This window comes from Podarcis gaigeae, assembly GCF_964106915.1.
Source record: "Podarcis gaigeae genome assembly, chromosome: 18".
Classification (NCBI taxonomy): domain Eukaryota; kingdom Metazoa; phylum Chordata; class Lepidosauria; order Squamata; family Lacertidae; genus Podarcis; species Podarcis gaigeae.
In genome coordinates this window covers 9,907,104-10,124,475 of record NC_139696.1, presented here as the reverse complement: position 1 = coordinate 10,124,475, position 217,372 = coordinate 9,907,104, and the positions used below count along the sequence as shown (strand labels likewise).

At 49.1% G+C, this 217,372-nt stretch overlaps 6 protein-coding genes and 1 long non-coding RNA gene across 14 annotated transcripts; 4 read left to right on the top strand and 3 right to left on the bottom strand.

The window, feature by feature from the left end:
- Positions 1–17,112: 17,112 nt before the first annotated feature.
- Positions 17,113–172,709, bottom strand: LOC310835911. The gene is made up of 3 exons (XR_014559788.1): positions 172,598–172,709; positions 93,229–93,264; positions 17,113–17,341 (listed from the first exon to the last, which is right to left on the bottom strand). It is a non-coding gene; the product is annotated as an uncharacterized lncRNA (long non-coding RNA).
- ABHD8 (abhydrolase domain containing 8) lies at positions 25,355–57,513 on the top strand. 2 transcript variants are annotated; one of them, XM_083720603.1, is made up of 5 exons: positions 25,355–25,683; positions 47,171–47,879; positions 50,573–50,743; positions 52,280–52,496; positions 54,835–57,513. In XM_083720603.1, exons 2-5 carry the CDS (start codon positions 47,179–47,181, stop codon positions 54,988–54,990), a joined length of 1,245 nt encoding a protein of 414 aa, XP_083576729.1. In that variant the 5' UTR covers positions 25,355–25,683; positions 47,171–47,178; the 3' UTR covers positions 54,991–57,513. The 2 variants fall into 2 exon arrangements, with proteins under 2 accessions (XP_083576729.1, XP_083576730.1); XM_083720604.1 differs by lacking the exon at positions 25,355–25,683 and adding an exon at positions 38,148–38,387.
- Positions 59,916–75,503, bottom strand: ANKLE1 (ankyrin repeat and LEM domain containing 1; the record flags this gene model as incomplete). Its single annotated transcript, XM_083720199.1, has 9 exons — positions 59,916–60,704; positions 61,948–62,077; positions 63,915–64,086; positions 65,833–65,995; positions 66,751–69,504; positions 71,935–72,043; positions 72,629–72,734; positions 74,910–75,062; positions 75,391–75,503. The coding sequence occupies 9 exons, from the start codon at positions 75,501–75,503 to the stop codon at positions 60,532–60,534; spliced, it is 3,873 nt and encodes a 1,290-aa protein (XP_083576325.1). The 3' UTR covers positions 59,916–60,531.
- On the top strand, positions 75,519–88,052 carry BABAM1 (BRISC and BRCA1 A complex member 1). Its single transcript, XM_083720679.1, has 9 exons — positions 75,519–75,826; positions 79,280–79,600; positions 79,857–79,915; positions 80,454–80,574; positions 83,762–83,840; positions 84,108–84,132; positions 84,476–84,605; positions 85,020–85,106; positions 87,495–88,052. Exons 2-9 carry the CDS (start codon positions 79,322–79,324, stop codon positions 87,693–87,695), a joined length of 981 nt encoding a protein of 326 aa, XP_083576805.1. The 5' UTR covers positions 75,519–75,826; positions 79,280–79,321; the 3' UTR covers positions 87,696–88,052.
- USHBP1 (USH1 protein network component harmonin binding protein 1) lies at positions 89,225–124,122 on the top strand. The gene is made up of 15 exons (XM_083720860.1): positions 89,225–89,549; positions 93,650–93,798; positions 94,680–94,801; positions 99,216–99,334; positions 102,810–103,061; positions 104,344–104,436; positions 110,002–110,150; positions 112,533–112,673; positions 114,129–114,232; positions 116,016–116,124; positions 117,668–117,932; positions 119,328–119,543; positions 120,669–120,790; positions 122,152–122,286; positions 123,417–124,122. The coding sequence occupies exons 1-15, from the start codon at positions 89,541–89,543 to the stop codon at positions 123,583–123,585; spliced, it is 2,154 nt and encodes a 717-aa protein (XP_083576986.1). The 5' UTR covers positions 89,225–89,540; the 3' UTR covers positions 123,586–124,122.
- On the top strand, positions 151,032–186,245 carry NR2F6 (nuclear receptor subfamily 2 group F member 6). The gene is made up of 4 exons (XM_083720632.1): positions 151,032–152,288; positions 168,615–168,709; positions 174,807–175,331; positions 181,983–186,245. The coding sequence occupies exons 1-4, from the start codon at positions 152,014–152,016 to the stop codon at positions 182,255–182,257; spliced, it is 1,170 nt and encodes a 389-aa protein (XP_083576758.1). The 5' UTR covers positions 151,032–152,013; the 3' UTR covers positions 182,258–186,245.
- On the bottom strand, positions 185,247–216,658 carry LOC310835644 (occludin-like). 7 transcript variants are annotated; one of them, XM_083720524.1, is made up of 10 exons: positions 216,291–216,396; positions 215,952–216,029; positions 208,017–208,769; positions 204,110–204,268; positions 196,242–196,393; positions 192,947–193,156; positions 190,824–190,995; positions 189,824–189,865; positions 188,274–189,143; positions 185,247–187,198 (listed from the first exon to the last, which is right to left on the bottom strand). In XM_083720524.1, the coding sequence occupies exons 3-9, from the start codon at positions 208,695–208,697 to the stop codon at positions 189,042–189,044; spliced, it is 1,518 nt and encodes a 505-aa protein (XP_083576650.1). In that variant the 5' UTR covers positions 208,698–208,769; positions 215,952–216,029; positions 216,291–216,396; the 3' UTR covers positions 185,247–187,198; positions 188,274–189,041. The 7 variants fall into 7 exon arrangements, with proteins under 7 accessions (XP_083576650.1, XP_083576647.1, XP_083576648.1 ...); XM_083720521.1 differs by having other exon boundaries at positions 187,966–189,143; positions 216,291–216,322; XM_083720522.1 differs by lacking the exon at positions 216,291–216,396 and adding an exon at positions 212,133–212,291 and having other exon boundaries at positions 187,966–189,143; positions 215,952–216,022.
- Between the last annotated feature and the right edge of the window lie 714 nt (positions 216,659–217,372).

Sequence of the window (217,372 nt, the reverse complement as noted above, 5' to 3'; positions counted from 1 at the left end):
TTTTAGAAATGTACATCCAGTTCCCCCCCCTTTAAATTTTATGGGGGCCTCTAAGAGAGTGGGGCCCAAAGCTATTGCTTGTTTAAAGGTAAAGGTAAAAGTACCCCGGACCATTAGGTCCAGTCACGGACGACTCTGGGGTTGTGGTGCTCATCTCGCTTTACTGGCCGAGGGAGCCGGCATTTGTCCACAGACAGCTTCCGGGTTATGTGGCCAGCATGACTAAGCCGCTTCTGGCGAACCAGAGCAGCGAACGGAAACACCATTTTCCTTCCCACCAGAGTGGTACCTATTTATCTACTTGCACTTTGAGGTGCTTTCAAACTGCTAGGTTGGCAGGAACAGGGACCGAGCAACGGGAACTCACTGGCACTGTTCAGCATCCTGTCTTCCATCTATCTATCTATCTATCTATCTATCTATCTATCTATCTATCCATCTATCCTAGTGGCCAACCAGATCGGCTAGTAGCCATCCACAGTCTTCTCCCCCGTGAATTTCCCCAGTCCTTTTTTGAAGCCACCCATGTTTGTGGCCCCCACTGCAGGAGGAGGTTCCATAGTTCAACTCTGTGCTGCGTGAAGGAGGCCTGTCTCTTACCTGCCCTGAATCTTCCAGCCTCCATCTTCTTTGGACCCCAGCCAATTGTAGCATGAGAGAGGGAGAAAAGCTTTTCTCTGCATCAGACCTAACTTGGAGATGACAGGGATTTGAATCCGGGGACTTTGGAATTCAGAGTATATCCTCTACCACTTTTGGTTAAAGATGAAGTAAGATTCTAGTCCTCACTGTTCTGAACAATGGAGAACTGTTGTACCTTGGATCTCAAACGCCTTGGCTCCCGAACAAATCGGCTCCCGAACGATCAAAACCCGGAAGTGACTGTTCCGGTTTCCGTTCCTTTGGAAAGCCGAATGTCCGATGGGGCTTCTGATTGGCTGCAGAACCTTCCTGCAGCCAATCGGAAGCTGCGCTTTGGTTTACGAACATTTTGGAAGTCGAATGGGCTTCTGGAATGGATTCTATTTGACTTCCAAGGTACGGCTGTAATTGAAATAAGGACGCTTCCTTATTCTGAGCGAGGCCTGGGGTCCATCCAGTCTTAACTGCTGGAGATTGAACTAGCGGCCTTCCGCAGGAGCTCTACCACGGAACTGTAGCCCTTCCCCTAAAAATAAATCAAGACTCTGGTCCTCATTGTTGTGAATAAAGGGCGAATTTACAGGAGGGGACATTTTATCATATGTGGTGGGATTGTAAGGTAATTAAAAAAATTTGGGAAATGATATACAACAAATTGAAGAAAATGTTCCATTTAACATTTGTTAAAAAACCTGAAGCATTTTTATTAGGGATGGTTAGGAAAGATCGGCCAAAAAAGCTGAAAAACATCATGTATGCAACAACGGCCGCGAGAGTTCTGGTAGCACAAGGATGGAAGACTGAAGAAAGCCCAACTAAAGAATCATGGCAAGAAAAATTGATGGACTATGCAGAACTGGCAAAACTGACATATAAACTACAGGACAAGGATAACTGTGACTTTAAAGATGAATGGGAACCCTTTACAAAGTATCTGAAGACCCCAAAAAACGAACTGGACTCCTTGGCAGGTTTTGAATAAACATTCACAAACTTTTTATTGATAATAATCAGCTAAATAGTTTCAGGATCTATAAAACTGTGTAACATGCAGCAAACAGCATTTTTAGAGAAATCAAAGACTGGAACTGAGAGAAGTCGGGGGGTGGGATTTGGGGGGGGAGGAGGAAAATGGGGAAAAAATATGGATGGTATGTTTCTGGATAATATGTTTTGTTTTAATTTTGAATAAAAAGTTTGTTTGTTTTTTAAAAAAGGGTGAATCTACATTGTACCTTTATATTGCACCACTCTATCCAGCTCAGTACCTTGCCAACAAATGTCTTTATAGTTAAAGCTATGGTTTCCCCAGTTGTGATGTATGGAAGTGAGAGCTGGACCATAAAGAAGGCTGATCGCCGAAGAATGGATGCTTTTGAATTCTGGTGCTGGAGGAGACCCTTGAGAGTCCCATGGACTGCAAGAAGATCCAACCTCTCCATTCTGAAGGAAATCAGCCCTGAGTGCTCACTGGAAGGACAGATCCTGAAGCTGAGGCTCCAGTACTTTGGCCACCTCATGAGAAGAGAAGACTCCCTGGAAAAGACCCTGATGCTGGGAAAGATGGAGGGCGGAAGGAGAAGGGGACGACAGAGGACGAGGTAGATGGACAGTGTTCTAGAAGCGACCAAAATGAATTTGACCAAACTGCGGGAGGCAGTGGAAGACAGGCGTCCCTGGCGTGCTCTGGTCCAGGGGGTCACGAAGAGGCGGACACAACGAAACGACTAAACACCAACATCCAGCTCAGTATTGTCAACACTGACTGACAGCAGTGGCTCTCCAGGTTTTTAAACAGGGGGCCTTCACAGCTCCAAGTGCCAGGGACTGAATTAGGGATTTTCTGCAGGCAAAGTTACAGCCCCTTTGCCAGGCTAACATGACAGCTTGACAGATGTCTTCCCAGCCCAGCCAGCAAGCTGTTTTTTTCCAACAGGGGCGTCACTTCAAAAGAAATCTTATGTATGTAATTTTTTCTCTCTTCTTCTTCTTTAAAGAAGGTTGTTGTCGGTGTTGGGGAAGGGAATTCGTGGAACATGGGCCGAAGCCGCAGGAGCAGACAAGCGCCTCTTGTTAGACCATCCCGGCAGGAATTCCCATTAAGAGGGCTGGACTTAGAATATGGAGCAATAGCAGTCCATAGGGGCAGGCGAGCCTCAAAGCCCAACATTATTGTTTTTTAAAAAAGAAAAACCCTTGCGCCTAGAAATGTCCGATCCAACACCAATAAAAATGAGGCCATATGGAAAGAGTGATTTTCTTCATCCAAACGAGGTGTTAATGGATTGTTTTTTGGGAGTGGGGGAGCCCCTCCGCCAAATCTTGGAGGCCAAGCACCTTGCAAAAACAGAGCAAGGGTCACCTTGTGGTTATGCTTTGTTCAACGCTCCCCCCCCCCACTGTAAAGACAGGAGCCCTTTTTGTTGTCAACTTCTATTTACCAGAACAGCTCCTGCGCCTTTAACAGCAGCGCTTCCAACATAGCAGATAAAAGTTCTTCCCCACGGTGGATGGAGAGAGTCAAAGTTCAGCTGCTATGTCAATGTGAGCCGTGCCAATAATAGAGCCACAGGAGCAGGTGCTGTAGAGAAAAATTGGCAGGCAACCCTTTCTCCAAGGAGTGGCCTAGAACAATATGTTCTTAAGCTGTCCTGACAAGAGAATTGTCTTGGTGGTCTGCAAAAAGGGCCTCCCGGTCTTTGGAGGCAAGACTGGGAAACGGGGCCTCCTCAGTGGTGGCCCCGTCTTTCTATAATTCCTTACACAGGGCAGCAGCCAAGCTAGGTTTGCTGGTGCGATTTTAAGTTTTAACATTTCACAGAGGTTTCAGGATGGCGGGTAGATGGGCTTGGTATCTAAAACTTGAATTTTCAAAAGGTTGTAGCGCCTCAGCCTTTCTCAACCTTGGGTCCACAGATGTTTTTGGCCTACAACTCCCATCCCCCCTAGCTAGCAAGGCCAGAGTTCAGGGATGATGGGAGTTGTAGTCCAACAACATCTGCGGACCCACAGGTTGAGAAACACTGCCTTACCCAGTCGCCCCAAACACCTTCTTTTTATACTGTGAGTAATGGAAAGTGACGGCTAGTGAAGGCTATTTAAACAAGTAAATTTGGATGGGGGGAGTACCAAAAAGGTCCCTAAAAGAGGCATTTGAAGGGCACTCTGGATAAATGGCATTTTTGCTTAAATTGCAGTTTGCTTATTGCCATTGCCCTCAACTGCCCTCACTTGCCTTTGTTGGTGTCATTAGGCTGCCCGATCTGACGAGCTGCAGAGCATCGTGAAAATGTTCCCTTTGCTCCACGAGTCCTTCTTTGTGTGGGAGACCACCTAGGAGGAGGAAGCAGAAACTGCCAGGAACAATAACCTTGAACAGGACTAAATATTCACATGTTTCAGGACCACCCCCCTCAAAACGGGAAATAAAAATGAGAACATTGTGCAGAACCTCTGTTTGGCTGCTTCTAATTTGGACCCTGCTGATGATGATTATTTTTGATATTTGTGGGCTGGTCAATATTAGGAGCAGTCGTTTAGAAACCGATGCTTGAGTTTCAATTTTCCTCTTCCCTCCTGCTCCCTTTCCCCTTGTGTGTTGTGTTGCGAGTTGGTTTTTTTTTTAAAAAAAAAAGATTGTAAGCCTGCGAGTCAAGACTGTCTTGTTTTGATTGTATGTAAGCTGCTCTGGGGGGTTTTTCTGGCTGAAAAGCAGGGTGACAAAGCCTCCAATTTAATAAATAAATAGCAGTGTCTGCATTGATTGGCAGCATTGCTGGTGAAGTCAATTCTGCTGTGGCTGCAGAGACTGGTAACTCGTAGCTGCTGCCTCCTGTGTTGTTCATCAAAGTGATCTCCCTGGGGCAAATAATAATAATAATAATAATAATAATAATAATAATAATAATAATAATTTATTTATACCCCGCCCATCTGGCTGGGTCTCCCCAGCCACCCTGGGCGGCTTCCAACAAAGTATTAAAATAAGTGGTCTGTTAAACATTAAAAGCTTCCCTAAACAGGGCTGCCTTCAGATGTCTTCTAAAAGTCTGGTAGTTGTTTTTCTCTCTGACATCTGGTGGGAGGGTGTTCCACAGGGCGGGCACCACCACCGAGAAGGCCCTCTGCCTGGTTCCCTGTAACTTGGCTTCTCGCAGCGAGGGAACCACCAGAAGGCCCTTGGCGCTGGACCTCAGCGTCCAGGCAGAATGATGGGGGTGGAGACGCTCCTTCAGCTATACTGGACTGAGGCCATTTAGGGCTTTAAAGGTCAGCACCAACACTTTGAATTGTGCTTGGAAATGTACTGGGAGCCAATGTAGATCTTTGAAGACCGGTGTTATGTGGTCTTGGCGGCCGCCCCCAGTCATCAGTCTAGCTGCCACATTCTGGATCAGTTGTAGTTTCTGGGTCACCTTCAAAGGTAGCTGCACGTAGAGCGCATTGCAGTAGTCTAAGCAGGAGATAACTAGAGCATGCCCCACTCTGGCAAGACAGACAGCTGGCAGATAGGGTCTCAGCCTGCATATCAGATGGAGCTGGTGGACAGCTGCCCTGGACACAGAATAGACCTGTGCCTCCATGGACAGCTGTGGGTCCAAAATGACTCCCAGGCTGCGCACCTGGTCCTTCAGGGGCACAGTTACCCCATTCAGGACCAGGGAGTCCTGCACACAAGCCTGCCCCCTGTCCCCCAAAAACAGTACTTCTGTCTTGTCAGGATTCAACCTCAATCCGTTAGCTGCCATCCATCCTCCAACCGCCTCCAGACACTCACACAGGACCTTCACCAACTTCACTGGTTCTGATTTGAATGAGAGGTAGAGCTGGGTGTCATCCGGCTATTGATGAACTCCCAGCCCAAACCCCCTGATGATCTCTCCCAGCGGCTGCATGTAGGTGTTAAAAAGCATGGGGGAGAGGACAGAACCCCGAGGCACCCCACAAAAGCCTGGGCCGTGTGTCTGGAGGTCCTGGGCTGCCCTGACGGAGGTGTACCAGGTACTGTTGAATCGTCTTGGGAGTCCACTCCAGATCCAAAGATTTGCTCCTTCGCTTTTCCTTCTCTTTACACTGTTCTGCAAAGCACTGGGTAAGGATTTTACTCCCAAAGCCTTTCTCAGAAATGAGTAAGAGCTGTTTGACAAGTAGAATGGTCTCCCTCTGGAGCAGGGGTCAGCAAACTTTTTCAGCAGGGGTCCGGTCCATTGTCCCTCAGACCTTGTGGGGGGCCAGACTATACAGTGGTGCCTCTGCTTGCGAACGGGATCCATTCCAGAGGCCTGTTCGCAACATGAACAGAGCGCAACCCGCAGTGGTGCGTCTGCGCATGCGCAGGTTGCGACTCGCTGCTTCTGCGCATGCGCGTCATGTCATTTTTCGCTTTTGCGCATGTGCGAGCGGCGAAACCTGGAAGTAACCCTTTCCGGTACTTCCAGGTCGTCGCAGGATGTAACCTGAAAGAACGTAACATGAAGCGGACGTAACATGAGGTATGACTGTATTTTGAAAACATATGAACGAATTCCTGTGCCCCACAAATAACCGAGATGCATTTTAAATAAAAGCACACATTCTACTCATGTAAAAACATGCTGATTCCCGGACCGCCCGTGGGCAGGATTTAGAAGGCAACTGGGCCGGATCCGGCCCCCGGGACTTAGATTGCCTACCCATGCTTTGGAGACTGTGGACTCTCCTTCCTTGGAGATTTTTAAGCAGAGATTGGGAGGCCACCTGTCAGGGATAGAATCATAGAATCATAGAATCCTAGAGTTGGAAGAGACCACAAGGGCCATCGAGTCCAACCCCCTGCCAAGCAGGAAACACCATCAGAGCACTCCTGACATATGGTTGTCAAGCCTCTGCTTAAAGACCTCCAAAGAAGGAGACTCCACCACACTCCTTGGCAGCAAATTCCACTGTCGAACAGCTCTTACTGTCAGGAAGTTCTTCCTAATGTTTAGGTGGAATCTTCTTTCTTGTAGTTTGGAGCCATTGCTCCATGTCCGCTTCTCTGCTTTAGTTGAGATTCCTGCATTGCAGGGGCTGGACTGGATGACCCTCGGGGTCCCTTCCAACATTACAATTCTGCTGCAAGGCAGCGGAGCTTCAGGACCAGAGTTTTCCTTCTTCCAGGTGGGCTACCTTCCCGAGTTAATGAGCCCCATTTATCCAATTACCAGCAGCCGTCCAGGATTTCCGGCAGCCCCACCTGGGGAGTGAACCCCTGGACCCTTCTGCATGCAGAGCAGCTGCCCTTATCTCCTGTGCCAGGGGGCGGAAGGACGGCTTGCAATGTTTTAGGTCAGCGAACAAATAAAAAAGCCTCCCTTCTCCAGTAAAGGCCAAAGTCTAAAATTACTGAACTACATCACTTGGCCCCCCTTAAGCTGCCAGTTGGTTGCAGGACAAATTAGTTTAGCCAGGAAAGAGAATTCCAAGACTCTGCTTTTTCGGTAAGAGGAGGTGATGTTCTCCTGCCTCCTGGACGGGGTCTGGAAGTTAATTTTCTCTGTGTGTGTGTCGTTTCTTTTTTTGTGTGTGTGCATGGCAGAAGCATGCGAGACCCGGTAGCCAGCGGATGGCCTTTGGGGATGCTTTTGCTGAGCACACGGCGTCCCAACAGGGTGAGATCACTCTTTTCCTTTATTTTCCTTGGAAAAACACACACCCTGAGCCGTTCCTCTGATGGTTCGGGGAACTTGTGGCTCTCTCCAAAGCTCGCTGTTTCCCCCAAACAAAGCCTTTACCCACAGAAGCTGAGGACAAACGCAACCCAGCAGGCCAGGTGGCTCCTCTCTGACTTAATGAATCATGGTCACTGGTCCCATCACCTCCTGGCAAATAGAAGGGGGAGAAATGGAGGCAGGGAGAGATTTTACTTTCTTGGGCTCCATGATCACTGCAGATGGTGACAGCAGCCACGAAATTAAAAGATGCCTGTTTCTTGGGAGAAAAGGAATGACAAACCTAGACAGCAGCTTAAAACGAAGAGACATCACCTTGCCAACAAAGGTCCATACAGTAAAAGCTATGGTTTTCCCAGTAGTGATGTATGGAAGTGAGAGCTGGACCATAAAGAAGGCTAATCGCTGATGAATCGATGCTTTTGAATGCTGGTGCTGGAGGAGACTCTTGAGAGTCCCATGGACTGCAAGAAGATCCAACCTATCCATTCTGAAGGAAATCAGCCCTGAGTGCTCACTGGAAGGACAGATCCTGAAGCTGAGGCTCCAAGACTTTGGCCAACTCATGAGAAGAGAAGACTCCCTGGAATAGACCCTGATGTTGGGAAAGATGGAGGGCACAAGGAGAAGGGGATGACAGAGGACGAGATGGTGGGACAGTGTTCTCAAAGCTACCAGGAGTGCCTGGTGTGCTCTGGTCCATGGGGTCACGAAGAGTCGGACACGACTAGATGACTAAACAACAACAACAACAGTCTTGGGAGCCGGAGGAAGAAAAAGATGCTGGGAAGCTTAAGGAGGCTGCAGAGCTACTGGGTCACTCCAAACGTGGGTCTACACAATCCCATTCCCCACAGAGGCCAACCGGACAGCTCAGGGAAGCCCACAAACAGAGAGGCAACAGCTCTCGCCTATGGTTGCTCCCTAGCCCTATCTCAGAGGTAGATTGTCCTGGACATGGAGGTTCTGCTTGGGCAAAGGATGTAGAAAGAAATGTGTTGATTTGGACCAAAGCTGTGCCTGGTTGTGCTAAGTTCCTAGCATCTCAAAGCGTTGGTGCTGACCTTTAAAGCCCTAAACAGCCTCGGTCCAGTATACCTGAAGGAGCGTCTCCACCCCCATCGTTCTGCCCAGACACTGAGGTCCAGCGCCGAGGGCCTTCTGGCGGTTCCCTCAATGCGAGAAGTGAAGTTACAGGGAACCAGGCAGAGAGCCTTCTCGGTGGTGGCTCCTGCCCTGTGGAACGCCCTCCCATCAGATGTCAAACAGAAGAACAACTACCAGACTTTTAGAAGACATCTGAAGGCAGCCCTGGTTAGGGAAGCTTTTAATGTTTAACAGTATTTTAATACTTTGTTGGAAGCCGCCCAGGGTGGTAAATAATAATAATAATAATAATAATAATAATAATAATAATAATAATAATAACAACAACAACAACAACAACAACAACTAAGGAATGTGTTCTGTCTGAAACTCCAGAGCTGCTGCTACCAGTCAGTGTTTGCAGACCAAACTAAGCCACATAGACCAGCTGCCTGATTCTGTATACGGGCAACTCCTTGTGTTCTTCTTCTTATCCTGATTCATGCAGTGGAATGCTTCCAGGAAGGCAAGCAAGGGGATGGAGGTAATTCAGGGGTAGACTGCCTCTGTGTGTGGAGGCCCCATTTGTAGCCACCTAATCGAACGTTCTGCCTCCCACCATGGCTAATGAGATGCTTCTGGAAAGACCACAGGGAAGGGCAAGAAGGCAAAAGCCCCTGCCCACCGCTTGCCAAAACCTGTGACCAACACTGGCTTGGGTTGAGAAGGTACCTAGAGAGATCACAAAGCTGAGACTCAAAAATCACAAAGCCCATCATTCTCTGGCAGCCAGCCAGATGCCTTCAGCAGTTCAGCAGAAGACCCTGCAGTTGAGATAGCTATCTCTTGCCCACCCGAACAAGGTTATGACCCCTGTGTCTCCATCAGCGATCTGCACACATAGTCAGAGGCTGTAGGAGCACCAGGTGGGGAGCTGGGTCTGGGCCAGGGCTCAGAGCAGATTACAGAAGGTAGGTGTGCTGGGCCTGGGGGTAACCCGTGAAACGCGGTCCAGGTCCGGTCCAGAATCCGAAGGTCCCGCTGGGAGTCAGTCCGACAGGGCCAAGGCAGGACACGAGGCAGGAAACCAGGCAAGGTCAGGCACAGGATCTCAGGCAGGATCTGGCATACAGCAATGTTGCTCCCGCAACCTGGGGCAGGGTCCGGCAGCCTTTTATCTTTGTTGGGGTAGCGGCCGGTCCTGATCCCCCAGCGACTCACCTTCCTGGTTCGCCCGAAGGCGAGCACTCCTCCTGCGAGTACTCAGGTCTCTCCTTCTCTCAGACCTCAGTCTCTGCAGCTTGGGAGATGTTGGTGGGTTACTAGACCCAAGGGCCGCCTCAGCCTCCCCTGACCCAACCGGTACTGGAGCAGCTGTAAGTGATGGCCCAGCTAGAGGCAACGAGGTCATCCCCGCATCTGGAGCCAGGGCAGGCTCAGGCCCCGGACTCAGCCCAGCTGGTGCTTGTTGCAGGGGAACCTGTGCAGACTGGGACTCTTCAGGATCAGGCCCCAGACTTGGTTCAGATGATGCCTGAGGCAAAGGATCCGGTGCAGACTGAGACTTCTCTGGCTCCGAGTCCGAGTCCCAGGCCATCACAGTAGGGAGACCATCACACCTGAGGTGGTTGGGCAGGATTCCCCAGGGGAACCTCCCAGGCCACCAGGACCTATAAGGCTGGAGACTGGACCCTGGTGGGCACCTTTCTGTTCCCAACACATCACCTGTTCAGGAGCTCTTCAGGAGGGAGGCTGTGGAATGGGGGAGGAGTGCTCATCTTCAGGCCTGAAGGTTGGTCCTTTAAGGCTCTGAAGGTCTCCACAGGTGAGTTTAGCCTGGAGGCAGCAGTCCGGACAGAGGTACAAAATAATAATAATAATAATAATAATAATAATAATAATAATAATAATTTATTATTTATACCCCTCCCTCGCTGGTTCAGAAAACCGGGCTCAGGGCAGCTAACAACAAATTTAAAACACTTAATTGATGCAGTTTATAGCAGTAAATTCAGAATTCAAAAATTAATTTAGGGGGGAAGATCCATCCAATAAACATTAGATGATCACCAGGGCTAGCTGGCTGAATTAGTCTTCTTGGGCCAGCGAGGAGACCAGGGGAGAATTAGCTGTGGGATCCCAGAGTGGGGAATCTTCATAAAGGGGGAAGGGGAGGGGAAGGAAGGAAGGGGAATAAAAGATCAGGCTAAGTTCAAATTGAAAGCTGGGCAGAATAGCTCTGTCTTACAGGCCCAGCGGAAGGAGGTTAAATCCTGCAGGGCCCTGGTCTCCTGGGACAGAGCATTCCACCAGGTTGGAGCCATCACTGAGAAGGCCCTGGCCTCAGTCTACTCCCAGACTCTGTTAGAGCAAGGGGTTTGCTTGGAGCTGTCCGTGGTTCAGCAACCTTTGTCCAGCCTTGCCGCTTTCCTCCAGTGGTTCCGGGATTGGACCAGAACACGACAAACCTCTGCTGCAGTGTGTGTGTGTGTGTGTGCTGGGTAAGTTCTCGTAGGGAGGAGGGTCCTCCGAAACCCGGAGCCAACACAGCTAACCACATCTGGTCCTCTACCTGGCAGTCATGGAGAATGGCCAGTATTCTTAGACCTCTGCAGCATGACCAGCTCCCTTTCAAAACGCTTGTAAGTGTAGGGCTTTTCCACTGGCTGGTTTTCCTTCCATAGGTTGGGCATCGAACCCATTTCCTGGGGGATAAGGTAAAGGTAAAGGGACCCCTGACCATTAGGTCCAGTCATGGACGACTCTGGGGTTGCGGCGTTCATCTCGCTTTATTGGCCGAGGGAGCCAGCGTACAGCTTCCGGGTCATGTGGCCAGCATGACTAAGCCACTTCTGGCGAACCAGAGCAGCGCACGGAAACACCGTTTACCTTCCCGCCAGAGTGGTACCTAGTTATCTACTTGCACTTTGACGTGCTTTCGAACTGCTAGGTTGGCAGGAGCAGGGACCGAGCAACGGGAGCTCACCCCTTCGTGGGGATTCAAACCACCGACCTTCTGATCGGCAAGTCCTAGGCTCTGTGGTTTAACCCACAGCGCCACCCATGTCCCTTCTTGGGGCATACTTTCTGTATAACAAGCTCCCCCCTCCCCAGCTATTGGTTGGTCTCTGGTGATGTCCACCTCTATTCTACTTCTCTTCTTCCTTAAGAAGAAGAAGTTTTTTGCTTAATCAAAATGCCAATCTCTCTCTCTATATATATATTCAAGATGGAGGGCAAGCAAGGAAGAATTGAGTCAAGGGCACAAAGCGAGCCAGGAACTGAAAACAGTATTATTACCATAAGGCTGATTTCTGGTAAAAAGTCGAGATCCAAATGAGAAACCTGATGCCAAAGTGTGTGTTTTTGTGACCTCCCGCAATTGGGTCAGAAGTCCCGTGGTTGTGTGTGTGTGTTGGGGGAGTATCAAACATCAGCCGCGGGAGTCGCTGGTTTTTGCCATCTCTTCTTGCTCCTATTGTCCAGCACGGGTTCATTTCATGATTTCATCCCCACCTGACCCGTGTTCCTTCCACCTCCTCCTCCTCCTCGTCCCACGGAGCATTTCCTTTCCATCGGTTCCTCTTTCAACCAGTAGCTCAGCTACCGCCTAGGAACTCAGCCCAAGGTTCTAAGAAGAGGAGGGGAAAGCGATTGTCTTTTAATTGAAAATGACATGAGTAGCAAAGGAAAAAATGTCTGATGTTTCCTGCCAGGCCTTTTTAACAGCTCCACTGGGCAAGCGATTACGCCATGCGCTGCGTTGGGTGGCGGTAGGAGACGCAAGTTCTGGCAAGCCCCGGCAGGGCCGCCTGCAAACCTCATCACAACGAACCATTTGGAGAGTGAAGCCGAGGGGTGGGGGTGTGGGGTGGAGAAAAGAACGCACAAACACACAAGAATCAGTATCCTCTGTGGCCAAAGTAAATGAAGCCCACCGGAAGATCAGCAACCAAGTGGCCCAGCCAGATGGGTGAACTGGATAAGAAGGTTGTGGGTTGTGGTGGTTGTTTTAACAGCCCTTGTCCAGATTTCTGGCTTGTTTGAAAGATTCAAGACCAGGTTTCCTCAGCCCTCGACCCTCCAGATGTTTTTGGCCTACAACTCCAATGATGATGATGATGATGATAATGATGATGATGATGATAATAATAATAATAATAATAATAATAATAATAATAATAATAATAATAATAATTTATTATTTGTACCCCGCCCATCTGGCTGGGTTTCCCCAGCCACTCTGGGCGGCTTCCAACAAAGATTAAAAATACTTTAAAAAGTCACACATTAAAAACTTCCCTCAACAGGGCTGTCTTCAGATGTCTTCTAAATGTCAGGAAGTTGTTCTCTTTGACATCGGGTGAGAGGGCGTTCCACAGGGCAGGCGCCACCACCGACAAGGCCCTCTGCCTGGTTCCCTGTAACTTGGCTTCTCGCAGCGAGGGAACCACCAGAAGGCCCTCGGCGCTGGACCTCAGTGTCCGGGCAGAATGATGGAGGTGGAGACGCTCCTTCAGGGATACTGGGATGAGGCCGTTTAGGGCTTTAAAGGTCAGCACCAATACTTTGAATTGTGCTCAGAAACGTACTGGGAGCCAATGTAGGTATTTCAAGACCGGTGTTATGTGGTCTCGGTGGCCGCTCCCAGTCACCAGTCTAGCTGCCGCATTCTGGATTAGTTGCAGTTTCCGGGTCACCTTCAAAGGTAGCCCCACTACCCTAGCTAGCAGGACCAGTGGTCAGGGCTGCTGGGAATTGTAGTCTCAAAACATCTGGAGGGCCGAGGTTGAGGAAGCCTGTTCAAGACAGTCTACAAGCCAGGACTTCCTTCACACAACATATAGTCAATGTCCATCAACTTGGATGGCTTTAAAAGGGCACTCAGCAAATTCAGGGAAGAGAAAGTGGTCTGTTGATGGCTAGTCGCTCCAAGGGCTCTGCTGTGGCTCCAAGTGATGTTTCTGAATACCATAGAATCATAGAATCATAGAATCATAGAGTTGGAAGAGACCCCAAGGGCCATCGAGTCCAACCCCCTGCCAAGCAGGAAACACCATCAGAGCACTCCTGACATATGGTTGTCAAGCCTCTGCTTAAAGACCTCCAAAGAAGGAGACTCCACCACACTCCTTGGCAGCAAATTCCACTGTCAAACAGCTCTTACTGTCAGGAAGTTCTTCCAAATATTTAGGTGGAATCTTCTTTCTTGTAGTTTGGAACCATTGCTCCATGTCCGCTTCTCTGGAGCAGCAGAAAACAACCTTTCTCCCTCCTCTATGTGACATCCTTTTATATATTTGAACATGGCTATCATATCACCCCTTCACCTCCTCTTCTCCAGGCTAAACATGCCCAGCTCCCTTAGCCGTTCCTCATAAGGCATCGTTTCCAGGCCTTTGACCATTTGGGTTGCCCTCCTCTGGACACGTTCCAGTTTGTCAGTGTCCTTCTTGAACTGTGGTGCCCAGAACTGGACACAGTACTCCAGGTGAGGTCTGACCAGAGCAGAATACAGTGGCACTATTACTTCCCTTGATCTAGATGCTATACTCCTATTGACACATCCCAGAATTGCATTGGCAGCCCAGAATTGCATTGGTAGTTAATGCACGAGGGGAGAGTGGTCTTGGGTTCAGATTCTGATTGGCGGTTTCCCACAGGGGCATCTGGTTGGCCACTGTGAGAACAAGGTACTAAACTAGATGGACCTGATCCAGCTAGCTCATCTTCTGTACCAATGTTCTGTTGTGCAGCCCAAAGTCTTTGCGCGGATGGCAACTTGAGAACGGGCCTTTTCGGTGGTGGCTCCTGACTTGTGGAATGCTCTCCCCAGGGCAGCTTACCTGGCCTCTTCATTACATATTGCGCCAGGCGAAAATGTTTCTCTAGAACCAGGCTTTGTCTGATTAAATAATCTGTGGCCTTTTAAACATGTTTGTGGGACGAGGGAGGGTTTTTTTTGGTATTATGTTACGTATTTTTGTGTTTTTATACTGTAAACGGCTATGTGATCTTCGGATGAAGGGCGATATAGAAATTTAATAAGGAAGAATAAGAATAAGACTTTGTTGGCTACCATCCAAAACATGCAATGCAGAAATTAAAAAACCCCATCAGTTAAAACGAAACAATCTGCTTCAGGGAAAAGTTCACTCAGTTTGTTTCTTCGGCAATGCCAGCCATCGTCTCCAAAAAAACACTCAACACACCTCAAAGGGCTTGGCAGAAGGGCAAGCTTTATAGCTGGCACCAAAATAAATCATTATTATAATCTCCACTTCCCCCAAATCAGGTTCCAATAGGGTTTCATCCCAGCGAGGCGTGTCTCAGGAGGACGAACCGGGGCTGCCTGATCTTCTTTCCACAAGTGCTGCCCAATCATTGGTTCATTTGCTTCTTCAGCCATATGGCGGCCTGTAAAGGTTTCCCAAATTTAGCCTTGGGCACTGAGCGATGCTTCGCTTCCGTCCACATAAGCTGAACACTGTTAATTCTGTACAGATGGGTGGATTGTACAGATTCCCCAGACTCTGCAAAGGTCTCTCTCTCTGGCCAAACCCTGAAGGAGTCGTCTTATACAAGGCGTCTCTTTGTATAGCTGCCTGAGCTGCCTGCGGTTGACAGAGGTGGTCCAGCTTACCTTTCCGTTCCTCCTTGCCTACTGAGTTAACTGCTGCCCTTTTGCTTTGGCGACACTAGTCCTTTTCTACGGAATTGACGCAATTCATTTGCTCAAGTTATTATAGGGGAGAATCCGTCAGGCTCCTGCATTCCAGTCTTCTCTGCTTGGCCTTCCTGTCTTCTCCCACTCACCAAGACATGGGGTTATGGGGATTTTTTCCCCTTTGACATGTAGCCTCTCTACAGAGGCGATCTACGGAGTGTCAAAGCAGCACCGAGGCACTGGAGGAGAGGGGCTGTACGTCCGTTTCTGCTGGGGGTTTCAGTGCCCCACTGTTTTGTTAATGGAGAAATCTGAAGGCTCCCTTGGACAAAAAACAAGGACACCAGCCAGGAATACCAGAGCAAAACAGCAGCCAGTAGTCTTGGTCATTATTGAAGACTCAAGTGAAGACACCTGGTGGCAGGACTCCCACCTGCCACCAGGTGGAACAAGATGGAAGCCCCAACAAAAGAGCCCCCAAATTTTTATTAGCTGCTAATCCCCATGTTATGGGACACGGGTGGCGCTGTGGGTAAAACCTCAGCGCCTAGGACTTGCCGATAGTATGGTTGGCGGTTCGAATACCCGCGGCGGGGTGAGCTCACGTTGTCTGGTCCCAGCTCCTGCCCACCTAGCAGTTCAAAAGCACCCCAAGTGCAAGTAGATAAATAGGTACCGCTTTATAGTGGGAAGGTAAACGGCATTTCCGTGTGCTGTGATGGTGCTGGCTCGCCAGAGCAGCTTCATCACGCTGGCCACGTGACCCGGAAGTGTCTTCGGACAGTGCTGGCTCCCGGCCTCTTAAGCGAGATGAGCGCGCAACCCCAGAGTCGGACACGACTGGCCCATACAGGCAGGGGTACCTTTACCTTTACCTTTAATCCCCATGTTACACCCCCCCTCAAACTACATCACTAATGCATCATGGTTACATCATGAAAGGGGAGGTCTGGTGGCAGGAATCTGAGCATCCTGGACCCTGCCCCATGGTCCCCTTGCCCTCCACCAAACACCCATCAAGTGTAACCAAAAATATCTTTACATTTCCCTGTTTCCCAGCCAAGTTAATCCCACCCTTTAGTCTTCATCTGGGTTTGTTCTTTCTGGAATGGCTACCTGTCTGGCACTCAGGTATCAGGATGCCAGGGATTATCACTCAGGCAGAGGGGCTGCTGAGCAGCTGAGCTCACATGTCTTTAGGAATTTCTGAAGTTTTCCCAGTGAGCCAGTACATAGAGACATTTATCAGTGAATTCTTACATTTGGTATCATGCAGCAGAGGCCCTTTGAATAGATAGGAAGAAACTGCGATGAAGTGTTTTGTGGGGACAAATCACAAAAGTGATGGTGCTGATTTTGGTAGTGGGCTGCATGTGCATATCTGCTGGAGGGGCAACCCCCCCCCCCAACCTATACATAAATTCCTGCAATAGTTTCCCTTTTGTATTTCCACATTTAATTTTAAGGGAAGGGCCACAGCTCAGTGGGAGATTCGTTCAGTCCCTGGCTGGGGAAAACCTTGTGGGTGGAGTCACTACCAGTTTGTGTGAACAATTCAGTATATGAAGCACCTTCTTATTTAAATCAACCCTTTATTGATAACCTTATTCAGAATGGGGAAGTTCCGTTGTTTTTTTATTATTATTATTAATTTATTTAACATAATTACTACAAAATATAAGCAAAATATTGCAGCTACATACATACATATATATTTCAGATAAGAAGAAAAGTTTGAAGAATTTCTTCCTGATTTATCCTACAAATATCTCAATGATAAAATTTCATTGATTGACTTCCATCGCTTACACTGCACTTCCTATAGACACTTTAAGCAAGATTGTATCTGTTATTGTATTTTTCCTATACAATCTCACACAAATATTCTAATCAATAAGTTTTCTAAATCTTTCATAAATGGGGAAGTTTTGTTGCTTGGCGGCAGGGCAGTTTTTTTGAATGCAGAACATGCAGGGATTAATCTACAGGTAGGTCTGAGAGAAGGGACGCGGGTGGTGCTGTGGGTTAAACCCCAGAGCCTAGGACTTGCCGATCAGAAGGTCAGCGGTTCGAATCCCTGCGACAGGATGAGCTCCTGTTGCTCGGTCCCTGCTCCTGCCAACCTAGCAGTTCGAAAGCACATCAAAGTGCAAGTAGATAAATAGGTTCCGCACCGGCGGGAAGGTAAACGGCATTTCCGTGCGCTGCTCTGGTTTGCCAGAAGCGGCTCAGTCATGCTGGCCACATGACCCGGAAGCTGTACGCCGGCTCCCTCGGCCAGTAAAGCGAGATGAGCGCCGCAACCCCAGAGTCGACCACGACTGGACCTAATGGTCAGCAGTCCCTTTACCTTTTTAGTTCTGAGAGAACCTGAAACTCTGGCGAGCTGCTGCCAGTCAGGGCAGTACTGGGCTAGGTTAATTCTAAGACAGTTTCCGTTGTTTGTACGAACCACAAGCAGGACTAAAGTCTTAATTTAGTTTATAAGGGACAGTCGTGTGATAAGAGCCCAGGCGCTGCAAGCTTCAAGCCTTTGCATCTCCATGAAGGGGCTGGGAAAGACTAGAGTTGTAGCCCCAAACATCTGGATGACACCACTTTGTGAAAGGCTGGGGTGAGATCAGGGCCAAGAAGCGCAACCATTTCCCAAAAACAGAGCATGCCAGTAAGCATGAATAACATGTGTTTCACAATGCACTTTTTACTCAACCCCTTTCCTGGGTTTCTCCCAAGGGAGACCGTTCCACTGCTGAACAGCTTTTACTGTCCCGGAAGTTACTCCTGATGTTTAGCCGGAATCTCCTGGCCATGGTTTTCTGCTGCAGAAAAAGAAAAAAAGAATCTCTTGCAACACCTTAAAGGCCAATGATTTTTGTGTGTGTTTTTTTAATTAAAGATTTTATTGGTTTACAAAAGTGTTTGCAATGTCTCTCTCTCGTATTCCCCCCCCCCATGTGACATTTTTACAAATCAGTTTCATTTGTTGAGACATTGGGAAGAAGAGGGGGAAAGAGGTGGAGGGGGGAAGATGGGGGGGTTGGGGCGATGTTCCTATTTTACTTAATGTATGTAGGGTTTGGTGTCAGCGTCGCTTGTGCTGGTTCTCTGCTGTTCACTTGTGTTCCTATGGTGGTGAGAGAGAGGTTGGGGTTGGCCTAAGGGCAGGCACCCCCAAACTCGGCCCTCCAGATGTTTTGGGACTACAACTCCCATCATCCCTAGCCAACAGGACCAGTGGTCAGGGATGATGGGAATTGTAGTCCCAAAACATCTGGAGGGCTGAGTTTGGGGATGCCTGGCCCAGGGTGTGGCTGTTCATTTGTGGTTGGCTGTGGTGGTCTTTGTTTTCATGTGTGAGTGGGGTGGGCGGGTGTTTTGGATCAGGTTAGCCATATTGATTTGTATGCTGTTGGTGGATTTTTGTCATTGTCTTGTTGAGCTATGTGTGTGTGATAAAGGGGAGCCATACCGGGGTGAAGGCGTCTTCTTCTGTTTGTCCCCGTGTCAGTTTTTGGTTAATTTTTCTAGTAGGGCTGTTTCCCATACTATTTGGTCCCATTGGTCCATGCTTACTCCTGACAGGTCTCTCCAGTGTCTGGTTATGGCGTTTCTGGCTGCTGAAAGTAGGCTGGTTATGAGTTCTTTGCGGTGTAAGTGGGCATTATTGTCTTGGAAGGTGTTTAGTAAGGCCAATTCTGGGGTGGTTTCTAATACTTGCTTGGTTATTTTACTTGCCAATGAATTTGTTGTAGCATCAAGCTGCATGTGACAAGAGTGGACTGTTCTGCATGGACATTTGTGCCAAGGGTATCTGGTGTGTCCCTCCAGATTCTGTTGGACTGCAACTCCCATCAATCCTGCTCTGAGCACTGGTCACCCTGGCTGCGGTTGATGAGAGCTGGAGTCCAGATCGATCTGAAGTTCACAGCATGTTATTCCTTCAAGGGGAACTACTTGAAAATGATTTACAGATGGTGTTTAACTCAGAGTAGACTTGCTAAGATGTATAAGACTGAATCAGATAAGTGTTGGAGATGCAAGGAGGCGGAGGGGACGTTCTTTGAACATATGGTGGACATGTAAAAGGGTAAAAGAGTATTGGGAAATAATCCATAATGAACTGAAAAAAAATGTTTAAAAGCACCTTCCCCCCAAAAAAACAGAGTCCTTTTTTTGGGATAATTCAGATGGAAATTCCCAGGTGTCAATAAAAGGATTATTATGGATGCCACTACAGCGGCCCGTGTTTTGTTAGCCCAAAAATGGAAAATGAATGATGTCCCAACCAAAGAAGAAGGGGAACTTAAACTGATGGAATATGCGCAGCTTGCAGATCTAATGTATAGAATAAGAGAACAAGAAGAGCATTTGTTTAAAGAAGATTGGAAAATGTTTATGGAATATATGGGGGGGGGATTGTGTACACTTGAAAACGTTGGCAGCATTAATATACAGTGGTACCTCTGGATATGAACGGGATCCATTCTGGAGTGCCGTTCGCATCCTGAAGTAAACACAACCTGCGTCTGTGCATGCGCAGGTCGCGATTCACCGCTTCCGTGCATGCGCATAACGTCATTTTGACTGTCTGCACATGCGTGAGTGGCAAAACCCGGAAGTAACGCACTCCGTTACTTCCGGGTCGCCGTGGAGTGCAACCCGAAAGTGACTCAACCTGAAGGAACTTCAACCCGAGGTATGACTGTAAATCCAGCAGTGTAAATAAGTTTTGATGGGAGTAATAGTAATGGAATACCAAATGGTTTAGTTTATATAAAATATGCAGGGATTTCTGCTATGCAAAATGAACCATGGAAAGAGAAGAAGGGAAGTCATTGATATTTTAAGGTTTGTATAAATGAATACTCTACATTGTAAAACAGAAAATTTAATAAAAGAGAGAGATAGATAGATAGATATTTTTTTCTTTAAAAAGTGTTTGGGGGTTCTCTCGTTTTGACTCAAGTAAACCACCATTTTACAGTTCAATTGTGGTTCCAGCTGTTTCATCCCTCAGCTGCTGTGATCTGGGGTTTTGGGCTGAATGTGGAAAGAAAGGGGGAAAGGAGCAAGAGAGAAACAATCCAGAATTACAGGATCATTTATCTTATTTTCATTTTTCGTCCCCCCAGGCCACTTAGCATAAAAGCTGCTGCTGACTGCTGGATGTTTACACCAAATCGCAGAGAAAATAGAATGTCCTTCAACAGCCCTCTGGTGGAAGAAGAGTGAAATGGACATTTTCCTCCCTTTTCAAATAGCACTAAAACTCAGGATCTGCCCCAGTGAGATGGGCAGTAGATTCAGAGAGAAAGGACTCATTCACACAATACGCTGGTGGGGTCTCATGAGGATTTCCTCCCCTCCACTTCAAAATTGCAAACTGAGGTGAAAATGAAAGAATGAGAAACTGAGAAAAACAGAAACAGATAGATTTGCAAAGCTTTCCCAATCCCCAGGTAATTCTACTCACTTTGGCTTCTTTTGGCTTTTCTCCAGCTGGACATACAGTACTTCACTTCTAATTTCTGACTTGTAATAGATCCACATCACCAGAGACAGATCCGAGGGACTGATAGATTTTGCCTTCTCAAATATGAGGGGACAACCCGTGTAAAAAAGGGTAAAGGGACCCCTGACCATTAGGTACAGTCGTGACCGACTCTGGGGTTGTGGCGCTCATCTTGCTTTATTGGCCGAGGGAGCCGACGTACAGCTTCTGGGTAATGTGGCCAGCATGACTAAGCTGCTTCTGGCGAACCAGAGCAGCGCATGGAAACGCTGTTTACCTTCCCGCCGGAGTGGTACCTATTTATCTACTTGCACCTTGCCATGCTTTCAAACTGCTAGGTTGGCAGGAGCAGGGACCGAGCAACGGGAGCTCACCCTCTTGCAGGGAATCGAACCGCCGACCTTCTGATCGGCAAGTCTTAGGCTCTGTGGTTTAACCCACAGCGCCACCCGCGTCCCTAACAACCCGTGTGTGTGTACACAAAATGCGTATGTGGAAGAATAGACTGTTAGACCTTTAAAATACGCCCTTGTGAATGTCAATGCTTCCCTCTTCCCCCAGCATAGGAAAAGACTGCATGATGGGAAGTTAAGAATGGTTTACTTACAAATTCTTCAAAGGTCAGATTCCATGCAGCATTCAGAAACAGTTGCACAGGCAATAAAACTTAGCAATTAACTGTTAACGGAGAAATCTGAGGGCTCCCTTGGACAAAACAACAAGGACACCACCCAGGAATACCAGAACAAAACAGCAGCCAGTAGGCTTGGTCTTGATTGAAGACTGTCGCGACAGGACTCCCACCTGCCACCAGGTGGAACAAGATGGAACAAGCCCTGAACAAAAGAAGACCCCAACTTTTATTAGCTACCAATCCCCCATGCTACACCCCTAAGACTACATCATGACTACATCATTGACACATCACAAAGAGGAGGGGTTCAGGGAGGAGTTGTGGTGATAACCTGAGTGTCTTGTCACCTGTCCGGTTTGTCCTTCGCCCCTCCCCATGATTACATTCCTGAGGACAAAGAGGAGTTCACTGTTTCCTGCCCCCAGAGGGAAGGGCTGGTCACTGTCCTTTGTTTCAGTCCGTGTTGAATCCACTCCCATATGCAGGTCCTTTGTGAGTGTCATGATCTTCTGTCTAGGACCATCAAGGTTGGCATGCCAACTGGGTAGGGCACACTGCGGACATGTTGGCTGCCTTCCATCAAGTCTCTCCCCCCCCTTTGATAGTCCTTCCTTCATGGTGTAAAATAAAAGTGGAACGGTACAAATCCGATGTACGGCTGATTTTCTACAAATTTATAACAGAAGCGTCGTGTATGTCGTGTGTGCGTGTGTGTGTGTCATGTTTGTACAAACTGAATGATTTTTTTGGGGGGGGGGTTCCCTGCAACAGTACTATTTGATCTCATCTTGCAAAGCCTGCAGTTGCCTCTTGGTAACCAGGGCAAGGTCTAAAACTGTCACAAGATTGGGGGTGGGATGTTAGCAGCCTCATAGTGGCTTCTGCTGACCCTTCCAATGTAATGTCATTTTTTAGGGACATGGGGGTGAGTCAGGAGGGTTAAAAAAAGTGACAGAAAGTCTAAAGCTTCCCCATTTTAGCTGGGTTAAAAGATTACAGTGGTACCTTGGTTCTCAAACTTAATCCGCTCCGGAGGTCCATTCCAAAACCAAAGCGTTCCAAAACCAAGGCACATTTTCCAATAGAAAGTAATGCAAAATGAATTAATCCATTCCAGACTCTTAAAAACAACCCCTAAAACAGCAATTTAACATGAATTTTACTATCTAACCAGACCACTGATCCATAAAATGAAAGCAATAATCAATTTACTGTTCTATAAAATAAATAAGACAGTAGTGTCCGACTCTTGGTGACCCCCTGGACCAGAGCACGCCAGGCACTCCTGTCTTCCACTGCCTCCCGCAGTTTGGTCAAACTCATGCTGGTAGCTTCGAGAACACTGTCCCACCATCTCGTCCTCCGTCGTCCCCTTCTCCTTGTGCCCTCCATCTTTCCCAACATCAGGGTCTTTTCCAGGGAGTCTTCTCTTCTCCTGAGGTGGCCAAAGTACTGGAGCCTCGGCTTCAGGATCTGTCCTTCCAGTGAGCACTCAGGGCTGATTTCCTTCCGAATGGAGAGGTTTGATCTTCTTGCAGTCCATGGGACTCTCAAGAGTCTCCTCCTTCATGAATCACTGCCTTGCCGTGGCGAAGGAGCTTGAACAACTCAGAGAAGCTATGAGCCATGCCGTGCAGGGCCACCCAAGATGAACAGGTCATAGTGGAGAGTTTTGACCAAACGTGATCCACCTGGAGGAGGAACCGGCAAGCCACTCCAGTATCCCTGCCAAGAAAACTCCATGGACAAAGACCACATTTGATACTTTGTGTATATACTGTTCCAAAGTTAAGACTACAATGGTACCTCGGGTTAAGTACTTAATTTGTTCCGGAGATCTGTACTTAATCTGAAAGTGTTCTTAACCTGAAGCGCCACTTTAGCTAATGGGGCCTCCCACCACCGCCGCGCCGCCGGAGCACGATTTCTGTTCTCATCCTGAAGCAAAGTTCTTAACCTGAAGCACTATTTCTGGGTTAGCGGAGTCTGTAGCCTGAAGCATATGTAACCTGAAACATATGTAACCCGAGGTACCACTGTGAGGACTTTATAGTTTTGTCTGCCCACTCTAATTCCCCTAATTTTATCATTGTTTTCTTATATTTTGCAATAAGATTTCTAAAGTAAGAATAAATAACGGGGAGAGCGGACACCCCTGTCTTGTTCCTTTCATGATATCACAGTTTTCTGAGGTAATATTGTTTACTATAATATTTGCCCTTTGTTCCTTATAGATAGGCCCCCTTTGACCTGACATCTTCTTATGTCTGTATGGAACCTCCAGGTGCAGAGGCAGTCTACCTAGATTATTATGTTCTTAGGGATATTTGGCCACTGTGAGAACAGGATGCTGGGCTCAATGGGCCCCTTTTGGCCTGACCTCAGGGTCCTGGGTTTGAGCCCCCTTCTGGCCTTGCTGGGGGTTGGGCTAGATGACCCTCGGGGGTCCCTCCCAACTCTCCAGTTCTATGATGCGTTCCATCAAAGCTGAAAAGCTTCCCAGATTTTGCAAATGCAGCTCTATAGCCTAAGTAGTGATTTCACATAGTGTGGGGTTTTTTTTGGGGGGGGGATGTTTGCAATAATAAGAATAATACTGTATTCCCATATATTAGTGGAAATGATATGGAGAAATTGCATCTTGTTTAAGGGAGGGGAACTGCTCTGTATTAAAAATGTGTGCATTAATAATTTAAAGTACAAATAGCAAGAATGTATAAAACCGGCTCAAATATATGTTGGAAATGTAAGGAAAAAGAAGAGACTTTTTATGACATGTAGTGGGATTGTAGAGAAATTATTTTTTTGGGGGGAAATGATATATAATGAGTTGAAGAAAATGTTCCAGTTAACATTTGTAAAAAAGCCTGAAGCATTTTTGTTAGGGATTGTAGGAAAAGACCTGCCAAGGAAAAGGAAGAATATATTGATGTATGCGACAATGGCGGCAAGAGTCTTAATAGCGCAAGGATGGAAGAATGAAGAAACCCCGACGAAAGAACAGTGGCAAGAAAAATTGATGGACTATGTGGAACTGGCAAAACTGACACATAAATTACGTGACAAGGACAACTGTGACTTTAAAGAAGAATGGGAACCCTTTACAAAGCGCTTAAAGAAACAACAAAATGAACTGGACTCCTTGGCAGGTTTTGAATAAACATACACAAATTTATTTGTTAACATAATAAATGGATAATGTAGAGATCTTTACCTTTTTATAATATGCAGAGAACACTATGTCTTGATAAATCAGAGAGAGGAAGTGAGGGAAGTCGTAGGGGAGAGGGAGGGGGAAAACGGGGGGGGGGATACAATTGCTGAAATAATTTGTTATGTGAAAATAATAAAAAATTCAAAAAATAAAATGTGTGCATTAAATTGCAATTGCCCATGCAATGTTGATGAGAATTTTCATGCAGGCCTTTTAAAAAAACCCCATAACAATGGCAGAATCCGAGACCAGGGAGAAGAGTTGGTGGAAGAAGATTGGAGGAAATTTAAAATCTACTTACAGAAACATTGTAAAATTTTTGAATGTTGATGACATTGAAATGAAATGAAGGGGTTCTAGTAATAAGGTAAAAGATTATGTAAGAATGGATTGATATTGGATGAAAGCTTGAAGCTAAAATATGTGAGGAAAAATAATTAAGGATAAACCAATAGGATATGAATTTGCTGAACCAATTTTTAAGTGGAATACAAAACAGGGAGGCATGAGGAAGTCAGGAAAATAAGTTAACTAAAGAGGAGAAATTAAAAAAGAGGGATTTTTGTTTTTCTTTTCTTTTCTTCTTTTTTTCTATGTTAATTGTCTGTATTTTTGTATTTTTGTATCTTTGTGTTTTGTATTTTTTCTTGTGTTTTTTTCCATTGATTGTCTTATAACTTCTTTATTGTGAAAATTTAATAAAATATCATTTAAAAAAACAACAACAACCCCATAACAAACAGCTTTAAACTGGGGGAAAACATGATTTTGACACCTCTGCTCAGCCTTACTCCCGCCAGCACACCTGCTTGGGGGGGGGGGTTGTCCTATAAGCCTCCTCCTCTTCCTCCCCCGCCCCCCCCGCTGCTTATCCTCCTCCTCCTCCACCTGTCCGTCATGTGCCACAGAGCCCTCCTCCCACAAGGAGGGATTTGATGTGCAGGCAAGGCTTTCATTCTCCTCTCCCCCCCCTCCTCCCCGTTTGCAGAGGTGAATTTCTGAAGGCAGGAAGGAAACCTTGGGCTGAAATCCCTACAGCTCTCATCGGGGGGGGGGGGAGTGTCAGCTGGACAGAATCACAGCAGCAGAAAGTGGGTTGGTTTGGGGTGGGGTAAGGGGAAGATTGCATGCGGTTCCTAGACATATTGAGCCTGCTCCTTCCTCCCTCCTGCCTCCTTCCTCCTCTTAACCATCTTTTGCCATCTCGCGGAGCCTGACTGGTCCTTGCGGATAAATGAGGTGAGGATGCTCCGATTTCTATATGCGTTTATATTTGTTTGCACCAGTCCTTTGAGGAATGCGTTTCCAGGGAAGGGAAATGGAGGCGCGGGGAGGTCTGTGCAAAGAGGAAGGGAAATGGCCAAGGAACCTGGGGAAAAAGCAGCCGAAGAGATCAGCCAGGATTTGCAAAGCTTTAAGGAGCTTTGCAGGCGAGCCAAGGGTTCTTGGAAGCGTAGCAACAACAAGGGCTTGTTGGCATGTCGGTTCGGTGGCACCGGGAAGGTTGTCCTCTGCGGGTTGCGCGCGGTTCTTGCTAAAAATAAGAATAATTAGCTGCGTGGCCATTTCAGCAGGAGGTTGCTGCAGCTGGCCAGGGAGACATTAAGGGGGGGGGAGGGAATTACCACCCCCCAAGCTTCCAACGCATGCATTGGAAAGGGCAATATCCAAGCAAGGTCAGGAGGCGTGCAGGAGGGCCTGCTGGTCTCTGTCTCTCTGTGTTTTTGCAAAGTCAGGCCCTTGTGCATCTTGGCTCAGTGTTGCTGCACTGACTGGCAGCCGCCCTCCGGGGCTTCAGGCAGAGGATCTTCCCAGCTGCCATATACAAACCCATTGATACATCTATTTCAGTACAGTCTACACAGGCTGGCAGCAGTGGCTGTCTAGGATTTCAGACGGGGGTCGTCCCCGCCCCTCAAGATTGGATCTGAAACCCCCTTCATGCAAAGCTGATGCCCTACCCCAGAGCTCTGCCCTTCCCTTAAAAACAGATCAAGATTCTAGTCCTCATGGACTGAATTAAACAGAAAGCGGCCTTCTACTGTTCCATCTATGCTCATCACTGTCCACACTGACCGGCAGTGTCCTGCTGGGGTCTCTGGCCCTACCTGGATATGCTAAAGGTAAAGGTAAAGGGACCCCTGACCATTAGGTCCAGTTGTGGCCGACTCTGGGGTTGCGGCGCTCATCTTGCTTTATTGGCTGAGGGAGCCGGCGTACAGCTTCCGGGTCATGTGGCCAGCATGACTGAGCCGCTTCTGGCAAACCAGAGCAGCGCACGGAAACGCCGTTTACCTTCCCGCCGGAGTGGTACCTATTGATCTACTTGCACTTTGACGTGCTTTTGAACTGCTAGGTTGGCAGGAGCAGGGACCGAGCAACGGGAGCTCACCCCGTTGCTGCGGGGATTCGAACTGCCGACCTTCTGATCGGCAAGTCCTAGGCTCTGTGGTTTGACCCACAGCGCCACCAGCGTCCCGCCTGGATATGCTACCAGAGATTTAACCTGTTCTGTGATCTCTCCCCCCCAATTCAAAGAGGCTTCCTATCACCTGAGATGTTCCCATCCAGTTTTGCAATTCTGTGATTCTGCAAAATGGGCACAGCAAAGGCTTTGCGGGGAAGTGTGACTTTGGCACGTCGCAGCCCCCCAAGAGGAATAGTGTCTTTGGCAGCCGTGTTGCAGCCCCCTCCTCCCAAAAGGCCCCAGACAAACCCAGATATCTATGTTTAAAAGCAGTACATAAATATTGCAGCCAGGGTGATGTGGATTCTGTGCCGACATTTGTGAAACCACAATAATTGGCCTTGAGAAGAGAAATCACACCCTGGAGAATTTTAACTCTCAGTTTTCCTTACCCTCCCCCACTTTTTTTTTTAATACCAAACACCCCAAGTTTCTAGACCTCAAGGCAGCCAGTATGCTTGAAGTCACATAGTGCTGGCATTGGTGGGTGGGAACAGGAGAACTCACAAATGAGTGGAGCTCCAGTGCCATAATTCATGGAGGCTGGCAGAAATGGAATGAGTTGTGTGTATTTTGCAAGTACAAAAAATGCTTAGAGTGGGCATCGTTCAGAGATATTGTTGTGGGGTTCAGATTATAGTGAGTAGGGTCGGAATCCGATGCAGTTAAATACAGAGTGCAAGACAGCCCAATGGGAGACCTGTCAGTATTTAGGGCTGAACATTTACTTTTTTTGGACGGGCCATATCTTGAAGTTTTATAGTTGATAAATTATGTTTATTTTCCGTGTTTGCACCTGTCTTGCAGGACTCCTGTTTATGGGTAAGGGATGAAAAATGGGGAAAATTTGCTGAACTTGGTCTCACTCTGTGCCCCAGTCACCCCACCCCCTTTTCCAGAGGACTTTGGATCAAACTAGGTGTAACAGCAGAGCCTAGGACTTGCCGATCAGAAGGTTGGCGGTTTGAATCCCTGCGACGAGGTGAGCTCCCGTTGCTCAGTCCCTGCTCCTGCCAACCTAGCAGTTCGAAAGCACGTCAAAGTGCAAGTAGATGAATAGGTACCACTCCAGCGGGAAGGTAAATGGTTCACCAGAAGCAGCTTAGTCCTGCTGGCCACATGACCCGGAAGCTGTACGCCGGCTCCCTCGGCCAATAAAGTGAGATGAGTGCCGCAACCCCAGAGTCGGCCACGACTGGACCTAATGGTCAGGGGTCCCTTTACCCTTTACCTAGGTGTAACAGCAGCAGGTTTAACATTCCAGAGTTTGCTAAAACTATATGATCTTGTTTGAGTTGAAAGCAGTGTTAGAAACTCAGATAAACAAACAAACAGACAAACAAGGCTCCTTAAGGCTTAAACCAAGGTTGCAATTGCCAAAACACAATGCCTAGTGGCCCTTTTGGGGCAAGACGGCTCTAAAGTCTTATTTTCCAAACGATGGACTGACTGTGATGGATTCTCAGTTCAACATCTGGCTAGTTCAGAGGACAACCTTGGGCCAGGTTAAGAACTTTGAGAACTTAAAGAAGAAAAGTGACTTGATCCAAAGACAGTCCGCATATTGTTGTTGTTGAGTTGTGTCTGCCTCTTCGTGACCCCCTGGACCAGAGCACGCCAGGCCCTCCTGTCTTCCACTGCCTCCCGCAGTTTGGTCAAACTCATGTTGGGAGCTTCGAGAACACTGTCCAACCACCTCGTCCTCTGTGGTCCCCTTCTCCTTGTGCCCTCCATCTTTCCCAGCATCAGGGTCTTTTCCAGGGAGTCTTCTCTTCCCCTGAGGTAGCCAAAGTCTTGGAGCCTCAGCTTCAGGATCTGTCCTTCCAGTGAGCACTCAGGGCTGATTTCCTTCAGAATGGAGAGGTTGGATCTTCTTGCAGTCCATGGGACTCTTGCATATCTATCGGCCTATTCTGACTTCTTTTTCGTAATGGTGACTCAGACTGTTCATAACATAGGAATATTCTTCCCAACTCTGAGCAGGGCAGTGGGGGAATTAAAGACAAGCGACAACAATTCACTATAACGTTGTTCACTGCTCCAGCTCAGGCTGCACAGAGAAAGCATTTTGGTTGCTGAAATTCATTCCGATTGTGCAGGTAAAATATATTGGAGAGAATTCTACAGGAGGGGGTGTTGGTGTTTGAGAACAGTCCAGATCCAGGGATCCCTAGATGGGGGAGATGTCAGACACCATTGTGGCACCCAGGCAACTTCATTTGGCAGATAAAAAGGTAAAGGGACGCCTGACCATGAGGTCCAGTTGTGGCTGACTCTGGGGTTGCGGCACTCATCTCGCTTTACTGGCCGAGGGAGCCGGCATACAGCTTCCGGGTCACGTGGTCAGCATGACTAAGCCGCTTCTGGTGAACCAGAGCAGCGCACGGAAACGCCATTTACCTTCCCGCCGGAGCGGTACCTATTTATCTACTTGCACTTTGACGTGCTTTTGAACTGCTTGGTTAGCAGGAGCAGGGACCGAGCAACGGGAGCTCACCCTGTCGCTGGGATTCGAACGGCTGACCTTCTGATCGGCAAGCCCTAGGCTCTGTGGTTTAACCCACAGCGCCACTTGCGTCCCTTGGCAGATAGTCAGGTGCGAAATGTGCCTGGTGGCTGGCTAATTTTGAACACTGGTTGAAAGTCCTGTTTGAGGACTTCCCTTAGGGCAGCAATTCTCAACCTGTGGGTCCCCAGACGTTCTTGGACTACAACTCCCATCATCCCTGAGCTCTGACCTTGCTAGCTAGGGATGATGGGAGTTGTAGTCCAACAACGACGTCTGGGGACCCACAGGTTGAGAACCGCTGCCTTAGGGGCATCTGCTTGGCTGCTGAGGGGACAGGCCTCTGGACCATGGGGCCACCCAGCTGCAGGGCTCTTCTTATGGAACCTCCATGCCCACAGGCAGTCTATCTTGATTCCTATGTTCTTAGGGGCATTTGTCCACTGTGGGAACAGGATACTACTAGATGGGCCCCCTTTGGCCTGTTCCAGCCAACCCCTTGAGATGGAGGGGAATCTCCAGCTGGGAGATTTTTGGGTGGGAGGCATTGTGGCCCCCTTAATATCTGCCCCCTGCTTCGTGGTGAGTTGGCAGAGCTGATGCCATCTGGCTCCTGTCAATACGCCTCCATTGGCTTAGGGTACAAGGCGTTTAACCGGTTTACCCTCCCACTGCCAACTGGAGCAGGGTAGGAATGTTGTCACCCCCTCTCTCGGATATAGACGTCATCCCAGCGATGTGGGCGGTGCTCCGAGCCACGTTGTTGTGCATTGTGCTTCACACCCTCGCTTTCAGGACCTGGGAGAAGGGTCAAGCAAAGGAGCCCTATGCGCATGCTCATTGGGCAGGAGTGTGCTGGTGTTTTGGAAACCAAGCTTCCAGCTGAAGGTGACAGCAGAGGCTTATCGGGGGTAGCCCCAAACGAGCATATAAAATTCCTTGTACATTCTGTGCAGACTTTGGGCTAGAGGTAAAGGTAAAGGTTTGTTGTTTAGTCATTTAGTCATGTCCGACTCTTTGTGACCCCCTGGACCAGAGCGCGCCAGGCACTCCTGTCTTCCACTGCCTCCCACATTTTGGTCAAACTCATGCTGGTAGCTTCAAGAACACTGTCCCACCATCTCATTCTCTGTCGTCCCCTTCTCCTTGTGCCCTCCATCTTTCCCAACATCAGGGTCTTTTCCAGGGAGTCTTCTCTTCTCCTGAGGTGGCCAAAGTATTGGAGCTTCAGCGTCAGGATCTGTCCTTCCAGTGAGCACTCAGGGCTGATTTCCTTCAGAATGGAGAGGTTTGATCTTTTTGCAGTCCATGGGACTCTCCAGAGTCTCCTCCAGCACCAGAATTCAAAAGCATCCATTCTTTGGCGATCAGCCTTCTTTATGGTCCAGCTCTCACTTCCATACATCACTACTGAGAAAACCATAGTTTTAACTATATGTACCCCTGACCATTAGGTCCAGTTGTGGCTGACTCTGGGGTTGCAGCGCTCATCTCGCTTTACTGGCCGAGGGAGCCGGCATACAGCTTCCGGGTCATGTGGCCAGCATGACTAAGCCGCTTCTGGCGAACCAGAGCAGCGCACGGAAACGCCGTTTACCTTCCCGCTGGAGCGGTACCTATTTATCTACTTGCACTTTGACGTGCTTTCGAGCTGCTAGGTTGGCAGGAGCAGGGACCGAGCAACGGGAGCTCACCCCGTCGCGGGGATTTGAACTGCCGACCTTCTGATCGGCAAGCCCAAGGCTCTGTGGGTGCAATTACCCCTCCAATCCCATTTCTTGGGATGCTGCCTTACACAGAGTCAGACCCTTCATTGGCCCACTAAGCTCAGTATTGTCTGCACTGGCTGGCAGCTGCCCTCCAGAGTTTCCATGGCCTCATCTGGAGGAGCCAGGGATTGAACTATGGGATTTTGTGCCCGCAAAGCAGATGTGCTGTCTGTCTGTGCTTTTCCCTCTTGGGAATGTGGACTGGAGGAATGTGTGTGTGTGTTTTATGCTGAACAGGCAGAGCGATGCAGTTAGATAATGATAGACGCTGAGTTTCAAAGCCTTGGAGACCTCCCTCCCCCCCCCCCGCCTTTAAGATGGCAAGGGACATTTGTGGGAATCACAGCTGCATCTAACTGATGAGGACGCCATCCCATCGGAAGTCAAGGGGAAAAGAAACTGTACAACCTGCAGAAGACCTATATAGGGAGGTTTTTAACGTACAATGTTTTGTTTTGTCTTTTGTATATGCCGCCTGCCACTCAGAGTGGCTGGGGCAATCAAGTCAGATGGGTGGGGAATTATAGATAGATAAATGGGATGCGGGTGGTGCTGTGGGTTAAACCACAGAGCCTAGGGCTTGCAGATCAGAAGGTCGGCAGTTCGAATCCCCGTGACGGGGTGAGCTCCCGTTGCTCGGTCCCTGCTCCTGCCAACCTAGCAGTTCAAAAGCACATCAAAGTGCAAGTAGATAAATAGGTACCACTCCGGTGGGAAGGTAAACGGTGTTTCCGTGTGCTGCTCTGGTTCGCCACATGACCTGGAAGCTGCTGGCCACATGACCTGGAAGCTGTAGGCCGGCTCCCTCGGCCAATAAAGCGAGATGAGTGCTGCAACCCCAGAGTCATCTGCGACTGGACCTGATGCTCAGGGGTCCCTTTACTTTTAGATAGATAAACAGACAGACAGACAGACAGACAGACAGACAGATATAAATAAATAAATAAATAAATAAATAAATAAATAAATAAATATAATTTCTGCATTGTAGGGGGTTGGACTTGATGACCCTTGGGGGTCCCTTCCGACAGTTCTGTGATTCTATGATTCTACTCAAGGTAGACGCATTGCAATGATTATTATTACATTTTCTACGTCGCCCTTGTCTACACTGGGAGCAGCTGTCCAGGATTTCAGACTTGGGGGGTGGGATATCTCTCAGCCCGACCTGAAGATGCCCCCTGGGGACTGAGCTGCAAGAAAGGAGAGCACAACTGAAGAAGAGTCATCCTGGATCGGGCCCATCTCGTCCAACGTCCTTACAGTGGCCACAGTGCTAGAAATTAGCCAGGCGCCAGGCGCGTTTTGCCCGTAACATTGGAGAGATGCTGCTGCTGCTGCCGGTCAGTGTGGACATTACTGAGGCAGATGGCACAGCATCAGGCAAGCATCTCGTGCTGCTATCCACCGGTGAGTGGGTGTGGCTTTCTCATGTAAGGAAAGATTCCTAAAAGGAGGGATATGTATCTACTGAATAAATAAAGATATATCAAAACCGATGTACCAAGACAGCCCTGTTTTGTTGGAGGGGTTCCTGCTTCTTTTGCTGAGTGGGGCCCTGGACACCTGCCCAGAAATCTTCCCCTGCCATATGCACACAGCAGCTGTTTATATCGTCCTCTTTCTCTCCCTTTCCTTCCCTCCCTCTCTTTTTCTCTCTCTCTCCAGTCTGTGGAATGCAAGAGGAGGCAGGGCTCTGTGGTGGGGCAAGAGCCAGGCACCCAGCAAAATATCGGCCGGGGTGGAGGTGGGTGAGGGGGTGGGTGCACATAGCTGGCGTGATTTTTAAACAAAGAAGGGAAGAAAACACTCTCCCCTCCTGCGGTTTTCCAGGTAGTGGCATTCAAAAGCCTTTCTGCCTCCGAGTCCGACTGTGGAGACACAGAGGCAGACCAGCAAGCGAACGTGTTTGCATTAGGGGATGCCCTGAAGTAGAGCATTATATCTTGTGCTGCCCCTTATACAGTCATACCTCTGGTTACAGCCGCTTCATGTTGCGTTTTTTCGGGTTACGCCAACTCTGGGGTTGCGGCGCTCATCTCGCTTTATTGGCCGAGGGAGCCGGCGTACAGCTTCCGGGTCATGTGGCCAGCAGGACTAAGCCGCTTCTGGCGAACCAGAGCAGCACACGGAAACACCGTTTACCTTCCCGCCGGAGTGGTACCTATTTATCTACTTGCACTTCGTGCTTTCGAACTGCTAGGTTGGCAGGAGCTGGGAGTGAGCAACAGGAGCTCACCCCTTCACAGGGATTCGAACAGCCAACCTTCTGATCGGCAAGCCGTAGGCTCTGTGGTTTAACCCAGGGTTTCCCAAACTTGGGTCTCCAGCTGCTTTTGGACTACAGCTCCCATCATCCCTGTCCACTGGTCTTGCTAGCTAGGGAAGATGGGAGTTGTACAGTGGTACCTCGCAAGACGAATGCCTCGAAAGACGAAAAACTCGCAAGACGAAAGAGTTTTCCGTTTTTTGAGTTGCTTCGCAAGACAGATTTCCCTATGGGCTTGCTTCGCAAGATGAAAACGTCTTGCAAGTTTGTTTCCTTTGTCTTGCAAGTTTGTTTCCTTTTTCTTAAAACCGTGCATTCACTTCGAGGAGCAACTCATAGCATGCGATGTGGTAGCCTTTTTTGAGGTTTTTGAAGACTTTGGTGATTTTTGAAGCTTTTCCAAAGTCCGTGCTTTGCAAGACGAAAAAATCGCAAGGCGAAAAAACTCGCAGAACGAATTAATTTCATCTTGCGAGGCACCACTGTAGTCCAAAAACACCTGGAAATCCAGGTTTGGGAAACACTGGTTTAACCCACAATGCCACCCGCATCCTCAGAGACTACCTTACACTGCTTTTAAAACCAAAATCGCATTTGGATAGAAACTGCTTCTCAGGCGGCTAGTCCTAGTCTTTATAACTCTGTACCTTCTTCCAGAAGGCAGAAGCTGAAAGAGATCATTTCCGGGGTGCGCACTGTCCTGCGCTATCTCTGCAGCTTTCTTATGGCACCTGGAAGCGTAGATTTGATCCAAGGTGGGAAGAGTGCACCCAATTATTCTCTCCGCAGTCTTTGCAACCCTGGGCAGCATTGTTTTTCCCCTGTGTGTGTGTTGCACACTAGTTACAAGCCTCATTCCTCTCTCGATATGGGTGGTGTGGGCCTTTTTTGTTGGGGGGGGTTTTGCTTTTGTCATTTGGGTGCTTGGAGGTGTGTGAGTTTCTCAGGGTGGAAATACCCGGGGTGGGGGGGTTTTCCAAAGTAGGTGTTAATGCCCCATGGGGGGGCAGTTTGTCTAGGTGGGGTGCTAAAAAGTAAGGTGGCAGCGGGGGGGGGCGTTCGTTGGAGGTGTAAAGAACTGTGTGAAAAGCTGGCATTGCTGGATCAATTTCATCAATTTTGTTGAATTAATTAAACTTAAGTTTCAGCTGCATTTTGAGTAAGTGGGCAACTAATTGTCACTACTTTGAATGTTACTGTTTCTATGGTTCTGTATGTATGCTTTAGTTGATATGATGATGATGATGATGATGGTAATTTATTATTTATACCCCACCCATCTGGCTGGGTTTCCCCAGTCTCTCTGGGTGGCTTCCAACTGAATATTAAAAACAATACAGCATCAGACATTAAAATCTTCCCTAAACAGGGCCTCCTTCAGCTGTCTTTTAAAAGTAAAACAGTTGTTTATTGCCTTGACATCTGGTGGGACGGCGTTCCACAGGGCGGGCGCCACCACCAAGAAGGCCCTCTGCCTGGTTCCCTGTAACCTCACTTCTCGCAGCGAGATTCCTGCATTGCAGACAGCTGGACTGGAGGACCCCCAGGGCCCCTCCCAACACTAGAAGCCGATGATTATTTTTCTTGGTGGGTCGTGCAAACTGCTATAACAACAACAACAACAACAATTTATTATTTATACTCTGCCCATCTGGCTGGGTTTCCCTGGCCGCTCTGGGCAGCTTCCAACAAAATATAAAAATACAATAGTCTATCAAACATTGAAGTGTTTTAAATTTGTTGTTAGCTGCCCTGAGCCCGGTTTTTGAACCAGGAAGGGCGGGGTACAAATAAAAATTTATTATTATTATTATTATAGTCTGAATATTTTTTTATTGGGCATGGGGCTCTGGGGATGAGTTTGTGGTACCAAGGTGGCAGGGCCCCCCCAAAAAGTTTGGGCATCAGAGATATGAGCTGTCTCATCCCTCACTCAACAAACAAAATCCCCCTCTGTCCCTTTGTGGGTGCCTTTTTCCGCCTTCCCTTCTCAACCACCAACTCTCTCTCTTCTTTCCAAGCCGAAGTCCCGTTATATAAAATCCAGGCACGCTCAGCTTGAATTAGGTCAAGAGGAACTCTGCACGCCCCTCCTCACTTCTGTTCTCCTTGTAAAGATTCAAGCGATGGGGAAGGGATGTGAGCTTTTGGAGGGTGTGTGTGTGTCTGCTTGTGTGTCCCTTGTTGCCCATAATTTGAATGCATCCCTCTTGGAAGAAGAGCTTGCCCCTGGATGAAAGGGGAGAGGCCAGCTTCCTTTCCCAGAAGGATTACTCCCTTGGCCTCTTCCTAAAAGCTTTTAATCCTGCCTCTTTCTCTCTTTCTTTTAATTTGAAGGTGCAATTTTGCAAGCAGGAAACATAAAAGGCTTTTCAGGCAATTCATTAGGTTCCACACCCACTGTTTGTCATATTCAGAGTTCCGGCTGAAGCTCAAAGATTATCTTCAGTTTGCAGATTAATAATAATAATAATAATAATAATAATTTATTTCTATCCCGCCCTCCCCAGCTGAAGCCGGGCTCAGAGCGGCTAACAACAACAACAATTATTACTAATATTCATTTTGTTTCTACACCTCATATTTTTAAGATAGGGAAAGGCTCTGCGGCAGAACAGCTGCTTTGCATGCAGAAGGTTCGGTCTCCCCTGGCATTTCAGAAATACCCTTGTTTTGAAACACTGCTGCTGCTGCCAGTTCGTGTGGACAGCACTGACCTAGAAGGCTGCTTCCTATTTAAACAGGTCATTGCTTTGCTTTTAAAGGGCAGGGCCGTAGCTCAGCCGAAGAGTGTCAGCTTTGCATGCCAAAGGCCCCACGTCCCCTCTCCCGAAGGCATCTCTAGGTAGGTCTGGGAGAGCAGCTGCCAGTCAGTGTGGACAGTACAAAGCTAGATGGAGCCCTAACCTGGAGAGAAAACAGCAAAGAGCTGATGAAGAGAGCACAGCAGAGGTTATATTTTCTGAGAATCCTCTGGAAAAACAATCTCTCAAAGGACCTGAGAGATCAAAATGCTTGATGGCATTTTACCATTGTACTGTGGAGAGTGTATTGACTTATGGTCTGTGTGTGTGGTTTGGGAGCTGCACGGTCAGGGGAAAAACAATGCTGTCCAGGGTTGTAAAGACTGTGGAGAGAATACAGTGGTACCTCGGGTTACATACGCTTTGGGTTACAGACTCCGTTATCCCAGAAATAGTGCTTCAGGTTAAGAACTTTGCTTCAGGATGAGAACAGAAATCGTGCTCCGGCGGTGCGGCAGCAGCAGGAAGGCCCCATTAGCTAAAGTGGTGCTTCAGGTTAAGAACAGTTTCAAGTTAAGTACAGACCTCTGGAACGAATTAAGTACTTAACCCGAGGTACCACTGTAATTGGGTGCCCTCTTCCCACCTTGGATGAAATCTACGCTTCCAGTTGCCATAAGAAAGCTGCAGAGATAGCGCAGGACAGTGCGCACCCCGGAAACGATCTCTTTCAGCTTCTGCCTTCTGGAAGAAGGTACAGGGTTATAAAGGCTAGGACTAGCCGCCTGAGTAACAGTTTCTATCCAAATGCAGTGTAAGGCGTCTCTATGTGAGTATACTGTATTTAAAAATGGGGTATCACAGTTTTTAGGGGGCTAACCAAGCTGGGATAGCAGGCTTTTATGTCGATTTTTCAATTTCGTTGACAATGACAATAAAGACTATTGTATCGTATGGCCTGACTCAGCGTAAAGCAACATACCTGCGTTGTGCAGAAAGAGCTAGATATATGGGTAAATGGAAGTAGAACCTGGAGGCAGCTGTTTTGAAGGAGGGCGCGTTCATCGGCGTATGGAGGCTTCCAGTGTTCGAAATTCGCTGGGTGCCAGGCCCGTTTTGCAACTGGTGTGGGTCCCTGCAGAAATTCCTGGATGCCAGGTGGGCGACTGATATCTCCACCTGGCTGCCCCCTCCGGTTTCCTTAAGTAGGTCAGCAGAAGACCTCGTTTATTTCATTTATCTCCCATCTTTTTCTCCAAGGAGTCCATGGTCCACCCCCTCCTCAGTTAATCCCACAACGACCCTGTGAGGTGGGCCAGGAGTCTGTGACTGAGACTCCAAGGTTGCCCAGTGAGCTTCAGGACTGAGTGGGGACTCGAACTCTAATCTCCCAGGTCCTCGTCCGACACTCTAACCACTACACCACCCTGCCTTCCTAGAGTCCTCCTGCTATAGGGCAGCTCTATAAATTAAGTAGGTAAATCAATGGGGGGAAAGCCAAATGTCCCTGAGAGAAGGATCTGAAATATTTTCCTGGAAGTGTCAATTTGCTTTATTCTGGAATGTTTTATTTGATGTTTTTATGTGTTGAAAACCGCATTGAAGCTTTTTCTTTAAAACAGAAATGAAATGAAAAATAATGATGATAATAACAAATTGCATCGTTAAAAAAAAAGGGGGCGGCTAGATATCTTAACCTAGATTTAAGGTGCCAATTGGCGATGAGATTAAAAATCTCAGTTTCTAATGCTTGGAGACTCCCCCAATTTCTGCCTGGGTTTTTGTCCTCCTCCAAACTCGGACTCCACTTTGCATAAGAATGTTCCGGAACCTGTTTGGAACCTCGGAACTGCCTGAGCATGTGAGCACCGCCAAGTTCCAAGGTATTGTCTGGGACAGAGGGACCCCTCAGAATTAGTCGCATTTGAAAGAGGGGGGAGAGAGAGAAAAGGAGAGCGGAGAGGTTTGCCACCTTGGCTTTTGACAAAGCCTCTTTTGGAACAGATTTGGAATAAGTTCCCCTCCTCTGCGCCATGACTGCAATTTGGCCACCGCCAACGCTTTCCCTGCAGAAGAAACGGGTCCCATCAGGAAAAGAGCCATTCATGGCCAGTTTCCTAGGAGACCACAGAACGCACCTCAGAGATGGTCACATCCTGCACCCGCAGCTGAGAACTGAGTGCAGAAGGTAGTCTTCGTCAGCCGCGTAGAACCCCAAGAAATAGACACAGGCTCCTAAAAACCCCAAAATCCTTCACCTCTCTTGTGGCGCATTGTTAGGCTGCGGAACTCCCTCCCACCAACCTAGGTACAGGGACCCCTGACCGTTAGGTCCAGTCGTGGCCGACTCTGGGGTTGTGGTGCTCATCTCGCTTTATTGGCCGAGGGAGCCGGCGTACAGCTTCTGGGTCATGTGGCCAGCATGACTAAGCCGCTTCTGGTGAACCAGAGCAGCGCACGGAAATGCCGTTTACCTTCCCGCCAGAGCGGTACCTATTTATCTACTTGCACTTTGAGGTGCTTTCGAACTGCTAGGTTGGCAGGAGCAGGGACCGAGCAACGGGAGCTCACCCCGTCGCGGGGATTCGAACCGCTGACCTTCTGATCGGCAAGTCCTAGGCATAGTAAAGTTAAAGTAAAGTGACCCCTGACCATTAGGTCCAGTTGTGGACGACTCTGGGGTTTCGGTTACCTTCCCGCCGGAGTGGTACCTATTTATCTACTTGCACTTTGACATGCTTTCGAACTGCTAGGTTGGCAGGAGCAGGGGGAGCTCATCCATCACGGGGATTCGAACCGCCAACCTTCTGATCGGCAAGCCCTAGGCTCTGTGGTTTAACCCACAGCGCAATCTGTATTCCTCCCACCAACCTAAAAGAGGATTCACACAAGAGGAGGCAATCAGTGATTACTAGCCAGGATGGAAACCAAAGGAGAACGTTGCTCTTGTGCTCGGACCCGGCTTGTGGGTTTCCCAATAGAGGCATCTGGTTGACCACTGTGAGAACACAATGATGGTTGAGATTGGATTGATCTAGAAGCCAGACTCTTCTTGCTTTCGTATCGAACCTCCAGGACCAGAGGCAGTCTATCTCGGCTCCTAGGAATTCTGGGATATTTGGCCATTGTGAGAACAGGATGCTGAATTTGGTGGCTGTTCTGTCCAGCAGGCTGTTCTTACATTTCTTGTGTGTTTTTCTTGCTTTCCTTCTTCTGGAACCTGCAGTCAAGGCATGGTGTCTGTTGTTTTTGCTTCGATTCATTTTTTGTGTGTGTGTGTTTTGATAAGCGGAAGCAGAAACGGTTCCTGCAGGCCAAAGCCTGCAATTTTGCTGTCCGCCTTTTCCCCATGTTTCACCCAAACCCATCTTTACTGGGTGGGTGGTGGAAAAGAGGGGAGACAGTGGTGGCTTATGTAACACGGTTCCTTCTGGACTCAGAAGCAATGTTATGCAACCGGCTCTTAGCTATTTGAGTCGCTCAGATGGTGGTACCCGACTCCACCTTGGTTGCCATGGTGACCAGCATCTCTCTATCTCTCTCTCTCTTTCTGTGCAATGTGTTTTCTTTCAACAAAGGTCCCCTGCATTTATTCGTCTTTCAATCGTATTTTCTGCTCCGTGGAAGAAGGAGCCCTTGACACAGAGGGGTCGATAGCAGCACGCTATAATTGGCAGCCATTTCCCCAGCTCTTCAACACGCAAATCCTCCCTCCTTAAGTGACTTGTGGGTTTGCAAGGATGGGAGATGGGGTCGGGGGGTCAGTCCTTTTGCAGATTTTGAACTAAAGGTTAATCTGGTGTGGGAGTATTGGGTAGGCCTTGTTTGATGGCTTCAGCACTGCTTTTGGACCGAGGGCCACATTGCCCTAGTAGATACCCGTTGGGGGCCACATTCCAGCAGTGGGGAGGGTTAGGAAGTGGTTGGTTGTGGGTTAAATTTGATTTACTGTATTTTTCGCCCTATAGGGCGCACCGGCCCATAGGGCGCACCTAGTTTTTTTGGGGGGAAATAAAGAAAAAAAATTTATTTTCCCCCCCCAGGCACGGGGCTGGGGCGGGGGAAGCCTGAGCTTCCCCTGACCCCAGCCCCCAGAACAGGCTGCTATCCGCAAGCCTAGGGAGCCCTGCAGGAACTCCCGCTGGTCTCTCCAGGCTTGCGGATATCTGTCCAAAGCCCGGGATGCGCTGCTCAGTGCGCCCCAGGCTTTGGGGTGCAGGCTGATATCCGCAAGCCTTGGGATCCCGATGGGAATTCCCGCGGAGCTCCCAAGGCTTGCGGAGAGCTTCCTGAAGCCTGGAGAGCGAGAGGGGTTGGTGCGCACTGACCCCTCTTGCTCTCCAGGCTTCAGCGAAAGCCTGCATTCGCCCCATAGGACGCACACAGATTTCCCCTTCATTTTTGGAGGGGAAAAAGTGCGTCCTATAGGGCGAAAAATACGGTAGTTCACACTGAAAGGTGGATCTGTCCAATCTGAACTTTCTGAAATGATATGAGAACGGAAAGCCATGTTTTGAAATTCACACATAATTCAATTTTGTGATGTAAGCTTCTCCAGCCAGCCAGTTTATGCCAAAAATGCCTCTATTGTGGGAAATGGTGCATAAAATGCATATCAGTGCAAAGAACATCAAAAACGTGCAGTACGTTGAGGAAAACTGCTTGCAAAAATGCGTTCATTAGAATAAATTCGTACGTAAATGCTGATTTGAATTTTCACGAGGATTTAAAAGAAAGGCTCACATTGCTGGAGAAAATGTGGAGGAATGAAGATTGAATAAATGAGAACAGGCCACATCTACACCTTGCATTTAAAGCTGTACCATTCCACTTTAAACAGATATGGCATTTCCCAAATAATTATGGGAACTGCAGTTTGTTAAGAAGGGTGCTGAGAGTTGTCCAATTCCCCCCATGAGAGCTGTAATTCCCAGAGTGGTATAATCATCAATCCTTCTTCATAGGGAAACCTGAGAATTGTAGTTCTGTTAGAGATGAGCGCCGCAACCCAAGTCGGCCACGACTGGACCTAATGGTCAGGGGCCCCTTTACCTTTTAGGGACGCGGGTGGCGCAGTGGGTTAAACCACAGAGCCTAGGACTTGCGGATCAGAAGGTCGGCAGTTCGAATCCCCGCGACGGGATGAGCTCCCGTTGCTTGGTCCCTGCTCCTGCCAACCTAGCAGTTCAAAAGCACGTCAAAGTGCAAGTAGATAAATAGGTACCACTCCGGCGGGAAGGTACACAGCGTTTCCGTGCGCTGCTCTGGTTCGCCAGAAGCGGCTTAGTCATGCTGGCCACATGACCCGGAAGCTGTACACCGGCTCCCTCGGCCAGTAAAGCGAGATGAGCGCCACAATCCCAGAGTCAGCCATGACTGGACCTAATGGTCAGGGGTCCCTTTACCTTTACCTTTTAGAGGAATAGGGATCTGCTAACAACTTTCAGCACCTATAACAAACAACAGCTCTCAAAATTCTTCAGAGGAAGCCCTGAGTGTTTAAAGAAATGTCCTCTATAGTGTGAATGTATCCTGAGAGAACCAAAACCAGCAGATCCTTGTGTTCCTAGATTGTGCATGAGAAAGGCGGAAGAGCGCCGCTGGGGTGATAAGTTGGCAATGTGGGTCCCCCCCCGTAGTGCATATTTCCTGGCTTTTTCCAGTGTATCTGGTGCTTGTGAGATGGGGAAGTCCAGAGCATTCTGTTCCATCTCCGCCCTTCTCCCTCCTCTGCTCAGCTCCCCTCGGCTTGCTTCTAATCATGTTGATTCTAATTAGTTAATTAAATAAGGAGGTCTCCTGGAAGTCTGGCCTCCCTACCATGTTTCGATGGGGGCCGCTGGGGCTGTGTTCTTGCCACAGTTTGGCAAGGATCCCCTGTCCACTCGATGATTAGCCAGTTTTTCCTTCCAGGGGGTGGGGACACACCATTTTCTGGGGATGTTTTTTATGGGGGAGGGAGAGAAGGGGTTGAATGTTTGGTTGGTTGGCATCCATCTCTCCCCCAAGAGACAATGGAGCACCATATTTTTCGCTCTATAAGATGCACCAGATCATAAGACACGCCTAGTTTTTGGAGGAGGAAAACAAGAAAAAAAAATATTCTGAATCCCAGAAGCGATCCCTCTTGCTGCTCTGGCTTCTGGGAAAGCAACTCAAAGCCTCTTCAGGGCAGAGGGAATGTTCCTCCCGCTGCCCTGAGGAGACTTCGCGCGGCTATCCCAGAAACCAGAACAGCAAGCGGGATCGCTGCGCAGCGAAAGCAGCGATCCCTCTTGCTTTTCTGGCTTCTGGGATAGCTGCGCAGCCTGCATTCGCTCCGTAAGACGCACACACATTTCCCCTTACTTTTTAGGAGGGAAAAGTGTGTCTTATAGAGCACTCACCGCAGTGTCTGCAGCGCGCTCAAGCCACCCCAAATCCTCCCTCCTTAAGTGACTTGTGGGTTTGCAAGGATGGGAGATGGGGTCAGGGGGTCAGCCCTTTTGCAGATTTTGAACTAAAGGTTAATCTGGTGTGGGAGTATTGGGTAGGCCATGTTTGATGGCTTCAGTGCTGCTTTTGGAGCGAGGGCCACATTGCCCTGGTAGAAACCCATTGAGGGCTACATTCCAGCAGAAGTGGTTGTGTTGCAAATTTGATTTAGTTCGCACTGAACGGTTGTTGTTGTTGTTTAGTCATTTAGTTGTGTCTGCCTCTTCGTGACCCCCTGGACCAGAGCACGCCAGGCACTTCTGTCTTCCACTGCCTCCCACAGTTTGGTCAAACTCATGCTGGTAGCTTTGAGAACACTGTCCCACCATCTCGTCCTCTGTCGTCCCCTTCTCCTTGCACCCTCCATCTTTCCCAACATCAGGGTCTTTTCCAGGGAGTCTTCTCTTCTCATGAGGTGGCCAAAGTCTTGGAGCCTCAGCTTCAGGATCTGTCCTTCCAGTGAGCACTCAGGGCTGATTTCCTTCAGAATGGAGAGGTTTGATCTTCTTGCAGTCCATGGGACTCTCCAGAGTCGTCTCCAGCACCAGAATTCAAAAGCATCAGTTCTTCAGCGATCAGCCTTCTTTATGGTCCAGCTCTCACTTCCATACATCACTACTGGCACTGAACGGTGGATCTGTCCAATTTGAACTTTCTGAAATGATACGAGAACGGAAAGTTATGTTTTGAAATTGACACATAATTCAATTTTGCGATGTCTCTCCTGGGAGAGACGCGGTGGCTTGGGCACCCGCAGGCTCCCCGCTGCCCAAACGGTCCGCCTGCTGCCTCCCCCCCAGCTGCAGGGCGGCTGAGTCAGAGGAGGCAGACCCCTTCCTCCAACACTGATGACAAGACCCCCTTCTCGGCCTGGCTGATGTGTCCCAAAGGAAACCAGAACAAGTTGTTTGGCACCACCTGGGCTGCAAGGAGTTGCCGGAAGGAGGCGGTCAAGGCGCCATCTAACTGCCTTAGGGACTCCGTTCTGGATTTGTGTAGGGCTTGCTCCTGAGTCTTTTCTTCTCCCAAAGATGTCCCACAAGGCAGTGGAGGTTTAGGGCCAGAGTTTTCCTTCTCCTAGATGGGCTCCCTTCCCAAGTGGATGAGCCCCACCTGCCCCTCACTTCCCTTTATGGCATGGGCAGAAACCGCCTTCTTGACCATTGTTTTTTTTTTTAAAAAAAATAATATTTATTGGTGTTTCAAAAAGTTACAAGAATAAAAAAGAAAGAAAAAGAAAAACAAAAAATACAAAATACAGAAAAAACAATAAAAAACAATTAAGAACAAATCCATCTTTCCATATCTTATCTATCATTTGCTTGTTTCCTTGACCTCCTCACACCTCCCTTTTTTGTATTCTAGTTCATTAGTTGTTTCAGCAAATCCTTTCCTTCTTTGTTTTTATCTTACTAATTTATCTTAATATATTGTAACTTTACATTCTGACCTGTTAACAATCCATTTTTACTTAATCCTTTATAACATTACTGCTAAAACCACATAGCTTCATTCCAGCATCCTTCTAACATTCCTTAATTTCGCCTTCTTGACCATTGGGCCCACTCTTGGCCTTCTCGGTGGTGGCGCCCGCCCTGTGGAACGCCCTCCCATCAGATGTCAAAGAGATAAACAACTACCAGACTTTTAGAAGACATCTGAAGGCAGCCCTCTTTAGGGAAGCTTTTAATGTTTGATGTATTACAGTATTTTAATACTTTGTTGGAAGCCGCCCAGAGTGCCTGGGGAAACCCAGCCAGATGGGTGGGTTATAAATAATAAATTATTATTATTATTATTATTGGTCTCATCTGCTCCATCTGCCAGAGCGGGTCTTCGCATGCCAGGGAAGCCCCTAACTCACTGAGGGTTAGAGACCCATTGACTCCCCTCGCCTGATTTAGCTGGCCAGTCAAAGTCGTTTTTCTTTTCACGATCTAGCAGAATACATTTTTTACGAAATAAAAAAAAAGATAAGTACAGTGGTACCTCGTGTTACAGATGCTTCAGGTTACAGACTCTGTTAACCCAGAAATAGTACCTCGGGTTAAGAACTTTGCTTCAGGATGAGAACAGAAATCGCGCAGTGGCAGCAGGGGGCCCCATTAGTGGTACTTCAGGTTAAGAACAGTTTCAGGTTAAGAACGGACCTCCGGAACGAATTAAGTACTTAACCCGAGGTACCACTTTAAATAAACTTTCCAAAATGAATAGCAGATTACAGGTAATTTCGGCAACATACCCTTCTGTCAAGGGCTTCCCCCTCTTCTCCCCCAAGTTTCTCTCCCAGCCTTAGGATTCCCTGACCCCAAAGATTTCTCCTCAGAGCATTCTGTGTGTTGGGAGAGAGATTTAGAATTTTAAGTTTGCTTTGTGCTTTCCTTTAATTTATTTAAGAGGCATTTTGCCATCTGCCCAGGAGATTTGGCACTTGAATTTTATTTTAGTGTTGTATATACTTTCAATTTTATTTTATTTTTTGCTTTGATCTGAGTTAAGTCCTGTTTGACGTGACCTTGTGTGGCTTCTATGCTGCATAAAGCTTTTGTGATGGTCCGATGACTTGTATACAAATGGATCTGTTCTTATCTGAGGTTATTTTAAAAGTGCATTTGGACTGATGGTTTGTGTTCTTTGTGGTTTCTGTGCAATGTGTTTTCTTTCAACAAAGGTCCCCTGCATTGGCTTCATTTTAATTTTTTTTTAATCCTTCATCGTTAAGAGCCCAAGAAGCTCTGGTGTTCTGACAGTTTATAATAAACATAATCTGCTGGGCTCCCTCTAAAAGCAAACTCAAGTCGTGGATGGAGACAGGACTGGCACCAGCAAGAAACAGGAAAGGGGCAGTATCAGCACACACACCATGTTTGAAGCATTAAGAAGTACAAGTTTTGAAGTACAGGCAGTCTGGTGTAGTGGGTAGAGCGCTGGTCTGGGAGAGACCAGGGTTCAAATCTTCGCACTCAGCCCTGAAGCTTGCAGGTGGAGAGTGGGGTTTGTTACTCAGCCTAGCCTTCCTCACAGGGTTGGGGGGCGAGGAAAACTATGTTCCTTGCAACCGTGAGCTACTTGGAGGAAAGGTGCAAATGGAGTAAATCATAATTTAAGAAGCCAAGGGAGTAAAACAACAGCAGACACTGGATCTGAGCACAATCCAGTCAGAAAAGAAAACTGAGAAGTGGAATGGAATGTTCCTGCAGGGTTAGCTGGCAGCTGGACCAAGAACATTCCTGCTAGAAAATTGGTATTGTTATAATGAGGCTGCTATTGGAACGATATTGCAATACAGTCATACCTCATGTTACGTCCGCTTCATGTTACGTTCTTTCAGGTTACATCCCACGGCGACCCGGAAGTACCAGAATAACAATAACAATAATAATAATAATAAAATTTTATTTATATCCCGCCCTCCCCAGCCGAAGCCGGGCTCAGAGCGGCTAACAACAGTAAAATGATACAACATTCTAAAATCATTTCATTATAAAATCAGTTCAAATCAGATTAATGGCAACCATTGGGCTAGAGGTCTGTGAAGATTGCCAAAGGAGGGGGGTCAGGCTGTGCCCTGGCCAAAGGCCTGGCGGAACAGCTCTGTCTTGCAGGCCCTGTGGAAAGATGTCAAGTCCTGCAGGGCCCTAGTCTCTTGGGACAGAGCGAAAGCGTTACTTCTGGGTTTCGCTGCTCGCGCATGAGCGCAAAATGACGTCACACGCATGCGCAGAAGTGGCGAATTGCAACCTGCGCGTGCACAGATGCGCCGCTGCGGGTTGCGCTCTTTTCATGTTGTGAATGGGCCTCCGGGATGGATCACATTCACTACCAGAGGCACCACTGAGAGTGTGTGTGTGTGTGTGTGTGTGTGTGTATACACCGGTGTGTGTATATACACACACACACACACACACACACACACACACCGGTATACACACACACACACACACACACACACACACACAAAAACATATATGACCACTCCTGTTACAAACACACACATACACATGCACACATATCTGAACTGCAGCAAAATTTTGCAGCGCGCCCTCATGTCCTAACGACAAATGCCGTTGGTTCAGAGCCCACCATCAATTTGGAAGCAAAATGGAACACCCTCCCTGCAAAAAAAACCACAGTAGTTTTTACATATTAATTTATTTCCTTCAGCTTTATTTACTGGGGGGGGGGGAATAGGGGGTCCCCTAGCAACTCTAAGGACTCTTCTAAGTAATTACTGTTTCCCCGATTATTATTTTTTTTGGGGGGAAGCCATGACTGTTGTGGTATCAAAGTGCTTTCAATGTGTGGGGAGAACGTGATCCATGTCTTTTCATCTGTAGCATAGGAATCTGGGACCCGGGGATAATGACACTGGCCTACCTCACAATGTTAATGTTGTTGTGAGGATTCTCTTTCAGGGAACCCACGTCAAACCCACGACCCCGAAAGAGTCTCACGCACTATTGTGTCATTCCCCCCCCCCAACTCCTCTCAATGCAGGAATCACGATGTTCACCAGCATAACGGACGGGCTCCTGTGTTGCCTGATGGGCAAGACCCCCAACGCCGTGGGTCCCCTGGAGAGCGTCGAGTCCAGCGACGGGTTTAGCTTCGTGGAGGTGAAGCCCGGCCGGGTCCTGCGGGTCAAGCACCTGGCCCCCGCCCGCCCACCGGGGGCCGAGGACGCGCCCCAGACGGCGGGCGTCGTGCGCTGCAAGCGACGCATCACCGTTTACCGCAACGGCCAGATGGTCATCGAGAACCTGGGCGACGCCGTCCGCGCCGACATCCTCCACTGCCAGAACGGCTCCGAAGCCAACGGCACGATGGAGCTGGAGGTCTCGGACGCTGCCACCCCCTCGGCCAACCCCCCCGGTCCCGGCCCTGCCAAGCGCCGCCGGCGGAAGCCGAAGAAAGTGGTGAACGTCGACTGCACCAAGTTCATCACCAGCTGCAAGGGCACCCACGGCGACGTGGTCCTCTTCTTCATCCACGGCGTGGGGGGCTCTCTGGACATCTGGAAGGAGCAGCTGGACTTCTTTGCCAAGCTGGGCTACGAGGTGGTGGCCCCCGACCTGGCCGGACACGGGTGCAGTTCGGCCCCCCAAATCGCCGCCGCCTACACTTTTTACGCCCTGGCGGAAGACATGCGGGCCGTCTTCAAGCGCTACGCTCGGAAGAGGAACATCCTCATCGGGCACTCCTACGGGTAAGGGTGAGGGGAGGGTCCCGCCCTGCTCCCAAACCCCGTTCACTCCATTCCATGGAATGCTGGTTTCATTGGAGAGGGCTGGGAATGTGTGTGTGTGTGTGTGTGTTGATTTCTAAAGCTTATTCTCACCTTCCTCGCAAGGTTGTTCTGGGAATTAAATGAGCAGGGGGGGGGAGAGCCATTTATGAGCTTTACCGCCCCCCGCACACTCCATTTCACTCTGCCCTGTGGTCCATCAAATGTCGGTTTTGCTGTAGGGGATTTCTGCAGCTTATTCCAGAACTGGAGACCATCCCCTGAGAGGAGGGAGAATTTAGCTTAGTTATATTTCGAAGGGAGCAGTAGGTTGGAGCGTATGAACCAAAAGAAAAGGAACGCATCACTGAAACCGTTTTTTAAATTGTAAACGTAAGGGAAAGAAAGAAGACCGAGACTGGGAAATGTAAGCGAGGAAATGCTGTCTTGGCAGCACAGTGATAAAAGGGCTGCAATGTGAGAAAAATCAGAAGAGCCCATCTAATGCTGTATTGTGTTTTTAATATTTGATTGGGAGCCGCCCAGAGTGGCTGGGGAAACCCAGCCAGAGGGGCGTGGTATAAATAATGAATTATTATAATATATTAATGCAGCCTTCTGCCCCCACAGGGGCCAAAATGATGCCCCCAAAGGGAAGCCCCCAAGCAGTATTCAAGTACAAGGCCTCTCTCTCCCCCCCTCCATTACTGCCTCTGAACGTGGAGGCAGAGCAAAGCCAAGGGTAGAATTATTTGATGTAATGGATGTGTCCTCTCCCAGCTTCAGACACAAATTCACAGGTATGCTGCAGGTGACCTGAATGAAGCTCGTGGGCCATTGGTAGTCTGCAGACCACAGTTTAAATCATCATCATTATCATCCCAGGAAGCCAGGCATAGGGGCACCTTCTGTTATTCCCCTCACCCCGGAAACGTGAAGGTAGACTGCTCTTGAAAATGGAGGCTCTTTCAACGCACGTGAATAGCAGCTGTTGGGAAGCTTCTTCCTTTCTGGCTTTGGATATGACCCAACCTACTTGTAACCGGGTGATCTGGACTACAATTCCTATCATCCAGGGTGGGCTCCAACCATCATAATCATCATCACCATTATTATTATTATTATTAGTAGTAGTAGTAGTAGTAGTAGTATACCACCTTATATGTGCAAGTCTCAGGGCGGTTCACAACATAAAATCACAATATAAAAACACAAAATACATAATAAAAACGAAAACAACCCGGAATATTAAAATACAATAACCTATTAAACATTAAAAGCTTCCCTAAACAGGGCTGCCTTCAGATGTCTTCTAAAAGTCTGGTGGTAGTTGTTCTCTTTGACATCTGGTGGGAGGGCGTTCCACAGGGCGGGCGCCACCACCGAAAAGGCCCTCTGCCTGGTTCCCTGTAACCTCATTTCTCGCAATGAGGGAACCGCCAGAAGGCCCTTGGCACTGGATCTCAGTGTCCGGGCTGAATGATGGGGGTGGAGATGCTCCTTCAGGTATACTGGGCCGAGGCCGTTTAGGGCTTTCAAAGTCAGCACCAACACTTTGAATTGTGCTCGGAAACGTACTGGGAGCCAATGAAGATCTTTCAGGACTGGTGTTGTATGGTCTCGGTGGCCGCCCCAGTCACCAGTCTAGCTTCTGCATTCTGGATTAATTGCAGTTTCCAAATCACCTTCAAAGGTAGCCCCACGTAGAGCGCATTGCAGTACTCCAAGCGGGAGATAACTAGAGCATGCACCACTCTGGCGAGACAGTCCGCAGGCAGGGAGGGTCTCATCCTGTGTACCAGATGGAGCTGATAAACAGCCGCCCTGGACACAGAATTGACCTGTGCCTCCATGGACAGTTGTGAGTCCAGAATGACTCCCAGGCTGCGCACCTGGTCCTTCAGGGGCACAGTTACCCCATTCAGGACCAGGGAGTCCCCCATACCTGCCCACCGCCTGTCCCTCAAAAACAGTATTTCTGTCTTGTCAGGATTCAACCTCAATCTGCCTCCAGACACTCACACAGGACCTTCACCGCCTTCACTGATTCTGATTTAAAGGAGAGGTAGAGCTGGAATATTTGAAGCTCTTTCCACATTCCACGCACTGATATGGTTTCTCCATTTGAAAAAATATGTTAATATTTAAATCTTAGAATAGCTTTGGAAGTGGATAAAGGCGGTAGGGTTAGAAGTAGAATATTTTATAAGTGATAAAATGTGAAGTTTTTTTTATGGTTAAAGTAAGTGTGGGGGGAAAAGATGGTTAGAAATTATGATATATGTAAACTGCTAAAGATGAAGTAAAATGAAAATCAGATAGGTGGGGCTTGGGGAAGCCCACTTAACAATGTTTAGAAAAATAAGGATATGACAAGAATTGGTTTGTATTATTTGTCTTTTCTGTTTGTGTTTTTATTTGTCTTATACAATGAATAATTTTTTTTTGAAAATATATATATATATAAAAAGAGTGTTAGAGCTGGGTATCATCCACATATTGATGGACACCCAGCCCAAGCCCCCTGATGATCTCTCCCAGCGGCTTCATATAGATATTAAAAAGCATGGGGGAGAGGATGGAGCCCTGAGGCACCCCACAAGTGAGAGCCCAGGGGTCTGAACACTCATCCGCCACCACCACCCTCCAACTTGCCCGCTTGCTTCTTCCCACAGAGTCTCCTTCTGTACCTTCCTGGCGCACGAATACCCGGATCTGGTCCACAAGGTGATAATGATCAATGGCGGGGGCCCCACGGCCTTGGAGCCCAGTCTCTGCTCCATCTTCAACATGCCCACATGCATCTTGCGCTGCCTCTCCCCTTGCCTGGCCTGGAGTTTCCTGAAGTGAGTAGCCATCTTTCTTTTTGGGGGTCTCTGGGGGTCCCCAAGACATAATGCCAGTCCCCACAGATCTGCCACTCTGCGTTCTTACTGAGTATAGTAGGAGATTAGATGCCACAAGACAGGAAAGAAATTGTTCTTTTATGCAACTGCAGCAGCCGGGTTACTCCTTGCAAAGAACTGGAAAGGGAATTCAAGGTAAAGGGACCCCTGACCATTAGGTCCAGTCGTGGCCGACTCTGGGGTTGGGGCGCTCATCTCGCTTTACTGGCCAAGGGAGCCGGCATACAGCTTCCAGGTCATGTGGCCAGCATGACTAAGCCGCTTCTGGCAAACCAGAGCAGCGCACGCAAATGCCATTTACCTTCCCGCCAGAGCGGTACCTATTTATCTACTTGCACTTTGGATGTGCTTTGGAACTGCTAGGTTGGCAGGAGCAGGGACCGAGCAATGGGAGCTCATCCCGTCGCAGGGATTCGAACCGCCGACCTTCTGATGATCGGCAAGTCCTAGGCTCTGTGGTTTAACCCACAGCGCCACCTGCAGCCCGGAAAGGAAATTACATACCCACAAAAGAGGATTGGCTATATAAATTAACAGAATTTGTAGAACTGGCAAAATGAACTGTGGCAATAAGATATCAAACATGTCAGAAATTAAGGTCACAATGGTTGTGGTTCGAAGAGTATATGATAAATACTGCTCTAAAGATAACATGATGGTATGTTTAGACTAAGGTCGTAAAGCTGTCTTGATAATATAATAGTATACTATAAGAAATAATGTAGTGGTACATGATTCGCAATGTAAATAAGAACTTGAATGAAAAAATGACAAGCACTGGTGGAGGGAATTCACAAAGGTGTATTATCATCCACCTATTTTATTTACTTCTTAACTTTTTTCTTTTGTTTTTCTTCTTATCCTTTCCCCCCTTTTTGTTGTTATTTTTTGTTGTTATTATGATATTATGGTTGTAAGTGTATGTGTAGTAATAATGTTTGTATGGATGTCTAATCAAGTTAGTTAATTTTTTATTATTATAAAAGTTTTTATTAGCAATTTCAACATAACAACATCAAAACGTATCATATTCATTATTTCCCCCCTTCCCCTCAAACTCTCCCTCAAACCCCCCCAATTAATTAATTAATTTAATTAATTAATTAAAAAAAATACTCTGCATTCACTCTGCATTCCACGGCTCCTGAGCATACTCTGTCCTCACTGGGCTGTTGATGTGTCTGCATGTGTAGCTTTTATTTTTAAAATAATTTCCTTTTGCGTCATGTCTTTTTATAGTCTTAAGCCCTGGGTTTGCTTATTTCCTTCTCCCTCCTGGAGTATATTCCTTTTGTGCCATGTCTTGGTATATCGATCTCATTCCTTTTCTTTCTTTCACCGATTTCTCAGCTGCCCCGGGAGCCATTTTTTAAAAAGCCAAAGAGCGTGGCGATAAATCCTCCAAGTATTAAACGAATAAATAAACGAATAAATATCCGTGCTGAATTAACCCTGCCCGCTTGGCTCCCCTTGCAGGGCTGGCTTTGCCCGCCAAGGTGCCAAAGAGAAGCAGCTGCTGAAGGAAGGGAACGCCTTCAATGTCTCATCCTTCGTCCTGAGAGCCATGATGAGCGGCCAGTACTGGCCGGAGGGGGATGAGGTCTACCATGCGGAGATGACCGTGCCCGTCCTCCTCGTTCACGGCATGCACGACAAATTTGTCCCTGTGGAGGAGGACCAGCGGATGGCTGAGGTAACACTTTTGCAAACATGCCCTGAATCCCCGTGAAATCCCACTCTGATCCCCTGCCTTTCTCCTTGCCCAGGAGTGTTTCTTACTGTAAAGGTAAAGGGACCCCTGACCATTAGGTCCAGTCGCGGACGACTCTGGGGTTCCGGCGCTCATCTCGCTCTATTGGCCAAGGGAGCTGGCATACAGCTTCCGGGTCATGTGGCCAGCAGGACTAAGCCACTTCTGGCAAAACCAGAGCAGCACACGGAAACGCCGTTTACCTTCCCGCCAGAGCAGTACCTGTTTATCTGCTTGCAGTTTGACGTTCTTTCAAACTGCTAGGTGGGCAGGAGCAGGGACAGAGCAATGGGAGCTCACCTCGTTGCAGGGGTTTGAACCGCCGGCCTTCTGACTGGCAAGCCCAAGAAGGCTCTGTGGTCAGATAAAGGTTTGCTGGACGGTTAAGTCCAGTCAAAGGGGACTCTGGGGTTGCGGCGCTCATCTCACTTTATTGGCCGAGGGAGCCGGCGTACAGCTTCCGGGTCATGTGGCCAGCAGGACTAAGCCACTTCTGGCAAAACCAGAGCAGCGCACGGAAACGCCGTTTACCTTCCCACCGGAGCGGTACCTATTTATCTACTTGCACTTTGACGTGCTTTTGAACTGCTAGGTTGGCAGGAGGTTTCTTTACTGTAGAATTCTGCAGAACAGCAACTTCACCTCTGGCCAGAGAAACGGGATAATGTTTTCTGGTGTGCCTCAGTGCACTTGAGTGCTGTTCAATTCTATGGTTATATGCCTAGAAACAGGGAACTCCTGGAGGGTCATAAAAAGCTGAAATTTGCACCAGCTGCAGCCTAAGGCAAGCTGGGACACACTGCAATTTAGCAAACCACTGGGTGTAGTTCCTCCCCTCTTTTAAAAGCTTGGGGTGGGACTTGGGGAAAGAGTGGAGGGTCCTTTGGTGGGGACAGGTTAGGGGCGGGTGAGGTGTAAAAGGGCAGGTGAGGTTGGGAGCAAACGGGTAGACAAGATTGGTGAGCAGAGTAGTGTTGTAATTATCTACCACTGAGTGAGTGCCCTTCCCTTCTTCCTTCTTTTAATGATAATAGTAAATAATGATGATACCTTAAGGATCACCTCTCTCTGTATGAACCGACTCAGACCCTGCACTTATTATCTGAGGCCCTTTTTTATGCCCCCCCCCCCGAGAGGTTTGGAGGGTGGCAACAAGAGAGCGGGACCTTCTCGGTGGTGGGTCCCCTATTGTGGGATGCTCCCCCTGGAGAGGTTTGCCTGGGGCCATCGCTGCATGTCTTTAGATGCCAGGCAAAAAACTTTCCTCTTTACCCAGGCCTATGGCTATTCTATGTGGCCTGTGAAAGTGTGGGGGAGAGGACTGTTATTATGACTATTTTATTATTAGCCTGTCTGTCACTATTTTTTTTATTATATTTTTATCATTAAAGTTCTGTAATGTGTTTTTAATGTTGTACACCGCCCTGGGTTACAGCCGCTTCAGGTTGTGTTTTTTCAGGTTGCGGACTGCCAAAACAGGAATGGGTTACTTCTGGGTTTTGGCAGTCACGCATGTGCCGAAGTGCTAAATCGCACTTTGCGCGTGCGCAGAAGCGCCGAATCGCAACCTGCGCGTGCGCAGACACGGGCTGCGAACGCTGCGGGTTGCGAACGCGCATCCTGCACCGATCATGTTCGCAATCCAAGCGTCCACTGTATATAAATTGAAAGTTTTTATCGGTGGCTGCAAGAACCAGTGATCCCTATATTCTGAACAAAATGCTTGTTTAACCTGGAGGTAGGCGGTATGAATTGTGTATTGCTTTGTAACGATTTGTTGGGTCTCTGGACCGTAATAAAGGTTGATGATGAAATTGAAATAAGTAAAGTACAGTGGTGCCTCGCAAGACGAAAAAAAAAACGTTCCGCGAGTAGCTTCGTCTTGCGGTTTTTTCGTCTTGCGAAGCAACCCTATTAGCGGCTTAGCGGATTAGCGCTATTAGCGGCTATTAGCGGCTTAGCGGCTAAGCGGCTATTAGCGGCTTAGAAAAAGGGAGAAAAAAGCGGAAAAAATCGCAAGACGTTTCCGTTTTGTGAAGCAAGCCCATATGGAAATTCGTCTTGCGAAGCGCCTCAAAAACGGAAAACCCTTTCGTCTAGCGGGTTTTTCGTCTTGCGAGGCATTCGTCTTGCGGGGCACCACTGTAATTATTATAGTAATTATTACTGTTACAACAACAACAACAGTTAAGAGGGTCGTGAGATGAGCCCTCTAGGCTTCCACGGAGCAGGGAACTGCCTTTCAAAACTTCTCCTGCCCCTTTCCTCCCCCCCCCCCCAGATCCTGCTCATCGCTTTCCTGAAGGTGATTGACGAAGGCAGCCACATGGTCATGATGGAGTGTCCGGAAACGGTGAACACCCTTTTGCACGAGTTCCTGTTATGGGAGCCGGAGGCTGTCCCAGCCGCGGATGGAACAGAAGCAGAGAAGAAATAAGAAATAAAAAAACCAAAACCCTTAACAGCTACTTCGTGAAACTAGCGGCCTGCTCACGTTGCTGATTCCAGAGGGATGTTTTTTTCTGGTTTGGAGCCTGCGGCAGTAGAAGGTGTGGCTGTGGCCGGTGGACACCTCCTCCCGGCGCTGCGGGACGGGCGGAAAAGGCTCTTTCCTCCTCCTCCACCGCAGAGAAGCAGACTGGACCTTCGTGGGCTGGGCACATGCAGGGTCGTGGCCGAGTGAGGAGGACCCTCAAAACAGGTGGGAGGGAAGGGGTCGGCCGCTCCCTGAGCTTTCGCCCTCGCCTTCCCCCTTGTAGTGTCCTCGTTCGTTTTTCCACGCTCAGCCTCTGGCAGGCTGCAGAAAAGAGGTTGTGGCGCTTCCACAGGACCTGTCCCAAGATGGCAACCTCGACTCCGTTTGGGAGCCAGCCAAGCTAACTCGGGCGCGATTGAACCCACCCGGATTTGTGTACGCAACTTATTAAATCGGCGACCCTTCTCTCCCTGAATTCCCTCTGCCCCTCGAAGGCCCACCGGGTGTGGTAAACAAATTCTCCACATTGGCTGAGCCAGGAAGGAGAAGGCAGTGGGGAGATTCGAACCCTTGCCCATTGCTTGAGACGAGTGCCAGTGCCAGGTTCTGCATTGGGGCAGGTGTTCCCAAGCCCCTTGCCAAGAGGTTCAGGGGGCAGGGCTCCCCAGTATTTACTCACCCATCAAACACCTCCTCCCCTTCTCTTCACATCGCCTCCAAACCTCCGCATTCTCTGGGCAGAAGGTCCTGGAGCCCTTCTGGAGTTTGGGGGTACCTCGTTCGCTTCTGGTCTTTGGCAGTTTGTAAATGTACTGTGAAAAATTGCACCACCCTAAGGTATTTCAGGGTAAAGGCACCTCTCTGCTCTCCACAATCTTTGGCACTTTGGTTGGGAAAGCAAAGTCCCCGTAACTGAGTAATTCTTTATTTTGCCAGTGCCCGATTCCTCCGTATCAAACCTTAGAAAAGCTCCCCTCCCTTCGCATTCACCAGGAGAAATGGAAAAGAATTGCAAAAAAGAGTTCTGGCTGGGAATGGGGCTTTTGTTTCATTTTGTTCATCTTAGGAACAGCTGCTTTGGTCTAATGATAAAGACTTGGATCAGAAGGAAGCGGCAGGGCACAGAAAAAGGCGACTTCTCACAATCTGCTCCTTGATGTTGCCGCTCCAAAATCTGGCGAGGCTTTAGGGGGAAAGGGCACAAACCCAGATGGATCTGGGGTGGGAGACCGTTTTGGTTTCGTGGGCTGGAACCTGATCAGGACGGGCCTCGCAGGCTGAATTTGACCTCCCAGTCGCATGACATCGCTATGATGGCACAATAGACAGGTGAGCCCCGCATCTCACCTTGAAACTGACAGATACCTTTTTCTTCCTCTCCCCCACTCTCTTAAATGAGTGGCTTCAAACAGCTTTAAGCGCCGCTCGTCAGCTGGAATTAAGCCCCACTGCCTTTTCTGCCGTAAGGCTTTCTTCCCAGCCACGGTGCACAGCCAGTGCAGGATTAGACCCAGATGAGCAGGGGGAAGGCATGGTTTGGGGAAGATGGAAACATAGGCCTGCAGGCCAGAGATTCCTGACCTCTAAGCGTTCGCCTTACTCAACAACACACCCAGGACAGAGAAATTTGCAGCCATTTAAAAAAATTAGTATTCCAGCATTTTGCTGGGTTTGAATCGTATACTCGCAATGACTTTGCCACCTCTCCCAATCCTAACTTTGTATGTGCTCTTCTTGATGGTTGGTTTGTTTTTTCACCAACCCAGAACCTGCCAAGCCGCAACATTCACACAAGCCACAGTACAGCGGGGAGGGTGGCCAGAGACAGATCAGTTCAGAATGGCAGTCGTGCCCTGCCTGATAACTCTCTTTTGTCCCAAATTAGATTTTTAAAAGTTATTATTTGATCCTGCCGCGAGCAGGCCTCCCTGACTCAGGACTCCTATAAGCAGCTCAAAAAAACCCCATTATTTGGTTGGAACAATTCACACACACACATACACCCTGACCATTTCAAATGCTATCTCCATCCACTCTACACCATTACCTGCCTATCCTAATGCAGCTCACGGTCATTTTCTGCAACGTGTAAGAGGGTATGGGATTGCAGTTTGGGATTATGGAATTCCAAGGCAGCCTGTGTGTGAATACCCACCACAACGACCAAACCCTTGTTGCGCATCCACGGACGGGCAGCCAGACTTTGCTTGTTTATGAGCACACAGAAGCAAACCAGTGTTGAGCCTCCTTAGTAGCATCGTAACCATAATAAACAGCTTAATACCTTTTTTATTATTTTTTAAAAATCTGTATTCTTAGGAGACTGTTTTAACCAGCTTGGAAATTGATCCATGGTTTTGTTTTGTTTTTATTTACTTCGAGCTGTGAGTTCCACAGATCTAGGCTCCTTCCAGCCAGGAGACGAAACGGGATTGTGCGATAAGTGTCACCCTAGACCCTCAAATAAAAGTATTATATTCTCAACAGATAAAGGAGTCGTTTCTTGGATCTGCAGAAAAGAGTCGAGATGGTAGAGGCTTGGAAGGATAAGTCTCCGTCACAGCTGTGGAACCTTCCTATCATTGAGGGCCACATTTCCTTCTGAGAAACTTTCTGGGGGCCAACGGCAGGTAGAACAAATAGGAAATTTGCTTTTGTGCAGTAGGGCTGGTTCCTGCCCTCTTGGGTCTCCTTTCAGGCAGTTAAGAGACTGGTTTTGAGTTCAGGTTTCTCCCATCGCCTGTCCCATCCTCATAACGACCCTCCAATGGAGGTTCGCTTGAGCCTTTCTGACATCTTCAGCCTTTACCACAAAGCAGACTAGAAATTTGCCCCTTCCAAGTGAAAGGATGAGGAAACCATAGTTGACAAGGGGACTCCTGAAGGTCAACTAGTCCACCCCACCACTGGAGGGAGGAAATCTAGGGCAGCCCCTGCTGTGCAGCTTGGAGAAATCAAGGAAGAGCTCACCCACACCTCAAGGTTATTCCTGAACTTTTTAAAAAAAAATTACCGTATTTTTCGCTCACAAAGACGCACCAACCCATACGGCGCACCTAGTTTTGAGAGGAGGAAAACAAGAAAAAATAAATCCCAGGAGCCAGAACAGCAAGAGGGATCTGGCTTCTGGGATTCCGTGTGGCTGTTCTGGCTTCCGGGATAACCACGCCAAGCCTCTTCAGGGCAGCGGGATGAAGGCTACACCTGCCCGAAGAGGCATGGCTAAGTTAGAAGCCAGGACAGGTGTGTTGCTGAAGGAGAGGCACTGTGCAGAGAGAGAGAAGCCGCAGCGGCTGTCCAGCAAAGCTGGAGAAGGAACAGAGGAGACCCTTCTGTTTCTCCTCTAGCTTCTGGGACAGGCATGTCGCCGCGAAGCCGGAGGAGGAACAGAAGGGACTCCTTGGTGAACAGAAGGGACTCCTTGATGGACTCAAGGGCATCCTGATCAAATTTGCAGATGACACCAAACTGGGAGGGGTGGCTAACACCCCAGAGGACAGGATCACACTTCAAAACGACCTTGACAGATTAGAGAACTGGGCCAAAACAAACGAGTTGAATTTTAACAGGGAGAAATGTAAAGTATTGCACTTGGGCAAAAAAATTGAGAGGCACAAATACAAGATGGGTGACACGTGGCTTGAGAGCAGTACATGTGAAAAGGATCTAGGAGTCTTGGTTGACCACAAACTTGACATGAGCCAACAGTGTGACGCGGCAGCTAAAAAAGCCAATGCAATTCTGGGCTGCATCAATAGGAGTATAGCATCTAGATCAAGGGAAGTAATAGTGCCACTGTCTTCTGCTCTGGTCAGACCTCACCTGGAGTACTGTGTCCAGTTCTGGGCACCACAGTTCAAGAAGGACACTGACAAACTGGAACGGGTCCAGAGGAGGGCAACCAAAATGGTCAAAGGCCTGGAAACGATGCCTTATGAGGAACGGCTAAGGGAGCTGGGCATGTTTAGCCTGGAGAAGAGGAGGTTAAGGGGTGATATGATAGCCATGTTCAAATATATAAAAGGATGTCACATAGAGGAGGGAGAAAGGTTGTTTTCTGCTGCTCCAGAGAAGCGGACACGGAGCAATGGATCCAAACTACAAGAAAGAAGATTCCACCTAAACATTAGGAAGAACTTCCTGACAGTAAGAGCTGTTTGACAGTGGAATTTGCTGCCAAGGAGTGTGGTGGAGTCTCCTTCTTTGGAGGTCTTTAAGCAGAGGCTTGACAACCATATGTCAGGAGTGCTCTGATGGTGTTTCCTGCTTGGCAGGGGGTTGGACTCGATGGCCCTTGGGGTCTCTTCCAACTCTATGATTCTATGATTCCTTCTGTTCCTCCTCCGGCTTCGCAGGACAGATGCACAGAGAGGGAGAGCTGCGCAGCACCCCTTCAGCGAAGCGGGAGGAGGAACAGAAGGGGCTCCATTCCTCCTCCCGCTTCGCTGAAGGGGCGCTGCGCAGCTCTACCTCTCTGCACAGAGCCATTTGCTCCATAAGACGCACTCACACTTCCCCTTACTTTTTAGGAGGAAAAAAGTGTGTCTTATGGAGCGAAAAATATGGTAATCATTTTTAAAAATTGTTGTGAAGCCAGCTCCTTTTGGGACCAGGCGTTCCTGATGCTGTTTTGAGGTCTGCGTGCTCAGAGGTGATGGTTGGAGATGCTTCAGCAAAAGATGGACAGCTATAAACTGCAGGTCCTGCGTTAAAGCAGGGGTTTGTGTGTGCCAGGGTGGGATGGATGTCCTCAGAGTGGCCCGTTTCAGCTCTTAGGTCCTCCTCCTCCCTTCTGAAAAGAGCTGCGAGAGCAGAGGCCGGAAGCCACATCGCCCACCAGGGGCAGGAGTGGGGTGGGGGTGAGGGAAGAAGACAGGCGGCCACGCGTTTCTGCCCGATCCTAGAAAAACATTTAATTTTTCACCAACTCTACATGATCCAAAGGAAGAGGAGGACCGAATTAGAAAGCCACATATAAAAAAAGTACAAAAGCATAAATTACAACATTAAAAACAGTAAAAGTACACGTCCGGCGGCTACATATATATGTGTTTCTGAGAAGGGTGCAGGAGACTCTGTTTAAAGAGAGATATGAACATTCAGTTCTGTCAATGTGCATCAAGAGCGAATTCAAGCTTGTCCAACACTGATCCTTCTCTCCTGTTGAGACATTGGGGAATCCAGTGGCAGGGAGTTCCGCATTCCCCATGAACTCCCAACTCCAAGCCGAGCCAACAAGGCAAGTCCTAGCCCAGGCATCCTCAACCTCGGCCCTCCAGATGTTTTGAGACTACAATTCCCATCATCCCTGACCACTGGTCCTGCTAGCTAGGGATCATGGGAGTTGTAGGCCAAAAACACCTGGAGGGCTGAGGTGGAGGAAGCCTGTGACCTAGCCCAAGCCCTTGGGCATGATGTGACGACTGCCTTGACCAGGCCACGGGTATCGTGTCGGGTCCAGGTGGTTGGGTGCTGGCCGCGCCGAGAGCGCCTCGTGAGCTGTCACTGGCCTGTGCGGATGTCCGCGGGGCGCAGCTGCCGCTCCCCCTCTGCCAGGAAGATCTGCATGGCTCTGTGAAGGAGGTGGGTGCCCAGGCAGCGCCTCCGCCTCATAGGCCAGCCCGCCACGATGCCGTAGTAATTCCCTTTCTTCTGATTGGTCAGCATCTTCAGCCCTGGAAGAAGACACAGGGAGAGCGTGAGCTGCTTGATCTCCCTAGATCTCCCAGTGGCTTTTGATACCACTGACCACGGTATCCCCGCCCCCTCCCCGGAGCGGATGTCTGAATTAGGCAGGGTTTCCAGGAAGTGCTGCTTGGAGCTATGAGATATCCTCTCTCTCTCTCTCATTTATTTATTTAGTAATTAAACCGCCCTATACCCACTAGTGGGACGCAGGTGGCGCTGTGGGTTAAAGCCTCAGCGCCTAGGACTTGCCGATCGAAAGGTCGGCGGTTCGAATCCCTGCGGCGGGGTGCGCTCCCGCTGCTCGGTCCCAGCGCCTGCCAACCTAGCAGTTCGAAAGCACCTCCGGGTGCAAGTAGATAAATAGGGACCGCTTACCAGCGGGAAGGTAAACGGCGTTTCCGTGTGCGGCTCTGGCTCGCCAGAGCAGCGATGTCACGCTGGCCACGTGACCCGGAAGTGTCTCCGGACAGCGCTGGCCCCTGGCCTCTTGAGTGAGATGGGCGCACAACCCCAGAGTCTGTCAAGACTGGCCCGTACGGGCAGGGGTACCTTTACTTTTACCTTTATACCCACAGGTCTCAGGGCGGTTCACAAGATGCAAAATCACAACATAAAATACAAAATTCATAATCAAAATAAAAACAACAACAACAACAACAATAATAATAATGTATTATTATTATTATTATTTATACCCCGCCTTCCCTGGGCAGAGCCGGGCTCAGGGCGGCTAACACCAGTAAAATTACAATAAAAACATAATGGGGGGGGGACAATTTAAAATGCAGGTTAAAATGCAATTTAAAACACAGCCTCGTTTTAAAAGTAGCCCATAGATCAAGACCATAAGGGGAGGGAAACATATGGGACAGACTGAGTCCAAACCAAAGGCCAGGCGGAACAGCTCTGACCTGCAGGCCCTGCGGAAAGATGTCAAGTCCCGCAGGGCCCTGGTCTCTTGGGACAGAGCGTTCCACCAAGTCGGGGCCAGTACTGAAAAGTCCCTGGCCCTAGTTGCGACCAATCTAACCACCTTGCGACTTGTGACCTCCAAAGTGTTGTTATAACTACAACACAATAACCCTTCCCTGACACATTTTAAAAGGGCACACCCCCAATGTGGGGATCAAACCCATGACCCTAAAATTAAGAGGCTCACGCTCTACCGACTGAGCTATCCTGGGATGGGGCCTGCCCTTCAGCCTTAGCCCCCTCTGGCATGTGCCTTACCGATGGCATCCACCATGCAGGCTTCTCTCGTGTAGGCTTCCACCGGAATGACATTCTGGAAGCAATGCATGGAGATGACCCCCTGCCCGCTGGCCCAGATTTCCAGGATATGCTGGACTTTGGAGCAGGCCTGGAGGAAAGGAAGGGAGCAGGTTAGCAGCAGAAAAGAAGTCTTTGCTTTCAGGTCTGTTTCAAGACAGGATGCCTCCCTCTGCCAAAAGGGGCCAGACTTATCCAGATGCTTCTGAAAAAACAGCTGCCAAGGCAGGAAGATGGCAGCCTCAGCCCGTGCACACGGTTTCATAGGTGCCAACGGGTCTTGGACCCCTTTGCTCCTCCCAAATGGGGGTGGGGGGTAAAATGGACTGGGCCTGAGCTGCCCCAGCCTCCTCTTCCATATGAGAGTGCAGGTAAGGCACCCAACTGCCCATCCACCTGCCTAGACCTGGCTTCCCTTGAGCCATAGAGGGGACTTGGGTGCCACTGCCTGGCAGGGAGAGGGTGCCTGGGCTGGGTCTGCTGTTGCCCCCCCAGCTCCTGGCCTCAGCTTGGGCACCATTGCCTCCTGCGCCCGGGCCTCGGAAGCGGTTGTCAGACCGGAGGGGGGGTGGCAAGGCTCACCTTGGAACTAGTTAACATGGAACAGGTTGTTTATTTACCAGCAGGATGCACAATTCAACAAAACTTTTTGTGAGAGACATCACAAGTAGCAAATTGGGCAAGACTGTATTGATAGAAGTGTGCCTGCATACGAAAGCTCACACCAATAACAAACTTAGTTGGTCTCTAAGGTGCTACCATGGGACACGGGTGGCGCTGTGGGTTAAATCACAGAGCCTAGGACTTGCCGATCAGGTCGGCGGTTCGAATCCCCGCAGCGACGGGGTGAGCTCCCGTTGCTCGGTCCCTGCTCCTGCCAACCTAGCAGTTCGAAAGCACGTCAAAGTGCAAGTAGATAAATAGGTACCACTCCAGCGGGAAGGTAATCGGCATTTCTGTGCGCTGCTCTGGTTCGCCAGAAGCGGCTTAGTCATGCTGGCCACATGACCCGGAAGCTGTACGCCGGCTCCCTTGGCCAATAAAGCGAAATGAACGCCGCAACCCCAGAGTCGGCAACGACTGGACCTAATGGTCAGGGGTCCCTTTACCTTTAAGGTGCTACTGGAAGGATTTTATTTTAATTCTTTTCCGACTATGGCAGACCAACATGGCTACCTACCCGTAACTAGAACTGTATTGATAGTTAGCGAAAACTATAAACACATACTTCTGGGCATAGTGATATTGTTATATTACTAGTCCTTATAAACGTACAGTGGTGCCTCGCAAGACGAAATTAATCCGTTCCGTGAGGCTCTTCGCATAGCGGTCTTTTCGTCTTGCGAAGCAAGCCCATTGACAGCTTAGCGGATTAGCGCTATTAGCGGTTTAGCGGCTTTTAGCGGATCAGCTGATAAGCGGCTTATCAGCGGATCAGCTGATAAGCGGCTTAGGGCTTAGGGAAAGTGGAAAAAAGGGAACAACCCCCGCAGGAACTCGCAAGACATTTTCGTCTTGCGAAGCAAGCCCATAGGGAAATTCGTTTTGTGAAGCGCCTCCAAAACGGAAAACCCTTTCGTCTAGCGGGTTTTCCGTCTTGCGAGGCGTTCGTCTTGCGGGGCACCACTGTATTTTGCTACAAAAAAGAAAAGACCGCAAATATCCAACTCTCCACTCAACAGCCAACTCATACAATATGCTCAGGGCAGACTGTATAACAGCAAGCAGGGAGCTCCTTACTGTGACTCCACTGGCCTTATTTATCAGCTTGAAGAAGTCTTTTAGGCTCAGTAGGTCTTATTCCCAGGTAAGCACACAAGCCAAGCGCTCGCTTGGCTCCAGCCTCCCCCCTCCCAGCATTTGCCTCAAAACAGGGGAGGGCCGGAGGGGAGAGTGGGGAACCACCCCAAGCTTTGCTCTCCCTGCACCTGTCTGCCTTGGTTCCTCTGGCTCTGCTGGTAGTGCGTCAAGGCTTCGTAGAGGTGGCAGTATGGCCTGGAGCGCTTCCCCTTGCCCACGTAGAAGATGGCGCTGATGAATGTCCGGAAACACTCGGCTCGGCTGATGTACTGGCTGCGGAAGGGCAGGTTCTGGGTCACTCTGTCGGGCACAGGCAGAAGGGCAGAGTTAACTGGTGGAACTCTCTGCCACAGGAGGCAGCGATGGACCAACAACCGGCTGTCTACCAGCTCCACCTGGGACGCAGGCGGAAACCCTACCTGCCCGTAGACTGTCTTGCCAGAGTGGTGCATGTTCTAGTTATCTCCCGCTTGGACTATTGCAATGCGCTCTACGTGGGGCTACCTTTGAAGATGACCTGGAAACTGCAATTATTCCAGAATGCAGCAGCTAGACTGGTGACTAGGAGTGACCACATAACACCAGTCCTGAGAGATCTGCATCGGCTCCCAGTTCATTTCCGAGCACAATTCAAAGTGTTGGTGCTGACCTTGAAAGCCCTAAATGGCCTTGGTCCTGTATTCCTGAAGGAGCGTCTCCACCCCCATCGTTCAGCCCGGACACAGAGGTCCAGCTCCGAGGGCTTTCTGGCAGATCCCTCACTCCAAGAAGGGAGGTTACAGGGAACCAGGCAGAGGGCACAATATGGTCTCTGTGAGACACATGCGCTCACAAAATGCAACCCCCCTAGATCGGGGATCAGGAACCCTTTCCCTCAGCCCGAAGGCTGCATTCCCTTCCACAGGCGACATGCAGGGACAGAGGCCAAAGCAGGTGGAGAAATGGATGAAAATGCTACTTCCATCCAGTTAACCTAGTGGCATGATCAGAGGTCCAAGGGTGCATCCCAGCCAGGCCACCTGGGGGGTGTGGGGGTGTGCAATGCAGGAGTGGCAAGGATGTTCTGTGTGGCCTGGGGAGAATTTGGCCCTTGGACGCCTGGGCTTGAGCCTTCCCACCTCTGGGTCACAGAATCATGGAACTGCAGATTTGGAAGGGATCATGAGGGTCACCTAAGTCCAGCGTTTCCCAAACTTGGGTCCTCAGCTGTTTTCTGACCATGAGACTAGGGCCCTTCAGGATTTAATCTCCTTCCGTCGGGCCTGTAAGACAGAGCTATTCTGCCTGGCCTTTAATTTGAATTCAGCCTGATCTTTTATTTCCCTTCTCTTCCCTCGCCTTTTATGAAGATCACCCGCTCTGAGACCCCACAGCTAATTCTCCCCTGACCTCCTCACGGGCCCAAGTAGGACCAATTCAGCTAGCTAGCCCTGGGGATTATCTAATTGATTTTTTATTTTTATTGTTATTCATGTTTTTATACCGTATTTTATGCTGCTTTTATAATTAAGTGATTTAAAGTGTTTTTAATTTGTTGTTAGCTGCCCTGAGCTCGGTTTTTGAACCGGGAAGGGCGGGGTATAAATAAAAAATTATTATTATTATTATTATTATTACAATTCCCATCATCGCTGACCACTGGTCCTGCTAGCTAGGGATGATGGGAGTTGTAGTCCGAAAACAGCTGGGGACCCAAGTTTGGGAAACTCAGATCTAGTCCAACCCCTGCAATGCTCGAACCCACAACCCTGAGGTTAAGAGACTTGTGCTCTACCAGCTGACAAGCTCTTCTCCGTTTGAACTGGTGATCAGATGGGGCTCTGAGGCCGTGGAGCAGAGGCAAGGAGAGACAGGCCCCAAGCCCTTTCCTCGCTTGGCCAGAGAGGCCTGACAACCTAAGGGTTCTGTTCCGTGGAGAAGACTGCACGCTGTCAAACTATACCCTCAGTCTTTGCCCAAAACTCAGCTGAGTCTGAAAAGGTAGGAATTGCCTCCTTTCCCCCCAGCGGCAGCCGGGACGGCAGAGCCAGGGAAAAGCTTCCACACCTGGGATCCAGGAGCAGGTAGTTGAAGCTGGACTTGAGAAGACCCTCCCTCCACTTGCGGCTTTTGTCCGGCTGGTCGAACTGGCTGGACAAAGCCATCTCGTCCTCCTGGCCATCTGGGATTTGGTAAGTGTCCAGGGAAGAAGACAATTCTGGGCTGTAGCCTGAAGGCGAGTGAAGAACAGACAACGCCACCGCCACCAAAACAGAGAAGTTTGTTAACACATGGTGGAGAGACACACACGACACGTAACAAGGAAAGAACGATGGAATATTATCTCCGTATACGATCACAGCGGACTTTTGTTATATTGTGCACGAGCAGAATGGCGCTGAGCGATATACTGATATATTGTCCTAAACTGGTTTGAAGTCTACATCGTGATATCGGTTTCATAATTTTGGACCTGGCAATACATTGCAAATTGTGTGTGTGTGTGTTGTGTAAAAATCACAATGTGGGAAAAAACAGTGAAGCCAGCCGGTGCCTCTACACAGCTTCGTTCTTATGTCAGACGTCGTGATATTATCAACATTTCGCAATGTTTAGCTGGTGATATATTGCGATGTTGAAAACCAGATATCGCCCAGCCCTAGATCAGAACAGGTGTAAGTGTGTGTGGTGGTGGGGATTCGTGTATTCATATTATTATTTTTAACAGGAGCTCTCAGCCCCTTAGCCTGCAAATTAGAATCAGCAAAGGAGATACGTAAACCACTCCCCACCCTCAACTTTAAAGGCATGTCAGTTAAAGGCAAAGAAGCGCATGGGATGCCCTTTCTGGAGATGACCCTGGAGCATAGCTGTCAACTTTTCCCTTTTCTTGCGAGGAATCCTATTCGGAATAAGGGAATTTCCCTTTTAAAAAGGGAAAGGTTGAGAGCTATGCCCCTACCCCCAGGCAAAGCAGCGACTCACCTGCAGAGCCTTTCCGGGCCTTGGTCTTCGGGTCGCTCATGAGCTTCTCAAGCAGCTGCAGGTAAATCTTCCTGGTGAGTCCCGTTACAGGACCTGGGTTGACACCGAAGTCTCGAAGCTGCCGGACTAGCGCTTCGTCTGAGAGGTGGCTCAGCTCAGAGGCGGCTGGCGGAGAGCTGCCGCCCACATCTGCCGGCCCGGCCGCTTGACCGGTGTATGCCCGCCAGTCGTAGATGACGGTGTCTTCGGAGCTGGTGGTGTTGGCCACGGAATCGTCCGTGCAAGGGACATGGCGCTCCACGAGGGCGTGCCCTTCATCCTCGTAAAGGTATTCCACGGGCTCGGTGGCGCTCAGGTTCACTGGACGACCACCGGGCGACAGCTGGACATCTTGGGCAATGGGACTCATCTGTCTGGACGGGCAGGTGGACACTCTCGGTGCAGGCAGCCGGCTGAAGCTCACTCGCGAACGATTGGCCTGCCTCTTGGTCCTACCACGCCTGGCACTTAGCCGCTCAGGTTCACCCCGAGGCAGCACAGCATCCAGGCTTTCTCGGGCACCATTCCCTGGTGGCAGCTTCTCCTCCTTCAAGGGAAGCTCTTCCTCTGAATCTGTCGCACGGTCGCTGCCACATTTGGTGTCAGAACGGTCATACCCTCTGCAAACATCTCTCTCAGAACTTCCTGGTGTATCCGGGCTGATGAGAGGGCAGCCCGAAGGGAGGGACCCTGAGCAGCTGCCTGGCTCACAGCTGCCGAGACCAGCCCTGATTAATACGGTGTCATCGAGTCCACCGTTCTCGCCTCCAGCCGCACCAGGCAGGCCGCTGTTCCTTGGGCCGGCGGATCGATCCTGCCTCTCGCCAGAGGCCGGAACCTGCCCTCCAGGGTTTCTCGTCCGCCTAGGACGCTGTGGCACCTCCAGGGTCTCGTCAAAGAGGGAGGAGGAAGAGCTGGCATTGTGCGCGGCCGACGCCATCATGCGGCTTTTGGTTCGGGGCGTAACGTGCCGGGGGCTTTGGTGAGGTTGGAGCAGTGGTGAATGGCAGATCCTGGTTGCCAGCATCATTGACCTCAGCTTGGCCTCCAAGCCGGCAGGCTCCTCTTCTCTAGTGCTTGGAGGGGTTTGGTGAGGGACGGCCATTGTTTCAGCCGCATCCCAGACCATCCCGGGAGGGACAGGACTCTCATTCCCCGGGGAAGACGTCTCTTCAGATGCCTTCTGTATGAGCACCGTTTCTGGAGTCCACAAGTGCCCCTCCACACCCTTGGTGCTCGTGGAGTGAAATCCTCTCCTTTCCTCTGTACTCAACCTTTCCTGAGCTTCAGGCGACCCACTCCCTTTTAGTTTGTCTTGCTGTTCCCAGGTACCGACTCTCCCAACGATGGGAGAGGAAATTTCCGAAAGGTGCTCGTTCTCTGCTCCAGAAATCCCTGGCTTCTGCGTTTCCCTCAATGGCGGAGACTTTGTGCCTTGGTTCCCCCACTTCTGCAAAGGGCATTTTGCAAGAACCTGGGTCGTTTGGGAGAAACCTGGCTGCCCGCCGTTCTTGGGCCATTCGTCCTTCCCAAAGCTGCACAGGTCCAAAGGTTGCCTCCCAGCGCATGTGTTGGAATAAGCCCCCTTACAACCAGTTCTGTCACACAAATGTCTCGGGCGGTCAGACCTAGCAGGAGAATTCCTCTCGCTAAACGCCTCAACCAGCTCTCCGGAGCGGCTTACTGGTCCTCTGGAAGACGGGCCTAAGGACAATTCTGACATCGCAGTGTTGTGGGAGCTGCACGTGGAACAGGTGAAGCTGGCCTCCCTTCCCTCCTGGTTCTGAGCCTCGCTGCAGCGGAGTGCTTCCGTACTGCTTGCGTAACATTCGCTGTCGCATGAGGTATACTGGCCACTGCTTGAGCTTTCACTAAATGATTCGGCTCGTTCGGTGCCTCCGACCAGATTCCCACAGCCGCTCGGCAGGAACTCCGCATTGACCACGACCGTCTTTTCCAGGTCCGAGACGGCTGCAGCGTTCTCCCGGGTGAACAGGTAGGCGTGATCGGGTGAGGTGACGTCCAGCCCTTCGTGGCCCATGGCTCTCACCACAAGGTCTGGGTCTAGGAAGCTGCCATAGTGGGAGAGGTTGAAGGTGGCGTTGGGATCCTGCATGCCGGCAACGGGATCTGCTTCACATTCGGACACAACTGCATGGGTGGGAGAGGGCCCGGGGATCTCCTGGGATCTGTTAGCATTTTGTATTTCGAGGCTCGCTCTCAGGTCGCGGTCGATTAAAGTGGAGGGGGAAAATGCACCGTCTGGAGGCAAAGGGGACCCCTTAGCTGTAGCGCTCTGGACGCAACGAGTTTGGATTGTGCCAAGATGTGCTTTGTGGGGCTCGGGTCCTCTGATGTGAAAACCCCGTGTTGCCAAGGGACTCGGGGCTGGCTGCCCAAGCATGCCGCCCAAGCCGGATGAGGCTGCCGGCTGAGCCCAGAGGTCTCCCTGATCGGACAAAGTGCTGGAAGCCAAGGAACACTCCGTTAGGAACGAAGAAGCGACCCTGTCCTCAAAGGAACAAGTTTTATCTTGGCTCTTCGGAGGACGAGAAAGGAAGGTGGGTGGCTTCGCATGCTGAAGGGTCTCATCCGGAGGATGCCGCAAGCTTCCGCCCGAGAGGATGGGGCAAGCATCGTAAAGCCTCAAGGACTGCCCAGGGTTCAAGGTGTCTTCAGTCACAGTGGTGAGGAAGCTTTCTTCTCTTCGGTAGCCTGTATAAAAAAGAGAGGGGCAAACGAGGCTAGGATTATTTAATTTGAGCGTCTGAAATTAGGGAAACAGGAGTTGCTGGCATTCTGCCACACAGCTCAATCATTTCTGAAAATCGCAGAAAAGAACTGTAAAAGGTAAAGGACCCCTGACAGTTAAGTCCACTCAAAGGCGACTATGGGGTTGCAGCGCTCATCTCACTTTCAGGCCAGCGTTTGTCCACAGACAGCTTTCCGGGTCATGTGGCCAGCAGGACTAAACCGCTTCTGACGCAACGGGACACCGTGATGGAAGCCAGATCGCACAGAAAGGCCGTTTACCTTCCTGTTGCAGCGGTACCTATTTATCGACTTGCGCTGGTGTGCTTTCGAACTGCTAGGTTGGCAGGAGCTGGGACAGAGCAACGGGAGCTCACCCCGTCGTGGGGATTTGAACCGCCGACCTTCTAATCAGCAAGCCCAAGAGGCTCAGTGGTTTAGACCACAGTGCCACCCGCGTCCCTCCATTTTTATAAATATTAGATTGGAAGAGGCCCCCAAAGATCATCTGTCCCAACTACATGCAATGCAGGCATTACAGCTAAAGAATCCCTGACCGATGGGCATCGAATCTCTGTTTTAAAACCTAAAGGTAAAGGTAAAGGTACCCCTGCCCGTACGGGCCAGTCTTGACAGACTCTGGGGTTGTGCACCCATCTCACTTAAGAGGCCAGGGGCCAGCGCTGTCCGGAGACACTTCCGGGTCACGTGGCCAGCGTGACATCGCTGCTCTGGCGAGCCAGAGCCGCACACGGAAACGCCGTTTACCTTCCCGCTGGTAAGCGGTCCCTATTTATCTACTTGCACCCGGAGGTGCTTTCGAACTGCTATTTTAAAACCTATTTTAAAACCTGCTTTTTAAAACCTACAGCAAAGGAAAGTCCCTAAGGGAGTCTGTTCCATTGTCAGACAACTCTTACAGTCAGACCTTCCTAATGTTAGTCGGAATCTCTTTTCTTATTTGATACAAGTGTCAAAAACTACAAAATGCAAAATATTCGCTCTGTAGATCAAAGATAAAGTAAGTGTATAAATAGGCAGAATATTTACAGGCTGGGGGGTGGGTTTAAACTATTCAGATTGGTAATAATCGGAAGGGCCGGTGGGGTGGGGTCACCTTCTTGAAACCGGCGTCGCTGCAGATTGTCTGAAGGGTAGTGAGCGAGGCTGGGGTTATGAGGCCACAGCAGCAGGAGTGCCAACGATAAGACACTGGATGCCTGGGATATTTATTGGCCAATACAAACAAGTTAATAACAACAGAGTTGTTGGTCAACTTCCTCTCCTCTGCTCAAAGATCTCGTAAGAGGATGCTCTCGTTTTTATCTTAAAGGGTACAGGTAAAGGGACCCCTGACCATTAGGTCCAGTCGTGGCCGACTCTGGGGTTGCGGCGCTCATCTCGCTTTATCGGCCGAGGGAGCCGGCGTACATCTTCCGGGTCATGTGGGCAGCATGACTAGCTTCTGGCAAATCAGAGCAGCGCATGGAAACGCTGTTTACCTTCCCGCCAGAGTGGTACCTATTTATCTACTTGCACTTTGGTGTGCTTTCGAACTGCTAGATTGGCAGGAGCAGGGACCGAACAACGGGAGCTCATCCCGTCACGGGGATTCGAACTGCTAAGCTTCCGATTGCAAAGCCCTAGGCTCTGTGGTTTAACCCACAGCGCCACCCACGCTTTCATCTTAAAAACTACTAAATCAGGCTTCCTCAAACTCGGCCCTCCAGATGTTTTCGGCCTACAACTCCCATGATCCCTGGCTAGCAGGACCAGTGGTCAGGGGTGATGGGAATTGTAGTCTCAAAACATCTGGAGGGCCGAGTTTAAGGAAACCTGTACGAAATATTTTAAACAGGTTCATGTTTTCTCATGCTCACACTTCCGAATTTTTTTGCTAAGCTCTGTTTCGGTATAGCAAGCAAATGAGAACGTAAAGTTTGAAATCGGGGGATAGGATGCGAAGATTGTTAGGATATTTCCGTTCCACCTTAAAAGGGAGCAGGCTTTTGTGAGTCACAGCCTGCGCATTTCCTGTTCACAGGATGTTTATGTTTGCTATTGCTTTCGTTTCTCTCTAGGTGCCTGAACACGCTAGCAGGCGGTCATGTTTTTCTTTGTTCTGACCAACGCTGAATAAACTTGTAAATATGCTCTCCTGCTGTGCAACTTTCGCTGTGTGAATTCTGCTGATAGAGTGTGCATCAGCCCAGGAATGTGGCAATCTATTTCTGGAGCTCGTGTCGCTAATTGCTGATACTGTATCTACCGGAGGTCGATGGACATCTGGAGTCGGCGTGGAGGCAGTGATGGCCTTTGTCTCCCTGGCAGTATCCCAACAAAGATAACATTGCATGGGGGGGGGGGGGAGCTTGACTGCTTACCCCTACTTACTCATGCAGAGGTGCTGCTCCTTTCCAGCCTCGTCCAGGAACCCTTGCAAGATACGGAGGCACATCTCATTCCCTTCCTCCAAAGCCAGATCGATTGCAGTGTTCCCGTCCTGGGAGAAAGAAGAGGCTAGAGGACCAAGTCGAATGGAATCCGTTCCGGAAGTTTGTTCAACTTCCAAAATGTTCGGAAACCCAAAGTGCGGCTTCTGATTGGCTGCAGGAAGCTCCTGCAGCCAATTGAAAGCTGCAGAAGCCCCGTCAAATGTTCGGCTTCCCAAAATAGTTCACAGACCGGAACGGTCACTTCCAGATATGTGGCCAAAACGTTCGAAAACTAAGCTGTTTGAAAACCAAGGTACGACTGTACTTTGAAAATGTATTATTCCAAAAACGAAACCTTCATCTGGTTGTAAATATGAAGATTATACCAGCAAGAGTGAGTCTTTCTGTAAAAAAATATAGGATTTAAATCAAGTCTTACCGGCTAGCGATTTAAATTGTGATTAAAATCAATTTGATGTAAATCAAATCCACCCTGCTTCCGAGTCTGCAAAGGAATGTGCCAGGTTTGCATGAGGCGGGCTTTCGTGTCAGAGGTCGGTCCCAACAGAGGAGTGGTTTAAGGGCAGCAGGAAGGAAGGTGTCCCTGCCCCCCTGTCTCCCCCCCCCACAATGGCAAGAACTCTCTGGCCTACCTGGTCTTCCAGGTGGGGGTCTCCTCCTTCCATCAGCAAGAGCTTTAGGCACGTGTAGCACCCCCAGGCGGCTGCCACATGCAAGGGGGTGAGACCGTCCACAGACCTGAATCACAAGCAAAACCTGGGCTTGCACCTTGCGCAACGTTAGGGGCCCAAGGCCTGTAGGGCGTCAAGAACCCCGATTTATTGCAACAGGCAGCCAAGCCCCCAGCTTTGTACTGGAAGCAGCTCTCCTTCCCAGCCCCCCCCCCCGAGACTCCAGAGATTCATGCAAGGTGTGCATGCTCTGTCACTGAACTACGCTCTTTCCCTTTAAAGTAAAGCAGGTCTCTGGATCTGCATGGTTCTTGACGTTAAAATTTTGTTATCTTGAGGTCAGACCTAAACGGTCTCAGTCCAGTATACCTGAAGGAGCGTCTCCACCCCCATCGTTCTGCCCGGACACTGAGGTCCAGCACTGAGGGCCTTCTAGCGGTTCCCTCACTGCGAGAAGCCAAGTTACAGGGAACCAGGCAGAGGGCCTTCTCGGTGGTGGCGCCCACCCTGTGGAACGCCCTCCCACCAGATGTCAGAGAGAACAACAACTACCAGACCTTTAGAAGACATCTGAAGGCAGCCCTGTTTAGGGGTGCTTTTAATGTTTAATAGGTTATTGTATTTTAATATTGTGTTGGAAGCCGCCCAGAGTGGCTGGGGAAACCCAGCCAGATGAGCGGGATATAAATAATAAATTGTTATTGTTATTGTTATTGTTATTGTTATTATTATAGACCACTGGTTGTGCAGGTCAAATCTGTGTCCAGGGCAGCTGTCTACCAGCTCCATCTGGTACGCAGGCTAAGACCCTCCCTGCCTGCGCATTGTCTTGCCAGAGTGGTGCATGCTCTGGTTATCTCCTGCTTGGACTACTGCCATACGCTCTACGTGGGGCTACCTTTGAAGGTGACCCGGAAACTGCAACTAATCCAGAATGCGGCAGCTAGACTGGTGACTGGGAGTGGCCGCCGGGACCACATAACACCAGTCCTAAAGGATCTTCAATAACTCCCAGCACGTTTCTGAGCACCATTCAAAGCGTCAGTGTTGACTTTTAACGCCCTAAATGGCCTTGGCCCAGTATACCTGAAGGAGCGTCTCCACCCCCATCACTCAGCCCAGACATGGAGGTCGAGCTCCGAGGGTCTTCTGGTGGTTTCCACCCTGTGAGAAGTGAGGTTATAGGGAACCAGGTGATGGCGCCTGCCCTCTGGAATGCCCTCCCATCAGATGTCAAAGAAATAAGTAACTACATATTCTTTAGAAGACATCTGAAGGCAGCCATGCATAGGGATTTTTTTTTGGTAATGTTTAAAGTTTTATTTTATTATATACAGTCATACCTCGGGTTACAGATGCTTCCCGTCGTGCATTTTCGGGATACGGATGCGCCGAAACTTAGAAGTACCGGAACGGGTTACCTCCAAGTTTCTGTGCTCAAGCATGCGCAGAAGCGCTAAATCGTGCTTTGCGCAGAAGCGCTGAATCGCAACCCGCGTGTGCGCAGATGTGGCGCTGCGGGTTGCGAACGTGCCTCCCGCACAGATCACATTCGCAACCTGAGCGTTCACTGTAGGTTGGAAGCCGCCCAGAATTCCTGGGGCAACCCAGTCAGATGGGTGGGGTATAAATAGTAAATTTATTTATTATTATTATTAAATAGGATGTCCCTATTTTCACTGGAGAAATGCTACAGGGTATGCAAATAATCTGATGCCAAATACGTTTGCTCACACTAGATGCCCACTGGTGGGTTCAGAGCTCATTTCCCCATGGATGTAACAGAAGGACCCTGCAGAATATGGTCAAAATGGTCCAAGGCCTGGAAACGATGCCTTATGAGGAACGGCTAAGGGAGCTGGGCATGTTGAGCCTGGAGAAGAGGAGGTTAAGGGGTGATATGATAGCCATGTTCCAATATATAAAAGGATGTCACATAGAGGAGGGAGAAAGGTTGTTTTCTGCTGCTCCAGAGAAGCGGACACGGAGCAATGGCTCCAAACTACAAGAAAGAAGATTCCACCTAAACATTAGGAAGAACTTCCTGACAGTAAGAGCTGTTCGACAGTGGAATTTGCTGCCAAGGAGTGTGGTGGAGTCTCCTTCTTTGGAGGTCTTTAAGCAGAGGCTTGACAACCATATGTCAGGAGTGCTCTGATGGTGTTTCCTGCTTGGCAGGGGGTTGGACTCGATGGCCCTCGTGGTCTCTTCCAACTCTATGATTCTATGATTCTATGAATACCTGATATTGGGGTCTCCGCCATACCGGAGGATGAGGGCAAGGCACCGGATCCCACTCTCCTGCTCCATGCCGGCGGCAAGGTGGATGCCGGCAATCCCCTCAGGCAGAACCAAGTTGGGGTCCGCTCCCTGCTGGAGAAGGGCTTCGACCACCCTGGGAAGCAAGAAAACAGAAACTAAGAGATAAAATTCCAGGAATTAAGATCTGCAAGCCAAGAAGCTCCCAAAACCAGTTGGAGAGATTTACGTTTTGTAAAAATCAGTGCTTTTTTCTAGGGTGTTCTTCAAGGTTCTGGCACCGTTTTTCCCTAGAAGAAAAGCACTGGTGGTATTATTATTATTAATAATAATTTCAGGGGTAGTTTTTGTTTACATAATAAAGCTTTTGCAAAGCAAGAAAGGAACAAACGAAGAAAAGAGGGAGAAGCCGCTAGAGAAATTCACGTGTACACGTGAACAGGTGCATTCACACATGCGCTTACTCGCACTCTCCGCCCGACAGAGCCTCGCGCAGCCGGACCGAGAGCGGCAGGGCGCCTGGTTCCATTCCGACACTAGAGGGCGGCCGAGAGGCCGAGGAGGCGCATCTGCGCATGCTCACTCCGCCCGCACATGCGCAGATTTCCCACAGGAGGCAGCGGCTACTTTCATCCCCGCGCGGCCGGCGGCGGGATTTCGGCCCGGCAGGGTCGCCTCGAGACGCGGCCGAAGAGCCGCCCGCGCAGCCCCGGCCGAGGGCCGCGCGCCCGCCGCGGCTCCCTCACAGCCGCTGTCGCAGCGGCAACGCCGCCCCCGCCGCCATCTTGCTTTTAAAGTTTGAAGCTTCCCTCTCAAGGCCTGCCTGGGTTTCTCATTGGCTGGCCGTCGCAATGACTGACTGCCCGCTTGCCCAGTAACAAGAGGAACGAGGAGGGGCTGGTAGGCGGGGAAAAACAGAATCCTCTCTGCGGATAGGTTGGAAAGGGGCATCAGGTCTCTGCCCCCTTTCCTTTACCCGCCCGCCCTGTTGATTGGTCTGGAGTTGATGCTTACGTCACTTGATTGACGGTGGCTCTATTTGTCAGCTTCCCCCGTTCAGCCCATAGAGGACTCGGTACTTTTGTCCGCAGACAAGATTTCCGGCTTATTTTGGGAGGCTTGGCTAAACCCCATAGAGTTTTTCTTTTCTTTTTGCATTTACACCCTGACTTTATTTATTCATGCCACCTATTTGCATTCATTCATCTACTTATTTATTCATGCCACTTATTTGCATCCATCCATTGATTTATTTTACGTTCCTTCTATTAAAATTCACTGACTGCTTTTCCCTTCATTGCATTTCCACCGTTTATTTATTCATTCAGTTTAAGGGGTGCATTATCCACCCCCTCTTTTAAAAAAAAAATTATTAGATTTTCCACAATTGTAACAAAAACCAAAAAGCAGAATGACACACAAAAACAGAAAAAAAGAAAAATACATCAATGAACGAAAGAAGAAAAAAGGGAAAAATAAACAGATAAACAGTAACAAACAATTCGTTACAAATCCAACCTTTTAAACATCTTGGTTGACTTCCTCTAGTCCCTCCCTTCTGAGTTTCCTTGTAGTTAAAAGTAACAGCATTCCAATATCATTTTTAAACTAAAACAAATATCATTTTTAAACTCACTTTTCTTAATATTCTAAATCCCATTTATTTAATTATCACTTAATCCTAGGCCTACTTGTTTCTTTCAATTAATTTCTAATTTTTTATATTACAATATTTATTCAAATAGTCCTTAAATTTCCTCCAGTCCTCTTGAAACTCCTCTTCTTTCTGGTGGCGGATTCTTGCTGTCAGGTCAGCTAGCTCCGAAAAGTCCATCATCTTCATCTGCCAATCTTCCACTGTTGGTAGTTCTTGTGTTCAGTATCCACCCTCTCTCTTATTTCCTGATTGCATCTACATCCTTTTCTTTGCCAGCCTTCTTTATATCTACTTTAACCAGGGTGATTCAGTTGCATTCCATGTCTGGAATGAAAACAAGCAAAAACCCCAATCTATTGCAGAATTGCATCTTCCAACAAACAGAGCTTCTCTTTTGCAAGGAAGGGAGAACTACAAATCCCAGCATCCATTGCGAGGAGAGGGGCATCCATATGGTTCTTCCCTTCCTTACACTTCCGGTCTGGTTTGCAAGGAGTCTTAATTTCGCAGCTGGGTTTGGTCTGTGAACGATAGCTGGTTTTACAGGTTGCTTGCGTTTGGAACAAAAGGGGTCGAGGTAGGTGGTTTTCCAGGAAAAGGGAGAGGTCATTTATGGGATGCAATATAATTGCTTTGGATGGGAGGATAAAGGATGCTAAGCGGATAATATTTGGTACAAAACCTCCTTTTTGTACAGTATTTGGAAAACTCGGCTGTTATGGGCATGGGGAGGAGCTGCCAAGCCCTGCAAAGATAATTCATATTATTCTTTTGGTTGCAAAGGAAAATAAGAAAGATGGTGACCCTATGAGTTGTGCAACCAATTTCAGTTTTTGTGTGTGAAGCTGTCATGAATTTTGCAAATCTCTCTCTTAGCTTTGCAAACTGCACCAAGCTGTCGTGCTGGCTGAATGATAAAAGCCGGGATCAGAGCATGACAGCCTAGCTCTTGCAAGGGACATTGTTTTCACTGCTGCAGCTCGGTTTTTGCAGAGTTGGTCTTTCCAGGAGCAACAGCCAACTGAGTAAAGAAATGGATAGGGTATGTGGTAGAATCAGAGATAAAGAAAGTTAACTGTACTGTACATAAGAGCAGACCATCTCTTGCTCCATGAACTTATCTGATCTGCTTTTAAAGCCATAAATGGTCCTGCAGCAGGGAGTTCCATAAGTCATCATCAACCTTTATTACGGTCCAGAGACCCAACAAATCATTACAAAGCAATACACAATTCATACCTACCTCCAGGTTAAACAAGCATATTGTTCAGAATATAGGGATCATTTGTTCTTGCAACCACTGATAGAAACTTTGCCACTGCTAATGTTCTAGCATTTGTCCGGTCTTCCAATAGGAACCTGACATAGTGAGCCTCTGATTTTCCCGGGAAAGGTACCAGCAAGGGTAGTATCAGTTCAGCCTTGACTGGCTCATATTTTGCACAGGGCAACAAAATATGTTTTATGGAATCGATGTCTTGAGCACACGAGCAAAGTCTGTCCTGGTAGGGAACTCCTCTCAACCTGCCATCCAACACTGCAGAAGGAAAGACGTTTAGTCTGGCTTTGGTGAAAAGCCTTCGATAGTTTGGTACTGCCAGGTTTTTAATGTAAGATCTTAACTTAAAGACATGCCCATATTGTATTCCTACTGCCAGCGGACTACAGGCTGCTTGTGATCGAGATCGCAAGTCACTGTGTGCATAAGTTAATTCTGCATTGCTCCAAGAAGGACTTTACCAGATCCACCACAAATCTTTTGCCTGTTGGTTTTCCTTCTACTTTTTACATTTCGTACATAATCAAGAAGTTACATTGGGTTTCAAACAGACAGCCCAGCAACATCACCTTGTTTACATTCCTAAGCAAAATGTAAACTGTCTCAAATTTATATTGCAGATACATCTTACTATTTTGACTGAAGAATATCTATGGGGATGGACAACACAAATGTTATCGCTGTAGAAAAGCTTGAACTCATTTAGGTTCTAAAAATCATGCATTGTAAGGATAATTTGTTTGGGAAAGGGTGTTTTTCATGCTATTAAATTGATAATTGCTGTGTATTCTCTGCCACATACCTTTTGAGTAACAATTTCTCGGAGTCTTAATTTGAAAGAGATTTTGCACTCAGGTCTTGACATCCGATGCCCTTTTAAACGTATTGTGGGAGGGGAGATTTGTCTGTCTGTTTGTTATTGTTATTATTTCTTTTTATTGTGATTTATTGCATCTGTATCCCGACCATATACCCGCAGGTCTCAGGGCGGTTCACAACATAACATTACCATGTAAAAAACATAAAAATACATAAAAACAAGAACGTTGGATTATTTGTTTCTCTTCTTATTTTTATTATATATTTTGTGGTTTTTACTACAATGTTATGTTGTGACCTGCCCTGAAATATTGTTGTTATTATTAGGCCACGGTGAAACAGGAGGCTGGATTAGACGGGTCCCCTTTGGCTTGGTCCAGCAGCCAGACTTTGCTTGTGTCCTTATCGAACCTCCAGGTCCAGTGGCAGTCTATCTGGATTCCTAGTTTCTTAGGGATATTTGGCCACTGTGAGGACAGGAGGCCCTTTAGCCCCGATGTCCTTATGCTCCTGATCAGGGCTGCCCCTATTCTGGATCCGTTGCCCCCCGCAATGGAGCTGTCACCCCCAAAACCGTGGTGCGTTCTCCCCTTTCTAGGAAACAGCAAACCTGGACTCCCCGCTTGACCGTGGGGCCCTGATGGACACCTCGGAGCCCAGCAGTGCGACGGAGGAGGAGGAGGAGAAACTGACGGCCGAGCAGCGCCCCAGGACCCGCTCCAACCCCGAGGGTGCCGAAGACCGGACCCTGAGCGCCCAGGCTAGCGTGGGCAGCCGCAGCGAGGGCGAAGGGGAGGCGGCCAGCACGGGGGACAGCCCCCAGAGTGCCACGGCCACCAATGGGAAAGGCTGGCCTCCCGCAGTCCCGCCCACAGAATTTCAGGTCAGGACACCACGGGTCAACTGCCCGGAAAAAGTGGTGAGTAGCTTATTCTGTCCTCGGCTTTTTCACGCCAGCTCCTCCTTGGTCCCATGAGCTCATCCTAGAAGAGGAGGTTTTAGAGATTTGTTGGGCAGTTTGGGATAGCTCAGTTGGTAGAGCATGAGACTCTTGATCTCAGGGTCGTGGGTTTGAGCCCCGCGTTGGGGGTTGGGATGGATGACCCTCGGGGTCTCTTCCAACTCTACAATTCTATTGTTCTATGGATATTCTTGATATTCTCTCTCTCTCTCAGATCATCTGCCTTGACCTCTCGGAGGAAATGTCCCACTCGAAACTGGAGTCGTTCAACGGGTGAGTGGCCTTGTCCCTTCTGGTCGACCGACATTTTTCTGTTGCAGAGCTACAATGTTTTTTCCTGTTTTTTGCTGTTTTTAATCTGTTGGGAGTTGCCCAAAGTGGGCGGGATATAAATAAGAAATTATTATTAATATTATTGTTTCTGTTTCACATTGTGATAGTTCTTTTTTTTAAAAAAAGTTTTTTATTAACAATTTCAACATATCAAAATATCAAAACATCTCATATTCATTATTTCCCCCCTTCTCCCCACCTCCCCATCAAGCTCCCCCCCCCAAGACTTCCCTCCGGTCCTCTCTCTGATTTTTCAACACATATTATTCTCTGCATACTATAAAACTGTATAAATCCTTATATTATATCTCTGCTATGTTAACAATCAATAAATCTGTGTATGTTTATTCAAAACCTGCCAAGGAGTCCAATTCATTTTGTTGTCTTTTTAAGTAATTTGAAGTTCCCATTCTTCTTTGAAGTCACAGTTGTCCTTCTCTCGCAATTTATATGTGGGCATATTCTCTCTCTCTGGAAGGTCGAAAACCAACGCTCTGAACATCTCCCAGAAGATGATAGAGATGTTCGTCCGGACCAAGCACAAAATCGACAAGAGCCACGAGTTTGCGCTGGTGGTGGTCAACAATGACGTCACCTGGGTACGTTTTGGCTTCTTCTATCTCTTTTCTCTGACCACCCACCATAGCTGTCAAGCGTCCCTTATTTGGCGGGACAGTCCCTTATCCCAGCTCCATGTCCCGCTGCTGTCCCTTATTGATGATGTCCCTTAAATTTCCCGTGTTTCAAAGGAAGCAGCTCCTCTCCCTCCCTCCCTGCCGGCCAGGGAGGAGGGAGGCTCCAACTGTGTTGCTTGGCTGCCCGGCCTGCCCCCTTCTGGCCTCCTCTCACCAGCCTCGGCCCCCGAGAACCCCTCCCCGCCGGGACTGTTGGAGCCCTGGGCCCTTCTGCCGCCATCCTCCTCGCGGCTGCCGAACTGAGCGTCTCTGCCTGGGGCCTCCCCTCTGCCTGTCACCGCCCCTCCTGCTCCCGCTCGGCCGTACTGCGGCTGTGCCGCCGAAGGACCCGAATGAGATGGGCAGCCTGGCATGACCTAGGAATTGCTGAGGAGCCTTGAGAGGAGAGCGAGGGCAGCCATAGAGAAAGCAGTTCAGAGAGAGGAGGAAGAGGAGGAAGAGGAGGAAGAGGAGGTGGAGGCACGGGCAGGTGTTCCAAGGGCTACAAGGGAAGGACGGCAAGCACTTCTCCCATAGATTTGTAGCGGTAGACTAGCGTAGATGGTCTGATCCGCGGATTTACTTCGGCCGCTATTTCCCCCCGCTTCCTCCCGCCCCACCTGATAGAATTGAGAGCTGCAGATGGAGCACGAGAGAAAAGATACAGAACTGCAGCAGCATCTTTGTAGCTTGGACTTCGTTTTGCGCGAAAAGTGGTTGCTGCTTGTAGTTCTTTAATTGCAGTGTTTCATCAGCTGGTGTCTTGAGCAGCAACCTCTGGAAGCGAAGGGCTAAAAACCGGTGCTGCTCTCCATTCTGGGCTGCATCAATAGGAGTATAGCATCTAGATCAAGGGAAGTAATAGTGCCACTGTATTCTGCTCTGGTCAGACCTCACCTGGAGTACTGTGTCCAGTTCTGGGCACCACAGTTCAAGAAGGACACTGACAAACTGGAACGTGTCCAGAGGAGGGCAACCAAAATGGTCAAAGGCCTGGAAACGATGCCTTATGAGGAACGGCTAAGGGAGCTGGGCATGTTGAGCCTGGAGAAGAGGAGGTTAAGGGGTGATATGATAGCCATGTTCAAATATATAAAAGGATGTCACATAGAGGAGGGAGAAAGGTTGTTTTCTGCTGCTCCAGAGAAGCGGACACGGAGCAATGGATCCAAACTACAAGAAAGAAGATTCCACCTAAACATTAGGAAGAACTTCCTGACAGTAAGAGCTGTTTGACAGTGGAATTTGCTGCCAAGGAGTGTGGTGGAGTCTCCTTCTTTGGAGGTCTTGAAGCAGAGGCTTGACAACCATATGTCAGGAGTGCTCTGATGGTGTTTCCTGCTTGGCAGGGGGTTGGACTCGATGGCCCTTGGGGTCTCTTCCAACTCTATGATTCTATGATTCTCTCCAAAATTATCTGGCCCTTTTAACTGGTTGACTAAAATCCCTTATTTTCAAATCTGTAAGTTGACAGCTATGCCACCCATTTGACTGCAGATTTCTCAGGGGTTGCGGTTTTTATTGCCCCCCCTCCCCAACTGTGGCAGCTTCTGATCTGCCCCGTCACATTTCACCCGACGGTTGTGTTTCTTTGCCCAAGCCCTTTAGCCGTGAAGTTGGAGGAGATGCTAGAATTGTAGAATTGGAAGAGACCCCTAAGGGTAATCAAGTCCAAGACAGGAATCTTTCGCCTGACGTGGGGCTACATTAAAGGCAATTATATGAGATGTCTAAAGAAGACAACAAGAAAGGATTTAGTTCCACCATTTCTAGATTTCAAAAGGGAAATTCATAGAAGGGAAAGTGAAGTTGCTGAAGGGTGCATATAGTATTCTGCTAGAATGGGAAACTAAAGGTGAGGAGGTGAAATCAGTCATGATCAAATGGGCGCAAGATATAGGACGTAACATACAATTTGAAGATTGGGAAAAACTGGAAAACAGACTTAAAATTTACAGATAGTTCTCTTCTGAAAGAAAATTACACGAAAACGATGTATAGATGGTATATAACACCAGTACAGATAGTAAAAATTTATAAAACTGGGTCAAACATATGCTGGAAATGTAATGAAAAGAAAGGGACCCTTTATCATATGTGGTGGGAATGCAGAGAAATTTAAAAAATGGGAAATGATATATAATGAGTTGAAGAAAATGTTTAAAATGACATTTATAAAAAGAGCTATCTCATGTTTTCTACTCTATCCCCTCAGACAGTTTAGATGCCCTTTCCCAGCTTCTCCATCTCCTTTGGGGGGGGGGGGCGGAGGTAAACTGTGGGTTAAACCACAGAGCCTAGGGCTTGCCGATCAGAAGGTCGGTGGTTCGAATCCCCGCGACAGGGTGAGCTCCTGTTGCTCGGTCCCTGCTCCTGCCAACCTAGCAGTTCGAAAGCACCTCAAAGTGCAAGTAGATAAATAGGTACCGCTCCAGCAGGAAGGTAAACGGCGTTTCCGTGCACTGCTCTGGTTCGCCAGAAGCGGCGTAGTCATGCAGGCCACATGACCCGGAAGCTGTACACCGGCTCCCTCGGCCAGTAAAGCGAGATGAGCGCCGCAGCCCCAGAGTCAGACACTACTGGACCTAATGCTCAGGGGTCCCTTTACCTTAAATAACCTTCCTACTTGTAGCTTTTCCTTTGTCTTGCGATGCTCAAGGAGTTCAAGGATACTTTTAAACAACAATTTTATAAGTTGTGTGCCCTTGTTTCTCAGTTTGATCCGTTTACATGATTGCGTGTGTTTGGTGGTATTTTATGCATTGTGGGTCCTGCCATTACTTTTATTGATTACAGTGGGTCCTGCCATTACTTTTATTGATTACATTGATTACTAATCCTTTATTGCAGTTGTAAAGTGTCAACTGCTTAATTATTAACTGCTGATTTTTAATTTTACTGTTGGCTGGTCTATTCTAATGGGTAGCTGAATATTGCTTTATTTCATAGAAGCCATTTAGTTTAAAGTTATGTTTTTATTGCGACTTTTTGTAGTGGGTCAGGTTTGCAAACTGCCTTGTGTGCAGTAACATAGAAAGGCACAAATCAAAAGTGAAAAGAAATGAAAATGGATAATCACCTGCTTTCTGGTTTCCTTCCCCTACCCCACCAGCTCTCTGGATTCACCTCTGATCCTAGAGAAGTTTGCAGCTGTTTGTATGACCTGGAGACAGTGGTGTGCAAGTCCTTCAGTATCCTTCTGGCCATGTGCCAGCGGAATTGCGGCGGGTTGGGCTAGATGACCTTTGGGGGGTCCCTGATTTAGGGGATTTAGGAATCTGGACTGGGAGGGGCTGGATACCAGCGGAATTGCGGCGGGTTGGGCTAGATGACCTTTGGGGGGTCCCTGATTTATGGGATTTAGGAATCTGGACTGGGACTTGCCCCAGCTGGATAACAGCTAAGGCAAGAGCACACTGCGGAGAATTATCCACCTTAACTCTTCTCCCTCCTTGAAGATCTCGAAGGTCTTTTCAGCCTCATGTAAGTTTCTCCTGGTGGGATGGGCATTGGGTTGTTCCTGGGATGTTTCAGACAAGAAACCCTTTCCCTGGAGATGCCAGCTGGGACTAGACCCCTGGGACCTTCTGTACTACCGCACTGTGACCCACCCCTTAAAAATAAGGCGCTAGTCCTCATGTTCCTGCGTGAACTGCTGAGTCGAGCAGGAAGGATCCGGGTTGCCTTACAAACAGGGGAAGTGGGATTTTCCCGTTGCTCCCTCTAGCTCAGGGGGTGGGCGTAGGGCTAAGGGAGCCTGCAGGAAACCTGCTATCAGTCCAGGTCCCCAGACCCAAAATTCCCTTCTTCTCCCTCATCTACGCAGACAGCAGAAGACAGAACTGCCCGTGACGGAGAATGTGCAGAGCATCCCACCGCCATACGTGGTTAGAACCATCCTGGTTTATAGCCGGCCAGCTTGCCATCCCCCGGTCACAATCACGGAACAGATGAAGGTGCCCTTTTTCTTTCTTTTTTAATAAAGAATAATAATTATTTTTTGTTGTTGTTTAGTCGTGTCTGCCTCTTCGTGACCCCCTGGACCAGAGCACGCCAGGCACTCCTGTCTTCCACTGCCTCCTTCGAGAACACTGTCCCACCATCTCGTCCTCTGTCGTCCCCTTCTCCTTGTGCCCTCCCTCTTTCCCAACATCAGGGTCTTTTCCAGGGAGTCTTCTCGTCTCATGAGGGGGCCAAAGTCTTGGAGCCTCAGCTTCAGGATCTGTCCTTCCACTGAGCACTCAGGACTGATTTCCTTATGATTTCCTTAAGAAAGAGACAGGTAGATGCCAACTAGTAAATTTTGCTGGCATCTATACCGTGCTTCCATTCGTGACCATCTAGCTGCTACTGTTGTCTTTTCCGCACAGAAAATGCTGCAGTGCCCTTATTACTACTTTGATGTGCTCTACATCCACAACGGCTTCGAGGACAAAGAGGAGGAAACCAGCTGGAAGGTAAACGGCATTGTTGGGCCAGGAAGTGGGCAGGGAAACTGAGGTTCCCTAAATGTTGCCAGTCATCTCTCAGCAGCTAGCTTGGCCAAGTTCAGGAGCAGATTGCTGGCAAGATCTCACTCCACTGCTGAGATCATAGAATCATAGAATCATCGAGTTGGAAGAGACCCCAAGGGCCATCGAGTCCAACCCCCCTGCCAAGCAGGAAACACCATCAGAGCACTCCTGACATATGGTTGTCAAGCCTCTGCTTAAAGACCTCCAAAGAAGGAGACTCCACCACACTCCTTGGCAGCAAATTCCACTGTCGAACAGCTCTTACTGTCAGGAAGTTCTTCCTAATGTTTAGGTGGAATCTTCTTTCTTGTAGTTTGGATCCATTGCTCCGTGTCCGCCTCTCTGGAGCAGCAGAAAACAACCTTTCTCCCTCCTCTATGTGACATCCTTTTATATATTGGAACATGGCTATCATATCACCCCTTAACCTCCTCTTCTCCAGGCTAAACATGCCCAGCTCCCTTAGCCGTTCCTCATAAGGCATCGTTTCCAGGCCTTTGACCATTTTGGTTGCCCTCCTCTGGACACGTTCCAGTTTGTCAGTGTCCTTCTTGAAGGTCACTGATGCGCTGATTGTGGCTGCCAGACTAGTGACTGGGAGCAGCTGCCGAGAACATATAAGACTGGCTGCCAGCACTTTCCCGAGCACCGTTCAAAGTGTTGGTGCAGACCTTTAAAGCCCTAAATGGCCACAGCCCTGTAGACCTGAAGGAGCGTCTCCACCTCCATCATTCAGCTCCATCAGACACTGAGGTCCACCTCTGAGGGTCTTCTGGGGGCTCCCTCCCTCCCGGCGAGAAAAGAAGGGAACTGGGCAGAGGGCCTTCTCAGTGGTGGCTCCCTCCCTGTAGAACACCCTTCCAGCAGATGTCAAGGAGATGAAAAACTATCTGACTTTTAGAAGACATCTGAAGGCAGTCCCGTATAGGGAAGTTTGTAATGTTTGATGTTTTAGTATTTTCTGGTATATGCTGTGAGCAGCCCAGACTGTTTATCATCATCATGGTGGAAATCTTGGAGTATGCAGAGACGGCAAAATTGGCAGCGCTGATGAAAGATACAAATTTCGAATCTTTCAAAGATGACCTGAAACCTTTATAGTCTATATATAAAAAGTTTTCCCCTGTGCAAAGACCACAGTGGGGTTTGAAGTGTCAGAAAATAGCAGAAAATGTTTTTACAAAACATGTTAGAGAGGATGAAATTAGATAAGACAGAATTGTAAAACATAATAATAATAATAATAATAATAATAATAATAATAATAATGATGATGTTATTTGTACCCCTTCCCATCTGGGTTGCCCCAGCCATTCTGGGTGGCTTCCAGCATATACAAAAAAATAATGAAACATTAAAAACTTCCCTATACAGAGCTGCCTTCAGGTGGCTTCTGTTGCAGAGTTACTTATCTCTTTGACATGCAATTTGGGTTACAGTGGTACCTCGCAAGACGAATGCCTCGCAAGACGAAAAACGCGCAAGACGAAAGAGTTTTCCGTCTTTTGAGTCGTTCCGCAAGACGAATTTCCCTATGGGCTTGCTTCGCAAGACGAAACGTCTTGCGAGTTCTTGCGAGTTTGTTTCCTTTTTCTTAAAGCCGCTAAGCCGTTAATAGCCGCTAAGCCGCTAAGAGCTGTGCTTCGCAAGACGAAAAAACCGCAAGACGAAGAGACTCGCGGAACGGATTAATTTCGTCTTGCGAGGCACCACTGTATAAACATCGATGTTGGGTGAGCGGGAAGTTGCTAGTTTTGTTGAATTGGAATACCTTGGGTTAAGTACTTAATTCGTTCCGGAGGTCCATTCTTAACCTGAAACTGTTCTTAACCTGAAGCACCACTTTAGCTAATGGGGCCTCCAGCTGCCGCCGCTGTGCCGCTGCTACACAATTTCAGTTCTCATCTGGGTTAGCGGAGTCTGTAACCTGAAGCATCTGGAACCACCGTACAGTCATACCTCGGGTTACAGCCGTTTCAGGTTGCGTTTTTTTGGGTTGCGGACTGCCGAAACCCGGAATTACTGGAACGAGTTACTTCCGGGTTTTGGCGGCCGTGCATGCACAGAAGTGCTAAATCGCGCTTTGCGCATGTGCAGAATCTCCAAATCACAACCTGTGTGTGTGCAGAATGTGCATCCCACACAGATCACGTTTCCAACCCGAGCATCCACTGTCACAAATGTAGCTTGCTATATGGAAAAAAGAATATTATTATGCTATGTTATAGGTATAGCCGCCCAGTGGCTGAGGCAACCTTGTCTTGTGGGCGGGGTACAAATAGTAAAACTATTGCCATCACTATACCTTTGCGGTTCCTCTCTCCTCTCCAGGAGACCTTTGCTTTCTTCAGCAACCTGGACAGCAAAGGCACCAACTACAAGTACGAAGTGTCGCTGACCGGGCCGGCCGTGGAGCTGCACAACTGCATGGCCAAACTCCTTGCCCACCCGCTGCAGAGACCCTTCCAGACCCACGCCTCCTACAGCATGCTGGAGGAAGAGGAGGCAGTGGAGATTGAGGCCGTCGTCTGACTTGGGGGGCGGGGGGAGACGTGGACCCGAAGGACACTCTCTCTCTCTCTCTCTCTCTGTTTGCAAAACATCTGCCAGGCCAGCAAACGTATCTCTGCAGCTCACCTTCCTCGTGTCCTTAGCATTGTTGGGGATTGAACTCTCTGGGTGTTTCTTCCGTAAATGCAAGCTGTCTGTCAGTCTCTTCTCCCCTGCCCAAAGCAGTTGCCAGATATTGCTGGGGGGTGGGGGAACGACTTAGGGAAGTAAGAAATTGGCTACCCTTCTTTTTCGTGGTCCGTAGTGAAGTGGGCAGAGAGGAAGGGAGAAGGGGATGTTGAATGTCAGCTGATTAAAAAGTCCTTTCCAATAGTTAAAGCAGCCCGTCTCCGGAGATTTATTTGTGTTCTGGGAATTTAAGAGGGGTCCCCCCCCTTATTTCTTTTTGAATAAATTTTATTAGATTTTATAAAGAGAGATACATGCCTCTTCTGGTCCGGGGAGCCCAGCAGGAAGGGGGGGCACCTTTGCCTCTTCACGTCTCTGCCTCCTGGCCTCCCACCTCTCCTGCTTCAGCTTCTACCTCTGATTCTGGACTGCTGTCTGCCGCACACTCTCCCCACTCACTAACTCCTGTTATCCCTTCCGTTTCCGACACCACCTCTTCCCAGCCTTCTCCCTCGTCTCTTTCTTCCCACTCATCATCATCATCCCACCACCCCTCCCCAGGCTCTGAGCCTTCTTCCTTTCAGGTTCCCCAGTTGGTTCTTCCCACCGTTCCTGTACGTCCAACCAGTCCCTGACATCTGGCTTAATGGTTCCTATTAAGCTGGAGACTGGACATTTACATGGAGGTTTTCCCCCAAGCAATCGGAGACTATGCCTGCATGCAGCCAACCTCTCCTCTGTCCTTTTCAGCCCTCTTCTGGTTCTGGTAGATCAGCAGGGAGGGGAGCTTATCGTAGCAGGAGAGGAAGACACCCACTGACCCATCTCTGTTTCTTGCCCCCTCTCCCCTACCTCTGAATCTGAGCTGCTCTCTGCCACAAACTCCCCCCACTCACTAAGCCCTGTTACCTTTTCAGCTTGCAACACTCCCTTCCTCCCAGTCTTCTCCCTCCACCCCTCCCTGGGCTCTGAGCCTTCTTCACTTGGGGGTCCCCCAGCTACAGTATTTTTTGCTCTATAAGACTCACTTTTTCCCTCCTAAAAAGTAAGGGGAAATGTGTGTGCGTCTTATGGAGCGAATGCAGGCTGCACAGCTATCACAGAAGCCAGAACAGCAAGAGGGATTGCTGCTTTCGCTGCGCAGCGATCCCTCTTGCTGTTCTGGCTTCTGAGATTCAGAATATTTTTCTTCTTGTTTTCCTCCTCCAAAAACTAGGTGCGTCTTGTGGTCTGGTGCGTCTTATTAGTTCCTACTGCCGTTCCTCTGCGCCCAACCTGCCTGTGACACAGGTCCAGATCGAGAGGCCTGGAGGGTTACATTTGACCCTTGAAGCTGAGATTCCTCACCCCTGATCTAGCAAGACAGGAAAATATGCCGATGCCAACCATAGAAGCAGCCTTAGGTCCATTCATTGCCACGCGTTTGCTCTGAACAGGGCTGGGTTGCGTGCCACCCCTGGTTGTTGTTTTTCCATTCGCCACACGCCAGTTTGAGGCTGGAGCAGAGGGAGAGGAACTTTCCTCCTGCTGCTCCCAGCTCAACTCCTCCCTCTCGCTGAGGACAGGAAACATGTCCAGGCTGTTTGGAGTTTTGAAACAGGAAAGGACGGCTGCCTGCCATTCCGGCTGGACCTGCAGAGAGCAGACTGTTTCTCTCTTGCCACCCTCCAGTTTAGCCAGAGGGCAGGAGAAGCTTTAATGGACAAGGTGAGTGCAGACGGTTTTGTTTTATATCTGAAGGAGCGTCTCCACCCCCTTCGTTCTGCTCAGACACTAAGGTCCAGCGCCGAGGGCCTTCTGGCGGTTCCCTCACTGCGAGAAGCCAAGTTACAGGGAACCAGGCAGAGGGCCTTCTCGGTGGTGGCGCCCACCCTGTGGAACGCCCTCCCACCAGATGTTAAAGAGAACAACTTAGAAGACATCCCAGAAGGCAGCCCTGTTTAGGGAAGCTTTTAATGTATTTAATGTAATAACTATTGTTTTTTAATATTGTGTTGGAAGCCGCCCAGAGTGGCTGGGGAAGCCCAGCCAGATGGGCAGGGTATAAATAATTTATTATTATTATTATTATTATTATTATTATTATTATTATTATTATTATTATTATTACTGTGGTACCTCAGGTTACATATGCTTCAGGTTACAGACGTTTCAGGTTACAGACTCCGCTAACCCAGAAATAGTACCTGGGGTTAAGAACTTTGCTTCAGGATGAGAACAGAAATCGTGCTCCAGCGGCGCGGCAGCAGCAGGAGGCCCCATTAGCTAAAGTGGTGCTTCAGGTTAAGAACAGTTTCAGGTTAAGAACGGACCTCCGGAATGAGTTAAGTTCTTAACCTGAGGTAAAGGTAAATGGACCCCTGACCATTAGGTCCAGTCGTGGCCAACTCTAGGGTTGCGGCGCTCATCTCGCTTTATTGGCCGAGGGAGCCGCCGTACAACTTCCAGGTCATGTGGCCAGCATGACTAAGCCGCTTCTGGAGAGCCAGAGCAGCGCACGGAAATGCCGTTTACCTTCCCGCCAGAGTGGTACCTATTTATCTACTTGCACTTTGACGTGCTTTCAAACTGCTATGTTGGCAGGAGCAGGGACTGAGCAACGGGAGCTTACCCCATCACGGGGATTCAAACCGCCGACCTTCTGATCAGCAAGTCCTAGACTCTGTGGTTTAACCCACAGTGCAACCAACCCGAGGAAACACTGTATTATTATTGTTTTTTGGGGTGGTGGGGGTCCTGAGTCTTCTCAGCCCCTTCCTCCTGCCACTACCACTCTCCGGAACTTCCTCTGTCGCTTCCCTTCCTGTCCAAGCAAGGAACAATCCCAACTACTTGGGAGTAGACCCACCGAAACAACCAGGGGCCTTGGGTTTTTTTTTTTGCCATGTCTGCTCATTGCAACGGTCTGTCTCAGACCCTCCATTGGTCCTTATTTTCCAGGGATAACCCCGCATTTACAGAACCTGTCCCGGTTTCTGAGTTGGTCCTGGAATATCCCGCTTTTCCTTAAAAGGTAAAGGGACCCCTGACCATTAAGTCCAGTCGTGACCGACTCTGGGGTTGCGGCGCTCATCTCGCTTTATTGGCCGAGGGAGCCGGAGTACAGCTTCCGGGTCATGTGGCCAGCATGACGAAGCCGCTTCTGGCGAACCAGAGCAGCGCACGGAAATGCCGTTTACCTTCCCGCCAGAGTGGTACCTATTTATGTACTTGCACTTTGATGTGCTTTGAAACTGCTAGGTTGGCAGGAGCAGGGACTGAACGACGGGAGCTCACCCCGTCGCGGGGATTCGAACCGCCAACCTTCTGATTGGAAAGCCCAAGGCTCTGTGGTTTAACCTATAGCACCACCTGCATCCCCCGCTTTTCCTTAGGACGTCCCTATTTTCATCAAAGAAATGTTGGAGGGTATGCGACCGCCGAACCAAGGAAATAACTCACTAGACAACCTTTAGAAGACATCTGAAGGCAGCTCTGCATAGGGAAGTTTTTCAATGTTGAATGTTTTGTTTTATATATATAGGGAGCCACCCAGAGCAGCTAGGGAAACCCAGTCAGAGGGGCAGGGTTTAAATAATAAAATTACTATTATTATTATTATTACTACAGATAGGTAGCCGTGTTGGTCTGCCATAGTCAAAACAAAAAAATTCCTTCCAGTAGCACCTTAAAGACCAACTAAGTTAGTTCTTGGTATGAGCTTTCGTGTGCATGCACACTTCTTCAGATACACTGAAACAGAAGTTTCCAGACCCTTCTATATGGCTTCATTATACATGACAAAGCCATTTTTCACCTTCTCACCCCTTGCTTTTTCCTGTAAGACCTATTGCAGTCGTTAAGAGTCGTCAACAGGCTCATCACAGCTACCTGCCAATCACCCATTCCCACCACCCTTCTGAGTAATACCCCTCCCCACCTTCTCACTATATAGAAGGGTCTGGTGACTTCTGTTTCAGTGTATCTGAAGAAGTGTGCATGCACACGAAAGCTCATACCAAGAACTAACTTAGTTGGTCTTTAAGGTGCTACTGGAAGGAATTTTTTTGTTATTATTATTATTGAATAGGATGTCCCTATTTTCATCGGAGAAATGTAGGAGGGTCTGTCCTTGCCGGACCCCACCTGCTCAGGGAACTGACGACAATCCATCTCCTTTTCTTTCTTTTTAATGCACTTAAATAGGAAGCGTTTCAAGACAGGAAGCCTTGGCCAGCAGGATGCAAGTCTCCCTTTCCTGTTTTCCACGGGAACAATGGACTTACTTGTCCCTACAAAATCTCTCTCGCGCATGAAAGCTCCTTAGCTCACCACAAAAGATCGCTGATCCCGACTAAGGTCTGCAATTGACCTGACGCCGGCTTGCGAAGGGTCAGTCCGTTGTGCTGCTCCTCCTGTTCTGGATCACAAACTCACCCCTGCCCCATAAAAAGCAATATTCCTTTTTTCTTTTTAAAAAGATATTTATTAAAGTTTAACAATTACAAAAAAGAACAGAGAATAATAATAAAAAAATTACAATACTTCAAAAATAAAGGAAAATACAATACTAAAAAGAAGGGGGAAAAAGAGAAAACCCAAAAACAATACAGCTAAACAATAACATTTAAAAACACTAACACCCAGTATTTTCATATCTTTATCTTTCATTTACTTGTTTCCATGACTTCCTCGTGCCCCCCTTTTTGTATTCTTAATTCATATTTGTTTCAGCAAGTCCTTTCCCTCTTTCTCAGATTTTGTTCCATAATTTATCTTAACGCAATTTAACCTTAAATTTTACACTTTAACCCATTAACAATCCATTTTAACTTAATTCTTTATAACCTTTCTGCTAAGACCATGTAAGTTCATTCCAGCATCTTTCTAACTTTCATTAATTTTACATAAAAAGCAATATTCCGAATAGCGGTTTGCACTACACACCAAGGGAGATAACTGCACGACAAAATGCGACACCGTGACCATGAATTGCACACGGGTTTAAAATCCAGTTAAAACCATGTGGCTTCATTCATTTGACAAAGCGTACAGACTTGATCCAGGGCAACCAGCATTCGATACGATACAATACGATAATCTTTATTGTCATTGTCCCATCCAGAACAATGACATTGAAAAATTCTACATCAGACATTCAAAAACCAACAAGCCTGCTATCCCAGCTATCCCAGCCTGGTTAGCCCCCTAAAAACTGATACCCCATAATTAAATACACTACACTCCCATAGAGACTACCTTAAAAAAAAGTAAAGGACCCCTGACCGTTAGGTCCAGTCACGGCCAGCATACAGCTTCCGGGTCATGTGGCCAGCAGGACTAAGCCGCTTCTGTCAAACCAGAGCAGTGCACGGAAACGCCGTTTACCTTCCCGCTGGAGCGGTACCTAGTTATCTACTTGCACTTTGACGTGCTTTTGAACCTGCTGGCTGGACAAACATTCCTCTCCAGGTATAAACATGTTCACTCTAGGAATGTTGTACTTGACTGCTCTTGTGTTTCACACCCCACATCTTTGATCGTCCTTGAATCTTCCTTCCAAATTTGCTATCCTCTCCTGCCACACCGGGGTGGCGCACTGCAGCCTTTGAGAACCACTCTAACCACTGCACCACGCTGCCTTGTCAGTCTTAAGCTCTTGTAATAATAGACTTACAAGGGAAGGATCTCCCCCATTATATGCACGGGCCTTTCTGGATAAGTGTGGGCTGCACCTGTTGAATTGCAGCCCGTCACTGCTCCATCCCACAACAGCACTGACAATATCCTTTCTGATTTTGCTCGCGTCCCTGCCTTCTGGGAGCCAGGGGGACGAAGACCCTGCAGGCGAGAGGTTTGGGGGTGATGCGCCTGACGAAGGAGCAATCCTCCGCTACGAAGAGCATATCACAGGGCTGTTGGTCACCATTGCCAGTCTCCAGGGCCGAATTGAGAACCTGCAGCAGAGCAAGGCCGGGTAAGTTCTCCGGAAAAACAATCTCTCAAAGGACCTGTTGATGGCATTTTACCATTGTACTGTGGAGAGTGCATTAACTTATGGTCTGTGTGTGCGGTTTGGGAGCTGCACGGCCAGGGGAAAAACAACGCTGTCCAGGGTTGTAAAGGCTGCGGAGAGAATAATTGGGTGCACTCTTCCCACCTTGGATCAAATCTACGCTTCCAGGTGCCATAAGAAAACTACAGAGATAGCGCAGGACAGTGCGCACCCCGGAAATGATCTCTTTCAGCTTCTGCCTTCTGGAAGAAAGTACAGGGCTATAGAGACTAGGACTAGCTGCCTGAGAAACAGTTTCTACCCAAATGTGATTTTGGTTTTAAACGCAGTGTAAGGTAGTCTCTATGGGAGTATATTGTATTTAATTATGGGGTACCAGAGTTTTTAGGGGGCTAACCAGGCTGGGATAGCAGGCTTGTTGGGTTTTGAATGTTTTATGTAGATTTTTCAATTTCCTTGTTCTGTATGGGACAATGACAATAAAGATTATTGTATTATCATAAATCGGGGTACGGGGGGCAATAATTCTCTTTGGCACAAAAGCCCCCTGCCTTAAAAAGGATTCTCCACTCCAGGCTACTCATGGCTGCTATGTTGAGGCAGCAATGCTTCTGAATATCAGTTGTTGGGAATCTGTGGAACTCCTTGCCCCATGAGGCAGTGATGGCCACTAACCTAGAATCACAGAATTGTAGAGATGGAAGGGACCCCACGTGTTCTCTGGTCCATGAAATGTTGACATTAGACCTTTTCTAGAATAGGAGGGGGGTAGTAAGAGCAAGAACAGAGGGTTTTTATTTATTTTTTTGGTTGGATCTGGACTGAAACGTCTTTCTTTGCAGGGAGGACGACGACCTGTGTTCTGACCTGTGCTCTGAGTACACGGCAAGTCTCCCACGATGCTCTCTGCCGTTCCCAAATCCAGCAGCAGCCCTGCCTCCTCCGACAGCTCATCCTGAAAGAGGTAAGGTTTTGCTGAGTATGTGCAGGGCGGTGGTCTTTCCTCCAAAGACCAAAGCAGGTTCCTTCTCCTCCTCGTTCTTGAATGAAAAGCTGAGCTCACCCTGGGGTTTAAGGAGGGAGCCGTTCCTCAGCCTAGAGATGGTAGGAGATTGCAGTCAAACGTAATTGTGGTCGAGTACTAGTTAGTGCAGGGATGCAGGTGGCGCTGTGGGTTAAACCACAGAGCCTAGGACTTGCCAATCAGAAGGTCGGCGGTTCGAATCCCCACAATGGGGTGAGCTCCCGTTGCTCAGTCCCTGCTCCTGCCAACCTAGCAGTTCAAAAGCACGTCAAAGTGCAAGTAGATAAATAGGTACCGCTCTGGCGGGAAGGTAAAAGGTGTTTCCGTGCGCTGCTCTGGTTCGCCAGAAGCGGCTTAGTCCTGCTGGCCACATGACCCGGAAGCTGTACACCTGCTCCCTTGGCCAGTAAAGCGAGATGAGCACTGCAACCCCAGAGTCCGTCATGACTGGACCTAATGGTCAGGGGTCCCTTTACCTTTAGTGCAAGAAGGGGTTAAGACTAGAGAGGTCTGTTCCTAGACGCAGCTTGGTCACGCCCCCTTACTTCCAGGAGGGAGGAAGTAAAGCTTCAACTTTTTCCTTCCTCTTCTCACCATGCAATTCACCAGGACTGATGAATCTGAACTGGATGTGGGTCCAAAAAGGAGATGGCATTTGTGCCGAGGTATCTCCCTTGGCAGGGCTGGCATTCTAGGCCTGAGGAGCCACCACTGAGAATGCCCTGGGGGGGTTATTTTATGTTGTAAATAAAATTCCAATAAAAATTAAAATTAAAAAAGAGGAAGAATGGATGCCTTTTCTCAGGCTACTTAAATAAATATTATAGTATGATGAATTCAAGAGCAGGATTTGAGCTTGGAGCAGCAGAAGCGATTAGAGTATAATATTGTGGCTATAATAATAATAATAATAATAATTTATTATTTATACCCCGCCCATCTGGCTGGGTCTCCCCAGCCACTCTGGGCGGCTTCCACAGAGACCAAAGATACAGTAAAATATCACACATTAAAAACTTCCCTGAACAGGGCTGCCTTAAGATGTCTTCTGAATGTCAGGTAGTTGTTTATCGCTTTGACATCTGCTGGAAGGGCGTTCCACAGGGTGGGCGCCACTACCGAGAAGGCCCTCTGCCTGGTTCCCTGTAGCTTTGCTTCTCGCAATGAGGGAACCGCCAGAAGGCCCTCGGCGCTGGACCTCAGTGTCCGGGCAGAATGATGGGGGTGGAGACGCTCCTTCAGGTATACTGGACCGAGGCCGTTTAGGGCTTTAAAGGTCAGCACCAACACTTTGAATTGTGCTCGGAAACATACTGGGAGCCAATGTAGGTTTTTCAAGACCGGTGTTATATGGTCTCGGCGGCCGCTCCCAGTCACCAGTCTAGCTGCCGCATTCTGGATTAGTTGTAGTTTCCGAGTCACCTTCAAAGGTAGCCCCAGGTAGAGCGCATTGCAGTAGTCCAAGCGGGAGATAACCAGAGCATGCACCACTCTGGTGAGACAGTCCGCAGGCAGATAGGGTCTCAGCCTACGTACCAGATGGTGCTGGTAAACAGCTGCCCTGGACACAGATTTGACCTGTGCCTCCATGGACAGCTGTGAGTCCAAAATGACTCCCAGGTTGCGCACCTGGTCCTTCAGGGGCACAGTTACCCCATTCAGGACCAGGGAATCCTCCATACCTGCCCGCCTCCTGTCCCCCAAAAACAGTACTTCTGTCTTGTCAGGATTCAACCTCAATCTGTTAGCCGCCATCCATCCTCCAACCGCTTCCAGACACTCACACAGGACCTTCACCGCCTTCACTGGTTCTGATTTAAAAGAGAGGTAGAGCTGGGTATCATCTGCATACTGATGAACACCCAGCCCAAACCTCCTGATGATCTCTCCCAGAGGCTGCATGTAAATGTTGAAAAGCATGGGGGAGAGGACAGAACCCTGAGGCACCCCACAAGTGAGAGCCCAGGGGTCTGAACACTCATCCCCCACCACCACTTTCTGAACACGGCCCAGGAGGAAGGAGCGGAACCACTGTAGGACAGTGCCCCCAGCTCCCAGCCCCTCATGACGGTCCAGAAGGATGTTATGGTCGATGGTATCAAACGCCGCTGAGAGATCCAGCAGAACTAGGAAACAGCTCTCACCTTTGTCCCTAGCCCGCCGGAGATCATCAACCAGTGAGACTAAGGCAGTTTCAGTCCCATGATGAGGCCTGAATCCCGACTGGAAGGGATCCAAATGGTCCGCTTCTTCCAGGAGTGCCTGGAGTTTTTCAGCAACCACTCGCTCAATCACCTTTCCCAAGAATGGAAGGTTTGAGACTGGGCGATAGTTGGCCATCGTGGCCGCATCTAAAGATGGTTTTTTAAGAAGCGGTTTAATAACCGCCTCTTTCAGTGGGTCTGGGAAGGCTCCCTCACGGAGGAAAGCATTCACCACCCCACGAAGCCCATCGCCCAGTCCTTCCCGGCTAGCTTTTATAAGCCAGGATGGGCAAGGATCCAGGAGACAGGTGGTTGGTTTCACTCGTCCAAGCAGCCTGTCCACATCCTCGGAGGTAACAGATTGGAATTGATCCCATTCAACTTGACTAGACAGAACTTTAGCACTCTCCCGCCCCGGCCCTGCTCCCACGGTGGAGTCTACTTCTTCCCGAATCTGAGCGATTTTATCTGCAAAAAACTTTGCAAAATCATTGCAGGAGAACATGTGGCCCGTACTGGGCCCCAATGTTGCAGGTGGTTCTGCTAAATTGTGAACCACCTGAAAAAGTCTCCTGCTGCTGTTTTCTGCAGATGCAATAGAGGCGGTGAAGAAATTCTTCTTCGCCGTCGCTATCGCCACTTGGTAGGCTCGACGTTGAGCTCTAACCTGTGTCCGGTCAGATTCGGAATGAGTTATCCGCCACCGGCGCTCTAGCCGTCTCAACGATTGTTTCATTGCCCTCAGATTCGTGGAAAACCACGGGGCTCTCCGGGCTCCATGCAATCGGAGAGGGCGCTTCGGAGCCAAACAGTCAATAGCCCTGGTTAACTCCGCATTCCAGCGGGCCACCAGGGAATCAGCTGAAAGGCCATCAACGTGGGATAAAGCATCCCCTACCTCTCTCTGGAAACCATTTGGATCCATTAAGTAGCGGGGGCGGACCATCCGAATTGGTCCCACCTCCCTGCAGAGGGGATGGGTCGCAGAGATGTCCAGTTGCACCAGGAAGTGATCTGACCATGGCACTTCTTTCGTTTCGCTTTTACTTAGTGTCAGATCACCAACATCCATAGAGGTAAACACCAGGTCCAAGGCATGTCCGTGGCTATGGGTTGGGCCAGACTTATTCAGGGACAGCCCCATGGAGGCCATGCTTTCCACGAAGTCCCGAGCTGCCCCTTGTAAGGTCGTGTCGGCATGGATGTTAAAATCCCCTAGGACGACCAAGCTAGGCGTCTCCAGGAGAACATCCGCCACGACCTGAAGCAGCTTGGGCAGGGAATCCTTGGTGCAGCGGGGAGGTCAGTACACCAAAAGGAATCCTGTACTGCCCCTATTGCCCAACTTCCAGAACATGCACTCAGAAAACTGGGTCTTCCCAATAGGACGCCTGGTGCAAACTAATGACTTTCTAAAAATCACTGCAACTCCCCCTCCCCGCCCACATGACCTGGGTTGCTGTGCGTAAGAGAAACCTGGTGGACAAGCAGCGGCAAGGACAGGCCCATCTGCTTCATCCAACCAAGTCTCTGTTACACATGCCAGGTCAAGTCCTCCATCCATGATCAAGTCATGGATGGCAGTGGTCTTATGAATCATTGACCTGGCATTGCACAGCAGCACCTTCAGGTCATGTGGGTATCCCTTGCTGATTCTAGTATCCATCCGGTCAGGACCAGACCCGGAGGCAGGAATAGTCCTCAGATAACGACTAAACCTGCCCGCTCTGTAATGACATGGTCTAGTCTTAGCGTAACTCCTCCTCCTACCCGTGATCACTGAGATCGGTTGTCCCAGTGCATCCCCCCCTGTGGAACATGCCCCAGCCATTTTGTGGGCTGCGGCCCACTCCCCGGCAGCCCTGACCCCTCCCCCTAAGAACAAAATAACAACTTAAACAAACAAACAAAACCAATAAAACAATACAAACAAAAAATAAATAAAATGATTTGATAGATGGAAGGGAGAAGGGGAAGAAACAACAATTCCATGGAAAACAGGGTGGAAATTCGATAAAAACAAGAGAAAATACGAAATTGCGTTCTGGCTGCATACGGTAAAAATGTTAAAACTTAGTAAAATATAATTGGAAAAAGAATACTTTTTATTATTTTTAAACACCCATTCCCTCCTCCCGTATCTTTTCCAGGTGACCTCTTCCTCGATGTCCACAAGGCCGTCACGTCTCTGGAGAACATCGTCTTTGCACACCGAAGCCGCCTCCCCAGCGCCAAGGCTGAGCTGGAAGGTTGCCTGGAGCCCACGAAGGTTGGCAAAGCCACATTCCTCCTCCTCCTGGGGGCAGGGGCCGTTTGCCCGCCTGAGGGGTCCACATTCTCTTCCAGGGGAGGGGTGGGAGGGAATCGCCAAAGGCCAGCACCTGTTTGGTATCCCCGAGGGGGTTGAAAGGATATTGGAAGTTCTTTCTAGTCAGTACCATAATAATTATGGTTATTTGTCAGCAGTTTGCAGAAATCAATTACCGGTATCTGCAAGTGTGGTGGCCTTGAGTCTACAGGACCGAAGTCAGTGCCATCCAGTTTTGGAGACTCTCTGCAGCTGCAACCTGGGCTTGCTTGTCAACAGTTCTGATACTCTCAGTTCAGATATAAACAAATCAATTGTTGTTGTTTAGTCGTTTAGTCGTGTCCGACTCTTCGTGACCCCCTGGACCAGAGCACGCCAGGCACTCCTGTTTTCCACTGCCTCCCGCAGTTGGGTCAAACTCATGCTGGTAGCTTCGAGAACACTGTCCAACCATCTCATCCTCTGTCGTCCCCTTCTCCTTGTGCCCTCCATCTTTCCCAACATCAGGGTCTTTTCCAGGGAGTCTTCTCTTCTCATGAGGTGGCCAAAGTATTGGAGCCTCAGCTTCAGGATCTGTCCTTCCAGTGAGCACTCAGGGCTGATTTCCTTCAGAATGGAGAGGTTTGATCTTCTTGCAGTCCATGGGACTCTCCAGAGTCTCCTCCAGCACCAGAATTCAAAAGCATCCATTCTTCGGCGATCAGCCTTCTTTATGGTCCAGCTCTCACTTCCATACATCACTACTGGGAAAACCATAACTTTAACTACATGGATCTTTGTCGGCAAAGTGATGTCTCTGCTTTTTAAGATGCTGTCTAGGTTTGCCATCGCCTTCCTCCCAAGAAGCAGGCGTCTTTTAATTTTGTGGCTGCTGTCACCATCTGCAGTGATCATGGAGCCCAATAAAGTAAAATCTCTCACTTTACCAGATATAACTAGGAATCCAAATTTCAAGAAATGGAACATTAAAGGCTTACTTCCCCCTGGGGCTGTATAATTAATCCATATGTTGATTCAACAAGCTGGTCAGACTTAGCAAAGTTACTTCTCTATGGCTGCTTGCAGACTTTAAACTACCTCGCTTCACTCCACCATAAATCTCAGGCAAACATCCAAGGTTCTTTGGTGTCTCTAGGCAGAAGAATAGCTTTGGCTGGGTTTCAGGGGCGGCGGCCAAAGGCAGGGGACTATCTTGAGTTGCCGTCCAGCCGTTTTGGGTGGCTTCAGCGGGATTTCAAAGGGCTTTAGAAGAGCCTCAAAGGAAGGGAGGATGTTTAAAATGCCGTCCGGCAACTCCCAAAGTCCTTATCTGCTTGTTTTCCGGGAGTCTATCTTTCGCCCTTATTATTTTTTAAAACTCCTACTCACTCTGCTGAGGCTAACTGGAGACTTGCTTCAGGCACCATCTTCTAACCCGTGAGAGTCAAAGTCAACATTCTTCTTAAATTGTGGTGCCCAGAACTGGACACCATCTTCCAGGTGTGGTCTGCACAAGGCAGAACAGAGTGAGACCATGACTTCCCTTGATCCGGACACTAGACTTCTGTGGATGCAACCAAGAATAGCGTTAGCCATTTTTGCTGCTGCATCACATGGTGAGCTCATGTTAAGCTTGTGGTCCACCAAGCAGGGGTGGAGGAAGGGGGGTGCGGTGGGTGTGGTCTGCCCCGGGTGTCACCACTGAGGGGGGTGACAAAATGTTGGGTGGCATTCACTGTGGGGCCTGCAGCTTGCCCGAGCCACGTGTTTCTCCTGGGACAGGCTCCACGTTGCCCAAAGGGTCCGCCTGCTGCCTCCCCCCCTCCCAGCTGTAGGGCAGCTGAATGAGAGGAGGCAGGCAGATTCTGGAGGACCCACAGTGCGCCCTGCCCTTGCTCCACCCCTATGGGTAGTTCACCCCACCCCTGGGCGCACCACCCCGGGCGCCCGAGCAGTTTCCTCCACCGCTGCCACCAAGACCCCTAGATACTTTTCACATGTACTGGTGAAGCTGGTTTTTCCTGCCTAAGGACCCTCGTGGCCTAGGACCCTTGTACCTATGGGACTGCCTCGCCTGGTCTGCTCCGCGGAGGACCTTAAGGTCCATAAATAGCAAGACCCTAGAGGTCCCAGGCCTTAAGGAAGTCAGATTAGCCTCAACCAGAGCCAGGGCCTTTTCAACATTGGCCCCGGCCCGGTGGAACGCTCTGTCTCATGAGTCCAGGGCCCTGCAGGATCTGATCTCTTTCCGCAGGGCCTGTAAGACAGAGTTGTTCTGCCTGGTCTTTGGCTTGGAGTCAACTTGATCCACTCCCCCTCTTTCCTTTTTCCTTTCTCCTTCTGTGATGGAACTCCTATTTGGGGACTTCTCAGTCTGGATAGTTGGCCTTGGTGAAGATTTGACGTTTTCATCCCCAAAAAAATTTGATTTGAGTTTCCACTGAAATGAGGCTGCATTTTAAAGTTGTATTTTAATCTTGTTTTTAAGTTGTATTTTAATCAATTGTCTATATACCTGGTGTTATCCGCTCTGGGCCCGGTCTTGGCTGGGGAGGGCGGGGTATACCTAAAACAACTTCTCCTTCTTCTTCTTCTTCTTCTTCTTCTTCTTCTTCTTCTTCTTCTTCTTCTTCTTCTTCTTCTCCTCCTCCTCCTCCTCCTCCTCCTCCTCCTCCTGCTCCTTGGTCTGGAAACCAAGCCTGATGAGGAACGGTTGAGGGAATTGGGGATGTTTAGCCTGGAAAAGAGGAGACTGAGAGGAGATAGGAGAGCCATCTTCAAATATCTCAAGGGCTGCCAAATTTAGGAGGGAACAAGCTAGTTTTCTCCTGCTCCGGAGGGTAGGACTCGCACCCATGTCTTCAAGTGACAAAGAAAGGAGATTATGACCAAACACATGGAAGAACTTTCTGAAGTAAGAGCTTTTCTACCGTGGAAAGGAGGCGGTGGGTTCTCGTTCCTTAGAGGTTTTTAAGCAGAGGTTGGAGGGCCAACTGTCAGGGATGCTTTAGCTGAGATTCCTGCATTGCAGGGGGTTCTATGCTGCATTCTACGTTTCCGAGCACAGTTCAAAGTGTTGGTGCTGACCTTGAAAGCCCTAAATGGCCTCGGTCCTGTATACCTGAAGGAGCGTCTCCACCCCCATCATTCTGCCCGGACGCTGAGGTCCATCTCTGAGGGCCTTTTGGCGGTTCCCTCACTGTGAGAAGTGAGGTTACAGGGAACCAGGCAGAGGGCCTTCTCGGTGGTGGCACCCGCCCTGTGGATGTCAAAGAGATAAACTACCTGACACTTAGATGTTTTAAATGTGTGGCATTTTAATGTATTTTTAATCTATGTTGGAAGCCGCCCAGAGTGGCTGGGGAAACCCAGCCAGATGGGTGGGGTACAAAGAATATTATTATTATTATTATTATTATTATTATTATTATTATTATTATGCATCCTCATTTCCCAGGGCCTGGAAGAAAGCCTGAGGAGATTCCAAGGAAGCGAGAAAGATCCCTGGCCCCAGCCGGACCCGGAAGCCCAGATGTCTGGAGCAGGGTTCCTGGCAGGTGGAATGAGCATCTACGAGAGAGAAATTGCCTTGTATGAAGAGAGGAATGCCGTGCTCCGTGAAGAGCTGGAAGGCAGGGACGGCGAACTCAACAGATCAAAAGCTGCCCTCTGTGCTTACCAGGAGGAGAGGGATAAACTACAGAGGAAGGTGTGCTCCAGCTTTGAGTTCATTCCTCCGCATTCCCACATCCCTTCGAGAATTCTCTTTTATTTTTATATAACAAGTTAATTTCGACTTTACTACCTATTTCCTTTGACGTTTTGACTTCCCACCTTTGAAGTTAATCTGTTAAAATCTGTGGAGCTCCCTCCCGTTCAGATGTCCAGGAGATAAAGAACTACACAACTTTTAGAAGACATCTGAAAGCAGCCCCGTATAGGGAAGTTTTTAATGTTTGATGCTTTATTATGTTTTCATATGTGCTGGAAGCTGCCCAGAGTAACTGGGGAAAGCCAGCCAGATGGATGGAGTATTAATAATAATAATAATAATAATAATAACTCCCATGCTGTTTTTATTCCCACCCTTTTCCTCCTCCATTATATAGCATGCTTTTACCTATTACGTATTTCCTCTATTACAATTATTTTTCTCCTTTCCTATGCACTGCCCCCCCTTCAATAAAGGGTTCATCACATTGATCTCTTATTCTCACATAGTCCATCAATTTTAAGCGCCATTTTTCCTGCGCTAAGATTCCTCCTTCTTTTAATTTCTGTGCATATAGGATTCTGGTTGCTGTTGCTGCATAGGCAAATAATTTAGTCATCGTTTTTGGTACTCCTCCTCCTTCTGGTTGCAGACTCTTCCGGTCATGTCGGCTAGCTCTGAAAAATCCATCATCTTCATCTGCCATTCCTCCACTGTTGGGACCTCTTATGATTTCCAATTTTTGGCCAGCAGTATTCTAGCAGCAGTTGTGGCATACATGAATAGTCTTACATCTTTCTTGGGCAATTCCAAACCTATTATTCCAAGAAGAAAGGCCTCTGGTTTCTTAATAAATGTATATATATTTCAACATTTTTTTCAATTCATTATAAATCTTTCCCCAGAAGTCTTTCACCTTGGGACAAGTCCACCACATATGGTAAAAGGTTCCTTCTTTTTCTTTAAATTTCCAACGTAGATTATCGCTCTTATGATAAATCTTTGCTAATTTTAGAGGGGTTAGCTACCATCTGTACGTCATTTTCATAACATTTTCAACATTTTCTTCATCTCATTATGTATCCTTTCCCAAAACCCCTTGTATTCCGTTCTGTGTTTTTAAATTTCTCGCATAAACCATACCATCAAGTTAACCACCTCCCTGCCTCTTTAGCTTCTTCAAATTCCTCACAATGCTGCAGAGCAATGCAAGGTGTTGGGGCGACTCAGGCAGCGCAGCGATGCTCATGGTGAGTGTTTGTCTCGTGTTTCCCTCCAGGTCAAAGATCTCCAAGGAGCCCTCTCTGAGATGGAAGCACTTCCCTACGGAGCCACCAGCCCGGTCAGGGAGAAAGAGTCCTTGGGATTCCAGGTGAGTTTTTTGGCATCCAGGAATGGCATATACAGTGGACGCACAGGTTGTGAACGTGATCCATGCGGGAAGCACATTTGCAACCTGCAGTGCCACATCTGCGCATGCGCAGGTCATGATTAGGCGCTTCTGCACATGCACAAGCGCCAAAACCCGGAAGTAATCCATTCCGGTACTTCCAGGTTCAGCGCAGTGTGCAACTCAAAATCGTGCAGTCCAAATTGTCTGTAGCCCATGGTATGACTGTACTGATGATCACCAATTCGGGCAGCTTAAAAGGGAAGCTTCCTCGCTAGACTCTGCACCATTGCTGGGACTCGGGTGGCGCTGTGGTCAAAACCTCTGAGCCTCTTGGCCTTTGATAATATTTCTTGGATGTTTATGAAGAAAAATTTGGAAGGGATGGGAGTGGGGCCGGGGTTTGAAAATGGTATAGAAGCAATCTACACAGAACAAAAAGCTAAATTGATAGTAAACAATGTGGTGACAGAGGAGTTTAAAATTGAAAAAGGGACACGCCAGGGGTGCCCCCTATCCCCCCTATTGTTTATTTCAGTCCTGGAGGTGTTGCTAAATATGATTAGAAAGGACCGGTTGGTCCAGGGGATTGAGGTCGGAGTGAAACAATATAAATTGAAAGCATTCGCAGATGACGTGGTATTAACACTTCAGGAACCAGTCTCCAGCACTAAAAGAGTGTTAGAATTAATTTCTGATTTTGGTCGGGTGGCGGGGTTTAAGTTAAATAAGCAAAAAACCAAGGTTTTAGCAAAAAATTTGTCAGTTACAGAAACAGATGAGTTCTCTAAAGAAACGGAGCTGAATGTGGTTAAAAAAGTAAAATACCTAGGGGTGTACTTGACCTCCAAAAATTTGAATTTGTTTAAAGATAACTATGAGAAATGTTGGTTAGAAATCAAAAGAGATTTGGATATATGGTCAAGACTGAAACTTTCCTTGTTAGGCCGAATAGCTGCTGTAAAGATGAATGTATTGCCGAAAATGTTATTTCTGTTTCAGGCCCTACAGATCGTGGACAAGGTGGAATGTTTTGGAAAGTGGCAGAGGGATATTTCTAAGTTTGTTTGGCAGGGCAAAAAGCCCCGAATAAAGTTTAAAATATTAACTGATGCAAAAGAAAGAGGGGGATTTGCCCTGCCAGACTTGAGGCTATATTATGAATCTGCAGCCTTCTGCTGGTTGAAAGATTGGATTTTATTGGAGAACACTGATGTCCTGGATCTGGAAGGGTTTGACAATGCGTTTGGGTGGCATGCATATTTGTGGTATGACAAGGTCAAAGTGCACAAACTGTTTAAAAACCATATTGTCAGAAGAGCAATTTGGAGGGTCTGGATAAAATACAAAGACTTATTGGAGAGTAAAACTCCGAGGTGGCTCTCACCGGTGGAGGCCAAGGCACGTAAGAGACCTAACATGGAGGCCCATTGGCCTAAATATTGGGAAATAATTGAAAAAACTGGAGACAATTGGAGGTTGCTAAGTTTGGAGAAATTGAAAACTAAGGTACGAGATTGGTTGCACTATGCGCAAATTCAAGAGGTATTTAAAATAGATAAAAAAGTTGGATTCCAGGTGGAAAAATCGAAATTAGAGACTGAGTTGTTAGAACCAAAAAGTAAACTACTTTCGAGAATGTATAACTTGCTGCTTAAGTGGAATACACAGGATGAGACAGTCAAATCCGCTATGATAAAATGGGCTCAGGATGTGGGGCATAACATTATGTTTGCAGACTGGGAAAGGTTATGGAACACCGGTTTGAAATTCACGGCATGTACTGCCTTGAAGGAAAATATTATGAAAATGGTATACCGGTGGTACATGACCCCAGTCAAGTTAGCCAAGATATATCATCTGTCTGACAACAAATGTTGGAAATGTGGAGAGGCGGAAGGGACATTTTTCCATCTCTGGTGGACCTGCCCGAAAGTGAAGGCCTTCTGGGAAATGATCCATAATGAACTAAAAAAGGTATTGAGATTTACCTTACCTAAAAAACCAGAGGCCTTCCTTCTGGGCATGGTGGACCAGAGAGTGCTTAAGAAGGACAGAACCTTTTTTATGTATGCTACCACAGCAGCAAGGATCCTGATTGCAAAATATTGGAAGATACAAGATTTACCCACGCTGGAGGAATGGCAATCGCAGTTGATGGACTATATGGAACTGGCTGAAATGACTGGCAGAATCCGAGACGCGGGAGAAGAAACAACTGAGGAGGATTGGGAAAAGTTTAAGGACTATTTGAAAAAACACTATAAGTTGTATGAATGTTAAAAAAAAAAAATGCACCTTTCAGGAAATTCTAGCTTCAGCAAATGTAAGTTATTGGAATGAAAATTAAGACACAAGAATTCAGAGGTAAAATAATGAAATAACTTTATTGTGTTTAACATAAAACATATAAGAATCGAGCGACAGTAAAATTGAAAATAGGGAACATGATAAAATGGAAGTTACAATAAGTTTTGAAATAAGTTAACAAATTGCTGATGTTTTATAAGACAGAGAACGCAGGGTTCGGAGGATGTGGGGAAGTCCTATAGAATAGAAGGAAAAAGATTATGGAAACTCGTTACCTATACCCTATCTTCTTATAACCACTCTTTATTCTTTTTTCTGTATTTCTAAAAAGCAATAAAAATATATATATAAAAAAAAAAAAACCTCTGAGCCTCTTGGGCTTGCCGATTGGAAGGTCGGCGGTTCAAATCCCCGTGACGGGGTGAGCTCCCGTTTCTCTGCCCCTGCTCCTGCCAACCTAACAGTTTGAAAGCACGCCAGTGCAAGTAGATAAATAGGTAGCGCCATGGCAGGAAGGTAAACGACATTTCCGTGCGCTCCAGTTTCCGTCATGGTGTCCCATTGCGCCAGAAGCGGTTTAGTGCTGCTGGTCATGTAATAATAATAATAATAATAATAATAATAATAATAATAATATTTATACCCTGCCCATCTGGCTGGGCTTCCCCAGCCATTCTGGGCAGCTTCCAACAAAATATTAAAATACTGTAATGCATCAAACATTAAAAGCTTCCCTAAAGAGGGCTGCCTTCAGATGTCTTCTAAAAATCTGGTAGTTGTTTTTCTCTTTGACATCTGGTGGGAGGGCATTCCACAGGGTGGGCGCCACCACCAAGAAGGCCCTCTGCCTGGTTCCCTTTAACTTGGCTTCTCGCAGCGAGGGAACCACCAGAAGGCCCTCAGCACTGGACCTCAGTGTCCGGGCAGAACCTAACAGTTTGAAAGCACGCCAGTGCAAGTAGACAAATAGATACCACTGTGGCAGGAAGGTAAACGGCGTTTCCATGCGCTCTGGTTTCCGTCACGGTGTCCATTGCACCAGAAGCAGTTTAGTCCTGTTGGCCACATGACCCAGCCACATAAAAATTGTTTGCGGACAAACGCCGGCTCCCTCAGCCTGAAGCGAGATGAGCACCGCAACCCCAGAGTCGCCTTTGACTGGACTTAACTGTCCAGAGGTCCTTTCCTTTGCCTTACGCCACTGCTCTCTCATGAAACTAGAACTTGCAGACAACCAAAAAGATTCAGGATGGGCAGAAGAAAGGACTGGGAACTATAGTTTCCTCAAGGCGTGTTCTGAGGAGAAGCCTGATCCCCTCAGAGAAATGCAGTTTCCCGAGTGATTTAACTATCAGTCCCTCTTTCCCAGGGGAAACCTGTGAATTGTAGTTCTCTTGGCTCAAGAGGGATCTCCTAAGAACATTCAGCAGCCTCAACAAACTATAGTTTCCAGGGTTCTTTGGAGGAAACCCTCGCTGTTGTTTTTTTTGAATTATTTTTTATTCATTTTACAATACAACATTATAAAAACACACAACACAATTTTTCACAAATACATTTTTTGGAGTTCCCTCAGCTCTTCTGCAAATCCTCCGTTTTAGTCCTTCTTCTACATTTCTTAATCTAATATTGCCTTTTATTAAAAAACTCCTCCCTCTTATTCCCTTTTTTTACAATATTTCTGATATTATCTTCACAGAGCCTCTTGCAAACCTACAAACGTGAATTGTTCATCGCAAATACTTTTCAAATAGTCTACAAATTTACTCCAGCCTTCAGTGAATCTGTGGTCTCGTAGGCCTTCGGATCCTTCCTGCTAGTTTATCAAGTTCTGCATATTCCATTAACTTCATTCTCCATTCTTCCATCGACGGTATTTCTTCTTGTTTCCATTTTTGGGCTAGCAGTATTCTTGCCGCTGTTACTGCGTATAGAAAAAGCTTGTGATCTTGAAACCCTCGCTGGTTAAAGCAGCGTGGTGATACTTTACAGATCAGGGGCAAACAGATTCTAAGGAAATTCAGAAAAAAAGATGTAAATTTGTTTATGTACGCCACAACGGCTGTGAGAATACTCCTGGCCCAGAAATGGAAGCAGCAGGAACTATCTACGTTGGAAGATTGGCAGATAAAGATGGTAGGATATGTGGATATGGCAAAGCTGACGGGGAAGATTCGGAATCAGCGAGACGAACTGTTTCAGAAGGACTGGAGCAAATTTATATTTTATATGAAAGAAAACTGTAAACGATTGAAAACGTTTGTAGTTTGAATTGAAATGCTTTGTCATGTGAAAATAAGGGACCGATTTACATATAAGGAGGTAATTTTTATGAAAAAAGAAGATTTAAAGTAAAAAAGTTGCTATAGAAATGCGAGAATTTATTAAAAGATGTTTGGAAGTCTGAAAGAAGGAGGGAAGGAAGTCAGTGTTCTGTTTGAGCAATGCTTTATGTTATAGATTTGTGTCATGATATGTAATTAAATGGGGGCGCGGGTGGCACTGTGGGTTAAACCGTTGAGCCTAGGACTTGCTGATCAGAAGGTCGGCGGTTTGAATCCCCGCAATGATGGGATGAGCTCCCATTGCTCGGTCCCTGCTCCTGCCAACCTAGCAGTTCGAAAGCACATCAAAGTGCAAGTAGATAAATAGGTACTGCTCCAGCGGGAAAGTAAACGTCGTTTCCGTGCGCTGCTCTGGTTCACCAGAAGCGGCTTAGTCATGCTGGCCACATGACCCAGAAGCTGTACGCCGGCTCCCTCGACCAGTAAAGCGAGATGAGCGCCGCAACCCCAGAGTCGGTCACGACTGGACCAAATGGTCAGGGGTCCCTTTACCTTTACCTTCTGTAATTAAATATGGAAAACTCAATAATTATTTTTTTTTTAAAAAAAGAGCAAACAGATTCTAGAGCCACCCTTCCCTTCCTGCTGTACATATTTACTCTTTTTTTATTAATACAGTGGTGCCTCGCAAGACGAAATTAATTCGTTCTGCGAGTTGTTTCGTCTTGCGATTTTTTCGTCTTGCGAAGCGCGGATTCCCTGGGTATTAACGGTTTTAAGAAAAAGGAAACAAGCAAGCCCATAGGGAAAATCGTCTTGCGAAGCAACTCAAAAAACGAAAAACCCTTTCGTCTTGCGAGTTTTTCGTCTTACGAGGCATTCGTCTTGCGAGGTACCACTGTATATATCACAAAGAGGACCCTGCCTCAAGCTGTCTTGCTTTTCCCCGCAGGACCCACTCGTGGCAGCCCCAAACTTTGCCTGCTGTTTCCGAGGCGCCCCCAGCACCCACCCCACCTGCTGCCTGCACCTTGGGCAAGGCCCACCTCCTGAGGAGACCCCTGCGAAAGGCATGGAAGATCAAAGGCAGGAGCTGCATGGGTAAGGGTGCCCCGACTATTCTCTCTCCCTTTCTTTTTTTAATCATTTTATTTAGAAAAAAACTTTTGGGAGTGTTACGGTAAAAATCTGGGTGCGAGGCTGCTCTGCCACCCAGCTCGTCGGACTAAGTCCGCGGGTCCCTGCGGAGGAAAATGAGCTCAGCTGGAGACAGGAGCCAGCTGCAGAAGATCCACGTTTATTGCGCAACAGGTTCAAGGCGAGATTGAACAGCGAGAAAGGGGTGACATAAACTTTTGAAACTTCCCTCCATGTCCCAGAATACAGTGCAAAACACATCCCAGTTACATCATGAATACATTAAAGAGAGGTTGGGTTACACAGATTACATCATGAATATTTTAAAGAGAGGTTGGGTTACACAGATTAACATATGGAGGAGGGAGGGGGAATATGCAGAGCTGGAGATATGCGCAGATAAACACTTCCTGGGGATGAGAAGACAATGGTCCATGTACTGGCATTGCCTGGAGGAAAGGCTTGGCAGAGTGATTTGACAGGATTAGGGTCTTGGCACCTTGCTTGAGGGATTATGGAGGACACGGGAGGTGTGATGGAGTCCTAGAGAAACTGAGCAAATTGGCACGTTGATTTTCTATGAATTTTATAGATTTTAGTCCCTTTTGACATTGACAATTGGAAATAAATTGATATATTGTAGCGAAGAAGAAGGTGAAGAAGACATGCCCCCCCCTTCCGTATCAGGGAGCCAAACTTGCCAGTTCTACGTTGTTGTTGTTTTTAAATAATTTTAATTAAATTTTCCATTTTAACAATCAAATCACTTTAAATATTCCAAATTATACAAATACATATCATATAGTCCAAATATTCTGCCAAATTATACATTTTTATTGGAACTTCTCATGCTTCAAGTTGGTACCGTCTTCTCTTCGCGTCAATTTTGTGCATATAATATTTGCATTAAAGAAATCAACGTACCTGTTTCTGTTGGGGACACCTGTACGAGTTGTCCCTACTAAAAAGCCTTCTGGTCTTTTGGGGAGAGTTACCTTAAATACCTCCAAAAAAACCAATAAAATATTTTTATAAAGGATCTCCCCAAAGTCCTTCACCACGTCCACCACAAAATGAGCCAACCTTTCCCTTATTCCCTCACGAGCCAGCAAAGTTCAGCCTCCTGGGGCTCAGAGGTGAGATCAAACTGGTGGAAGCAGCCTGAGCAGACGCTGCTTTCCCAGAATCTCAGGCTTGTAGAGCTGGAGGGAAAAACAAGGGTCATCTAGTCCAACGCCATGCACTGCAGGAATCTCAGCAATGAACCACAGAGTTGGCCGCAGAGCCTGCTCAGTCCTTTTTGGGGCAAGAAGGACTTGCCCCCTTTTGTTTTGACTCAGATTGCTTTTTAATAATAATAATAATTTATTTATACCCCGCCCATCTCTGGGCGGCTTCCAACAAAATATTAAAATACAGTAATGCATCAAACATTAAAAGCTTCCCTAAACCGGGCTGCCTTCAGATGTCTTCTAAAAGTCTGACATCTGGTGGGAGGGTGTTCCACAGGGCGGGCGCCACCACCGAGAAGGCCCTCTGCCTGGTTCCCTGTAACTTCACTTCTCGCAGGGAAGGAACTGCCAGAAGGCCCTCGGCGCCGGACCTCAGTGTCTGGGTAGAACGATGGGGTGGAGATGCTCCTTCAGGAAGGGACCCCCAAGGGTGATACAGTCTATCCAGTTGAGCAGGAATCTCAACTCAAGCATCCATGACAGATGGCTATCCAACATCTGCTTAAAAATCTCCAAAGATGGAGAGTCCACAACTTTCTGAGGAGGACCGTTCCACTGTCAAAAGGCGTTCCACAGGGCGGGTGCCACCACCGAGAAGGCCCTCTGCCTGGTTCCCTGTAACTTGGTTTCTTGCACTGAGGGAACCGCCAGAAGGCCCTCAGAGCTGGACCTCAGCGTCCGGGCAGAACGATGGGGGTGGAGACGCTCCTTCAGGTATACTGGACCGAGGCTGTTTAGGGCTTTAAAGGTCTGCACCAACACTTTGAATTGTGCTCGGAAATGTACTGGGAGCCAATGTAGGTCTTTCAAGACCGGTGTTATGTGGTCTCGGCGGCTGTTCCCAGTCCCCAGTCTAGCTGCCGCATTCTGGATTAGTTGTAGTTTCCGGGTCACCTTCAAAGGTAGCCCCACATAGAGCGCATTGCAGTAGTCCAAGCTTTCTTCTGCGAAACCCTGAAACATCCACCCCTCCAAGGATGCAAATTCCCCCACCTTTTTCAAAGCGGCCCCTGCTTGCCCCGAATTCCATCGGCACTCAGCGCCCGAGTTTGCTATTAACGGGAGCTGCGGGGACAGCAGAATTGTGCTCAGCGTCTGCTTCTCCCCCGTCCAGATTCACCGAAAAGCTCCAAGGCCTCAACCAGCTCCTCTCGGCAACACTGCAGGAGTCCAAGGGCGACATGGAGGGCATCAGTTTGCTGCTGGGGCAACGGGAATCTGAGACGACCGCCCTGCGCTTGGCTGTCTGGTGCAGGTGAGCAGGGCTGTTGGCTACAGAGCATGCGCTTTTCAAAACTGCTTGCGAAATCGTTATTTGTTTCGTGAAATTTGTGCACCTGTTGTGGAGCGGCTGGAGGCAAGGGAATGATGGGGGGCAACCGGCTGAGAAACCCCAAAGGGAAGAAAGCTCAGAGCCCCGTGAGGGGTGGCAAGTCGATGGTGAGTGGCCAGAGGTGTGGGATGTGAAACACAAGAGCGGTCAAGTACAACATTCCTAGAGTGAACATGTTTACACATGGGGAGGAATGTTTGTCCAGCCAGCGGGTCAACTTCCTGTTTCCTTCTGGGCTGGGACAGACTTCCTCTGCATGTGACTAGAGGTGGGCGTGGCCTCACCTGTGCAGGTAACGACAAAAGCACAGGGCAGGGCAGCCATCTCTCTCTCTTTGACTACATGCATTGAAGAAGCAACATCGTCTTAGCCGAAGATGCTCTCTTGGCCTCCAGTCCAAAGGGGCTGTCTCCTTATGAGATAGTTTCCAGGTGTATGTAAATTTTCTAAGCTAAGTCTGCCTTCTGGGATCCGATTGTGAACAGAATGTGAGTGAGTAAACTCTTTTTATACTTTTATAGAAGACTTTTTCGTGTCTTATCTTTTATGAGGGAATAAGGGGAAAATAGCAGAACAGTTATTCTAGAGGCTTTAGCGAGCCTGAGCAAACGCATCCGCTGTGAGTTTAAAAAGGGGAATGTTACTCTGCTAAATTGTGAACTTGTTTACACAAGCTGGAAAGGCTATAATCAGACAATATATCCTCTCCTGCATCCCTGAACATTCCCACAAGAGGGAGAAGATTGGGAAGACGAGGTGTCAGAAGCTGAAGAGGCGGGGAGAGTCTGTGGCAGAGAGCAGTCCAGAATGAGAGGCGGAAGCTTAAGGAGAGAAGGAGGAGTTTGTGGCTATAAGCCATTAATAGGCCTTATTCTTCGTGAATTTGTCCAGTCCTCTTTTAATGGCAAGCTGGTGGCCACTGTTGAAGAGGAGGAAGGTCACAGATATCTCCCCCTCCTGCTGCAACAAGCTCCCCTCCCTGCTAGTCTCCCAGAACCAGTAGAGACGTGAAAAGGGCAGAGCAGAGGTTGGCTTCAGGCAGGCATAGTCTCCAATTGCTTGGGGAAACCCCCAGAAAGCAGGGAGCTTAGATGGCTGTGGGGAGGTGGGGACTTTCAGCAACTGATCCATGGGGCAAGGCTTTCTGAGAAAAACCTCCTGAGCAGACCTTGTTCCCCCTAATAAAGAGCTAACTTCAACTTATTGCTGGAACACTCCTGACAGTGCCGCTCGCTGGTCAAGGAAGACCCACAAAAACCTCCAAAGCAGTTTGCAGGAAAGGTAGAACCAAGTAAAGACCAAATATTGGAATTTTCCAAATTGCTTGGGTGCTTTGCAAATTAATGCAAGGATCTTTGCATTTCCTGGATTTCTCAGTGAACGCTGCTTGGAGGCCTACGAGGTGCTGCTATCCTTGACAGCAACAAAACTGCACCCAGAAACAGAGGCAGGAGGAGAGGAGGGAGGCCTGTGCTCTGCAGGTGAGCCACTGTGGAGGTTTTTGATGTTCTTTTTCAGAAGTTTAGAAACTTAATAAAAGGTAAAGGGACCCCTGACCATTAGGTCCAGTCGTGACCGACTCTGGGGTTGCGGCGCTCATCTCGCTTTATTGGCCAAGGGAGCCGGCGTACAGCTTCCGGGTCATGTGGCCAGCATGACTAAGCCGCTTCTGGCAAACCAGAGCAGCGCACGGAAACGCCGTTTACCTTCCCGACGGAGTGGTACCTTTTTATCTACTTGCAATTTGAGGTGCTTTCGAACTGCAAGGTTGGCAGGAGCAGGGACCGAGCAACGGGAGCTCATCCCATCACGGGGATTCGAACCGCCGACCTTCTGATCGGCAAGCCCTAGGCTCTGTGGTTTAACCCACAGCGCCATCCACGTCCCTTTAAACTTAAACTTAATACACAATACTATTTTCCAATTAATACTCATTTATCAATTGACTTCCCCTCTCCATGGTTTCCCCATATTTTCTAATATTGCCGCATCTTATTATTATGCTGTGTCCTATCCTTTCCGCTTGTTCCCAGATATTTTTTTCTGCTGTTCTTCATTCAAATCCTACTTGCCTTTTTACACGGGTGCAATAAACTTATTCTACAAAATAAAACAATACTACAATAAACTTCTTCTACAAAAGGGTCCCAATCCTTCTTAAAAACTGTCTCTTCTGGACCTCTAATTTTCATGGTTAAATTTGCCAATTCGGCATATTCCGTCAGTTTTAACAGCCACTCTTGTTTTGTTGGTAGCCCCTCATATCGCCATTTCTGCAGACCCTCCAAGGGTCCCTGTTTTCCAAGGACATCCTTGATTTAGAGAAGCCATCCCGGTTTCTGATTTGATCCCGGAATGTCCCACTTTTCCTTAGAATGTTCCTGTTTTCATTGGAGAAATGTTGGAGGGTATGGAGTTATCAAACCACTGAGCCGTCCGAAGACAATCCTCTATAGGGGAGTTTAAATTTATTTATTTTAAATGTTTTCTTATGTTTTTATATACCGTATTTTTTGCTCTATAAGACTCACTTTTTCCCTCCTAAAAAGTAAGGGGAAATGTGTGTGTGTCTTATGGAGCGAATGCAGGCTGCACAGCGATCCCAGAAGCCAGAACAGCAAGAGGGATTGCTGCTTTCACTGCGCAGCGATCCCTCTTGCTGTTCTGGCTTAAGATTCAGAATTTTTTTTTTCTTGTTTTCCTCCTCCAAAAACTAGGTGCTTCTTGTGGTCTGGTGCGTCTTATGGAGCGAAAAATACAGTATGCTGGAAGCTGCCCAGAGTAGCTGGGGCAACCCAGTCAGATGAGTGGGGTATAAATAGTAAAATTATCATTATGGAATGGGATGTCCCTATTTTCATTGGAGAAGAGTTGGAGGGTATGTTTCTGCGCATATATCACCCTGTTTTCAATGTTCTCGCCTTACCTGTGCAGGTGTCCATTGTACGTTTACAGAAGCTGTACCATACCACTGTAAGTTGTCATGCCTCCCCCCCCCCAAGTCCTGGGAACTGTAGTGAGTTAATGGTGCAGAGGGTTGTTAGGGCCCCCCCCCCTCACAGAGCTACAGTTCCCGGTGCTCCCTGCAAACAGGGATTGACGGTCAAACCGCCAGGCAGAACAATGAGGACTGGGAACTTCTGCAAGCCAAGCCAGCTTCCCGTGTCCAGAAACATCTGCTTCCCGGCTCTCTAACAGATGTTCGTAGGGCAGCCGTCGACGTAAAACGCTTAACCCTCTTTCTGCCCTTCCTCCCTATCGCAGGGCGGTTGTCGGAGGTGAAATTGGCAGTGTTGGGCGAAGCCTATCGGTCTCTGCGGTGTTGCGGAAAGGACGTCTCCGGGGGGCCTGGTCTCAGCTGCCTGGAGCAGAGGAGAGGAAAAGGGAGCTCAGATAAGGATCTGCATGGGATGGCAAGGAGGGAGAATGAGCTGTGAGGCAAATCATTATTATTTATTAAATTTGATGAAACTTGGTCCTCCTCCTTTCCGTACATAAGGGAAATAGATAACAAATTTCCCACATAAATTTCCAGGCCCTTGATCATCTTGGACATCTTCCAGCTTGTCGAAATCCTTCTTAAATTGTGGTGGCCAGAACTGGACAGAGTATTCAAGATGTGGTTTGACCGAGGCAGAACAGAGTGAGACTATTATTTCCCTTGACCTGGATGCTAGAGTTCTGTGGATGCAGCCTAGAATAGCTTTAGCTTTTTATTTTTGCTGCTGCATCACCCTGTTGACTCATGTTCAGCTCGACCCCATGGCTTCAAGCTGCGAGAAAGGAGAGTCCAACTCAACATCAGCAATAGCTTTCTGACAGTAAGAGCTGTCTGACGGTGGAATAGCTTGCCTTGGAAGGCTGTAGATTCTCCTTCCAGCGGTTCTCAACCAGGTGTTGTTGGACTACAACTCCCATCATCCCTGAGCTCTGGCCTTGCTAGCTAGGGGTGATGGGAGTTGTAGTCCAACAGCATCTGGGGACCCACAGGTTGAGAACTGCTTAAACAGAGGTTGGATGGAACCAGGCAGAGGGCCTTCTCGGTAGTGGCACCCGCCCTGTGGAACGCCCTCCCACCAGATGTCAAAGAGATAAATAACTACCAAACTTTTAGAAGACACCTGAAGGCAGCCCTGTTTAAGGAAGCTTTTAATGTTTAATAGGTTATTGTATTTTAGTGTTCTGTTCGAAGCCGTCCAGAGTGGCTGGGGAAACCCAATCAGATGGGTGGGGTATAAATAATAAATTATTATTATTATTATTATTATTATTATTATTATTATTATTATTATTATCTGTCCGGGATGCTTTAGCTGAGATTCCTGCACTGGAAGGTCTCTTCCAACTCTACAATTCAATGATTCTAAGTGCAGAACCTGACATTTGTCCCGGCTGAAATTCATTTTGTTAGTTTGCATGCAGTTTTCCAATCTGTGGAACCCATCTTGAGTTGTGATTCTGTCTTCTGTGGCCCTGAGAGTCCTGGGCTCAATCTGTAATTGTCTGGGGCTGATGAGAGTTATACAGTGGTGCCCCGCAAGACGAATGCCTCGCAAGACGGAAAACCTGCTAGACGAAAGGGTTTTCCGTTTTGGAGGCGCTTCGCAAAACGAATTTCCTATGGGCTTGCTTCGCAAGACGAAATGTCTTGCGAGTTCCTGCGGGTTTTTCCCCCTCCCCCCCTTTTCCTAAGCCGCTAAGCCGCTTATCAGCTGATCCGCTAAAAGCAGCTAAACCGCTAATAGCGCTAATCCGCTAAGCTGTCAATGGGCTTGCTTTGCAAGACGAAAAAACGGCTATAAGAAGAGCCTCACGGAACAGATTAATTTCGTCTTGCGTGGCACCACTGTAGTTTGAAATATTTAGAGGGTGCCAGGTCGCAGGAACCTGATTCCCCCCCCCCCTTTCCCATTCAGGCTCTCAGAGATGCGCCGTTCGGAAGAGGGCGACAGGAAGGTGTTGCGGGGATACATCCGGCGCCTGAGAGAGGAGCAGGCCTCCCTGAAGCTCCCGCCCTGCCGGCCACCTCCTGGGCCCGATTCTGCCGCAGCCAGAATCACCTCCCGGATCGGGACCAAGGTGGCCGCGGTCCAGAAAGCCTTGCGGGAGACGCTCCCCTCCCAGGCAGTTCAACCCAGGATGGAGAAGACACGTTTGCAGCAGGAGTTGCAGGAGGCGAGGGTGAAAAATAGTCCACAATAAGTTTCTAGTCCTTAGTGGTTTTTTTATCCCATTAACCCATCGTGTCTCAGCCGAGTCTGATAATTTTTTCAGCCTTTCCCCCCGTAGCAGGTGGGGCTGAATCTCTCCTCCTGTCCTGAACCCCTGGCCTCCCTGGCGGCAAGTCAGTAGGTCCAGCCCCCAATCCGGCGTCAAGCCACGCGTCCAAAGCGAAGCAGATCCTGGAGCATTCAAGACAAGATCCATCAGCGTGGGACAACTGAGTAGACACAGCCCCTCCACTCTGCTCCCTTTTGGACAGACATAGCCAAACTCGGCCCTCCAGATGTTTTGAGATTACAATTCCCAGCATCCCTGACCACTGGTCCTGTTAGAAAGGGATGATGGGAGTTGTAGTCCCAAAACATCTGGAGGGCCGAGTTTGCCTATGCCTGCTTTTGCACTTTGCAGGCCAATTCAAGCATCTGGGCTCGACGAGGCAGTTGCATTGCAGTGGGGTTGGGCTGAATGACCCTCGAGTCCCTTCCAATTCCCCAGCTCTGTTATTCTGTGGCCCTCAAAACAACACCACCACAAACTGGTTTATAAGTATAAAACCAAATTTACTAGAATAATAAGTAGAATAGAGATAGACTTGTAACCATTCAAGCTTTTAATGTTTGATGTATTACAGTATTTTAATATTTTTTTGGAAGCTGCCCAGAGTGGCTGGGGAAGCCCAGCCAGATCGGCGGGGTATAAATATGTTGTTGTAGTTGTTGTTGTTGTTGTTGTTCTTGTTGTTAATATTAACAAACATGTGCCATGTGCAAAACAAAGCCTGGAGATACTGTAAACATGGAGTGGATAAATGTACAACTGTATCTTAACAAGTTAGGTAAAAGTAAAGGGACCCCTGACCATTAGGTCCAGTCGTGGCCGACTCTGGGGTTGCGGCGCTTATCTTGCTTTATTGGCTGAGGGAGCCGGCGTACAGCTTCCGGGTAATGTGGCCAGCATGACTAAGCCGCTTCTGGCGAACCAGAGCAGCACTTGGAAAAACACGAAGTGCAAGTAGATAAAGAGGTACCGCTCATCGTGAAGGTAAACGGCGTTTCCGTGTGCTGCTCTGCTTCGCCAGAAGCGGCTTAGTTCTGCTGGCCATATGACCAGGAAGCTGTACGCCGGCTCCCTCGGCCAATAAAGCGAGATGAGCACCGCAACCCCAGAGTCAGACACGACTGGACCTAACGGTCAGGGGTCCCTTTACCTTTTTATGACTGTATTGATATCGTATCATTGTATTTGGTCATCGTGTTGCCTTGGATATTACTGACTATTGTTTGCAACACAGGGGTTAAATTGTTTAGTTCACTAATCCTGCCAGTTCACGACACCTCCTAATTCTGATCTCAGGAGGCCTTGGGCGACCTCAACACCTGCTTGCACCTGATGGAGAAGGAGAAGCAGAGACTGGCGCTGCAGATGTACACTTTTCGGGCTCAGGAGGCCGCCTGCCTGCTGATGGCCCGGATCCTGCAAGGGGAGCGCGATGAGCTTCGTGGGCAGCAAACTGCGTCGACAGGAAGCAGCAGCAGCAGCAGCAGCTGCAGTGGAGAGGACTCCTCGGAGGTAAGTCTCACAACTGAACGGTACAGTGGTGCCTCGCAAGACGAAATTATTCCGTTCCGTGAGGCTCTTCGTATAGCGGTTTTTTCGTCTTGCGAAGCAAGCCCATTAGCGGCTTAGCGGATTAGCGCTATTAGAGGTTTAGCGGCTTTTAGCGGCTTATCAGCTTTGCGGATCAGCTGATAAGCAGCTTAGCTGCTTAGAAAAAGGGGGGAGGGGAAAAAACCCCGCAGGAACTCGCAAGACATTTTCGTCTTGCGAAGGAAGCCCATAGGGAAATTCGTTTTGCGAAGCGCCTCCAAAACGGAAAACCCTTTCGTCTAGCGCGTTTTCCGTCTTGCGAGGCGTTCGTCTTGCGGGGCACCACTGTAGATTGTGCTTATTTTTTCCCTTTTGGGCAAAAATAAGGATTCCCCAAAAGGTAAGAGAGATCTTTTTCTACGCTACGGTCACAGCAAGAGTTCTCATTGCGGCAAGTTGGAAGAGCGACAAGCCGTCGGGGTAAGGGGGGAAGCTGTGCTTCTTTGCCGGCGGCCTTTCCCCCTCCTCCCTTCGTTTTGACAGCTGGGGGGAGGCTTGGGAGTCGGGGGGCGGGCAGCACACCGTTGCCCCCCCCATGCTCCTGGAGGAGGGCAGGATGTGGCTTTGACGGGGGAAGAAGCCTCCCCCTCCCTCCCTGCTTGACATTCCCTTTGGAATTGTAATAGCATCACCTCCATTGTCATATTGCGGAAACAGGGGAAGAGGGGGCTGATGGAGAAATGTCCGGGAATCCCAAAGTCTAAACTCAGAGACTTTGACTTATGTCTCGCAGGTACCACTGTATTATGCATTTCTGAATTTCATATTACCTTGAATTGTCCTTAACTAATAATTCTCCTCATTATCTTTCTTGCAATATTTCAAATAATTCACCTTCTTGCAAACCTACCAGCGTAATCGGTTCATCACAATTGCTTTTCAAATAGTCCGCATATTTACTCCAGCCTTCTGAGAATCTCTGGTCCCGCAGGTTTCGAATCCTTCCTGTTATTTTAACCAATTCTGCATAGTCCATCAGTTTCGTCCTCGAAGAATGGAAGACGAAAGTGGGCGCTCCTTTTCATTCATGTTTCTGTGGCGGTGCAGGATTTTGCCCCCATCTGCACTTCCAAGAGGAACGCTTTCCGGTCGTCTGAGGATGGTGCAGAAGAGCAATCCGGTGAGGAAGGCAAGACAGAGGTGTTGAAGCTTCTTAACACTCTGAGGCGGTGAGTGCGATTCAGCTCACCGCATGCAGTTCCCCGGCTTTGAGGGTCCACAAAGCGCTTATTCCTGTGTGGTGGGCGTGCAAAGCAGCTAAAGGTTTTTTGCGGAAAAGGAATGCTTAAAAGGACATTCCCCCCTGCCAAAAAGACCAGAAGCATTCCTTTTAGGAATCATTGAGTCAGATGTACCAAAGAATCAAAAGAATTTGTTTTTATATGCAACTACTGGTGGCCGAAGGGGACGCGGGTGGCGCTGTGGGTTAAACCACTGAACCTAGGACTTGCCGATCAGAAGGTCGGCGGTTCGAATCCCCATGATGGGGTGAGCTCCCGTTGCTCGGTCCCTGCTCCTGCAGTTCGAAAGCACGTCAAAGTGCAAGTAGATAAACAGGTACCGCTCCGGCAGGAAGGTAAATGGCGTTTCCGTGCGCTGCCCTGGTTCGCCAGAAGCGGCTTAGTCCTGCTGGCCACATGACCCGGAAGCTGAACGCCAGCTCCCTTGGCCAATAAAGCGAGATGAGCGCCACAACCCCAGAGTCGGTCACGACTGGACCTAATGGTCAGGGGTCCCTTTACCTTTACCTTACTGGCGACCGAATCTTACATGCTGGGATATCAGCGAGTCTAACCAGTAGAATCAAGAGGAAACTGTTCAAAGAGGATTGTGATTAATAATGTGTGAATAAATATATAATAATAAATGTATTGTAGGCAAAAAGGTGCCTAGTCCTCTGTGAGGGCACCACAGCTGTCTCGGTGGAAATTTGGGGGGGGGGAGAGGAGCCCCTCTGCCCAAATTGCCCAGCCTCACTGTCCATCATCATCATCATCATCATCAACATCATCAATAGAATTGTAAAATTGGAAGGGACCAACCCCCTGCAATGCAAGAATCATTTTCCCAATGTGAAACTCGAAACCACAACTCTGAAATTAAGAGTCTCACACTCTGCTAACTGAGCTATCCCAGTTATTATTAGAACCGTTGAATCATCGAGTTGGAAGGGACGCCAAGGGTCTAATCTGCTGCAATGCAGGGATCTCAGCTAAAGCATTGATAATAATAGTATTATTATTAATTAAATTTGCGTACCGCCCTTCATCTGTAGATTTCAGGGCATTTTGCAGTATAACAATAAGAAAGAGAAAAACACCAAATACATAATGAAAGCAAGAACGAAGCAAACCAATAAGTCCCCCTCCAACTGAGTGCAAACTCACTGAAACCTATGGGTCAACTCTGAGCCAGGCTTGGTGGGCTTACAACCCCAGATTCTCCTGCTATTACGGGCATCAATCTCCCGCCGGCCTGCTCCGGTTGCAGAGAGCAATAGGTACAAAATTCCCTCCATGTTCTCCTCTAGCGTAAACGGCAGGATCGAGGAGCTCAAAGACCGGATCAGCTCCCTTTTGGCTGAGCTGGAAGAGAGAAGCCAGGACATCAGAGCTCAAGAGGCGCAGCAGATGGAGCTCACGAGGGACTTTTTCAAAGCACACAGGTAAGTTTGGAGTGGGGGTCTCCCCCAAAAGGCCTCTGAACCCCAAGAGACCCCTGGCACCCCCTTATCTGGTCCGAGCTAGCCAGCGGCTGCTCTGAAATCCCCACAAAAGGTAACCAGCCCTCTATTCAGAACCACTAAGGACTCGAATCTTGCTTTGTCTGAAAGGGAAAGACCTGCTTTGAAGGCAGAAGGTCAATCATTGGCGGGGATGTTGCCCTGCCCAAAACCCAGGGGAGCTGCTGCCAGCCAGTGTTGGCAAAACTGGAGACTCAAAGAGTCTGACTCAGGAGAAGGCAGCTTCCTCTAGACTAGACTAGACTAGAAACTGGCTTCCTTTTTTTCCTGGTAAAGGTTGCAGCTTAGCTGTGGGACACCTGCTTTGCTTGCAGAAGGTCCCAGGTGGGGGTGGGGAGAAAGACGCCCTCCCTGAAACCGCAGAGAGCTCATGCTGCTGGCCAGGGCGGACCATGCTGAGCTAAACACTGAGGTCCAGCACCGAGGGCCTTCTGGCGGGTCCCTCACTGCGAGAAGCCAAGTTACAGGTAACCAGGCAGAGGGCCTTCTCGGTGGTGGCACCCGCCCTGTGGAATGCCCTCCCACCAGATGTCAAAGAGAGCAACAACTACCTGACATTTAGAAGACATCTGAAGGCAGCCGTGTTCAGGGAAGTTATTAATGTGTGACATTTTAATGTACCGTATTTTTTGCTCTATAAGATGCACCAGACCACAAGACGCACCTAGTTTTTGGAGGAGGAAAGCAAGGAAAAAAATATTCTGAATTCCAGAAGCCAGAACAGCAAGAGGGATCGCTGCGCAGAGAAAGCAGCGATCCCTCTTGCTGTTCTGGCTTCTGGGATAGCTGTGCAGCCTGCATTCGCTCCATAAGACGCACACACATTTCCCCTTACTTTTTAGGAGGGAAAAAGTGAGTCTTATAGAGCAAAAAATACGGTATTTTTAACCTTTGTTGGAAGCCGCCCAGAGTGGCTGGGGAGGCCCAGCCAGATGGGCGGGGTACAAATAAATAATAATAATAATAATAATAATAATAATAATAATAATAATAATAATAAAACGCCATCCCGTCTGGCTCCACCGTTTTCTCCGTTTCCCCTTCCCCTCCAGCGCCCTCGTCCTCGCCTACCAGAACGGCCGCAAGAAGCAGGAAGCCCAGTTGCACCAGCTGGAGACGCAGATCAGTCTGATGGGTCAACGCCAAGCTGGGCAGTTGCAGTCGCTGGTGCGAACCCTCCGCGGTTTGGAGGGCAGAGTGAGCAGCCCAGCCTCTACTTAGCACAAGCCTTGCTCAGGAAGGGAGGGCAGGGGGCTCCCTGTCCTGTCGGGAGAGGAGGGGGAAAGGGCATTTAAACACATAGAATCATAGAATCCTAGAGTTGGAAGAGACCCCAAGGGCCATCGAGTCCAACCCCCTGCCAAGCAGGAAACACCATCAGAGCACTCCTGACATATGGTTGTCAAGCCTCTGCTTAAAGACCTCCAAGGAAGGAGACTCCAGCACACTCCTTGGCAGCAAATTCCACTGTCAAACAGCTCTTACTGTCAGGAAGTTCTTCCTAATGTTTAGGTGGAATCTTCTTTCTTGTAGTTTGGATCCATTGCTCCATGTCCGCTTCTCTGGAGCAGCAGAAAACAACCTTTCTCCCTCCTCTATGTGACATCCTTTTATATATTTGAACATGGCTATCATATCACCCCTTAACCTCCTCTTCTCCAGGCTAAACATGCCCAGCTCCCTTAGCCGTTCCTCATAAGGCATCGTTTCCAGGCCTTTGACCATTTTGGTTGCCCTCCTCTGGACACGTTCCAGTTTGTCAGTGTCCTTCCAGAACTGTGGTCCCTATTTCCATTGGAGAAATGTTGGAGGGTCTGGAGTTATGCGTCCCCCGAGCCAAGGAGATAAGTCGCTAAACAACTACCTCCCCTGGTCTGCCCCGCAGAGGACCTTAAGGTCCATAAATAACCATCGTTTAGAGGCCCTAAGGAAGTCAGACTCTCCTCCACCAGGGCCAGGGCCTTTTCAGTGATGGCTCCGACCTGGTGGAATGCTCTGTCCCAGGAGACCAGGGCCCTGCAGGATTTAACCTCCTTCCGCAGGGCTTGTAAGACAGAGATATTCCGCCTGGCCTTTGAATTCAGCCTGTTCTCCTATTTCCCTTCTCTTCCCTCCCCCTTTTATGAAGATCACCCGCTCTGAGACCCCACAGCTAATTTTCCCCTGGCCTCCTCGCTGGCCCAAGTAGGACCAATTAGCCAGCTAGCCCTGGGGATTATCTAATTGATTTTTGAATTTTATTGTTGTTCATATTTTTATACTGTATTTTATGCTGCTTTTATAATTAAGTGTTTTAAAGTGTTTTAAATTTGTTGTTAGCTGCCCTGAGCCCGGTTTTTGAACCAGAAGGGCGAGGTATAAATACAATTATTATTATTATTATTATTGAAGACATCTGAATGGACACAGGTATAGCAAGAGAAGATCAGAAAATATTCCTCTATGCCACAGGAGCGGCAAGGATCCCAATTGCTAAAAACTGGAAAAAAAGAAACTGTGCCAACAAAAAAGGAATGCAAGACAAACTGATAGAATATATTGAACTGGCTAGATTAACAGAGGCAATTAGAGATCACACTACACAAGAGTTTCAAAAAGCATGGGGAAAATGCAGAGAAAACAGTGCCCTAAAATACATACCTGGACTTGTGTCGATTAATGTCTGCAGGAGACTTTGTGGATATTTACCGGTAAGTTATAATTAGAAAAATCTTAATAATTATTCATTAAGGGTACAGTTTATAAGAAGTAAATAAGGAGGCCAGATACAGGATAAAGGAAGTCTTTTATTTGGTTGTTTGTATTGTTGTATGTTATGCTCATTGTATGTTATGTTCACGTTTAATGAGGGTGGGTTGTGTATTGGGGGTAGGGTGGGGGGGTTTATATTATGTTGTAAATAAAATTCCAATAAAAATTATTAAATAAAATAACTTTCATGTTGCGAACGGGCCTCCGGAACGGATCCTGTTTGCAACCAGAGGTACCACTGTATAAACTTCACAGGAGATTCATAATGGGGGTGGAGGGAGTTATTGGGTTGTTGTTTTTATTTTGATTATATATTTTGTGGATTTATGTTTTGATTTTGTTCTCTGAACCGCCTCGAGACCTCCGGGTATAAAAGTACAGTGGTGCCCCGCAAGACGAACGCCTCACAAGACGGAAAACCCGCTAGACGAAAGGGTTTTCCGTTTTGGAGGCGCTTCGCAAAACGAATTTCCCTATGGGCTTGCTTCGCAAGACGAAAATGTCTTGCGAGTTCCTGCGGGGTTTTTCCCCTTCCCCCCCCCTTTTCCTAAGCCGCTAAGCCGCTTAACAGCTGATCCGCTAAAAGCCGCTAAACCGCTAATAGCACTAATCCGCTAAGCTGTCAATGGGCTTGCTTCGCAAGACGAAAAAACCGCTATACGAAGAGCCTCACGGAACAGATTAATTTCGTCTTGCGAGGCACCACTGTATATAAATTCAATAAATAATAATAATAAAGAGAGGAGGAGGAAGAGGCCAGACTGCTGACATCCACCAGGGGGCGCCTTTGCACAAGAGTCATACTCCATGTAGACCTACTGAAGTCAATGGGTTTTTAAGCATTTTAATGAATGGGCCTTGAATGAATCCCATCAGAGTGTGAACAACCTTCTACGCAATCCAGTAGTTAACCAAGAACCAAAGATTGAGGTTGCTGATGAGGACATAGAGATTCAGGTTTACTGAACGTGTGAATCCCGTAGCGATTTGCAATCAAGAGTCGGCAAGCGAAGACAGAGAAATAAAACCGCACAAACGTTGGCAAATACAGAAATACCAGTTGGAAGAGCGTGAGATTTTAAATCTCAGGGTTGTGGGTTCGAGACCCATGTTGGGCGAAAGATTCCTGCATTTCAGCGGGTTGGGCTAGATGACCTTTGGGTCCCTTCCAACACTATGTTTCTATGATTTTCTTTTAACATCACACAAAACAGTTCTAACAGTACATCTGCATTGTTGGTGCCCTCCCCTTCTGCCACTGTGAATTTATTTCTCTGGCAACCATACTGAGAAAAAGCAGGCTTAAAAAACACACACACACACAAATGCAGGCCTAAGTCCTACTTAGAGTAGGCGCTAGAATTCTAGAATCATAGAAATTGTGTAGTTGCAAGGGACCTCCAGGGGCCATCTATTCCAACCCCCTGCCACGCAGGAATCTCAACAAAAGCATCCATGACAAACGACTGCCTTAGGTCCATTTTTCTACTGTGCGTCAAGCTTTGCCGGATGAGACTCGATGCAAATAAAACACTGAAGTCTAGAGAAAATAATAAAAAACAATATATAAATCAATCAAACCCTTGGTTTGATTTTCTTTCTTCTTGCTTCCTAGGAGCTCACCCTTAGCCTCCCTTCATAGCTCCTGACCCTTATCATCTGAATTCTCGGACAACCCCCTTCTCCCCCCCAAAAAACAACCCTCTTTTTTGAAAAAAAATGTTCACCGCTGTCAGCAAGATCAAAGGTGAGAGGCAGGGGTTTGATAAATATTCGCTAGACAACGGAGTCAGTGACCCCCACAAAGGAGAGGTTTTCGAAACCAGACTCCTGGCTGGGGACCAAATCCAGGGGTCGTGGCCATACTGACCCCCCCAAAAAAAACCCCAGTCTGCCTTTCTGTCCCCTCCTCCCACGCTGCTAGACTCGATTCCCCCCTTCCGGGCTGATTTATCTTATGCTAATTAAAATTCCATGTACACACCCAAATATAGGGAATCTGATAGCAGGGGTCAAGCTCTCCCCCCCCCACCCCCAAAATCTGGAGGTCAGGCCGAGAGTGAAGGGGTGGGGGGGGTTGTGGGAGGGCGGAGTAGGAGCAGGATGAAGGTCTTGGGAAAGCCTGTTTAAGATCTCACGATAGGGACTGCCTTTCAGCCGAAAGGGATATTTCACATTCTCAAAACATTCCTGATTCACATTTTGGAGGTCTGGAAGGCAAGCCTGATGAGGAACGGTTGAAGGAAGCTGGGTATGTTTAGCCTGGAAAAGAGGAGACTGAGAGGAGATAGGAGGTAAAGCTAAAGGTAAAGGGACCCCTGACCATTAGGTCCAATTGTGGCCGACTCTGGGGTTGCGGCGCTCATCTCGCTTTATTGGCCGAGGGAGCTTCCGGGTCATGTGGCCAGCAGGACTAAGCTGCTTCTGGTGAACCAGAGCAGCGCACGGAAACGCCGTTTACCATCCCGCCGGAGCGGTACCTATTTATCTACTTGCACTTTGAGGTGCTTTCAAACTGCTAGGTTGGCAGGAGCAGGGACTGAGCAACGGGAGCTCACCCCGTGGCGGGGATTCGAACCACCGACCTTCTGATCTGCAAGTCCTAGGCTCAGTGGTTTAAACCACAGCACCACCTGGAAAAGAGGAGACTGAGAGGAGATAGGAAAACCATCTTTAAATATCTCAAGGGCTGTCATGTTAAAGGGGGGGGGGGGACAAATGGCACAGAGGATGATTGCGAGAGTATCATTTCAGAAATGCCCTTCCCCTCTTTTTGACTGCAAAAGGCTTTCTCCCTCTGGCGCTCCTTTTTCGCCCCCCTCCAGTCCTGTGAGTCATTCCTGCATTGTGCGGGTTGAGCTAAATTACCTTCAGGGGTCCCTTCCAACTCCACGATTCTCTGCTTCTACTTTAAGCCTCGCAGGCAGCCTGAGCCCCCTGCATTATTAAGGGAGTCAATATGTCTCTGTCCGTCTCCCCTGGGTGTGGCAGTGTAACGCAGATGTCAAGACAGGAGGACTCTACTCTCCCTGCTTGAAGCCCTTGATCGCTCAGGGGCTTTCAGAAATGTAATAATAAGAATAAAATATACTTCTTCTTTATTGCAATCTAATTTAGGGTGTTCCAGTGGCCTACAGGGGTAACCTGGTGTCCCTATTTTCTAGGGACAGAACCGGATTTACAAAAGCCATCCCGGTTTCTGAATTGATCCCGGAATGTCCTGCTTTCCCTTAAAAGGTAAAGGTACCCCGACCGTTGGGACGCGGGTGGCGCTGTGGATTAAACCACAGAGCCTCTTGGGCTTGGCGACCAGAAGGTTGGCGGTTCGAATCCCCACAACAGGGTGGTCCCTGCTCCTGCCAACCTAGCAGTTTGAAAGCACATCCAAGCGCAAGTAGATAAATAGGTACCGCTCTGGCGGGAAGGTAAACGGCGTTTCCGTGTGCTGCTCTGGTTGGCCAGAAGCGGCTTAGACCTGCTGGCCACATGACCCGGAAGCTGTATGCCGGCTCCCTCGGCCAATAAAGCAACCTGAGCAACCCCAGAGTCGGCCACGACTGGACCTAATGGTCAGGGGTCCCTTTACTTTTTACCCCTGACCGTTAGGTCTGGTTGCGGACGACTCTGGGGTTGTGGCGCTCATCTCGCTTTCCTGGCCGAGGGAGCCGGCTAGGTGGGCAGGAGCAGGGACTGAGCAACGGGAGCTCACCCCGTCACAGGGATTCAAACCGCCGACCTTTTGATCGGCAAGTGCTAGGCTCTGTGGTTTAACCCACAGCGCCACCCGCGTTCTAGGATTTGATCGCAGAACATCCTGCTTTCCCTATTTTCATCAGTGAAATGTTGGATGTTCTGGAGCACACATCCCCAAACTTGGCCCTCCAGATGTTTTGGGACTACAACTCCCATCATCCCTAGCTAACAGTACCAGCGGTCAGGGATGATGGGAATTGTAGTCCCAAAATATCTGGAGGGCTGAGTTTGGGGGTGCCTGGTCTGGAGTTATGCGATCACTGAGCCAAGGATATGAGTAACTAGTCAACCTTTAGAAGACATTTGAAGACAGCCCTGTATAGGGACGTTTTTTAAAGTTTAGTGTTTTATTTATATATGTTGGAAGCTGCCCAGAGTGGCTGGGGAAACCCTGTTAGATGGGCAGGGTATTATTATTATTATTATTATTATTATTATTATTATTATTTGATGACGCAGCTCCCTTTCCTTTGCCTTTCCACCCTTGAGGTGCAGCTTCTAAGTTTTGCAATTGCAAAACTGTTTCTAAAATTCTGCTTTAACATTAATGCCACGTTTTTTAAAGGGAACTCTGGGCAGGTGATTATTTTAAACGACGACAAAGAATCAATAATGATCAGCATAATAAAAGTATCGTTTATAAAATAAAATTAACTGCTTCCTTAAGGAAATGTAAAATTCAACACTCTTTCCCCCGGCTGCTGATGTTACGAAAGGCTGGATGAGAAATTCCTGGCTGTCAGGCCTCATAAATGCTTCATCTTTGTGTTGTTTTGCCTTTGTTGAATTTTGCAAGGCATTGCACGATGGCGTTGGCAAAACTCTGTGTCTCTCCAGGACGTTTCTGTAGGCCATGAAATACCCTCGCCTCCTTTTTTTTTCTTGCATTTGCAAATCCTCATTTATTTATTAATCAAAACCAAACAGAGAAAACCGAAAATTTGTTGGCCTTTTCCGAATTCCCAGGGCAGTTGTAAACTTTTGCATCGCCTGGGAAGGTAGAATGGTTAGGTGGCTTTTGGGAAAGGAATGCATGAGGAGGAGGAGGAGAGATTTGGATTGGGGGAGATGGAATTATACATGGATGAACAGTGCGTACAGGGGGAAATCGCCCACAGACCATCATCCCTGCATGTTAGGATGGAATCTGGCTGCCGGTCATGTTTTCTTGACACTCCCTCTGTTTGGCTAGGGGGGGCTAGAGAAATCCATCTTCGAGGAGAGAAGGGGGGACGGGACGAAAAGCTATTAATTTTCCTTCCTGCAAACATTCTTTGAAGCTTTTCATTGTCGCCAGCCAGGGTCCAAGTGTCAAAGGGCAGCTGATTCGAGGATGGCGTGGCTTTCAGATGGAAATGTGGGCAGGGAAGCGTGTGTGTGTGTGTGTTTGTGTGCATGCGTGGGACATTATTGTGTGGTGAACCATCCCCCCCCCCTTGATGGTCTACAGAGAGCAGGGCTTGTGGCAAGAGCGGGAGTGGGTTAGATTTCGTTTCTGAGGGAAGGTGCAAAAATGCCAGCAAGGCTTAACTTTGCCATTGCCCGAGAGCAGCAAAGAGCACCGTTTCTCCCTCTTGGCTCAGGAAAAACTCAGCTGGAGGGACTGTATTGGGAACAGCTGCCTGGATTATATCCTTGCAGATTAAACCGGTTTCAGCGACTTAACACCTGTAACTTAAAAGAACTTAAAGTGTTCCAAGCAGTTATGTGCAGCGCTGCAATCCTGCAACAAGGCACCGCAGGCCCATTATACCCATACTGCAGGTCAGAAGACCGAGGCTGGGAGAGGGAACCGCTGGGTGAGTGGAATGGTGGGAGGAACCAGCCGGGGAATCCCCAAGGGGAGAAGGCTCAGAGCCCAGGGATAGGAAGTGGGGAGACAATGAGTAGGGAGAGGGAGAAGACTGAGAAGAGGATGTGGTGGAAGCTGAGGAGGCAACAGGGTTTAGTGAGCGGGGAGAGTCTGTGGCAGAGAGCAGTCCAGAATCGGAGGCAGAAGCTGAAGCAAGAGAGGAGGGAGGCCAGGAGGCAGAGAGGAAGTCTGGCTGGTAAAAAGTCTCAGATGTCTCCCCATCCTGCTGCAACCAGGATATTTTCTGTACCGCCATGCGTCCCAAACGCATAATTGAGACTGGAGGCAAGTCTCCCATCAGTAGAAGTACGGACTTAAACCACTCTTAACTCCTGGCTCCGCCTAAACTCAAATCCCCCTTGGTTTACTATCCCTAGTACTTCAAGACTCCCATAAAAGTGCCTGGCTTAAAACCGTCTATCAAAAACTTCCCTCTTGTGGCCTCTCCCCACAACACCTACTCACTATGGGCCCCACTAAAGCAAGCAGTCTAACTGGTCAACGTCTAAAAGATATTGAGCATCAGAACAACCTGGCCACTATAAGGAAATTCTGCCCTTGGTACGTTCAGTTTCCACCTCTCCGTTTTGATTCTCTGGCCCCATACCTGCACAAACTTATTATCCCAAAATACAGAGGTGCTTTTACACTTGCAAGACTGGATGTTTTGCCGTCTGCGGTACTTGAGGGTCGATTCCAAAAGATCCCACCTGAGGAACGTCTTTGCCCCTGTGGAGACGGTAGCACCGAAACAGCGGCACACGTCCTCCTGTCCTGTACTCTCTACAAAGACCTGAGGAACAAGAATATCTCCCCACTCGTACTAACCATCCCAGGGCGCTCAGCCACTGCCACAATGTCCTTTCTTCTATCAGATCAAAATGAGCAGATAACAGCAAAGGTGGCAATCAGAATAAGGGCCACTAACTGACAGCTGATTCAGGACTTTAAATTGTGCTCTTATACCAGATTTCCTTTTCTGCGTATACTGTAATGTTTTACTGTTGCTATGGCCATTGGCTAATGCGAATAAAGTTTTATCTCTCTCTGCTGCAACCAACTCCCCTCCCCGCTGGTCTCCCAGAACCAGGAGAGACATGAAAAGGGCGGAGGATAGGTTGGCTGCAGGCAGGCGTAGTCTCTGATTGCTTGGGGCAAACCCTGGAAAGCAGGGAACTTAGACGGATGTGGGGAGGCAGGGACTTTCATCTTCAGCAACTGATCCATGGGCATGAGCTGCTCTGCATCTGTGCCGATTGTACTTGCATGGTGTGATTTGCTGCTGGCTGGCTCCTGGCCGAGAGTTCCTGCCACACTGAACTTGAGCTCCTTGAGCTCTGACTCTTGTTTGTTCACTTGCATTCATACCTCGCCCTTCCTTTCCAAAGAACTCCAGGTGGTCTCATGGTTCGTTCCTCCTCATTTAGCCCCAAGGTTGCCATATTTGAGCTTCCTCTCCCCCCAAAACCCTAACTAAATATAATTTTTTGAGCTATTTTTATTGAAATCCGTCAAAATCAACACTTACGACATGGGTTGCCATCCCTCCGGATTTTCCGGGACATTTCAGCGATTTCCGACGGGACACTGTTTCCGACGGTCGGATCCTGGCAATTTCTGGGGAATTCCAGGCGTATGGCAACCCTCTTTAGCCCCCACAACAACCCTGTGAGGTAGGTTAGGCTGAAAGGCAGTGATTGGCTTCACCCAATGAGCTTCATGTCCAAATGGGGGGGTTGAACCCTAATCTCCAGGACCTAGCCTGACGCTCTAATCATGACGCCTTAATGGCTCTCTTAGCTATGCTGAAGATCCAGCGTGGTGCTGTGACCAGAGAGCTGGATTGAGGGTCACTTGCCAGAAGCCATGGAACGGGAGAGGGTTCGAATCCTGCTTCCTGATTTTCTGCAGACATCTCTTTGGCCACTGTGAGAAGAATTTGCTGCGGATGTCTAGCCTGGGAAAGAGGAGACTGAGAGCCACCTTCAAATATCTCAAGGGGCTGTCATGTAGAAGGGGGAACCAGCTTGTTTCCTCCTGCTCTGGAGGGTAGGACTCGAACCCGTGACAAGAAAGGAGATTGCGACAAAACATTCGGAAGAACTTTCTACCACTGCAAGACCCTTTTGACAGTGGAACGGTTCCCCCTCAGAAAGTTGTAGACTGTCCTTCCTTGGAGGTTTTTAAGCAGATGTTGGATAGCCATCTGTCATGGATGCTTGAGTTGAGATTCTTGCCCAACTGGATGGACTTTATCACCCTCGGTGGTCCCTTCCTGAACAAGTGTCTCCACCCCCATCATTCTGCCTGGACACTGAGATCCAGCGCCAAGGGCCTTCTGGGGGTTCCCTTGCTCCGAGAAGCCAAGTTACAGGGAACCAGGCAGAGGGCCTTCTCGGTGGTGGCGCCCGCCCTGTGGAACACCCTCCCACCAGATGTCAAAGAGAAGAACAACTACCAGACTTTTAGAAGACATCTAAAGGCAGCCCTGTTTAGGGAAGCTTTTAATGTTTAACAGACCACTGTATTTTAATACTTTGTTGGAAGCCGCCCAGAGTGGCTGGGGAAGCCCAGCCAGATGGGCGGGGTATAAATAACAAATTATTATTATTATAATTATTCCAACTCTACCATTCTGTGACTAGGTGGGCCATTGGACTGATCCAAGAGCCATGTTTACTGTATGTCTTCCTCTATCTCTTTGGGGGTCTCCGGTCTCTGCATTCCCAACCCCCTCCATTCCCCAGATATCTGCCCCTCCTCTAATTTGCACAGCGCTCCTTTGTCTCCCTCCCTCCCCTAGACATCGGCCACATGGGCACACATGATTGATCCCTGCCCCTCCGGCTATCTGTCTGTCTGTCCCACCCCCCAGCGATCCCTCATTCCACCCCCTCTGCAGAAGCCAGGCTCCCTGCGGACTCCCCAGCTCAGACAGGACAGCCACCAATCCTTGGGGGCTTGTTGCATTCCCTCCCCCCACTCGATCCATCCCCATTCCCCACATCCTGCCTTTGGCGAGGGATGGAAGGAGGCTGGGGGGGGTTACTTCCCCATTGCCCTTCCTCCCCCAATCCCCAGGCCCCTTCTCCCCCCTCCCCAAACAACACCCCCCTCTCCGCAGTAGGTTTCCCAGGGGAACGTGGCCTGGGTCTCCCCCCCCCCCGCCCCATCCTGACAGGCGGGATGGAGGGTTTGACCCCCAGGTTGAAGGTCACTGCTCTCTGCTCCAGCTCCCTTTTCTGATTCAAATTGGGGGCAAGAGCTTTGTGTGGGGAGGTCAAGCTTGAGCGAGGAGGGGGGGCGCTGATGAAAAGGGGTTTGCGGTGGAAAAGGGGGAGGGCGACCAGTCCCCCCCACCCAGCTTCTGCTCTTCATAGCTGTCAACTTTTCCCTTTTCTTGCGAGGAATCCTATTCTGAATAAGGGTGGAGGAGCCCACAAAAAGGCCCCAAGTCCTTGTGTGGGATGCCCTTTAATTGTGCCCCCCCCCAATACAAACACTGATGGGTCACCTTAAAGAGCGAGGATTTCTTTCTGGTAGGACTGGGAACGCCTCCAGCATTTGTCCAATGAAAATAATACTAATAATATTTTTTTTATTTATACCCTGCTCATTTGACTGGGTTGCTGTAGCCACTTTGTGCAGCTTCCAACAGATAAAAAAACATAAGGAAACATGAAATATGAAAAAACTTCCCTGCCCAGGGCTGCCTTCAGATGTCTTCTGAAGGTTGTATAGTTACTTATCTCCTTGGCTCGGGGGTCGCATAACTCCAGACCCTCCAACATTTTCCCGATGAAAATGGGGACATCCTGAGGAAAGAGGGACATTCCTGGATTAGATCAGAAACTGGGATGGCTTCAGTGAATCTGGCACTGCCCCTGGAAAATAGGGACACCGGGAGAGTCTCTAATAATAACATCCCACTGAAATAAAACAGCTACAGTACTTAGTCTGAAAAGGAACAGGGGCAGAAGGAAGAAACTTAAAAAGTGAAAGAAGAGAAAGAGAGGGAAAAAGAGAGAAATATTTCCGGTTCCCTGTCCTGCAGCTAAATATAGTATTAAAAGCCAACCATCCTGTCTTTTGCAAACCAGTATTTTTCCAAATCCAGGTATTAAACCATTCTGGGAACTGTAGCTGTTGGAGGGCACTACGAACCCTCCTAAGGGTCTCCTAAGGGATGCAGGTGGCGCTGTGGGTTAAACCACAGAGCCTAGGACTTGCCGATCAGAAGGTCAGAGGTTCGAATCCCTGTGATGGGGTGAGCTCCCGTTGCTCGGTTCCTGCTCCTGCCAACCTAGCAGTTTGAAAGCACATCAAAGTGCAAGTAGATAAATAGGTCTCGCTCCGGCGGGAAGGCAAACGGCGTATCCGTGCGCTGCTCTGGTTTGCCAGAAGCGGCTTAGTCATGCTGGCCACATGACCTGGAAGTTGTACGCCGGCTCCCTCGGCCAATAAAGCGAGATGAGCGCCGCAACCCCAGAGTCGGTCACGACTGGACCTAATGGTCAGGGGTCCCTTTACCTTTAAGGGTCTCCTAAGAACCCTCAGCACCCTGGACTAACTACAGTTCCCGTGGTTCCTTGGGGGAAACTACGGCTGTCAAAAGAGGCATGATGGTGCAGACGGGGCTTTTGAGTCTGTCTTTCTGCTCCCCGACGAGCCCATTTTGCAAAAGGAAACCTGGGCATTGGCAGGCCTTGTTCTGCAGAGGGGTGCAGGCTACTTGCCATTCCTCGTCCTAGTGCCTGGTGTGTCCACCCCCCCACCCAGCAACTTCCCCTGCTTGGCAACATCTGAACAGATGTTTCTACACAACTGCCCAGCCCAGTGGGTGGGTGCCCCCTCCCTTATTGCCTGCCTCTCACCCCCTCCCTTCGCCTGCGTTCCAGAGTCCAGGAAGGTCAAATGGCAACTCCGCTGGCAAGGCGAGAGGGCAGAGGTCGCCACACGCGATGGAGAAAGAGGCAAGGGTGGGGGAGCGGGCGAGTTCAAACTTTGGAACTGCTGCTGGAATGAGGGCCTCTCTCTTTCTCTCCTCCCAAACTCCTCCAAGCAGCTGAAATATTCTTGCATCCTGGAAAGCCATGAGTGACTGAATCCTCTGTGTTGCAACAGAAATGACTTTTTCCCCTGCCGGGGGTGTGTGTGTTAAGTGTGCTGTGGGGTCCCCTGAATGTGACGGATGAGAGGCAGTGTGTGTGGGGTGTGAGTGAGATTTATTGTTTCATTTTATAATGCATATTAAAAGAGATAATTATAATCACAACAACAACAACTTTTTTAAAATTTAAGATTTTGTTGATTTACAAAAGTGTGTGCAATGTCTCTTTCTCGTATTCCCCCCCCCATGTAACATTTTTACAAATCGGTTTCATTTGTTGAGACATTAAGAAGAAAAGGGGGAAGGGGGGGGAAGATGGGTGGGGTCAGGTGGCAATGTTTCTATTTTACTTACTACAGTGGTACCTCAGGTTACAGGTGCTTCAGGTTACAGACTTTGCTAACCCAGAAATAGTACCTCGGGTTAAGAACTTTGCTTCAGGATGAGAACAGAAATTGTGCTTTGCGGTGTGGCAGCAGCAGGAGGCCCCATTAGCTAAAGTGGTGCTTCAGGTTAAGAACAGTTTCAGGTTAAGTACGGATCTCTGGAACAAATTAAGTTATTAAGCCAAGGTATCACTGTACATGTAGGGTTTGGTGTCAGCGTTGCTTGTGCAGATTCTCTGCTGTTCGCTTGTGTTCCTTTGGTGGTGAGAGAGTTGGGGTTGGCCTAGGGCAGCCTCTCTCAACCTGTGAGTCCCCAGATGTTGTTGAACTACAACTCCCATCACCCCTAGCTAGCAAGGCCAGAGCTCAGGGATGATGGGAGTTGTAGTCCAACAACATCTGGGGACCCACAGGTTGAGAAACCCTGGCCCAGGGTGTGGCTGTTCATTTGCGGTTGGCTGTGGTGGTCTTTGTTTTCATGTGCGAGTGGGGTGGGTGGGTGTTTTGGATCAGGTTAGCCATATTGATTTGTATGCTGTTGGTGAATTTTTGTCACTGTCTTGTTGGGCTGTGTGTGTGATAAAGAGGAGCCATACTGGGTTGAAGGCGTCTTCTTCTATTTTTCCCTGTGTCAGTTTCAGTTTATTGGTTAATTTTTCTAGTAAGGCTGTTTCCCATGCTATTTGGTCCCATTGGTCCATGCTTACTCCTGACAGGTCTCTCCAGTGTCTGGCTATGATTCTTCTGGCTGCTGAAAGTAGAAGAACTTTTTTCAGCCAGAGCTTGGTTCCTGCACCTCTCAGTTGGGCACCATTGCCATTATAAGAGATCCAGTGTGGGCGGATCCCAACGAAATATTAAAAACACAATAAAATATCAACCATTAAAAACTTTGCTATACAGGGCTGCCTTGAGATGTCTTCTGAAAGTCGTATAGTTGTTCATCTCTTTGACATCTGACTGGAGGGCGTTCCACAGGGAGGGCGCCACCACCTCTGCCTGGGTCCCTTCTCGCAGTGAGGGAACCAGCAGAAGACCCTCAGAGCTGGACCTCAGGACGGAGGCTGTTTAGGTCTTTAAGGGTCAGCACCAACACTTTGGATTGTGCTTGGAAACAAAGCTGGAGCCAATGAAGATCCTTTAGTACCGGTGTTATATGGTCCCGACAGCTTCTTGCAGTCATCAGTCTAGCTGCCACATTCTGGACCTTCAAAGGCAGCCCCATGTAGAGCGCATGGCAGTAGTCCAAGTGGGAGATAACCAGGGCATGCACTATACTGGTGAGACAGGGAGCAGGCAGGTAGGGTCTCAGCCTGCATACCAGATGGAGCTGGTAAACAGCTGCTCTGGATACAGAACTGACCTGCACCTCCATGGACAGCTGTGAGTCCAAAATGACCCCCAGACTGCACACCTGGTCCTTCAGGGGCACAGTTACCCCATTCAGGACCAGAGAGTCCCCCCACCACCTATTTTTTTTAAAGCAGGAAGAAAACATCCTGCCCACTGAAGGAGGCAACAGATGATTAAAAACATAGTCTCAGCTGCAAATAAATGTTTTTGCCTGGCTCCTGACGATATGTAACGATGGCACCAGGCAAGCTTCCCTGGGGAGAGCATTCTGCAAGCGGGAGGTGCCACCAATGAAAAGACCCCATTCTCGTGTTGCCACTTTCCTGTGGAGGGGGTCCATGGAGAAGGGTGGGGCCCTTAAAATGGAGAGCCCTCCCCCAGAAGGCGGAGCTACAACTCCTATTTAAGGTTCAGTCGGAGACTGGCTGGTGCTGAAACAACACCTGAGCTCTGCTCTGCTGGAGCTGTCCAAGGTACCGCTGGACCTGAAAACATTTGCCTCCCCTCAGCCGCTGACTTGCCTCAACCCAGACCTTGCTGCACATTGCTGTAACGTAGACTTTGCCCAATTTCCCCATGCTACCATCTGCTCTTCCAGATCTGAACTCTTCACTTGGGCCCAAAGCAGAACATCCATTCTCTGCCAACTTTATCTTACGTCTTAAAGTCCGATTCAGAACCTCTGAAGGCGCCACTAATCTGAGTGCCTCTCTGCATGTTTTTTTTTTAAAACAACTTAAAGAACCTTCAAATCTATCCTTCATCTACCTAAACTTGAATTGGCAGACATAAGGCGCTTCAGCACAGCCAATTTCCCTTTTAGTGGTTTGAGAAGTGGGATAAAATTTATCTGAGCCACACCAGGACATCAATAAACAACCTGGTTTCCGTTCTGCAGCTAAGCTTTCGTTCTCTGTGATATGCCAGGAAGTAGCAGGCATGAGTTGGCCCACTAGGACCAGTTTTCCTTAGAGCTGGTGTTAGAAGTGGGATGGAATTTATTGGGGCAACACTGAGATATAAAAGATAAGCTGGTTTTCTGTCTGCAGTGAGGCTTGAATTCCCAGTGAGAGTCCCAGGAAGTGACAGGCACAAGGTGGTCTGCCAAAACCAGTTTCCTTTAAATTTGGTGTCAGAAGTGGGATTTACTGGGGCCACACAGTGTCTTAAAAATGACCTGGTTCCCCACATCTTGTCTTCCAAAGCAGAAAATAGGCAGGGGCCTGAAGGAGACCCATGAAATTGTGTCCTTCCATGCATGAAATGACGAAAAGCTGGAGATTGAGGGGACTGGGTTGGGGGTGGGTAGTGAGAGAATGCAGACCTGTTTGAAAGCCAAAATAACAACAAGGATGGAGCATTGAGGGGGGGGGGGACACGGCCGAGAGGCCTTTTTTGTATCTCTGAATCCAGCCAAGCAGGCTAGGGCAGAGGAGCCCCCAAATTCCTTCAGAGATCAAACGCCCTTCGCCAGCTGGATAAGAGATGTCAAAACAAATAGGGCGTCTGGCCAGGGAGGGGGGAGAGTCTTGGGGTGGGGGTGGGGCAACTGGGCTTGCAGCGGACAGATCCGATATCCCTCCTTTGTGGCGCAGCTTCTGCGATGGGAAAGGAGTGGGAAGGAGAGGGAGAGAGTCATAAATCAGACGCTGGCAAGGCTGTGAGGAGAACAGCCAGATGCTGGGGGGTGGGGGTGGAGGTGGGGTAGGGGTGCCCCCCAGCCCCCCCCTGCTATGCTCTTCCAGCAGAATTCTCCAGAAAGAAGTGGCCGTGGCATTGCTGCTGTGGAAACAAATCTCCCCGAGGCTCCTTCAGTCTTGGAAATCTCCGTGGTCACTGTCCTTCGGTGTCTTTTCCCCTCTGTGTATTTCATAGGATCGTAGAATCGTATGGGGACCTGGGATCATCTAGTCCAACCCTCTGCCATGCAGGAATATGCTGCTGTCCCGTACGGGGATCGAACCTGCAACATTGGCATTATCAGCGCCATGTACTAACCAACGGAGCTCCAATTCATAATAATGAATTGTTATTAATTTGTTGTTTAGTCGTGTCCAACTCTTCGTGACCCCCTGGACCAGAGCACGCCAAGCACTCCTGTCTTCCACTGCCTCCTGCAGTTTGGTCAGACTCATGTTTGTAGCTTCGAGAACACTGTCCCACCATCTCGTCCTCTGTTGTCCCCTTCTCCTTGTGCCCTCCATCTTTCCCAACATCAGGGTCTTTTCCAGGGAGTCTTCTCTTCTCATGAGGTGGCCAAAGTCTTGGAGCCTCAGCTTCAGGATCTGTCCTTCCAGTGAGCACTCAGGGCTGATTTCCTTCAGAATGGAGAGGTTTGATCTTCTTGCAGTCCATGGGACTCTCAAGAGTCTCCCCCAGCACCAAAATTTAAAAGCATCAATTATTTGATTGTTGTTTTGTTATTTAGTCGTGTCCGCCTCTTCGTGACCCCCTGGACCAGAGCACACCAGGCACTTCTGTCTTCCACTGCCTCCCGCAGTTTGGTCAAACTCATTCTGGTAGCTTCGAGAACACTATCCAACCATCTTGTCCTCCGTCATCCCCTTCTCCTTGCGCCCTCCATCTTTCCCAGCATCAGGGTCTTTTCCAGGATGACTTCTGATCACTTCTTTGCTTATTCATTAATTTGTACATTGCCCAAGACCCACAGGTCTCAGGGCGGTTAGAGCATAAAACCGCAATACAGTGGTACCTCAGGTTACATACGCTTCAGGTTACAGACTCCGCTAACCCAGAAATAGTACCTCGGGTTAAGAACTTTGCTTCAGGATGAGAACGGAAATCGTGCTCCGGCAGCGCGGCGGCAGCAGGAGGCCCCATTAGCTAAAGTGGTACCTCAGGTTAAGAACAGTTTCAGGTTAAGAACGGACCTCCGGAACGAATTAAGTTCTTAACCCGAGGTAGCACTGTAGGAAAAACACAAATTACCGGTACATAATAAAAATATTATGCATGCAGAATATTATTTGCACAGTGTTATTGGGGCATTTATACACCATCCTGCTTCCATTTCTGAGCTAGATGGCACTTGGTGGAAGACAGTTGCCTCCATCCCTTCCAACACAGATGCACAAGATTTATTCCTGCAGAGGGTGGCTGCTGAAACATCCAAGTCGCTCCTGAAGGCTGTGCACTGATGGAGACAGGATGCCTTGGTCCACTGCACCAGAGCTGGCTTAGAAGTATTTTGTAGCGCATTCTCTATATTGTAGAGAGTAATAGTTCTGCTCTGTTCTTCCTTGGTCTAACCACACCTGGATTCCTGTGTCCATTTCCGGGCACCGCAATCCAAGAAGGATGTTGACAAGGTAGAATATGTGCAGAGGGGAGCCACCAAGATGACCAACCAAGATGACCAAGGGTCTGGAAAACAGCCTTATGAGGAACGGTTGAGGGAGTTGGGTAAGTTTAGCCGGGAGGAGATATGAGAGCCATCTTCAAATATCTCAAGGTCTGTCACATGGATGATGGAGCAAGCTTGTTTTCTCCTGTTCTGGAAGGTGGGACTCGAACCCAAGGCTTTGAGTTACAAGAAAGGAGATTCCACCTCAATATACAGAAAACCTTTCTGACAGTAAGAGCTGTTCAGCAGTGGAACGGTCTCCCTCAGAAGGTTGTGGACTGCCTTTCCCTTGAGGTTTTTAAGCAGAAGTTGGATGACTGAAGGAGCGTCTCCACCCCCATCGTTCTGCCCAGACACTGAGGTCCAGCGCCGAGGGCCTTCTGGCGGTTCCCTCACTGTGAGAGGCCAAGTTACAGGGAACCAGGCAGAGGGCCTTCTCGGTGGTGGCGCCTGCCCTGTGGAACGCCCTCCCATCAGATGTCAAAGCGATAAACATCTACCTGACATTCAGAAGACATCTGAAGGCAGCCCTGTTCAGGGAAGTTTTTAATATGTGACATTTTAGTGTATCCTTCATCTTTGTTGGAAGCCGCCCAGAGTGGCTGGGGAAACCCAGCCAGATGGGCGGGGTACAAATAATAAATTATTATTATTATTATTATTATTATTATTATTATTATTATTATTATCTGTCCTGGATGCTGAATTGCAGCGGGTTGGACTAGATGACCCCGGGGGTCCCTTCCAACTCCACAATTCTATGTTTCTATTACAGCGGTAATAGAAAGGTCCGTTCTTAACCTGAAACTGTTCTTAACCTGAGGCACCACTTTAGCTAATGGGGCCTCCCGCTGCCACCGCGCCACCACAGCACGATTTCTGTTCTCATCCTGAAGCAAAGTTCTTAACCTGAGGTACTATTTCTGGGTCAGTGGAGTCTGTAACCTGAAGCATATGTAACCCGAGGTACCACTGTATTCCTTTAAGCCTCTTAAGTGTGGGTCAAGCAACTGGCAGGGCCATCGTGGGTAAGGCCGTAAAATCAATGCAATGTTGACAGCAGGTGGTGGTGAGATTCCTCTCCAGCAATGCGCAAGAATTTGGGAGTTGGTGTGAAAGTCCACAAAAGTATGTGTCATTTTTCTGACTCATCTATACAGCACACACACACACACACACACACACACACACACACACACAATGGTCAAAGGCCTGGAAACGATGCCTTATGAGGAACGGCTAAGGGAGCTGGGCATGTTTAGCCTGGAGAAGAGGAGGTGAAGGGGTGATATGATAGCCAGGTTCAAATATATAAAAGGATGTCACATAGAGGAGGGAGAAAGGTTGTTTTCTGCTGCTCCAGAGAAGCGGACACGGAGCAATGGATCCAAACTACAAGAAAGAAGATTCCACCTAAACATGAGGAAGATCTTCCTGACAGTAAGAGCTGTTTGACAGTGGAATTTGCTGCCAAGGAGTGTGGTGGAGTCTCCTTCTTTGGAGGTTTTTAAGCAGCCATATGTCAGGAGTGCTCTGATGGTGTTTCCTGCTTGGCAGGGGGTTGGACTCAATGGCCCTGGTGGTCTCTTCCAACTCTATGATGAGAGAGAGAGAGAGAGAGAGAGAGAGAGAGAAGGAGAAGAGGAGGAGGAATAATTTTGCAGACTTGTGTCCAAATTAGTTTTAAAGGTGGCACACCAACTCCCAACCTCTGCCAAGCAAGGACAAGATTCCAAGGGGTTCCAGATGTTCATGTTTTCATTGAGAATCAAGACACGGCAGAAATTGTGGTGACTTTGAGATATATGTTTTGTTTGCAAATTAAGAACTTAATTCGTTCTGGAGGTCCGTACTTAAGCTGAAACTGTTCTTAACCTGAGGTACCACTTTAGCTAATGGGGCCTCCCACTGCCGCCGCACGATTTCTGTTCTCATCCTGAAGCAAAGTTGTGATATTTCTGGGTTAGCGGAGTCTGCAACCTGAAGCGTCTGTAACCTGAAGCATCTGTAACCCGAGGGTACCACTGTATACATATAAACCAGGTGAGGGGAGCCGATGGGTGTCACACCCTCAGTGAGTGAGGAGCTTCCGCTGCATGTCAGACCAGGACCTGGGAGGGCCCATGGTTCGAATCCCCCCCCCTCAGCCATGACGCTCACTTGGTGTGGCCTTGGGCCGGCCAGCCACTCACTCACTCTCAGCCTGGCCAACCTCACAGGGTTGTTAAGAAGACAGAGTGGGAAGAACTATGTATGTACGCCCCCTTTCCTTAGAGGAAAGACAGGATATGCAGCCGATCAATCAAGGGTGAATTTGTATGAATCATGAAGGCCTCATTGGGCAGGGCCCTTAGAGAAACCACCGACCCACAGGCCTCACCTGTGATGGCCTGGGATTCGGACTCGGATGCTGAACCCGAGGGATCCCAACCTGCACAGGATTCCCCGCCTCCAGAACCAGCTGGCGCCTGAGCCTGAAGGGTCCTCACCTGTGATGGGTCCTCAGGTGCAGGCATCAGCTGAGTCTGCTCTGGCTCCTGAGGTGATGGAGGACCCATTGCCTGCAGGTGCTCCACTCTCAGCCCCATCAGGGGAAGGTGAGGTTGCCTCTGGGTCACCCTTCAGCCTCTCCTGAGCTGCAGAGGCTCAGGGCAGAGAGGCGGAGGGAACTAAGTTCCTGCAGTTCCTGGCCTCCAGGCCAGGAGAGGCGAGTCACCAGAGGATTGGGGCCGCCCTATGCCTCGGGGCAAATAAAAGCCAGCCCGCCCCAGTCCCAAGTTGTGGGAGCAATATTGTTGGTTGCTAGTTCCTGTCTGCACCCTGTCCTGCTTACCTGCTGGAGCTCCTGCCCTGCCCTGGCTCCCTGCTTGTATGCCTGTTCCTGGCTTCACCCGACTCCCTGCCCTGAACCCAGCTTCAGCTACTACGGACTGCCTCCACGTTGCACCTTTGACCACGGACCGGACTTGGACCTCGGCACTTGGGCAACCCACGGGACCAGCACATCACCATTACCTACAATCATAGAATTGTAAGGATCCCCAATGTCCTCTTTTCCAGGCTAAACATACTTCAGCTCCTTCAACCATTCCTCATCAGGCTTGCTTTCAAGACCCTTGATCATCTTGGTCGCCCTCCTCTGCACACCTTGTCAACATGTGGTGTAGTGGTTAAGAGTGGTAGTCTCGTAATCTGGGGGACCGGGTTCGAGTCTCCACTCCTCCACATGCAGCTGCTGGGTGACCTTGGGCCAGTCACACTTCTTTGAAGTCTCTCAGCCCCACTCACCCCACAGAGTGTTTGTTGTGGGGGAGGAAGGGAAAGGAGATTGCTAGCCGCTTTGAGACTCCTTAAAGGGAGTGAAAGGCGGGATATCAAATCCAAACTCCTCTTCTTCTTCTTCTTCTTCTTCTTCTTCTTCTTCTTCTTCTTCTTCTATTGTGGTGCCCTGAACTGGACACAGGACTCCAGGTGTGGTCTGACCAAGGCAAAATAGCGCAGCACTATGACTTCCCCCCGGGGGACGCAGGTGGCGCTGTGGGTTAAAGCCTCAGCGCCTAGGATTTGCCGATCGAAAGGTCGGCGGTTCGAATCCCTGCGGCGGGGTGCGCTCCCGTCGTTCGGTCCCAGCGCCTGCCAACCTAGCAGTTCGAAAGCACCTCCGGGTGCAAGTAGATAAATAGGGACCGCTTACCAGCGGGAAGGTAAACAGCGTTTCCGTGTGCGGCTCTGGCTCGCCAGATGCAGCTTTGTCACGCTGGCCACGTGACCCGGAAGTGTCTCCGGACAGCGCTGGCCCCTGGCCTCTTGAGTGAGATGGGCGCACAACCCCAGAGTCTGTCAAGACTGGCCCGTACGGGCAGGGGTACCTTTACCTTTACCTATGACTTCCCCTGATCTGGACACTAGACTGCTGTGAATGCAGTTTAGAATAGCATTAGCTTCGCCCCCCCAAATGTTAAGAAGGATGCTTGATCATAAATAATTGGCCACCACTAAATTAGATTGGAATTTGATGATAAGTGAGATCAAGGAAAATACAAACCTTTTGGAGAATCGTTAGACTATACTTAAAAGAGTGGATATAAGATTGTAAACAAGATGATAATTTGCTTGAAAAAACTTCTCAACAATGTAAGTGGGAGCAGGAGACGTGAGGAAGTCTAAACAAGATATGAAATTATGTTATGATATAAGCAATGTTGTTTATTATCTATGTATTTTTTTTACAAAAAAAATTAATAAATATTTATTAAAAAAAAAGCTTCGCCCCCCCAAACCGCCCCCCCAGCTGTATCACACTTGTTTCCATCCCAGCTTCGAAATTTCATTAGGGATGGAACTTTTTACATGCAAAGTGTGAGCTCTGCCGCCAAGCTCTGGCCATTCCCCTAAAGGCAGAGTAAGATTCTGGTCCTCATTGATCTGCATTAGTAATAATAATAATAATAATAATAATAATAATAATAATAATAATAAATTATTTATTTATACCCCTCCCATCTGGCTGGGTCTCCCCAGCCACCCTGGGCAGCTTCCAACAAAATATTAAAATACTATGATACATCAAACATTAAAAGCTTCCCTAAACAGGGCTGCCTTCAGATGTCTTCTAAAAGTCTGGTAGTTGTTGTTCTCTTTGACATCTGGTAGGAGGGAGTTCCACAGGGCAGGCGCCACCACCGAGAAGGCCCTCTGCCTGGTTCCCTGTAACTTGGCTTCTCGTAGCGAGGGAACCGCCAGAAGGCCCTCGGCGCTGGACCTCAGCGTCCGGGCAGAACGATGGGGGTGGAGACGCTCCTTCAGGTCTACTGGACTGAGGCTGTTTAGGGCTTTCAAGGTCAGCACCAACACTTTGAATTGTGCTTGGAAATGTACCAGGAGCCAATGTAAGTCTTTCAAGACCGGCGTTATGTGGTCTCGGCGGCCGCTCCCAGTCACACATTGCAGTAGTCCAGGCGGGAGATAACCAGAAATGTCATTATGGATGGAACTTTTTACATGCAAAGTTTGAGCTCTGCCACCAAGCTCTGGCCATTCCCCTAAAAGCAGAGTAAGATTCTGGTCCTCATGGATCTGCATAAATAGTTGCTTTAGGTGGAATGCAGGACACTCCTTTATTCAGAGACCGAACTTTGTTCAATCTAGCTATGCAACGTCTGTAAGAAAGTGCCTATAGGAATTTTCTACTTTAACTGGAAGCATCAAGGGTGTCCCCAAAAGCGGGAGTGTGTGTGCGTGTGTCAATGTCACGTTGCCATGTTGCACACACCCTAGAAAACATCTGGCCTTTCCTCAGAGGCTACCTTAATATGACCACCTTAAAGTCTTAACTGACTTCAGGGCTGCCCAGATCTCCCTCCAGAATCTGAAGCCAGCACAGAGGTCACTCCCCCCCTCCCTCTGCAAGAAGCAGAGGCTTCTGGGTTGAGCTGACAGGGAATCTTTAAAATTTACGTTTTGGAGGCGTTGGGCGCATGGCTGGCCCAGCCCTCCTTTTGTCTGGGCTGCCCACGCCTCCAGATTTATTTATTTTCCCCCTGACTCAGCAGACTGTTGACCTCGTCTGTTTCCCAGCCGCGGGTTTTTCCTCCGAGAGGCGGATGAGCAAATACTTATATATGCCAGGGGAAAAGAAATATAGAGTCCAGGAAGTGGCTCAGATGTTTTTGTGGGAAATGGATGAGCTCAGAAGGAAAAGTGCTTGGGAAGGCAAGGAATGCGTGGGGCGAACTGGTTAGGTGCACTCCCCACCCTGAAAACCATCATCGACTCCCATATTGTCTAGTACGGCTAATTCCCTCTTCCTTATATACTTCATATGTGTCTCCGGATTTTGTTGGGGTGTATCGCAAGAGCAAGGGATGCGGGTGGCGCTGTGGGTTAAACCACAGAGCCCAGGGCTTGGTGATCAGAAGGTCGGCGGTTTGAATCCCTGCGACGGGGTGAGCTCCCGTTGCTTGGTCCCAGCTCCTGCCAACCTAGCAGTTCAAAAGCACATCAAAGTGCAAGTAGATAAATAGGTACCACTCCGGTGGGAAGGTAAACGGCGTTTCCGTGCGCTGCTCTGGTTCGCCAGAAGCGGCTCAGTCAAGGTGGCCACATGACCTGGAAACTGTACGCCAGTTCCCCCGGCCAGTAAAGCGAGATGAGCGCCGCAACCCCAGAGTCGGCCACGACTGGACCTAACAGTCAGGGGTCCCTTTACTTTACTTTACTAAGAGCACAATAAAATTGGGGAAGCATCACAGAACAATGAATCAAGCAGAATTATATGTGGATGGTCCAGAATAAATCTGCCGCTAATGCACTATGGTTGGGTGGAATCACAGAATTTTAGAGTTGGAAGGGACCCCTGAGGGTCATCGAGTCCAACCCCCGGCAACGCAGGAATCTCAGCTCAAGCATCTGTGACAGATGGCCACCCAACCTCTGCTTAAAAACCACCAAGGAAGGAGAGTCCTTCACCTTCTTAGGGAAACCGTTCCAGCTGTCAAACAGCTCTTACTGTCAGAAAATCCTTCCTGATGTTGAGTCAGAATCTCCTTTTTTGTAAACTAGAAGCCACTGATTCTCCAGAGCAGGAGGAAATAATATTGCTCCATCTTCCATCCGACAGCCCTTGAATTGGTTGAAGATGGCTCTCATATCTCCTCTCAGTCTCTTCTTTTCCAGGCTAAACATACTCAGCTCCTTCAACCGTTCTTCATAAGGCTTGGTTTCCAGACCCCTGATCATCTTGGTTGCCCTCCTCTGCACACCTTCCAGCTTGTCAACATCCTTCCTAAATTATGGCACCCAGAACTGGACACAGGACTCCAGATGTGGTCTGACCAAGGCAGAGTAGTACTATTACTTCCCTTGATGTGGACACTAGACTTCTGTTGATGAAGCCTAGAATAGCATTAGCTTTTTTTTGCTGCTGCATCAAACTGTTGACTCATGGTAAGCTTGCGGGTGGCGCTGTGGTCTAAACCATAGAGCCTAGGGCTTGCTGATCAGAAGGTTGGCGGTTCGAATCCCCGCAACGGGGTGAGCTCCTGTTGCTCGGTCCCGGCTCCTGCCAACCTAGCAGTTTGAAAGCACGTCAACGTGCAAGCAGATAAATAGGTACCGTTCCGGCGGGAAGGTAAACAGCGCTTCCATGCGCTGCTCTGGTTCGCCAGAAGCGGCTTAGTCCTGCTGGCCACATGACCCAGAAGCTGTACTCCGGCTCCCTCGGCCAATAAAGCGAGATGAGCGCCGCAACCCCAGAGTCGGCCACGACTGGACCTAACGGTCAGGGGTCCCTTTACCTTTACTTTAAGCTTGTGGTCCACCAAGACCCCTAGATCCTTTTCATATGTCCTGCGAGTAAGCCAGCTGTCCCCCGTGTTATATTTGTGCTGCTGAGTCAGGGTTTTCATTATTAATCATTAAGGTGCAAGTCTGTGTGTTTGTGTGTCGGGAAGAGCAGCAGAGTTCTACGGGGGCTTGTCACCAGGTGGTGGAATGACAGGCCGCTCCCCGCCACGAGTCCCCAGGGATGTGTTTGGCTCGTCTGGCCTTGTCTGGCCTCCTGGACGGGGAGACAACCCCAGGCCAATCAATGCGGGCCTTAATTGATCGCCGCAAGAATGGCTGCAGGGAGACAGAGCAATTATACGTACACACTCACAGGCGGGGAACCCTTTTTCATCCATGCCAAACAGTGGCCTGGGTGACCTTGTCCAACAACCTTTCTGCCAGTTCGCATCCCACCTGCTCAGGTGCTTTGTTCCACCTAAGAACATCCTTCCATACCCCCAAGTACTGTTCTTGGGGGACAGGGGGCGAAAAGGTGTGGAGGACTCCCTGGTCCTGAATGGGGTAACTGTGCCCCCCGAAGGACTAGGTGCACAGCCTGGGAGTCATTTTGGACTCACCGCTGTCCATGGAGGTGCAGGTCAATTCTGTATCCAGGGCAGCTGTCTACCAGCTCCACCTGGTACACAGGATGAGACCCTACCAGCCCGCGGACTGTCTCGCCAGAGTGGTGCATGCTCTGGTTATCTCCCGCTTGGACTACTGCCATGCGCTCTACATGGGGCTACCTTTGAAGGTGACCTTGGAAACTACAACTAATCCAGAATGCGGCAGCTAGACTGGTGACTGGGGGCGGCCGCCAAGACCACATAACACTGGTCTTGAAAGACCTACATTGGCTCCCAGTACGTTTCCGAGCACAATTCAAAGTGTTGGTGCTGACCTTTAAAGCCTTAAATGGCCTCGGCCCAGTATACCTGAAGGAGCGTCTCCATCCCCATCATTCTGCCCGGACGCTGAGGTCCAGCGCCGAGGGCCTTCTGGCGGTTCCCTCATTGCGAGAAGGAAAGCTACAGGGAACCAGGCAGAGGGCCTTCTCGGTAGTGGTGCCTGCCCTGTGGAACGCCCTCCCACCAGATGTCAAAGAGAAGAACAAGTACCAGACTTTTAGAAGACATCTGAAGGCAGCCCTGTTCAGGAAAGTTTTTAATGTGTGATATTTTAATGTATTTTTAATCTTTGCTGGAAACAGCCCAGAGTGGCTGGGGAAACCCAGCCAGATGGGCGGGGTACAAATAAATAATAATAATAATAATAATAATAATAATAATAATAATAATAATTATATTACCCTTCAATGCCCTCCCAACGGATGTCAAGGAAATAAATAACTATCTGGCTTTTAGAAGACAGAGAGTTTTTAATGTTTGATGTTTTGCTGTGCTCAACATGTCTAATTTGTTGGAAGCCGCCCTGAGTGGCTGGGGCACCCCAGTCAGATCGGCGCCATATACATATAAACATCATAGCCATCCATGCTGGACTACGTTCTTAAGGCCAGCTTTGGCAAATGAGATCCGAGGCAGGCCTCCCAAACAACGCTCTTAATCTCAGGGCCGTGAGTTTGAGCCCCACGTTGCGCAAAAAGAGGGTTGGACTAGATGACCCTCGGGTCCCTTCCTACGCTACGATTCTTTGATTCTAGGTAGGCACAAAAATGTGCATGCTTGTTCTACGCTAAAAAAAACATTAAACCTGTGTTTGAAAACACCTGTGGTTGCGGTCCCACTTGTTCTTGCAGGCGTTTTAGAGGCATACAGGGCTGTCTGTGGACTGCACATATTGCAGTGTGTGCCAGGTAATGTGTGAACAGGGGATAGGTCGTGGCTCAGTGTTGGAGCGTCAACCGGATGTGTGCAGAAGGTCCTTGGTTCAGTCTCTGGCTTCCCCAGCAAAGACTTGCAGCCGTAAACATCAGAGGGCTTTGCTTTCTTGCTGAGACTCAGCGGCACAGCCCCTGCTTTGTCTGGTGCTGGGTTCAAGTCTCCCCATCTCCTGCTGAGACTGGCTAGCTATTATCTATTAAATAAAGCAAGAAACAAAAATATAGAGAGACGGCTTGCACTTTGGTTACAGTTTCTTCCAGGCAATCACCAGCGACTATGGGATCATTATTTCCCGTTTCAGATGGGTGTGTGTGTCTCTCTGTGTCCAAAGGTCTTTTTACGAGATTCTCCAGTCTCAGCGCTTTCTGCTGAATCACCCAAGCAAGGAAACAAACCAGTTGACCCTTAAAAACAACACAGCAGGCTGAGGGGGAGTCAGGAACAGAGCTAATTTTTCTGGCCTTCCGTTTCAGGAGTGATTTTCCTTTGGGTGCGCGGGTTTAATTTTTTAGAATTCTAGAACGGGCACACTTTTAGACTCTCCGCTTGAGCCTCACACCTAGAGACGCCGCAGTCGGCCACAGCAGGCAGCCCTGAGCTCCAGCAACATTTTTTAAAAATGTTGTACATCGCCCTGGGATCTTTAGATAAAGGGCAATATATAAATTGTATTAATGCAGCAGCGCAGTAACTCCAACTCTGTCGAAGGCAGCTCCTCCAGGCTCTGCCCATCCGTCCTGGCAGGGTGTGTTGTTGTGGGAACCAGGAGAGCCAAAAGCTCCCGGCGCGCCCTGCCGGCTGGGTGGCGACGCGGCCCTCTGCGCGCGCTCAGAGACCCTCTGGCGCGCCTCGGGGCTGGGCAGGAAGCGGCGGGCGAGAGGGAGGCGGCTTCGGCAGGCGGGCCGGCCGGCGGAAGGGGAGGGCCGGCGAGGGAGGAGCGAGCCAGCAGCCAGGCACGGAGCGAGCGAGCGAGCGCCGCCGCCGTGCCAGCCGCTCCAAGTCCTTCCTCGCCGGGGCCTGAACTTTGCGCGCCGCCGCGATGCGCTAAGGCATTTTTGCGCACGGCGGGCGCCCCCTTGGCAGCCTCCCCGGCCACAGATCGGCGCCCCCCGGCTCTTCGCAGGAGACCAGCCCCCCACCTGGAGCCCCCGAGGAGCCCCCGCACCGCTTCGCGTCGCGCCCGCCCGCCATGGCCGCCGGGGAGCCCCGGAGCGCCCCCAACCCTCTCCGGAGCGCGCCAGGCAGGGCCCCCCAATCCTCTCCGCACGGGCGACCCTCCTGAAATCCCGCCCCGGAAAAAACTTGCCTGGCTTTTTTCTTTTCCTCATTTTCCTCTTTCCTCCCCTCCCCTGTTCTAGTTTCTTTCCAGGACCCCCTTTTTAACAAAACCTTTCCAAAACTTGGATACCCCCAACCCCTCTCCAACACTTTCCCCCCTCGATCTGCAAAACAACTTTGGGGAGGGTGTCTTTTTGCAGGGTCCCTGTTCTCCCTCTCCTAAGACTCTCCCCAAACGCCACCCCTTCTTGCCCCCCCCCATTTTAAGGAATATTTTTTACCAGCCCGAAGTGACCTGGATTTAACTTTCTTATCTTTTTCTTTTTTTTACGCTTTCCACCTTGAGCCCCTTAACGCGGGCGCCAGGCTGGTGACCGCTGGCTCCCTCCTCCCACGAAATTGCCCCCCCTGAAATTACGCTTTGGGGGGGAGCCAAGGCTTAATAACAACAATGATTATAATGCTGTTGGTGATCTATTAAGGAGACATTTTTGTGCCTGACTTGGCCGCCGTCTGGAAGTAGAGAGCGCCCCCAACCCGCGGCCGGAGCCGTGTTTGGCCCCCACCCCGACCCCTCCGGCCCCCCACCACGGACACCCCCACCGCACCCCTCTCCCCCCCTCCGGGGCGCTATGGCCATGGTGACCGGGGAATGGGGCGACCCTAACGGAGGCGAGGCCAACGGCTTGGAGAAGGGCTACCCCCGGCACTCGGAGGACGACTCGGCCTCCCCCCAGGGGGGCACCAGCGACCAGGAGCCCCTCGACGACGACAAGCCGGGCATCCAGGTGGACTGCGTGGTGTGCGGGGACAAATCCAGCGGGAAGCACTACGGCGTTTTCACCTGCGAGGGCTGCAAGAGTTTCTTCAAGCGCAGCATCCGCAGGAACCTCAGCTACACTTGCAGGTGGGCCTGGGATTTTGATTTAAAATAAAATAAAATTTGGGGGTGGGGGGCGCACCTGGGAATCACCTCCATCCATCCCATTATTTAACATCACGTTTCTCTCTGAATCCCCCCTAAACCCCCCTTTCTGTCCGGCCAGGCCTTTCCGGAGAAGTCAAGAAGTAGGGGTGCTTTTCCACGCATGAGACTGGGAGAAGGGGTGCTACTGCACCCATGGGTGAGAGAGGGTGGTCTGCCTGTTCATGAGATGGGGGGGTGCTCTGTCTGTTAGAAGAGGTGCTGTGCCCATGGGTGAGAAGGGGTGCCCTTTCTACTTGTGAGAAGAGGGTGCTTTCTCCATGGGTGAGGAGGGGTGCTGTGTCTTCCCGTTTATGAGAAGGGCCTCCTCTGTCCATTTGCGGGAGAGGGTGCTGTGTCTGTGAGAAGGGGCGCTGCCTGACCCCCTGTTCCGCCTCTGGGGAGTCGGGGCCTTCTCTGCTCTCTGGCCTTCCAGCCTTGGTGTCGCCTCAAAATCCAGGCCGCCTTCGGGGTCTGCTCCTCTGCCTGCTCCTCCTCGGATTGGGGCTTCTTGCTTTGAGACGGAGTCAGGGACATCTTTCGATTCCCATTGTTGGCATCGCTGGAGGTGGGTGCCAGGAAATGTGACCCCCATCTCCTGTGCACCCCCCTCACTGCCAACACCCCCCCAAATTATTTCCGATTTCCTTTCCCAAATCCGCCTCTGTATCCTATGTCATTTCCTTCGCTTGTATCCACTCCCTTCCTTCAAGGAGCTTGAGGCAGTGAGCACGATTCTCTCTCTCCCCCTCCCTATGCAATCCTCACAACAACCCTACAAGGTTGGAAGATGGGCGCGTGGTGGAATTTGAACCTTGGTCTCCAAGGCCCTAGCCTAGCCCGACACTCAAGGCTCTGCTGAACCTGTGTAGTCAGTCTGGTGAAAATCAGCCCTCCGCCTTGAGAACGCAGCTTGGCTCGCTGACTCGAGATGTCTGGAGTTGTGAGTGCGACTTGGTTTTGTGGTGCCCTGAGATGTTTTGCTGTTGCAGGCGAGCTGGCCAGGGGGTGCCCCTCTCAAGTGCCACCCCTGTCTCCTTGACACCCCTAAATACATCATTGCTTCTGGCGGCTGTGGCCTTCGCTGGAGCATATAAACACTTAAGCAGGTGTGTGGTTTAGAGTTGAGGCTCTGTCATACTTTGGGTGTCCCCTTTTGAGAGGAGAGGTGGCGACAAGAACATTTTAACAATGCACAGCACTTGTGTGTATGCAGGAGACCAAATACAGTTCCTTCTGATGTTATGTGGCAATCATATCATAGAATCGTACAGCTGGGACCCTAGGGTCATCTAGTCCAATGTGCTTGATGTTTCTGCAGGCAGATTGGGTTTAATGCAGCAGTCTTGCATTTTAAGAGTCATAGAATCGCAGAATTTTAGAGCTGGAAGGGACCCTGAGATTTATATTGTATTGCGTCCTGTTCATTCTTATTTTTAAAAATTGATTTTCCAGTGTTAGAAACTCAAATATATAAGCTTTGGGCCAAATGACTCCTTCAACCAAGGTTGCAATTTCCAAAACACAATGCCTAGTTGTGCTTTTTGGGCAAGACGGCTCTAAAGTTTTATTTTTCAAAGGGTGGACTGACTGTGATGGATTCTCAGTTCAACATCTGGCTAGTTCAGAGGACAACCTTTGAGAATTTAAAAGAAGGAAAGTCACTTGATCCAGGGACAGTCCACACATCTATTGGCCTATTCTGACCTCTTTTTCTTAATGGTGACATTCATAACATAGGAATATTCTTCCCAACTCTGAGCAGGGCAGTGGGGGAATTAAAGACAAGTGACAACGATTCACTATAACGCTCTTCACTGCTCTTGCTCAGGCTGCACAGAGAAAGCATTTTGGTTCCTGAAATTCATTCCCTTTGTGCAGATAAAATATAACTGATAGAATTTTACAGGATGGAGCCTTAGTGTGTGAAAACAGGTCCAGATCCAAGGATCCCCAGATGGGGGAGAGGTCAGGTGCCATCCTGGCTCCAAGGCATCTTCACTTGGTCACGAGTGACCGATAGCCAGGTGCAAAAAGCGCCTGGCTAATTTCGAACACTGGCTGGAGTGTGTCGAATCCTTTGCTTTACCTGAAGAGAGAAAGAGAGATATTGTGTGTGTGTGTGTAGAAATCAGCAACTTTTTAAAAATATATATTTTATTAGTTTTTTTAACATATCATTTCGAACAATCATATAACATAACTTCTTAACTTATACAATGTTTTAGACTTCCGTCAACACCTCTGGTGATTTTCCGTTCTTTATCACTTATCCTGCATTTCTTAATTTCTCTGTTACACTTAATTATCTCAACTCATAATTTTCCTCATGGTCTTCCTTGCAATATTTCAAAAAGTCCCCCCTTACAAAACTTCTTGCAATCCTACCAGCGTAATCTGTTCGTCACAATTGCTTTTCAAATAGTTTGTATATTTACTCCAGTCTTCTGAGAATCTCTGGTCCCGCAGGTTTCGAACCCTTCCTGTTAGTTTATCCGGTTCTGCATAGTCCATAGAAATCAGCAACTTTCTCCTGGCTTTGTTGTCTCCTCAACAAAGGTGAGAGCCCCTCCGGGAGGTCCCCCCCCACTTTTTGCCTCTGGTCCTGCTCACCAGGACACCCCCCCCTCCGGGAGTTCCCCCCACCCCTTCCCTCGGTCCCGGGTGTCAGTGAAACCGGCTAGCCGCAGATTCCCTCAGTCCTCCTTAAGAGATTCAGCTTTGAAATGGGCCTGGGAATGAGAGCTGGCAGTGGGGATAGTGGTTAGAGCGTTGGCCCAATACTTAACATGGGAAACCAGGGTTCAAATCTTGCTGCCCAGCCCATGAAGCTCACTGGGTGACTTCGGGACAGTCACTCCCAAGGACTCCCCTTCCTAGCAGAGATCTGTTAGGGATTCTTTACCTGCCGTTCCTGCATTGCAAGGGGTTTGACTAGATGACCCTTAGGGGTCTCTTCCAACTCTACAATGCTAGGATTCTGCAAGGATGCTAATGGTCTGTCTTGCAGGACTGCTGTTGCAAAGATTTCAAACAAACCCCTGTGTTGCAAAAGAGAACATCAACAATGTTTAGGCAACACGTAATAGACAATCTTTATAGAATTCCTTCAGTGTGGTGGGGAAACATAGAATTGTTTCGTAAACCCATCTTATATATTCAAATGAATATATGTAAATGAAAATATCATATGCTGTTGAGCAGTGCTGACGAAGATCTACGAAGCAGCAGTCAATATTCAGAATCTCTGTTCAGTGTTGAATACACAAAGCTTCCCTGCTTATCTTTCACCGTACAAAGTTTGGTACCTCGCTTCATTTAAAGATTTTCAGAGACTAAGATTTCATTTCGAACTTGTTACCGTTTGAAGGGATTCTATAAAGATTGTCTATTACGTCTGCATATGGTCATCGTTGTTGCCTAAACGTTGTTGACGCTGCAAAGATTTCAGCAGTCCTTGGAGTGTTGAGGAAGCGTTCAGAATCAAAAACAGGATTTGTTCTTTTCTCAGCTCTGCTTTCCAGGAATCCTTGGAATGAGATTTATTGCAAGAACTCTGGGACGGATCCTGAACTGGGGGTGTGTGGTGTGTGCCTCGTCATCCCCTTTGTGACATCCGTGAGAGGTAGTCAAGCCAGGGCTTGTGTGAATCGCCCGTGTTGGGGCCTGTGGTGCTGCTGAGATAACCTTGGATTTTTGCTCCATTCAAAACAAGCGCTCAAGTTACAAGCCCTCAAGGCTGTTGAGAGTTGGCCGCCTCCACCGCACTCGGTGCTCTGCCCTTCCCCGTGAGTGGGAAAAAGCAGACGATTTCACTCATGCCGTTGCCAAATTTGCTGCAGCCCTCAGGGAAGAGGGGTTGGGTGTGAAATATTGGCTGCCTCCTTTAACACCTGGCCAGTTTTCTCACTGGGAGTCGGGTGTTTAATCCTGCGGCTTGGGGCTTTGGCGTGTTTTATAAATCCTCCTTTGGGGGTTTGTGGCGTGAACTTCCTGCGATCCGGAGTCGTGCCTAGCAGGTGATTCGAATCCAGGACCAGAGATTGACAGGTGCTTTCCCTTAGTTTGGGGCAGCCCATGTTCCCCCCCAATCTGAAGTTGGACTAGATTTCCCTGGAGGTTCCTTCACTTCTATGTTTCTGGGATTCGGATCTAACATTTCTCTAGCAGTTGCAAATAGGCTGCCAGACAGTGTTAGTAACTAAGATCTATAATAAGCTACGGGTGGGGCTGTGGGTTAAACCACAGAGCCTAGGACTTGCCGCTCAGAAGGTCGCGGTTCGAATCCCCGCGTCGGGGTGAGCTCCTGTTGCTCAGTCCCTGCTCCTGCCAACCTAGCAGTTCGAAAGCACCTCAAAGTGCAAGTAGATAAATAGGTGCCACTCCGGCGAGAAGGTAAACGGCGTTTCCGTGCGCTGCTCCGGTTCACCAGAAGCGGCTTAGTCATGCTGGCCACATGATCCGGAAGCTGGACGCCGGCTCCCTCGGCCAATAAAGCAAGATGAGCGCCGCAACGCCAGAGTCGGCCATGACTGGACCTAATGGTCAGGGGTCCCTTTACCTTTTCCTAGGCGCCAAATGGCTCCTTAAACCAAGGTTGCTGGTGCCAAAACGGAAAGCCTAGTTACCCTAAAGTCTTACTTTCCAAATGATGGACTGACTGTGATGGATTCTCAGTTAAAACGTCTGGCTAATTCAGAGGACAGCCTTGAGCCAGGTTAAGAACTTTGAGAACTGAAAGAAGGAAAGTCCCTTGATCCAGGGACAGTCCACAAATATTGGCTTATTCCAGCCTCTTTTTATCAACAGTGACATGGATCATTCATCATGTAGGAATATTCTTCCCAACTCTGAGCAGGGCAGTGGGGGAACTGAAGACAAGCAACAACCAGTCACTAGAACGCTCTTCACTGCTCCTTCTCAGGCTGCACAGAAAAAGCGTTTTGGTTCCTGAAATTCATTCCGATTGTGCCGATCAAATATGGCAGGATGGGGCCTTAGTGTGTGAAAAGGGTCCAGACCCAAGGATCCCCAGATGGGGGAGACGTCAGGCATCATCCCGGCAGCCAGACATCTTCACATAACTGTCAAGCGTCCCTTATTTGGCGGGACAGTCCCTTATCCCAGCGCCATGTCCGGCTGCTGTCCCTTATTGATGATGTCCCTTAAATAAGCTACTGAAGGTAATGGGGTCCTTTCTATGTCCAGCTGTCCTTTGTCAACAACAAATTGTTGCTGTTTTTTTGTGTTGAATATATGCCATATGGTAATTTATGGACCTAATAGGTATCTAAAGCCATTTGCACGCAACAAAATATGTATTTTATCAAAGTAATTGTTGATCCCTTATTTTGGCTGCTGATCCCTTATTTTCGAGGCTGCCGGTCCCTTATTTTCAAATCTGTAAGTTGACAGCTACGGATCTTCACTTGGTCGCAGGTGGCCAATAGCCAGGTGCAAAAAGCGCCTTGCACCTGGCAAATTTCGAACACTGCTGCCATCCAGGTTTGAGTCATCAAGAGTCATAGAATTGTAGAGTTGGAAGGGACCCAACTCCCTGTAACGCAAGGTTCTTGCATTAATCCACAAAGCCCAAAGTACCTGCAGGACCACCTTATTTATTCCGGCCCATATTTACTGGCATCTGAGCCTTGTGCCCTGTGTAACTCACTGCCACTGGAGGCTGGGAAGGAATTGTACCTGCCTTTTTCGTTTTGGTTTTTTACATCTCTTAAAGCTGTGTTAGTCAGATGGGCCTCCTCACTGTGGATTTTCTTTCTTACCAACCTGTACTTATTTGTTTATTGGGGGGGGGGGGACTTATTTAACCAAATGTATACAGCCGTACCTTGGAATTTGAACAGCTTAGTTCTCAAATGTTTTCGCTCCCGAACATCACAAACCGCGGCTTCTGATTGGTTGCAGGAGCTTCCTGCAGCCAATCAGAAGCCGCGCTTTGGTTTTCGAATGTTTTGGAAGTTGAACGGATTTCTGGAATGAATCCCGTAACAAAACCTCTTATTGATTTCAGGGGGTGGGGAGGAACTATCAGTAGAAACAGTTAAAAGTTAGCATTTTTAAAAATCCAAAAGACAGTTGAAAAATGACCATATATTATTAATGTTGTTGTTATTGTTGGAATGACCATATGTTGTTGTTGTTGTTGTAATTTGTATACCACCCTATACCTGCGAATCTCAGGGCAGTTCACAGGATAAAGTAACAATTTAAAAACACGAAAAGCATAGTCAAAACAAAAACAAAAAAAAAAGAAACCCAATAACTCACAAAAAGGATAAGATTAGTGACAAAAAGGCAGTTTCAAACAGGTATTTAAAAAAAACATTCAGGAGGTATCTAAAAATCAACAGTGTATTTATTTAAAGAACAAAATATCAAGAAAAAGCAGTTAAAACTGGTATTTTTTATTTGATCAAATGATAAGTACAATTGGTATTTATTTAGCAAAATTCTAAGCCCTTCGCTGATGTTTTTATTGATCTGATTGCGGTTTTATTTGCTGTGTGCCGCATATACCACGCCACAGCCAATCAACCACCACCATCATCTAATTTTTTGGGTTTTTTTTAAAGCGCCTGGACTTCCCATTGTGATGACCGTAACCCAGGCTTAAGGTTGCCATTTGGCGATTAGCTTATACACCTGAGTTTCTAACACTGCCTGGGAGAATTCCCTCCAGGCCTGACCTTCTGCACTCAAAGCAGATGTCCCAACCCCGGGGTTCCCTAGTTTTCTTTTGGGCCAAACCACCACCTCGCCTCCATAAACGTATCCCCGGTGTCCTCTGTTACAAAAAGCAACAGTGCAAAGAAATTGCCAGCAATTAATTGCACGCTTATTCCAAATCCAATTAAAACCCCTTCGTTCAATTAATGCAGCAAGACGCAGGGACTCGCACCCGGTCCCCAGCAGCGAGGCCCTTTGTGTGACATTAGGAGGACTTGCGACTGCCTCTCTCTGTGCCTCACGCTCTTTGTGGCCAGAGTAATTGAACCCGTAATTTATTTATTTCCCTTGTATAAAATGGGGTGTGTTTGTGTCTCCGTCGCCTCCACAAGGGAGCCTTTCATGCCTTTTTCGTTCCAACAGTTGGACGGCGCCCAAAGCCTTCCTTATTTGCCTATTTAACACATGCTCCACTTTGGTGACAAATTAACTGGCCCCCTAATGACATAATTAGCGGGACCATCGCCCGGCCCATCAGAGCTCATTCACATGGGTATTGGTATCCGTACTCAGAAACTGATTTCTCTAATTTGCAGATTTCTCTTACAGTGGTACCTCGGGTTACATACACTTCAGGTTACAGACTCCGCTAACCCAGAAATAGTACCTCGGGTTAAGAACTTTGCTTCAGGATGAGAACAGAAATCATGTTCTAGCGGCGCAGCGTCAGCGGGAGGCCCCATTAGCTAAAGTGGTGCTTCAGGTTAAGAACAGTTTCAGGTTAAGAACGGACCTCCGGAACGAATTAAGTACTTAACCCGAGGTACCACTGTATTTGCTGAACGTTGGGAGATTCAGGGCAGATTTTCCCCCTTTTAATTAAAAAAGCACACCCTCCTCTTCATTTGGCACGTGGTTAAACTGTGGAACTCTCTCCCACTGGAGGCAACTGAGATGGCTTTAAAATAGGATCTGTCACATTCATGAAAGAGGAGGAGGAAGGGAGGGCTATCGACTCACCACGATGGCTACCCAGATCCTCAGCTTAGTTGCTTCAAATGTCAAGAAAGTTTGATAGCGAAACGGACTTCTGGAGGGTGGCAGAGTCTCCTTCCTTGCAGTTTTTAAAGCAGAGTTTGGATGGCCAGTCTGGTCAGGGATTCTTGAGCATTGCTGGGGGGGCAGGGTTAGACTAGATGAGCTTCGGGGGTCCCTTCCAGCTCCACGTTTCCAGGAAAGAAAAGGGGAAAGTGCAGAAGGAAGTGTGGAAGAGGCTGTTGCTTAAGGCACATCTGCATTCCCAAACTCGAATCTTCAGATTGTACGGATCTTTTGCCTTTTGCAGGTTTGATGAGCTCGGCCCGATGTCTACAAAGAGTCCATGGTGCTGGGGGCTTTTGCGCCTTCACCTTTGCTCTGCCCCTTGCATCGCGTAGACTTTGGACCCGGCTGTTTACATCCCCCCCCCAACTTTCTTCCAATGTGTGTAGAGGAGCCCTCTCCTGTCTCCCTGGTCTTTTTCTGCATATAAAATATATTTCTGTTTCTGGCATTTATAGGTGTCGAGGGCTCTTGTTTTTGCCGCCTCTGCAAACCCGGAGTTTGCAGAAGTTTTTTTGCTTTTAAGCAAATACAGTGGTGCCTCGCAAGACGAAAAGAATCCGTTCCGCGAGTCTCTTCGTCTAGCGTTTTTTTCGTCTTGTGAAGCAAGCCCATTAGCGGATTAGCGGATTAGTGCTATTAGTGGCTTTTAGCGGATAAGCGGCTTAGAAAAAGGGGGGGAAGGGGGGAAAAGTCGGAAAAAGTCGCAAGACATTTTCGTCTTGCGAAGCAAGCCCATAGGGAAATTCGTCCTGCGAAGCACCTCCAAAACGGAAAACCCTTTCGTCTAGCGAGTTTTTCGTCTTGCAAGGCATTCGTCTTGCGGGGCACCACTGTAAGTAAAAAATACAGACATGGCATGTGAGGGAAAAGGGAGGGCAAAAGACGATGGAGGTGTTGGTGCTGACCTTGAAAGCCCTAAACGGCCTCGGTCCTGTATACCCGAAGGAGCGTCTCCACCCCCATCATTCTGCCCGGACACTGAGGTCCAGCTCCGAGGGCCTTCTGGCGGTTCCCTCACTGCGAGAAGTGAGGTTACAGGGAACCAGGCGGAAGGCCTTCTTGGTGGTGGCGCCCGCCCTGTGGAACGTCCTGCCCCCAGATGTCAAGGAAATAAACAACTATGATTTTTAGAAGACATCTGAAGGCAGCCCTGATTAAGGAAGTTTTTAATGTTTGATGTTTTATTGTGCTTTTAATTGTGTTGGGAGCCACCCAGAGTGGCTGGGGAAACCCAGCCAGATGGGTGGGGTATAAATGATAAATTATTATTACTACTACAGTGGTACCTTGGTTCGCGTACGTCTTGGATTACAAACGCGTCAAACTTGGAAGTGCATATCCCGGTTTGCAACCTTTTTTTGTATTACAACCCATTTCTTTTGGATTGCAAACAATTTTTTTGGGGGGAGGCCCCATTGGTGAAAGCGCGCCTTGGGTTACAACCTGTTTTGGTTTACAAACAGACCTCCGGAATGGATTGTGCTTGTTAACCAAGGTACCTCGCGTTAAGAACTTAATTTGTTCCAGAGGTCCGTTCTTAACCTGAAACTGTTCTTAGCCTGAGGTACCACTTTAGCTAATGGGGCACAATTTCTGTTCTCATCCTGAAGCAAAGTTTATATATATATATATATAATTTCTTACAAGCCACCACACTATAAGATACAAGATTAATATAATTAGCATCATATATACTCTTGATACTGAACACAATTATAAAACTTACAGAGAAAAAATTTAAAACTGACTTCCAATTAATCTCACTGTACTTTATCTGTCCAATACTTTATACTGCACAGTTACATATTTCTTATATAATTTCTTTTTACCTTCCTACGAATTTATATTTATACAATACAGGGATCAGTCTAATTCTGCCAAGATGTTTCCTTTTATTCCATAGTTTTCTAAATATTCTTTAAAGATTCCCCAATCCTTATAGACTCTTCCTGTCGCTTTCGCTAGTTGCAAAGCAAAGTTCTTAACCCAAGGTACTATTTGGGAGCCAGTGTGGTGTAGTGGTTAAGAGCGGTAGACTCGTAATCTGGTGAACTGGGTTCGCGTCTCCGCTCCTCCACCTGCAGCTGCTGGGTGACCTTGGGCCAGTCACACTTCTCTGAAGTCTCTCAGCCCCACTCACCCCACAGAGTGTTTGTTGTGGGGGAGGAAGGGAAAGGAGAATGTCAGCCGCTTTGAGACTCCTGAAGGGGAGTGAAAGGCGGGATATCAAATCCAAACTCTTCTCTCTTCTTCTTCTTTCTGGGTTAGCGGAGTCTGTAACCTGAAGCGTCTGTAACCCGAGGTACCACTATACTATGAAGGAATGGAATAACCCACATGTAAAATGTTGGGCCGAGGTTGCTCTCGTTGGGGCAAGGCAGCCTGTGGTGTGGGGCGGTGGTTGTCCCAGTTTGTTACTGGTGCTCAAGAGCTGACAGCGCGACTGAGGTTTCCACTGCTGCCGGATCTGGCTTGGTGGACAATGAGGACTGGAATCTTAGCTTGCCTTTAGGAGAAAGGTTGTACAACTCAGTAGCGGAACAGGGCAGAAGATCACTGCGTGCAATTCCTGGCTTCTTCTTAGAGGGTTGGGGATGAATCCTTTTTGGACCTCAGTCTCTGGGGAGACGCTGCCGGTCAGAAAAGGACTTCTTGGCATTCACTCTCTGTTTTTTTATATATATATATACATTTTTATTGATTTTTTAACATATCAGTTCCAACAGTCACAGGACATATCTTCTCATCTTATACAATGTTTTAGACTTCTGTCAACACCTCTAATGATTTTCCGTTCTTTATCATTTATTCTTCATTTCTATATTGCATTTAATCATCCTTAACTAATAATTCTTTCCGTAGTCTTTCTTGTAATATTTCAAATAGTCCACCTTACAAAACTTCTTGCAGTCCTACTAGCGTAATCTGTTCATTACAAGTACTTTTCAAATAGTTCATATATTTACTCCAGTCCTCTTAAGAATCTCTGATCCCGCAGGTTTCGAATCCTTCCTATTCATTTATCTAATTCTGCAGAATTATGCCCACATTCACTCTCTGATGTCTCCAGGTACAGCTGGGGAAGACCCTGGCTGAAACCCTGGAGAGCATCTGCTGCCGCTCAGTGCAGAATTACAGAGCTCGAAGAGACTATAGAATAGTAGCGTTGGAAGGGGCCCCTGGGGGTCATCCAGACCAACCCCCGGCAATGCACAAATCTCTGCTAAAGCATCCTTGGCGGATGGCCCTCCAACCTCTGCTTAAAAGCCTCCAAAGAAGGAGAGTCCACCCCTTCTCAATCTGGCCCACGGACGGTCCAGGAATCAGCATGTTTTCACATGAGTAGAATGTGTCCTTTTATTGAAAATGCATCTCTGGGTTATTTATGGGGTCTGTCTGGTGTTTTTACATGAGTAGAATGTGTGCTTTTATTTAAAACGCATCTCTGGGTTATTTGTGGGGCATAGGAATTACCGTATTTTTGCCCTATAGGATGCACTTTTCCCCCTCCAAAAATGAAGGGGAAATGTGTGTGCGTCCTACGGGGCGAATGCAGGCTTTTGCTGAAGCCTGGAGAGCGAGAAGCGTTAGTGCGCACCGACCCCTCTCGCTCTCCAGGCTTCAGGAAGCTGTCCGCAAGCCTTGCGTGCCCGGCGGGAGTTCCCGCGGGCTCGCAAGGCTTGTGGGCGGCAGCTTGGAGCACGGGGCGCCCTCCGGAGGACGCCCCGTGCTTCGCGCAGGTGTCCGCAAGCCTTGCACGCCCGGGGGGAGTTGCCGCGGGCTCGCAAGGCTTGTGGATAGCAGCCTGTTCTGGCGGCTGGGGTCAGGGGAATTTTTTTTATTCATTCCCCCCCCCCCAAAATGAGGTGCGTCCTATGGGTCAGTGCACCCTATAGGGCGAAAAATACGGTAGTTCATTATTTTTTTCAAAATACAGTGGTACCTCTGGTTGCGAACGGGATCTGTTCTGGAGCCCCATTCGCAACCTGAGAGGAACACAACCCCGCGCCTGTGCGTCTATGCATGTGCGGGTCGCGATTCGTCACTTCTGCACATGCGTGTGGCGTCATTTTGCGCGCATGCGCGAGCAGCAAAACCTGGAAGTAACCCTTTCTGGTACTTCCGGGTCGCCGCGGGACGCAACCTGAAAAGACATAACTTGAACCGAACGTAACAAGAGGTATGACTGTATATTCCGGCCCACCACATGGTCTGAGGGACAGTGGACCGGCCGCGGCTGAAAAAGGTTGCTGACCCTGCCTTGGAGAGTCGCTGCCAGTCAGTGCAGGCAGTCTTGAGCTTCAATGGACCAGCGTTGTGATGCGGCATAAAATGTCTTTCCGGAGATACTGAGGCAGTCCCGCCAGCCTGCCTGCCTTATCCCTCCTGCCCTAGCAACCCTCTCCTCAGAGCCCCTTGTCCGGGGAGGAGGGCATTTTTGGGATTCCTGACTCCTTCGCCTGCTCATGCGCATTGACCTGATGGGTCCCAAAGAGAGAAATGGTCTGTGTGCATTTGGAGAAGCCAGAGGGTTTCAATTCTCTGCTGGTACAGAAGGCAAGTGGGATGGGAATTAGAAGAGGTTCATCACAACCTATGCAGAGTCCAGAATTCTCTTCTCCCCGTGGTTAGAAACTCGGATATATAAGCCAATCGCCAAATGGCACCTTAAACCCAGGTTATAGTTGCCACAACAGAAAGCGGGACGACGACGACGACGATTTCTATACCACTTTATATTTTAAAGAGAAAAAAACCCTCAAAGTCGTTTACAACACATTAAAATATACAGTTCAACATAGACACCGAGAGACAACAGGACTGCTCAAGCTGCCCCGACTATAAAACTGGAGAAATTGAGAGAGATATAGCTGCACCGGCAGCATATCTCTTCTTTCTTGTATCCAAAAATGCAAGAAGGGCTTTTACATTCGCCGGAAGCTTGCCGGTCCTGGAAGGATCCTTTAAAAAAGTCCCATATGCTCAGAGACTTTGCGCCTGTTCATTGGGGGAGCTAGGAAGCCCAGAGCACTTGTTCTTTAGATGTCCCTTTTAGGAAGAGGCACAGAGTGAGACCATTGATCCCCTGCTGGTGAGGCTCGCTTACCTCCTGGAAAAGCAAAAAATAGACCTTTTCCTGCAAAGATCATAAGATCATGTTCGCCAGATTCTGTGTACAGTGGTGCCCCGCAAGACGAATGCCTCGCTAAACGAAAAACCCGCAAGACGAAAGGGTTTTCTGATTTTTTAGCGGCTTCGCAAGACGAATTTCCCTATGGGCTTGCTTCGCAAGACGAAAGCCCATAGGGAAATCTCCGGGGACAGCGGGGAAGCGCAGCGCGCCTTCTCCTCTGTTCCCGGACCTGTCCTAAGGCTTGCGGTGGGAGGTCCGGGAACAGAGGACAAGGCGCGAAGGGCTTCTCCTCTGTTCCCAGGGCTTGCGGTGGGAGGAGGGTTTTTCCTCCCCACCGCCAACATTCAGAACAGCATTCTGAATGTTGGCGGTGGGGAGGAAAGCCCTCCTCCCACCGCAAGTCTTCAGGACAGGTCCGGGAACAGAGGAGAAGCGCTGCGCACCTTCCCCTCTGTTCCCGGACCTGTCCTAAGGCTTGCGGTGGGAGGAGGGCTTTCCTCCCCACCGCCAACATTCAGAAGGCTGTTCTGAAGGCTGGCGGTGGGAAGAAAAGCCCTTCTCCCCTGCCAGCCTTCAGAAGAGTTCCCGCCTAGGCTGCGGATAGCAGCCTGCTGCCCCGCGCGAGGGCTCCCCAAGCGGCGAATGTCTGCCCCGCGCGAGGGGCGCTCTGCTTAAGAGCGCCCCTCGCGCGGGGCAGCAAGCTGCTATCCGCAGCTTGGAGAGCCCTCTGGACCTCTTCTGAAGGCGGGCGGGGGCCAAAAGTCTTTGTCCCCCCTGCCTGCCTTCCTGGGGGCTTTTAAATCGCCCCGGGACAGCGGAGAATTCATCCGCTGTCCCGGGGGCTTTTAAAATGCTGGGGGATGGCATTTTGGTCTGAAGGCGGTTTCCATAGGAACACATTGATTGATTTTCAATGCATTCCTATGGGAAACCGTGCTTCGCAAGACGAAAAACTCGCAAGACGAAAAGAGTTGCGGAACGAATTCATTTTGTCTTGCGAGGCACCACTGTACAGATCTGTAGGCGCAGACCATCCCCCGACCCAAACTAGTTCGTTAAGAAAATCCCCAAACTCGGTTTCATGGGTGACTCTGGCTCATCTCTCTGCGGTAGCTTATCTTAAAGTTTTAATTGTCTATACGCTTATCACATTTATAAATTTTAGATTTACTGTTGTACATGCTTTTAAATGTTTGTTTTCCCTCTGGGATTGTACCCCCAAGTGTGTTTTATAAGCTGGTCTCTGACCGTAATAAATTTTCTATCTTTCTATATCCTGTCAAACAATCCAGAATAAAACGAATTCAAGCTTCTGGGGAAATATTTCTGATTCTTCTCTAAGTGACATTTTGATTCCCATTTACTTACTTACTTATTTACATACCTAAAAGGTAAATTAAAGGGACCCCCGAGCATTAGGTCCAGTCGCAAACGACTCATCTCGCTTTATTGGCCGAGGGAGCTGGCATACAGCTTCCGGGTCATGTGGCCAGCATGACTAAGCCACTTCTGGCGAACCAGAGCAGCGCACGGAAACGCCATTTACCTTCCCACCAGAGTGGTACCTATTTATCTACTTGCACTTTGACGTGCTTTCGAACTGCTAGGTTGGCAGGAGCAGGGACCGAGCAACGGGAGCTCACCCCGTCTTGGGGATTCGAACCACCGACCTTCTGATCGGCAAGTCCTAGGCTCTGTGGTTTAATCCACAGCGCCACCCACGTCCCTTACTTACTTACCTACCTACCTGCTTAATATATAGAGCCTCTCCCTAGCAGACGTGCTCTAGGAAGGCAGGGTGGCGTAGTGGTGAGAATGGCAGACTAGGACCCGGGAGACCAGGGTTCCAGAGTTCAAGTCCCCACTCAGCCCTGAAGCTCACTGGGTGACCCTGGAGCAGTGGCGTAGCGTGGGTTGTCAGCACCCGGGGCAAGGCAAGTAATTTGCGCCCCCTAACCCGTGGATTTGCGCCCCCTAACCCTAACCCCCAGATGTTGTGGCCGGTGCGGCCGGCCCCCCCTGCACCCCCCACGCTACACCACTGCCACAAAGTAGTGCGAGGCTTAATCACATGGCGGGGAAGAAGGCAGCAACTGGGTCCCGGGGGCGTCTCTGATGTGGCCTTACGGGCACCATTTGCAAGCGGGGAGCGGCACCCCATCCGCGCGAGCGCGCCCCCAGACGCAGGAGCCGCGCAGGCAGGGCTGGGGGCTGAGGCGCCAATGGAGGGGAGATGAAGGGCCTGCGAAGCCCTCGAGCACCAGAGAGCTGCTCCTGGTTTCGCGGGGGGGGGGGGCTCGGCCGGGGGCGGCAGCCCTTTTGTCCGCAGGATGGCAGCGGCGCCACCGGCCAGCCCCATTACCGGCCCGGCCAGCCTCCCGGGGCGCCAGGGCTCCGCCGCAACTAACACCTTCCCTCCAAAACTGGGCTGGTCGGATGTAGTTCTCTCCCGCGCTCAGCTCTGCGCTGGGCGGCCGCTGCATTTTCCCTCCCCCAGATAGTCCCTCCCTCGCTCGCTCTCCGCTCCGCAACGCACGCCTGGCACCCTCCCCCTCCACAGTGGGCAGCGACCCGGCAGCTCGGATCAGATTCGCACAGCCAGCACTGTGAGAGAGAGAGTGAGCCAGGACCAGGTAGGGGCAGAGAGCTCCGAGTGCGCCCCCCAAAATGTTGCGCCCGGTGCGGCTGGCACCCCTTGCACCCCCCACGCTACGCCACTGCCCTGGAGTCAGTCCCAGCCTCTTGGCCCACCTCACAGGGTCGTTGTAGGGATTAACTGAGGAACTGTGTAGTCCTTGGAGAAAAAGGTGGGAGATAAAAGCAATAAATCAGCTCTTGTGCTTGTGTGCTTAAGAAAGCTGGAGGGGCCGGCCAGGGCCAGCCTGGGCACCCAGAGATCTCCACGTGGTTGCAATGGGACCCACGCCAGTTGCAAAACGCGCCTGGCACCTGCCTAATTTCTAACACCGTTCCAAGGTAGAAATAGGAGATATTCCCCAAGTCCGAAACCCTGGAGAGCCACTTCCACTCAGTCTATTTTTCCGTGCCTATTTGGCCAACGTTGCTAATGTCGTTTTACAGATTATAAATGCTGCATTGGTGTGTCAATCATATAACACGACTTTTGCTTGATTGTAGTGCTTAGCTTATTTTTTGTGGCTGCTTCTTTGTTAACGGTTGCAAAATGCGCCTGGGGAATTTGTAGCACTGGGTGGCTTAGGGAGAGGTCCATCTTTTATTTTTATTTTTTAACGATATGTGCATTTCCTCAAAGAGACGGGACGGCCGTGTGTGTAAACGGGAGGAAGGAGGCAGCTTTTCTCAGGATTTCTGTTTTAACCTAGGTCAAACCGCGACTGCCAGATCGACCAGCACCACCGCAATCAATGCCAGTATTGCCGTCTGAAAAAGTGTTTCCGCGTCGGAATGAGGAAAGAAGGTACTCTCCAGTTCTGGGGTGTGTGTGTGTGTGTGTGTGTGTGTGTGTGTGTGATATTTGGAGAGATACAAACTCCAAAGAGGACGACGCATATGTCTGTTAACCGAGGTCCCACAAAGCTGCCAAATTTATTCCGCGGTACATCACACAACTCATGTCATCAGATGTATCACTTGTTTTGGGGTTTATTTTCATCCTCGTGTTTCTGAATCCCATCTTTCCTCCCCTCCTCTCCATTCCCCCCCCCAAGATCTTTATTGAAACGTAACATATGCATAATAACCAAAATTCCCAATGATTCCCTCACATAAAATATAATGCAATGGTACCTTGGGTTAAGTACTTAATTCGTTCCGGAGGTCTGTACTTAACCTGAAACTGTTCTTAACCTGAAGCACCACTTTAGCTAATGGGGCCTCCTGCTGCTGCCGCGCTGCCGGAGCACGATTTCTGTTCTCATCCTGAAGCAAAGTTCTTAACCTGAAGCACTATTTCAGGGTTAGCGGAGTCTGTAACCTGAAGCGTATGTAACCCGAGGTACCACTGTACCTAGATTAAATCAGCTACTTAATTATAAAACCCACCACCCACCCTCTACTTCCCTCCACAGCAATTCGACTTCTATGTATTTCTTTCTACCTTTTCCCCTTGCATTCTATAATAAAATATTTTTGTTACATTCTGATTTTTCCTTCCTTCTTTATTGGTTTTGTTACTGCTTACAATTTTTTTTTTTTTATTCTAAGCCTATTAGCGTGTCATTTTTAGAACAATATTTTGACATACAATCTTCGAAATACTTCCACGCCATTCTTAACTTTTGATTTGAGTGATATCTTATAATTGAAGTTAATTTTGCCAATTTTATATACTCAATTTACAAATCCACTCTTCCTTTGTTGGTTTTGTCCTGAGATTTCCATTTAGTGGCAATTGCTACCCTGGCAGCTGTTGTTGCATATAAAAAGTCCCCCCCCCCCCATATGTGGTATGTCTTTGCCCGCCAACCTTAACAGATAAGCTTGGGATTTTTTATCCTCTCCTCTCCTCTCCTCTCCTCTCCTCTCCTCTCCATTTTTATCCTTACATCAACCCTGTGAGGTAGGTTGGGCTGAGACGCAGCTGCTGGTCCCCAAAGAGAAAGCAAGAGAAAAGGAAAAGAAGGCAAAAACGAAAAAAGTTTTTGTTGTTTAGTCGTGTCCGACTCTTTGTGGCGCCCTGGACCAGAGCACGCCAGGCACTCCTGTCTTCCACTGCCTCCCGCAGTTTGGTCAGACTCATGCTGGTAGCTTCGAGAACACTGTCCCACCATCTCGTCCTCTGTTGTCCCCTTCTCCTTGCGCCCTCCATCTTTCCCAACATCAGGGTCTTTTCCAGGGAGTCTTCTCTTCTCATGAGGTGGCCAAAGTCTTGGAGCCTCAGCTTCAGGATCTGTCCTTCCAGTGAGCACTCAGGGCTGATTTCCTTCCGAATGGAGAGGTTTGATCTTCTTGCAGTCCATGGAACTCTCAAGAGTCTCCTCCAGCACCAGAATTCAAAAGCATCCATTCTTTGGCGATCAGCCTTGTTTATGGTCCAGTAGAGTAAAAGGACTCCTGGCACTCTGCAGCTACATATGATGTTCATTCTTTACGTTCCAACCATTCTGTCTTCTATAATCTATTTTTAAATTTTTGTTCCGCTGAGCGTCTGGCGCGGCTGGCACCCAGTACCCGCTGGATGGCAGAAGGGGACTCAACTAGCAGGACTCAACTTTGCAGACGGTCTGACCTTTGGTGAAATCTGCCAGCCACCCACAGACCCGACCTCAAACAGAGTTGTGTCAGGGAACCAATGCTTAGGAGCTGCCGCACGCCAGCGATGCAAAGGGGTCAAAAGTCTGACACTGGCACGGATAACCCTGGGTCAAAGTGCCTGGCGCCAGTTGGAACACAGCAGAACCAGGGTTCAAAATAAGCCAGGAGCCAAATGTATTTTGCACCTGACTCAGCCATTTGAGGGACACGGGTGGCGCTGTGGGTTAAACCACAGAGCCTAGGACTTGCCGATCAGAAGGTTGCCGGTTCGAATCCCCGCAACGACGGGGTGAGCTCCCGTTGCTCGGTCCCTGCTCCTGCCAACCTAGCAGTTTGAAAGCACGTCAAAGTGCAAGCAGATAAATAGGTACCGCTCTGGCGGGAAGGTAAACGGCGTTTCCGTGCACTGCTCTGGTTCGCCAGAAGCGGCTTAGTCATGCTGGCCACATGACCCGGAAGCTGTACGCCGGCTCCCTCGGCCAATAAAGTGACCCCAGAGTCGGTCACGACTGGACCTAATGCTCAGGGGTCCCTTTACCTTTCATCCACTTGCAACTGAGTGAAGATGCCTGGCAGCCAGGTTGAACAATCAGAATGAATTTCAGGAACCAAAACGTTTTTCCTGTGCAGCAGGAGCAGGCACAGTGAACAGCGTTACAGTGCATTGTTGTTGCTTTCCCCACTGCCCTGCTCAGAGTCGTGAAGGATATTCCTACCTTATGAATGGTCTCTGTCACCATTAAGAAAACGAAGTCGGAATCAGCCAGTATATAGTATACGGATTGTCCCTGGATCAAGTGACTTTCCTTTTTTAAGCCCTCAAAGTTCTCAACCTGGCTCAAGGTTGTCCTCTGAACTAGGCAGATGTTTAACTGAGAATTAGTCACAGTCAGTCCATCGTTTGGAAAATGAGACTTGTCCAGAATGCCAACTAGAAATTCCATTTTGGCGACTGTAACCTCAGTTTAAGAAGCCACTTGGCTTACATATCTGAGTTTCTTTTTTAAAAGACGTGATACAATTTTTTATTAATTTTTCAACATATCATTTTCAAACATACTCTCATTTCTTACACCATTTTTTTGACTTCCATCAATGACATCTGAAAATTTTCCAGTCTAATCACTTAATATACGTTTCTTACTTCTACTATTACATTTAACTCTCAAAACTAATACAGTAGTACCTCGGGTTACATACGCTTCAGGTTACAGACTCCGCTAACCCAGAAATAGTGCTTCAGGTTAAGAACTTTGCTTCAGAATGAGAACAGAAATCGTGTTCCGGTGGTGCGGCGGCAGCAGGAGGCCCCATTAGCTAAAGTGGTGCTTCAGGTTAAGAACAGTTTCAGGTTAAGAACAGACCTCCGGAACGAATTAAGTACTTAACCCGAGGTACCACTGCATCTCTATTCTTTCTCTACTTTGCAATGTTTCATATATTTCTCCTTACAAAACCTCTTGCATTCCTACTAGCGTAATTTGTTGATTACAGTTGCTCTTCAAATAGTTTGTATATTTCTTCCAACCTTCTGTGAATCTCTGGTTTCGAACCCTTCCTATCATTTTATCTAATTCTGCATAGTCCATTAATTTTGTCTGCCATTCTTCTTTCATCAGAATTTCTTCTTGCTTCCATTTCTGGGCTAATAATACTCTTGCTGTTGTTGCGTATAAAAACAATTTAACATCTTGCCTATTGATATCTTCACCACTTTTTATTTTATTTTTCAAATATATATTTCCACAAATTTCACATGGATCGGCGACTAAAACCTTGGTTTTAGGAGCCATTTGGCGCCTAGCTCATCTATCTTGAGTTTCTAAAACTGCCTGCATTCTAGAAAGCTACATCAGTCTGTTTAAGGTAAAGGATAAAGGGACCCCTGACCATTAGGTCCAGTCGCGGACGACTCTGGGGTTGCGGCGCTCATCTCGCTTTATTGGCCGAGGGAGCCGGCGCACAGCTTCCGGGTCATGTGGCCAGCATGACTAAGCCGCTTCTGGCAGACCAGAGCAGCGCACGGAAACGCCATTTACCTTCCCGCCAGAGCGGTACCTATTTATCTACTTGCACTGGTGTGCTTTTGAACTGCTAGGTCGGCAGGAGCAGGGACCGAGCAACGGGAGCTCACCCCGTCGCGGGGATTCGAACCGCCAGCCTTCTGATTGGCAAGCCCAAGGGGCTCAGTGGTTTAGACCACAGCACCACCCGTGTCCTTAGGGAAGTCATAGGTAAAAGTAAAGGCAAAGGGACCCTTGACCATTAGGTCCAGTCGTGGCCGACTCTGGGGTTGCGCTGCTTATCTCACTTTACTGGCCAAGGGAGCCAGCATACAGCTTCCGGGTCATGTGGCCAGCATGACTAAGCCGCTTCTGGCGAACCAGAGCAGCGCACGGAAACACCGTTTACCTTCCCGCTGGAGTGGTACCTATTTATCTACTTGCACTGGCGTGCTTTCGAACTGCTAGGTTGGCAGGAGCAGGGACCGAGCAACGGGAGCTCACCCCGTCATGGGGATTCGAACCACCGACCTTCTGATCGGCAAGCCCAGAGCAAAGGGGAAGCTGAGGTCTAGCAGCGTGAGATGGCTGGGCAGGCAGGTTAACGTGGGACCTGGTGTGGAGTCAAGAGGCCCTGGCTTTTGTGGAGTGAGCTGCTTGACTTCAAGACTGCCGGAGGGCCCAGCGGGTCGCTGTCAAACCGGTAAAACAGGTGGTGTTTGTTTGGAGAGCGCAGGATTTTACAGGCGGGTGAGGAAAGGAGCCTGCAGGCTGGCAGGTCATATGACTCAGTAGCAGTAAAGGTCACAGCTGGAGAGCCAAATACCATCTTGAGAGCGAGCGAGCGAGCACCAAATTATTCCTTTGTTTGGATTTTTGGCCCTGTTTCCACAGGTCTCATGATCGTGCCCCTCGCTCGCCACCCGGGGGAGATCTGGCCCTCTGATCCTGCTTACGAGCTCCTCCCTTCATTGGGAACGGGGTAGAGTCATAGAATTGCAACGTTGGAGGGGTTCCCCAGAGGTCATCCAGTCCAACCCCCCTGCGATGAATTTGGAGAACCTTTCGCTGCCTTTGCTGGATCAGACCCCAGAAAGTTCCCTTTGGCCCAGAGGATCCTGCTGAGCCAAAGATTCTGGCATTTGCAGGGTCCCTTCCAACTTTACAACATTGTGATTCTGTGGTTCCTGGGAAGGGTAGCTACTGCTGCAGAAGACCCTGAAACGAGAAGTAATCGACTATAAAGTTAAATTAAATAACAAAAATAATAAAAGTTTAAGGAATATGTTAACCTAGAATTAAACAAAGACTTAACGAGATGCCGGCTACAAAACTCGTTTCACTGAACTTTCAAGACTGGTGTTATGTGGTCTCGGCGGCCACTCCCAGTCACAAGACTAGCTGCCGCATTCTGGATTAATTGCAGTTTCCGGGTCACCTTCAAAGGTAGCCCCACGTAGAGCGCATTGCAGTAGTCCAAACGGGAGATAACCAGAGCATGCACCACTCTGGCAAGACAGTCTGCGGGCAGGGAGGGTCTCAGCCTGTGTACCAGGTGGAGCTGGTGGACAGCTGCCCTGGACACAGAATTGACCTGTGCCTCCATGGACAGTTGTGAGTCCAAAATGACTCCCAGGCTGCACACCTGGTCCTTCAGGGGCATAGTTACCCCATTCAGGACCAGGGAGTCCTCCACACCCACTCACCTCCTGTCTCCCAGAAACAGTATTTCTGCCTTGTCAGGATTCAACCTCAATCTGTTAGCCACCATCCATCCTCCAACCGCTTCCAGACACTCACACAGGACCTTCACTGGTTCTGATTTAAAAGAGAGGTAGATTAGTTGTACAGTGGTGCCTCGCAAGACGAAATTAATCCGTTCCATGAGGCTCTTCGTATAGCGGTTTTTTCGTCATGCGAAGCAAGCCCATTGACAGTTTAGCGGATTAGCACTATTAGCGGTTTAGCGGCTTTCAGCGGATCAGCTGATAAGCGGCTTAGCGGCTTAGGAAAAGGGGAAAAAGGGGGGGGAAACCCACAGGAACTCGCAAGACATTTCGTCTTGCAAAGCAAGCCCATAGGGAAATTCGTTTTGCGAAGCGCCTCCAAAACGGAAAACCCTTTCTTCTAGCGGGTTTTCCGTCTTGCGAGGCGTTCATCTTGCGGGGCACCACTGTAGTTTCCGGGTCACCTTCAAAGGTAGCCCCACGTAGAGCGCATTGCAGTAGTCCAGGCGGGAGATAACCAGAGCATGCACCACTCTGGCCTTAACCAGCTCTCTCTGCTTGCTTCCCTCAGCCGTCCAGAGGGGCCGGATCCCTCCCACCCACTCCAGCGCCAGCCCCAATGCCCCGCCCAGCAGCGAATACTACAACGGGCAGCCCGTCTCGGAGCTGATTTCGCAGCTCCTCCGCGCTGAACCCTACCCCACCGCGCGCTTCAGCTCCCAGTACGCCCAGCAAGGCAGCGTGATGGGCATCGATAACATCTGCGAGTTGGCAGCGCGGCTCCTCTTCAGCACGGTGGAGTGGGCACGAAACATCCCCTTCTTCCCCGACCTGCCCGTCTCGGACCAGGTGGCGCTGCTGAGGCTCAGCTGGAGTGAGCTCTTCGTCCTCAACGCTGCGCAGTCTGCTCTGCCGCTGCACATGGCGCCGCTGCTGGCTGCCGCCGGTTTCCACGCGGCTCCCATGTCAGCCGACCGCGTGGTCTCCTTCATGGACCAGATCCGCATCTTCCAGGACCAGGTGGAGAAGCTCAACCGGCTGCAGGTGGACCTGGCGGAGTACAGCTGCCTCAAAGCCATCGCCCTCTTCACCCCAGGTGAGCACACCGGCCGGAGCCATTCCCGGCTGTATTGAGGCGGCTCGAGCGAGTGAGCCAAGCTGCGTGTTTGGCTATTGCAGAATTGCCCCTGTTTCTCCCTGAATTTGGAGGGTTTTCTCTCTCTGGATGAAAATGCTTTGTTGAAGTAAATCAAAATGGCATAAAATCACAGAAGTACTAAGAAGCAGAGCAGTAACAACAACAGTTTTATTGTATAGCATTATTATTATTATTATTATTATTATTATTATTATTATTATTTAATTATTATCTTATAACTATTTTCATAGTTGTGCAATTAGTTATAAATATTAGGTAATAATTATATAATAGTTGTTTAAGATATTATTTGATTATTTCTTTAAAAAATTTAAATGAACTTTTCAATTTTTGGAAATTATTTTAAACCTCTAAACAAATCTCTCATATCCTTTGACTTCCATTCTGTGGAGTTCTTTCCTTTCCTCATTAAGCTGCTATATGACTTACATTTTACCCATTAGATACATCAATTCTAAATGATTAACCTACCAATTCTCTCATCTGCTGCTATACTTCAAATCCTACATACGTTTTCATATAACCATGATATTTTTTTTCAAATACAGTGGTACCTTGGTTCTCAAAGGGCTTAGTCCCCGAACAAATCGGCTCCTGAACGCCGCAAACCCGGAAGTGAGTGTTCTGGTTTGCGAATGTTTTTCGGAAGCCGAATGTCTGACGTGGCCTCTTGCTTGTAGTGCAGCCAATCGGAAGCCACGCCTTGGTTTTCGAACGGTTTTGGGAGTCAAATTGATTCTTGGAACGGATTAAGTTCGAAAACCAATGTACCGCTGTATTTCAAAAAATATTTCCAAAGACTCCTATTTCCAAAAGGACCAGAGGAGTTGGTATAATTATAAATATTATAATATTATAAATATTATAATATAATTATAGTAAAGATAAAGGGACCCCTGACCATTAGGTCCAGTCGTGGCCGACTCTGGGGTTGCGGCGCTCATCTCGCTTTATTGGCCGAGGGAGCCGGAGTACAGCTTCTGGGTCATGTGGCCAGCAGGACTAAGTCACTTCTGGCGAACCAGAGCAGCGCACAGAAACGCCGTTTACCTTCCCACTGGAGTGGTACCTATTTATCTACTTGCACTTTGACGTGCTTTCAAACTGCTACGTTGTCAGGAGCAGGGACCGAGCAACGGGAGCTCACCCCGTCGTGGGGATTCGAACCGGCAACCTTCTGATCGGCAAGTCCTAGGCTCTGTGGTTTAACCCACAGCGCCACCCGCGTCCCTAAATTATAATTACCGTAGTTTTCGCTCCAAAAGACGCACTTTTTTGCTCCTAGAAAGTAAGGGAAAATGCCTGTGCGTGTTAAGGAGCGAATGCACGGATCGGAGCCATGGCTGCCGTCAGTCAAGCAGAGCGGAGCCGCTTACACACTCTACGAGGCTCTTTCGCTTTGCTTGCTTTAAAGCGACCTGGAGCCGGGGAGGAGGGAGGGAAGGAGAGCCATGGCAGCAAAGCGGGCAGCAGCCTCTTACACGGAGGAGGGACAGACGCTAGCAAAGGTCCGTGCGCTCTCTAAACAGAGCAATGAGGCTGCAGAGGGACGGCAGGAAAGATAAAATTTAAGCAACCAGCAGCAAAATAAAACCAACCTTGAGCTCTGAGCCACGCAGTGAAAACCAGGAAGTTAAAGAAAAAAGGCTGGGGATGAGGGAGAGGGGAAAACTTCGCAAATCCCCGCGTCTCAGCTGGGAGGGAGCAGCTTGTTTTCAGGCAGGATAGATTCGAGCATTGTCTGGGTCCTAGTGCCCCTATCACTTTTTTGTGCTCCATTCTATTGCTGCTGGTGGCTGCTTATCACTCAGGCTGCAAGGAGGAGCGCTTTTACACAGCTAATGGTGAATCCCCTGCAATCCAAGTCCTCCTCACTTGCTCAAATCTATTCTGCCTCAAAACAAGGAGCGGAAGGAAAAGGCTGCAAACTGTTAAATGGAAAAAAACCCAGGCACAGGGCAAGTACCTTAAGTATACCTTTAAAGCAACAGTGCTCTTTCCCTCCCTCCTCCCCGCTCAGCTCACCGAAAAGCTCCTTCTCCACGCGTGCTCCTTGTCCCTTGAGTGCTTTTCCTTCCCTCCCCACTTAAAACGTGGTTACAAAGCACGGATCCACATGGATCCTCAGGATTTTTGCATTGGGCTACCCCAAACTCACCATCAGATCACATGTCTGTGGCCACAGCATGAACCATAAAAATCATGCACCCACTGTTTTGTTCAGAATATTTTTTTCTTGTTTTCCTCCTCTAAAAACTACGTGCGTGTTATGGTCAGATGCGTGTTATAGAGCGAAAAATACGGTATAATTTAATTATTTATACCTTGCCCATCTGGCTGGGTTGTCCCAGCCACTCTGGGCAGCTCCCAGCACATCTGGAAACATAATAAAAGTCAAACATTGAAAACCTCCCGATACAGGTCTGCCTTCAGATGTCTTGTAAAAGTTGTGTGGTTCTTTGATCTCCTTGACATCTGATGGCAGGGCGTTCCACAGGGGAGCTGCCACTGAAGGATAAAATAAAATAATGAGACCACGAATGAACTATTGGTAATAAATTATTATTATTATTATTATTATTATTATTATTATTATGGGCTCAGGAGCAGAGGCACAGGGGAGAGAGGAAATGGAGAGCGAAGGGGAAGAATCTGAGGGCAGCATAGGAGAAGATGACAGTGGCCCGAGAGATTCCATGAGCCTCTCCAGCGATTCAGAAGATTCCCAGAGGGGGGCACCGATGGCCAGGGCAAGGGGGGTCCCAGGGGGGACGCACCAGAAGCAAGGGGCCAGCAGGGACTCCCAGAGCAGCAGTTGGAAATCAGGACCAGTTCCCCCACCAGAGCGTAGTGGGGGGGAAGAGTCCCATGCATCAGGGCCAGCGTCTCCTCCAGCAGGGAGAGAAGATGAGTCAGGGCTGACCACGCCTCTATCGGAGAGTGAGGGAACGGAGGGGAGGTCAGGCCCAGCTAGCCTCCCCGAAGGGGGAAGCAGTGACAGGAGCAGTGTAACGGTCAGGAGGAAGGTTGCCGGCTGGGCGCGGGCGCCAAGTTCGAATGTACAGGCGCGCGGGACAGCAGAAAACCCGGATTGGGAACCAGGTCCTGAAGCCCGCCGGAGGCAGGGGGAAGACTCAGGGGACTCAGCGTCAGAAGAGTCTAGAAAGGGCAAGACCCCAGTGGACAGACGGACCCAGAGGAGGAAAGAGCAGAGGAAGAGGTGGAGCAGGGCTAGAGTCTTAAACTGGTGTCTGGGGGGAGGAGATTAAGACGGAGCTTCAGCGGTCTAGAGTTCAAGACGTAAAGCTGCGCGCCGCGGCTTTGAAATCGAAACTGAACTTCAATAAAGACTTTTGTATATAACAAGTACTGGCGTTGGTCCTTTGTGAGCTGGGACCTAGGGCAGCTCTGACAATTATTATTATTGGATATAAATTATATGACCTTCTGTAGACTTCTGAAGGTAGCCCTGAATCATGAAGCTTTTGATGTGTGACTGTAGAATCATAGAGTTGGAAGGGACCCTGCCGGTCATCTAGCCGAACCCGCCCCCAGTGCTGGAATCTTTTGCCCCACGTGGTTCTCAAATCCACAACCCTGAGAATAATAATCTCAGCGACCGGTGTTTTGAGGTGTTCTTGATTGGAAGGCACCCAAGAGCGACTGGGGTCATGATGAGTTTGCTCCCTGCAGCTCCGCTTTTGCAAAGCTTTTTGTTTCGCCGGCTCCCTGGCTTTGGCAAAATCCCGGTGCTTAGATGACCGTTGCGGAAGCTGCAAGGACGCTGAGGAGCAATGGGACCCTCTGCCGGCCACAGAGCTTGCGATTCATGCTCCCTCTTCGCCATTTCTCGTCTGCAAGTGGTCAACGGAGGCAGTGCCACCTTGTGGCAAGGCAGAGTGCGAGCCTGCATGCACAGTGGCAGTCTATCTGGGTTCCTAGTTGTAATTGTGTTGTTGTTGTTTAGTCTGTTAGTCATGTCCGCCTCTTCATGACCCCCTGGACCAGAGCACACCAGGCACTCCTGTCTTCCACTGCCTCCTGCAGTTTGGTCAAACTCATGCTGGTAGCTTCGAGAACACTGTCCCACCATCTCGTCCTCTGTCGTCCCCTTCTCCTCGTGACCTCCATCTTTCCCAACATCAGGGTCTTTTCCAGGGAGTCTTCTCTTCTCATGAGGTGGCCAAAGTATTGGAGCCTCAGCTTCAGGATCTGTCCTTCCAGTGAGCACTCAGGGCTGATTTCCTTCAGAATGGAGAGGTTGGATCTTCTTGCACTCCATGGGACTCTCAAGAGTCTCCTCCAGCACCAGAACTCAAAAGCATCCATTCTTCGGTGATCAGCCTCCAGCTCTCACTTCCATACATCACTACTGGGGAAACCATAGCTTTAACTATACGGACCTTTGTTGGCAAGGTGATGTCTCTGCTTTTTAAGATGCTGTGGGTAACTGTACACTGTGCAAAAAGGATTCCAGATTAGATGGGCGGCTCTCTTTGGCTTGATCCAGCGGCCAGCCTCTTCAGGTATCTTTGTGGAACCTTTACGTCCAGAGGCAGTCTATCTCGGTTCCTAGTTTCTCAGGGGTATTCAGCCACTATGAGGACAGAATCATAGAATTGTAGCATTGGAAGGGACCCAAGCGTCATCTAGCTCAACCCCCAGCAATGGAGGAATCTTTTGGCCAACGTAGGACTCGAACCCGCCACCATGAGAGAGTCTCTACTGTCGGAGCTTATCAGGAGTAGAGATGTGTCTGTATCTCCCCCCCCCTCACACTTTGACTTCTTTTTTTAAAAAATAATAATAATCATTTTTTCAATACAAACAACAACTGCAAAAAACACATACAGCAAAAACCATAATAACACAATTTAACAGTTCAGATTTGAATACTGATATACCTATGACTACACCTTTTTAACAATATTTCCCCACCTCTCTCTCCTCCCCCTACTTCCCACCACTGTCCGCCTTATCGCTTAAATATCCCTTCCAGATTTCTTCATATTTATCCATTCTTAATTTGCGTCGACATGCACTTCGTTCGTATGTAGCTAGTCTGTCCATATTATCAATCCATGTGCTCAATGGAATCTTTTTGCTGCTCTTCCAATTCATCAAAACAAGTTTTTTTTGCTTCTAATATGGCATGGTACAACCCTTTTTCTTTTTACCCCTTGTAATCTCCCACGTTTCCGGAATAGAATTTAGAATTAAATTCAGTTCGCCTAAATAACAATTTCTTTTTATTACTCTTGCTATAAATGTCTTCACTTCACTTCAAATGACCTTATCATCGGGCAGTTCATCAACATATATACTAAGTTCGCACTTTTACTCCCATATCTCTAGCAGTCGTCTGCACTTGTTATTTTCCTCTGGTAGAGTTTTTGCTGGAGTCCAGTGGACTCTGAATATTATTTTCTGCTGAATAAGTCTTAGTCTTAGATCCACAGAGGCTATTTCTGTTGATTTTATACTTGACACCCATATATCATTTGTTATCTGTGCCCCTAACTCTTCACTCCATTTTTGTCTATCATATTCTAAATCATATTTCTTCCTGTTGGTCACACACTTTGGCTTGATCCAGCAGCCAGCCCTGTTCTTGTGGAGCCTCCAGGCCTATGGGCAGTCTATCTGCATCCCTCGGTTCTCAGAGTTATTTGGGGACAGGATGGGGCTCTCGCGAACGCTAAGGAGGATGGATGACGGCTAATGGATTGAGGTTGAATGCTGACAAGACAGAAGAACTGTATTTGGGGGACAGGGGATGGGCTGGTGTGGAGGATTCCCTGGTCCTGAATGGGGTAACTGTGTCCCTGAAGGACCAGGTGCGCAGCCTGGGAGTCATTTTGGACTCACAGCTGTCCATGGAGGCACAGGTCAATTCTGTATCCAGGGCAGCTGTCCACCAGCTCCACCTGGTACGCAGGCTGAGATCCTCCAAGCCTGTGGACTGTCTCGCCAGAGTGGTGCATGCTCTGGTTATCTCCTGCTTGGACTACTGCCATACGCTCTACGTGGGGCTACCTTTGAAGGTGACCCGGAAACTACAACTAATCCAGAATGCGGCAGCTAGACTGGTGACTGGGGGCGGCCGCCGAGACCACGTAACACCAGTCTTGAAAGACCTACATTGGCTTCCAGTAGGTTTCCGAGCACAATTCAAAGTGTTGGTGCTGACATTTAAAGCCCTAAATGGCCTCAGCCCAGTATACCTGAAGGAGCGTCTCCACCTCCATCGTTCTGCCCGGACGCTGCGGTCCAGCGCCGAGGGCCTTCTGGCGGTTCCCCCATTGTGAGAAGCAAAGCTACTGGGAACCAGGCAGAGGGCCTTCTCGGTGGTGGCGCCCGCCCTGTGGAATGCCCTCCCACCACATGTCAAAGAGATAAACAACTAACTGACATTCAGAAGACATCTTAAGGCAGCCCTGTTCAGGGAAGTTTTTAATGTGTGACATTTTAGTGTATTTTTGGTCTCTGTGGAAGCCGCCCAGAGTGGCTGGGGAAACCCAACCAGATGGGCGGGGTCCAAATAATAAATTATTATTATTATTATTATAACCGTCTCCTCTGTTTCAGACGCCTGCGGCCTCTCGGACCCTGCTCACGTGGAGAGCCTGCAGGAGAAAGCGCAGGTGGCGCTGACGGAGTACGTCCGCTCGCAGTACCCCTCGCAGCCCCAGCGCTTCGGCAGACTCTTGCTGCGCCTCCCTGCGCTGCGGGCCGTCCCCGCCTCCCTCATCTCGCAGCTCTTCTTCATGAGACTGGTGGGCAAGACCCCCATTGAGACGCTTATCAGGGACATGCTCCTCTCGGGAAGCACCTTCAACTGGCCCTATGGGACGGGGCAGTGAGGAGACGACGAGCGCGCGGAGTTGCCGGGACCTGCCTTCCCGCCCCACATCTGCCCTGTTCATTCCCGCGGCCGCCGCACCGACAGCCTGGATGTCCCCCGGCACCACCCGATTCCCCCGGATCGAGGCGGCGAACTCTGTGCAATTTTTTTCCGTTTCAGGGGGTGGGGTGGGGGGGTCACCCTCCCTGCTGTGACTGCCTCTACCCCCACCCCAGTGCCAAGAGGGGCAGGGCGGGCGTCCGTTGGGAAGGTCTCCTTTTCCGTTCCGTTGTGGGCGTGGGAAATGTAGCGTCCTTGGTTTCGTTTTCCTGGTTTCGTTTCGTTTATCCACTCCAGCTTCGAGCAGACGGATGGTTCCCCTGGAGGATTTGCTGGGGGGCTTATGCCCCCCAACTTCCTTGATACTTGGGTCTCATGAGAGGGGGTAGCCAGACCCCCTCTCCCAACCTCCCCTCTCACCCCCATTTCTCTCGATCCGCCTTCTGCCGCCTGAGGCCCCTCCCCAGATGTTGTGTGACACCCCACCCCCCAACCAGTGTGGCCAAGGGGTCTTGGGTGATGGGGAGCCCCAAAGCAGCCGTGAACTGAGACCGAGGTGGATTGGGTCCCCAGTGTGAATTTGCAAGCCTGGAAGCAAGCCAGATTTTTGCTTACTTCGAAGCGGGGAGGTATTTTGAGAGAAAAAACCTTTTGTTGCAATGGGGTGAGGTGTGGGGGGCGTTAGTTTGGGGTGCACCTAACGTTCAAACTTCCCAGATGTCAGGGTGCAGCCCTGCGTGGAACTGAGGCAGATAGGAGAATTTTCTTTCCCGCAAGCAGAGAGCGCCCCTAGGCGCGTGCAGAAGGCACCAGGTCAGCCTCTGGCATGTTCAGCTTAAAGGACTTTTGGGCAGAAGACCCAGGCAGTTGCTCCCCCAGGTTACGTGGACTCAGTATAATTTCCTGTGCTCCTATTTGGATCTGCCTGCAGTTCAGACTCATGTGGACCAGAGTCTTGATTCACTGCCAGTAACACTAGGACTAGAATCTTGCATTACTGCCTTGGTACTGCCAGCCTTCCAGGGTGGGGGCACAGCTCAGTGATGGGGCACCCCCTATGCACCCTGAATAATAATAATTTATTACTTATACCCCGCCCATCCGGCCAGGCCTTCCCTGCCGCTCTGGGCGGCTTCCGACAGGATATTAAAAATAGAATAAAACATCAAACATTATAAACTTCCGTAACAATGGGTTGCCTTCAGATGTCTTCTAAAAGTCAGGTAGTTGTTGTTGACATCTGACAGGAGGGTGTTCCACAGGGAGGGCGCCACCACCAAGAAGGCCCTTTGCCTGGTTCCCTGTAACATCACTTCTTGCAGAGAGGGAACCGCCAGAAGGCCCTTGGAGCTGGACCTCTGTGTCTGGGCTGAATGATGGGGGTGGAGACGCTCATTCAGGTCTACTGGACCGAGGCCATTTAGGGCTTTAAAGGTCAGCACCAACACTTTGAATTGTGCCCGGAAACGTCCTGGGAGCCAAAGTAGGTCTTTCAGGGCCGGTGTTATGTGGTCTCGGCAGCCGCTCCCAGTCCCCAGTCTAGCTGCCGCATTCTGGATTAGTTGTAGTTTCTGGGTCACCTTCAAAGGTAGCCCCATGTAGAGCGCATGGCAGTGGTCCAAGTGGGAGATAACCAGAGCATGCACCACTCTGGCGAGACAGTCCGCGGGCTGGTAGGGTCTCATCCTGCGTACCAGATGGAGCTGGTAAACAGCTGACCTGGACACAGAATTGACCTGCGCCTCCATGGACAGCTGTGAGTCCAAAATGACTCCCAGGCTGCACACCTGGTCCTTCGGGGGCACAGTTACCCCATTCAAGAACAGGGAGTCCTCCACACCTGCCCGCCTCCTGTCCCCCCAAAACAGTACTTCTGTCTTGTCAGGATTCAACCTCAGTCTGTTAGCCACCATCCATCCTCCAACCGCCTCCAGGCACTCACACGGTGTCTAGCTCCTCTAGGTCAGCCTGCAAATGACCCCCTGCCCCCGAACCCTGGGGAGAAGCTGCCAGCCAGTGTAAGGCAACATAGAGCTGGATGTGGCTCAGACAAAGCCACCTCCAATTGCTCCTGCTTTTACAAATCGGCTCTTGATTTAGACTCCATGAGGACTAGAATCTTACATTAGGGGCAAGGACCAAAACTCAGAAAGACCCAGGGGTCTCAAACGGGGTGTGTGCTGTGAGCCGCCGGACAGAGCGTAAAACACCAGGCTGGATAAATAAGCTGCTTGGACAACACTTGGATAACAAACCTGCAGAGGTGGACTTGGTCGCTAGCAGGTTTCCGTCCACCACAAACACGAGACACATTTTGACATGCACAGCACCGCTGCCCCCTTACTTGTGATGGAAGCTGCCTGCCCCACTTCTCCGTCCGCAGTGGGGGAAATCTGCCTCGGCTGGGGGGCGCTCCCTCCATGTTTGTTGAAGATGCTATGCAAAATAATTTTGAGCTGCATGCAATTTGAAATATACTGACGACTTTGAAAAAACAGCGATCTCCCTCTTTTCGCAACGGGATTCCGGCTTCCTTTGCCGGTCAGATCAGTTTCGACTGAGACACTAAAAAACGAACCCCCCCCCCCCCGCTGCTATTTTTCTCATGGATCATTCTTTTCCCTCCCGCCTGCAGACCTGCTCTAAGGATCTCCGCTTGGCTTGTGTGTCCTCTCAGTGATACGCCAGTATGAATTGCCCTCAAACCCATTTTCCGGATGGGGAAAACTGAGGCCAGGGGACTATTCCCCCCTGCATTCTACAAGTCCATGGGAGTGATGTGCCTCTAACTCAGGTCTCCCAGATCCAAAGTACCGGTTGTAATCTATGCAATCTATCCCCAAATTCTGCATCAAGGAAATTCAGATTCTGCGCTTGGAATAAAATTCTGTTTTTGTGTTTTTTTTAAAAAAAATAATGGTGAAAATCGGATGTGCTTTTTTTAAAAAAATCCCAGTTTTATGATGTGAGGTTCCTGAAGAACATCCCGGGTCGGGAAGGACACAGGTGAGGTGTAAAGAAATTTGCTTTTTTCATAGAATTGTAGGGTTGGCAGGGAACCAAAGGGCAATCTAGTCCAACCCCCTGCAATGCAATAATTGCAGCTAACCCGAGCAGAGCTAGGCCCGGCCCGGCAGGGTGTGTTGAATCTGCCACCTGACCCACACTGGCCAATCCCGTGCCCCCGAGCATCAGAGGTAGACTGCGCTACAAACTGGAGGCTCCACTGAACTACCATGGCTTAGAGCTGCTGCTGTATTGCCCATCTTATTCTTCAAGCCCCGTTTGAAAGCAAATTTCTTAAGAGGAAGTTTTGCCAGGGGCTTCATGCAGAAATTGCCTGGTCCAGTCTCCGAAGAGGGTGGGGCACAGAGCTGCTGCCTGCCTGTGTTCAGTTGTGAACCAGCCCTTAGCCCAGAACCATGAGGTCTATAAACTTAATGGTCTCTTTTGAGAAAAAGGCCAGAGCATGGGCTCTGTATAGCAAAAAGTTTCCAGGTCCCCCCCTCCCCCAGTTCCATTAAATCCCAGGTTGATTCTCTGTCTGAAACTCACGGACAGTAAGTGGGCCCAATTTAAAACGAAAAACTATGCACTTTGAGGTCTCTCTGATTTCTGTGGGAGTTTGGGTACTGCTCTTAATTAAAAGCCATAGAGAGAGATGTCCCCCCAAAGTTTAGATTCAGTGGGGCCGTGTCCAGCTTCTGTGGCTAGTGGTCCCGGGTTCAAGGTCCCTTGGACACAAATCCTGCTCATTAATTAACCCCCTCCCCCCCCCGCTCGTGGAAGCCGGATTTGGGTGGATGGATGGAGTTGTGCCAACCAAAATGTCGAAAAGAGGGGAAGAAACGGCCGGCGGGTTTGATTTTGTTGCAGACGCCTTCTTTTCTGATTTGATGCACAGCCAATGAAACAATAAATATTGTTTTTCTTAGGAAAAAAAAAAGGACGGCAGTGGTTGGTTTGTGTTTATTGGAGGGGAAAGGGTTTGGAGGAGGTGGGGAGAAGTGATGTCATTGTTTTAAGACACTTCACAGGTAAAGTCCTTCCTGCGGCACAAAGTTAAACTGTGGAACTCCCTCACACAGGAAGCAGCCGAGATGGCTTTTAAAAGAGGATTGGACAAATTCACGGAGGAGAAAGCTATTTGGAGACAGCGATGTTTCTGAACAACCAGCGCTCCCACTTGCAAATTTTAATCCAAAGAAAGCCGACATCTTTCGGGGATCCTCCGTAATTACAGGGTGGGGGTTGGTCTGGATGACCCCTGGGGGGCCCTTTCAGCTCTGCAATTCGATCTCAAACCGCTACAAAACACACCTGGATCTCCACAGCTTTCCCCACTTTTATTAAAGGAACGATTAAAAACACACACATACACACAACTGGTTACCCCCCCCCTCCCCAGCCCCTCTGAAACCCCCCAGCTGCCCCACACTCAAATTGATAAACCCCCAAACATGCATAAATGGGGTCGTATATTTACAGAGCTGAATGAGTCAGTAGATGGGTATATGGACAGTTGGTTTTGAACCTACATCAATGGGAGTGAATATTTGGGCGTCTGCCGCCTGATAGCTGGGGGTGTCTCTCTGTTTTGGAATCGGGCGGCCCCCTACCCCCTAGTCACACTTTGACTTCTCTGTATTTTTACTCTTGTGTGTGCCAATTAATTCCCCCGGGTCTGAGAGTTTTTCTCACCATTCGCTGCCCTGCCTTGCCAAAACCCGGTTTTCCCCAGCTGAGTTGAAGCTTGGCTAAGCAAAGCCTTTCTCTGGATTTTCTGTGCATGTGAAATTGCAACGCCACTCTGCGTTTTCGGATGTGCGTCAAGAACGTCCCGTTCCCCAAAAAAGTTTTATCAGCAGGTATATATCGGTGTGTGGAGGTAATGATGAAACTGCCAAGATGTTGGGTGATGGGTTTCACAGTACACCGGCTTCACTTGGGAAGGGAGAACAAATTCTATGAAAACCCGGCAGAAATGCTGGCAAAAAGTTTCAGAATTACTGTATTTTTCGCTCCATAAGGTGCACCGGACCATAAGGCGCACCTAGTTTTTAGATTGGGAAATCAAGGAAAAAAAGTCAGTCCTTTCTCCCTCCTGGGGAAAAGCCCGCAAGAGCTTGTGTGCAGCTCTTGAGGGCTTTTCCTGCCTCCCCCCCCCTGCATTCGCTCCATAAGACGCACACACATTTCCCCTTACTTTTTAGGAGGGAAAAAGTGTGTCTTACGGAGTGAAAAATACGGTATTCTTGGCTGCTGTTTAACTCCTTTGCCACTCAGGGAAGTGCGAAGCACAGCGGTGGGTGGGACCTGATTCAAGATTCAGCTAATGTTGAGCTGGAAGGGACCCCTAGGGTCATCTAGTCCAACCCGCAGCGATGCAAGGATCTTTTGCCCAACACAGGGCTCAAACCCACGAACCCATGCTCTTATCAATTGATAACGCTGGCATGGGAGATCGGTGAGCCTCCATCTTCGCCCCTGGGCTGCGTTCTGCGCAAGCAGTGCATTGATGGCTATGCAACCCTTGTTTAAAGTCATTTTGTACAGTGTTTTTTAAAGAGCACAGGTTCAGAGTTGCGTCCAGCTGTGCCTCCTTTGTGAAAGGGATGGGCATGGCCGATGTAGGACCATTGATTTCAGTGGGTCTACTCTGACTACGTGGGCGATGGGAAAGGGTTGTGGCTCCAAGTCGGAGCATGTGCTTTCCATGCAAAAAGTTTCCCGGCAGGCCTGGAGTTAGACCCTTGCTTCTGCCAGTCAGTGTAAAAGGTAAAGGTAAAGGGACCCCTGACCATTAGGTCCAGTTGCGGACGACTCTGGAGTTGCAGTGCTCATCTCGCTTTATTGGCCAAGGGAGCCGGCGTACAGCTTCCGGGTCATGTGGCCAGCATGGTCATTCTGGCAAACCAGAGCATCGCACGGAAACACCATTTACCTTCCCGCCGGAGCAGTACCTATTTATCTACTTGCACTTGTGCTTTTGAACTGCTAGGTTGGCAGGAGCAGGGACCGAGCAACAGGAAATCACCCCACTGTGGGGATTGGAACTGCCATCCTTCTGATCGGCAACCCCTAGGCTCTGTGGTTTAACCCACAGCGCTGCCCACGTCCCTTGCCAGTCAGTGTAGGCTACACTAGATGGGCTGCAGTGGCTTGGCTCACGATAAGGTAGCTCCCACAAGAAACTCGCTTGCTTTTATAGGAAGGGCTACCTCTTACGTTACAGAGCACCCACTTTGCCTGCAGAGGGTCCGGGTTCAATTCCCGGCATCCCCAGGCACCTGCCTAAACGCCTGGAGAGCTGCTGCCAGTCAGAGTAGGCAATACTAAACTAGATGTACTCCCATGGCCTGACTTGGGGCGGGGGGTGGGAAGGCAGCGCCCGATGTTCCTTGGGCTTAGCTGGGTACAACCCATGGTTTTTTAAAAAAAATCTCTTTGGCACCCAAAATAAGAAAGTGCTCTATCTAAATGAAGATTTGTAAGTTCTGTTTCTTCTATTTCCTGGCTCCCCCCCCCATGCATGTTCAGAGTTCCAGGGTCCCAAGAAAACAGTTGTTTTTTTAAAAAATGGTTTTGCAAAATTGGCACGGGAATGGATAAAATAAGTCGTCTTGACATATATACAGCTGAAAGAAAGCATCCCTGCTTGTTTTGTTTCGGGGGTCAAATTCTGCAGAAAACGGGAGCGTTGATCTGTCCCCGCAGCTGCCTGCCTGGTCCCCCTGTCCAGGTTATGCCCGACTCTTGTCATAGTCGCTGACCATCTGCTTGATGTGGAAGAGCTTGTTCCGCAGAGACTTGGTGTCCATTTTCTTGCTCTGGTAGTCGGGAGTCTGCGGCGTGAATTTGCGAGGAAAACGCGTTAGAAAACAAAACACAATTCACAGTGTTCTCGCTCGGGGCGCAGATTAAAATATATTTCTCAACCCAGCTTTTCACAGAATGGTAGAGTTGGAAGAGACCTTCCTAGTGCCATAGAATTGTAGAGTTGGAAGGGACCCCGAGGGTCATCCAGTCTAACCCACTGCAATGCAGGAATCTCAGCTAAAGCACCTGTAAAACCAAATTCCAGGAGGCCACCAACTTGGGTGGATTCAGTTTCTTAGGAGTATTTGGCCACTGCGGGTGCTGGCCTATTGTGGGAGCTGGATCCAGCAGCCTTCTGACGTTCTAATGGAACCTCCAGGTCCCGGTGCAGTCTACCTGGATCCCTAGGTTCTTTGGGGTATTTGGCCACTGTGAGGACAAAAACAAAGGCTCTGTCTTTCCCCCACATCCCAATCCTCCTTTAGTGCACAAGGGGCCTGTGGGTGTTTAGGGGCCACGCACCAATCTGGATTTGGCCCTAAGAAGCGTAGATCAGGAGTGGTGAAGCCACTGTTCTCCTGGTATTGCTGGCCTCCACCACTCTGCCATCGTCGCTGACCATTGGGCATGCTGGCCGCTCCAACATGCAGAGAGCCGCAGCTCTTTCCCCGACCCCTTTTGGGAGGCAGGAAAATGTGTCACTTACGCGCTTCAGGTCCTTCAGCCGGTTGTATTCTTCAGCCACCCCCTGCGGGAGAAAGATGTCAAAGTCAGGAGAGTCCTGTATGTGGAACCTCCCTGTTCATGAGCAGTCTATCTCAGGGTATCCCTGGTAATGCACTCTCAGTCTCTCTCTGTTTTCACCCTCCTAAGTTCAGCTCTCCACATTTCCACATCAGTCTGCAATCATTATTATTCTAAAGCAGGCGTAGGCAAACGTGGCCCTCCAGATGTTTTGGGACTACAATTCCCATCATCCCTGACCACTGGTCCTGTTAGCTAAGGATGATGGGAGTTGTAATCCCAAAACTAATGGAGGGCTGAGTTTGCCTATGCCTGTTCTAAAAGAAGCCCTGGTGGAAAGGTGTCGGGTCCCAGTATCCCTGGTAGAGCACGAGACTCTTAATCTCAGAGTTGTGGGTTCAAGCCCCATTAAGATTCCTGCATTGCAGGGGGTTAGACTAGATGACCCTTGTGGTCCCTTTTAGCGCTACAATTCCTCCCGCTCCACACATTTCTGCAAAGCAATTTCACCCAACAGACCCTGTTTCGCAAGGCAACCTGCCCCTGTATAATCCACCTTTGCCATTTTCACGAATATACAAATTTATTCCTTGTCTGCATTTACCGTATTTTTTGCTCTATAAGACTCACTTTTCCCCTCCTAAAAAGTAAGGGGAAATGTGTGTGCGTCTTATGGAGCGAATGCAGGCTGCGCAGCTACCCCAGAAGCCAGAACAGCAAGAGGGATTGCTGCTTTCGCTGCGCAGCGATCCCTCTTGCTGTTCTGGCTTCTGAGATTCAGAATATTTTTTTTCTTGTTTTCCTCCTCCCAAAACGAGGTGCGTCTTATGGAACGAAATATATGGTATATCCCTATGTTTTCTGTCTCGGCAGAGCTGAGTGCTTGCCCATATTGCCTTTCTTCCTTATTTCTAGCCACAATCCTTTGCTCCAGGTGCAGTTGGGGGGGGGGGACAACCTACCTGGTACTGCAGGCTGTCTTCGGGCAGATGGTCCAGCTGTTTGCTCAGCTGGTTGATCTGGTCATTGATGGCGTCCATCTCGGCGCACAGCACCTTGTACCGCTTGAGGTCGGCGTCAAACTCTTGCTTGTAGTCCTGGCGGATGCTGTCCGACGTGATTGGCGGATACAGGCTATGGGGGGGTGGAGGAGAAACCCACACGTTGTGGTGGTGTTAGTGAAGAATGCCTTGCTTTTAAAACATACACATGGCCCTATTGTGGTGTGGCGACCCTTTGGGAACAGCAAAGTGTTTGCCAGCACAGAGGAAAACTTTAATTTCGTGCAACCTTTTTCAGCAGGGGGCCAGCCCACTGTCCCTCAGACCCTGTGGGGGGCCGGACTATATTCTGAAGGGGGTGAAAAATGAACGAATTCCTATGCCCCACAAATAACCCAGAGATGCATTTTAAATAAAAGCACACATTCTACTCATATAAAAACACACTGATTCCGGGACCGTCTGCGGGCCGGATTGAGAAGGCGATTGGGCCGGATCCAGCCCCCGGGCTTAGTTTGCCTACCCATGATCCAGTGCCGTCCTTCCCTTGATGGGGGCACACCACTACTAATTTTATTATTTGTAGCCCACCCACCTGACTGGGCTGCCCCAGACACTCTGGGCAGCGTCCAACACGTATAAAAACATCAAGAATCCAGCTTTATAAGCTTCTCCAAAAAGCCTCAGGCTCAATCTCCAGTGGTAGGGCTGGGAGCTGCTCCCAGTTAGCGTAGACAATATTGAGCTGGTTGGACCTGTACTCTTAACAGCTTCCTATGTTCATTTGAAGAGCAGACAGCGCTCAGCACATCATGGCTAGTAGCTGTAACATCACCAACCCAACCTTCTCTCACCCATCTTGATCTCCAGAGCAATTTTGTCACTGGTGGAATAGAGGGCGAAGGTGCGCAGTGAACAACCATTCATATAACCGGTGATGGTAAAAATAATAATAATAATAATAATAATAATAATAATGCCCCGCCCATCTGGCTGGGCGGCGTACAGCATAATCTAAAAACATAATAAAAACAGCAAGCATAAAAAACCTCCTGATACAGGGCTGCCTTCAGAAGTCTTCTAGAGGTTGTGTAGTTACTCATCTCCTTGACATCTGGTGGGAGGGTGTTCCACAGGGCGGGCGCCACCACCAAGAAGGCCCTCTGCCTGGTTCCCTGTAACCTCACTTCTGCCAGCGAAGGAACCGCCAGAAGGCCCTCGGAGATGGACCCTGGTTTTCAGGGTGGAGACGCTCCTTCAGGTATACAAGGCCGAAGCTGTTTAGGGCAGGGGTTGGCAAACCATGGCCCAGGGGCCAGATGCAGCCACCAGGCTTGCAAATCCAGCCCGCGGACCCTGCCTCCCACTCAGTCAGTCCCCACGCACTGCAGATACCTCGCCGCGCGGGGACTGACCTCCGCGATGCTGGCATGGCATCTGGGCGGGCGGTGATGCCGCCGCAGCTTTGGATTGGCTGCAGGAAGTTCCTGCAGCCAATCCGAAGCCGTGATGTTTGGATTTGCACACAGGGGAGGCGACAGCGTGGTGCAGAGCGGAGGTGGTGCGCGGAGCATGCAAAATGGAGGGGTTGATCGTCGCAAGACGATTTGTGTGGCGCTTGCACGGAGCTGGCGATTACGCAGACACCTTGCGCTCTGTCGGGATGTGATGTCAACTTAACTTTTACGCAGAGAGCAGGCCCGTTGGAATGAACGGACCCGGGTTAGGCATGGCCACTCATGTCAACAGGTCTACCCTTGAGTAAAAAAATAGGGGAGCAACTTCCGCGTAAATACGCATTTTAAAAAAACTGTAGGCTCCCGGCAGTGTTTGAGGGACAGTGAACCAGCCCCCTGTTTTAAAAGTTTGAGGACCCCTGGATTAGGGCTTCAAAAGTCATCACCAACACTTTGAATTGTGCCTGGAAATGTACTAGGCAATCACTGGAAGTCAACATTGACCTGGAACCGACGTCCGGTGGCAGGTGAATTTTGGTGCTGTGCTGGGTGCTGCTGCAATTCGGAAGCCCCAGACCCACCCCTGGGTGCTGCACCCTTTGAAAACAAATAGATATTGCGGCTCACCTCTTCCAGTCATCCTGATCCCGCTCGTCTCCGGACTCCACGGCCGTGGTGTAGTCGGTCTCATACTGCGATTCCTCGAGTTCCGGGTTCCTCCTCCGCCTACGCCCTTTGCGGCCGGAGGGCTTGCTGGCGCTCTCCCTGGCGTTCCCTTCCAGCGTGCTGGAACTGAAAGTCCAGGCGGGGTTGGCGGTCGGCGTGTAGGAAGGCGGGCTGGAGAGGAGACCCCAAGGTTACACATGAGTAGAGCTTGAGTCAGCTGGGAAACGGTGGCTGCCCTTTTGGGGACTCACAGGGCAGGAGGAAGGGAGCTCGACAGCAGGGGGCGCCAGAGCTTACGAGAGGCTTGTTAGCAATTTCACTCTTTCGAGGCTGCATTTTGTGATTAGTGGAAATCTGTCTGTCTGAGAGGAAGCATGAGAACCGGATATTGTCCTATCTGTATGTATTATGGGATGTACTTTCACTTTTGCCTGTTCCCTGAGCTGGATGAGAGAGCACCGTGATTCTGTGTCTGTGTAATACAGTGGTACCTCGGGTTACAGACGCTTCAGGTTACAGACTCCGCTAACCCAGAAATAGCACCTCGGATTAAGAACTTTGCTTCAGGATGAGAACATAAATCGCACAGTGGTGGCGCAGCGGAAGACCCCCTTAGCTAAAGTGGTGCTTCAGGTTAAGAACAGTTTCAGGTTAAGTACGGACCTCCGGAACGAATTAAGTTCTTAACCTGAGGTACCACTGTATAGTGTAAATAAAGAGTAGTTTAGAAATGGTGACTGCCCTTTGGGGACTCACCCTTTGGGGACGCGGGTGGCGCTGTGGGTTAAACCACAGAGCCAAGGGCTTGCAGATCAGAAGGTTGGCAGTTCGAATCCCTGCAACGGGGTGAGCTCCTGTTGCTCAGTCCCTGCTCCTGCCAACCTAGCAGTTCGAAAGCACTTCAAGTGCAAGTAGATAAATAGGTACTGCTCCGGCGGGAAGGTAAGCGGCATTTCCGTGCTCTGCTCTGGTTCACCAGAAGCGGCTTAGTCATGCTGGCCACATGACCCGGAAGCTGTACGCCGGCTCCCTCGGCCAATAAAGCGAGATGAGCGCCGCAACCCCAGAGTCGTCTGTGACTGTACCTAATGGTCAGGGGTCCCTTTATCTTTAGGGCAGAAGGAAGGGAGCTCAACAGCAGGGGGCGCCAGAGCTTACGACAGGATGAGCCAATTTAATTCTGCTCTCTTTCCCATGCCATACCCTCCAAGTGTCCCCATTTTCCAGGCACAGTATCAGAATTACAGAAGCTGTTCCGGTTTGTGATTTGATCCAGGAATGTCCCGGTTTTCCTTTCTCGTCCCCTCCACATCTTGGAAAGCAATAAAAAGTGGGGGAGAGATCAGATCGCCCCCGCCTGTCCTTTTTGGAAACAGGAGTCTTTGGTGTATGTGTGTGTGTGTGTGCAGGTGCAGAAACATAGTCTTATTTATAATAGAATCATAGAATCCTAGAGTTGGAAGAGACCCCAAGGGCCATCGAGTCCAACCCCCTGCCAAGCAGGAAACACCATCAGAGCACTCCTGACATATGGTTGTCAAGCCTCTGCTTAAAGACCTCCAAAGAAGGAGACTCCACCACACTCCTTGGCAGCAAATTCCACTGTCAAACAGCTCTTACTGTCAGGAAGTTCTTCCTAATGTTTAGGTGGAATCTTCTTTCTTGTAGTTTGGAGCCATTGCTCCGTGTCCGCTTCTCTGGAGCAGCAGAAAACAACCTTTCTCCCTCCTCTATGTGACATCCTTTTATATATTTGAACATGGCTATCATATCACCCCTTAACCTCCTCTTCTCCAGGCTAAACATGCCCAGCTCCCTTAGCCATTCCTCATAAGGCATCGTTTCCAGGCCTTTGACCATTTTGGTTGCCCTCCTCTGGACACGTTCCAGTTTGTCAGTGTCCTTCTTGAACTGTGGTGCCCAGAACTGGACACAGTACTCCAGGTGAGGTCTGACCAGAGCAGAATACAGTGGCACTATTACTTCCCTTGATCTAGATGCTATACTCCTATTCATGCAGCCCAGAATGATAATGAAATCCCTGCACCAAATGAAGTAAATGTTTAAGCTGGCATACAAAGTCCTTCCTATAATTTTGAAGGAACACTGAAACAAATCCACTTGACACATTTCACTGCAGTGCTTCCGCAGCCAGCCAATTATTAGGAAACGTGGAGTGTTGATCCCTTTATCGTAAATGGAGCCGCACACTGCCTACTCAGAAGTAAGTCCCACTGTATTCAATGGAGCTTACTCCCTGGTAGGGGCGTGGGTGGCGCTGTGGGTTAAACCACTGAGCCTAGGACTTGCCTATCATAAGGTCGGCAGTTCGAATCCCCGCAACAGGGTGAGCTCCTGTTGCTCGGTCCCAGCTCCTGCCCACCTAGCAGTTCGAAAGCACATCAAAGTGCAAGTAGATAATTAGGTACTGCTCCAGCAGGAAGGTAAACGGCGTTTCCGTGCGCTGCTCTGGTTCGCCAGAAGTGGCTTAGTCATGCTGGCCACATGACCCGGAAGTTGTACGCCGGCTCCCTGGGCCAATAAAGTGAGATGAGCGCCACAACCCCAGAGTCAGACACTACTGGACCTAATGGTCAGGGGTCCCTTTACCTCCCTTTACCTTTACTCCCAGGTAACTGGGTAAAGACTGTGATGCAATTCAAACCATTTTTATTCAGAACTACTGTAAGTCCCGCTGAGTTCAATAGGATTTACTCTCAGGTATGTACCTGATCATTCTCACAATTTCTGTTGTTCTTGATATCGTAGAATCGTACAGCCAGAAGGGACCACGGGGGTCATCTATCCCAACCCCCTGCAATGCAGGATTATTTTGCCCAACAAGAGGCTCAAACCCTGAGATTAAGAGTCTTGTGCTCTACCCACTGAGCCACCCAGCTAATAACAATAACAAGCGTTTTTTAAGCGCAGAGTTAAACGGCAAGCGGGACCTGAACCCAAGACCTGAACACACTCCCTTCCTGTGCCTGCGATTCAGAAGTGTCGCTGCTGCCAGATGATGCAGCGGAGCCATCCTGGCTAGCGGCTCTTGATAGCCCCCCCATGACTTTGTCCAATCCTCTTTTACAGCCATCAAGATCGGGGACGGTTGCTGCCTCCTGTGGCAGAGAGTTCCACAGTTTAACGATACATGTTTAACCCCGTTATTCCGCCGCAAATCTAGCATTATGCAAGAGGGAGAAGAACAACCTCTTCACAATGCACCACTCAAAACAACTCCGTTTTCTCTGCTCACCTGCTCTGGTTTTCACCTGGGTAGTAGCCATTCCCGGAGACCTTGTAGTTGTCGGGGCTGGCTGGGGCATGGGTGGGGCTCATCGGCTTTTCGGAGTAGTTCAGGGTTGCTGTCTCATCATGGGTGCTGGCCCCGTCAGTGACATTCTTCACCTGCGAAAGGAACGAAAGGCGTTGTTTTGGTGCCGGCTGAATCCTTCCCCTGGATCGGGGCCCTTCTGGGACGTGGTGTTGCCTCTCAGGTAAGGATGGGCGAATAATTCCAAATTTTCACCTTGGACTAAGGAGCTGGCAAACCATGTTTTGAATCCTTACTCTGCCATGAAGCCCCCTGGGTGACCTGGTGGTTGTTTGTGGGGATCAAGTGAGGAAGGGGGGAAGCCGTGATATTAATGCAACAAATAAATAAAATAAAATTACCGCCACTGCTTCTGTTTTTTTTTAAAAAATAAAAAGCTGTCATGAAAATTCACCAGAATTTGGGTGCAGAGTTCTCTGTATCCAGACACTTGTTTGTTTGTTTTTCCTTTTTGCAAAGCAAGTTCCTTAATACAATGCACATTTTTTTTAAAAAAAAAATTGTTTAGAAATGCATTCTTTGACACACTTCCCCTCAGTGTATGCATTTCCGTACAGATTACTTGGCTGTGGAACCGCATGACAAAATCTGGAGAGGTGTAGATTTGCCTGTTCTCAACAACCCTGCAAGTTGGGTTAAAGGTGGCAGGGACTAGTTTGCATGGTCCAACTCTGTTAAGGATTCTTTAGCTGCAGTGCCCGCAGTGCAGGGGGTTGGAATGGATGACCCTTGAGGGTCCCTTTTTTCTTCCTGCTTTTTAGCTGCTGCTTCCATGTGAAATAAAAAATGTAAGGTCATATACATACACCGTATTTTTCGCCCTATAGGACGCACTTTCCCCCTCCAAAAATGAAGGGGAAATGTGTGTGCGTCCTATGGGGCGAATGCAGGCTTTCGCTGAAGCCTGGAGAGCGAGAGGGGTTGGTGCGCACCGACCCCTCTTGCTCTCCAGGCTTTGGGAAGCTATCCGCAAGTCGTGGGAGAGCTGTGCAACTTCGCGCAGCTCTCCCACGGCTTGTGGAGAGCTGCCTGTTCTGGGGGCTCGGGCTTCCCCCACCCCAGTCCCGCACCTGGGGGGGGGGGGAAATAATTTTATTTTATTTCCCCCCAAAAAACTAGGTGCGTCCTATGGGCCGGTGCGCCCTATGGGCCGAAAAATACGGTATATTAAATGTTCATAAATGTACCAACCAAGCGCATACATAGATGTGTGGACCGCAGGTCTGGATCAGCACAGGAGGACCGCCCTGAAACCATTTTGACTCCCAAACTGACCAAATGTTTTCTCTGCAAGGAGGGAGGGAGGGAGGGAACCTTCCCATTGTCTCAGGAACTGGGAAATCACCATCTCAAAGGAATGGGCAGACTACCAGAAAAGGCATTATCAGATAACCTGGCAGACAGGAAAAACAACAACACACTCAAATTTCTGTTGTAGACCGCCTTTTCTGTGATGTAGGTATGATGTTTGTGGGGGGTGGTCTGGAGCTCCAGGGCGGGCAATTTAAAATGTCTATATAAGGGCAGGCACACCTGGGTTCTGGGTCCTCCTCCTTTCCTGCGTGTGAGGGGAGCACCCTGTTGCAACAGCTTTAATAAAGATAAAGCTTACAAGCTGCTTTGCTTCTCAAGATTCTCTGGTTGGCCTCTGTTATTTACTCCGACCGATGGAGAACCTGCAAAGGACTCTATAACGGCTCTTGTGTCCCCCATAAGGGAATACAGTGGATGCCCGGGTTGTGAACGTGATCCGTGCGGGATGCACGTTCACAACCTGCAGTGTTCGCAACCCACGTCTGCACATCTGCACACTCGTGGGTTGCGTTTGGTGCTTCTGCGCATGTGCAAAGGGCAATTTAGCGCTTCTGCGCATGTGCGACCGCCGAAAGCCGGAAGTAACCCGTTCCGGTACTTCCGGGTTTTGGCAGTCCGTAACTTGAAAAAAGCGACGCGGGTGGCGCTGTGGGTAAAACCTCAGCACCTAGGACTTGCCAATCGCATGGTCGGTGGTTCGAATCCCTGCGGCGGGGTGAGCTCCCGTCGTTCGGTCCCAGCTCCTGCCCACCTAGCAGTTCAAAAGCACCCCTAAGTGCAAGTAGATAAATAGGTACTGCTTTATAGCGGGAAGGTAAACGACGTTTCCGTGTGCTGCGCTGGTGCCGGTTCGCCAGAGCAGCTTCGTCACGCTGGCCACGTGGCCCGGAAGTGTCTGTGGACAGCGCTGGCTCCCGGCCTCTAGAGTGAGATGGGCGCACAACCCTAGAGTCTGTCAAGACTGGCCCGTACGGGCAGGGGTACCTTTACCTTTACCTCACCTGAAAAAACGCAACCTGAAGAGGATGTAACCCGAGATATGACTATACTGTAAGGGCAGATTTTTGTTTATTACACATGCCATTATTTTTGCTGGGAAACCTGCAGGCCGGATCACACCCGTGGCATTTCCTCACGAGGAACGGCCTGGGCTGGGGGGAGGCGTGGGTGCATTTCAAGTCTCGTGCTGGACTTCCCTGACCAGGCAGAGATCTGCATCTGGGGGGCAGACTATTTGTTCAGCAATGACTTCAACTGGGGCCGGAGGGTGCAGCTGCTTCTCTCTCTCCCCCCCCCCCAAAGCCTTTCCTCCTTTCCTTCCCGGTTTTTTTACAGAGCCACGACCACCTGGGGCTCCAGAGGCTTCAAAGGCTCTCCTGCCACTCTAAGGAAGCCGTCTGTCAAAGCAAAATAATGTTGCACAGAAAAGACCCAGCGGAACCGACAGACATTACTCAGGCCCCACCTGCCCTATTGCATTTAAAGAAGCATTGTACCACTTGAAACATGGCTCCCCCCCCTCCCCGCAAACAATCTTGGGAACTGTAGTTTCCTTAAAGGGTGCTAGAAGACTCCTCTTCTGCCTCCCAGAGCTACAGTTCCCAGAACGGTTGAACCACTGCTTTTTTTCTTAAAAAAAAAATGTTTAGGGGTTACTCTCATTTCGACTCAAGAGCACCACCATTTTATAGTTCAGATTGGGAAAATAGGGAAGCTTTTAATGTTTAATAGGTTATTGCATTTTAGTGTTTTTTTGGAAGCTGCCCAGAGTGGCTGGGGAAACCCAGCCAGATGGGCGGGGTATAAATAAATTATTATTATTATTATTATTATTATTATTATTATTATTATTATTATTATATAAATACAGTGAATGGACAAAAGTACAAAGGTTCACAAAAAGTTTAGGGGTATGCGTACCCCTATGTCTCCCCCCCCAAAAAAAGCACTGGGTTCAACCATCAATCCCTCTCCTTAGGGAGCTCTGGGAATCGGGTGAAGAGGCCGGATAGCTCAGTCGGTCAGAGCATGGTGCTGGTAACACCAAGGTTGCAGGTTTGATCCCCGTATGGGACAGCTGCATATTCCTGCCTTGCAGCGGGCTGGACTAGATGACACTGAGGGTCCCTTCCAGCTCCACAGTTCTGGGATACTATGAGAATTCAAGCCAGAGGTACATTTTCAAAGGCCGCAGATCACCAGATCTTCCAGCAAAGAGTGTGAAAACGAATGATGTGTGGGAGTTTGTTCTGCCTGTCTGGCCTTGAGTTCTGAAACATCTTTGAGACATGCAACCCCTTGTACGCTGCACCCTGCTGGCCTGTGATGTGCAGACCGTGTCCCTGACTCCTTGCTTATCTCTGCCCCTCTTGTACAAGGAGTCACGGGATGTCCCGATGTGTGCCTTATCTGTTCCGTGTCCCCGTGGGCATCCTTGAACCACGAGGAGGCCCCTTTGGCAGGGAGGAAAGGGTTAACTGGCTCCTTGCCCACTGGACTCTGGGACTGAGCCCCTTCCCCAGAAAATGAGGTGGGACTCCCCCTGTCCCGCTCTCCTCCGGGAATGTTGCAAGCTCCGTCTAGCAGATCTGGAATGAAATATCTCAACAACAGGTGCTTTCGATTTCTTTCTTTTGACCCCCAAGTGCTCAGTAGAAGCTGTCAAAATCTGCAGTCATTTGAAAACTAGGAAATTAAAATTTAAAAATCAACATCAGGGAGTATCTTTCATGCCGTTAATGAGTCTATTTTGCAAAATTACAAAGAATGCACCTTTTCCATTTTTAAAAAATCTAAACTAAAGCAGGTTTTCTTGGATTTGCTGAAATATCTGTTCAGCACTTCCTTCTCAAATTCCTCCTTTGCCCCCCCATGCACACTCAGTAAGGATAGCCCATTGAGGTCTTTACTCTCCTCAAGGTACTGAGTGACCGCTCTACAGTACAAGCAGTGCATGGCTGAGCAAGTCTTCTGATTATTTCTGCTGAGCCGGTGGGAAATTGCAGTCAAACATAGCTATACACAAGCACTAGTTAGTGTATGAAGGGGTTAAAACCACAAAGGTAGAGTCCTAGACTCAGCTTCCTCTCCAATGAGGGAGGAAGCGAAGTCTTCTCCTCCTGTTCTCCCTCTCTCACCGAACTGGCCAAGGCAGACGTGCCTAAGCGAGCTCCAAGCTTTGACCATCCGTTTGAAGCTCTCCTTCTGTCTTTTCTACCCAAGAGTATTCTGCCTGTGTTCTCCTTGCTGCTGCTTGGATGAACGCATGAATCTGACTTTTGTAAGTAAAGTGTTTTAAACTTACTTTACCGTTGTGGTCTTTTCATTGCAAGAGAAAGAGAGGAGCTCTGTTTGCATATATCCAAACAGGATATGAAAAGGGTGGAAACCAGTGGTTGCCATCAGTTTGATTTGAGTTAATTTTATAACGAATGATTTTGGTATGTTGTACCATTTTATTGTTGTTAGCCGCCCTGAGCCCGGCTTCGGCTTGGGAGGGCGGGATATAAATAAAATTTATTATTATTATTATTATTATTATTATTATTATTATTATTATTATTTAAACGCTACTCCTGCTGGTGAGTAAATTGAGTCCCGCTTTATGAATCCAGGCACCCAACCAATACTTTTGACATTTACCCCCCCACCCCCATTTCACAAGGATTCACTATTTTCCTCCCCTAGAGCCATTGCGGCCATTAACCATCAATACCCCTTTCCTCCTCCAATCGTCTTTTAAGCCATCTTGCTTGGTGGCCATTTCAGTCTCCTGTGGGAGGGAGTTCCGCAGTCTAATTATGCACTGTGAGGTTTATTATTGTGCTGTGAACAGTGGGGACAAGGAGGCTTTCCCACCCCTCCATCATGAGGGCCACATTCCCTTGAGGAAATCTTTCTGGGGGCCACTCAGCAACTCACTGCCTGGAATTATTTCTGTTCTAAGAATTTTAAGGTCTTAGATATGTAATAAATGTTCATAAATGTACCAAGCAAACACGTACATAAATATATAAACCACATGTCTGAAACCCCACAGAAAAAAAAGTCCTGAACAAATTGACCTCAAATGTTTCTCTGCAAGGTCAAATTGGGAAACCTCCCCATTGTCTCTTTCCTCACAAATCCTGTCTTAAGGGCACATTTAAGATATGAATAGGGTGTGAGCCTGTGACCTGGCTCAGGAACTAAGTATTTATCATTGCAAAAGACTGGCCAGGCTCCCCAGGCAATCCAATCAAGTAAGCATTAACAGGTAACCTGCCAGACGAAGCACTCAGATTTCTGCTGTAGACCACCTTTTCTGTGATGTAGGTATGATGTTTCTGGAGGTGGTCTTGAACTCCAGGGCAGGCAATTTAAAATGTCTAAATAAGGGCGGACACACCTTGGTTCTGGGTTCCTCCTCCTTTCCTGAGTGTAAGGGGAGCGCCATGTTGCAACAGATCAATAAAGATCAGGCTTACGAGCTGCTTTTCTTCTCAATATTCTCTGGTTGCCCTCTGTTATTTTCTCTGACCGATGGAGAACCTGCAAAGAACTCTAGAAGGGTTCTTGTGTCCCCCATAAGGGAATAAAGGCAAGTTTCCGTTTATTACATTTCCAAAGGAGATCCCTGGGGGAGCGCAGACCTGTGGCACTCTGCATGCAAGGTGGGGGCTGTACCATTCGAGAGCTATGGTACAGGCCTCTCTGCTTTGGTTTGGCTGATCTACGCGCTCTAATCCTGACTCGGCACTCTTGAGGCTGCAGAAGTTTGAGGTCCGTCTCATCCAACAATTTGCTGCAAGGATCTCAACAACTGGGGGAGGGGGTCGTCTTCCGCCTCCCCACCCCTCCTGAAATTGGGCAAAGGTTTCTCGGACTTGCTCTCTGCTTTGGGGGTGCCCCAAACCGTAGGGTGTTTGGCAGGTGTGAATTCTCAGAGCATGAAATTGTGTGTCAAGTGCGCATCAGGGCCTGGTTAATCATTGACGCAACCGAAACCAGAGGGTATCGCAAGCAAATAGCGCAGAGCGAGAGTCGCTTTCAGTCACACACAGATTTCCCTCCCTGTTGAACTTCGCAGGCCGAAATCCCACCAGGTGACGCCTTTGCAATACAATTTAACAAGAGGTAGTGACAATTTAACAAGAGGCCAGCGACTTGCATGGTTTTTAAAAAGGATTGGCTTTCCTAGAGGGAGTCTTGGGGGTTAAACATGAGACCTTGTGCACGATTGGCTGTGGAGCTGTAACCCTATGTTAAAACAATATGAGCTTCTAGTCCCCATAGGAAATTTAATAGGAACAGTGGCCAGTTCCGCCAATGGATCTATCTGGCTCAGCCTCGCTGATGAAAGCCGTCAAATGAGCTTTCCAGAGGTCACATGCCACTGGTGGGCGGGGAGAGAAGGGGAAATGGGCGGAGCAATGAAGCCGGGCTGGGGAGGGGTGTGGTCTGAGGAGAGAGGGTGTGGCCTGGGGAGAGGGGGTGTGGCTGGAGGGGGTTTCTGAGGGCCAGATGGAGAGATCAGGAGGGCCACATTTTAAAGAGCAAAAGAGCCACCCTCCTAAGAATGCTGCTATGGCGGAATGGGTCAGTGCGCCTTGCTGCTGACCAGAAGGTTGGTGGTTTGAGCCCACCCAGGAATGGCTGTGGATAGCATTCCTGCCTTGCAGAGGGTTGGACTAGATGACCCTTGTGGGTCCCTTCCAAATATTATTGTAACTCACACTACGCGGGTGCAGAATGCCGTGGCGAGACTCCTTATGGGGTCTTCGCTGCAAGATCACATTCATCCGGTGCTATACCAGCTGCACTGGCTCCCGGTGGAGTACAGGATCAGGTTTAAGGTGCTGGTTTTAACCTTCAAAGCCCTATAGGACCCTCGTACCTATGGGACCGCCTCTCCTGGTATGTCCCACAGAGGAACTTACGGTCTTCAAACAAAAACATCTTGAAGGTCCCAGGCCACAGGGTGGTTAGGCTGGCCTCAACCAGAGCTAGGGCCTTTTCGGTTGTGGCCCCGATCTGGTGGAATGCTCTGCCCCAAGAGACTAGGGCCCTGCGGGACTTGACATCTTTCCGCAGGGCCTGCAAGACGGAGCTGTTCCACCAGGCCTTTGGCCAGGGCACAGCCTGACTCCCTCCTTTGGCAATCCTTACAACAGACCTTCTAGCCCAATGGTTGCCATTAATTTGATTGGAATTAATTTTATAATGAAATGATTTTAGAATGTTTTGTTGTTTTAGTGTTGTTAGCCGCTCTGAGCCCGGCTTCGGCTGGGGAGGGCGGGATATAAATAAAATTTATTATTATTATTATTATACAATTCTATGGTTCTTCTCCAGCTTTTCTCCACTTGAATTCTCTACTGTCCTTTGGAAGAGGAAGGAGAGAGAGAGAGAGAGAGAGAGAGAGAGAGAGGAGGGGAATGCCTGGATCGTGGGGTCGTGGAAGAGCTCCTCCGCCCCAAACACAGCCCCACACTCACCCATTCCTCCACGTTGGGTCCTTCCTGGAAGGCCAAGGGCTTGTCCCAGTAGACGTTGGGCTTTCCGTACTGCCAGATCTTCTGACGTGTCTTGTGGGCGAAGAAGCAGATGACACACAGGAGAATCACGAGGAGGAAGCCACAGACGATGGCGATCGCCTGGTGTGTTTTTTTGTGGGGTGGGGAAAAAATGTGTATATAAGCATCAAACACCAAGGTTCTCAGGCCTATAACAGCACATTGGTCTCTGAGCATGTGCAGAGCGCATTTCACTACCCCCCCATATTTGGGATGCACATAGACGTGACTATTCCTTAGTACTTGCTAAAATGCACACCCCACTTGAGTGTGAAAAAACAAAGCAAATCTCAAAGCAGCGCTCAAAAAAAAATGCAATTAAAACAACAACAACAACAACAACAACAATAATAATAATAATAATAATGACCTAAGACTTTTAGGAAGTTGAGATGACAATAAACTAAAAACAGATTAGAACTCACATCAGCTTCTCTGAATATATGGGCAGGCTTTTCTAAGCAAGAATGTTTTCAGGCGCTGAAAGGAGCACAGCGAAGACGCTTGCCTAAAATCAATCGGCAGGGAGTTTCAAAGTTTGGCTGCTGCCATACTCAGTGGGCAAGTGCTTACAATTGTGAAATAGGTATTTTATATGGCACCAATAATAGGGTTGGTTCCGCAGAATGAAGTGGCCAAGGGGCAAACCTGAGGCAGGTAAACAAAATGAGGTCATGACTCATGGGAATGTGAGAAGCTCTGATTGGACCAGAGTGTGGCTGGTACCCTCTGCGATTGGGAGGACGGAAGGCAAATGAGCCCAATACTAGGCGGAGCCAGAGTCAATGAAAGGCGGAGCCAGAGCCTGTGAAGGGCGGAGCCAAATGACACACATTTTCTCCCACTCACTCCCAAGTCCTCCCAGGCTGAAGAGGAGGAAGCTGATTGGCTGAGAGCAGACTTGTGGTTCAGCTCCATCTGGACTGTGCAAAACTACTGGGCAACTCACGAGTCCCCCCATGGCCATTCGCACTGCATTGGGTGCGGATCGTACCCAGACGCTCTTATCTTATCTGCCCTGCTGGGTAGTTTCTGGGTGTGTCCAGTTTAATGGACTGATTGTTTTGCTGCCCAGCCCTGAAACCGACCTCTCCTTTTGCTTTGAAACAAAATAGGTTCCTGGTGTTTGCTTTTGAACCAGCCTGGCTCTTTTTCCTGGGGCCAGCACCTCTGAGCAATGCAGAAAAACAACAGAGCAGAGGCAGCTGGGGCAGAAGGTATCAAGGCCCCCCCACATACCCAACTCCCCCCCATCCTTCCTCCCTGGGAATCTTCCTCCAGCCAGAAAAATGGGCTTCTGGAATCCTACAGGGGCCATCCAAGCTCTCATGAGGTCTAGCAACTTGCCAAGACGAGCACCAAAAGGCTGAGGAGAATGAATGGAGGGGGAACCAGCAGCCCCAGGGATCATAGAATCCTAGAGTTGGAAGAGACCACAAGGGCCATCGAGTCCAACCCCCTGCCAAGCCGGAAACACCATCAGAGCACTCCTGACATATGGTTGTCAAGCCTCTGCTTCAAGACCTCCAAAGAAGGAGACTCCACCACACTCCTTGGCAGCAAATTCCACTGTTGAACAGCTCTTACTGTCAGGAAGTTCTTCCTAATGTTTAGGTGGAATCTTCTTTCTTGTAGTTTGGATCCATTGCTCCGTGTCCGCTTCTCTGGAACAGCAGAAAACAACCTTTCTCCCTCCTCTATGTGACATCCTTTTATATATTTGAACATGGCTATCATATCACCCCTTCACCTCCTCTTCTCCAGGCTAAACATGCCCAGCTCCCTTAGCCGTTCCTCATAAGGCATCGTTTCCAGGCCTTTGACCATTTTGGTTGCCCTCCTCTGGACACCTTCCAGTTTGTCAGTGTCCTTCTTGAACTGTGGTGCCCAGAACTGGACACAGTACTCCAGGTGAGGTCTGACCAGAGCAGAAGACAGTGGCACTATTACTTCCCTTGATCTAGATGCTATACTCCTATTGATGCAGCCCAGAATTGCATTGGCTTTTTTAGCTGCCGCGTCACACTGTTGGCTCGTGTCAAGTTTGTGGTCAACCAAGACTCCTAGATCCTTTTCACATGTACTGCTCTCAAGCCAGGTGTCACCCATCTTGTATTTGTGCCTCTTATTTTTTTTTGCCCAAGTGCAATACTTTACATTTCTCCCTGTTAAAATTCATCTTGTTTGTTTTGGCCCAGTTCTCTAATCTGTCAAGGTCGTTTTGAAGTGTGATCCTGTCCTCTGGGGTGTTAGCCATCCCTCCCAGTTTGGTGTCATCTGCAAATTTGATCAGGATGCCCTTGAGTCCTGCAAATTTGATCAGGATGCTGTTGGACTCCAACTCCCAGAAGCCCCAGCCAGCTGTCCCCAGGGGTCAGGCATGATGGAAGAAGTCCAGGTATATCTGGAGGGCATCAGGGTCAGGGAAGTTTGCTTAGAGCAGGGATGGAGGCTCCCTGGACTACAAGTCCCAGAAACCCCTGGGTCCAGCATGGCTGGTAATCCTGGACGACGTAATCCTCCATGGGCCAAATTGGATCCCCTCTCTGTCTGTTGCTCACACCAGCTCATTCTGCTGGGAAATATAATTACTATTATTAGCTAATTTTATTGGTTGCTGCTTCTGCTTCTTGTTTTGCCATGGTGACTCACAGAACGACTTACGAAACAACAACAACATACACACCTTAAAAGTGGGGGTGGGTGGGAATACATCAAAACAGCCCACCCACTCTAAAGGGCCATGTAGATAGCTAAAAGCCCAAGGCGGGTGTGGAATGGAAGGATTTTGTTAGGTGCTTGAAGATATCTAGCATTGTGTCAGGGCTGGCTGGATGAGGGGTGGGAGGCACCAGCTGGGGGACCCCCAAGGGAACCCCCAGGGGAAGAAGGCTCAGAGCCAGGGGATTTGTGGTGGGACAACGACGAGTGGTCAGAGGTGGGTTAAACCACAGAGCCTAGGGCTTGCCGATCAGAAGGTCGGCGGTTCGAATCTCCGCAACGGGGTGAGCTCCCGTTGCTCGGTCCCTGCTCCTGCCAACATAGCAGTTCGAAAGCACGTCGAAGGTGCAAGTAGATAAATAGGTACCACTCTGGTGGGAAGGGAAATGGCGTTTCCGTGCTCTGCTCTGGTTTGCCAGAAGCGGCTCAGTCATGCTGGACACATGAGCCGGAAGCTGTACGCCGGCTCCCTCGGCCAATAAAGCGAGATGAGCGCCGCAAACCCAGAGTCGGCCACAACTGGACCTAATGGTCAGGGGTCCCTTTACCTTTACCTTTACCTTTACCTTTACCGGGGGAGGAGGTGTCAGAAGCTGAAAGGGTAACAGGGAGAGTTGGTATCAGAGAGAAGTCCAGAATCAGCGGCAGGTTGGAGAGGACAGAGGCCAAGTGTCAGAGATGAGACAAGCTGTCAAAGAAGTCAGGGGTCTCCCCCTCCTGCTGCAACCAGCTCCCCTCCCCTCTGCTCTCCCGGAACCAGAAGAGGCATGAAAAGAGCGGAGGTGAGATAAGCAAGGTGAAGAAGTCTCAGATTGCTTTGGAAAGACCCAGGAGAGGAGGAGGAGAAGACTTAGACAGTGGTGGGAAGGCAGGGACCTTCAGTTCTTGCAGATGACCTACTGGGAAGAGCTGCTGTGATCACTAGGCCTGCACTGTTTTGGTTTTTTTGAATGAAAGAGTTCACTTCACTGTTTTTTTAATTGCTGGCCTGGCACTGGCTGCTGATAGGATGGCGCCCGGCATGTCACTCTGGGGAGTGTCCCACAAGTGGGGAACCTCCACAGGAAAGGCCCTGTTTCCATGTTGCCACCCTCTGGACCTCCCTTACCTCCTGAGGGTCCACCATGCAGTAGTGGTAGAGGTACTGGTTGGCGTAGACCCCCGTGGAGTAGACCGAGTTGCACATGGCCAGCATGGGGTTGACGTAGTAGCTGCTGGACATCTGAGCCCGCGGGTTGACCCCCACGACGTAGACGATGGAGGCAATCAGCATGACGAACGCCATGACGGCGCACAACACCAGCACCACCAGGTAGAACCTCCGGGAGCGAGAGCCGCTGGACTTAGTGAGGCTGGTGATGGCGAGAGCCAGCAGGGCGATGAAGCAGAGGATCGACATGGCGAGCATGAAGCCGTTGGCCGAGCGCGGGTTGGCCATGCCTCCGTAGTACCCCATGCCCATCCCGCCATAGGTGCTCCCGCTGTAGACTCCCATGCCTCCGCCGTAGTAGCCGCCCATCGAGCCCCCGTAGAGACTGCCATAGCCGTAGCCGTACTCCCAGGACAAGGTGGAGGCCACGCAGGCAAAGATGGCGACGCAGAGGAGGACCCCCACGCCCTCCAGGATCCTCACGATCCCGGGGGGAGAGTTCCACTTGTAGAAGTGCTGTGGGACGTCTTCGATGTAGTAGGAGCCCGGTGGAGGGGAGTGGATGTAATAGCCGTAGTCCTCGCCGGGGGGCCCATAACCGGTGGGTGGGCTGTTGTAGGGCTTCTTGGTGCTATACATTCTTCAGAGGGGGGCGGGCTGGCGGCCAGAGTGTCACGGACCTCCGGGAAGGACCTTTGAGGAGGAGAAGACCTGGAGAGGAACACAAAGGGATATGCTGAGCATCTCTGAGAGCTTTTCATTTGCGCAAGTGAAGGCAGTTACCAGGGCATACATTCATACCTCGGGTTACACACGCTTCAGGTTCCGTTTTTTCGGGATACAGACTGCCGAAACCCGGAAGTACCGGAACGGGTTACTTCCGGGTTTCAGCAGTTGCACATGCGCAAAAGTGCTAAATCGCGCTTTGCACATGCGCAGAAGTGCCGAATTGCAACCCGCGTGTGCGCAGCTGCGGCTTGCGAATGCTGTGGGTTGCGAATGTGCATCCCGCACGGATCATGTTTGCAACCCGAGTGTCTGCTGAATTTGAATACACAGCCTAATATTAATAATAGATCTTTCCCAGCAGGAACTCGCTGGAACTCAGGTGGGTGCCATTGCCATTATAAGAGAACAAGGGAGGCATTCATGGTGAGTTGCAGCACCTCTACAAAATAATAGTACTTGACATGAGCCAACAGTGTGATGCGGCAGCTAAAAAAGCCAATGCAATTCTGGGCTGCATGAATAGGAGTATAGCATCTAGATCAAGGGAAGTAATAGTGCCACTGTATTCTGCTCTGGTCAGACCTCACCTGGAGTACTGTGTCCAGTTCTGGGCACCACAGTTCAAGAAGGACACTGACAAACTGGAACGTGTCCAGAGGAGGGCAACCAAAATGGTCCAAGGCCTGGAAACAATGCCTTATGAGGAACGGCTAAGGGAGCTGGGCATGTTTAGCCTGGAGAAGAGGAGGTGAAGGGGTGATATGATAGCCATGTTCAAATATATAAAAGGATGTCACATAGAGGAGGGAGAAAGGTTGTTTTCTGCTGCTCCAGAGAAGCGGACACGGAGCAATGGATCCAAACTACAAGAAAGAAGATTCCACCTAAACATTAGGAAGAACTTCCTGACAGTAAGAGCTGTTTGACAGTGGAATTTGCTGCCAAGGAGTGTGGTGGAGTCTCCTTCTTTGGAGGTCTTTAAGCAGAGGCTTGACAACCATATGTCAGGAGTGCTCTGATGGTGTTTCCTGCTTGGCAGGGGGTTGGACTCGATGGCCCTTGTGGTCTCTTCCAACTCTATGATTCTATGAATAGTAATAATAATAGTAATAATAGTAATAATAATAATAATAATAATAATAATAATAATAATAATAATAATATAATATGCCACCCATCTGGCTGGGTAGCCGCAGCCACTCTGGAAGGCTCCCCATGATATATATATATATTTTAAAAGGTGGTGGATTGATTATTTATTATTTGTTCCCTGGTGCAGTGGGGTCAGCAAGATTTGAGTGCCCCCCCCAGGGCAGGATCCCTGCACGGGTTGAGCGAGATGATCCTCTGGATCCCTCACAACTCTACAATCCTATGTTTCTATTAAGAAAAAAACCACAAACCGATGTGGAAACGTGGGTAGCTGAACTTTCATGAGGGAAAAAGACCCTTATGGAAATCCATCCGCATTTTAGCATATGCATCTAGATTCAGGTAGGCAGCCGTGTTGGTCTGATGCAGTCAATATAAAATAAAATCAAAAAAATGTCCAGTAGCACCTTAGAGACCAACCAAGTTTTTTTTCTGGGTATAAGCTTTCGTGGGCATGCATCGGAAGAAGTGTGCATGCACACGAAAGCTTAAAGGTAAAGGTACCCCTGCCCGTACGGGCCAGTCTTGCCAGACTCTAGGGTTGTGCACTCATCTCACTCTATAGGCCGGGAGCCAGCGCTGCCCGCAGACACTTCCGGGTCATGTGACCAGCGTGACAAGCTGCATTTGGCAAGCCAGCGCAGCACACGGAACGCCGTTTTTCCTTCCCACTGGTAAGCGGTCCCTATTTATCTACTTGCACCCGGGGGTGCTTTCGAACTGCTAGGTTGGCAGGCGCTGGGACCGAACGACGGGAGCGCACCCCATCATGGGGATTCGAACCACCGACCATACGATCGGCAAGTCCTAGGCGCTGAGGTTTTACCCACAGCGCCACTCACTTACACCAGAACAAACTTAGTTGGTCTATAAGGTGCTGCTGGGCAATTTTTTATTTTAGCATATGCAATTTTGCTTGGCGAACACGTTGGGGTTTTTTTTGCAAGGCAGTTCCCTACTACTCTAATTCATCTTTCAGCTCCACTCATCATCATCATCAACCTTTTATTCGACCGTCAGTCAGAAAAAAAACAAATACATTTGTCAATACACAGTTAAAAACATCCAAGAAGATTTTAGAGCTTAGCCAACACTAAAAGGGCTAAACAGATAGCCCCATGTCAATACAGTCAATTATGGTCTTGCAACGCTTAAAGGCTAAAAAAAGAAATTTGGCCACCAAGAAAGGTATAGCTCTAGTGACATTATTCAGCAAGTATAAAACCTGGTTTTCTCCGGGTAGGAAGCTAAGTTGACATAGGAGTGGGTCTATAAAGTTTTGTCTAAGCTCTGCATAAGAAGGGCAAGTCAAGACAATGTGTTCGGTGGACTCAACCACACCGATAGCACAATGACAGGTTCTCTGGGCGTATGGTACTCCCCTGTACCTTCCCCACAATATCGCAGAGTCAAGGACATTTAATCTAGCCGCTGTAAGAAGTCTGTGGTATTCCACATAGTGGATTTCTGCAAGGTAGGGGGCTGGTATGGTCCGATAAGTCTGGTCCCCTAGGAACACCCCAGGTTTTACCTGGGCTATGTCCTCTTGTCTGGCAATATCACTCAGTCTCCGGGAGATCACATCTCTAGCTTGATTGTATATATATCCTCCCTCTCTCTCTGTGCGTGTACATACATATACATACGATGCATTTTTCTACACCTCGCTTTGCTGCAAATTTGGAGAGGCGCAACTTCTCAACGACAGTCGTGTTGCTGTTCGCGTATTCTTTCAACAACGAGGTGAGTTGGCGGCCCTTTGAATGCGAACTGAATCGGGTCCCTCCTCCCACCCCCAAATTGCTGCTTGGAGATGCCAGAGATCGAACTCAGGACCCTTTCCTCCTCCAAGACCCTTCAGACACTGGCCATTGCCTCCCCCCACCCCCACAACAGACTAAGACCTGGGAGACCAAGCTTCAAATCCTCTCGCTTGGCCATGAAGCTCACTGGGTCACAGCGCCTCTCACAGCCTAACCTACCTCGCAGGGTTGTTGTGGAGAGGAGAAAGCAACGTCCAGCCCAACGTCTTGGAAAGAGAGAAAAAGGGGGGAATACAGATGCTGCAAAGAATTGAACGGAAATCCCGACCACTGAGCCTGATGGTTGCAAGAAGGGGGTCGATTCCCCCCCCCCCCGCGGCAGCTCAGAGCTCTCCAGCCTCACAAAAGAGTTGTTTGCAGTCTCTCTTACCCCTGCCAGCCGTCCCGCCGGCGACCTCAGCCCCAGAGCGCCAGTCGGGCCGCCCCCTCGGGGTCCCTTTCCTTCCTCTCTCTCCGCCACCTGGATCTCAAGGCCGTTTCTTGCGAAGACAAAGCCAGACACCGGAGCCCAGCTCTCGCCTTTCGCCTGCTAAATAAATGATCCCCTTGCTCTTGTTTGCGTCCCCTGCTGTCGTCCGCTCAGCGCATGCCAGGACAGGAGCTGTCTCTGAATGGGACAGGGCTTCCTCCCTAGGGACTAGCGGCCGGAGACACCTCCCAGCATTCAGAAGTTCCTTCCTTCCTTCCTCTCTCTCTCTCTCTCTCTCTCTCTCTCTCTCTCTCTCCTTCACCAATGGAAGGAGGCACAATGGCGGCCCTCCACCGACCGAATCCTCAAATTCGGCCCCCAGACAATTCGTCTTCCGGGGCCTGGTTTTCGTCAAGTGAGGCTGTACAATTAAAGGCCATTCGCAAGCTGTAGCCATCAACCTCAGTCACCTTGAGCCAATGGTAACCTCTCCGCCTCACCTACCTTGCAGGGTTGTCGCAAAGGAAAAATAATAACGTGCAAGGGAAGGGATTGTGTGCAACGCCTCCCTCAGATAAACAGAACTGGAATAAATTTTTAGCGGTAATCTGAGTCCCCATCAAGGAAAAAGGTGGGAAATAATAATGATAATAATAATAATAATAATAATAATAATAATACTACAGCGGTACCTCGGGTTACATACGCTCAGGTTACATACGCTTCAGGTTACAGACTCCACTAACCCAGAAATAGTACCTCAGGTTAAGAACTTTGCTTCAGGATGAGAACAGAAATTGCATGGTGGTGGCACGGCAGCAGCAGGAGGCCCCATTAGCTAAAGTGGTGCTTCAGGTTAAGAACAGTTTCAGGTTAAGAACAGACCTCAAGAACGAACTAAGTACTTAACCCGAGGTGCCACTGTAATGGCGGAAATTCTGAGAACATACCAGAGAAAGAGGGCAGAGATCCTGATGGTGAGGGGTGAGTGTGTCTCACTTTGCCTGCCCAAAATGTTAGAGGGTATGTGAATTTGTCTACTCCTCTTTTAATGCCGCCCAGGCCATCACTGCCTCCACAGTTTAACCATGCTCTGCATGCACTTTCTTTCACCGCCTTGATTCCTCCAACATTAGATGCCCACCAGCTCTGGTCTTATGAGAGAGGGAGAAAAACTCTCCCCTATTTGCTTTCTCCAGGCCACACACAATTTTGCATATTTCTATCATGGTCCTGGGGAGACGGGTGGCACTGTGGGTTAAACCACAGAGCCTAGGTCTTGCCGATCAGAAGGTCAGCGGTTTGAATCCCTGAGACAGGATGAGCTCCCGTTGCTCGGTCCCAGCTCCTGCCGACCTAGCAGTTCAAAAGCACACCAGTGCAAGTAGATAAATAGGTACCGCTCTGGCGGGAAGGTAAATGGCGTTTCTGTGTGCTGCTCTGGTTCGCCAGAAGCGGCTTAGTCCTGCTGGCCACATGACCCAGAAGCTGTACGGCGGCTCCCTCGGCCAATAAAGCGAGATGAGCGCCGCAACCCGAGTCGGCCACGACTGGACAAAACGGTCAGGGGTCCCTTTACCTTTACCTTTCCCATGTTCCCACTCACCTTTTGTCTAAAACAAAAACACTGCCAACTTTCTTCACCGGGGAGTCTCTCCATTGCTGCCTAAGAACAAGCCTCACTGAATTAAATATGATTTACTCCGGAGTAGACATGGTTAGTGCTTAGGATGGCTCTGTTGCTTTCGGCTCTCCCAGTTCCAAAGGCCACATTTCTCTCCCAGCCTTGAGACTTCTAATTTACTGGTGTTCACAATTTTTCAGTTTGAGAGAGAGAGCGCGCAGAACATTTCCTCCACGAATGCAAACTGGCGATAAGGAATGTTTCTTTTCAGACCTCGCAAGCTGGGCTCTCCCCGGCCGCCTGGCTGAGACCCGAGGTCCCAAAAGGCAACAATCATTGCTCAGAGAAGGGAGCAATTTGCCAAACAATGGGTGCATTTCTGGGAGCTTGAGATACGCTCCCTGAGCTTGTTTGAAAGCTGCATTCTTTGCAGTTGCAAGGAATTTTCCTTGTGTATGTGCATGCATGAGTTTTTAAATTTAATTGTTTTTAAAAGATGCCTCCCGTTCTGCTTTGTGGCCCTTGGATTTCTGAGCCACGTTGTGGTTCAGCGTCAAGTTTGGGAAAAGGAAATGAGAAAAGGATAATCAAAACTCCCCAGTTTAAAAAGTCGCTCAGAGCGAAGAAGGGACAAAATCGGGGTTTGGGTGGCTGCAGCTCAGAGCGTTGGTGCTCTGTTTGGGGATTGTATAAAGCACTTTCCCTGATTACTTTCAAGCTGGACTCTCTCCCACTGATCTAGGGTCCTTCACCCTGAAGAGAAATCAAGATTCTAGTCCTCATTGAGTTTAAATAGGGCTCTTTGCCCTCCTACACAGCAGCTTCCCAGCATTTCAGACTCAGTTTGTGATATATTTGTGTAAGTCATTGTGAAAACTCAACGGCATTTTTCAAAGCACGAATTGTTCCTAACATACACATTTGGGATGCAATTTCTGCCCCATAGACATGTTTTTGCAAAGCAATTCCCTTAATAGAATGAATTCGAATGCTTTTTAAAAAAATAAAAAAAAATGATTTGGTGCATTCTGCCCTCATATACACATTTTTATATGCATTACTCAGCTGGAGAAGGAAAACTCTGGTCCTCAGCCTCGGCTGCCTTGCAGGATTTCGTCAGAAAAATAGAAGGCAAAGGATTAAACCCCCACAAATCCAGAGTGGAGTCCCTAAAGTGTTTAGATGGTGCCTTGCATGCCTCCTTCCAGCAACTCCTGCAGCCAAACTGGTGCCAAATGTCATTCTCTGCTTTCCTTTGGACCCCGTCAGCGATGCCGAGAGGGGGGTCTTTTCACCTGGGCAGCCCAGGACCTCCAGACATGCTGCCCAGACTTGTGCCCCAGGGACATCACTTGAGAGGTTTGAATTCACCCGCGGAGGCGCACTCCATTGTCTCTCGGATGCCAACAACAGCAAGAACTCAGCTGGAGAACTGCATTGCAAAATTCGGAGGTGTGAATTTTTTTTGCAGGCAATTAATGTGGGCCCATCAACCTTAGTACTTCCTGCTCTGACTGGCAGCCGCTCTCGAGGGTTTCAGACAGAAAGTCTCCCCCAGCCCTATCTGGGGATTTGAACTCGGGACCATGCGAAACAGGTGTTCTGCTTACTTCCCATCAGTCTGACCACTAGGGATGGGTGAGGAATCTCAGTTTGCATTTAAACAGGAACCTACTGAATTTTCGCTTTCTAAAAAAATGCCTGAACCGAATCACAGCTGCCCTTCAAAATTAAAAACCAAATTTTGCAATGCGGCTCTCTGGCCAAGGGATGTGCCCCCCCCGCCCCCAAAAGCACATAGGAGCTTATACATCTACATGCATATATTAGTGAAAGCAATATACCCAAATGCCATTGTCTATGGGTGCCCTACCACTAAAAAATAAAGCAAGGTCCTAGTCCTCATGGTTCTAAACAAAGAGCTGGTTTGAATAGGAACCGAGGAGGTTTCCTTCTACTGAGACAGACCCTCGGTCCATCTAACCCAGCCTTGTCCACACTGGCTAAGATACACCCTTATTCAAAAGCGTCTACTCTGCACCAGGACCCAAGAGGTTTTCGCTGCAAAAAGCAAACCCTCCCTTTCTGGATCATTTCATCAAGGGTGAGGAGGGCAGGAGGGGCACCCACAACCCAGTTATTTCTCTCTCTCTTACCTTGATTTTCGTCCCTCCTGGATCCCTGGACGGCTCCTATTCCCTTGCCTGCGGGGAGCTCATGATTGCAAAGGTTACCTTAATCACCACAACTTCCTGTTACCTTTGGAGCAGTGAGTCATGTGACCCTCTCTCCCCCCCCCAACCAGAAGGTGTTGGCTGCAGAGGTGCCCCCACCCTGCCCGCTCCCCGAAGCACACACCTTTCTATTTATTTTCTGCCCCTTCCTCCGCTCCTCCGAAAAGGAACAGATTAATCATTGCCAGCTCTGTGCAGTTGTTAAATCTGTGTGTGTACAACAACACCCCCTCCTTCTCCCTCCCCAGAAACACTCCTTGCCCGCTTCCTCAAGCTCCGAGCCAACTTTTCAGACTCCGAGTCGTGCTTGGTACAAGACTGGATGCAGAAAGGCCTCCAAAGGGATTTAAATCTCCACTCCCTCTCCAGACTGTTTTCCAGGGCCCGGTGCCAATTCACTGGGTTCTGCTTCAACCGCTTAAGGTGACCCTGGAGACCCGATTCCACCTTTCTGTCTCTGCAAATCGGTCATGGCAAAAAATGTGAGCCGAAGGTCTGCCAAACCACTGCCCAGTTATCGTTATTCTTCTTCCTTTTTTTTCAAAAAGGTGTTATCGAATAATGCGACTGGATTCCAGGCTTCTTAATCCCCTGAATGCTTGTTCCTTGCAAGCCTTCAGCACCACGACAGGCCGGTGGGGTCCCGGAAACCTGCGTCAACCAGAGCAATTTGTACGCTTAACATTTAAGTGCCCAAAAATTGCAGCCTGGGATTCGGGAGACTCCTCAGGTGCAAGAAGCGCTCTCAGGATTGGATCGGATTTGTTTTCTTTCATGGCACATAGCTTGTTTATTTTTTGCTTTTTGTTTTAAATGGTTTACCAAAAGGAGACTATCACAATAATTTGAAATGAACAAGAATAATTTCATGGCATTTGAAAAGTTTAAATGACCCCTTTGCTTTGGTCAGCGGAAACGGGCACTTTTACTGTTGATATACACAACTGCATAAGTAAGAACTCGATAGTTCAGTTTAGCAGCAATGTAGAGCATGAGATGTGGGACGCGGGTGGCGCTGTGGGTTAAACCACAGAGCCTAGGACTTGCTGATCAGAAGGTCGGTGGTTCGAATCCCTGCGACGGGGTGAGCTCCCGTTGCTCGGTCCCTGCTCCTGCCAACCTAGCAGTTTGAAAGCACGTCAAAGTGCAAGTAGATAAATAGGTACCGCTCCAGCGGGAAGGTAAATGGTGTTTCTGTGCGCTGCTCTGGTTCGCCAGAAGCGGCTTAGTCATGCTGGCCACATGACCCAGAAGCTGTACGCCGGCTCCCTCGGACAGTAAAGCGAGATGAGCGCCGCAACCCCAGAGTCGGCCACGACTGGACCTAATGGTCAGGGGTCCCT

What these genes read in the sequence shown, in the direction of transcription:
- ABHD8 (XM_083720603.1), top strand. Translation starts at nt 47,179, where the DNA reads ATGTTCACCAGCATAACGGACGGGCTCCTGTGTTGCCTGATGGGCAAG. An exon ending in CTGGCCTGGAGTTTCCTGAA is followed by an intron (nt 50,744 to 52,279) that starts GTGAGTAGCCAT and finishes CTCCCCTTGCAG; the next exon opens with GGCTGGCTTTGCCCGCCAAG. An exon ending in AGGACCAGCGGATGGCTGAG is followed by an intron (nt 52,497 to 54,834) that starts GTAACACTTTTG and finishes CCCCCCCCCCAG; the next exon opens with ATCCTGCTCATCGCTTTCCT.
- BABAM1 (XM_083720679.1), top strand. Translation starts at nt 79,322, where the DNA reads ATGGACACCTCGGAGCCCAGCAGTGCGACGGAGGAGGAGGAGGAGAAA. An exon ending in TCAACAATGACGTCACCTGG is followed by an intron (nt 80,575 to 83,761) that starts GTACGTTTTGGC and finishes CTACCCCACCAG; the next exon opens with CTCTCTGGATTCACCTCTGA. An exon ending in GAAGGTCTTTTCAGCCTCAT is followed by an intron (nt 84,133 to 84,475) that starts GTAAGTTTCTCC and finishes TCATCTACGCAG; the next exon opens with ACAGCAGAAGACAGAACTGC.
- USHBP1 (XM_083720860.1), top strand. An exon ending in CGCTTGGCTGTCTGGTGCAG is followed by an intron (nt 112,674 to 114,128) that starts GTGAGCAGGGCT and finishes TGGATTTCTCAG; the next exon opens with TGAACGCTGCTTGGAGGCCT. An exon ending in CTTCTTAACACTCTGAGGCG is followed by an intron (nt 120,791 to 122,151) that starts GTGAGTGCGATT and finishes GTTCTCCTCTAG; the next exon opens with CGTAAACGGCAGGATCGAGG.
- NR2F6 (XM_083720632.1), top strand. Translation starts at nt 152,014, where the DNA reads ATGGCCATGGTGACCGGGGAATGGGGCGACCCTAACGGAGGCGAGGCC. An exon ending in AACCTCAGCTACACTTGCAG is followed by an intron (nt 152,289 to 168,614) that starts GTGGGCCTGGGA and finishes GTTTTAACCTAG; the next exon opens with GTCAAACCGCGACTGCCAGA. An exon ending in CATCGCCCTCTTCACCCCAG is followed by an intron (nt 175,332 to 181,982) that starts GTGAGCACACCG and finishes CCTCTGTTTCAG; the next exon opens with ACGCCTGCGGCCTCTCGGAC.
- LOC310835644 (XM_083720523.1), bottom strand. Translation starts at nt 208,697, where the DNA reads ATGTATAGCACCAAGAAGCCCTACAACAGCCCACCCACCGGTTATGGG. An exon ending in GCATGGTGGACCCTCAGGAG is followed by an intron (nt 204,269 to 208,016) that starts GTAAGGGAGGTC and finishes AAAACACACCAG; the next exon opens with GCGATCGCCATCGTCTGTGG. An exon ending in GATCAGGATGACTGGAAGAG is followed by an intron (nt 190,996 to 192,946) that starts GTGAGCCGCAAT and finishes ACCCCCCCATAG; the next exon opens with CCTGTATCCGCCAATCACGT.